Here is a 288,358-nt window from a genome sequence, read left to right on the forward strand (position 1 = left end):
ATGAGGGTGCAGACTGTCGTCACAACTCGCTTTCAAGATATACTTCAGATATCTCTGACACTGTAAATACGATTTTAGTCTTCAAAGGACTAGAACTGTTTGTGTCCGCCACATTAACCTTACTGTGTTTGAGCTGCTCTTCAGGTCAGCAAGGAGCATTTTGAAGCATTCTTCTACATTCTTAACACAGATGGTGGTGACGTCTTTATAGCCAAAAGGACGAGAAAAGAAAAAACTTGGCGTCAAAGCGAATTTAAGATTAGAGAAAGGCATAGCTGTTAGCACGAGTTTATATTACGCCGTCTTGCACCTGAAGAGAACCCTCTGAATCTGAGATAGCAATTTTAACGGGATCGGCCATGCCAGTGACCCTTGCGCGGTCAAGTTTAAGCGGTGGGTTTGTCCCCGCTTCCACCTTATTGCGCACTAAGCTCTTTTCAGATGTTATTTGGGCATACGATAGCCCCAAAAATTCGAATAGGGACAAAGGTTTAATGGTATAAGCTGCACCCGTCGCTAGAATGGCGCGCTCTTACACAGTTCGGCTTTATTCTGAATGTCTATCCGCTGATATACATACAAGAACTCTTGAATCTAAAATAAGATGCGCAATGTCCCAGCTAGGGTAAACTCTCATGAGTTGTTTTGTTTCGGGCGAACTCACTCTAACATCAGCAACGCTCTTGAGGTGGCAATTTGCGAAACTCATAATTGGAAGCTAATTTTGCTGCAGATGCAAGCATGCCACCCAACAGATGCACACATGCCAAGCATATGGAGTGAGGGCGCATGGCTTGTCCTCTGACCGGTTCGATTAGAATTAGAAGCAAAAGCGGCTTCGAGAGGTTGGCATTCATTTACTCGCTAGCCTGAGCAGTGAGCAGGCTCGGCCTGGCCGGGCTGCGAGCGGCCGCCTGCCAGCAGAGGGATAGGCTGTGACGCAAGGCAGCTGTGTGATGCGGTACAGCCTACCTATGCAGTCGACCAGTCGCCCGCCCTTTGAGCTGGGATCAGCTGTGCACTGTGCACTGTTCAGTGATCGCTGCCCTTTGAGCTGGGATCGGCTGTGCAGTGTGCACTGTTCAGTGATCGCTGATCAGCCTGCGGTTTCGCAGACAGGTATTTCACGCTTGTTTTATGATAGGACCAACTCAGAGAAATTAGGGTCTTCTACGAGTATGATTCAATGCGGAATCAAGGGGAAACGACGGAAGCGTAGTTTCAGTTTGCTAGTACCTATCCTAACCTTTATGGGCTGTAAATGCTATAAATGCTGATGAGATGGTATGTCATCAAAGCTTGAGCACATCATCGGGAAAATTATTTGATGATAGGAGTTAGCTCTAAAGTATGCGCATAACCAAGAAAGTAATCTAAAATTAATCAGCCCTATAAGTTATTTGCCAAAGTTGGCTTCAGGCGTCACCACACGACCTGAGCTCGCTGTTACACGGTTGGCTGCTTCAATAGTGAATATTGCGCATTTTACATAGCATGTGGCTACCTAAGTTGCTGATTGTGTTCTTTGAAGGCACTTATTTTGTAAGTTGATCGGGAGCTATCACAAGTCAATATATCATTATGCTCATTGCATCCTGCGTGAACAAAAAAAAAAAAACGGAACTTTGTGTGCTGTCTGAAATTAAAGAAATCTCCTTCTTCCACTAACGCTCTAATCTGAGATCCAATCGTGAAATTAAGCATACGTTCCCATAGGCGGCGGAACGGGGAGGGCACCGGGGCACCGTGCCCCCCTTTGATTTTGGTATTTTAACATTAGCCCTATGGGCGTTGCATGGAAAGAATGGGACCAAAAGTCGGCAGTGCCCCCCTCCCCCCTTAATCGAAGGTGTTCCGCCGCTACTGTACGTTCCAGTGATGTGCTAAAAAATATCGATTTTGTGAGCGTCCCTACTCCCTAGTCCCTACCAACTGCACCACAAGGGTGGTGTGAGATTCCGCTCCTGTTTCTGTGCAATATGACAAAACGCTTATTGGGCTTGGTGTTTTTCATCTATTAACAAGTCAAATTTTCTCGAAATTCGGACGCTGTGGTTAGGACATTTGTCCCTGACGCTCCTACATCCTTCAGTGGCACTATAGTGAAGGCGAAGCACTGTAATAGATACCAAGCAATCTCATTGGTTCATCTGAAAATGTGCAGCTTTGCATTACCTCGCTGTAGGTACTTGCCATATTTTCTTGCTATAGCGTGCAGTGGAGGACCTGAAACGAGACTGATTGCAAAACTTTGGCACTTTTAATTACTATATTTAATCGTTCAGGCATGGGGTATCAGGAAAGGAATACAAACATTAGGTAGCATTCTTTATTGCAATAAAATACCGGGGCACCGTGCCCCCTTTGATTTTGGCATTTTAACATTAACTATGAGCGTTGCATGGAAAGAATGGGACGAAAAGTCGATTAATTATTTTTAAGTCGATTAAAAGCCCATTAATTAAAGGTATTCCGCCGCTACTGAGCAGTGAGCATCCCAACTCATAATGGAACAGTAGTTGAAAATTATTCCGATCCCGGGCCATTCTTACCATCCTAAGCACGATGCACAATGCATGCAGCATATGCCCCACATTTTCGATTTATCTGAAAATTCTTGCTTTGGCCGTCATGCAGCTTAAGGTATCCGTTGGGACAAGATGAACCGATCCTTTTTGATACAAGCAGTGTGTTTTCTTTTCGAGCAGATCCTGCATCTTTCAAAGATAACAACTCTGAGTTACCTACCTACATGAGGTTATCTTGTATTCATCAAAACGCAATACTCTTTCTTCATCTCACTTGGCTTTTGGTTTCATCAGCGGATTGATCATCATCATTGAGCAAATCTATTCCATTTGCAGTTCGCTGCTTCACCACATTTCATGTATCAGCATTTCATTGTTTTGCACAAGTTCAATTTTGCATATTGCGACTATTCCAGGGTAATCGCAGTTCGCACCCCCATATTCAAAGAACATAAGGCAAAGGTCACCAGTCATTAACCCTCATTAGATATATTACGCGCGACGAAAATTTCTACGAACTGCTTATAGCACTTTGATAGAGATGCCAATTGACCGCCGAATAGTGAAGGCCATTAACGTTTGCAAAACGCTCAAATACCTACAAATTGAAGCATTTTGAAAACAAAAAAATTGGCATTGTGGATGAACGATCAAACTACCACTCCGCGTTTCTAAGGTTATAAGGTTCATAAGGTTCTCCGCGTTCATAAGGATCACAGCCCACCAGTTTCGTTATAGAAGCCACACAGCTGTCACTGTTATTGACTTTACGACCTTTGCTACCCTCAGACCCTGGTGCTCTAGCGCGTGGGGGAGTCCGCGGGGATGCGGGCGGCAACATATGGCGGTGGTAGGTTACCCAATACCACTCCCACCGCTGTCAGCAGCACTCACCGAGCCGAGGTTTTCGAATCCGGAGCGTTTGGCGATCTCGTGTGCCTTGTCGGCGCCGTGCGGCCCCTTGAGCTGCACGTAGAAGGTGTTTGTGAACACCTCCTTGGCCGGCTGGACGGCCGGCGGGCCCAGCAGCATGGTGAGCAGCAGGCCGGCCAGCGGCGCGCAGGCGGCTCGCCGCCGCACCATGGCCGCCTTCTGTGCGGGCCGGGCGGACACGGTCTCACACGGCCGGCCGCCGACACAGGAAGATGGCGCCGCGCCCCACTCCGTTCTGCCGCCGCCGGCTATGGATCCGCGCCGCGCCGAACGGGTCGTGACGTCACACATGACGTCACACCGATCGAACTGCGCGCCGCCGGCGGCGCGCCGGCCGTCGGCGACCTCAGGGTGCCGGACGCGACCGCAACAGGTCACCCTAATGAGACGCAGAGAAACGGGACACGCCGCGCGGGGAGACGCAGAAGGAGACAGACGGGGATGGCGAGCGCCGCCGGGCTGGAGGTACGACACCGGCCTCCACCAGGCTCGGCCCGACGGCGCAGGGATAGAATGATGACAGATATCGGTTGCATTCATTTAGAATCGGTCGAGAATCACCAGACATGATGGGATACGATATCTGACGATCATGCCGGCTATTATGTTCATTTACGTGCATTATCCCAATTCGTGGGGGCATATGGAGGTACAATTTCTCCCATCACAGTTTTCATTGTGTTATTAGTCAGAAATTCAAGGGCAGCCGGCAATGTAGCTCTTATTAAGGGCATTCGTAAAACACGAGGTTACAGACCTCTTCAGCTATTCAACACAGTGGGCAAAATATGGATAGGCAAGAATATTCGCAGGTTCCCAAAGTAGCTATGAGAGAGATTCGGAATCACTGTGTCGTAATCTGCGCAACATCATTTCAGATGCGTCTTGCCCTTTACTTGTCATTCAAAGTCTGGTTGAGTCACTTAAAGTTTCCGTTTTTCAATCATTATCTATTACATTGTCTCGAAGATTGGGCTGCCTTTATAAATTTAAATGCGACAAAAAATAATTTCATGTGACAGCCCAGATTCAGGACCATGCTATTAGGTCCCAATTCCCAAAGCAGCGCTCGCCAAAATTTAACGACTCTGGAAAGTGGAAACTAAGCTCCGACGGCCCGGCGCTATGGCACTTCCAGGGCTGGGCATGAATGTCAATCGGCGACGGCCGGCGCAGCTGCCGCTCCCCAAAGGGCGCCGGGTGATGACCGGCCGCGCTGAGCCAGCCCGGAGACCCGGCTCCCCGCACTTCATCACGTAGGTATGCGGTTTCCGATGGACCGTCGCCAAAGTCGCATTATGTATGCATTAACAGAAATCTGCGTCATTTAAATGCATCGATTCTGTCTATTTCTTATCCGACATCATGCAAGATCTCCATTTCCTAATTTTACGCGTCTTGTTGCTCGGTTTTCCACCGCACTTGAAACGGCATCCGCTGCGATGAGATAGAATGATGGATTCGAAAGGTCATCAAACTTCACTGAGCTATCATTACTGATGGAATTACCATGCAAAACTTTGCAGTTCGACGACATATAAACATAATCCTTTGGGGGTTATCTCCCTTCTTATCCACGGCTGGGACCACCTGTGGCTGCGGGCTCGTCCAAATCGGCATTAGCTGACATGTGGTGATACTTTTTAGGTACCCAACATCGATTTCCTTCTATTTGCGGTAATGAAGCATGATTGTAATACCACTCTAGGCATTATACTCATGCAATCATGCAATCATACAAGCATGTAGGCATATCAAGTAACGAAACGAAGTACGAACAGATTTTAGCTGAGCCTTTTCGCAGGCATATTTTATAACTATTTGTAAAGGAATACGGAACCTGCTCGTTATAAAGACTATCACATTTGTCTCTGAATGGATACGACGTTCGTATAATCACAAGACGAATTGGACATGCGGGCTTGAGCATTTAACGAACCAGAGACTAAATGGTTATTGAACGAGAATAGCATGGGTACCAAATTAGGCGGAAGAGTAGGATCACAGCCAATCAGGCCTCTGTAAAACATGCAAGTAAGGCTCATCCTTAGGAATAGCGGCTGATAAAACGTTTGCAATATGAAAATAATGACTGATCATTGGCATGGGCGAATATGCAACAGAAATAACTGCGTACCTGACGTGGCGAAAACGCCCAACTTTGCACCGATTTGGGGGTATCAAGAAAAAGCAGCTATACGTCGTATTGTGTTGTACCTATTGTATTGAACAATCATGAGCGATCCACATTCTCAAAGTGCGTGGCGATTACTGCGATTACTGCCCGTCATTACGAGAAGCCCAAGAAGACAGCGTATCCAAGTAACGGCAAACAATCAGTTTCAAGTCAAACTTATGTTGAATGCCATGTCTTCTCCACTTAGCCATGTAGATTTATTAGTCGTAAAGGAAGGTTCGTCACGGAATATCGTTTGTCAGAAATGTGTGTAACGTGTCATCTCAAACAAAGAGTTTGGTGCTAAGCTAAAAAGCTGGGCTATTGAGAGCGACTTGTATCGAAGCCGGCCCAACATGACCTCACTCTGGTGACATCTTCGGCCAACCCATGGTAGCTACGAATTTCTTTTGGACCCAGGGTGTCAAGTTGATGTAGTCGAGGGTAATGGAAGTTTCGCACCGATACGTTCAGCGGTTTTGAAGATATTGCAGAAAGACGTGAGAGGAGTGGCCTTGTAAGTGAAGAGCCTCCCCCAGTTATGCACGGGTCAAGAAACTTCAGTCATTGGAATGTCAATGCTAGCGGTATTCCGCAGTACGAGGATATATGGTAGGTATGCACGTTTAATTCCTCCGTAACACTCAATCAATTTCGTTCGACATTTCACCACATTTTTTACACTTCACTGTGTCTGCAACCTGCAAAAAAACATCTTGCGTAAGATTAACCCTCGCATGTGTGCGGCGTTTGCCAGCTTCTAATGCGTGGGGGGGGGGGGGTCGGTTGGACCCCCCCTTGCCGTTTGGCCCCTGATCGAGCTAGAGCTTCGCGAAAAAAACGAGCGTGTTGCCGGTGACGAGAGGAATCCGATGATAACAAATTTTAAGGTCCTAGGTCATTGCTTGACCTTCCAGGTCAGGTCAATGACCCAAAAACCGGGAAAATCGGGACCTATTAGAAAGTCGTAAAGTGTGGCTGCTAAGGGGTTTTTCGGGGTGCTGATCACGAATATCGTGTTAGCTTTGATCACAGATGATGTCTTTAACCCTCGCCCGTAAACGGCGATCTGCCACCTTCGCCCATGCAGGGGGGGGTTGGTGCGACCCCCCCCCCCCTTGGCGTTTGAAAACGGAGCGTCGTAGAGCTTAGCGGAAAAGACCAACGGATTGCTCTCGCCGAGATCTCGCGATTGGTGGTATATTTTTTGGTCCTAGGCCAACATTTGACCTACTTTTGACCGGTCAAAGGTCAAATTTTCGGAAAAATAGACTTTTTTCAACTTTCCGCGGCGATTGCGGCAAAACGGTGGGAGATATCGACTTGAAACCTTCACTATCGTGTTCCTTGATCAATTCTCTATCGTTTGGTATGTATTTCGTTTCCCTAGCTCTAAAAATGGCGCGTTGGGAGCGCCGGAAGTCGGCAAGGTCACAGTCGGCGGCAGAAATTCGAAAAATCAAAATTTAAATTTTTGAAATCTGATTGTATTTTTGGATTTGGGAGGTCCATTTGCTCCCTATAGAAGCTAATATTGCTGCATATTCCCATTGAGGTGACAAGAATTAGCAAAATAGTGGTTCGGGCGCTTTTCAAAAATAGTACCGGACGCTGTTCCTCTTGTGACGTCATAGCTCCGTGACCTGACCTGACCCGGTCAAGTTTCTTATACCATATGATAGCCAATACTTGCCCCAACATGCATGGGAAGTTTCATCACGATCCATCAACCGATGTCCGTACCACCGGCAGGAAACCTCGGGCGTTGGCACTCAGTTTGTGAAAATCCGGCCGGAGGCTGTTCCCTTTGTGACGTCATAACTCATAACTCCGTGACCTGACATGACCCGGTCAATTTTTGTTTATCAAAAGATGCGCAAGGTTTGCCCCATAAGGTACCCAAAATTTGGCGGCGCTGCGCGCCGCCGTTTTTGCACTATTTCCGAAAAACCTCAGGGGGGGGTTGCACCAACCCCCCCCCCTACATGGGCGAGGGTTAAGCATTTAGACCAGGTCGGGTCAGGTCAGGTCAGGTCAACCAGTAGGCGTCGTGACGGGTATTCGTAGTACGTGTCAACCGCCTCTGACAGCTTCGTAACATGTTACGAATGCACCAAAACTACTTCGTAAATGTTCAAATGGTTGCTAAATTCGAATTCAGCTCGAAAAACTGGCCTAGAAACATGTAAAACTCTAAAAAGTGAACCGAGGTCACCCGAGGTCACCAAAGGTCAATGACCTGACCTGACCTTCAGGTGACCTTGGCACCCACCCTAATGCATGGGAGCAACATCAAATCACATGTTTGAACGTTTGAAACCACGAAAAGCTTGCAAACGCGCGGCTAATGCGAGCCGACATACGCGGAATCGCGATTCCGGCCAAACATGGTCTCGGAAAAGAGGTCACAGGTCAAAGGTCATTTGGGTCAGGGTCATGAAATTTTCAGGGTAGGTGTAAAATTGATCAATGCGAGGGTACTGAAAGTTTCGTCGCGATCGGCCGCGTTCTACGCGAGTTATTCGCGAAAAACCATGGGGGGGGGTCCATCCGACCCCCCTACACATGCGAGGGTTAAAAAATCGCTAACAATTCTATCGAACCAACACGGAAGGTGGGTATAGGCACAGCAATAATACCAGACATGTTGTACAGAGTTCATTGGCATGTTATTGGAGCCAGTGACGCCTTGCAAGGCGACGCCTCGCCTTTCAATATACGAGGTGTGGCTAAAAAGAAACCGGACTGCTCGTGCTGGCCATAAACTAGGGGACCCGAAGACTAGCGAGACACTTGGCATTAATCTTTAGCATATTGTCGTGATGTGTGCCAAACGGCATCTCGATATCGTAATTATTCTCCTTTCCACAGCTCTTTGTTTTATCGATGTTCGGCGGCCTTGTCATCGCCAGGCTTCTAAAATGAACTTCGAAAAAAGAGGGAACATCACGTTCCTTGCCAGAGTGGAGAAAAGTCCAACAGAGACGCTGAATCTGTTCAAGGCTGTTAATGGGGAGCAAGTCATGTGTAACATGCAAGTGTTTGAATGGCATACGAGGTTCAGCACTGGTCGTGAGGATGTCGGTGATGACCCCAAGGTCTGGAGGTCCATCAACGTCCGCGCGCATGTCGAAGTCGAGAGTGGAGATGACATTGATCTTTTTTCGATCATAGGGGATTCGTTCACCGCCAGTTCGTGCTGGAGGTGTACCACAGTCGACCAGCCACTTCTACAAGGAAGACCCGGGACGCCTCATTTCACGAGTCAGGCGCACCAAGTGGAGTTTCTGGGAAGCCAAGAACTGGGTGCTCCGTCACGACAACGCTCCCGCGCATTCTGCCATTAGCGTCCAGCAGTTCGTTGCCGAAAAGCAGGTCGCGGTGCTCAAGCACCCTCCTATTTGCCAAACCCCCTCCCTGTGACTTTTGGCTGTTTCCTGAAATGAAAAACGTCGTCAAGGAAACCCATTTTGAATCAGTCGAGGACATCCAGACCGGAGTGACCAGCGTCAGCGTCATCAATAAAACAAAGAGCTGTGGAAAGGAGAATAATAGCGATATCGAGGTGCCGTATGGCACACATCACGACAGTATGATAGAGATTAATGTCCAGTGTCTCGCTAGTTTTCGGGCTCCCTACTTTATGGTCAGCACGAGCAGTCCGGTTTCTTTTTAGCCACACCTCGTATCTCTCAGGAGCATGGCAGTAATAAGCCATGCAGGCGAATTTGCGCGGCACGCCGTGATGAGCCGCTTGTTCGCGTCAGGCTCCCTCTCGTCCGGGTGTATCACTACAGCCCGCCAGCCTGAATGCCGGCCAGAAATGTAATCAGCCCGTGTACGGGGCTCGCCTGAATACACCTCTGATTGACGGCTGCACGGTGGCCAGTGACGTCATCCGACCGTCCTATGGTGACGTCATACCCTCGCACGCTGGGCCTCGCGGCTCGCCGGCAGGGAACTGGCGGCCGGCTAAGTGAACTACCTTGCAAGCATCCTTTTAAAACATACTACCTAATTCTCGATATTGTCACGCAGGTGATTTAGAAGGCTTTTTGAGAGGCTTTGCTTAACCCGGCGGCCGCTGGGCCTCCGCGCCACCCGCCGGCTGCTGGGGGGGGGGGCATATAGTTGCCCCCCTTTACTTCTGCGACGATATCGTCGCAACGCGAAGAAATAGAGAAGCGAAACTTTGCACACATCTTCCTGAATACCTAGCCGTGGTTGTGTCCAAATTTGGTGTCGATCCCATTTGAAATGACGTCACAGTGACGTCATAAGTGAAATTATAGAATTGCGACTCTCATATTCCTCACGATACATCAGATATATGGGACCGAATATAAAGGGTCGATTATTGGTCAGAAACTAGATGGAAGTGTAGTTAGATGTTTTAGGATGACAGCAGGTACTGTCTAGTTCATTTACAGTTGAGTTTCATGCTCAGCGTCATCAGAAACGGTCCATATCGGAAAACGACAAAACTTTATGACGTCACTGTGACGTCATCTTAGGTACTACAACCACCAAACTTTCCTCAAGCATTGCCTAGGTATTCATTTGAAGCTATGCCAAGTTTCACGCTCGTAGCTCATCAGGTTTCGGAGATATTTCACAAAACGTAAAGGGGGGCAACTTTATGCCCCCCCCCCCAGCGGCTCGTGAGTTAAAACTCGCTGCTCATTTCAGAGCAGTTAAAAGGCAAAAAGTAACCATCGTCCGTAGACAAAAGGGAACCATCGACTGTGAATCGGTGAAGTCATTACTTTACGTATCTCCGAAATAAGCAAGAACATGACTCAGCGAGCTATAGCGTCGTCTGTCGGATATAATAGGCTTCAGTCAAGAAAACGCAGATTTGATGTTTGTTAAAGGGACTATCCCACCTTCTAAAATGTTGTTAAAACCAGTTAAATTGTGCCCGACTTTATAGATTGGATGACCAGGAACACGGTTCTGGCATTTATTTTTCATTAAACTATAGGCTTCCCATATTCCAAACACAAACTTTCAAATATGTGACGTCACAGCCCAAAATTACCTCCTTCCCCAGGCCACATTACTGTCATAAAGCTGATTCTTTTTACTCTGTAGGCACCACAACAAAGTTCAGACCAAGTTTTAAGCGATTTTTCAACGAACAAACCCATTTAAATCAGAATGACTAAACGAGGTGACTTCACACTAAAGGTCGCTCCATGTTGAAGATAGGGCCTTGTGCAAGGCCCATTTTCAAATGAAGGGAACGAATTTCTTCAACACCAAGAGGCCGCGGGGGTTGCAACCTAGATAGATAGTGGTTTCTGAACCTCGCCGCAAACTTGGCTTAGTTGGCTATCTCAACTCAAACCCCATGTTAAAGGTGGGATAGTCCCTTTAACATCTGAGGCCTGTTTCACTAACTGAGCGAAACGTCTGACATAACTACATAGGTACTTCCTACACGTCTTTGCCTTTTTGCAAGCTTCCAGCTGACGTTAAAAAATCATCGTCGCTTGGTTAGAACTCTAATTTTATTTCTCCGTTCCGCTGCGCTTGCAAATGCATGACTGATGAATATGGGTCTGTGTATTCGTACGTTTGTACACCCGTCATGCACTTTGGGTGCAGATTACGCTTACACAGCCAGCAATGCATGGAAACACAGTACCACAGGCGGCGGCGGGGTGGCGGTGGACAATCGGAAAGACAAGAACGCTGAACAATGTGTAGGATCGGTGCTCGCGGCACGGCGTGGGCGCACAGACTGAGCCAATAGTGTTGGAGCCACACGGCAGGTGTCGCTGCAGTGGCGCCCGCGGACAGAGAAAGTTTTTGCCGCACGACCCCGTAGGTGTCGCTCGTCAAATGCATTTCTCCGTTCCGCTGCGCTTGCAAATGCATGACTGATGAATATGGGTCTGTGTATTCGTACGTTTGTACACCCGTCATGCACTTTGGGTGCAGATTACGCCCAACACCCCATCCACGTCTGGCCAAATTGTGACCGACTAACGCTGCGTCCCACAGAGTGGCATACGGCCAGCAGTGAGCTGACTCCAGCCCATACACCGTTGCGTACACGTCAGGCCAATCTGTGACCGACTAACGCTGCCTCCCAGGCATATACGGTTGCGTACACGTCAGGCCAATCTGTGACCGACTAACGCTGCCTCTCAGGCATACACGATTGCGTACACGTCTGGCCAAATTGTGACCGACTAACGCTGCTTCCCACAGAGTGGCATACAGCCAGCAGTGACCTGACTCCAGCCCAGATGGCCCGCTGCAGACCCGGTGCAAGACGACCCCCAATCAGCTGCGGACCTGCGGTCCGGTCGCCGGGCCAAAGGCCGCTAGGCCACGGTCACGGTCAGCTGACGTCACGGCGGGTGAATCACCCGGGCCGCCTCACGGCGCGGATGACGGTTACGTAATGACACGCCCGCGCCTGCGCCGCTGGCGGCCACGTGGCTACCAGCAGTTGCTGTCGCTGCCGCCGCGGCGCCACCAGCGCTGGAGGTGTCCACACCTACCGCTGACGTCACGATCACGCGATCGCTGGGCAGAGGTCACACGATTGCTGCTCGGACCCGCCAAGATGGCGTCAGGGTGGCTTGGCCTTGGGTGCACAGAGACATTAGGTCATGCGCGTGGACAGGGCGATGAATACAACAAGATACGAGGCTAGCAGTCTGGTGGCAGCATAAGACGTAACTCCCTGAATTGCGGCACGAGCGTAACTGCGTATACGGTCGCCGGCGCAAACGCGCTATGGCCGACGACGCGATCGCGGGCCGCGGCGCGCCCCTGCGGCCGTAGGGGACACCACAGTTGTCGGTGGTGCAGGAACCTGCGGCAAGGGCCCTAGAGGCAATGATAGAAAAAAAATAAAACAGCCAGCGACTGGTACTTTGGTCTGGCAGTTCCTAACTGAGAGCCGGCTGCCAGTGCCGCGAGCCCACTGGGCGAACATAAACATACGACACCACGGCCCAGCCAGGCCATCTCGGCGTAATGCACCCACCACGTGGGGAGAACTCACCAGATGTGGTCCAACTACAATCGGAAAGACAAGAACGCTGAACAATGTGTAGGATCGGTGCTCGCGGCACGGCGTGGGCGCACAGACTGAGCCAATAGTGTTGGAGCCACACGGCAGGTGTCGCTGCAGTGGCGCCCGCGGACAGAGAAAGTTTTTGCCGCACGACCCCGTAGGTGTCGCTCGTCAAATGCATTTATATCTAGTGGAGGAAGGGGCATGCATTGCGTATCTACCCCCCCCCCCCACCAGCCCAGCCCGCTTCGTTCAAAGTTGGCTCGGAATATTCTCCCAGCGTATTGATCGATTGCACTAATATTTTTCAGCCCCTTATTATTCAATATTCATGCTTGTTGAAAGGCGACGTTAAAATGCCGAGCTTTCTTGAATATTATACAAAAATAAAGCATGCATGCCGCGTTTCACACAATCTCCAAAACACCATTAGTTTAAGCCGCCACGCTATTTCAGCAATTTGGTTAAAATGCTGGCGGCGTGGCCCGGCCGGCTTCTGCAGGATTTGAGTAATGCGGTGCCTCTCACGGTGGACAAAGGTCAGCGGGTTCAGCCCGCCGAGACTGTCCACCCAGCGCTCCAACATGGGGAGAAGCAGGACGTGCTACTCACGTTCTATCCCACTCACACGGACCAACTAAATCGATCCCCAGGCGGCGACGGCTCTTGAAAAGTCGCCGACACTCGGCTTATGTAAGGTGTGTCAGAAGTGGGTCCGAGACTGGGTTAAAAATCGTGATCAAACGATCGAATACCGCAGGTGGCACACCGATGAAACCCTGACCGCATTGCTGGAGGATATCGCAGCGAGCGTTTTAACATCACAAAGTGGGTTGTCTGATTGTGCAACAGCTCTCAGTGTTAGTAATAGGCGCTTTCGTTAGTTATTTCAGGTAGGAACACCGCTGCCATGTATCTAAAATTCATAGCGGTCAGAGGTGGACGGCGGTGTGCGTATAGTTATGAGCGGGCTTCAATGAGCTTTTGAAGTGCATTCATCAGAAAAGACACCCATAAACGGCGTTAAAGCGCTACTGGAGTAATCTCATATCGATAAAGTAAAGCGAAACTCGCAAAATATGGCATACAACATGACCATTCATACGACGAAAATGGTAGTCTGAGCTAGCCTCGCTCTGTGTTTCAACAATTCTCCATTTTCCACCAAACACAACTCGTACGTCACTCCGAGACCCTGTATTGTCACACACGAGTTTACTCGTACTGTCCATTGGACACTGTGCCACACAACCGGCCTCGCATTTCGACACGAGCCAGCCACTCGGGGGTTATACACGCGTCAAAGGCGATAGATAACACACAGTACATACACTCCGGCACACAGAGAAAGCCAAGAAACATCATTTGCGCAAGCCAAAAACGGCGATGAATTCACCAGCTCCGAACACATAAACCGTAAAAGACTTCACAAGTCATTCGTTGTTTTTCTTTCAGCAATGTAGGATGGTAGGCGTACGACTCCACGAAAGAGGTCACGTGACCCACGCAATGCTCAGTAAAGGAAATTCCGTGACCGCCACTTTCTCCAGCGGAAAGTGGTGGTGGAAGACAGACGTCGTAATGGAACGGTACCAAACGGGACGGATTTAAAGCTTCCGAGGTTCAGGCACTACGGTACTCGTCTGTTTATAGTCAGCAGCGCTGTTTGTAAACATCGACAGGCATCAACTATATATAGTCAGCACTCAGCAGTGTGTCAAATTACATGCATGCCCTTGTTGACACCAAAGTTCGATGTCTAGCTCCTCTTAACCCGCGCCCTGGTGGGGGGGGGGCTATTTTTTGCCCCCCCCTCCAGACTTTTCGATATATCTCCAGAACCGCTGCGCCGATCGTAACCAAACTTTCAGTACCCTCCCGGACATCAATTTTACATATGGTGACCAAAAATTTTTCCAAAGGCTATGATAGGTTGGCCGGAAATGACGTCAGAGTGACGTCATGTTCTGCCGTTTTCGACCCAAAAAAGGGTTTCGCGGGAAGAGCTGTCAGGCCTATAGCTTTGCAAATACAGAAAAATGATAAGGACATAAAAGCTGTAGAATTGACAGGGCTACAAAACTGCTATCTCGGATTTTTGAAATTTTTGGATTTTGACCCCCAAAAATCAAAAAATATTTTTTTTGATATAATGATTGAAAAATCCAAAAAGTTTTTTGAATTTCGCAAAAAACGGAATATATGTGATAGTCCTTACCGCCTTCCATCCACATACCAAATTTGAGATTGATACCTCTTTTTTTGGCGAAGTTATAGTGAAAAAACTGTTCAAAATTGATGACGTCAAATTTTCAAACTCAATTTTTAGCAATTCTAGACCCCGTAGCGCAAAACAAAGACCACCATTAGACTTCCCGTGACGAGCTGCATCGAATCAATACCCATTTTATGCAAAACTATCAACTTTAAAATTTGACCTTTTTTGGCCTGACCTTGACCTGACCTTGACCTAAACTTCACCAGAAAGTGACCTAAGCCGTACCTGATAGTCTTATAACCAACACCATTGAGTTGGAAATGAAAAATTGGCCATAAAACATGCATCACACAACCTTAGTAAAGTTGGGCTCATGTGACCTGACCTGTGACCCTTGGTGACCTGACCTGTGACGTGACCTGGTATTGTCAGTGACCTCTAATAGCAACATATCTACTAGGCAACTGACGCCCTATCGCTGATTCTCGACAAAATGCGTTTTCCTCGGTGTTATAGCGCATTCCTTAGAAGACCCGTGAACGGTGAAACATTTCATCTTTGACCTGACCTGTGACGTCATCGGTGACCCCGAGGTCAATGAAATTTGGTTTCCTTCGACAAATTTGACAGGCCTTTCGAACGCCGTTTGAATTTTGCGGATCCGTCCAGTAGTTTCGGAGATACGAGGGGGGGCAAAAAATAGCCCCCCCCCCACCAGGTCGCGTTATAAACAGACCCCACCAGGGCGCGGGTTAAAGTGGTAGAAGGTAATGAACGCTCATGGAGTTGGATGACAGAACAGGAAACAGCGGTAAAATGGCTCTCCAAGGAAGGACTGCTGTGTTTCGATTGTGAATCTAAAAGATATGCATCCGTGCAGTTACTGAAGAGTTATGCACAAAACAAAACTGCATGAAGAAAATTTACGAACAGTGAGGATAATGAAGTACAGAAATACAATTTGCAACGCTAATATTGTTCAGGAGTGCAACAGCGCATATATAATGCCGATAGCGAATAGCAACAAACAAGCCAGATCTCTATCATGGAGACCGAAGACTGAGGGACAGTGATAGCAGCAACTCACTTCACAAGAACACCCCATCAACACACTGTCAAACAACAATCAAAAAGCACAATCCTCCTGAAAGCATGGGTACGTAATCCAACAACCTCAGTTGTAATATACACTATTTTCAGCACTTAAAACATGCACATCGAAGCTAATCTACCAGCAAATACACACATTATATACGTAGCAGGATATTATGCTCAGAGTAGTAATACGTCCCGCGGTTTCCCTAATGGAGCGAGTAACCAGTGCGTAGGGTTGTTCGGTCATCTTTGCAGTGCAGCTCGACAGTTCTATGCTGAGAACTCGGGAAACGACCGTCACCTCGACTGAGTCGAGGCCGGTTTCCACTCAGAGCTACTAGCGAGTCGCTCTCCAGTAGAGACTCTAGTCAGAGTCTCGTCTCGACTCAGTCTACACAATAGATGAGAAAGACCCAACCGACTCAGTTTACACTGCAGGTCTGAGCCAGGCCCATCCACTCTACACAAGTCTACATTTCAGATCTCGAACGGTGCACTAACTACACAAAGCTCCAATAGCATCAGCTGTCCCCATTGTATACGTATTGTGCTGCAGGAACCTCACAATGACCCAGTAAATACCCATAATGTTACCATGTAAAGCCAAGCCTGTACGCATTTTACTGGTGCTGTGCGCTTGATGTGCGTAACCGTAGAATACATGGAGGTACTGCGGGCTCGTGACCAGGCTTTATGCATCTCGCGATCAGTACCCTGTTTGTCTCGGAGCAATAACTCGCGTCTACTTGTCTATACCAGCGGCGACATGACGCGAGTCCGCATCAAAGCCCCACCTTTAAGGCATCATCGTGAAAGACAGTTGAATCGTCCGGCGAATGGAGCAGTATCTTCTCGACTCTGTGCGTATCTCCCAGACCAGAGCGGAGGGGTAGTCCAGCCAACCCCAGCAGACTAACTCCCTTCATCATTAACCCGTCTCGGCTCCCTCCCTCCGGCCCGGACAGCCAGCGGGCACTGTGTCTCTGTCCGTCCTCTGGAGCCAGACTGATCTATATCTGTCACTCCCAGAGGACTACATAAATACCTCGGACAATCAGCGCTGCAGACGGGAGTGGCTGGCGCAGACAGCGGGGCCGCAGAGCGGTGACGCAGTTACAGGCACATGGTAGACGGCAAGGCACGGGAGACAAGGAATGGGGTAAATATTCCCTCAGATTGAGCGATCTGACTCTGCTTTTAACCTCTCGAAAAGTTGTGGAAGATGTCATAGCCTGTTTAAGCGGTGAATACAATACCTGCCTTAGCCAACCACGCGACTTTCGGGAGGTCAAAGATGGAGCCAAAATATGGAAGCGACCGGATACCAGAGTTCAAAAGTCTGTCCACACCGGCCCAGCCACCCTATTGGCGCGGTGCGGCCATCGGCGGCGGCCCTGGGCTGTTGTCCCTCAGCCGCTGACCTCAATCTGGCGTCATCGTCCGGGCCGGGGCCGTGCTGATACCCGGACAGGGCCACTCGAGCGGCGCCGGCGAGCAAACTCAGCCAGCTGGCCGGCACCGCGCCGCCGCCCGGAGACAGAGGACCGTGACGGCTGCAGAGACAGAGGGCCCAGCTCGGGCGACAGAGGACCATTCCAGCAGCCACAGGGACAGAGGACCCAGCTAGAGCGACAGAGGACCATCCCAGCAGCTGCAGGGGCAGAGGATCCAGCTAGAGCGACAGAGGACCGTTCCGGCAGCTAGAGGCACTGCACTGCCGGCAGAAGCCAGAGACAGAGTACTGCCAGTAGCGACGGAGACAGAATACCGCCGGCAGCAGCTAGAAACAGCGGGCCGCGCAGCCGCCATACGGCACTGCCAGTAGCTACACGGATAAACCACTTAAGCCCGTAAACAGGAACAGGTTGTGCGAGATACAAGACTTTGAAGGCTTCAACTAGGACGCAACAACTAATAGCGGGAAAACTTTTAGATTTTCATCAAAACTTCCTCGCAGCTTTTGCAACTTGAGTTATGAAGCAGCATATATTAGTTTAGGTCTGCACTTAAATGCAAGTCACATGCAGACCAGGTTGGCTCTTATAAGCATTGAAAAAGCGTTCTTTGATAACGATTTTTTTTTCAGAGTGAAGCCACTGGTTTATAAAAAATTGTGTCCTCTATTTATGAATGAAACGCACGCGCTCATTTTAGTGCTGCGGAGGTAATGCATATTTATGCTATGTTGCCAGCGCTGTGGATTTATGTGATGTTGCCCCTTATCATTCTAGTGTAGAATTCCCGTAAAAGATCTATAAAATCGGTGTGCTAATGGCACTGGCTGGTCCCTGGAAAGGAAATAACCATAAGAAGAGTCTGGAAGCTATTGGGATGGATGGACGGTCAGAGAAGCCCCGAACTTCTCTCGCCACGCCTACGATTCACCACACATCACGGAGAGAAGACAACTTCGGAGCGTACACCGGCAATCAAGTACAACTCGCCCCATTCCCAGTTACGCCCTTTAGTCGCATGGTTGAACTTGAGCTCTGAACTCACAACAGAACCCCTTCACAAGCCATCAGGACAGCAAACAACGACAACCTCCCGCAAACGACACATCTGGGAACCACCCGGCTGCGACAACCGCAGCCCGAAATCCCGCACTTTACCACACCACAGAGACAATGTCTTGCGGTGAGACTGCAGCATCGGTCTTCACGGTCACTCGGGTGAGCCCTCCGCTCCGAAAACAAGCCACAGAGAGCCACAGTCACAAACCAGGGCAGCCGCAAGGGGAATCCTCCAATAAATACCGAGAGAGCGGCGGGCCAGCCGGAGCCCCTCCGCCTCTCTCCAGGTCACGAGGTCATGGCGCGCGTAAACTCGAACACGCCACGCTGGAAGAATGGCGCGAAGTCGGCCAGCGTGCGCCGAGTGACGCCCAGGTGCAGCGGGCAGCCGGCCAGGCCGGAGCACTTCTCCAGTAGCCGCCTTAAATACTCCTGAGGAAAAGCGAAAAACCACAGTTAGACGCGAGCCGGATGGATGTCCTCAAATAGGCTTCATTATCTGCCCGTCAGTCCAACCCAAAAGAACTGTCGCCACTAGGGCGGATGTACCAGAAATATAAGTAGTGGGAGGCCGCACGGGCTCATTATCGAGCAGCATGTTGATCACTTTTTACACTTATTCGCAGAATGATGCCGATAAGATGACGCGGCCAAAGCCTCACCGACGCCATTTGTCAAGTTGTCATGATTTAATACATCGGTGGCGGTGGGCGTTTTTGTCGGAGAGCAGGCCGCAGCCAAAGCCTGTGTAAGGTGTATGGTTTAGGTCGGCTCACTCAGAGCGTTACGGCACACGGACATACAGACAGACACACAGACAGTCGGTGCCATCGCGGCCCGGAGCAGACATATTACGGCCGGCGCGCAAACAGAGCCCCCCGGCGAGGTACGGACGGCCCACGCTCTAAACACTCACAGAGGCGGGGCACTCACGTACAGCCGCCGACCAGAGCACTCACAGAGGGCACTCAGAGACGCAGGGAACTCAAAACACTCACAGTCCCACGCTCCACAAATATCAACAGTGCTCACAGTACCCACAGGAAACTCAGCGCTTACACCCCTCACAGGAACAGGACACACAAAACGTTCACAGTACTCACAGGTAAGACACTCAACACCGCATTCACAGCCGTAACATAACTCTCATATAACTCGCAACACTCACAGAGTCAGAGTGAGAGTGAGTGAGTGAGTGAGTGAGTGAGTGAGTGAGTGAGTGAGTGAGTGAGTGAGTGAGTGAGTGAGTGAGTGAGTGAGTGAGTGAGTGAGTGAGTGAGTGAGTGAGTGAGTGAGTGAGTGAGTGAGTGAGTGAGTGAGTGAGTGAGTGAGTGAGTGAGAGAGAGAGAGAGAGAGAGAGAGAGAGAGAGAGAGAGAGAGAGAGAGAGAGAGAGAGAGAGAGAGAGAGAGAGAGAGAGAGAGAGAGAGAGAGAGAGAGAGAGAGAGAGAGAGAGAGAGAGAGAGAGAGAGAGAGAGAGAGAGAGAGAGAGAGAGAGAGAGAGAGTTAGTGTCGCCAGAATACGGGGAAGGTCATGGGTCGCCGCCGCGCCGGTAGATAAGGGCAGCAGCGCGCAGCGATGACGGATGGGCTGGTCGGCTGGCCGGAGGGAGTCCGAGACTGGGGTGGTAGCGAGAGTTATGTGGGGACCGGCCATCCGAAGGAAGTTTGGGACTAGGGCAGGGATGGATAGCTGGGAAATATGACGGAGGGAAACAACTTCAGAACGTCTATGCTGTCGTCTAGATATACGTACCGAAAGCTATATTTACACACGACTCGGATCAAGCGTAAGATCATCAAGAAACAGGAAATAAAAACAACAAATCAATATATCAGCACAAGAGGCCGAAGCCAATAACAGAAACTAAAGCATTGAATCATGGATGAAAGGAACACAGTAATATCAGCTCTACTGAACGAGCCAGGTTATAGAATGTGTCGCATGGTTGAGCGAACTGAACTGGGTTACCTGAAGAATAGTCAACTAGATCAGAGCATCAGATCACCGGAGAAGCGCCAGCAACTAGAACAACAGCAACCAGTGACCAAAGACACAGTGACCAGAAGCCAAAGACCAGTTATCAGTCACAGTGACCAGTAACCCGTCAGGGTAACCAATAACGAGAGCATCGGAAACCTATATCCAGAACCAGAGTAAACAGTAACCAAGACACAACGACCAGTAATTGGTTACAGTAACCAGTAACATGTCCAGAGCCGAAGTAACCAAAGCCACCGCAACCAGTAACCAAGACAGCGGCCAGTTACCAATCAGAGTAACCAGTCACCTGAGCTTTATTTACCAGAAACAAGAGCTTCAGTAACCAATACCCAGGGCACAGTAACCGGATCTCACTTGGACAAATCACTTTCACGGCTTCTGCGCAGGTGTTTGCAGGCCAGGACACAGGTAAATAAATCAATGGAGGTCAAACTGAAGTCTAGCAAATGCGCATAAGCCAAAACGGAACGCCGCCGCCGGCCGGCATAGGCGATCCAATCAATTAACTTCTAGCATTCACAGTTTTAATGGAATTACTGTAATGTGAGGGAATTAGCAATATCCGCCCGAGTATTGCCCGTGCAATAATGATATCAACCAGCTTACAATGAAACCTCTAACTCGCTAATGGCAGGTGCCAAAGTAGTTTAACGAACGAACTACGAAGGTTGGTTTGTCGTATCGCAGAGTCGTATATTTGTCAACATCTGCCGGTGGCAGCAACCATTGGTTTACTGAGCCCCAGTAACCACAGACAATGTCTGCCAGCCCCATGCGTCTTGTCCACCATCGCTGATGACCAATCCCATTGACCGGACCCTGGGTCTTTATACGATCTCTGTATTATCGGACTCAATCCTTTGGCGCACCTCTGACCCGGCGCTATCCCATTGACCAGTCTCTATGTCCGTTCTATGTATTCGCTGACCATCCAGCCGTCCTTTGGCGCACCTCTGACCGGGCGCTATCGCGAGGCAGAGAGGTGGTCACCGTCCGACCGCCTGCCAATCAATAGTTCCCGGCGGATCGGGGAGGGGGGGGGTCACGGGGGGGCTCGTGCGTCATCGACCACAGCGGCACACCGTTCGCACGGTCATCCCGGCACCCAGACACCGCGCCGCGGCACACGAGAACGACACATAGTCCACACAGCACACATTGCAGACAGCATACTGCAAATATCACACACCGTAGACAGCATGCTATACAGGGGACCACGACAGACAGCAGACTTCATAGAATACCAATGTAGACAGGTGACTACAAAAGACTTACAACGGAAGATAACGACTCCGAATAAACTCTCGTTTTAACTTATGAGGGAGTTCCATAGACAGCTCAATAATGCTTGAAAAAAGGAGAGGCAGTTACTTATTAATTAAAATTCACATTCTTGCACACTTTTTGCCGGCACGTTCCCCGGAACACTGACAATGTGCACCTAGCCGGAGTTCGGCCGCCTCATCCCCGCCGATCGCCGGAGCCAGGGCCGCCTGAAGGCAGGCGTCCCAGCCGTGCCGGGCAGACGCCGAGCGCTGTCGGCAGTGACAAACTTGTACAGCAAGCCGCAGCGCCGGCCACAGGCGCGTCGAGTTCGACGAACATCGGCGGCTGCAACAGGCCGGTCCGCGGCCCGGCGACTGTGCGCCCGCCCCGGCGGCCACCGCGCCCCGACTCACCCTGGCGACTGTCCCACCTCTCACCGCGCCCTGTCTCACCTCCAGCTGACCGCGTCGCTCGTTCGCCAGCGTCTCTGAGGTCCTTCCGAACAGTTTGGCGGGCGGCAGGCGGACGGCAGCGGTGGCCTGCTCGCCGTACCGCTGCGCCACGTAGCGGTGCAGTTCGCGGAACCGCTGGAAGCGACGGTACAGCGTGTACCGCTCGCCGCCGGCGCACAGCCGTATCTCGTACTCGAAGTGAGCGTCTCGGCCGGCGCCACGCAGGACGTAGCGAGGCACGGTGACCACGGAGGCCGGCGGCGGCGAGTCGGAGCCTGCGGGGGAGAGGGAGAGGAGGTCAGAGCACCGTACCGTACTGTCCGCCCAAAGGCAGACAAAATATGAGTCTGCCCAACAGCAGAGAAGCGACCTCTAAGGCCTGACAAAAGTTTGTTCAAATTGATTTTACGCAATACGCAATGCATCCCGCAGCGCCACATCGTTGCGCTCGTACCCTTCGAAAGGAGCTCTCCCTATTCTAAAAAAAAAATGACCAAGACGAGGGACAAAAGAGAGCAGCGGAGCAGAGCAGCGGAACCCACAGGCCCGCTGCTCTGCTCTACATGTCTGTCATACATGCACAGTGCGAGGCGTTATGTTCCTAATCACCCATTCTTATTAGACTGGGGCCAAAGCGACGCGACAAAGTCGAGATAGGGAAACCGAAGAGAGCCGTAGAGCTTTCGTGATGGCCGACGCCCGTCGACGACGTGTCGATACCGATAGTAGGCGTGAGATCACGTTTACCAGCGTTAGATGTCGAGGATCCTCACACTCCCGGGGACGGGAAGTCGAAAACGAGGGCCAACGAGCCAGGAAGCGCCAGATGGCTCCAAAACAGAAAAAGGAATCAAGGCTAGTTGAGTGCGACTGGTATTACCAGCGGCTGGCGGCATGGCCAACAATACGCTTCCATCTTACGGCTCACATGCTACCTTGGGCCAGGTGGGCAGCCATTGATACAGCACAGCACCTGATTTACTATCTCTATACCCTTGACCTTCATGAACTAATCTCAAACCGCGTCCAATATCTTGGCTGGGAGACCAGCTGGCGATTCCGGCCGTGCGCAGCATGTACCGAACGGCAGCGCGGCGAGCCATGTGGCGCGCCCAGAGCTGTAAATAAGTCATCACAGCCGTAATCGGGCTGATTTGTGGCCTCTGCCCTCCCAGCTGCCGTCGCCATCCAGTGCAAATGACGAGCGCCGGCGACCAATCGCACTGTGACAAACAACCCAATCAGTTGGACGGCGAGGCCCCCAGAGAAAAATGCCAACAAGGCAGGAGTGGACCGCGCCTGCAGCTAACTTCTCCCGAAAACTTTGTGTTGAAAAGTTCTCAATAGACCCGAACAACATAACAAGCTCTGGCAGGTATTGAGCTAAGGGGATCAAGTTTTTGCATCCTTCTGTGTTGCACCTCCACAAAAACCACGTTATGGGTATACGCCAAGGAAGGATTAAGTCATCCTGATGGTTCTCAGTATACCACGCAGCCTGTTGAATTCATATGAACCACGCAAGGAAGCGCAATGCTTCTTGCAGAATACATGTGACATGTAGTCGACTACAGAATGATGTTCCACTTATCACAGGCAATGGCATTTGCCTGGAGTGGTATGCTGTGCCGCATCACACGGGCTGAGTTCACAAATTATAGCTTTGTCCCAATGCTCACAATCGACACGCTTAATTGCATGATAAACGGCACAACTTAGCGCCCCGGTCAACTGATAGCTTCTGAGGAGTGGAACATCATTCTGTAGTCGACTATACGCGCAATTTTGTTGTGCATTGATCTTCGGCCAAGCATAAAATACTCAATTAGGCGTTACAACCCAACTTTCCTGGTAGTCTCGGATTATTTCGTAGCTCCCATCCCACTCCGTGGATCGGTCCGAAACCAGTTGCACTAATGTGGGCCTGCACCTGCCCTGTTTAGAGAATGACGCAGCAGCGCGCGCTGTTATTTAGCCATTACTGTGGCTGCGGGCGCACGCAGAGCAAATTTGAGGCCCGCTTCTAGCCATCAATTATTATCACAAAGTTCTGGACCATCGCAAAACATATCAATAAAACGCGAATTCAGCACGCTCGCTGTGTCAAAAATAGACCACGTCGTGACAGAAAATCCGCAACGATGATAGGCAGTCACATGATAAATGCATGCGGTCTGACGCTTGACACCTGGTTATTTCTGGAACAAAGCAGAACGAATACTAATCAAAAGAAAAATGACCCGTCTACGACGTGGGCGGTTCTGTTTAACCTGTCGACATCATTTCGACACCCGAGCCGCTATCACACCCGGCGACCGCCGCCCCCGCTGTCCAGCCCGACACGGGCCGCCGGCGGACGGCGCCGAGCAATACCCCCAGCGCGGCGCTCCGTCAAGACCTCTGCTCCTCAACTGTCGGCCCAATATCGGCGAATAATTGAAGCCGAGATTCTTTACAGCGACCAGCTGCGAACAATGACGAACCGGTCGGTGCCGCTGGCGGTGGACCGAACGGCGGGTGCAGTGGAGCGTGCTCGGTAGCACTCGCGGCTCCGGTCGGGGCAATCACCCCGGGGTGCTACCGGCCGGAACTGGCTGCTCGTTACGCCCAGGGACCTCTTGCACCAAAATACCTAACAAGGGAAATTTCGATTCACTTAGATTTTGTTGCACCGGATATCCACTCCAAAAACACTTTCGTAACATTATGCTAGAAATTCTATGGAGCAGCCGCACATTTACGTAATGGGCTGGTGCAACAAAATTTACTTCCGTAAGTTAGCTAACTACAAAAATAGCTTGTCGATTCTAATTATCTGGATATTATGGTGCAAGAGGCCTCAGGCAGACGGCGCTCGCCGTCACACGCACCGCGCGCGGCAGCCGGCCAGAGCCGCGTGCCATCCGTCGCGTCGGCTGCAGACGTGCGCCGGTCGCACGCCAGGCGCGTTCGGCTCGGAAGGGCCTCGTCGCAGCACGGCGTCAACAGTGACAGCGGAGAAATGCCGTGGACTTGGCTGGAGTCTGAACGACCAGTTCACAAAGGCTGTCAAGTAAGCCACACTATCGAGCACAAAAGGCACAGAAGCCATTTGTGGGATATGATATATTTATACACCAATTGCTGTCAGAATCTACTTCATGACCAATAAAGGCAAAGTCACACCTCGATACAATAGCCTGCCGGATAACCGTTCTCTCCCGGTGGGACATTCCTTCTTCCTCAGCGGACGAAAATACCGGGACGGCGCCGAACTTCAACGTACGGCTGTTCCCGACGGTTCCGAAGGCCAGGATGGGAGATATCTCGCCGGTTCGGGTGGGCGAGCGTCAGATAAAGTACACGAAGGCGAGGGGTAGTCTCCGACCACTGCCGTCCAGAACGTGACTCCGAACAGCTCAAGGGAGTAGGGACTAATGGGGGGGGGGGGGGCATCAGTTTCGGACAGTTTCACACCATCACCATCAGTGGCGGAGGAGAGGGGACAGGGGGACGGGGACGGGACAGATGGGGGATATCGTACAGCGGCATAGAGAAAAGAGTCAGGAACGGACAAGGCAGAAAGGACAGTGACAGACAGGAGTAAGAGTATGGCACAGCGAAAAACAGGGAACGAATAAGAAACACGGGACTGCGGTGGGACAGCGAAGAGGCTAACAGCATGCAAACCGGTAATGAAGCTGGATCACGGGTGACATTTGCCATCAGTAGGGTGATCAATCTCGCCAGCGCCTACGAGACTAGCTAGCTATACTAGCGGCGACCAGACACGCTGGAACCGAGACAGTGTTTTTTAGCTGCCCACGAGACAAGCGATCCACAACGGACACTACCGCAAGACAAGCGAGACACAATGGACACCATATGGAGATCGTCAAGAGACAGTATAGCCGAGACCAACTGAGCTACTGCGGCCGAGATACGGTAGCAGAGACGCTGTGTCAGCTGTGTTGAGCAGCTGACCCGGGACGTGTTAGCGCCGGGCTCCTGGACCGGCCACACGGCGGCAACTGAGTCGGCCGTTTTCCCACTCCGGCGGCAGTGGTGATTCACGTGCGGCCGTTACTTCCCCGGGGAGACACAAATCGGGGCCGACAGGAGTTACACCGGGCGGCCGGCCGCTCTGCAATCCTGGCCGGCGCCGGCCGTCCCCGCGGCCCCTGTCCCCCGGGGTAAGCTGCCTCCTTCACTGAATAACGCCGCTCGTTGGCGAAAATGAGCAGCCCAGTCACGTCGCGACGGTCAAACGCAATGTAAAATTCGGGGAATCTGTTCATTATGCAGGCGCACGCACATTAATGACGTCGGTTAAGTGCATTTCAAGTAGTTTGAGAGTCGGAGGATAACTTTAACCCGCGCCCCGCTGGGCTATTCGGCAATCGAAAGCTCTCAACAAGGCGGATCTTAAGAGCCCAATTTTTTTTGCTTAAGTAGGTCAGAGGTCAGGTAAAGGTCAGGTCAAGGGTACAAAATGTAAGTTTCTACAGTATCGGCCTTCCACCGTAGTTGCCGAAGAATGGACTGAGACTGATTGCCCAAAACGTGTTCTTAGACTACAAAGACAATATTCGTTGCACACATTGTCATTCAAAGGTCAAGGTCAAGGTCAGGTCAGGTCAGGTCAGGTCACCAAAAACAAAATATAGAAAAGGGCATGTGCGACACATGTTTTATGGGTCATTTTACTCATGGAATTCAATAGGCACACTCAATAAGTGATATGGACCACCTCTGGATGAATTTCAGGTCGAGGTCAGGTCAAGGTCAGGTCAACTGAGGTCAAATTTTGAAGTTGGTTGTTAAGGCCTAAAAAGGTGTCTATCCGATGCAGTTTTTCACGGCGAATCGAATGGTGCTATTTTTGTTTCCGTACGAGGTCTAGAACTTCCAAAAAAATCATTTAAAAAAAAATTGTGTGTCGTGACGTCATAAAATTTTGAATAACTCCCACATTTTTGAACCGATTCTTCTAAAAATTGGTATGTAGGTGCACATAGACCACTTCTTTGACATATATTTCGTTTTTTTTGATAAACTCAAAATTTTGGATTTTATAAATATTTTCCCAAAAAAGTCAGTTTTTTGGAAAATTTTTGGCCAAAATCCAAAATTTTCAAAACCCGAGATAGCCATTTGATAGACAAAGTGAAACCACGTATAACCTTTTTTGTTACGTCTTGATTTCTTTAAAAATGAAGATGTTAGCGGCGTTTGAAATTTTGCCGTTTTTGAGGCGAAAATGGCGAACATGACGTCACTAAAACGTCAATTTCTCAAAAATTTCCCGACAGATTTCGCTCAAATTTTCAGGGAACGTGTAAAATTGATGTATGATAAGGTACTGAAAGTTTGACGTCGCTGGCGTAACGCGTTTAGAAGTTATTGGCGAAAAACGGGAGGGGGGCAGATTCTGCCCCCCCCCAGCGGGGCGCGGGTTAACTGGCACCATTGGTGTCTAATCAAACCTTCAGAAGAAAATTGACGGACTGCGTGTGTGTTCTATGGCGACGCGAGACAGGGAGGGAGGCAACGGTACGCCAACGGCCTTCCATCACATCAAGGCAGACTACTTAAAACAATGCATAAGCATGAGCTTCCCAGCCGCCGCCCACGCCATCCGATCAGATGCGAAGCCTATGATGGTTAAGCCTCAGTATGGGACGGTTCACCGCTAGACTGACAGCATCCACCCCATCTCTATGCATGAACTGATCAACCACAAGCTGCTTCGTTGCCTGGGACACTTAAAAATAGAGCCCTTAAATTCAGCGGCATACGCTATGGTAAGGCATGGCGCTATGGGAGGGCATATGCCCCTGATGACCCCTGGAACCGCCAATGAAAACCATGGATCGTATTTCATAGCAGCCATTTCCACTGCAACCATACTTGCTTACATGCTTAGATGTTTTATGCTGATTGCCACGCCAGCGATGGTGCAGGCGTATTATGATGATTATTTTGACCGAAAAGCAGGACCGCTGAAAGCTACCAGAGTTATTGAGCACTTCCTTGCGCGATCACGCCTTGGGCAATCGGTTCATAGGTTGGGTTTACGAGCTAGTGGCCATTGCACCATGAGTGAATCGATGCCATACTGCAGGGTGAAAGGCGGGCCTATTGACAGGACGGCCGGTCGAACAGAGGCCATAGATCGGTCAGCAATGCAGCAGTGTGTTACCAGCGGTACGCCCACCCACTCGCCTGTCTACACCAGGGACGGCGCCAGCCACCGAATGGAATACATAATCGAGTTGGTTATAATTCGCCGCCTGCCGTCGCGCCGCCCGCCCACGCCGGCGGCGAGCTGCGGGCTCGGCGGCGCGAGGTCCCCCAGGCAGCACCGTTCCCAGTTTGGTAACCACCTCCAGATCTGTAACCGAGTGGCAGTGACGGGGACAGGTCACTGTAGCCAAGGGCGGAGCCTGCCATTTTTCCCCACCAATAAGCGTTTTGCCCGATTAGATGATTTGCACGACTTTGTTGCTTTGCAAATCAATAACTGAGGAGCTTTGGAATGTCTATGTAATGCAAAATGTTACATCTGCAATGATAGAAAGTGATTCAGTGTTCATTCAATTCAACTTGACAATCGGACAGTGTGTGGTTTGATATCTGTTTGCCCCACCAACTTCCCCGGAAAAGCCCCAACCATGACTGTAACCACCTGTATGTCAGTGACAGGCATGGGCCGCTGTAACCCAGTCGAGCAGTGACAGAGTTGGTCACTGTAACCCAATGTCTGTCAGTGACGGGAACGGTCACTCTAGCCCAGTCTGGCAGTGGCGGTCACTGTAATCGAGTGTCTGGCAGTAATGGGGGACGGCCACTGTAACCCACTGTCGGTGACGGGGGACGTGCCGACGCCCGCGCGCTCCGAATACATCCCACCACTCTCATTCCAGAGTCTCCCCGACCGGCTGTCGGCAGAACAAGGAGCCTGTCGCCGCCAGATCTCCCAAAGGGCAGAGCCGCAGCTGCCGGAGACAAGGTCAGCCGAGCGAGCCGGCGCCGGCCGACCGGCCGAACCGCAGAAACAGGCTAACAATGTAATAGAACTGGGATAATGGAGTGTCACAGACAGATCCCAGCTCGGGAACGACATAGGCTGCAAGAGCCAGCAAGGTTTAAATATATCGCGAGCTCTCGGTGCTGTTACCGATTGTGAATTGAAACGGTTGTTCAGGTGACCTATTGATGTCCCAAAAGCAGCATCAATGATAGAAATGCAGACAAATAATGAACCTCAAAAAGGCAGGCAGACGTGATCTAAGGCAAAAGCCAATCACAATGTTCACAGAGCTTAATGAAAGTACTTTTCGGTAAATAACGCCATCACTACTGGCAGTGGAATAGTTTAACAAGCAATCTTCAACATTAAAGTAATTAACAATAACCCGTAATTTTAACGTGCATCGTGTTTTATTTCTTGTATTTTTGTAGTCTTGTTATTTTCAATGATCACCAACAGGCCTACGCCCAATTACAGGTGAAGTTGCGCTTGAAACAATCGAGCAAGTTTAACTGCTCAAAGGCAGTGTTGTTTGCACTCAACAGCGTCGAAACACTTCACCGCTCGTGAATAAGGTATGAGAAACCCATTTAATAGTTATCTACCAGTTAGGAGCGGAGGCTGTCAGCCCTACGCCGGCCCTCCCACAGGCGAAGACGTTCAGCGGCCGCCGGGGGGCCGCGAACATTCTGAACCACCGAACCGGGGCTCCGCTGCCGCACCGGTCGCCAGGGACAGGAGGTATACCGAACCACCGCACCAGTCCCTGCTGGCGCCGCACCGGCCGCCAGAGCTGACAAACTCAATTCAAATGCAAAATCGATCCTGCGCCGCGGCGGTCTCCGTCGACGGCCGGAACGCAGCCACCGGCGGGTGGGCTGCTTTGATGGGCCGTTCCGACGCTGACGGGATATCGACCGCCACTGCAAGGTCGTGAGCGATGGCCGAGGACTGGGGCGGCTCCGGTATCTGCACGGCTCGACCTGACCCCGGAGGAGTCCGATCCGGGCCGGGATTTGCAGCAAGCCAATAATCAACCACCAGTATTTAACATGCACAAGAAAAGTTTAAAGTTTGGAAATTAAAAATTCATATTCGTTAAAAATATCGCTTTGCATCTGAGTGAAATCACTGATACCATGAAGTTATTTCAGGTCTCAAAATATCAGCATGTGGGTTTTATGTGAGCTCAGGATGAAAACTATCGATACATAAGCCGGCTCACGAAACGATTTAAGATCTCGTCCTTCCTTGTAACTCTCATTGCGTCAAAAGGCGGACCTTAGTTGCACCAATGTGAAAAGAATATCTATCAAAGAATGGGATATAGATTCTAAGATAACAGAATGACTAATGCGAATATGTGGGTGATCCTATACCCTACGGAGTAATTGTTTCATCCAACTGCAAGCGCCGCATACGAGATACATATCTATCGAACGTATGAGGGAACACCATTTGGGACGTATTTGGGAACACCATGAGGTTGATGCAAAGCATTTCACTCTTTGCACCACATCCCAAACAGTAAGAAATAACATCCTAGCCACCGCGACGCTTCCCAAAATCGGGGCTGCCCGCACGATCGCAGCGGTTCGCATCCCAGCAGGGCGGTAGAGTGTGCCGCAGCGCAGTCGTGTTTAGCGGTACAGTCTACCAGTGCAGTGAGCGCCGCAGCGCGGCGCGGCGGACGGTGCAGGCCAGTCACTGCTGTCACGCCGTATCGGTAACTATGGGTCTGTTACAGTCGCACTTCCTAACACCTCTAAACTCCTCCAAGAGCAAGATAGAGGAGGTTGGAGCAGTGCCCTTCTTGGCTTTGTAGGGGCTAGAGCTGCCACTGGAACAGGGAAGCAATCTTGGAGGAGTTTAGAGGTGTTAGGGAGTGCGACTGGAACAGACCCTATGTGGGCAGTCAGTCCTATAGCGTACGTAACTTTATGTGGCATGTCGCGAAGACAGAGCGGGCGGGTTTTCGGTCATACGCGCAGCAAAGGGCGCAGCAAACGGCAAACGGCGGTGCAGCAAACGGCAAACGGCAACACAGAGGACTCCACAGAGGAGCTTGTGCGACAAAAAATGTCATTGAGCAAAAGGCAATCATAAACGACAGTGACAGTGCGACCTTTTCCTGAATGTGCAGTTTTTGCTGCTAAGACGCAATAAAGAGACTTCAGCCCGAGCACTGCAATCATATTTCAATCACGATAATAGAGGAAGTTTTCATCCAATATAGTGCGTCAGTCAAGCTTAGGGCCGTCATTCGATTTCTTGGACCAGTCATTCAATCGATCAGCATCCGCAAATATGATTTGCTCTCTCTGCACGCCCGGCATCTGGTCAAAGGTCAGGCTAAATAGCGATTTATATCAAATCGCGAATGAAAAGACCAAAAAATCTCGTCTTGTTCCTCACATACACGTAGATCACAGCAGTGCACCTAACCAGGAAAATAACTGAAAGAAACACGCAGCCATGGGTTTCCCCTGATACGCGATGAGCTGGAACCGACCTGGACGGGGGCCTGTGACAGGAACAAACAGCTTTCAATCTGGCATCGCCAGCTAAAGGTCAGCTCACGGCGACGGTCACAGACGGGCGCGATAGGTGCCGACGGCGGAGGGCCGTGGGGCTCCGGAGGGGGTGCGACTGATAGACAGCCTCCAATCCTACAGTTACCCGTACTTCTGCCGCACTGTGTGGATGGATGCGGTCAGTCAGCGACCTCGACAAACTGACCTCATCTTTGAGCAAGGAAAGGAAACGATGGATGAAAAAAAACTCCAATAGCGACAAACTGAAGCCCAAAGTTAGCTTTACCAGCCTCAGGAACTGTGTATAAGCTCGTAGTAAGATATACGACAGACGTTTCTCCGTAGACAGGATGCTGGACCGTAGATCAGATATCCGTATAGGTACCTACTATGCATTTCAGACCCCATGAGACCCTAATTTTCGGCGATAATTTATTTATTATTTGTCCAATTTGCTTCAAATTTTCACAGTGCACATTTCAGCTCAAGCGCCAATTTTCGTCAATATGGTCTCTTAACAAAATATCAAATTTTAGGGTACTTGTCGTTGCCTCGTAATGTTAAAATCGGCTCCGTAAATCCGTCAGTGGAGTAGAGGCTATCCGTGCGTAGGTGTGACGTCACAAACACGTGACCATTAAGCTCCGCCCTCCCGGCGGACGGGGTAGTGACCTTGGCCGGTCAGTCGGCTGCGTGGAGCGGGCGGGGCAGTAGCTGTCGCACCGGGGCGGCTCGCATGGACCGTAGCTGCCGTGCAGTTGTCGTTGCAGCCGTAACTTCATCGAATGAGCTAAATAACGCGCATAAGTGACGCACCAGCTGAAGCCCTCGACTAATTGTATCTATCACAAATGTACGTACACCTTGTTCAGTCACAAAAAATATATTTCCACACAAGATTCGGGGCTTGTGAAAAACGCGCATAAAAGACGCTGTTGATTTCAAATGATTGCGTAAGATTATGTATCGCGTCAGACTACGTCAAAATTGCAAAACAGAATCACCATTAACAGGATGCAATTTACGTGTTTGATATATACAATTTGATTAGGAATGTATGCCGGCGTGATCGATTTATATCATCCCGGTGCAACTAAGCATTGAACACCTTCAGGACTAATCCATTTGATCATCGACTTAGGTTGAGGAGGTCGCCAGACTAAATTTGCACCCAGACTCCAGAGCTTGTGTGTTGAAATGCAAACATGAAAAGTAAAAGCCTAGAGATAGTTACCTCACCATTGAGGACATACCTACTGTTACTTAAGTTTTACAAAAAAAAAGATACGAGTTTATTGATGATCGTTCTCGTGTAGTGCCCAACGTTCGCCTGCCACATTGCTATTTCTTTTTGTGCACGTCTTAACAATATAACACACACATGACACCGCGATAAAGGCCATTTCTACCATACGACACATTACGCTTCTGCCCCACCCGGCGCCCCGCACTGCTTCACGAATCACGAATACGGTCGTTTCGCTGGAGCGATGCCCCAGCCCCAGGCAATCGGCCGTGCCCGAGACTCTTCAACCTACTTTGTTGCTTTCTGCGCCTTCCTCAGAAACATTTATTGACACTGCCAAATATAACAATATTTTTGGGTCAAGCAGAGGCTTACACATGATCTTATAGGTAATCGGGTAGTGACCTGACCCAACCTGACGATGAGATAGGTGCAACTCCGGCTTAAATAAATGTTCAGAGTCCAAGAGTCTATCCATCTTTCCTTCTACGGCCGGTTCCGTTCCAATAGATCCTACCTTGATTCTGATCATTCTGAATATTCTGAGCTGGTTCGACGTTTAAATACCAAAATAAGGTGAAGAGGATACCAAATGCCCTCAAACGGATAATTTTTTGGCTTTCGACCCGAAACAACTTTGCCAGCTTCACTTGTCTCCAGTATGTGGGCCCTCTCCGACCTCTCCGCGGTGCTGACACCGACTGAAGCGGCGTAGACCCATCGCGGTCACGGCCAGTGGGCGGGGTTTAGTTGGGCCCGGCGCAACGTGATTGGCCAGTGCTCCTATCCAATCCGGTGCGGTAGCGAGCGAGCCTCTATCCGGGTGCAAAAACTGATTAACATTACGAGCCAACGACAAGTGCTCTAAATTTTGATATTTTATTAAGAGACCATATTGACAAAAATTGGCGCTTGAGCTGAAATATCGTGTGCCAAAATTTCAAGCTAATTGGACAAATATTGAAGAAATTATCGCCGAAAAGCAGGGTCTCATGGGGTCTGAAATGCATAGTACTTTATCACAAAAAGGAGACAATGCTGCAGGCTAAGCTTACAATAATGATAGCATTAGCCATGTTATAGGACCAATACTACAAACATATCAAATATTATTGATACATACACCAATGTAGCCGTCCTAAAATGCAAAAATGAAGAATGCTTGTACGCAGTATCTCCACCATTGCCCCAGTAATTGGGAAAAATCATTGCGGTATCAGTGCCTTGGCTTTGGAAATTTACCAGAAGTACCCAAATTGCCAATAAGCCCGATGAAAACATACCTACGTGCATTCCACAGCCTATAAAAAACGCAGGATTGGGTTGCTGACATCACATGCCATCGGAATTGGTTACAGCGAAAAATCACTAGCGGCCCTCTAGCTCCCTACTGGACAGTGCGGCTCCATTTTCGGCTCAAACTATCTTGACATGTCCCAGAGGTGGCAACGTGAGAGGAGGTCGGAACACCCCGGCGATAAAATTGGTGTTTACGTTCGAGCCTTAGCAGTCAATGCTACCGCTGAAGGCGTGGTGGGTCAATATTACGCGGTCGCGAAGCCACAAAACAGTACTGATCGCGGATAAAAGGAAGAATAAAGACAAATGTGTTGTCGATACTACGACAGTGCACTTTGGTCAGTTTATCTAAAAAGGTGTATGTAATCGAGCCATTGCAATGCAATGATGAGGGATGGAAAATGTGTCATGGCGGAAAAAAACAAAGAATGATATGTAATGAAAAATGGTAAAGAAGGATTGAGCGAGGATATGGAGGGGAAGAGATGCATGGCGGGAAGGGAGAGGGGAGAGATATGCGAGACTAAGAGAAATAAATAAATCAAGGGATTTTTAGAAGCAGCAACTTCCTGTCAGATTGCGCTGTGGTCTCCAAGAGCTTGCCACCAGCCGTGGCAGCCAGGCCATCCAGTGCCACCACTGGCAATCTATAAGACCTGACACTGCCCGCCATCCAGGCTCTGGCTATTTACGGTACTGTTCCCTAGGGTGCCGCTCTAACCCTCTCTCGCTCTCTCACAGGTTGCCACACCGCCTACCTATCAGCCACCTCTGTGGTGGACGGGGCAGGTCGCCGGTGACCTCGCCTCGCCACGGTGACCTCGCCACACTGCCGATCGGGAGCGATCGATGTGCCCGGCGTCGTGCTCTGCCCGGCCCGCACGAACCATAGCCGCCGGTCTCATTATAACACCATTGCGCTAGTCGCCAGTGGTCACCGGCCTTACGACCTGTGTCCGCCTGCGGTCCCTCTCTGACGAAAAGTTAAGGCAATAATCTACTTTCAATATGGAGTTTTAAAACCGAACTGACAGTTTTGTATGTTGAGCAATTCCGAAATCTATACGTTTTATCCTGAATGAGCCATTATTTGAACGAAATGGACATTGCCAACATTAATGCAAAATGTTAACGCCGAAACAACGTCATAGGGAACTCCCCCCAGTCCAATTATGTCTGCGAAAACGATATGTACGGCGAAACTGAAGGTCATATGCCCAAACATAAGCTCTAACCTTTTAGGAATATCACGCTGATAGCAGATGAAACTGCTTGCGGAATGTGCCGTTGGGGTTTTTGAGAGGGTATTTCGTCAAGCGGCTGAACACATATTATATAACTTTGTGGGTCACGACATACTAATTAACATACGAGAAATCAGGGAATAGCGGCAAACAAGGTACATACGTGCTGAACTAATTCGACTTATTCGACTTGCTGGAACTCCAATGACCTCTGCTGATCAGCCGACTGGCACGAGTTTCGGCCGCCTTTGTCTGCACACAGGTGCCAGATATGGAAACGGGTGAAACTTTCCTCTGAAATCCTCGCGTTCAGGCACCGCTGCGACCTGGCGACCACCATTAACCTTTCCAAAATAAGACCACTGAAACATGCCTCAGCGGTTCGGGATAAAATAGCATGTCAATGTGACTTTCAACTATGTATGTCGAGCAGACGAACAGACGGCAGCACCAGGTTCAAAAGGTCTGGAGGTGACGCAAGTTCGCGAAGAGCGGACATATAGCGGCCAGTCGCAGCGGCCTGCCCCAGCGCAGGTTCATTACTGGGCCGTGAGGCCGTCAAACTCTGTCAGCCGGATTAGACGGCTACAAACCCAAAGCTCGGCCCGCAATACTGCGGTATCAGCGCGGGGCGCCCCCGGCCCCGTCTAATTCCTGCTATCTCCGAGCTCGTGGCCGCGACTGGCCGGATCAGTGCCGATGAAATTTTGGCCCGGGCTCGGGCTGCCAAAAGCCGCCCGCTCCCCACTCCGTGCTCGGTACGGCTCGGGTAGCCGTGGCACGACCTCACGCTGCCCATACCAATGTGTCCGACAATGGACGTCCGGTGGCGCGGAACACCTGCACATACAGGCCGGCACGAAATAAAGTTATGGAGTTGGGACTCCATCCACTACTGTTACCTATGGTTTTAGCACTCGGAACAGTCGTCTGGTGTTGGTAGAATGGGGGTCGCTAAAATTCATTGTTTGCGAGGCAGCCCAGGGAGGGAGGAGAGAGCAAGAAAAAAAGAAAGAACGAAAGAAAGAAAGAAAGAAAGAAAGAAAGAAAGAAAGATAGAGAAAGAGAAAGAGAAAGAGAAAGAGAAAGAGAGAGAGAGAGAGACTAGAGAGAGAGAGAGAGAGAGACTAGAGAGAGAGAGAGAGAGAGAGAGAGAGAGTGAGAGAGAGAGAGAGAGAGAGAGAGAGAGAGAGAGAGAAAGAGAAAGAGAAAGAGAAAGAGAAAGAGAAAGAGAAAGAGAAAGAGAAAGAGAAAGAGAAAGAGAAAGAGAAAGAGAAAGAGAAAGAGAAAGAGAAAGAGAAAGAGAAAGAGAAAGAGAAAGAGAAAGAGAAAGAGAAAGAGAAAGAGAAAGAGAAAGAGAAAGAGAAAGAGAAAGAGAAAGAGAAAGAGAAAGAGAAAGAGAAAGAGAAAGAGAAAGAGAAAGAGAAAGAGAGAGAGAGAGAGAGAGAGAGAGAGAGAGAGAGAGAGAGAGAGAGAGAGAGAGAGAGAGAGAGAGAGAGAGAGAGAGAAAAGTAAAGAGACAGTGAGAGAGGGAAAGAGAGAAAGAGAGAGAGCGAGAGAGAGAGAGAGAGAGAGAGAGGGAGAGAGAGAGAGAGAGAGAGAGAGAGAGAGAGAGAGAGAGAGAGAGAGAGAGAGAGAGAGAGAGAGAGAGAGAGAGAGAGAGAGAGAGAGAGAGAGAGAGAGAGAGAGAGAGAGAGAGAGAGAGAGAGAGAGAGAGAGTTTGAAACAAGTGCTTACTACCCTCAAACATTCTGCTTTAATGCGGCTAGATCTGCACTGCACCGACCTACTTGCAAAAAGAGGTTTACTGCCCTGTTTACATCCAAAGAGCAAAACAAAATAATTGAGAAAGTCAGGATATCCTCAAATGATGGCGGAAGTGTGGCGTAGGGAACGCAATGATGCTGCCTAATGAGTTGAACTGAATGTTTGCAAGCTAAGCGACGAAAGTGCTGTCGCAATGTGCACTTATTGTGCAATTATACCTAAACAAGTGTGAATTATTTAGAGGAAACAGCCCATTATGAAAGGCTATTTTAATTCGAACTGCAAACTCCCTAAGCACAGAAGATAATCAATATTCAATTTCATGTTGTCTTAGTGCAATGCACATCACCGTTTCAGATTATGGTTGCAGCATGCGAGCATTATTGACAGCAGTACGGCATGACGATGTCACTAGCCAAATATATTACGCAATACCATTGTAGAGCGAAAAAGATCTGGCCGCCAACGACTACAGATGTGGCTAAAGTAACTCGAAAATGGCTCTTCAGCGCGGAACAAACGCAGCCCTGTTACGGCTAAAAGAATATGGCGAGGCAGCCACCTCGGCAATGTAACCGGAAATGACCGAGGGGAAGAAGGCGGCAAGATGGTCTGACCACAATCATGGTATAGCCGAATACCATACACCGACCAGACATCGCCCAAGAACGGTCACAGAACTGTCACAGAACCCAACGGTCACGGAACGCGACATGGCCCGGGAACAGACACGACGCGCGGCACAAAGGGCCGCAGTCTGGGAGGACACCAGTCGAGCAGAAAAACCGAGTGGCATCGATTGGCCGGCGGCTTGGCCACGGTGGCGGCGCGCCGGTCGCTAAGAGCGACACCACTCGTCGGCAGCGATAACACCCCGCGGCGGCGCACTATGGTTGGAAACGGCCTCACGGATGGCCGTGGGCAATTTCGGAATATATGTATATTTGGGGTGTCATTCTGTTGGAAATTGATGAAATGTTTTGAATTGGGCAGAAAAAATTATTTAGTTGCGCATTTAGTCTCCATTATTGTACGTGGAATCGGGAGTTTCTGATAGTGGCTTTTTTAGTGCGCCGTCAAAGGTTTAAACAACCGCGCTGGTGATAGCATGTGGAGTACCTCCATGACGTTGTAAAACTGGATTATTATATATCAAAATAATCCTTGTTATGTTGGCTATCGAGTGGAGTGACTCTTTTTCCCATGCGTGTTCAAAATCAGGAACGGCATTGCATTCTGTTTGCAGTGTCACCACAGCAATATTTGCAAAATTACGTTTATGTTTCATTGGACATACAAAAAGTTCTCCATCGACCTCCATTGAGCTTTTTGGCAGAATAAGTCTCTGTTCAATTCTGCGTAAGGGGAACGTAAAAGCAGACTGCGCACTTGTGCGCAAAATCGTCCGTGAAGCTTCATCACCCGAGGCGTACCTACCCGTCGCTTCGTTAGCACCAGGTCGGCTCGTCAGTCTTGCAATCGCTTATCCTTATAAATGATGGTAAGAAGCAGGGTTGCGGAGTCGTGGTGGCGCCAAATCCGACTCCGACTACGACTCCGACTCCTGACTCGTTGCCATGACTCCGGCCGACTCTGTCTCCGACTCCGGACCCCTGCCAGTGTTTCGGAGTCGTGATGGAGCTGTTCCGATTCGGACCGACTCCGACTTCCACTGCGGGCTCCTGACCGACCCCGACTCAGACTCCGACTCCTGGCTCGTTGCCACGACTCTGGGCGACTCTGACTCTGACTCCGACTCTGACTCCGACTCTGACTTCGACTCCGCACCCCTCGTAAGAAGTAACTGCTCGCCGCTGCACCTGGAGTATGGATATCGTGCAAACGTGTGTGGATATCCTGGAGTATGGATATGGATATCCACCGACAGAGCAGACATACAGACATGCTGTAAACGCCATTACACTGTAAATACCATGGCAAATCAAATGGCTATCTATGGTTTTTGATCGTCGTTCTACATTTCCCAAAATCTTGAACTGAATGTTGGCAATTTCTCGTGACTACTTCACGACCATGATGCATGCATTTCTGAAATTGATCTGTTTTCAACCAGCCACGTACTCGTATGATAAAATGAATGTCACCATCGTGTTCTACGCCCAAAAGTACCCATAAAACATGTGTCATGCATGGGCTGCGAATAGGTACCAGTTTTAATTTTCGGGGTTATGTGCTTACCTGATTGACCTGACTTTGACCCTGGCCAGTGGCCTATGTTTGACTGACCCCTACATTGATCTCACACTCTTTTAGCACTTATATGAAGGGTTGTGACAGTTGTGACAGTTGTGACAGATTGTTTAGGACCAACTGATGACTGAATTTATTTAGGACCAACTGATGAGTGATGACGATATAATCGAAACGCGAAACGCGAGGCACCGATTGCGAGGTTCTACAGTCCGTGCTACTGAAAGCCCGATTTCAAGTGTTTGACCTGACCTTGACCCGACCTGTGACCTCGAAATTCAACTTTAAAGTATTCATGTGAATCGTCTCGTCGCGTTCTTCTTTCGTTTGCCGCGCCTCGTGCGTTTCGCTGCGCCTATTTGTTCGCGAGTTATCGGCTGGGGGCGTTGAACGCCCCCCCCCCCGGCAACGGTGGATGGGGAAATACCCCAGCAACTGCCGGGTTAATCTGATCTGACGCATGTTTTGTCATTTGATCGTCATTTTATTTCTCACTTTTTTGCCCAATCCAAAAAAAAAAATCATAAATACTCTTTCTCCAAATTTTTTACCCTTAATGACCAATAGTAAGACACTGTGCGTCACTACGTTGATATTTCTCGCCCTAAAGCATAACAACAATATCCATTCAGTAATAGCAGTATTCAAAACATGTTCAAAATGCCTCGCGATATCGATAACATAACGAAAGACATAGGCGACTTATAACATACTTGCAATGATGACGTCACACACGCGTGACGTGACGTGACCTCGTCATTTCTGAGTTACTATATGATGCACGAAAGACACTGGTAGACCTATGCAAAGTTTCATCGCAGTCGGTCTACGCATTAGCAAGTTATGGGCAAAACATTTTTTCGCGTTGACCCCCGGCCATCCGTGAGGCCGTTTCCAACCATAGTGCGGCGCCGGCGGTGCAAAAACAGCACCCGCCGGGTCAATGGGGAGCCTCTGCGGCCCGTCCGACCGCGCTAACCAAACACGCCGCGCACCGGAACGCCGTCTGACCTCTGCGCCAAGATAGGGGAAATGTCACGGACGCACGTCCAGGACTCGGGTCACACGGAGAAGGTAAAGAGCGGGTTGGTCGCTAGGTGAAAATAGCTACAGAGCAGAGCCGGAGTCGCCTGAACTCACATAATACAGAACAATAAAAGGTGACACCCGAGACTTGCAGCCTCTACCCCACCAAAAGTAGAGGTCAACCACCATATTGTCTGAATAGACTCAGCTCCAGTGAGGTCATGCTCCGTCTTGGTCGCAAATGGTTCGGTCTGCCCGAACCGGGTGGCTCACCGGTCACACCTGGGACTGGGTGAACCGTTAGTACGGAGACACCGTCACCAGGCGAGTGTGACTGGTACTTCAGATGAGGGAGGGTTACGCCCCGGCACCGCTGCTGGGAAAGCACCTCAGCAAGTCATTACTCGAAGGAATCAGTAAAAATGGTTTATATTCTATCTCATAATACATACAGTTGGTAGATAGTATTGCAAATTCAATTGATACTTCATTGAACTGGTTGATAAGCTCCTTTATCGAAATCCAATGAAAACCTTTTAAAATACCATGTCGTTTACCATGCGGATTATGCAACAGGCGACACCAGAATCGACCCACTCATCAAGTAATAAACATATAATAGGAATGAATAATTAACTTTTGTTCAAAACAAAAGGAAACAAACCAGCAATCTGATGCGATAAAAATACCAATAGATACTTACGGCTGATTACAACTGTAACAAACACTCTCATATGGTGATTACAACCATTCCACGCAAAACGTAGGGACGACGCATTTCAGTATGCTTAATTCCCCATATTATTTACTGTCCAAAGGATATCGTAGCCATCTACAGCAAATTACGCCGCTATCAAGTCCTGACCCTGGGTACGTTTCAGGGTCAAATGTTTCCCGTGCCACGTGAAGCCCGACATCAAGCCCGCTGCCGATCACGCCTTGGTGACGATAACCGATCAGTGTCGATAAAAGCACATTACCTACCGCCCCCAAACCATTCAGCGTGGCAGCTACAGACGGGACGGGGGAGTCCGATCCCGCCCACACCGAATCAGCGCGAGCCGCCCCCGCCCGCAGTCGTAGTGTAGGGATGCGGTCGGTCAGTCTGCGATCGATGGCGGATCAAAGGCGGTTTCCTTCAGTCTCACCCGGAGCCACAGTTGGCAGACGGTGTCATCGGGAACTCAGAGCATGACGCTCAGACTGCATGCCTGATCAATGCGTTCAGCATTGTCAGTGTTTCTGGTTTTTAAGCAGTCGAAGCACCACATTACGGGCAACGGCTAACATAAACATAACGAAGCCCCCTGAACAAAAAAGTGACTTGGACGGCAAGTTTTAATGGGACACGAATTGCTATGACCCTGCCCTAAGGATGCAGTCAGCAGCGCCCTTCCATAGGGATACTGACAGCTGCGGCCCTACACTAGTGGCACAGACTGCCGTGCTGCCCTACCTCACATTATCTTTCATTTAAAGCTTAACACTATCTTAAAGTTCGTATGGATTTGCGATAGTTAGTTTGGATAGCGTCACTGTTCTAATTTAATTTCATCTACCAATTTACACAGCCGACTGCTCATGCCGGGCAGGCCCAAACCAAGGCAGCTCTCTCGGGTGCCACGGCGACCCAGCGCGGCGTCCGATCCATCTGTTATCAGACAATGGCCGCGGCGATGGCTCACGACGTGGCACGTAAGGTGGGGTCATTTATAACCGGTGGCCGGCCGGGACACCAGCGCGGCGGCGCCGGTCCGGTCCGGGGGCGGTGTTACTGTCCGGGCCGAGACCGCAAGGGAGGGGACCGAGAGGTGGCACTCGGAGGCCGCAACGACGCCCTACCACATAACTTATGAGCTAGTAGAAAACTATTCAGAAGCGTACCATTATCAACTGCACCATGCCATGTGATCAGCGTGCCCCACTATGGATCACTGGAATCTATGGAGAGACTCAGTGCAACCCATGCACCTTACGGCCATGCGGTGCCCTTCTCCATCCAACAGTTCATCGTAAGGCGCCGTCCCATCCTCCTATCCTGTTCAGAAGATCACAGGGAGGCATCCCATCCCTTCCGGCTGACCAAAGGACGCCATTCCATCCTATCCAGCAGATCGCTGACCACCGTGATCTCACCCGGCATCCCATAAGGCGGCTGGCGGCGCCTCACTCTGTTCAGCCCGAGCCGACATTGACATGCAGCCAATGTGATGCCTCCCGGTAATACCCAATTACGCTGGGCGAATTCGATTCAGTTAGGTCGGATGCTGAATATCAAGGCGATGCACTACTCGGAATACCATGAAATGGTAATCTGATTGACAGCATAATATGCGTCATCAAACAGTAAATTAGCATAGAAAGTAACAGACTCACATGAAAAGTAACATAAAAGCAGAGTAGCATAATTGAAAGGAATACAAAATCAGTTGCATTTTCAACTTTCAGTCTGATGTTTTACACGTGGACTTCCGTAGTTCATTCCGTCCGCCCAGTAGCTCAAGAACGTCAGATTACCAGTGGCGAGACCTCCGGTTCAACTCGCTTTGGCGCTCGATATACTCGTACTTGGTCTCAAAATACGTATGGAGGGGGATGGAAAATGGTTGTTGGAAGCAGCTGCAGCCACTTGAAGTTGGTAAGTCGGATGAGGCGTGTCCGGCCTTGTCAGCACTTAAAACTTTAGCCTATAAATTATCCAAATAACGTGAAATTACCCGATCGGACGGCGGACTTCAGGGTATGCGGAAAAGGATCTGCTCAGGGCGGGTCATTGCGTTGTAAATCTGCCCATCATAGTTTGCCGCTATCATTGGAATTACCCTTAGATAATATAAAAATATATTTTCGAATAACATTGCTACATCACAGAAGACCTTCACTCCCACTTTTGAAAGCAAGGTTTCAGTTGGTGAGTCAGAAGAACCAAACATTGTCAAGCACAAAAAAACATTTGCTTGAACGAGTCGACATCGCACGGGTAAACAATTTCCTCCGTGGGCCGTCTGGAGGCCATTTCCGCTCCGCAGGACCTCTGATGATGCCCGCCGTTGCCCGTTTCCATCCCACTGTTGCCCGTTTCCATCGAGCTCGGTCCCAGGACGCTGGGCGGCGCCCCAGAAATAGCCGATAATGACGTTTTTGTGCCGGGCAGAGCCGAGCCATATTACCACCATTAGCTGCAGCAGGTGCGCGGCCCGGGGAGAGGGGATGCAGCTCCGGGGGCTGGGGAGCCACAGGAGAGAGAAATAGGGGAGAGTGGGGCACATTCGTGCATGGGGCACATTCGTTTTCAGCAGTTTATGGGAACACGAGTGACTGCACGAGCTCAAGGTAAATTATGGAAATATGTCTATCATTGCCGCCCTTCGTTCACCGTAGAAGACAACACTGTACCTGCTGTCATGCTTGATAAAAACGCAAATTTGTAATATTCGTGAGCTTTCCAAACTTTTCTCATATCATCCATTTTCGTGATCCTGACTCGGAAATGTGGTTCAGCTTTTCAAAATTGGGGGTGAAGAAGCCCACTCTATTCACGGAACTGCTGCAAACTTGTTTGTTGAAAAAGTGTCATTTTTTCAAAAAGAAATTTTGAAATATATTACTAATAACGTTGTGGGGCAGGTTCGTGTACGCACTGCCTGGGGGCACATTCGTGCATATTTTTTTAAGTTTTTGCGATTTATGACTTTATCTGTAGTAGGTTTCTCTAATGACGCTCGCCTGACTCAGTCTCGACTGCTTGCGACGTCGTGACGAGCAATTCACGCGAACTTGGCGAGGTCACGGAGGCCGGCAGTTGGCACATTCTTGTTGGCCAGCCCATTGTTTCTACATTTGTTGTGCAATGCATTCTTGTCGAAAGGAATCAAGTGAAATGACCCCCTGCCAATTTCCTTTGGTAAATTTCTGGTGATGCCCGGTAATTTCTCGAATTTTGCAGGGTGAACGGAAGTGCCCCATCTCTTGAACGAATGTGCCCCATAGGTGGGGCAGTTTCGTGCAAATGTTCAGAGTTAATAAAAGTCATTTTTTCTAATGGAAACAATAATTTTATAGGATAACTTTTAAAGAGGAAAACTATCTGCAATAGTTCCTTTCCATACTACATGGAACAATTTTTACATACAATCAACAATTTTGCCATTGCACTAACCAAAGAACAGATATATGGGTTTATCAATTTTTTGCACGAATGTGCCCCACTCTCCCCTACGGCTCTAGGGGGAGATGAAGGCACCACAGCCCAGGGAGATAGGGGCGCAGATCTGGGGACTGGGGAAATCACAGCTAAGGAAGAATTAGGGGGACGGAGCAGCTCTGGGCGAGGTAGCAATGGCCTAGGAGCGTGGGAGAGACAGCCACAGCTCGGGGAGGGGAGGAGAGGGGAGGGGAGGGTATAGCTGAGGGGTGGGCTGGCAGCTACAACGCGGGGCACTAATGGATCGATAGGCACCTGGCATAGGGAAAAACTACCACGGGACACCCCCCGCCCAGCGCTGTACTGACCCAGCTCCAGCACAGCACTCAGTACTACGGGGCGCCCACCGGCCAGCACAGAACAGCAATAACAAACAGGACGGCTAGCCAGAATACTACTGCGCCATATGGTGCTCGCCACAGCCCGTCGGTCAGTGTACCAATGGACGGCGAGACAGGGCTGAACCTCTGCGTCAGTGCACTCGTCTCCTGCGCCCCAGACCGTACCCCAACCAGCCACGTCCGTCATCCGCCGACATTTCCGCCGTTGTCTTTAACGAGCCGCAGTTAAAATAGGAAGGCAAATCCGGTTCTAGGTCCAGACTCAGCAACCGTGGGCGGTCGAATTATGGACAGGACGGAAATGGGACGGCCACCGGCAGCCGCAGAGCTCAGCCACATTTCCAAAGAGGATTGGGATGATTAGCGAGCTATGGAGGAAGCTAAAATATGGAAGGCCAATACGGTTTATGAGTTTTGTGATACACGAACCGACAAAAGAGTATTGGCAAGGGCTAGCATGAAGACGTAATATCATGTGCCGCATTCACGTTAGTGCCGGTCCACAATATTACATCCGACCGTTAGTAAAATCAGAATCCTCAGAAGTGACGATTACAAATCCTCACGAGCAGAAGTCCTCAAAGGGTCACGACTACGAGTGGTTTGTTGCGCCTATCTCATAGACAGCCGCGTGACACCTTCCCAGCATAAGTCACGCTGCTGGGAAGACGCCGGTCTAACAGATCGACCACCGAACACACCCTGATCAACGTACAGCACACCACCGCTAATGAACTCCGGCTCAAATCTCGGCACACGTTCAGCGAAAACCCTGCCAGCGACAAGAATGGAACGGTCCTCAGCCAGATACTTTACACACTGTGGTGGAGAGCGTAGACCCTAGGACAGCAAACAATGACCATTTGCGGAGAGGAGCAACGAACGACCGCGTCTGCGGAGAGGAGCAACGAACGACCGCGTCAGTCAGTGACCATGGTAGTAGCAATTACGAAACGAATCATTTTTTTTTTCCGCGCAGTGCGGTGAGCACCGAGCGCTGAGTGCGTCGGTGAGAGGTTGGTACTCACCGTTAAGTCGCGGTGTGCTGGCCGCTCGCTCCTCTGCTATGGTGAGAGGCTGGTGCTCACCGCAGCGTACTAGTGAGAGGCCGGTACTCACCGTTAAGTCGCGGTGTGCTGGCCGCTCTCTCCTCTGCTATGGTGAGAGGCTCGCTCCCCAGCTCCGGTAGGGTCGACACACTGCTGTACATGCCATTCAGTGCGCTCCTGGAACAAAGGCACAGTGTCAGTCCGTCAGACACAGCACTCTTTACCAAACGCAGAGTACACAGACGTAATGGCCAGCCACACATAGAAACTAGGTAAAGGAGGCGGCACAACACTTGAAACAGACAAAAAGAAAAAAGAATGTCAAGCACAAGGCGCAAAGGAAAATGCTCGAGCTTGAGAGACCTCCGAGCTCCAGATCAGCGTCTGTTCTGACAGCGGTATCAGACGGTTCTGGCGGCGATATCAGATAGTTGTGACAGCGATATCAGACAGTTCAGGTTGTGGTATCAGTTATGACAGCGATATCAGGCAGTTCTGGCAGCAATATCAGGTAATTCTGGCAGTGGTATCACACGGTTCTGGCAGGGGTATCAGTTCTGGCAGCAGTTTCTGACAGTCAGACCGCCGTGCCACAGCTCGGTCGTCCCGTTCTCCGGTTCAGTAGGCCTCCGTCGCGTTACGATAGCGTCAGAGGTGATTTTCCGCCGTGTCGGGTCGCCGAGCTGGCCGGGAGTGGCGTTATCAGAGGTCCGAGACTGAGAGCGCGGCCCGCGGCCATCCGGCGCGGCGCCCGCTGGACGGTGTCAGTGTCAGTGTCAGAAAGCCGGTGTCAGTGTCAGAAAGCCGGTATCAGTGTCAGAGTACCGGTGTCAGTGTCAGAGTACCGGTGTCAGTGTGCCAGTGTCAGAGTATCGGTGCCAGCGTGTCAGTGTCAGTGTCAGAGTACCGGTGTCTGTGTCAGAGTACCGGTGCCAGCGTGTCAGTGTCAGAGTACCGGTGTCAGTGTCAGAGTATCAGTGTCAGTGTGTCAATGTCAGTGTCCCGCCGGTCAATACCAGTGTTTCAGTGTCATAGTACCTGAAGCTGGATTATCCGCTTATCTGAGTGAATACACAGTACCCTTCAGCATCTCTAACATCATTGATAATCAGCAATAGCTCAGAAATTTATGGAATTTCTAAATATCTGTCAATTTTCGTCATCATTGTGATGCAGTGCAACTTACATAATTATCAACTTTCAACATGCTGAGACCATATAAAAGCAGACTTACAAGATACGACGGACTATTTATCTTCGTTCATACTCATGAGCTCCACGGGGAGTTAATGAAGACTGACCGAGCCATTCAGGGCAGCTAGATACGCCGAGAAACAACACGTTTAGCCAGCTTTTCGGGAGTGAGCACCATTCGCTAATCCAGCTGAGTTAGTGAACAAGTTCGATTATGTCTTAGTACTAAGTAGCCCTCACACCGGCACTGCATTAAAATAATTTACCGATCACGCAAATGAGCCTTCTTTGAAACAGACCAGAGATTCTGATGAATTTAGCTGTGTGGTGGATATTGTTTGGGCAATCCGGTGTCAGGTTAGATGTAATTAGAATATGGAATGGAAAGAAATGGTAACAAATAGAGCGTTTTGGAATCGTGGACGATTGCTAACAACAGTTTGCTACTAATATTCGTGCAATTTGCATGGCATGAGCCAGGTATCATCTCGGGCGCGATTTGCCGTGAATCACTACCCTCGATCGACCAGCGATCCTTCTGGTGGCGGCACATATTTCCAGTCTCGCCGGTGACTTGCGCATCCCCTGATCCCGCGTCACGTTTTAGCGGCACACCTGCCACCTCACTGTGCCAAATCGAATTGTACGAACCGACCGACCGGTGTCGGCACAGAAGCCGCACCGTACTTACTGAGCCGACCAGCCGCCTTTGAACGGTGAGCGTATTCAGCGCCCGTTCCAGACCTGCACGGCACCGGCGTCTCGACATAATCAAACGGCCAGGCAGGCGCAGCCAGACAATCGAATTGTCCAGGTAACGAGAAAGCGACTGAGAGAGGGATATTATGATCTAGAGAATCACATAGAAACGGATATATCTTCAAAGGGTCGCAGCAAGCTGGAGGGTAAATCCAATGACCACCAGAAAAAATGCAACGTTCACTTGACAAAAACTAAGGTCCTGGTTGCATGGTAATGGTAACTAACGAATCAAGTAAAAACGTACTGTAAAAGATGTCAACGGTTTGCTCTCTCACCTTCAAACATACAGGCTCGTTTGCTTTTCGTCCCAATAAATAGGCAAATAAAACACTTGAGGTCCCAGCAGGCCCTAAATTTCCAACTGCGACACTACCATCCCGACACAAGCCACAGTTTAACAGATAATCCGCGATATCTGCTGAGTAGGTCGATGCTGGAGGACCAGCAAGACGTGGAACTGGCAAAAAATCCCTGGCACTAAGTGAGAAGGTAATAAGGGCAGGAGCGCAAGACAGTAAGACGAATCATCCATCATTGTATTTTTCTTATTCGTTCCGATGCTAGCAGACAGCACGTAAGATCGATCGAAGGGTAAATGTTGGGTCCTAACATGTAAGCATCGTAATTTTCCTAAAATAAGAAAAAAGAACACGCATGGCAGGATCAGCCTCTCAACCACCATGGGCGCTCCCGCGTACCACAAGACGCAGTGCCCATCACCACACATCTGATATCTGATATCAGATATCTGAATGGTAGGCCACTGGCACCGACGATCATTGCCCGACTCCAGCAGCCCAGTACCTACAGACCAAAGCACCACGAAGGAAAAGTAATAGCTCCCTAGAGGCTTAACCAATCTAGCCCACAACATTGGGAGCGGCAGTGGTCAAAACAGACCTAAATCTGTTCGCACCACCAGGCACCATACGGCAACTCCGACAAACCAGACAATATCACATATCCTCCATCAAATTCGGCAGAACTCGACCACAATGTGGAATCTGGATCGTATCCTCAGACAGACATTCGGGAACCGCAGCGCGCCATCCATGAGGCATCCACCCACCACTGTAAATCGGGCAGTGCCCAGTAGCGGACCAGAAAGGCTGAGTCAAACGCTGGGAGGGGGAGAGGAAAGTTTAACCGAGTCAAAACAAAGCTCCTCTTCCGTTTAATTTTACGTGTTGCGTCTTTGCAAGAGCACTGTTGCCTACAGTTCAGAAAATGACTGCTTCCTTTTCTGTTCGAGAAAGGCGACTTTTACAAAGTTCGGACGCTGTGAGGAGGAGGCCTCCGTGACTCGTGAGCCCCCTGGATCTGCCGATGTCCGGGGCCGCGCAGACCCATAGTCAACTGACCGCGCCGTATCGCGCTATGAGTTTACACAGCGGCCGACAATCACATGGTCATCAGCGGCACTGACGGGTTTTCCGCCGTGACCTCACAATATCGCACATTACATCATTGGACCGATGACAGCCCACGTCAGCACATGACATGATCCGCCGAGTTTGGCGGCAGCTCAGCTTGGCGGAGCGGTGGGGATAATCTGCGGTATAGAGTTATATCGGTCGACATTGACGAGACAGCGGCGAAAAATAGACTAGTCGGTGGCCTGAGCTCCCCTTCTGGCCAGAGGGAGGGCTTACAATTCTATAAGAGGACGGTGACCTTCGAGGATAAGTGCCAATCAACGAATAAATATTACAGGGAAGAGGGAAAGCAGCCAGTATGGAGAAAGTAATGTTACCAAAGTCCACTACCCAGCGCTACAATGGAACAAGGGAGAGCGGGCGCTTCCGGGTAAAAACGCGGAATAAAGAAAATGTGTTCGCAAAAGCTAGCAGCCCTGCATGACCACCCAATCAAAGCACATCAGACAGAACTGTGAGCAGACACCTGTGTTATCAGACAGTGCCATCCCAGCCCCAGCAGGCAGAACTGCGAGCAGACAACTCCACCACAGCGCAGACAGCCTCAGACACTGTCAGCTGACAGCGGAGTCACCCTCCCAGCGCCCCCCCCCCCCACCTGTCAGCGGGCAGCACCGACCGTCATAAGGCATTACGGCGGAGCGCAATGGCCGCTCTGGGCGAGATTAATGGTCGCCGACCCCGGGGACACCATTACACGGCATCATCCCACATCCGAAAAGGTCCGGCAGTAACCATCATCCATGACATCCAGAGCTGGGGACGACCACTTCCGACTCGTTATCTGCAATATTATTGAGTGCTCGGGTGGCTGTAGGTCAAACAGTTCCGGGTCGCTATCCCGAAGGTACCCTAGGCATTGCAACATACGCTGTTTTTGCGAGTGTCTAGGGCATATTTAGTGTCGCTTTTTCTGCGAGAGAAAAACCGACCAGACGGTTGGAAGAGAGCGAGACAGACAGTTTGCCGACACAGACAGGTGCAAAAAGTCAGACACTCGCCTCCATCAGGTAAAGGAGATGTAACCACTGAAAATAAGCCAGCAAATCTTGCCCAGTATTGCGACGTGGCTGCAGGCACGTTATTCTTTATGTGTACACCGCTTATCCGGTTGGAATCGCTAACTCCCCCATCATTCGTTATCTTTATGAGCAAAACAATGTGAAAGTTTGTTCTGAAGAAATTTTCAAAATAGACGCAAGCCTCATGAGGCCTCATGCATTTCATTATTGCTGGGTACTGTGGTATCTTCTTTCCTACACGGTTTGAGCTCAACGCTGGCTTTCAAGCATACGAACATCCTGTTCAGAAAGGGAAACACTATTTTCTTTTTGACAAAAACAGCGATGCCGCCGGTCGTTTGTTTCGAGATGCTTTTATTAAACACCCGAATGGAGCCTAATAAATTATTGGCCCAAGCGCTAGAGCCTGGGGGAGAAGTGTGGTACAATTCACGCGGTGTTCAAATGCCTGAAGTTATGCATTCGATCGCGCAGTGTGATATGTATAGGAGAGATCCTGGCTGTGCCCGTTAGTTCCAGGACGGTTTGCAGGTATAGGTTCCTGGACTGAGGAATAAAATGCTCCATCCGCAGATGGTCTGAGGATAATCTATGGCAGCTGGTCTGACGAAAATCGGTGACGTGGTATTCGGGTATGCCGGCATCATGGGACATCATGGGACATGGTATCAGTATGGGGACCGTATGTGTTGCTGGACTGCCACTCCTGTGACCGTTTTATTATCAGTTCGCGACCATCCCTGGTTTGAATGTGTATGTATCTGAGACCAGACCCTCCTCTCGGTCTCATCCATCGGTCACCAAGATAGACGACGCGCCGCCGACCTCTCTGGCGACCCCGCTGCCAGCACACGGCCCAAAGGTCACTGGTGCCGCGCCGGCGGCGGGTGCCACCATTAGTGGTCGCCCCGCGCCGCCGCGCGTCCGCCGGCCGGCCATCTATTGACCACGCGCGCTCGCAATGCATATCAATACGGCGGGCGTGTTTGTTTAACCAGAGAACGTGAGGCGCCGCCGCGCCGCGCAGAAAAATATGTGTAGGCTATTCAGGGGCGCAACGACCGTGAGGCAGAACAAAAGTCCATAGAAACGCGAGCGACAGTATAAGAATGAAGGACAACTCCGGTCAATAATCCATAACAGGATCAGCACGCAAAGTGTTTTGCGTCGAAGGATGCTGCTACGCAGACGAGTGTCAAGAAATAGTGCCGATAAAAACGCAACTGGACAAAGTTTTCGCGTCACAAAAATACGTTTTTGCCAAAGCGTTTTTTCGCAGGTAGATAAAAGTCGACGTCTGTGTAAAAAAGGAGGCAATTCAAAGCACTGAGCTGACAAAACTGACTTGAAACTGGTCTGGTCAAACGTAAATGGGAGATACAACGAAGCAGTGCCAACAATCCGAATTCGTGAATTGCGTGCTCATTCGAGCTCTTTTCTGCGAGACTGTCACATCACAGCGTTGGGAAAGCCGGAACTGAAACAGTCGAAATGAAAACAAATTGAAAGCCTATGGTAGCACTATAAACCATTTGTAGACGAAAATAACGACAACAAACATACAGGAGCATTAGGCATGCTTTTCCCAGACATTTTTTTTCGTATAATGGGAATGGTAATCAAGAAAGTCCGTTTTCATGAGATATGATCTATAAAAACTACATTTTCATGGATACATCATCATCAGATATGCATGGAAAAATGATAACACAACACTAGCATAATGATGCTTATGTAAGACCGTTGATTACACGACTATGAGTAATGGTCCCGGTAATTCAAAAAGAGCTTAAGCTTCAAAAGAGATATTGCACTATTCTCCATCACAAAGACATATGCCTGGAAGCAATTTAGCCTTGTAAAGAGATATCGCCTTCAGCTAATCAAAGACGGGCTCAGCGGTAAGATGGAAACCAGCCAAGGACAGTTTAAGTATCGACTTTTTTGTCGAACTTATAGCCACAAAACCCGGCACAACATTGTAGATCGTACATGACGGCATATCAAATGCCGCCAGTACATAATTCAAATTATGAGCCACGCTTGCGATAGAAATTGCACAAGATCAACATTGAACAACCCTTTGTCTGACCCCCTCAAAAAAGTATATATAGGCATATCATAAAGCAAGTAGCATCCTAGCTATTGGTGGGACTGTCCGCCACGCATTACTGAGTACTTATTTGTTTACCGGGACTTTAGGGCGCCGACGGCAGCCCAGGCCCCTGTGCGCCCCGTGCCTTACTTGAGTTTTCGGATCTGCCTCTGGTGTGTGAAGTGCAGCCGCGCCAGCTGGCGCTCGTTCATCAGCTGCTGGTGGGCCCGCTCGGCGCGCAGCCGCTGCTCTTGGACGGCCAGCTGCTCGGTGACTCGGCGCTGCACCTCGTGCTCGATAAACGCGCCCATTCTGCGGTGACACGGGACATCATGAGGTGAGTTACGTTTCCATTCTGTGATACAGGGGACACATAGGCAAGGCATGCGCCTGAAATGCCGTAACAATGGACAAAAGAGTGCCACTTTCCCTCTCTTACTGTATATGAGTAGAGTAGAGGTGGCTACTGGCTACTAAAACCAGCAACTGAAACATCCTCATCGATAACTCTCACGATAAATGTAAGCATTTTAGCTTCATAGGCACTCAGGGTTAAAAGAAACGGCTAAACCTCGATGCACGGAGGAGCGATGCTTCTCGTTTAATAAACAGCAGAAGACAAATCTGTATCACTGCTAACTAGGTCCTTTAGCTTTGGCAGCTACTGACCGTTAAAACATTACCCCGCTAGCGAGCCTGTGCAGGTTGCAGTCACTCCAATTATTTCCACTACAAACTGAGCCTTTAACGTCGCACGCAATCGCTGGGATTGCCGTGAATGGGCCATTGAGCCGGGCGGTACTAGCATCGCTCGCTACACCAGCGGCCAACGGTACTCAGCTCAGCACGAGCGGCCCGCGGTACTCACAGTTCACTGTCAGATCCCAGCTCGATGGGACTCTCCAGACTGTCGGCCTCGCTGTCACCGGTCTCCCCGCCGGCCGGCGGCGGGGCGCTGTCCGACGTCAGGCTCGCCGAGTCCGCCGGCGCACCGCCGACTCGCAGCGGAGATGGTGACGCCGGCGGAGGTGAGGGTGTTGAAGGCGACAGCGCGATCCCGGGGGCTCTGAGCGCCGGTGAGGCGGTGTCGGCCTGCGGAGAGCGCCGGCCGGCCGCGGCACAGGTGCGGCACACGGATGATGAGCTGTCGGCAGGGACGGCCTGCGTACACCTCTCCGGTAGTGACCCGGGAGTCCTAAGGTCAGGAGAACTCCCCTGACCGGGCGGGCGTTCTGACACCCCACAGGACCGCTCAGCCGCACCAGCACCGTTCGTAAGCTCCTCTGTCTGTCCACCCGGGTCGTCGTCCTCCCCGATGGGGTCGGTGGGTGCGGGTCCGGCGCCCAGTCCTCCGGCCGGTGCTGTCTGTAGCAGAGAGTCACCGAGCACAGAGAGCCGCGCCCGGCTGAGTGACGGCTGGCTGCGCTGGCGGGCCCGAGACAGCTCCCGGGCGCTGCCCCAGGACAGCCTGCCGGCAGACGAGCGACGCGTCAGACGATGAAGAGGATGAGGATGAAGGTTATCAGGATGTGATCAGGATGAGAGTGGTAATGCTGATAATGTTGAGGGCATCGACTGAAGCATCATACATAATTGGCTCATGACAGCGAGGAATAAGGGTTGACAATGCAATGATCGCACTTTCTGCAGCCATCACTGGCCTGCGCACCACCATATTTGACCATATTTGAGCGCCTAAACTTTATCACTGAAAGACAGCGTGTTTGACCCGAAGTTAGAATAGCTCGCAATTCTGACATCATTTGACACTAATGCACCAGCTAATAGTCGGCTGCGCCAGCCTTTCAGAGCGTCTATTCACCATTCATACTTGTTTGTCATTACAGCGAAAATGTTTAGTCATCGGAAAACTTCGCAACCATGTTTGCTCGTGCACTAAATAAAGACCTGCATTCGATACCTTCACATATCGCATCATGTCGCAGCAGCCACCATTCAGCGCATTTCAATAGACAACTGAAAATGCACTTAAACTTTGTTCGCTGTACAACTGGGCACAAACTTTGGTCCAATCCTGAAAGCTTTGCAGAAACATCCAGAACTTTCGAAGCCACCTGAATCTCTACTACCTGGCACACATGTAAAACATTCAAGGAGAGCCAATATTGAGTTGTTTGGAAAACACGTTTCCATATACCAGCGACTCGACTTCAGAAAGCAACCCCAGCGCGCATATGTCTTCATAGAACTGGGACGTGGGGGCGTGTTGACTTGGTGCTCCACTGGGGATGGTTGGACCTCACAAACACATGATTATAGCCTCTTGTCGGGATTGGCATAGACACAGCTCGTATCTATAGTAGTGTCTACCTATCCCACAGAATTACATAATATCTATATTCGTATGGCTTTCTTCCTCCGTTTACTGAGTCGAGACACGGCTCTCGTATGGCCGCCGCTTCTTAGTCCTCATTTCAAAGACAAAGACCGCGTCTCCTTGTCGCGAAATTACAACGGCTCGTGGAGAGATGGGATGTGTGTTTGCTTCAGCTGGCTCGTAGTGTTGAAATTAATTGCGACAAACGTGCTGCGTACAACCACCCAAGGGGGAGGCACTCCAAAACTGACTTGCAAATAAAACCGTGAAACGCTGATCACCGATTGAGCCCCTATGGCAATTAATGCTAGAGGTTTACACCACCAGGATAGATTGAGGAGACATTGGAGGGACTACTCCGCTTGCACACACAAAAAAAAGTTGGCAAAATACCTATCGCAATAATTAGTGACTACGGAGCTCGCTAATGTCGTATTCCCCTCCCCCTCCCCAGGCATGTGCACGGTTAAAAAACCAGCTACACCATGAAGATACGGTGCAACTAGCAAACACCTACTGCACGCGGCATCTGCAAGATTAAATACAACGTCTCATTACAGACATAGGTATGTAGAGCCAAACGCATACACTCAGGTGTATGCATACCGATGTTTGCCACTGAGAAAGCCCAACATTCCCTAAGGTTGACGATAACAACTTCAATCCGAACGATGACATACGCCATCATCTGGCTCGACTCCACAACGCTCTTCTGAGCTGCCCCGGATGTGCTGCATTGACAGTCCCCGGTCTGAACGCAGCTCTGCGGCGACAAGGAGACACTCTGAGTGCTCCAAATGCCACCGACAGACCCGTCCCGGCCACCAGACAGCCGTCGTCGTCCTCCAGGTGACATTTGAGAAACGCTCGAAAATAACAGACCGTCAGCGCCAGAGCGCAGCGATTCCCTGGGGGATTCACATCTCTCCAACTTCGGCTCAGAACCCGGCGGCGCGAACAGGGAATGGAACACGTTTCAGAGGGCCTATCAAAGGGACTGTGAAAAACAAAACACCGTGGGGAGAATACCAACAACGTATAAATAGACGATGGACATGGCGCCACAGGACATTTCACGTTTCAGTTCACCTTTTAGCAAAGAAGCATTCAAAGATGACGCGATTCATTTTTAACGGAATAAATTAAACGTTTTTACAAAGCGATTCCTAGTCCTAGAATTGTATAACAGGTACTCTAAACATTGCCGATACAATTCACATGTCTTGAGCTCGGCACCGCGTGTGACTTACAATGCACTTCATTTTCCTTCGATCATTCCAGGTCCAGCAATTCTACATCACTACTCCCAAGGCAACTTTGTCAAACTGATTCATCCGATATATTGAAGTCAGCACCACGGAGCGACCCAGCAATTCCCTCACAGGCTGTCTCGACCCGTCTCTGTATTAGCAGACCGTCCCGAGGGTGTTGTCTCAACCACAGACATATCAAAGCCGCCCAATCAGCGCCGTGCCGAGAGCAACTGGAGCGGCCCTCCGCAGTGTCGGGAGTGTCGCCGCCGACACTCCCGACACTCTGAGAGCGCGTCCGGGCCCGGCGCGGCGCTTTGATCGATCGACACCCACCCGCTGGCGGGAAGGTCGTCCCAGCTCGGCCGCACAACAACAGGTCGGCACCGCACCGCAGCTGGCGCGCCCGCATCCGACGACGGAAACCACACGCTCGTTCACGCAAGGCAGCTGCGATAAATCGGCACCCACCGCGCGCCGCTCGGCCCAGCAGAAATGACATCCACATACGGGTGAGCCGCGAACTGCAGGACGACGAACGGCGAGCCGGTGAACTACCGTAGAGACGCGTGGGAGGCGAGATTGGATGGCATTAGTGGGACTGCACTGCACATCAAATGAAAGGAGAGGAGACATTCATTATCAGCTATTTCGAGCTGCCTAGGAAGGCAGGTTAAACCAAATTCCACGAAAAAAGCATGTCACTGAGGATTTCATCAGTGCTGCTAATGCCTGGTTTCTACTTTCTGCGGTGCTCACGTTTCTGTTATTGGCGGGATGTTCCACCGTATTCCCAGTGCTCCGCCCCCGTCTCCAAACGGCCTGTTAGGTGGTGCGCGGGCTGTTCTCTGAAGCCGCGCGAGCCACAGGAGCTTGGACAGAGATAGACCCAGCTTTAGGGCTTTGTAAGAAGCGAGCTGGCGACCCAGCGGCTCCGCGCGGCAGATGGGATTTTCGCCGGATTCTCCGCTATAGCCAGCTACGAACCGCGAAGGTGGCAATCGACTCAGCACTTGATTCGACTCAGCTCACGTCTTCTCCGTTCTTTTCGTTATGGAAAACAAAAACATTGGGTGAAACATGAATTCAGCTGATGAGCTCTGACAAAGCACTGCCATCTTCTTGGCTTTCCAGGCACGAACTCTGAAAGTCCCGGGACTCCTGAGCGAAATCACCGGCCATACATTTCGCGAGGATGAACGTCGAGTCAGAGTTTGTGGTGGAGCACAGTTCTCCAGCGTCAATAACCGTCCACAGCAGGCGGCGGAGGTCCACAGCGAGCGGTTCAGGCCGGCGATCGTCAGACCAGCTCCGTCAGAATGTCTGTCCCACTGCAGCTCCTCAGCGCCAGTCTGGCGGCCGGTGTTCGGTCAGCACCACCCCCGCGGCCGCCCGGCCCCTCCGCCGCCGGAGGCGTCTTCATTAGACGCGCCCGTCATCCCGCCATTGTGGCCCTCATTCCCGGCCGGACGTTCATAATGGGAGGCGCTGAGGGCCGGCCGCCACTGGCGCGAGACGGCCGCCCTTTGAATACCACGAGGAAATGTCAGCAGTAGCTCTGGGCGCGGACTGCGCGACCAGAGTTCAGAGCAGGTGGTGGGGCTATTGGACCGACCGGCGCGAGACTGACCGGTCCCAGACGGCGGCAGAGCGCCCACTGGTGCGGTAACTGACTCCTTTCATAGGGCAGACTGATGAAACGGGTCAGATACGAAGAAAAGGTGGAAACTGTCCCCGTGTGAAAGCTAAATGTTTGCTTAGATTCAGAGTAGCAATTGAATGTAACGGAGACGCGATGGGACTTTGGAGAGATAAAGCGTTATAAAACCATTGACACAAGCACTTGTAACTGAATTCAGAAAGAAGGCGGCATTAATAATTCTCGTTTCAAGAGAAACTGAGCCACCTATGCAGACACTGCTCCGGCCGCACCACAGATCACATGCTACCCGGTCTCCAGCGCAGAGCCCCCGGCGATCTCCAGCGCATAGCCCCCGGCGGTCTCCAGCGCAGAGCCCCCGGCGGTCTCCAGCGCATAGCCCCCGGCGGTCTCCAGCGCAGAGCCCCCGGCGGTCTCCAGCGCATAGCCCCCGGCGGTCTCCAGCGCATAGCCCCCGGCGGTCTCCAGCGCAGAGCCCCCGGCGGTCTCCAGCGCAGAGCCCCCGGCGGTCTCCAGCGCAGAGCCCCCGGCGGTCTCCAGCGCAGAGCCCCCGGCGGTCTCCAGCGCAGAGCCCCCGGCGGTCTCCAGCGCAGAGCCCCCGGCGGTCTCCAGCGCAGAGCCCCCGGCGGTCTCCAGCGCAGAGCCCCCGGCGGTCTCCAGCGCAGAGCCCCCGGCGGTCTCCAGCGCAGAGCCCCCGGCGGTCTCCAGCGCAGAGCCCCCGGCGGTCTCCAGCGCAGAGCCCCCGGTGGTCTCCAGCGCAGAGCCCCCGGCGGTCTCCAGCGCAGAGCCCCCGGCGGTCTCCAGCGCAGAGCCCCCAGCGGTCTCCAGCGCCGGCGGTGAGGGCCCGTTTCCGGCGTCTGGGCCGGGGCCAGCTGCCGACCGCCGGTCTCGCGCGCCAAACGAGGTCAATTATGAGCGCGCCCGTGCCCCGGCAAAGGTCAGCCGATGCATGGGGCGGCCGCTGGTGCTGGCACAGGCCGGGGACGCCGCAGATAAATGACGTGCGCCACGAAAGGTCGGCGGCGCGCCGAGTTCGCTGGTGAGGGGGCGGTGCGTCCCAGTGACCCGAGGGTCATCGCCCCACTGCCCCCGGAACAGCCATACGGGCGGAGCGGAGCATCCATGACTAGATTGGAGGATCACAGGAAATCTCGAATGACACTTGCTGTATAAATATATGATCCAATTAAACATCCATTCAATAAAGATGCCATTGCTTCTACAATCCCTTTGTTCCAGCACACGGTTTCCATTAAAAATACCGTAAATCAATAGCCCACCACTGTGTATTCACTGGCCAATGTTGGTTCCTTCCTTTCCGAGGTGCTACATTAGCCTATTTTTACATCGTACCAGCTCAGCCCAGCACTATCGCCACCGCTCGCCCTAATGGTCCCACACATAGCGTGAAACGCTCACGATAACAGATGGGCTACCAGGATCAATCGTAGAACAAAGACGAGCCGTCCAACTATAGAGCATCGCTCCCCAGGGGCCTGGGAAGGTTCAGCCGAATCGCAGCGATATATATGACTCTGATAGCTGCACTTTTAATCAGCTTACACACGCTAGCTGGCGACATATTGTCGGCTTAGAATCAGGGTCTCCAGCTTATGCTGGTAGGTAACATAACAGACCGAAATGCAGGCAGGCGAAACATGATGTAAGTGCTATTAATTACTATTTCATTAGTGTTGCATGCAACAAGTAGTTCATTATGTTGCATTTTATACTGATAAAAGTATTACAAATTGTAAATAAAAATTGTTTATAAAAATGGGTGTGTGCTGTAAACACAAAAACTCCAGACTAAAAAAAAAGACTCCAGATTTTTTTTTTCAAAACAAATATCAAGTAATATCATCAGCTATACATACAAAGCTCTTGAGCCATCAACTTCAGGGATATAGGACAATTGTTATATCATCGGCCAGCAAAGCACTGGTCGCGCAAAAAGATAAAATATTCCATTTGAAACGACGATTGACAATAACACGCACGCAACTCTGCAAACACGGATGTGCCTAAGTTTAATAATGTCTTTCTATCAAAGCAAAATGACAGTTCAAACGATGTCACGCTATTGAACAATAATGTGATGGAAGAGACTATTTAGGACAACAATGTACCGAGACAGCCATCAATTATCTAACAAATAGTGTTTGTCAATTTTCAAACAACCTGCAGTTATCCAGAGCCGTCATATTTTGTCAATAAGAAAATAATCCAATGTGGTATGGGCTGTAAATTACTTGCGATGCTGGGAGGTATAACAACGGGACATGCAAGTCAGTTTTCGTATTTAATATCACTGGCATGGTATATTTGCTTACTGAGCGCCCTGACTGACCTTTTCTCGGCGGTCAGCAGGCTCTCGACACTGCGCGTAGCAGCCAGGTCGCAGGCAGAGAGGGAGAGTACCGAGAGCCGGGAGGAGGCGCGGCGCACCCCGGCCCTCCTCAGTCGCGCCGCCTCTGCCGGGCTGTTGTACCGGAACATGGAGCATTCGCCCAGCGTGATGACGCACCCTGCGGACGGAGGGAGAGGGGAGTGAGTGAGTGAGTGAGTGAGTGAGTGAGTGAGTGAGTGAGTGAGTGAGTGAATGAGTGAGTGAGAGTGAGAAAGGGGAGAGAGCAATTAAGTGAGTGAGTGAGTGAGTGAGTGGGAAGAAGAGGGAGGGAGTGAGGTATACCGAGTCCGAATAACAGTAAAGCAAGGGAACACCTAATTACAGTCTTTAGAGCGGGGCAGAAAGCCACTAGTTACCGGTTACAAGGTATTGAAGTTAAAGGCCATTGAATAGCCGCACACAAATCCTAGCCTATTGTATCACCAATCTATGTTCAGAGGCATTTGAATCAACCGTCGCCCACCACAGATTCAAGGTCGCATATCACAGACATTGGGCAGTTGGTTATGACGCGTGAGACAGAGCCAAGCTAATTAAACCACTCTATGGCCTATGGGGACATTCCGCAATGCACACCATAAATGAAATTAGGTACGCTGCCAGAGTAATTGGGTCTTGTTTGAAGTGTTATTACTTCATCACTGTGATACCAGCACACAACGATAGAGGAAATTAAGTGCAGATTACAAAGATAACTGAACACAATTTTGCATTATTTCTGTGCAACGTATGATGCAACCGTAAAAAGATAGAACAATTAAGCGCAGATGGCAAAAATAAGTTACGTAAATCTGATCTTTTTAGTTGCAAAGTAAGCAGTAATAATGTCAAAAAGAATACCGACATGGCTAACGAACTATCTAACGTCTATCATCACCCCCGGATCGACTTAGTAAATTACACTATACAAGACTGAACACAAGTAAAAACATATAATATAACAAACGAAAGAAGAAACATAACACACTAGAAAGCATAATCACAGGTAGATAGATCTTTCCAAGTAAGCCGGGATGTGTAAGTTTCCCCCACAGCTTACCGAACACCATATCAATATCCCCATTTCCTCAGAACATCGTTTCCCTCTACCCCGTGACATTTGCGTCTTTGAGGGTCGTTTGCCAGGCGGGCCAAAACAGGTCCATTATCCTCTGGACATCCTTAGTGTAAACAGCTCCGACCATTGGCGTCAAAGGCGTGATCCGGCGACCCACTGTCACAGGCTGTTGGCGTGCTTAAAGCCGCCGGACACGCTATAGAACGGGGGTCACGGCAGCACGCCATCTTTGACGCCATTCCTGCTGGCGACACGCCGAGAGAAACGTAAGACGGGCACGACGGCACCCACAAACACAGGTCCGTCTCCGTGTCAGGCACCTACTTCAGAGATGTGACTGCTACGTAAGCACCGCGCATCATCCTACGCTTATGTGGTATAATAACTCAAGTTTGGAACAGGCTCAGGCACCGCACACCACTACGCTTATGTGGTAGCAAATCATACTTCTTATCGTAACAAGCTTCTATCGTATCAACAAAAACAGGTGACGCTGCACAGTGAACAGAATAAAACCAATGTAACCTAACAGAGGCACTGTGACTAGCGGCGTAGGAGTCAATGGAGGCGTTATCCTTCCCCGGAAGAGTGTACGTATGTGACTGGGACTATGAACAGTTGGGCAGTCGACGACCAAACGACTGTCTAAAAGTCGGCTTGTTTCGTTCAAACCGATGGAAAGTGACTAAGTGCCAGGACCAATGAGTAAATGAGCGATGCCCTATCTCGGTTCGAGTTCGCTCTGCGCAGTAGCCTGTGCTTGTAAACGTCATTAAGACGTAGTTTGAGTGCACTATTGGAATGCAATGCAGAGAAGTAGGCACTTTTCGTAGCAACGCTGGGCAAAGTTTCGCCATGATTAAACACCGGAGAAGTCACACCTTTGATGTCTTTACAAATATGTAAGAGCGATCTACTTATCAACAAAAGAATTGCTCTTCTGGCACACCCCTAAATGAAATGTTTCCCGCAGAAATCATCTGTTTTCCTAGCATAAAGTATCTTTGCATACGCCTCCATAACGGAAGTCCAGCCCTGGGCTCACAGCTCCTCTTGGTTACTCTGCCATCGACCTACAATGGCCCTGGATATGATGCTGCTACACTCAGTGGCGCTTTTAGGAGAATGTTCAGTGATGACACACGCATTCCGTAGGATGCATCAATGTCAGCAGGCTTTCAGCGACCGAGGCGGTCAAATTTCTCCCGCGGGTCGTAGACGGAATGCGAAACGACTCTGTCAACGTGTTTGCAATGCCAAGGTAGCGCTCACGGAATATAGCGCTGGTACACAGAGTTAGTTTCCTCGCATCAAAGACACGCACATATTGAATCAAAAGGAGACCACCATATCTTGACAGCAGCACACAGATGTGCGTTTCTACAGATCATCGAATCAAACATTCCAAACTTCTAAAGCAACATCAAACTATGTGCGAGTCGGCTTTTGCGCCGCAGCTCACTGATATCAAACAATGCAAACTTCCAGCCCTGGATTCCGGGATAAGTTTGGATCGACACATCTCGAGTCAGACAGGTGAAGGCTGGAAGCCGGCAGCGGTCACCTGACCTCCGACCACACTCAGTGGGAATCCTCTTACTCCCGCCAGAGTTCTGTAAATTTATACCGATGTTATTCCACCGATTCCGCGCACTGCCTCGCTGAAAACACGGGGTATCTCAGGGACTCGTGGCACGCGAAGACGCAATCAGCAAGCTATACCACCGACATATCGATCTAGACCACTGTCATTACGTCTTACCGCGCCCCATCACTTCCCTCAGCCTCCTAGCAAGGCTTACTACCGCATCCCACAGCAACCACTGCATCCCACTTTGTTCACTCCCAATGTATTCCAGAGCGACCCATCGCATACCACCACCCCGCATGGCATGCTTCTGCATGCGTCCCATTGCATCCCATCCCGTCCCCATGACGTCCCACAATGACCATGACACCTTTTCGCGTCCCATCGCATTTCACTGTCCCACCCAGCACACCCGAAAGCCACGACAAAGATGGCCCCCACCGATCGCAACCCAGGGCCCCTAGCGGCGTGCCTACCTGCCGACCCAGTCCTGCTGACTGCCTGAGGGTAGGTAGGTAGGTGAGACGCGGACTACACGGCACACGTCAGGACTCCATACAGCGATACAGCGTTTGTTTACAGCGTTACTACGATACCGTATTTCAAACTTTGGATCCGTGAATGCGTGTTTTTGGCAGTGAATCAAAACTCGACTGAAAGTTACCGGGATCAGTTATTTTGCGATCAACTAGTGCAAGTTTCGTAAAATTGGAGAGTGTTGAAGAGTTTGTACCGCAGATTTGCGCCACCAACTTCGTAACGAGGCCTTTCAAAATATGAAAAAGCTGGTTCCCTAAGGTAATGCTTTCGAAGATGTTAAAAAAAACACATCTTACTGCCGAAAATTTGGCTGAGCGGTGCTTTTCCAAGAGGAGCACTGTATTCACTAAGCTTTGTATTTGCAGAAAACGGCAGCAGCACTGGTCCAAACACCTCAACATGACTGAATCTAATTAAACTCACTTCCGTCTTTTTATCATTCAACTTTGCTAATTGCTCTTCTCAATGTAAAACCTCGGTGTGTGTTACTAAAAGAATGAAAGACACTCTTTTAAATTTACCATTCAGACAGTGAATAAAGCTGCCTCCAGAGCACGAGACCACAGCTGGAATCGTCCGTTACACCTCATTGGTGCACCTCACCGCCAAATGACCGCAATCTGAGCCATTCCAGCACGTCTGGTCCGAAAAGGCCAGACGAGATTACAAGAGTCGTCCACCTGCGTCACCACAGGCTACCGTCTAACATTGCCAAATTCCGAGCCCTTTGTGACCCGTTACCTCCGCTCTATAATTAGATACAGATAGATTGTTTCAACATTCCCTTCAAAGTTACGGAGCCTTATCAGGAAGTTTTGGGTACAGCCTGAAGTTGAGCCAAGTAATTTCTTGGATAGCAGACTCTGACTTCCATGATAATTCAATGATAAGGTTTATCTTGAGCGTCGCATAATACACTGCATTTATTTTTCAGCACGTGCTACGAATGTAGCCTCCAAGTGCCACGTGGGCACTAACTTCTTGGCTTTTCTCGACAATTTCAGCTTTTAGGTATGCAACTAGATTCCGGAACCCTTTCCAGCATTTCTTTCCGTCTAATGTTGCTGATAAACAATGAAAAAGTTAAAATGTCACATCAATTACACAAATGTGCTCGCCATAAGTAGAGGATCTGGCACTGCACTCAAGTCTCCCATCCAGCTAACCTTTCCACTCACGGAGCACTTTGCATCTCGCACCATTTGCATTCTTCCACCACCCGTGGCCTACATCTGCTCTTCGCTCTCCCCCATGAATCTGTCCTCTTCCTCCCCTATTCATCTACTTCCACTCTCCAACTGTCCTCTTCTGTCTCTAGCCTTTCCGCTCTCTACTCCGCATCCTCCGTCCTCCATCGTTCCTACTGGCCGGCGCCCGGCGGCATTCATAGCGCGCCGTGACGCCATTAGGTGCCCGTGTCGCCATCGACGCGTCGATCCGCCAGTCCCCGGGTCACCGCGCGGCGATGCGAATGGCACAGGCGGACCCCAAACACGGCGGGCGATTACCGGCGCACCGTCAGTCACGCGGCGATCCGCTCTGAAAGGTCGCAGCGCCAATCCGGGGGCGGACAAAACAGCCATGACCGCGCGCCTGTGCATGTAAGTAATAAGAATGATGCGTGGCAGACGTCGGACGCTGTCCATCTACCACTGCGACCACTAGCTTGCGGCCCAGGTGCTACTCGCGACTAAATCGAGCGACGCGCGCGACAGGGCGGGAGAGGATGAATGTTCTGCCGGGCCGGGACGGCTGCCACTGACCGATGACCCCTGACCGATGACCAATGACCGGTGGTCCATGGTCCATGGGGACACAGGACAGCGCGACCGGCGCCGGCTGTTGAGTGGTGAACGTCACAACGGGGACTCAGTAGAGACGGGAAAGCTTCTCTTTCGATATCAAAAACTTCTCTTACGGCGCACGGATCTTGAGAATCGGCAGGAAGGGGAGAGCGCTCATGTGCCAGTGCGCCTCGTCCGTCTGCATGCTCCGGCAAAGGAGCGTTATGTTTATGTGTCAGATATATAGCTCCGTCATCGCTATTTACTGGAACACACGAGCACAAAACCTTGAGCCAACTGGAGCGAATATATCCAATGAAATTCACAATACGACACCTGTTGATCTCCACATCCAGTCACCAACCATTGTGGAAGTGAGAGCATCCTGGGCGCAAGCTGGTACGGCGTGCAGGTGCCACACCTTGCTCCCTAGGCAGTAACCCTGCACCTATCCCCAGAATCCCCTGAACGGCTCATCACCAGTTCAGCGCTCTAGCCCATCCTTCCGGTAGCAGCAGCGGCGGCGGGGGCGGGCCGGGCCAGCTCGGTATTCCAGGTGCAGGAGTCAAGCCCACGCGCTCAGTAAAACGACCCCCCGACACGTGCAGACAGATTCGCCGACCGGAAGGAAGTAGCGGCATCCACCCCTCACCGGCGAGTCAGGTACGCTCAGACGGACATGAAACAGCGCTCAGACTCAGACTGGGCAGTAAATGTAGTATAATAAATGGCTCGAAAATACACAAGTACTTGCAATGCGTCGTTTTAACGAGAAGGCACATACGCAGGAGCGGACGATTGGTGACAGGGATTCGAAAGCGGCCTAACAGTAACAAAGTTTTAACATAACATAGCCTTATACCAGAAGAGTAAAATAATACCAAAAGAAGCCTTATAGCCGTATACCAGAAGAGTAAAATAACTTGGCCACCTAAGTGCAACAGTGAATGACGTTTTAAATGCCTTTCAAGCGAGGACAATATTGCAGGGATGAAGCATTACACATCGCAATAATAAGGTCACACACACTTGTGCGATGTTGAAGCGTACACCACATGCCTACACCAGCTGGCATGCATGCTGCATCGCTGCATGTGTGGCAGGTGGCGTTCACTCAGAGGAATCAATCTTTCCCGCGACAGAAGTATCCAACTCACCCCGTCGACTGCGCCGTCTGGCTATCCACCGACCTACCACACCTGAGAGCGATCGAGGCACCGCATCGCGCCGACCTCCGATGGGGCCATATATAACGCGGAGACCTCCCCAGAGAACGCGCTCCAAATCCACCCGAGAATTGGACCATTCGTAACGGAGCCGACGGGGTTGCCGCGCGGCACGGTGGGACGGTATCGGCCTGCGAGCCCCGAGCCGCAGCCTGAGACACGGCTCCCGACGGCTCGGTAAATAGCCGACACTGCCAGCCGGGCGGCAAATAACGGCGAGGGCTCTGAGATTCACTGGCAACACAGCTGTGCCGGCCGAAAGGTCATGTGAGAAATAGTCTACTGAATCAAGAAAACCTACCCGTTTTCCTCAAATGCGCATAAAAACACAGCTGCGCCGGCCGAAAGGTCAGGCAAGAATAGTGTCTCCCACTGAATTATGCAGGAAAACTGCCCGTTTTCCTCAAATGACCATAAAATGCATCAATCTATGTAAATACAATATTCATGCCAAGCAGAATATGCGCAGTGACAGCCGACATCAAAGATAGGTACGCCACTAAGAGCACTGTCAGGTCGCTCTTTCAGGAAATCCTGGCCTCATCCTACGCCCACCGCACTCTTACATATGCTTCCGTGTCCGTCAGGAAGCTCCAATAGTGGCAGCATTAGTGTGTATGGGCTTTCAGCTGAGTGTTCATCAACCAACGGTACTGGAATTTGTACTGTGTACCTACATATGCAGTGCTCTCTGGATGCACTGCGCGCCATACAACTGCTGCCAGTAACTACATAGACTGATATTTAGCATTAACTCCAAAATGAAATGTGATTATTCCATGAAAATAGATCGTTTTCACTAGCAATGTATCAACATGCCTTGATTGGAACAGATACAAACGTCTTCCGACAAAACATACAATAATTATCTTTTTATGAAACCTTACCGAAGCTTGGAAGCATCATTTGCATTATCAGTGTGAAGTGAGCCCTGGTTGGGCCGGTACTCGCTTTATATTGGAGGCACTCCAGTGACAGCACATACCCTGGGCGAGCCGGTGTGGGTACCCCAGTACGAACTCTGGATCATTCGCCGCTCCACAAGGCATCACAGTGTCGCTACCTACCCTGAGTGAGCCGATGCTCTCGCTCCACGTCCGTCTGGTCGACAGTGCAGACGGCGTCCCCAATGGCGGTCAGCAGGCCGCCCAGCTGGTCAGACAGCGTGATGACGCAGTGGTGGTCGGCGATGCCGGCCCCCTCCAGCACGATGTCACAGTCGGCAGCCGCGCCCAGCGTCGTCCTCTCCGACTGAAACACGAGGAAAGACGACAGAGTTACATACTAAATACGTGGGTAACCGATAGGGGGTAGAGTAAAACGCTGAAACACGCCGATAGGCGACGGGGTACAACGCGGAAACACGCCTATAGGCGACGGAGTAAACACTGATAACACCGCTAGGCGACAGACTGAAACACTCAGCACGTCGACAATGGACAGACTGAAACACTGAACACACGGACGGCTCTCCGCCTGAAACACACAAAGGGAAGATAGACCCAGCCATTTCTACGACTAAGGTGTTGAGGTAAACACGGGGAACAGTCATCGATGGGAAAGGAGCTGCCAAGAATAGGGGTGCTTCGAGTAGGGGGGGGGGGGCTGTTAGAGCGCGATGGGGTCTGAGAAGGCTGCCACTCGTGCGATACGACATAGGTACTTATTATCGGAGGTCGTGTCGGCAATTATGCTGGGCGGACTAGTACTGAATAGCGTTATGGTCCCAGTGGGATCGAGGGCGAGGAAGAGAAAGAGGGAGGTAGAGAGAGAGAGAGAGAGAGAGAGAGAGAGAGAGAGGGAGAGAGAGAGAGAGAGAGTGAGAGGCAGAGGGAGAGGGAAAGAGGGAGAGAGAGAGAGAGAGAGAGAGAGAGAGAGAGAGAGGGAGAGGGAGAGGGAGAGAGAGAGAGAGAGAGAGAGAGAGAGAGAGAGAGAGAGAGAGAGAGAGAGAGAGAGAGAGAGAAGAGAGAGAGAGAGAGGGAGAGAGAGAGAGAGAGAGAGAGAGAGAGAGAGAGAGAGAGAGAGAGAGAGAGAGAGAGAGAGAGAGAGAGAGAGAGAGAGAGAGAGAGAGAGAGAGAGAGAGAGAGAGAGAGAGAGAGAGAGAGAGAGAGAGAGAGAGAGAGAGAGAGAGAGAGAGAGAGAGAGAGAGAGAGAGAGAGAGAGAGGAAGGGCGATGGAGGGAGAGGATGCTGAATAGTTGATTGCCCCCGCCAGACCGTGGCATGATCGACCACATTCTGCCTGATATATTACCCCACCAATTGCCATCATTATTTCATTGCGCGTTATTTTTGGTATCAGACGATCATGCCTCCCGCTCGCAGAGCCGAGGTCAGTCCCTCACTCAGTCGCTCTCAGTCCCAGACTCAGTCCCAGACAGACGGGAAGAACAGTCACAGTCTCAGTCCGGCCAACAAGACATCCAGTGCCGGCCGACCCAGTCCCGGCGAGTTGCATGTTTGTGTGACCCGCCCGCCGGGGGGGGGGGGAGGGGGAAGGTCGATGGGGAGGCACGCCGACAGGGTGTCACGCGATAGTGCTGCTCCACTGACGTCACACCACGTCACGCCTCTGACGTCACAAGTGTCAGCATATGGCGAGCCTCAGCGGCCGGGCGCTCGCGAAGAGATTGCAGGCGGTGTGGATACCATACACAGTGAATAACGAAATAAACAAAGGGAGGATAGAGCCAAACAACCCGTTCAGCATGGTTTAAGTTCACTACTATACTTTGTAAGCTTATAATTTTGTACCTTCCAAAGGGATTCAATAACCAAGAACCACGCCGACTAGGTACATCGAATGTATTTGTATCACAGGCATCCTCGCTAAGCTCGTAACAACTCGCGTGTGCCCATGTGCGCATGCAGACGGAGCCTAATTAGTGCCGAGGGCCAGAGCCCCTAAGGATATTAGCTAGCGGCGCCGCGCGCCCTGTATCCCCTGTTCGTAATTGGATGCGGCGAACTGCGCACGGGGTCAGACAGGTCACAGGGGACGGCCTCGCTGACGTGCGACGCTGCCCGCTGACGTATGTCCACGGCCGCTAGCTATGATACAGATGTCGATACAGCATGGTGCTGATCGCTGGAGTACGATGCTGGTCACAAAAGTATGAAGCTGATCGGCAGAGTATAATGATGGTCATTGGATGCTGTTCGCTGGAGTGTGATGCTGTTCGCTGAAGTGAGGCGCTGATCGCTGAAATATGGTGCTGGTCATTGGAGTATGGAACTGACCGCTGGAGTATGAAGCTGGTCGACAAAGAACGTTGCCGTTCGCTGTAGTATGTTGCTTCTCGCTGAAACATGATGCTGGTCACTGAAGTATGGTGATGGAGTGAGATTCGGCGCCTTGGAGTAGCATTCGTAAGTCGGATAAGTAGGTCCGTAGCCAGCAAAACACACTATAACAGTAGGCAGTAGGCAGTCAATCTCTATTCTCTGTAACGGGCAAAGCCACGCGTTAATGTTGTGCAAAGCTAAAGGCCTACATAACACCATGTAGGAATACGAACGGTACCCTTTCCGAAGTGACGCCACTTCACCGAAGCTCCCTAGTCTTAGTTGATTTGTCAATTTTAAGATCATTTTTGCTTATCTCAGCTGATGCGTTCAGCACCGTGATGCCATTTACCACACACTTCTGCATTCTCCGTCGATTGAATTGAACGAGATGGCGAAGTGCTGGTACTTGCGAATCGTCTCTGAACCACGCGAAAATCTTCTGGCGCCGTTCCAGAAATTCTCTCGGGAAACATTACGCCTAATGCAAATCTCGAGTCTCGGGACGAGAGTAATTGTTTCCACGCGGACAGCTGCGTCGGCGAGGTATGAAAGTGAGTGAGGTGATTCAGATTTCGGTGAGGCGTGGGAAGTGGACTGACTCAATATCCGCCTCTTGGAGGACTGGGACTGAAAATGGCATGATCCCAAAAGGATTACATTGGCCAGAGCCTTTCCCACTCGCGAACGCCACTGGCATGATCCTACCTCCCACTGAAATCCGCATGACGAGGACGCATTGAACGCCGAGAGTTTGCATCGACCCCACAAGGGGACACGGAAAAGCTCATATGATCTAAATAAGACGCGTCCTACGCACTGGCGGTCCCAGGGGGGGGGGGCCACGGGGGCCATGGCCCCCCCCCCTTTGGTGCTGAAAGGTGGGGCCATACTATCTTTTGGCCCCACCTTTCAGATCGAACAAAAGTCCTAGAAAAGCTTTTCGTATGTTTCATTTTATGGAGATCTTTCTTGCGCCATCAAAGGACGTAAATTTCACTCATGAGTGGGCTCAGTTTCGCATTCTGTCAATTTGGCGGTCAGCGTCTCTGGCACCGGTTCACGAGTATGGCCGGATCTTATATGAAATATCAGCGTGGGTTTACTTGAGGCTCTCGTAGGCCCAGCAATGGCTGGCATGAGACCCTCTTCGGCAGTGGTGGGTGGGCCCTGCTAAAGGAGATTGACGTAAGACCTCATGGGTTGGTGCTGTGTACCTCAGAAGCCCGGTGGTGACGCCGCATGCCGGCTTGGTTTCTTAAGGATTAGCGTGGGAACTCCGGGGCCTGCATAGAGTTTGCATGAGCTAGTATGTAATCTCAGAGGCATATGTGTGTAATGTGTACACAGTGGCGGTCGCGGGGGGGGGCATCAGGGCCATGCCCCCCCAAAGGTCAATAAAGGGGGCCATCATATCATTTGCCCCCCCCCCCCTCAAACAACCAATGGGCCCCCATATAGGTGTATGGGGCCCTGGCAATTATTCGATCGTCACGAGGCTAAAAAAAACCACGGCCCAGCTATATAGCTCCCACACCGGTCTTTGAGCGTCCTACACTGACCTCTGAGGGAACTTCAGTGGCGGTCAAGCGCCCACGTTGGCCGCTAAGAGCCTACATCAACCTCTGAGACCTCACATCTGGCCTATGAGGGCCCCTAACCGGCCTCAGGGGTCCCAACCGACGTCTGAGGGTCTCACACCGGTCTCTGGTGGCCTTATTTCTGTCTGTGGTGTCCCAAGACGAACCTTTAGGTGCCAATGAGGGCCCCGCACTGGCTGCTGAAGACCCGACGCCGGCCTCTAAGGGCCTGCATTGGCCTCTGAGGAGGGCCCATCTTGGCCTTTGAGGGCCCTCTGCTGGCCTCTGGGGTCCAACGACGGCACATGCCGGTCTTTTGGGGCCCCACGCTGACCTCTGAGGGCCCATGTTGGCCTGTAATGACCCACATTAGCCTCTGAGAGCCCAACTCGGTCACTGATTGTCTCAAACTACTGGCCTTTGTAGTTTGCAGGCCCTGTACTGGTCTCTGAGGGCCCTAAACTGGCCTCTACGTGAAAAGATACATGGGTGGGTTTCTGAAGATCAGAGGGCTCACGCAGTCTCCGGCACAGCCTTACGTTGGTCCTGATCGAAATTACTTTACGTCCTGATGGTCCGGCTCAGATTCCCTCATATTTCGACGTCGGGACCCCATGATCCGGTGTGGGTCCTGGGGCTGGCAGAGACTGATGAAGTCCTTAGCGCTCAGGGCCAGTCTTTTTAGCAGTAAGACTAGGCAGGTTGAGTGAGCCCCAATAGAGCCGTTGCGAAGCCCCGCAGGAGTCGCGCGCGGCCCTCAGATGCCAATTTTGAAAGCTCGGAACCTGTGGGGGGTCTCCAGAGGTCGGTGTACCTACTCTCTCCCGCCGCCACACAACTAGGTATGTTACCTATATGGGTAGGTAAATGTCATAGTCTGAAAATGCTCTCTGGGTTTCACATGCTTGTTCAAAGCAAGAGGTATCTGTACTTTTCCGAATTGTTTTATAGTGGTAAGGTCATGAATCCGCGTGCCTGACCTTCCAGTATACCTATGCTACACCGATCCGTCGTCATGGTGCAGTGGGCCGACCGGTGGAAACACCGTGGGACGGGAAATGGAACTGGTGATTTTGCCTTAAATTGAGCTTAAAGATTTCACGCAAGAATCAGATGGATGAAGCATAAGTAATGCCAACTGCGCGGCACCTCGTGGACGTAAAAAATTAGCCGATCACCCCCCCCCCCCCCCCTCCCGGTGACGGATAAATGTTATGTCACGCGAGTGTGACTTTGGCCCCCCCCCCTTTTGCTAGCGGCTGCGACCGCCAGTGGTCCTACGACGTCAAACTATACTGTAATGGCAACGCAATACAGATGATACTGCCACTGGGCATATCTGCCCTTGGTCAAGGAACTAGCCGGCGTGTGATGTTGAGGCAAGAATTGGTTACAGTAACAAGGGTCAAATAGTCCAATACATATGCTCACTACACCTTCTCACTGCACCCCCGCCAATGCGTCTAAAAGTCGGGGCGAACAAAAACTAATTTATTCTATCAGCCCTGAAGCACCATCGCTGCTACTCACTACTCACTAGACCCCATCAAAAAAGTGCCCGCCAAAACGACTGGAGCCCAGCCTCGCTGGCGATCAGCCTAACAGTTCAGAGCTCTGCCCGACTGAGCTATTGGAGCAGACTGCAGGAGCCTGCTGCTTTGAAATACGGGCGGTACGTGACCTAAGTAGCAAACAGCATTCCAAGCCACGCCACTTCAGCTAGTGCTAAAGTAGCTAGTAGCTGGGCAGTTGCAGAGACTCTTATGCAACCAATAAGTCCTGCAGCGCAGCCAGTAGCTACTGACACAGCGATAATTAATTAGGTTAATCAACAGAAGCATGTAGTTAGTTTGCAGTCCACTGTAATGGCGGCAATGCGCAATGACTACTGCTAAATTGAATACGCCTAACATGTGTGGATTTTATGCATTCCGCTACATGCACATTGCACGCTCTATGAACGTTTCCTACAATTTATTGAACATCGATGTGGATAGCAGTATTTCAATCAAAGTGTTAATGAAGAAGCATGGCTTAGTGTCCCTCGTTAACAACAGGGATAACAGTTTATTACCAGACACCTTAGCGGATTATCATCTACCAGCTACAAAGATTTTCCCAGAGGTGTGGCCGAATAATCAATGACAGACCTAAGTCAATAAGGCGACAAGTTGGTTCTGAGACCCTGTAAGAAAGCATTAATATGACAAGTGTACAACGTAATGTGCGCTGAGCGTCTAACTCTCTCAGAATACTTCTGAAGCCCAATCCGCTATTGCAGCGTTTCGACGCTGGCACCGTTCCACCTGCAAGAAACGAGTGCGCTCTCATGATGCAAGCCGTGCTCTTGTCTTATTTGCACTGAACTCAGCCAAATCTGATCTTAGCTGAGCTGAACTAGAATGAACGACTGACACAGCTGAGCTAAACTAGCCTGAGCTCATCTGAGATAGCTGAGCAGGAGCTGATCTGAGAAAGCTGAACTGAGCTCTGCCAGCCTCCAATGCGCCAGGTCCCCGAAATCCAAGCATCCAACCAATCTGACCAATCCACTCTAAGCCAATGAAACCACATAGTTACCTCCTCGTCCATTACCAACCGTTTTATACCACCGCACCGTTCAATCGGTAAAAAATTAATTGAACTTTATGTATTGCCGCGTGGAATGCCCTCAGCTCTCAGCACTAGTCATATTTAATCGATACGCCTGGCGTGCACTTCGTAAAGCATCCAAAAGCCGTAATCTAACTTGAGGTACCCAGCCGACAAGGGCGGACATCGTTCCTCTGAAAGAACACTTGAGCAGGTTATAGCGACACTGCCACTGATCACAGATGGAAGCTTACTGGTTTATGGGTCAGACCTTGACCTTCTGGACCAGCCACTCGGGCGCGATTCAACAACAGGGCACGCTGCCCAGTCGCTCCCCGTCCGCCTGAAACAGAGTGCCAGTTCTACCCAGCACTTGCTACACGGGATAAAGCGTTTAATCCACAGTTATCCGCTCACTGGCCAAAGATTACGAGCGCCTCGGTCACGCGCTGGGCCGATATTGTCAGCACGTGCCCCGTTGAGTTGAAGGGCTGCGATCCTGCGTGGCCCGGAGACGAAGTCGGGCACCGACTTAACCGTGCTAGTTCACCAGAGGCCTACAGATTCAGAGGAAACCTGCTTCTGGCCGACAGCGGTCATCCTTCTGCCGACGTGGTGACAAGCGAAATCTATAAAATCGAGCAGACGTGTCAATGACACCGGAGGTCGTTGCTGTGATCCTTTGTCAGCAGAAAACCAGACTTTTTGTGAGCAGAAAACTCATTACGCTCCGTGCAGCATTTCAGTTTTCGCACTGGCCTTTTGACATATAATAATCTCGTTAGATTGCTTATGTCAGTGACTTTTAGCGTTGTGACATTAGCCAAGAGCCGTGTATTGTCCGTTGTTCGTTTGTTCACGGGCAATCATAGAACAAGCCAGGTGCTGACCCGGATTGTCTGCAGCAGGGAGGTTACAGGGAGCCACTGAAGCCGTATCACCGCTCCCCAGCAAACCACGGCGTCACACCGGCATCAATACGTCATCCTGACGTGCCCGCCGCCCGCAACTCGGCGTCACACCGGCATCAATACGTCATCCTGATGTGCCCGCCGCCCGCAACTCGGCGTCACACCGGCATCAATACGTCATCCTGACGTGCCCGCCGCCCGCAACTCGGCGTCACACCGGCATCAATACGTCATCCTGATGTGCCCGCCGCCCGCAACTCGGCGTCACACCGGCATCAATACGTCATCCTGATGTGTCCGCCTGCAGCAGCTCGGCGTCACACCGGCATCAATACGTCATCCTGACGTGCCCGCCGCCCGCAACTCGGCGTCACACCGGCATCAATCCGTCATCCTGACGTGCCGCCCGCCGCCGGCCGTATGAAGACGTTCCGTCCGAGCGCGGCGTTAATTAAGTCGCCGGCCCGCCGCGGCCATGATGCGGTCGTGCAATCTCGGGGGTCGGCCGGAACAGCGAGCTCGGTGGATCGACTCTGTGCGGCCATGGTCATATCGAACGGTATAACGGGTCTCCGCGACATTACCGCGACCCAAACGGCCCGTGCCGCTGAGGTATATCGAGCGGACAGCCATGGAGACCCGAACTCATTCCAGCCACTGATTGAGACACTGCACGGGATGGCCGTAGAGAGAAGCCCAGCGGAATGGCAGTCAACGGCGATCAATGCATAGACCATCTCCGAGATGCATTTAACCGACGTCAATCAGCCGAACGACGGCACTAGTCAGAACTTTGTGACCTCTGTGAAGCTAAACATAGGATTTGAACAGGGTAGAACTATTCCAATCAGCAAACCAGCTTAGCAACAGACAAGCAGTCTATTTCTAGGGCCCAGTAACACCACTGAGTTGTCCACGGCTGATTCACCTGGGCAGCATTGTCCACGCGAATGAATGTATTCACTCACCACCGACCGGGGGCGTATGTCTCAAAGGACCCGATTGGCACGTACCACCCCCGTCGTCTGCCCTGGCACAGCTCACATAGCGTCGTCCCGCCGCACTATGAATGCGCACATCGCATACTAGCCAGACGCACACATGCAAGTTGTCGCTAACGCCTCTCCCACAGGCGCGGTCTTAATCACCATTATTAGGTGCAATGGCCGATTGAATGGGCAGTTTTAGAGTATCTAAGTCATAAAGTAGTTCGAAGGCCTAAAGTGAACCCCATCAGCCAGCCGCGGTTGCCGGGCGGCGGGATACATCAGTATCATGAACAAAGTCAGGCGTGAAGTTAATCCGCTGGATACTAACGTCAATTTCTCCCAGTTCAGAAAAAAACAGCGTTTGCGAGCTACGAGTGACACGATCTACAGAGAAACGCCAGTAAACTTGTGATTTTGTTCGCGTAGCTATCAGAGGAAGGCACCACGCATTCCCAAAATGATTTTTAGTTCGTCTGTTGATCACGAGCCATTGCTACTCATCAGGGCAAACAGCATAGCCATTTCATACAACTTCCATACAAATGCAAGGACAGGCAAATGGGATGAGGAAGAATTCGCTCACATCCATGCGATAAATGCGCATGTTTCTCCTTATTGGGACATGCCCGGATGGGACCCAGCCGAAAGCCGGTAATTCGAGTCGGTCATATATACTGATTGGATCACATCAACAGAGCGCTAATTTCAAACGAAGCCAGATTACATTATTTTCCGGCGGCGAGTTCTGGCGAAGCTGAGACTATCGGCAAGTCCATAAGGAGATGTCGCTAAATTATGGTTTTAATTTGGGGCCGAATGGAAACGATTTATGAAAACGTTCCAGATATATTAAGTCCTCGCATGCTGCAGCCAAGCCGCCTACGGTTTTGATGGTAGATATTGCATAAATTTCTCACACTTCAGAAAAAAAAAAAAACGCAAAAGTCGCGATCAACATATGGCATGGTCCGCAGAGACTCCCTGGTAGTCGTCAGGAAGACTTTAATACCAATCCGCCACCATCAGGCCTCCCCAGCTCATAAGAAATAAGCCGCACGCCATCATACCCAGTCCTCCCGGCTCGTCACAAAAGAGCGTCACACCCAGCCCTCGCAGCTACCTACAAATAATCTGCACACCACCATACAGTCCTTCCGGCTCGCTACAAAACAGTGTCACACTTAATCTTCCCGGCTAGCTACAAATAAGCCACACGCCGCCATTCTCACTCCCCAGTCCCCGCTCGCCACAAATACCTGTCCGGCTGTCGGTCCGGCGGGCACACCGACCCGACCTATTGCTGGCTACTGACCGGCGCACGATTTACGAGTTCCGGCCGAGCGGGTGCGGCGGCCCGGGCGGCTCGCTACACGTGCCGTGAGCTGCAGACATGTCCGCCCAGCCAACAGATTGGCCGTGGTTGGCCGGCCGGCCGTCCCAGCGGAATGCTACCCGTGCCGTCCAGACCCGGCCAGAGCCAATATACCACAGGGAGATAGGTTTCTAGGGTATGGCTGGTGCAGACGAATTTCAAGGAAAGTGTTTTACATTACCGGGGGTCCAAGGCGGAATGAAATGAATTTCTGACCTTGTCTTGGTAAAGTGTCATTGCCAGTGTGATCACTTCGATCATCATTCCACACTCCACAATCCACAGTCTTGCATTACCAGAGGTTTCAAGCAGAGGGTTCCACCCAGAGTGGAATAAGACCCTTTCGCCTTATTTGGTAAGTAAAGTGCCATCCCCGGTGTGATCATTTGAAGCACCGTTCCTCAGTCTTGAACTACCAGAGGGCTCGCGCTGTGGTGATGACTGTCACTTACCACAAGCTGGTAGAATATTGCCCGTACTGGCCAGTTTGCTTCCCCGTATTATCAGGGGATTTAATGCGCAACGCTAACTGCAGCTGATTCCTTACCTTCAGCTGGTAGAGCGTGATGCCCGTGCTAGTCAGGTCGTCGTCAATACCAATGAGGTGAGGGCGGTCCGAGTCCAGCACCACGCCCACTGAAAGGAATACGCCCCAGTCAGTCGCAGTCACGCCCGTACAGCCGCGCCTATAGAACGCCCCAGTCAGTCGCAGTCACGCCCCTACAGCCGCGCCTATAGACACCAGCAGCGCCTCAAGGCATGATCTCAAGTAACTGCTCAGACGGTCACTGCCCACACAAAAACAGTCACTGCTTCAGACGTGATTTCAGGCACTGACGTAGACGCAGACAGTGTCTACAAACGTCATTTGAGACACAGACACACCATCCTCAGTGTCTTAAGCAGACTCGCAACCACACAGCTATAACGGCCAGCAGTCCGCTGACAGTGACAAATGGACACTGACCGGACCAGAGTCGCACACATTACCGCAGTGACCGTCCCATCGATAATCAATCACAGTCTGATAGTCAATAGAGCCCAGGAGCATGTTTCAGTGTCTTAGACACGGGTTGCGGTCATGGATCATGGGTGACGGTCCTGGGTTAAAGATCAAAGTCGCAATCATGTTACAAGGTCACGGAGTGTACAATGTACACGAATTATAGCGCTAAGTCATAGGAAAGGGTCATGGCCGCTTCCGCAGATAATGGGTTACGAGTCATGATCACGGCATGAGTCACGGTCACAATGGTGAACAAAAACAGCAACCGATTATGATCATGGTGCCCAATGAATTGCCACAGAAGGACCGGACCCACACCCAGTCCTGGTTATGGTTCACGGTACTGAATCACAATCACGAATGAACGTGACGGGTTTGCATCGTGACAATGGAACAAAATGATGAGTGCAGTTTCAGCAATAGAAACGAAGCATTCTTGGTGTGGACCACAGAGACGATCATGGTCAGGATTACCGCCATCAATCACGGATCACGAGCCTCGGATCACGGAACACGGATCACGGATAACATATTACAATCCCAGTCAGTCCGGCGATCGGTCGGGGTCCCAATAGAACCTCATCGACAGTCACCAGCTGCACACCCGCCTGACGTGCTCAAAACGCCAACAGGACGGCTGCTGACAGCCCTATTGCACTGTCACGGATCCCGACATATGTTCGCTCGATACTTCAGTTATGGCTACAGTAAAAACGATGGTACAGCAGAGGAAATAAAGCAATCAGAAATGAAGGTTAAGTTTCTATTTCGTTGTAAAATTGAGCAACTGAAAAACGACTTCAAAGCGATAACAAATGTAACAATATAATCAAAAGGAACAAAGCATATGGTTTTGACGTCCTTTGTAAGGTCCGGTTGCCAATCCTTCCTGAATCCACACAGCTCAGTTTCTCCATCTGCGACATACAGCCGGGACTGGGCAGCAATACACCTAAAAGCATCCTCTATTTCATTTTACCAGTGGTCCGGAGCTCCGACAATGGGTTGGCGGATCCCCCGAGGCTAGGCGATCAGCTGAGTGAAGCTGGCGTGTTGGGGGCTCTGTGCCCAACCGGTCCCACATCTCCCCCCCCCCCACTCCCACCACCACCACTACAGAGGGACGGCATCGGGAGCTTCCAGAGCTTGGAGATTGACTGAGTGAAGCTGCTGGCGTGTTGGAGGCTGCGTCCCCGACTAGTCCCACGCCTCCCCTCCCTGCTTCCCCAATCCCAGGAAATTGCGTCACCGGGGACCCAATGAAGCTCGTCCCAGCACAGCCCTTCCCAAGATAATGAGACGAGCTGGAACCGAGGAACAAAGCGGTCCGCTGAATGGGCCCGCCGAGAGCCGCTAGTTCAGAGCACTGCACTGCACGGAAAACGGGCGACGTTCGGAGACAATGAAAATAAAACGATGATTTACGCCGCTAGCGAGCGCCACGAACCAGGCGGAGCGCCGATCTATTTTGGAGGTTTTGACTAGACTGTTAGCCTGGGCCAGAATTGAATTCGACGATGGCATGCATCCATATGGAAGATTCAACGAGTCACGTATTTATGCGGGGCCTTAAGTTCATACTATTGTGCTAACTTTTTGGAACAATGTGAAGCAACCAATGTCACTCACGGCGGTTTACATCTCCTTTTATACAGTCTAAGCCTTAGGTCCTCAGACACAGTTTCAATTACGAGAATCCCGTGATGCAACGTTTCTTAGGATTCCAACAAAATATTCTCATCTAAACCTCAAAGTACTGAGTCACATTACGAGAATGTAAGAAGAGCATGCGTGGGAGTTGATGACATTACTCTGCCTCATCATATCTTCCAATCGACCAAACGACGTTCACGACACATCCAAAAAGTAGATTACTCCGACTGTCATTGGCTGCTGTCGTGCGTCCTCTCACCTCCCGACTTTCTCAGTCCGAGTGTCTGCTGCTCCTGAAGGATCTTCTGTGTCTCCCGCCAGCCCTCCATCCACTGGTTGGTCATCTCGTCCGCCCGGGCCTCCTTCTCTTGTATCAACTCCAGCGCCCGAGGCGACTGTGGAAAAGTAGAGAGGGTCCATCAGCTCCCGGGCCCGCGGGGAATGTGGGAAGGTAGAGAGGGTCTATCAAATTCAGGGTCTGAGGGTGCTGTGGACAGGGCGGATCATAGCCCGAGGCGGCTAAAATAGGATAGGGGCAGGTCAGGGCCCGGGACGACCGTGGAGAGGACACAGACGCGTCAGGTCAGAGCCAGTCACCTACTATGGGGAGGGATGAGTTTCTTTTTCAGTCAGCTCCAGTCCGTGGGAGCTGCAGGTGAAGAGAAGCGGTGCGGTTGTGATATTTTTAAAAGTATGCTCCCTAGTCCACGGTTACCTGGGAGAGGGACTGGTTAGCTTAGTTACCCAAATATACCGGAGCATGAAGCACTACCGTAAAGCTCGCAGAGCCAACTACAACAATGCTCATGTCACGGAGCATAAAGTTCACGAACATCACAGCATGGATACTTCACCTCGCAGTTTGGGAACAAGCATGCGAACATTTTCACGCTGCGCCCTGAAACATTCACACGCCGTCGCGCAGTTCGAATGTCGGCTTATTCAAGTCACGGGCATCCTGAGTCGTCTCAATCTGGAGCTTCACGCCGTTATATAACACCCGGAACCTGCTTCCCGGTAACGTGCTCTGCACACAATATGCAGTGTGAGTTTCTGCGATTGCAGCAGCAAATAGCATTAGGAACTACGACCAAAACGCGCCACCTCGCACATAATATTATATGAAATTATCAATCTGGTGGACATCGTGTTAAACTACAAATACAAATGTCTAATATATCGATAAATATGCTGCCGCTAAGCACGCATTGTTTCACCACGGGTGCCGATATCAAAAACAATTTTTACGCTTCTACAATCATCGCTGAATAATATTGATACTCCTGAGAAGGAAAGGTAATTGCTATGGACCCTCAACCAACAACAATTTCACATCGCGTGTGATTGATCGAAATCGGAGAGCGGATTCAACAGCTTCCACTTGATAATACACCGATGTCCCGGGAAGATTTAAACAAACCTGACAGACTCAGAGCAGCCATGCGACGGGCATTAAGCAGCCTCCCTACCTCAGCGACCTCTATAACGCCGATGCATCGCTCTCTGTAGTTACTGTTCTCAACAAGCATCGCTATCACTTGTACAGGAGCGCCCTCTACGGCTCCAAGCACTCCCAGTCCAAACGACCCGTAAACGAAGTATTGTGCCAAAAGTGACCTCTCCTGACACTGTGAACATCTGAGGATCATCTAATCGTCAGTAGCGTGATTGTTCACATACTAACTTTTCCGGCACCGTCTAGCCTAGCCTACCCGGCACCGCCCCTCCCTCAGTACCACCCCGCCCGCTATATACTGACTAGTGATGTCAATTACAGAAAATCGGAATACCGATACCAAACCAAATACCAACCAAACCCGTGGGAAAATACCGAAACCGAACCAACTTTGAAAGATGAGGGAAATACCAACTTTTTACCAATTTCTGAGCCTCTTATACATTAGTAAGGGTTCATAATACCAACAAAATACCAAACACACTAGGATTGAAATACCAAATACCAAGTTGGTATCGGTTTGGTATCGGTATACCAAAAAGTTGGTATCCGATTGACATCTCTAATACTGACCTCTCCGGCGCCCTCAACGAGTGCCCGCCGCCCGGATACTGACCTCTCCAGCGCCCTCGATGAGCGCCCTCAGTCGGGCAATCTCCTGCCGCAGCTCGCGGATCAACTGCACGTTGCGGTCCTCGTTCACTGTCGGCTTGTTGAGGATGGACTTGGCGCGGTGGGCGTACCGCAGCGTGCTGAGCGTCTCACCGTAGTTCACGTCGGCCGGGGAGATGGCTGAGGGGGGGGGGGGAAGGAGGAACGGACTCGTCAGTTGGATCGATGAATATACGGATGAAAAGAGACAAAGATAGACATTACCGCTGTGATATAAAACAATAATATTTGCTCAATTTCAAATCATCAAAAATGCATGAAGTAGTCAATATCGAGCAGCATTCACCAACCATCAGAAGTAAGAACTAGCCTCTATAAGCCTCAGCGCCCTCTCCGATCACTGACATTCGCCTAGACACCTCTCCACCCTTGTATGTATGTATGTATGTATGTATGTATGTATGTATGTATGTATGTATGTATGTATGTATGTATGCATGTATGTATGTATGTATGTATATATATATATATATATATATATATATATATATATATATATATATATATATATATATATATATATATATATATATATATATATATATATATATATATATATATATATATATATATATATATATATATATATATATATATATATATATGTATGTATGTATGTATGTATGTATGTATGCATGTATGTATGTATTACATTTGCAGGCAGTCCACAATCAGTCGTGGCTATTATTGCCGTGGCTAGTATTGCCCATTACTGCCCCTTCCCCTCCCTCACTCACTCACCGGCAATCATAACCGTCTTGGCGTTACCACCGAGACTGTCCTTGAGCAGCCAGGTCAGTGTCGAGTCTCGGTAGGGCACGAACGGGGTGCGTCCGCCCGGGGTGTGACGGTGACCGGCCTCCGCCAGTGCCGAGATCACAGAGCCGAGTGTCACCAGAGACTTGTTGATGTGTGCGCCCTCCCGCAAACGGCAGCCAGTGGCGCCCGTTGCCTTGGCACGTTCACTGATGGAGGAGAGAGGTAGGGTGAGAGGTCAGCGGGAGGTGTGATAGCGGGTGTAGCAGGTCAATCATGTAAGAGGTGTAACTGGTATGTAACACAGCTACGTTACGGTTAATGTTCTGCAATAATCAGATGAAAAGAGCATAAGCCGTCTGAGCTATACAAAAGGTGTAAAAATACAAAGCACGGATAATACTACCAGTAAAACGCCTTTTGGGCGAAGAACGAGCGAGCGAGATAGGAGCCCTGCACGTGCGGAAGGGCGAGAGGGTACATAATTCCAACGGACTTGTGCAAGGCACCCTTCTAACCGGTCGCTAGCGGTGTACCAAATTTGAACGCAATCGGCCCAGCCGTTCCTGCGATCTGGAAGCGGCATTCTGCACGTGCGCACGTGCAAACGGGGTCCAAACTGACTTTTGCACGGCACCCTACTAAATGACTAAATGGTCCCCAACCGTGTACCAAATTTGAGCGCAATCGGCCCAGCCGTTCTCGAGATCTGGAAGAGCCCCCTGCACGTGCGCACGTGCAGTAGCACCTTAACCGCAACACATGGGAATGCATTGCCTGGTGGGTGCCTACCTGTATGCCAAGTTTCAGCGAAATCGCACCAGTAATTACCGAGTTACTGAAATGGGAACAAATTTGACACCTCTTATTGTTGTATTTTGCACGTGCAATGGGGGTGACCCACATGCACCGAGAGTATCCTATTTTTGGTAGAAGGGATACTGCTACCCTACAAAAATTACCGCAAGTCAATCGCCCAAGCGGCTGCTGAGATATGAGCCTTTCAAAATCACTACTTTTGCAAAACAGCTGGAACACCCTTGGCTTTTCACGTGGCACGTGCCACGACGGTCACTGAGATGTATCAAAAGTAGTCAATTACGGGGTAGAAGGGATGGGGCTACCCAGCAAAAAAGACCGCATGCCAATCGGTCTAGCGGTTGCTGAGATATAAGCCTCTCAAAAGCGTTACAGGCCGGGCCGGGCCGGGCCGCTCATACTGAGATTTTTCCGTTATATTGAAAAGACTCACTTCGCTCGCTGCGCTCGCTCGCTTGTAACAAGCCTTTATTTCAAATCCTGTTGGTAACGTTTCCTTTCCTCGTGTTGATCGCACTAAGAATGATTCCACCAGCCTTTCGTATCAATTGATTACAAAACACCGATAGCCTCTACCACCTCCCATCACCCCCTTACACATAGACACGCTCCCCCCCCCCCCATTCCCTCACAACCACACCAGACCACCCCTCCCCGAACCGGCGCGCTCCTACCTGCCGGCCAGGTCGACCAGATGGATTTTGGATGTACGCTCGCTGGGCAGGCCCTCCACCAGCGCCGCCTGTGTGAAGCCGATGGTAAAGATGGCGTGACTCCGTGAGCTGGTGTCGTTCATCCCCGTACTGGCCGTGGTTCGGTGGGTGTTACCGCGCTCAATCAGCTCCTGGAAGATAGAGATTCGGTTAGTTACACAGCTTCAGCCCTCTGAAGACAATCGGAGTTGTACAGCAACGTCATCTAGAACAGAGAATACAGCGACACAACGAAAATATCTGACAGATAGTCACAGTTACACGATACAGCTTATGCGAGATACAGTTACAGAATATGTACAGCTTCTGGGAGACACAGTCACAAAATACAAGTGTAATGCTAAACAATTACTACGCATCACTACTTCGCTATAACACAATTACACAGCTTCTAAGAGTCACAGTCACTGTCATGGTTATTGGTTATTGGATCTGTTCATTTTCGTAATGAAGTCGCATCCTGTTCCGAAACTGCCAACTTCAGCCAGTAGTCCAATGGCTGGAATAAAGTAACCCTCGATACAGTCAACGTAGCAAAACGTGAAAGCATCATAAACAACGTGTAACCGCACAGCCTAGACACTTCGCAACACCACATACATCAGTCACCAATATTGATTAACACAACACGGGTGAGCACAGCAAGTTCTCACAAATACACACCCAGAGGGGTGAACGAGAACGTTACAGAACCATTGCTACATCCGGAAAGGGGCAGAACATTTGTGTGGGTCGAACAATCTTCTCTCACACCACCAAATGCTATCAGTCTCCTGAATAAAGCATGTAAGACGTCATATTATCCATGTGACGGTAACCTTAACCCTCGCCCGACGAGGGGGGGTTGATCCCCCTAAAGTTTTTCGCAAATAACGTAAAAACGGCGGCGCGTAGCGCCGCCAAATTTGGCAAACCCTCTGGGGCAGCCTTCTCACACCTATCCTGAAAATTTGAAGTCCCAGTCTTTTAGGTCAGGTCACCAGGTCACAAAAACCGGTACAAGGTCAGGGGAAAATTGGACTAGCTTAGCGGCAACTGAATTCCAGAGTTCACTTTAACCCTCACCGGCACAGGGGGTTGATGCACCCCCCCCCCCCCAAGGTTTTTCGCGAATAACTCGCGTAAAAAGCGGCCGATCGCGACGAAACTTTCAGTACCCTCGCATTGATCAATTTTACACCTACCATGAAAATTTCATGACCCTGACCCAAATGACCTTTGACCTGTGACCTCTTTTCCGAGACCATGTTTGGCCGGAATCGCGATTCGGCGTATGTCGGCTCGCATTAGCCGCGCGTTTGCAAGCTTTTCGTGGTTTCAAACGTTCAAACATGTGATTTGATGTTGCTCCCATACATTAGGGTGGGTGTCAAGGTCACCTGAAGGTCAGGTCAGGTCATTGACCCTTGGTGACCTCGCGTGATCTCGGTTCACTTTTTCGAGTTTTACATGGTTCTAGGCTAGTTTTTGGAGCTGAATTCGAATTTAGCAACCATTTACGAAGTATTTTGGTGCCTTCGTAACATGTTACGAAGCTGTCAGAGGCGCTTGACACGTATTACGAATACCCGTCACAACCCCTACCGGTTGACCTGACCTGACCTGACCCGACCTGGTCTAAATGCATAAAGACATCATCTCTGATCAAAACTAACACGATATTCGTGATCAGCACCCCGGAAAACCATACAGCAGCCACACTTTACGACTTTCTAACAGGTCCCGATTTCCCCGGTTTTCGGGTTATTGACCTGACCTGGAAGGTCACCCGATGACCTAGGACCTTAAAATTGGGTATCATCGGCTTCTTCTCGTGACGGGCAACACGCTCGTTTTTTCCGCGAAGCTCTAGCTCGATCAGGGGCCAAACGCAAGGGGGGTCGTACCAACCCCCCCCCCCTTGTGCCGTTGAAGGACGCAAAATGGCCTGTGCCAGCGAGGGTTAATTAATTAGTAACAAAGTACATCATTCGATGCGCACGGACGTCCTGAGTTCACTGGTGCTTTTATTTTTGCTCTATCTTTACTAGGCAAAAAGTTATAAGCGAAAAACTTTTAGACATGTTTTAGCAAAAAATTTTGCACTCATACCCCCCCCCCCCTCAAATATTGACTTAGAGTCATTAAACTTTCACAGGGCGAAATCTCTTATGGACCCACCTACCCTGTAAATTTGGCGTTTCTAAGTGCCATAGGAGCCAATCGCCAGGGGGGTCGTACCAACCCCCCCCCCCCCGGCCGTCCGTGTTATGGAAAAGGCCCTCGCCTGGCGAGGGTTAAATAAATCGTTGAAATTAACAGGAAACGTAGGTATATCAAGAGACATAGACACTTGTAGCCAGCTTGGAGACGAGACTCAACATATGAAATGTAGGGGAGAGTGGGGCAAAGCGGCCACCCGGGGCAAAGCGGCCACCCATCGTTTTAGCTCTTCATAGCTGGCGTCAGTTCCAATTTATGGTTCCCAATTATACTTCTCTTCACGGTCGTTCGAATGAGCCAGACCGGGGTTTCAGGCCCATCACCATTGTTCTGTGAAACACAGAAAAGCATTTCTTGCCAGGTTACCAACTATGTTTATAATTTTTAAATGTTTTGTTATTCCGTAACCGTTTGGAATTTTTATAAGCGCTCTTGTCCAAGCATTGCATGGTTATCGTACATGCATTCTACCAATTTTGATGTTTTTTACCCCACTAAAAGCTAAGCTGGAATATTTTTGTCTCGGACGGTATGCGCGGGGCAAAGCGGCCGGGGCAAAGTGGCCACCCCCCTATTGGCCATAAGTTGTTTCTATCTGGATAAAAAACATTATTTATATTCAAATGTGTCGTCATGCATTCATCTTGGCCACTTTTCAGTTGCATGAGTTACCAAATAATGCAATTAAATGTTTTTTCATGAAAATCCTTTCTTTGTTTACCTACAGGTGGAAGATGATGAAGTAAACATCCATCCTCGCTTAAACCTTGTCACCATCAAATACCCTAGTCGTACACGAGGCAACTATGTTGTTTCTCATATCGGGACTTAGGAAGACGCCGGTGGCCGCTTTGCCCCAGGGTATGGGGCAAAGTGGCCAATATGCATAGGTTTAAAGTTTTGTCAATATCTTCCATATGTGAACGCCTTTGGAAATAAAACGCAGTTGAAATAAAAGGCAACTTAATAGGGATCACATTGGTATAGAAAGAATCTTTCCAAGTTTAAAAATTAAGCGTTGGCATCGTGAGAAGCGTTAGGGTGGCCGCTTTGCCCCACTCTCCCCTAATACAAATCAATCAACATCAAAAATCAAAAATCAAATCAACAATACAAATGAAATACGCCGGAATGCTTCGCTGAATTAAATAACTTGTGTGTCAAAATTCTAGCCATTTCGCAAAAAAAAAAAAAAAAAACGTTTGAACCTTGCTCCATCCAATCCACCGCCGTCTATTTCTGATTTCACATATCGAAAGCGGACCTTCTTATTTGTCTTCGTGTTTCTATCGAGATGACTCTGAATATCCGCTTAGTACGCCGCCGGTGACTATCGTGTCCTATTCATAGCCGCCTATCGACATATCTCTAAATTCGGAGGTAAACAAGGCTGACGATCACCGATCGAGCGATACTCGCTCCTCAGTCTCAGTGTCCTTAAGAGGAGGACTGCAGTCAGCCTCGGAGTCAGGCAGAGTCAGAGTAGGAGTCATATTCGGAGTTGGAGCTTGAGCTTCATTTGGAGGTAGCAGTGGGAGTGGAGTCAAGAGCAGACTTATATTCATGGTCAGACTATCAGACCGTAGTTCAAGCCGCAATGGGTGCTAGCATGAAGCTGTTACAAAACAGGAGTTGTGACCGGAATACCAAGTTGAGTCGGGATATGGATGAGAGTCAGAGGAATACGTCAACGGTTTAGCCGGGGATTCAGTCAGAGTCAGTCGCGGTCTGAGCATCAAGACCAGACCACCGTCGGCCGCATCAGAGCCAGCCGGTATTTGGCACAAACGATACCAGATACTCAGCCGGGGACGATATACCCAAACATATCGACGATTCGCTTGCATAACCAGCGAAAAACGAGCCCAGCCGTCCTGTCAGTGACTTAACTGCGTCTGTCTGCCTGTCCTTTCGAGCATCCGTCTATTCTCGTCTGCTCTTATGCCCGGCTGCCGTCAGTTCGTCGACCTAATTACTATAGGATATCACAAGCGGAATCCCGTTCCAACTTGGAATCCGACCATTGTCAGTTTTTGTGGAGTTGAGATCGAGCTTATGCCTAGCATTTAGAGGTTGTAGATGATTGATGATTGGCGGCCAGCAGGGAGGCAACTGGCATTGTTTCGCGAGAAAGATTGGGTGCGATCTCTCTGGGTATCAGCGCTGAACGTTGGTAGTCACAGTGCATTCGTTGATGCTGCTCAACGAGGGTAGAAAAACGGTAAAATGTAGCAGACATTTCCAGAATCGCTTAAACCACTCCAGCGTCTGATATTCATTCCGTCAAAATTGAGAAGAAAGCTATTCACACTCACAGTTAACTAACAGTAAAACGACGCTTTCTCACGATGACATTCCCAAACTGTGGGACCCAGAACCGTTCCTGGTGGGACCCCTGACAGACCCCGACCGCCCCTCAGCTTACTGACCGATATATCCGAGTAGGATGAGACCAGGTGCCTGGAGAGCTGCTCCACGTAAGGACCAGTCTGAGGGTGCTCGCGCACCCTCAGCGAGTGACTCTGCTGCTTCTGTAGCAGGTCCTTCACCTGTGGCAGCGGAACATACGGGCGGTGAGGCAAAGCCAAACGGTGAGACAAGTCGAGAAACGGCAAGGCACAAACAAACGCATCAATCGACGAGACAGGTCACCACACGACAATGGAGAGAAGAGACGCGAATACATTCGGTGAGACATGGCGACTGACGTTGAGACATGGCAACACACGTTGGTATAGCATCACGCGCTTAAACGCTGAAGGGGAAGCGGCGGGGATGCGGCGCCTAGATATGTAAATATAATAACGTAAACCTTTTGCGTAGCAACTCAAGAAGTCGAAACAGTCTTCGCAAATATCAATGTTATAATGTTTGTTCGTAAGTACAGAGCAAAACAAGTACAAGAATGACAAGCCATCCATAGGGTCACTAAATTATATTGTAATGCAAAACATACATTACATTGGAAATGAATAGCTGTATAACTGGGGTAGTCTTTTGTACTTCAAGTGCCTTGATGTCCGTATTAGCCACTTCAATTCCATCACTCGATTAACCATGTATAGCCAATCCTTCGATAGATCAGTACCCATTAACCCGTATATGTTCACTGGCCAGCAGGCTTCCCTTCCAGTGTTGCATAACCGTCCTGCATCCACTGCAGTGGAGGATGCTGTCATGCGGGCGACACCGACATTGCATGGCTGCCAGGCGCGGCCGGAGTTACATAAGCTGAGTACATAAGTAGGACCCTCCTCCCGACACCCGACAACACGGCCCTCTAGTGGCGACTGTCGAGGCCGCCGCCATTAAAGTCATACTATCACCTCACAAGTAAAACATGTGATGGTTGGTCATCTGATCACTCGCCTCTTCTCACTTACTCAACAGCAGTCTCTCACACCATCTCACTATGTTACCAGCATTTTCTCTGTCTCACCTGCTTGCTGTAGGTCTCCGCATAGCTTACCTCGGTGTTATTATCTTCTCGCAGTGATCTCCAGGTGGCTGAAGTCTACGTTCTCACCTGCTCGTTGTAGACCTTTCTGTAGCTGGTGTTCTCAACGGCTCGGTGTATATCTCTAGGTAGCTAGCCTCTATGTTCTCACCTGTTGGTTGTAGATCTTGAGGTAGCTAGTGTTCTCACCTGTTCGTTGTAGATCTCGAGGTAGCTGACTTCTGTACGGTAGCGCACATCGCTGGACAGTTCCATCTTGTCAAACAGGCGGTAGCAGATCCGGGGAATCAGACCCCGCTCCGCCTGGAAGAGCAGGGGTCACACAGGTCAGTAACGGAGGTCGTCCAAGGTCACGAGTCGGCAATAGACTGAAATCGGTGAGAGAAGACGAAATGGCAAGAAAAAATGAGTTGGTGTCAACTGTCAGGTGCTATGCAGTGCAGTACAACTGGCGCGACAGAAAAGAGCCGTTCTTCGTGGCAAGTTTTGACCGCCATCACCGGATCACGAGGAAAGGGCCACATGGGACTGGGGAAACACCCAAACAGGCTATGAACATGTCTTAGTAGACAGGGGGGAACAACCGAGGTTCTGCAGATTACCCTGGCTCGTGCATAACTCAACAGACGCTAGCCGTGGTCCTTTTATAATAGGCAATATAGGCAATAATAATTTATAATAGGCATAATTCACTAGCATACATGTCTGTTTCAAGTCCAAACGTGTTACAAATGTCCCGTTTTACATGGTGTCCGGACAAATTGCCGAAAGGCGATTTACCGAATGTCATTTTGCCGAATGCATTTCGCCGAATGTCATTTTGCCGATGTGCTTTTTGCCGACGTGTCAAAAAGTCGAAATGCTAAAAGTCGAAATGCCATTTGCCGAAATGTCAATTTGCCGAAATGCGATTTGCCGAAATGTCGATTAGTCGAAACGTCAATTAGTCGAAATGTAAATTTGCCGAAATGTCAATTTGCCGAAATGTCAATTTGCCGAAATGTCAATCTGCCGAATTGGCAGTTTGCCGAAATGTCAATGAGTTGAAATATAACTTTGCCGAAATGTCAATCTGCAAACCTAGGTTAGGTTAGGTTAGGTTAAGTGGTGTTTATTTACTTGGGACAGATCACCAATTTTCTTTTGGTGCAATCCCCAAGTAAGAAGCAAATCACATGATAGGTATCCTTTGACCTCCTGATTTCATAACTAATAATTATTCATGGCACAAGCAAGTTTAAAAGCACCAATACCATGTGGAAATAAACATCAAATTGCTCGTGGCGAAGCAGTGCAGTGCCGAAGGCAATGCCTTAGGAGAGATTACAGGCAAAGGTAAGTCAAATATTTTTAGGTTAACCCTCGCCGGCCGAGGGGGGTGCGGGTGCCGGTTTTTTTCGTGATAGCTCCGAACACGCTGGCGATAGAGAGCTGAAACGTGGCATAGCTGACCTTTGATTCAAGCCAGATCCTTTTACACCAACCGCATCTTCAAGTCAGGTCAGGTCACCGACCTATGACGTCATAAGTGAACCTCTGCACGGTCTTCAGATGTCGCAACTTCGCAACGCCCTCACGGCCAGAGGAGCTTTCACAGGGAAATGAAACATGCAGGACCTAATATGCATTACGAGTCTCACAGCTTGTATGTCTCAGATTTTCCTAAAGGCTATTTGAGGTCAGGTCATTTCCGTGACCTCACCATTTTAAGTCAATAAGAAAATGAAAACTGCTATTCTGGCGCCGGGAACGACCTCTAACTATCTCAAGCACACAGAATCGTGATTTGACGCCTTCCTTGCAAGGTTAGATGCGTAACTTTTGCAATGTTGACCTTGCGTGACGTCATTTATGACGTCATCAAGGTCATATTCGTTTTTCGTCAATAACTCTTGATCAAATTGAGCTAGCGAGTCGGGAAAGCCACCAATGGACTCAGGAAGACCTGCCGAATCGAATGATATGCGACATGACCTCTTTCGACCTACTTCGTGACCTTAGGGTGCTGACCTGACCTTGACCTGAGGTCAACACCCCAAGTTGACCTGACCAGAACAAAAAGTATAGCATTCGACGCGCCTGAGCAAGGCGAACACGATGCTGCCAAAATCGCGGCTCTGCAGCCGTTTTTTGCGAAGTTATTCACCAAAAACTGAACCGTACCCTGGGGCACTTGACCTGACCTCAGAGGTCACCGGTTGACGTAGGACCTTAAAATCGGGTACCAATCTCTGCGTCTCGTAACGGCGCACACGCTCGTTTTTTCCGCGACGCGCCAGCTCCACCAGGGGCGAAACGACATATAGTTCTTTTTTCAAAAGGACGCTGGCTCCAAGTATGTTTTTCGAACAAGCACGTGTTTTAGCGAGCAAAACGAGCAAAAACTGAACCTGAGAAAATCGAACGTCGACTAATTTTAACATGTGATTTCTTCCCGATAATTTCCATATGGGCGTTTTGGAACCAGATATGAGAACAGCGGTGACGTCATGCTGTCGAACATGTATTTCAATGTAACTTATGACTTTACCACATGCCGAGATATCCCTTTAACCCGCGCCCCGTTGGGCTCTGCCGAGCAACGCGCCCGGTTGGGGGGGGGGCCATTTTGCCCCCCCCCCTAAGATCTCGAGAACCACGCAACATAGCGACAAGCGGTAAACGGCGTTGGATAGCCCCAACGGGGAACTACCTTGTGACCCAATTTTATTGACCTAGGTCAAACCGATGACGTCACAGGTCAGGTCAAAGGTCCAATTTTCACCGTTTACAGGCACTTCAAGAAATGCGTTGTAAAATCGAGTAAAATGCATTTCATTGAAAATCATCGATGGGGAAATGTTCTTCAAACACATATTTTGCTATTTGAGGTCACTGATACCAGGTCAGGTCACAGAGGTCAGGTCACGGGGGGTCACAATATAAAAGTGTCGTGTGATACATGTTTTATGGTCCATTTTACATGACAAATGCGATTATATGGGTCAGGCAGCCTTTGGGGCCAGCTTAGATCACGTTTTGGTCAAGGTCAGGTCAAGGTCAGGTCAAGGTCAGGTCAAGGTCAGGTCAAATTAGGTCAAATTTCAAAGTTAATATTTTTGCATAAAATGGGTATCAAATCGATGCAGCTTGTCACGGGGAGTTCAATGGTGGTCTTTGTTTTGCCGTACGTGGTCTAGAATTGCTAAAAATTGATTTCAAAAATTTGACGTCATCATTTTTGAACAGTTTTTTCGCTATAACTTGGCCAAAAAACGAGATATCGATCTGAAATTTGGTATGTATATAGAAGAGCACTGGGACTATCACATATATTCCGGTTTTTTCGAAATTCGGGAGAATTTTGGATTTTTTCAAAGTTTTTCTAAAAAATCAATTTTTTGAATTTTTTTTGGTCAAAAACCAAAAATTTTGAAAATCCGAGATAGCAGTTTTGTAGCGCCGCTTTTTGTCTACTAGACCATATAAAGAACTTTGAAATTGCTTGAAAACTGTAGATTTGGTGAGCGTTTCAAGATTGCATGTTTTTTGCTCATTTTTGCTCGAACATGACCTCAGTTTGACCTCAATAACTCCTGACCTAAGGTGACCTAAGACTTGAAATTTGGTGTGAAGGTGTCAAATTGATGCCCGGGAAGGTACTGAAAATTTGGCGGCGCTGCGCGCCGCCGTTTTCTTGCTATTCAGGAAAAACCACAGGGGGGGGGGCCAAAATGCCCCCCCCAACGGGGCGAGGGTTAACATTAGCACGTGCATTTGGGAAATGACTTCGGCCCGCCTCGGCTAATGTTGAAGGTATTTGGGAAACGATTCGGCCCTAGGGCTTTTTGATTTTCCCAGACAAAGTTTTACTGAATATTCTGAGCGGAAGAACCAATTTCAAAGAAGATATTTACGGATTGTGTGTTCACTAACAGCAACAGCAAAAGTAAGCGACTGCGTGTTTACATACTTTTGCTGTCAACGTAATTCAACTAAACAAGGTTATCGTTCCAATGCCAATGTATTTATTGCTGCAGAACATGGTCGGAATAATCATTATTTCTACATAATGCACGCAAAAAACGAACAATTTAAATGCGTGAAGCATCTTAACGTGCCACAATGAAACATTTGATATTGTTCCAGCTGGGATCCAAGACGCGTTTGATTAAGCGGTTCACCCAATTTTCAGTTTTCCTCACGGTTTCCTCACTCCTGCTGGAAGTGGACTCCATATCTTTATTCTAACTTCTGACGCTTCACAATCTTCATCCTCAGCTTTTTCAAACCCTAAATAAGGGGGAAGTAGGAAATTTCATCTTTCATACTCAACGCAGCCCAATAATGAAAAACAAAAATAATCACGGTGACTATAAATATGATCATAGTATTAATATAATATTAACACAATATTAAGAATATAATAATATATATCAAATGAATATGATATACTGTTGCGCCGGTACGGCATGTGGTAAATCTCTTCCCAACCTTGGGCTGTGAAAATGCATTGGCATTTTGGCAAAAAGGCATGTCGGCAAATGGCATTTCGACTTTTTGACACGTCGGCAAAAAGCATATCGGCAAAATGACATTCGGCAAAATGACATTCGGCAAATCGCCTTTCAGCAATTACCACCTCGGCCGGCGCGTACTCGTATGTAGAAAACCAATAGGTCCGGTGAGGGTTAAATTGTTGTGTATCTGGCTTCAGGCCGAAGGCCTGAAGCCTGATGCACAATTGACCTAAAAATAATTGACTTGTCATTGTCTGCAATCTATTCATGTGAGAATCTTCTTCCTTATCCACGGGCAGGAAAAAATCAGTAGGTCAGGCTAGGTAAGGTTTGGTTATGTTTTTCTTATACTTTGGTGACATGTAAGTGGGTTTCTTTACCTTTGAAAAGCGAATCGGTCCTAAAGTTAATACTTACGGGTCAGGTTAAGCTAGGTTAGGTTAGGTTAATTTCGGCTAATTGGCATTTCGGCAAATTGATATTTCGACTAATTGACTGTTCGGTAAATTGACATTTCGACTAATTGACACTTCGGCAAATTTACATTTCGACTAATTAGCATTTCGGCAAATTAGCATTTCGGCGAATTGACATTTCGACTAATTGACTTTTCGGCAAATTGACATTTCGGCAAATTTACATTTCGACTAATTAGCATTTCGGCGAATTGACATTTCGACTAATTGACTTTTCGGCAAATTGACATTTTCGACTTATTGCACGTCGGCAAAAAGGCATGTCGGCAAATTGCATTTCGACTTTTAGCACTTCGCCCTTTTGACACGTCGGCAAAGAGACACGTCGGCAAAATGCATTCGACATATTGACATTCGGCGAATAAGCATTCGGCAAAATGCAGTTCGGCAAATTGTCCTGTAACCTTTTACATGGGATCGACACGCAGAGAAGAGATAAGATTGTCCCGTGTCCGTCAAGCTATCACGCCTAATAAAACATGTCCAAAGTAGTTTCCCAATCGAGTTCATCATCCTGGTGTCTATGTGAGAATTTTGCAAGGAGTGAGCAGGATATTTGTAAGGCTTCCTTCTCTCCCAGTCCAACTCTCCGCAGCGAAGGCAATGTGGCACTACCCTGGCTGTGGACACTGGAGTTCCCTCCCTAGCAAAATGTACTGGGTACCTACTGGAAAGCACAGCCTTGCCTACGGATAACGAGCTTCCTTTTCCTAATCTAGCCTTCACCATGACACAAGGCAGGAGGTACACTTTGCCTGCTAAGAATGTTCAGTGACCATAGCGAGAACACAGCGTTAGTGGTTGCCTCAGCTATACCATGTACGGATTCACAAACAAAACAACGTCTGGCATCGACTTAAACGTATCCAAGTGCTTTCATCGTTCATGGTCATGATTTCAGATAAGACACCATATCGGTAAGCGTATTTGCCGCTTCACAACTTTGTCGCAGACCCAAACAGGTGTATGATCGGATCGCACCACTGCTTTTGGAAGCTTTCGGGACTAACATCGAACTTGAATTTGGTAGCTTCCGAATACATCGAACAGTAGCCGTGATAAGCTAATCATGCATCCGAAAACCAGTGGGACCGCCCCGCCCCCCTTCCGCTGTCTACCTGCGCGTCGAGCGGCTCCCAGCTCGGTCCGCAGCTGTGTCAGGCGTGCAGTAGTCGGCAGCGAGCCGTCACTCACCCCACCCTCCCTCTCTACCCTCCCCCTCTCCCCGGCGACTCGGTCACGATCCTTCCGAACGCGGCACACCGGCGCGGCGGCAGAGCCGCACCGAGACGGACAAATGTGCTCGGTAGTGGGGCGAATTCGAGTTGCACGTCGCAATCCGATGAAGGGTCGAACAACGTGAGGACAGATCCGATGGTTTCATAAATGGGCGTTTAAATTGCAGAAAAAAATGAGAAAACATTATGAATTTACTTCTTGAGCCAAATAAACGAATAAATTAACGCTAAATATATTGTTCGTGAAGCGAGGTGGGGACGGGTCCTCTGACAAGCAGTACCTGTAGGCTGTAACAGACAAGCCGTCTTTCACTGGAGCACACTGTACACGTCACAGCCTGAACAGACTGGTCTGATCCTGACAGCTCGCCGTGAATCATAATCACCACCTCCATCATTATGAATAGATGGATGAATAACTAAGGCGCTTAGGGAGGGACTCATGCCGGGCCTTTCTCATAACAAAACCACGGCAAAGTCTAGCGGGCCGGGCCTCTCTCATAAACGACAGTACGACAGAGTCTCTACCACAACACCAACGCAGATAAGCCCTACCCACGAAACACGTCACGAGAAACCCATAAATAGCCAAATCGATATGCAAAAATATGTGTGCGTAGATCTGAGTGCCTACGACTCCACCATATTTCAGCCGCATTTCCCGCATATCAGCATGCACACTGACAGGCTCGCTGGCCAAAAACACCAGAAATGTATGTGATAAAGAGCCTGTCTTTGTGTTCCTACACCAGATAAACGCCCATATCCCGTGTCTTCGCTGCGGCGTCAAGGCTACAACGCCGTGTTATGACAGCGGCCCCGAGGATCGACGCGAAAAACACTTGGGCACACCTCGTGTCGCGCCAGGCCGTGAGCTGAATCACGCCACCTTCACGGGTCGTGGGTCACGGGTCACGACTAGGGGCCGTTGCCATGGCAACGGGGGACACAGCGGGGTCGCGGAGGGTGGTGGTAACCCTCGAACAGGCACCGCTAGGAACTCACAATAAGACAATATGGTCTGGTCACGGTGGCATGTTCTCGACGAAAAACCGGCCGTGACGCGAGGCTTTCTACCCCCAGTCACGCGGCTCCATATCACGCGCACGGGTGCACAGCGCTGGCGCATTCCACAGAATAAGCAGATGCAGTGCACACTGCACACCGCGTGATGGATGGCGCCCACCTTGAGCCAGCCTGGATCGCAAACAAATAGGTACGGTTCTCCAGGGTATTAGTCGTTGGTCGCTCGGCGAGCGGGAGGGCAACCAGTTCCGCCCCTGTATCGCGTGACCCCTTGCTCCGCCCAGTTACGCACGAGCGTACTCCACGCCGCGTAGTAGCTTGGGGAGGGGAGGGTTAGAATGGTGGCATGTGTAGAGGCTAGAACCGGTTTCCACCGCCATGCCACCGCCCAGCGACATGGAGCGGGGTCAGTGACCAGGGCGCAGGGAAAGGTCAGAGGTCAGCTTTTACGTAGAGCTTTGTGTCTCCCTCCCCTCCGTGTGTAACGACCGCACGACAGCGGCCGGCCGCCGATCAGGCTTGACATGTCAAGGTCACCCGCAGTCAACGGGCTCAGAGGGTTGGTCGAGTGCGAGTCCGTGGCTGACGACAGTCTCGACCATGTGCTATGGTGCCGATACACTAGCGTGGGTAATAAGTTTGTGTTCAGTGCATATGACTGCTGGGGCGTGTCCTCTTGATATGATGCTTTGTAACGTGTATGATAGCTTAAAACCTCATCTCATCTCATCTGTATTTCACATATGTGCAACATATATAGGCATGATGAACGTCCTGGGATTGGTGCACAGCCCAAATGTCTGGGCTATGTCTAGGCACCTCTCCCGGTCAGCCGAACCAAGCCACCGCCGACAACAGCGCCGCCCCGCACGACCCTACCCGACAAAAAGCGCAGTTCCAGCGGCCGCCGCCAGGGAGCCCGCGAGATGCCGCCCCGCCAAAACCGAGCAATCGCTGATTAGAGTCGCCCTGTTTCTATTAAGAAAGACTGGAAGGAGGCAGCGACAGCTGCCTGTTGGCTTTCCGTTAGAAATGAGCCTGTTAAAAGTACGTCTACTGGCAGTGGCCAGTGGCAGTGGCAACCTCGCTGGCAGTGGCCAAGAGGAGAGGGGGGGGGGGAGGCGGTTGCCGCCTTCACATATTTATTTTTGTTGATAGCTGCGAGAGCTGAAATTTGGCAAGCCTGACCTTTGATTCAAGCTGAATCTTTATGACAGCATGAGCAGCTGTATTTTCACCCTCGCCCATATTGGTGTTTTGCCAGCGTCTATCGTAAAGAGGGGGAGGAGGGTCCGTTGGACCCCTTTGCCGTTCAGCCCCTAATCGAGCTAGAGCTTCGCGGAAAAAGAGCGTGTTGCCCGTGACGAGAGGAGGCCGATGATACCCAATTTTAACCCTCGCCGGCACAGTTGATGCACCCCCCCCCCCTTAGGTTTTTCGCGAATAACTCGCGTAAAAAGCGGCCGATCGCGACGAAACTTTCAGTACCCTCGCATTGATCAATTTTACACCTACCCTGAAAATTTTTTGACCCTGACCCAAATGACCTTTGACCTGTGACCTCTTTTTCGAGACCATGTTTGGCCGGAATCGCCATTCGGCTTATGTCGGCTCGCATTAGCCGCGCGTTTGCAAGCTTTTCGTGGTTTCAAACGTTCAAACATGTGATTTGATGTTGCTCCCATACATTAGGGTGGGTTTCAAGGTCAGCTGAAGGTCAGGTCAGGTCATTGACCTTTGGTGACCTCGGGTGACCTCGGCTCACTTTTTCTAGTTTTACATGCTTCTAGGCTAGTTTTTGGAGCTGAATTCGAATTTAGCAACCATTTGAACATTTACGAAGTAGTTTTGGTGCCTTCGTAACACGTTACGAAGCTGTCAGAGGCGGTTGACACGTATTACGAATACCCGTCACAACCCCTACCGGTTGACCTGACCTGACCTGACCCGACCTGGTCTAAATGCTTAAAGACATCATCTCTGATCAAAGCTAATACGATATTCGTGATCAGAACCCCGGAAAACCACATAGCAGCCACACTTTACGACTTTCTAACAGGTCCCGATTTTCCCGGTTTTTGGGTCATTGACCTGACCTGGAAGGTCACCCGATGACCTAGGACCTTAAAATTGGGTATCATCGGCTTCCTCTCGTGACGGGCAACACGCTCGTTTTTTTCCGCGAAGCTCTAGCTCGATCAGGGGCCAAACGCGAGAGGGGGGGAGGGGGGTTCGTACCAACCCCCCTTGTGCCGTCGAAGGACGCAAAATGGCCTGCGCCGGCGAGGCCATCCTGGGTCATTGGTTGACAGGTCAATATAACTCAAAAGTCGGGGAATCGGGATCTGTTAGAGCTTCGTAAAGTGAAGCTGTTATAGGGTTTTGCGGGGTGCTGATCACGAAATTCAAGTTAGTTTTGATCACAGATGATGTTTTCGTGCATTTAGGCCAGGTCGGGTTAGGTCAGGTCAGGTCACATGTTACGAGTGAACCAAAACTATTTCTTAAATGTTCAAACGGTTTCTAAATGCGAAATCAACTCCAAAATCTACCCTAGAAACATGTAGAACTCGAAAGAGTGAACAAAGGTCATCAAAGGTCAGTGACCTGACTGATCTTCGCGTGACCTTGATACCCACTAGAATTCATGCGATCAACATCCTTTCACATGTTTGATCGCTTAACGCCACAAAAAGACAATAAAACGCGTTCTACTTCAAATACGCCAAAACGCGATTCCGGCCAAACATGGTCTCGGAAAACAGGTCACAAGTCAAAGGTCTTTTGAGTCAGGGTCATGCAAATTATAGGGTAGGAGTAATATTGAATAACTCGAGGGTACTGAAAGTTTCGCCGCAATCAGCCGCTTTTTGCGCGAGTTATTTGCGAAAAACTGAGGGTAGGAGGTCTGTTCGACACCCTCCTACAAGTGCGAAGGTTAAGGTCAGGCCGTTGACCAATGGCGTCAAAAGTGAACCTCTGTAAGGCCCCAAAATGTCGCGACGTCGCAGCATGCCCTTCGTGCCAGGGGACTTTTCAACGGGGAATGAAGCTTATATGATCTTGTACTATCTCCCAGAGGCCTCACAACTTGTATGTAGCTATCTCGTATTTTTCTTAAGAGTCACCTGAAGTCAGGTCGGTCACGCAACCTCACGATTATTAATCAATTGGGAAATATGAAAACTGTTATTTTGGCGCTGGGACCCATCTAAAGCTGTCTCAAGCGCATGAATTCGCGATTTTATACAATTTTTGCAAGCATTCACTTTTCTATTCTTAAAGTTAGGCGACTTCATTTATGACGTCACTAAGGTCACAGGAGATTTCACCAAAAAGTCCCGATCAAATTGAGCTAGCGAGTCGGGAAGCCACCAGTGGACTTGTAAGGACCTACCGCATCGAAGAAGCGATATGACCTCCTTGAGTCAGCCTCGTGGCCTGAGTGGCTCTGCCCTGACATGACCTGAGGTAAACACCTTAAATTGACCTCAACAAAAACAAAGCGTAAACTATTCGACGCGTTTGAGCATGCAAAACTCTTGGCTCTGTAACCACTTAACCCTATTCCTGGCGGGCTCCGCCGGGACAAGAAACTGGCGGGGGGGGGCCGATTCGGCCCCCCCCCCCCTGAGATCTCGAGAACGAAGCAAGATAGCGACAAACGGTAAACGGCATCGGATACGCACGGTCAAGATCTACAATTTTTACTAAGGTCATTTTCAGGTCAGGTCAAAGATGACGTCACAGGGGTCGAAAAAGTCAAAATGGCGGCGCTAGATATGGAGAGAGTTTTTCTCGAATAACTTTCGAATTAGTCAAGATAGGAACAAACTAAGGGCATCATCGTGATCCTCTCGTCAATCCGCATCGAATGATATATATGTTGACCTCGAAAGGTCAAGGTCAAAGGTTGACCTCAGGTCACGTGACCTCGAGGTCATCATGTATATCATTCGATGCGTCTTGACTAGTGGTGTCAATTTCAGAAAATGTGTGTCCAATGTCCGTCCAGTTTCCAATGCTTACGTCGATTGTCCGTCCAAAAATGTCCAAGCCAGCCATTTGTCCAAAGATGTCCGAAACCTACGCAATAGTTTACACTCAACACTATTATTTAATTGTTTTTAATGTACTATTACCAGCTTTAATGTGTTAATCATATCAAAAGCTGAGCTTTCTATTCGCCAATCAGTGTTAAACACGATTGCTTTATAAAAATGCTGAGGTGTAGCAAGTGATTTTCCAAAGTTATCCAACGCCTGCCGTCATTGTCCAACCGAATTCCGAATTGGACATTGGACAAAATCGGAATTCCAAAGATTCAAGTTCCGATTGACACCACTAGTCTTGACGAGCTGAACACAATGAGACCATCCACGCGTCTGTATCTTGTTCCTGTACGGAGTTATTGGCCAAAAACCTTTGGTGACCTTTGATGACGTCACATGACCTCACAGCTGCCCAACAGCAAAACAGACCTCAAGGTAGTGAAGGTTGATCGTATATGAAGTCATGTATGGTATATGGGGCCATTCCGACCCGTTTTAGTGGTAAAAACAGGGAGTTGATTTTTTCCCCCATTGACTTAGGGGAGACCCGGGAGGTATGGGCCGGTTTAGTGAAAAGGCAATTTTCTTCCAGTGAGCAGTGGCTAAACCCGGTTTTTCACTCTGTGCACGTGAAATTGCCTTTCGCCTGCAAAGTGTGCCTGATATTAGACATCTGGGATCAGCTATTTTGTCTTGAGATAACTTTAAATAAATAATGCGCTTTTTTGATCTATCAAAATACACCGGGAGGTATGGGCCATGGCTCGGGAGGTATGGGCCGGTGCCATGTTTCATATTCTTTTCTCGACAATGAGAACAATACTCGTAGCTGGTATCTACCTTGATCTCTCTTAGAGCCCAGGAACCGCATAAGCGGCCAACAGCTTATTTCATGGAGGTCACTTGGGCACATATGTATTTTGGTAAACTCAATCATGCACCATGAAATGAAATAAATAATATTTTTCGGTTCGAATGAAATTTGAAGTTAAATTTTCAACCTTGCGCGACAAAAATAAAACTTATTGAAGATGACACTCATTGAAAGCATCTTTTTATTGATTTAAGATCAACGGGGGTGGGTGGCCCGAACCTCCCGGTTATGACGCCAGAATTTGCGTAGCATCTCAGCTCATAATCCTGCAAGAAAGCTTCAAATTGTCTATCCAGTCTTAATTTGCATGCTTTAAACTTTATGTTAGCATTGGTCTGACATCATAAAACGAGCCTGGTTCAAATTTATCACGAATTTTCTGTATGTGCAGTATTTTACTCGAAGAGGGCAAAAACGCTTTATCACCGCTCATTGCCAAAGAAGACTGAGGAAGATTTTGAAAATCACGTGGGTTGTATAACGGAATGGCTGCTACCAGTTTACGCGGTCAAATGTGTGAAGATACGCAACACTTCTTCAAAACTGCGATGGCCCATACCTCCAGGGGGCCCATACCTCCCGGGTCTCCCCTACATATAATGGGGAGGTCGCGAAACTGACCTGACCTTAGGTCACCGATATCAAAATTCCGAGATATACAAATTGCACATACTGGTACCCTAACTAAAGCCTGAAGAGAAGAAATTGATCGGTCAAAAACTCTAGCTCTGGCGTGATTGCAAACTTTTCTGAGGTAGGGTCACCAAACCGCCTCTGGTGACCTGACCTGAGGTCAGATCAACTCAAAAGTTTCAGACATGTTGCGTAGAAGCCTTTTAGGAAAAGTCAGAAAATTTGAGCTTCCTAGCTCAACGCGTTTGGGAGAAATAACCAAAAAAAAACCTCAGGGGGGGCTCCTGAGGCCCCCCCGCCAGGAATAGGGTTAAGGTGAAGTTGTTTACCAAAAACCGATCCCGCGACTTGGAGCACTTATACTGACCTCAGAGTTTATCGGTGGACCTGAGACATTCAACTCGGGTACCAGTTGCTGCATCTCATACGACGCACGCGCTCAGTTTTATCCGCAAGGCGCTAGCTCAATTAGGGGCAAAAAGATGGAGAGGGATCGTAAACGCCCCCCCCCCCCCCCCTCGGCCGGGGTATATGCAGAAAACCCAAAATTCCGTTAAAGGTTAAACACTGAGCGAGAAGGTATAGGTAAAAACAAGTATGCACACGAGCGGATGTGAATTAAATTGTGTTTGAGGTATGCCTTTTTTATTATACATTCGAATTGCTTTAGTTATTGGTAAGAACAGATACAACCAAAACCAAGAAGAGCGCCCCTGAAGAAAAGGTGGCGCACCGGACGGGTGCGATTTTAAGGTCCAAGGTCAGTCGGGGACCTCTAAGTTCGGATCAAGCGCTGCATGTTAGGGTTAAAACTAAAAAAAAAAAATGGGAGCAAACAAGCATCCCGATTTTGGCAGCATCGTCATGCTTTGTCACGGCACTCATCCACTCCCTCGGCCGAAATATTAGTTCCTTTTTGTATGAGTTCTGGCATAATCCCTAACATTATGCTGCATGTTGTTTGCCATGAAAAAAGCATGTTCAGCTACGTTCTACGCAGTACGCACTAACCTAACCACCATCCCATCATCCACCACTAGCCACCATCCCGTTCTGTGATCCGTTCCACCCCACACGAATCAGCCGAGATACTAGTCAGTCGGGCTAGCGCTATCCTCCCCTCCCTTCCTGACTGCACAGCGCTAAAACCCAGCGCCGAGACTTCCCGAGCGCGACCTCTGACCCCACGCGGTCCGAAGGGTCGGCCGATGCCTAAGGGCGCGCCGCGCGCCGGCCACCCGGATAGCCTCTGCCGAGTCTCCCTTCCATACACCGTTTACTACGCGCTCGATTCATTCATGATTCTGTGTTTCCGCGTCCCTCTCGCTAGGTGGCACCATGGATGTCATAGGCGATCCCAGGAAGATTGCGGCCAGAATACCCCAAACGGCAGAAAATGAGGTTTTTGGAGGATATCTCGGAAAGTATTTGGCATACAACGATGAAATTTCACAGTTTCGTGGTAAATGTGCATACACATAATCCGGGTTGATACTTATGCATTTAAACATTATATAGGACCAGATATGTCCGAAAAAGCAAAACCAACAAGACTTTTACTGGAGAGCCGTACATTATTTGCCAATCGCCGTTCAGAATCAGCTGGCTCCCTTAGCCTGAACCCAGCCTCAAAAGCCGCTTTGTTCAACCATCGTTTTCACAAATGTAGGTTGTCGCGCTGGTGGGCCAGCCCACACCCACGTTGCAGTGGCACTCCGCAGTGCAGGACTGTAAGAGCGCAGTGTGCACAGGTGTGGGCCGCACACATCGCGATCAGCCGAGACCCTAGATGTGGCGTGCATGTGATAGCACCCCGACTGGCCACGGCGGCACAAAAACGCAGCACCACCCGTAAACAACTCATTGTGGAATCACGCGAGAGTGGTGCATATTACCTCCTGTGAGGTTGCCACGCGCGCTGGTCCCCCTCCCCCTCCAGCGGGAGGCAGGGGGAGGGTAATGATGACGTAACCGGACCGCTCGCGACGGCCGCTCTACGGGAGGTGGTTTAGAGACGGAGACTCCGGCACGGACAAGAATGACGTCACCACAGAGACAAAGGCCCGGCTGCCAGGCGGGCAGGAGCGAAACGGGTCGACTGTACGGGAGGCGACACTAGTGAGAGCGCTCAGCGGGGGAGTGGTCAAGGGAGAGTGACTGAACAAAGTCAGACCCAGTGAAATGCAGCACTGACGCAGAAACGGCAGAAACCATGGCAGCATGACAGGCTTGTGACATGTCGCTGAATATACCAGCGGGTCAAACGACGTGCATATGGGTGTCAGTCGGGGTTCAAAGCTTCAGAATTTGGATTAAAGTGGCGTTTTTAGTGGAGCTTGGTCAGGCCAGAAACTAATTGGACTTCGGAAAAAACGCCCAATATCGAACGCCCGACATTGGACTTAGGTATAGATCCCTAAATTTGTAAAGCAGGAAACTTGCGATAAGAGGAAAATAATCTCCTGCAGTACTGCAATAATAAAGATAATGCATTGGCTTAAGGGGCCTCCGAACTGCGCTGCATTACTGAGTTAGCCCAGTAGTCGTGAGAGCAGATCTCTAGACGTAATAGTAATACGATGCAACTCCTCAAATACACAAATCAGTGAGTGAAATCATGCTTGTAGTTCACCAAGAACGTATTCATTTCTCCGGTCGAGGCCATTGGCGCAGCAGCACTCAATAAGAATGAGCCAATAACGACACCGTTGTCTGAAGCCGCCGACCCCCGTCTGAATAGCCGGAACTGATTGCGAAACAAACAAAGCCGCAGATGCCACACTCATGGTTCGTGGCTGGGACAAAGCCGCGCAGAGGCACCACCCTCATGGGTCTTAGACGGAACAAAGCCGCAGAGACCACCAGGGATGCGGAGCCGGAGCCGGAGTCGGAGCCGGAGCCGCCGGAGCCGGCATATTTTGCCCGGAGCCGGAGCCGGAGCCGGAGCCGTGAAACAATATAGCCCGGAGCCGGAGCCGGAGCCGGAGCCGCCAAAAAAGGGGGCGACTCCGGCTCCTTTTTATTTTTTGAAGAGGAAAAAATAATTGACCTAGTTCGGTTTGACAGTAGGTACAAGGCAGTAAAACATATCGTACTATTGGTCTCAATATAAGTGCCCAGGCGACCTGTAGTTTTGATGCGGTGAATACCCTCATCCTCGCCACAATGCGAGTGGGGGTGGCGCTGGCTGGGAGGAGGGGTGCACTCGGCCCGAGTTGTGGCGAGGGTAAGGATATTCACCGCATCAAAACTACAGGTCGCCTGGGCCCTTATCTTGAGACCAATAGTACGTCATGGGCCATCAAGTGAATGAAAAAGCCGAATATCCCCAGTATCCCACAGTACGCAATCAACTTCCTGTCTGCTCCTCCCCCCCCCCCTCACGTCTATTGCATCCCCAGAACATGAGGACCGGTCATCAGGTGACGGCCATTGTTTTGAAGCCAGTGCAGTGGACTGCGACTCCCAGCACCGTCTCTTCCCACCCCCCCCCCCCCCACCCCCCAATGCAGCCGAGATGGGTGTCAGCTTACGATGGTTCAGTGAACTCCGATTTGCGGCGACTGCGTTTCCAATGCCATCGCTTCCTAGTCCTTTGTTCTGCCAGTTCTCTCCGAGGTGCGTTTGCGCGGGGACGCGGTGAGCCGGCGCGGTCATGGCAAGAGTAGGTAACGCGTATAACCAATCCAATTTTTCTTCCACCCGTATTTAATTGATTGCATAGGGGATGTACTGAGTCGAAGCCGGAGCCGCCGGAGCCGGACCATTTTACTCGGAGCCGGAGCCGGAGCCGGAGCCGCCATAACATTTCACCCGGAGCCGGAGCCGGAGCCGGAGCCGATTTTTTTCTCCGGAGCCGGAGCCGGAGCCGGAGCCGTTTGAAATTTCCACGGCTCCGCATCCCTGGAGACCACACACATGATTTCGGAGCTGGAACAAAGTGCACGGCTGGGAAGGATGTGAAACTGTGCCGACACGCGTGCGGCGTGGCGCTGTTGTGTGATGATGTCATCGGTTTCCGGGTGACTGGCTATTCAATTAGTATGCGTCACGACGGCGGCAGCAGTGGACTGGTGGACGAGACAATGGTCTAGGAACGGGATAACTCGATCAACCAGCCACCATTCATAACCCAATGTTTCCTCCTAATTCTGATATTTTTCACGGTATCTTCGTAAATTGATTAACAAAAGCGGAGGGTAATCCAGAAACTTGGACAACTACAACTCCATTTATCGAACATCTTCTGTGTCCGCCACAGTACAGCACTAGCAGGAGGCAGGTCATAACCGAATAAAATAATGAAGAAAACAGTGCTAACCGGATATCAACCAAGCCACGAAATTGTTCCAAATGAATCCAAAATTAAGTGGTATAAACTCCAGATCTTGATATTTTTACTCTTGTACAAATAAATCATTAGGGCTGACTTGAGAGATACTCGTGAACAGCCTCGAACTTTGGAGTTCGGACGCATTTCCTAAGCCTTATCCAGATTGCGACCTCCCAGAGCCCGTGGGCGACTTCAAAACAGTCCAGGGGTTCCTAGTGGACTAGGGTCTCGTCGTGTCTCCCCCGCCGACAGACCCCATTTCAGACACGCCGCTCGGCCGTGATTCGTGAATGACTGGCGTGAGTCACCCCGGGGCGTCCCAGTCCGACCGACAGAAGCCGGCTTTCCTGGCGCCACCAGCCCTCCCGTCCGGTCGCACGAGGCCTCCACTCGACTCCCCGCTGTGTCCAGCGGGGTCTACCGTCGTTAGACAAGCCCTCTGTCCACAGCGATACGAGCTTTTCCTCCTAGTGCGATGCATGTTCAGTGTTCACAGCCAGCAGCGCCGGCGGTGGGCGTAGAGGCGGCGGAAACCGTGACTACCCAGAGCACCGAGCACGTTAGAGCAGAGCCATCCCACACGGCCCACCTCACAGGGTGGATATAAGGCCGCGGGCTAATGATTGCGGTCGGAGCTTCGGGATATGCTTACTGATCGGGTCATCCACATGGGTGCTCCGGGCAGTCGGCTGAGACGGAACACGAAGATATGGGACGGGATGGGACGGTGCCAGGCAGCGACGCAACGCGACGGGACGGGACAGGACGCGACGCAGCGCGACGGAACGGGACGGGACAGGACGGGACGGGACGGGACGGGACAGGACAGGACTGGGAAGCGACGCTACGGGACGGAACAGTGCCGGAACGGGACGGGACGGGACCGGGCAGCGACGGGACGGGACGTGACGGAACGGGACAGGACGGGACCGGAGCGGATGGGGCAGCGACGCGACGCGACGGAACTGGAACGGTGCCGGAACGGGACGGGATGGAACGCGACGGCGCCAGGTCGGACCGGAGCGGATGGGGAAGGGACGCGACGCGACGGAACGGGACGGGACAGTGCGGGGGCTGGGGTGAGATCAGATGGAGTAGCGTGGGCGGGTACTGGATAGTCTGACACATCAACCCGTTTTGCTGCGTTGTGGTGACCATTGTCAGTGCAAAGCCCCAATGACTCGGTACCGGTGCCGGCATTCACAGTCTAAAATATCGTAACCGCGAGGAACTGGAGCTGTTAAAAAAAGAACAGACACAGACAATAGCAGACTCGACGGAAAACAGCAACCAAACGTTGACAGAGTGGATTTACGGGATGAGTTGAGATACCGAGCATTGATGAGCATTGATATCGATAGGATAGGAATGTCCGAACTACGGCGACCGACTTTGCATAACCGGTTTGTGGTGTAAGATGGACGCAAATGTGAGTAGCTAATCGGCCGCGGCTTAGCCAAACTCTCCCGGCCTGCATCAGCCTTGATACATAGAACAACATCAATGCAATGAGTTTCGCTGACGTCCTGTAGCCAAAAAGTATTCACGCTGGCAAGGTGCAGCACTCCAGGAAGACTGGCTATTATTTTGAACTCAGGTAATCTGACCTCGCCTATGTCCCTATCAATATGCTCAATACGTCGCCGGCGTGTAGCACATATAAAATAGACGTAGCCCACTCGAGTAGCTCTGTCCGTGTGTTGGCAAGGATGGCCCGGAACTGTGCCTCGGACGAATATGCTTCAGCCGTGCGCGAGCGGTGGTGATGGATCGCTGCCCTTCTGCCGCCGCGCCGGCTCCCCAACAACAATCACAGCCGAGTGGGCCAGTAACTCACTACAGGCGAGGCAGGATCGCCTGCCCGACTGCCGCTGGATCTGCAGCTGGGTGGTTCAGTAACTCCAGCAGCCACACTACAGCAGCCCAGACTACAGTCTTCAGTCTCCGCAAACTATAACAGAGATCTAACAGTTGCGGCAAAAGCCCTGTCCAGCGGTGGTCCTTACCTGAGTGCCCATCATGGTGTAGGTTTTCCCGCTGCCCGTCTGGCCATAGGCGAAAACACAGGCGTTGTATCCGTCGTAGGCATTGTCCACGACATCGGAGCCAAGATTCTGATAAATCTGAAATGACAAACAGAAAAGGTTCATGGGACAACAAGGCAACGACGATAACGCTGTGTAGCTTTCCATCGTTTCCTTCATTGCGTTCCAACCAGTCGGATCAATCGTTTACAAAACCTACAAAACCAATCGTAACTGATCTCTTGTTCCACCCATTCTTGGAACAAACATCGATAATATACCAGAAATAGAGCGTTACGTAAATCCCGACAAAAAAACGAAGTTCGGCGCACGACCCTCTCTACAAACGTTACTCAAGCGATAAGCGCAGGTCGAGGACCGCAGCGGAAAAAGAGAAGAGCCCTCCGCCTCCCCCCCCCTCCCACCACACACACATACGCGCACAAGCACGCAAAGCAGCCGCCCACCTCCTCCTGAGAGTGAAAGACGGGCTGCTGCGGGTCCAGCGACCAGTACGAGTAGTCGTATGTGAACTCCTTGACATCCTCGCACTTGGTCGTGTCCACTCGTTCACCAGGCTGAAATAAGAAAGTCCGTGCGAAAGTGGCAGTGAAGTGGTAGGTGGGAGGAGACGAAAGCATGTCGAGAAGACAAGGGCGGGTAACGGGCAATCAGGGGTGGCTGGTAAAACATAAACGGAAAACGGAAGCGGTGGTGGTTGTCCCGAAACGCGGTATCACTTGATTGAGAAAGGGGGCAGTTCGTAATGTTAACATTGACAGACACTGATAATGGCACGCTGTGAAACACAGGAACGAGTGATGAAGCGTCAGGACGCTGTCGACGGAAGTGTTATCAGTCAGATGATAAAAGCCAAGGCACAGTCGATCAGGGGCTGCCGACGAAAGGGCAGAGCACGCCAGCGAAAGATAGGAGATGTAATAACATAATGATGATTTCAACTTAATCGGAGTTACGGGGAATTAACAACCGGGTTATATAAAATGTTTATGTGACATAAAAAGATCCGTTTAAAAGCGGCACAGTTATGGGCTGCGTAACTTTAGAAAACAAACATACAGTAACACTCCAGTTCACGAATCACATGACTATCATCGGGATGTTTTACAGAAAGGACGGGTACCATGGGAACTCTAAGCAATGTTGCCACGTACAGGTCGCTGGTGGGGAGCGTCTAATACAAGCGACAGCATACCTACTGCTTAACCAAAATCATGAAACCATTTCTTATGCAGCGCAAAATAAATATAGGTACCCTAAAACTGAAGCTTTTTTAAAAGCACGGGGGTTTTCCCTAATGGAGTGGCATTGCTCGACAATTATGTATGCAGCCATCAAGCACAATGGTTTAAGTGATCTAAGACGACTTGATAAAAAGTCGTGGCACGGTCACAGACCACATATGCGTTATGCACTCTGTTCCCCGCAAAAAAAAAATCAGCAGACACGGCCGGGGTAAGATATCGCAGGCCGTCGGTCCCGTTTGGTGTAATGCAGGGCTCCAACACCCTCGGATGTACCCATTAGCTCCATTCATGACCCCATACGAGTCTCAAAATAAGGAGTGCAAAGGTAACTTCAACAAATGTGCTATGGCGTCATTTGATTAATGATTTATCAAAGCACGACGAAAACGGCGCGCCTCGAAAGAAATGACATCGTCACGCAAGCAAGCGGGGCACGTCACGTAACACGTAACATAATATATTGCACCACCGAGCGTCACTAAAAGCAGTGAAAGACACTAAAGACAAGAGCACAGCATACATCGGGATAATCAAGAAGCGGCAATGTGAGAGGTCGGTGCATTTGTATTGTGTCATGCTCAGCCTGATTGGGATAAGCAATGATGAACATTGAACATTACAGACAACGGCTGGGCTAGTGTAGTATTCCCCTTGTCCTTGTTCGTTTACTGGGGATTCAAGGCGCATGGAGTTTAGCGGTCACTTTGTGAGCGCCGGGTGGTATTCCCCGTCCTAATGCTTCCGCGTCACTTCTGCTGGTCTTTGGCGTGAGGGTACTCTCACCCCAGACCTCGCTTAGTGACCTGAACGATCACAGCACACGGGTAAGATATCATTTAGGCCATTCCCAGCCCATGATATTGTCGTAGGGCAAGGGCGGATCTAGGGGGTCGTTTTGGGGGGGGTCACCAGTCGGCCGACATACCAGGTCTGGTGAATGAATTCTGACGACCGGGGGGGGGGGGGGGGTAGGGAGCGAGTATGTCGAGATCAAAAAATGACATTTGATCTTCGTCGTTTATAAGATGAAGTTTTATCGTAAGTCACTCGGCTCAGTAGTTTTAGTTAGTGAAACCCACCTATATAGGAGCGTCGCCACGGATTTTTTACTGGGGGGGGGGAGGCGGGTCGACCGACTTAAAAACCCAGAAGTAGATATAGTTACCTCACTTTTAGCCTAATGCATTAGTAAATAGTAGCATACAGTCACGATCTCTCTTATTGACCTGTGTATGAATCGGCGGCGCGAAGCGCCGCAAAAATTTGCAAAAAAAAGTTGTCAAAACACAGCTCTAAAACACAAATATTACAACCTTTTTAGCATGCTAGTACAAGCCGGAGTTCCTTCACAGTACACATATGAATTCCGATTCAATTTGACACGGTTGGTGTTATTACAGTCACTGTTATTTCTCTCTTATTGATTGGTGTATAAATCGGCGGCGCGAAGCGCCGAGAAAATTTGCAAAAGAATGTGTCGAAACACAGCTCCAAAACACAAATTTTACCACCCTTTTAGCATTGCAGTACAAGCCGGAGTTCCTTTACAGCACACATATGAATTCTGATTCAATTTGACACGGTTGGTTTATGTAATTACAGTCAAGATTTCGTATTGACCTGTACGTATGTACATAAATCGGCGGCGCGAAGCGCCGCGAAAAATTTGCAAAAACATTTGTCAAAACACAGAGGGGGCCTCCTCTCTACAGAGGACCACCGATCTCTACTGCGGGCCTCCTCTTTTCACAGGGCCTCTTAACTACAGAAGCTACAGGGCCTCCTCTCTACAGAGGGCTTCCTCTCTACTGAGGGTCTCTCCCTTTAAGAGGGCCTCCTTTACAGAGGGCCTCCTCTCTTCAAAGAGCCAGAGGACCTCATCTCTGCAAAGGGCCTCCTCTCTTCAGAGGGCCTCTTCTCTACAGAGGGCCTCCTTTCTTCAGAGGGCCTCTTCTCTACAGCGGGTCTCCACTCTTCAGAGGGCCTTCTGCATTCAGGCGGTCTCCTTTCCACAGAGGGCCTCCTCTCTACACAGGGCCTCCTCTCTACATAGAGCCTTCTCTCTATAGCAGGTCTCCTCTCTACAGAGGGCCTCCTCTTTAAAGGGGTCTCCTCTCTACAGGGGGCCTCCTCTCTACTGAGGGCCTCCTTTCTACAGAGGACCTCCTCTACAGAGGGCCTCCTACCTACTGAGGAGTCAGAGGGGCCCTAGCGGTCAGACACAGACACTAGCGGTTATTCACTGGAGGCCCCAGGAAGTAAGAAGGGCCCTAGCTGTCAGGCTGGTCAGAGGGCCCTGAATGTCCTGACGTGATTTTTGGGATTCCCGTGAATTTCTTTCGCCTCAGACGTGATTTTGACCTGCCAGGGCCCAGGGGCACTAAAAATAAAACAAACAAAATAAAAAATGAAAATAGGACATCACCAAAATTAAGTGACCGAAATCCGTTGAGTTTTTAATTTTGCGTATAGGTAGGGGCACCACGAATTAAATTCATGACCATCCCCTTGGAGTTTTCCTGGATCATCCCCTGGTGCTCGCACGGTTGAGACAAAAACGAGTAAGATTCTGGTCTTCAATACGCCTTTTCACGCAACACGATCCAGAAAAACAAAGGTATTAGCTCAGAAGTGTTTGACAGGTGATTTTGAGCATGCAAGACGGCGTCTATAGCGCATTTAGGTCTTCGGCTTTTGGGGGGGGTCAAATGACCCTCTCAGACCTTTTGGGGGGGGTCATGACCCCGTGGACCCCCCCCAGGATCCGCCAGTGTCGTAGGGTAAGGGCGGGTAAGAGTACGCGGGTGATAAGAGTACGCATCAGCTGTTTCGGTTGCTTAGCAACGCGGGTTTGTCGAGTTCATGAAGTGACATGAAGCCGCCAGTGCGTGCATGTCACCAACGGAACGTGGGCGTTGAGCGGCGACGCTGTTGAGTTTAAGGCGATGAATATTATTTTCGAGCGTTATGATATTATTATGATATGGTACAATAATTTTGATACTTGGCAGTTGAGATAAGGTACATTTCCGTGATTGTTGTGGGAAACTTGTGAGGTTATCTGGGGAAATACTGTACAGTGCAATATTCTGTTTGCGAAGTTTTGCACAACGTTTCGGGGTTGTTTTGTGCGCGAATTGATGTACGGTAAGAGGACGCACTGTTCAGGAGGGTAAGAGTACGCAGAATTATACATTAAATCGAATATACAGAAATATAGAATTATTTATCTATCGCTCAATGACGTTTGTTTTGTAGGTATATCATCAATGGAGCACTGTGATGCAGATGCGTACCCGAAATTCTTCCAAATACGAGTTATTCTCCTTTTTGATTGTGCATTTTTTTTAAGAAACACGCGACATGATTTTTTCCTGATTTATAGACTTGAAAGATTAATTTTATGTTTTTCTTTTTGGATACTAGAATTAACTTAAATGCCCTCTGAGTTTGAAGTTAAGCATTTGGACAGTGCAAGCTGCATAGGTGTGTTTTCATATGCTTGCGTACTCCACCCGCCTGGCGTGCGTACTCTTACACACCCCATATGGTAAGAGTACGCAAGTGCAACGGTTCAGAAAATGTCAGTTTTAGACCACTTCCATTTACGCTGAAGGATTGTTGCCCCATGGGTTGATGGCTAATTCAATGAACTTTAATATTCCCTATTTGCGATTTCTTTCCTTCAAATATTAAACAAATGAGAGCAAGAAATCCACTAAGTGCGTACTCTTATACGACTTCACCCTATCACGTAACTATTAGCATCCCGTCCGCAAATGAATTGCTGTTTTATTGTTTTCTTTGACTTTGAATTGCAAACTCAGTTAGGTACCACGCAAATGAAATCAGTCGTGCATGGCTGTGCCAAACATGTGTTCTAATCGTGACAAGTAACAATCATCAATCATCATGATATTCATCGTGGCTCTCATTACCTTCGCATGTTGCGCATGTTGAGCCAATTGCAACGATCCACAATTTCAGAGAATTTTTTTTTTTTCTAATGTAAGCGTTACTGCAGAAATACACCTGATTGCATTGATTGCATTGATATCTCGCGTTACATGCAAATACTATAAGCCATTTTCTATCGAGGGTCTATTAATATCTCACTGTATGTAAGGTGTGTAAGGCTCCTAGTGAAATCGACGATCACCGACTCTGAATGAGTAATGACTCTGAATCGGTTCGGTACCTTATGGAAGGCTCCTAGTAAATCAGCGATTGTCAACTCAGCTCTGCCGCCCAAGTGCCGCCGTTGTCAGTCCGCTAGGTAGTAATGTATGCGAGCTGCGAACACAGCTGAGAGGACCGTCCGCATACCGTGACCTTGAGCGGCTGACCCCAAGGTCACGGGTATGGGACCGCCGCGCACAGCAGAGGTAGTCACCTGACCGATACGGTACGCTGTCGGTAACGGTCCTCGAGTGCAAGAAGTGACCTCGCGTTATACATATGGCCACGATAATTTAAATCAACGTGATAGGGAAGACCTGAATCTGAGCTACCCATCGTTCTCGCAGTTTGAAGTTTCGGCCGTCTGGACTGCGAACTAGACCACCAGCTGCCATAAGGTTAACAACGCTGATTGAAACATGACTTGCGGCGATAAGAGCTGGACGGATTCAAGGGATTCAAGACCGAAGTAGGTAATTTAGTAACAACTCTTACGACTATTTTGGATGCTGCCTGCCGCTTGTCCCAACATGACCATAAATAAGCCAAGATGCTATGCACGTCAAGTGTGATGTAAAAACGACCAAGGTTCCGGCACGTTCCTTACCTTGGGATTAGTGATGGTCGTCTTCCTCCCGTTCATCGATATACAGAGCTGGGCGTTCATATCGATCTCCCTGAAAATGATGGAGTGATTAGACAAGGGTACAAATGAAATTAGAAACTGCGTTGTGTGAACAGGCAATCTTGGAATTATCCAAGAGACACCGCAGTAGGCATAACCGTTTTTCAGTGTAAACTTAGTAAATATAACCGCATACAGGTATAACCGTTATTAGCGCCGTATTACTAGGTATGCGCATTGTGCAATGCACCTATTGCATGCATAGCTATTCAGGGGACTGGGTTTCAGCCAACTTTGCCAGGGTGAGTGGGGTAGGTGTACCTATTTGGCCACAACCCACTACCTCGATAATCAATAAAGGTAGAAAGACGCGAAATGGCGATCGATAGGACCCGAACGTAGATATATTGGACAGGTATGTAGTAAAGAGCAAGTAGCATACGAATATATTATATGTAATTGCTACTTGAATATATTCGTATGCTACTTGCTCTTTACTACAGGATCCGAACGCTTTGAAAAGTATTCCGGTCAACCTTCGCACAGGTCGATGCCGAGGCCACAGAAGGCCAAGTTAAGAGTTCCTTTCTAAGGCCAATGTCCACCGCCGTAGCTAGTGAATTAGGAAGATGTCAATTGTTAAATACAATCAACAACTCATCAAACGACCTAACTCCTAGAAGACATACAGTCAGATTTAATCTCTATCGAACCCATCGATTTTCTAAAAACGCTCCGGCCGATGGGAGTGGCGATATAACCTTTCGCCGTTTACCACCTTATCAAGCAAAAGCCTCGCCGAAATAGGGATCGCTTGTGCCGCTACGAGACGCAGCGACTGGTGCACGATTTTAACCCTCGCCAGGCGAGGGCCTTTTCCATAACACGGACGGCGAGGGGGGGTTGGTACATACGACCCCCCCCCCCCTGGCGATTGGCTCCTATGGCACTTATAAACGCCAAATTTACAGGGTAGGTGGGTCAATAGGAGATCTTGCCCCTGTGAAAGTTTGGTGACTCTAAGTCAATATTTAGGGGGGTTTTGCGGGTATGAGTGCAAAAATTTTCCTAAAACATGTCAAACCTTTTTCGCTTATAACTGTTTACCTAGTAAAGATAAAGCGAAAATAAAAGCACCAGTGAACTCAGGACGTCCGTGCGCATCGAATGATATACTTTGTTACCAATTTAAGTGAACTCTGGAATTCAGTTGCCGCTAAGCTAGTCCAATTTTCCCCTGACCTTGTACAGGTTTTTGTGACCTGGTGACCTGACCTGAAAGGACTGGGACTTCAAATTTTCAGGATAGGTGCGAAAAGGTTGCACCAAAGGGTATGCCAAATTTGGCGCCGCCGTTTTTACGTTATTTGCGAAAAACCTTAGGAGTTGCATCAACCCCCCCTCGCCGGGTGAGGGTTAAGGCTTCCAATAACCTAACCAATGTCACCAATAACCTCTGAGGTCAGGTCAAAAGACCCAAGATGGGGTTCAATTAGATAAGTAAAAGAAATTGACCTTTTCCTCGACATTTAAGATGCAAAAAGCCGAAAAATGTATTTAAAAAAACGGTGAGCTTTCGGCCACTGGCCTTTATCAAACCAACGTTACAGCAATAACTGTATAGTAATTGCTGTAACGTTGGTTTGATAAAGGCCAGTGGCCGAAAGCCCACCGTTTTTTTTATAAATACATTATTCGGCTTTTTGCATCTTTAATGTCAAGGAAAAGGTCAATTTCTTTTACTTATCTAAATGTATTCAATATGTTCCTCGCTCGAGCACTTAACAATGTTACCAAACCATGAATTTCTGAGTTGATTGATGAACAAGACTAAGTCTACTGTAGTGTCTTGAAGAGTAGCTGTTTGACAGTTGACAGCAGCTGACACTCACCTTTGATTGAAGGGGCGAACGCGAACAGCCACCCTCACAGAATCCATGGTTGGCTGCAAAATTGATTGGAATTTGTCAAAAAGGTAGGGACAATTCAGTTGCCCCACACGTATGTTCAGCTTGAGCATGTAGGTACATAACCACATCAACATAAGATGTCACCAGACACCAAGACAGTGGCATATGAGAATTACACAAGTCAAAGCAGGTACCCCCCCCCCCCCCCCATCAGCATGTTGCACCCATTAATCGTTACGTTATCAGTGGATATATAGTCACAGGATGAAGTATTGTTATGGCCCGCAATATCAGTTACCCAGCCAGTTCCGTGATTATGATTCATTCACCCAACTCACCTGTACAAATAGGCTGAGGCCACAAATTTCGGTGTGGTGTCACAAATGTTGTCTCAGTCTTTTGTAATTATAGTTGACTAATTTTCATCTTTAACATATTGCTCATAACAATAACCAATCATTCAAACCCAAGTTCCAAAATTCAGCTAAAATCCGATAGAAGCCCTAATGACAAGGCGTTTCACGCATACTAAAGTGAATTGCATCGCGATCGGTCCCAGGCGCACACCACCACTCATTACAGCAATTCCTCAGCAACTAACTTATACGGCCTTGCAGCAACTGACGCACTCGGCAGTTGTTTACTTGGCCCAATATCGATATCTAAAGCACAGCAAAATATCATGGTGGACATTATTTGGCAAAGTGCTTAGCCAGTTTAAATTTCCCACCATATGTGATAGAAGAAGGACAAAAATATTGTAGTATATTCACTTACAGATTGATAAATGTTTTCAATATAAATTTCCATTATCACCTTCAAATGTTACACATTCTATGCAATGTGCTGGACCCCAAGCTGGAACCATTTTTTTAATCAAGCTGTGAGGCGTAGTATGTCGCTTTGATTTTATTTTAGATGTTAAATATATTAAATTTTTCAATATGCAACAAAAGGTTCCAAATTCTAACCATCATTTTTGTATAACTTAATATAGTTGAGCGACTGTGATGTCAATTTCCTATAAACCTATTGCAGCATTTTAGTACTTATGTTTATTTATGATTGACGCAAATGCGCCATAACTGGCGACGGTAAAACACGTTCACGTTGCGTTCACGCGGACGCCGGTGAAAACAGGGCGCCGGAGGGCATATTAGTCACGTGACATTTGGAACTTCTCCCGCTCCAAGGGCCTTCTATATGCCAAACGTCACGTGTAAATTTCACGAACCTTGATCAAATCGCCCCAGGCGCCCTGTTTTCACCGTCGTCCGTTCACGCGCACGTGTGTTGGGCGTTTAATTTTTGTGGTATTGGATTTAGGCAAGGCCATCGATTTAGGAGTTTTGGGGTCGCAAGAGGTGTGGACTGAGGTGTTTTGTTTCGGATTTATTCGTTTTGACTGATTTTTCTTTAGATCCTATATACCAATACCTGTCATTCATGATTCAAAGGGTCACCTTTCAATCTGCTTCAGCCTGCTTGACCTATCATCACAATCAGTAAAGCTGGTGTCTCTGTCACCGTATCTCTGTATCAGTATCTAACCTAAACTAACCTTGACCTGACCTACCACCGAATCTAGGTACCTGCTCTGGTACTGGTAGCGCTATCGTGACATGGTGACTTCACCCATATGTATTAGCTGTTTCACGCCTCACGGAGATCAATTTGGCTTGGAAAAATGTACTCGCAGGCCGCAGCGCTCACTGATCATCCCATGAAAATTCACTTTCGGAAAGTCCAGGAGCCCGGAGCTGCTACCTTAGTCGGCAAAATTGGTATCGGCCATATCTGTTTTTACTCTGGCTAACACTAGGACCAGCACTAGGGTGGCACTTAAAAATCAATTTTTGATTTTTAATGCGTGCGGGTGGTTTTCCGGTTCCATTCCCGTAAAAAATAAGGGAGGCAAATTTTTATGGGAAAATATTGATGTTTAGAGGTCGCGAATCAAGGTAAAAATTGAGATTTTGGTAGCATATTTCAATATCATTAAAATTGCTTCTGAGTTTCCTATTACGCTATAATCGGATGATAATAAGGCATTTCTTAGTCATTTTCATATTGTTTATTGATATTCCATGCAGCTTCGGCCACGCCAGAACGCTGGTATATGTACTCCACTACTCCAGTTCCTCCTCTTTAGTAGATTATTGGCGCCTCATTGGAGGGAGGGGTATCATGGGCAACGGGCACCCAGATCACTTTGTGTGTAGCCTGGTTAGCAATTGCAGTCGATCTTCGGGTGTCAGGTTAGCGTTTTATGTGATCTTTTCAACGACATGGAGGAAGAACTGGCGCTAATCTTTGTCTTCCATGAGTGCCAGTCCTACATCAGCGCCATACCGCGCCTGGTGAAGTCATTCACCACCCGCAGCTCCCGGACTACACGAGCTGCGGTTTGGTAGCCGCTGTCCTCCCAGTGGCCTTGGTCATTGATGATGAGCCCCGCGTCCAGGTCGTGTATCCTTGAGAGCTTTTTGAACGATGGTGTGAGGAAGCTCGCCAACGTCTCGGTCGCGAGAGCGGCGTTCATAGTGTCCACTAAGGACTTACGGGGCGGGTCCCCTCTCCTACAAGTCTATTGCCCGCACCATGTCTTGATTGAGCCCGAGGGTCGGGGTCTAAAAGCTCCAGAGTCACCAGCCGATCACTCAATTACTACAGGTGACGGCCGAAGACCGGGACTGTCGCCTTCGACAGCTCCTTGTCGGGGTAGGTGCAGAACGAGTTCACGAAGGTCAGGTCCAGAGCCGGCGCAGTGGCAGTAGAGTCCCAGACCAGGCGGCGGCGGCGGCGGCGAACTTGCAGGCAACGAACAGCGCACAGCGTCTGATGACCTGGGCCTCGGCCGCCGTCAGCCGGAGCCGCTCCCTGAAGAGGAAGGCATCCACGGTACGGATGGTCTTTGCCATCCACCTAACTCAGTGGAGTACTCTGAGGCGGAGAAACGGATGCCGTGCTTGGAACTCCACCGAGAGCAGTTACGCAGAGCTCCAGAAGTTTTCGGTAGTCTTCCCGGAGCTAGGCATAGTCCAGCGATGGAAGCGATGGAAGCTTACCAGCAGCTTGTCCCACTCCGGAACGTCGTCGACGGCGAACGCCACCGGTGTGATCCTGTCAATGAAGCATGAACTCCCATCCGCCTTTGAACCTCTTAAACAGCCGGATGTAGAGGCCGCTCGAGATTCTACGGCAGGTGGAGAAGGCCTTCTCTAGGACCAGCTCTTACACGTGGTGCCGGCAGGCCAGCTGGAGGACGGGCCGATCCAGCTTCTGCTCGATAAGGGCAAGGCCCTAAATGATAAGGGCTAAAGTACCGTTCACCAGCGTGCTGTTCGCCGTCGTGGCGTCGAAGCAAAAGGCCGCAGTTTCGCTTCTCCAGTTCCTAGCCTCCCAGCGCTGTGAGCATGGCCTCCTGTGCTTGGATGGAGGGGAGTTTGGGAACGGCGAGGAGCTTGGCCACCCTAATCCCCCCCCCCCATCACCAGGACCTAGAATCGGTCGACGCTCCTTCTCTCGCGGTTCAGGATTCGCGGTTCAGCCGGAGCCGTATCAGAAGTTCCGTGCCGCAGTTGATAACAGGCTCACGTGTTCTTCACACATTACGGTTGGGCAGTTTGGCCCGGTCGAGGCCAGTTCACTGTTGGGGACGTCCACTCGCCCGCATGCGCTTGGGAGTGTGAGTCGACGTTTCTCTCTCATGGTCGCCATCGTCAAAGACGTTCCCTCCGTGTGCGCGCCGCGACGGCCGGGTAAGTCTGTTGCTGGCACTGGCACTATGTAGAGTCGGAAGAAGCGCCCGCGGAAGAGCATCCCGAAAGCACAATAAACCAGCGCAGCTCAATGCCCACTCTCGCCTCTGCTTTCCCCCGCCGGCGATAGGCTGGCTCCAACTTCTTCACATTCTCTTTGACAGAAAAGGAGCATGTCTCAAGAACCGATAGAACTGTGGGGCTCGTCCTCCCTTTGGAACAGGAGAGACCGTTCACTCCTCACACTCATAAGAGGATATGACCTCCACTGTGAGAGAGAAGGCACCGGTCGCAGGCCAAAAACAGGCCTGACATGGGTAAAACAGCCCAGATCAGACCTGTCTTGGCGTGACCTGGACTGGCTACGATCGACCGGAAGTGATGGGATAAGCAATTGTTATACAAATAAAGGTCAAAATACGTCGGATATGACGCTTAATGACCATATATGTCATTCCAAATAGGTTTAAAGTAGTTTCCAAAAAGTTGATTTTTTCCCCCAAAACTGCCAACTTTGACCTCAATTCGCGACCCCTAAATATCAATATTTTTCAAAATTATTTTGCACACATTATTTTTTACGGGAATGGAACCAGAAAACTACCCGCACGCCTAAAAATCGGATAACATAAAATTCACCCTATTGCTAAGTGCCACCCTAACCAGCACTTACCGCTTCCGAAGTACAGGCAAGGTCTTGAGCTCTACTGGAGCTGTTATGTGATCCCAGAGGGTAGAGCTCACCCGCACCACAGCCAGACTAATGCCACATCAGTAGGCGGAACTATGGTCAAGCGTACCCATTTTCGGGAACGCATTTTCGTTCCCATGTTTGGGAACGATAAACCCAAATATGGGAACGCCATGTAGCCATTAGTTAAAACAAGAAAAAGAACCGTTAAATGACGTCCAAAAAATATAAAACGATCGTGAACCGCCTGATATTTGTCTCAATATTGTCGGGAAAGAGTTTGATATTGTAAGGCCCATCGTAGTTTCAAATCGTTCCCCTATTTCTAAAGCAGTCCATCATCCGGGCCGCGAGCCCAAATTTGGGAACGCTCTCGTACACTGGCGCTGCAAGCGTTCCTTATTATGGGAACGGCGTACCCAAAATTGGGAACGATTTCACCGACGCCTTTCAGGGGCTCTTTTCATTAACAAGCATCACGTCCAACGCCGCAAATTATTGTTAACGCAACAATCATCAGATGACCTTTCCGGCAAGACCGTCGCATGTTTCGCCCGGTCTTCTGCGCTTTTATTCCCGTCGATCTCGCAGCGGGCACGCCCCCCTCTGCAGGATTACGTAATTCACAACGCTCAGCGATGTTCAACAAGGTCTTCCATATATCCACCGTCCGTGCCGAGGGCGGAGACATGTCAAGCACCTGTCTGTTTATCACCGATAGTTGACGAGTACAAGGAAGTATCCAAAAATGGGAACGCTGAATATGTTACACCCCCAAAACACCTAGTCCCAATGAAAATCTAGTTTTTTCCTTTCTTAATGAGTGTAAGTGGCAAAAGGCCTGGTAGGATGGGCACGAGGAATGATCGAAATCAGCACAGAAATTATAAATAAGCCACACAGAGCGACCTATATAAGAGAAATTCCCCCAAAACGATCATGCTTAGAAACACGGAAGACAAAAACCACGCTCATGACGCTCCTTATAAAACAACGCTTAACAGCTAGCATCCAAATAAAATATGTCTTTCCGGGCTGATAAAATACAGCTGAATAATTTTCGACCACTTAAACTGAGTTTACAACAGTAGTTCGGTAAAATCACGCACGTTCTACGCGGTCGTCGGCCTCGACACCAAATGTCAACAATATTGCCTCGGGACTGTCCGCGTGTTCGCTTGCATATGTCAGCATCTGGTGTCGCTAGTATGAAACTTAATAACCAGGCGAAAATTATTATACTTGACCTCAAAATGTAAAAAACGCTTCATTTTCCTTAAAATTGCATGTTAAATGTAGTGTAACCCATGTTTTCACCATTCCGTCATTTCAAAAAATCATTAAAAATATCATTCGACGGTCAATTTCCTTGTTCAACGGTCAGATTAAAGATAATTTTATAGAGACTTAGTAGATACTTAAATTAGCGTGCACTTTTTTGAGACGTGATGCACTAATGAGTTTTAGTGGGCGAACGGCCGAAAAATTACCTTCCGTTCTCATAAATGGGAACGCCCGTTCCCATATTTGGGAACTCCGTTCCCAAAAATGGGAACGTTCCTATATTTGGGTACTCATGACCATAGTTCCACCTACTGACATCAGCCGTGCCATACCTCAACTGTAATTCAGCCACAGTAAGCCAGAGAAGCTACGAGGCAGCCGGACCTGGTCACAGTATGCCGTGGCAAGGAGCTGGACTTGAGCCGGACTTGGCGGTCTGAAAGCATACCAACTCCAGAGTGCCACAGCAAAGACTGGCTAACCAGGATGGAGCCATGTCGACCCAAACGCCCTTTTCTGATGGCATTCCATTTAGACTGGCCCCAGTCTGGCATGTCAGGGTTGCCGGGGCAAAGCGGACTTGAGCCAAACCGAATCGCTGGCTGGGACCAGACCAGGAGCAATTTTTAGTGCGAGGGTCATCAATGATTGGAACACTCCCCCAAATGGTCATTGACACTGCTTCTGTTGAGCAGTTCAACTCAAGACTGAATGGCAACTAGGAAACATCAGTTACCTAACCATATGATAATAATACCTGATGGCTAATATGCTATGAGCTCAATGAGAACAGTTCCCTACAGGTCAAATGGTTTGTAAGTAGTAACTACTAAATACTAATCTCATGAAGCTCAATTGACAAAAAAATTTGAGGAATAAATAATCATCCTATTTGTTTTGTGGCATTGTCTGTTTTTGTGATGAAACATTTTGACAAATTCTGCGTCTGTCCTTATTATAGCTTTCAAATATACTTGCAAGAATGAGTCAGAATAAGAACTCATCTGTGTTGTCCTATGAAGGATGCAAAAACTTTCGGATGAGAATTGTACTTGCAACACTCAGTGGTAAAATGGTCAAAATAAAGAAGATTAGAGCAGGAAATGATGATCCCGGTGTCAATGGTAAGTATTTACGTATTTGACATTTATCGATGTGTTTAATACCTATTATCCAGCAAATTAGGTACGTATCTTTAATTATTTACTTTTGGAAGAATTGCTCAGTTTATTAAACTCTCAAATGGATGACTGCAAAGATTGAGCTCCGTCCTTTTTTTCTAATGACTCTCTCACCTGGTTGCAACTGGCTCTTGTGTTGCACCTCCTCCCCCCTTCCGTCTCTATCAGCAATGTCCCCTTTAACCGCCACATTAACGACCGTCCGTGCCTTGGCAGAGAGCGAGGCCAGCTTCCTGCGTCTGATGGACAAACTGACCAACGGCACGCGCATCGAGGTGAACGAGACGGGTACGTCCGTGACGTACATGCCGGGTCTGCTGGCCGGCGGCAGGCTGGAGCACGCGTGTAGCAAGCAGCGCGGCCTCGGTTACTACCTGGAACCGGTGATGATGCTGGCTCCGTTCTGCAAGAAGCCGCTCCATCTGACTCTGCATGGCGTCACCAACAGCCAGGTGAGGCTGCCGGGGGTCGCAAAAAGCTATCGTGCGACTCTTGACTTCTTGAGGACCATGTGTTGCACTGCCAAGCATCATGGTGCTGCCCCTCTGACTGTTTATGGTTGTATCTGAACATTGCGTGCCACATAACTCCAGTCTGATTTGCTGGTGTTCATATGGGTTTTGTTATTTCAGGTTTTTATCCTCCAATTTTCTCGGTCCTTGGCGTTTCTTGGGGAATACCTTCCGCGAATCAGCTGAATCACGACTCGCCTGGCGTGACATGCCCCGCCTCCCGATATGCCCTACCCGGATGTGGCTCGCCCTGGTGTGACCCGCACTGATATGACCTGACCTGATTCGACCCGCCCCCATGTTACTTCCCCGCGTACAGATGGACCCTTCGGTGGACCAGCTGAAGCACAGCTGCCTGCCGATCCTGCGCCGCTACCTGCTGCTGGCTGACGAGCAGCTGCAGCTGAAGATCGTGCGGCGCGGCATGGCGCCCGGCGGCGGAGGACAGGTGTTCTTCAGCTGCCCCGTCCAGAGGACGCTGAGAGCTACGCAGGTGCGGAACGGCAGACTAGAGTGAAGATTGAGGTTCTTTTAGTGTTTCCTTTTCATCGTGGTAAATAAGGTAATACCCTAGGGAGGAAGTTGGCTGTCAATGCATTGTTGTCTACCTTGCCGTCTCCGATTTATTAGGCCTCCGATGCAAACAGTTTGTTGCTTTTCGTTTTGGGCCTTAATCTATTCTGTTTGTCACGATCGTGATCGACTCCAGTGGTCATTGATTTACAAAGGCAGACTTTCGATCTTATCAATCACACTCACTGCAGGTGAGATACGTCCCTCCAGTAACACAAACTGTGGGCGTGCGCTGCCCAGTAACACTAATGCCTGCAGAAACAGACTCTTTCCGCAGTCAGGAAATCGCATGCGGGAGCCTATTCAAATACATGGAAGCACGCTGGCATCAATCGCACGCACCTCCCGGAGGCGATTGATGCGGGAAGAATTACAATGTATTTGAATAGGCTCTCGCATGCGATTTCCTGAACGCGGAAAGAGTCTGTTTCAGCCTTTAATGTAGCTTTCCGTTGCTCCAAGTTGAACTAGCTCCAAGTTGAACAAGTTGTCGTCGCGCTTCCTACTGCACCGCAGCTGACCTCCCCCCCCCCCCCCCACTCCCAGTGGCTGGACCCGGGCAAGATAAAGCGGATCCGCGGCGTGGCGTACGCTGCCCGCGTCTCTCCCGCCATGTCCTCGCGCATGGTCGACTCGGCCAAGGCAGTGCTGCTTAAGTTCCTGCCGGATGTGTACATCTACACGGACCACTACAAGGGCGAGATGGCCGGCAAGTCGCCCGGATTCGGTGAGTGGGACGCTGGCCACTCAGGCCAGATATGTGGAACTGTTGTACTTTACTGTGCAGTAATGTAGTGGAGAACTGTAATAAATAAATGTATAGAGAAATGTGTAGAGAGGCTATCGCCGAACAATTCACTTGGGATGATTCAGTACTCCCGTCTGTAGGGTAGTATGACAAGAGCGTCGCTCTTTTCTAGGTCTTTATGTCCACATAATGAGTCTTCTGTCTATGCCGTTAATCTCATGGCTTTACTTTATACGTGACGCGGGACACTATCAGACATGCATCGTTGTAATTGTGGTTGAAATAATGTCGATTGAAGGCATCTGATCGAATCATAGGGTGAATGCGTAATACATATTCTCTTCTTTGTGCATGTCATGTTTCTCGATTTCACTATAATTGGTCATTATTCAATGAGTTTAAGGGCAACCGTAAAAAAAGGCTAAGCTCGCACCTTGAGTCGAGTGTCAACCCTGACCTGCCATCTAGGCACTTGTGGCGCCACCTCCATCCCATCACGTGTTCAGCTAACCCCACATCATCATGAACTCCTCTCCCCCGGCAGGCATCAGTCTGGTGGCCGAGACGACCACCGGCTGTATGATGACGTCAGACGTGACGTCACAGCCGCAGGGCGCCGAGGGACCTCCGAGCGTACCGGAGGAGCTGGGTACCTCGGCGGCGCACCTGCTGCTCGATGAGGTTTACCGGTGAGCGGACCATACGTCCTCTACCAGGAGGCGGATAATGCTGTGGGCAATCATATTTGTTATGGTTAACTGTAGAAGTTGCTGGTGTAAGATTACGTAAATCGATATTCTGCGATATTGCCATTGTCAAAAATATCAGTTAATTTCAGTAAATTTATTTCGAAAAAGGAAAACTTTTAAATGATATTGGGACATTGAGGCGGGACACTACTATCCAGGTCATTTGAATGTTCTGCTCGAAATGCCTATAGGTACAATATAAATGTGTTCCCAATACCAATGTGCCAGTGAAATCCCCAATGCAATACCAATGTGCCAACACGTTCATCGTTCATTGTTCAGCCAACTGTTGGGGTGTACCTTTTTATCGCAGTCTGAGGTATGTTGTTAACCGGTGGTCATGATCTGGCTCCTTTGTGCGCAGGGGCGGCTGCGTAGACTCGCTGGCTCAGAGTATGATGCTGCTCTACATGTCGCTCGGCCAGAAGGATGTCTCCAAGGTGAAGCTGGGCCAGCTCACCCCGTACACGTGAGTTGGGCCTGTGACGTCACTGTGGGAGGGGTGTACTGTAGAGGTGGCGGACGTGTGGTGAAGGAGCTGGAACAGCGCGTGTTCTGATGAACTCGAGCAGTGGACTTTTGGTGATCTGTTGATGACAGGAGGCAAAAAGACAAGTGTGCTCTGAGCGAAAGTAAAACTTTCAGGCAAATTGTTACGAGTTACAGCTAGCGACCAAATTACATATTGCGGCGGTCATGAAATCCTAAACTGCTATAGCTTTGCAGCTCTACTAAACTTGATGCTGATAAAATATTTATTATGCACCATAATTTTCATGATATGACAGTAATATTTATCATTGTTATTTTTTCCAAACCGATACCTTACTAAGCCGCTTGTACCGTCTCTCAGCCGCACTGACGCTCTACCGGGGGTCCCCCTCTTTTTCAGGATCGAGTTTCTGCGCCACCTGCGGGACTCATTCCAGACTGTATTCCGGATAGAGAACGTGATCCCCACGGAGGAAGAAGAGGATCTCAACACCGGAGGAGGGAAGCTGACGCTCACCTGCCTCGGCGCCGGCTTCAGCAACCTCAGCAAAACAGTCTCCTGAGGGGGTGGGGGTTTCAATATGGCGGCCAACGTGGACTGCTCCAATATGGCGGCCGCCACTGCTGTTCGTGGTTTGTGAGAGATGTTCGTGGATATGTGCTTTATTGTGTCTGGCGTATGGACCAGTGCGTGCGGCGTGTGATGGGGTACTTCACGTCTCGCTGCGCGGAGGTGTCATCAAGTGTCATTCGTCAATGTCCGGCGGTCTTCCCGTCGTCTTTTATATGACGCCAATGTTCGCAATACATCACGCTTGAGCGTACTTGATTTCTTTTTATATTTAATGCGGTGAATAGCAGCTCCCAGAGCAGGATGTAATATACCTCGTGCAGCTAATTCGATTCGGCGTTATAATGCTGCGAGTTACGAACACCTTGGAGAGCATTGTAGTTCTACAGCGGCAAGCAATCGTGAGTAGCATGACCGCGATGCTCATGTAAAACAGCTGTGGAATGGCGGTCGACGTGAGGCGACGGAAGACATCGTGTTAGCATAGGTAAGCGTCTGATCTGGGTCAGTTTAGGGTGCGATGCACAAAACCTTGACCCAGATCCCGGACCGTTGGTCACTGATGAGGTTGAAGTATGATGCTCACTGAGGTGGTCCAGGTCGACGACTGGCTGACGCCCACGAGATATCTATGTGGCACCGAGTACTGACCGCCAAAGCACCAAGGTGGAAAAGCGTTCTCGATAGAATGATGGCTAGTGGCGTGTCAGATGGGGATGCTTCATGCTCTTCAGCGCGCATTATAATTGTCGGTAACAGGCCGAAAGGTCGCAGGCATAGAAATTGCACGAAAGAGGCTCGTACCTGCAGACAGAAGCGGCGGAACACCTTCAATTAAGGGGGGGGGGGGCACTGCCGACTTTTGGTCCCATTCTTTTCATGCAACGCCCATAGGGCTAATGTTAAAATGGCAAAATCAAAGGGGGGCACGGTGCCCCGGTGCCCTCCCGTTTCGCCGCCTATGCCTGCAGAAATCGGGTAAGTTTCGTAGCGATAGCGAGAAAAGAAAATATGGGAGACAACTAAAGCTCGAATGTAGTAGCCACAGTGGGTGAAAGAGGGCCACGCAAGCGCATAGACACATTAGATTCGTATCGCTTGCTATTTGTACCACACTCAATGTTTGGTTGAGACTTGAGATTACTTATTAGCGTCTTACCGGGCAGGGGCAAGGTCGCGCACCTAGAGTCCCATTCGTAGCAAGCGCTGCCTAGCGGGTCATGCGAGTTTGGAGTCATGCGGGCTCATAAACAGTAGACACCCATTCATGACACTCATCAGACTGCAGTCTGACGAGTGCACGGTTTACATAGCCTTGGACTGCATAATTGAAAAAAGCTGCTGCTCTAATATAGTCTTGTTCTTTTAAAATGGACGCCATTTAATTGCGTCCCAGAAAAGCTATTTCTGGCACCTAAAAGCTGACTCGCCCCAGAATTGGTCCTCAGCACCTATTTGGTGGATACCAGCACCAATCATGGAAAATGACCTTAATTAGCTGTTTCTGGCACCTATTCATCGGTACGCCTTACTCTTTTTTCTGAATCTGGCACCTAAATGCTGAGCGTAGCACCAATCTAGTAGAAAAATGAACTACTGGCTGGTAGAATCATGTTGTTCTGGTATAATGACCCCTGGAGTCTAGCCTAAAGGTTGCCAGTGCAGCTACACTCTAAGACAGCCCCGTAGTGATCTCAGCATTGTATATGACGTTTAAGTAAGCAAAAAATATTGATTTGTTTGAAAAAACAATGTCATTTAAATATTTAAAAGCATTTATTTGTAATGCTTAAAGGAAAACATTTTTGTGAGTAATTGTCTCGATTTTGACCATTGAAATGGGTATTGTATTTTTTGACGTCATCAAATAGCTCCAAAAAAGAAATGTAATGTTTTCATCCCGTTCAAGGCCGCTGAAGAAACGCGGGATCTTGCGTGCAGGGTTACCGCTGCTAGGGAAATTTCCCTTTTCTATGGAAATCAGCGAACATCTAGGGATATATGGATTTCACACGAAATCTAGGGAAATACCACCAACCCGAAAAATTGTTGTTTTTGCCTGCTTCTGCGTTGTTCTATTTCGGGTGCGGCTAATTTTTTTACATCAAAATTTTTGTTTTGGCGCAATTTTTACAATGTCTAGCGCATATCACTCCCATTCGGTCAAACTGACGGTGCAAAATAATGCATCGACTCGTCTCTTACGCCAGCACTACCGCTACCCATACAGCAGTTTCCCGCGTCCTGCAACACCCCACAATTTGCGATATATCGAGCAATTATATTATACCACATACAGTAATTTGATATATGCCAGCAATTTCATCAGAATCTCTTATGTTAACGTAACAGAATGTAGTTTTTTTTTTGCCTTGAATAGATATATTGAAAACATAGGTACCAGTGATTCTACCAACTATTTAAGTAATTGACAGAACCAAAGCAGAGTCGAGAATGTTCAGATCGTTCACAGCGGTTCTGGAGCAGCGCCGTGGTCGCGGATGCTCTCACGCATCTCTGCGAGGAGCGCGGCATATGCGGTCAGCGCATTGGGGCGCGGCGCGGTCGGGGCGTGTCCTGTGCCAAGCTGGGAGAGAGGCATAACAGCTGCTCGGCGAGCTGCTGCGTCGTCGGCGAGTCCGCATCCGTAAGCGGTGGAGACTCGCGGCGGGGCAGCAGGTAGTAGGCCAGGTCTGGGTCATCTAGGGGGTTTCTGCTAGGCTCCTCACTGCGACTCCCTGCAGATGGACGGACTGGCATCACTGGACCGGGTCGCAAAGCTGTCGCTGAATCCTTGCCGCAGCCGACGCTGCAGTTCCCTTCGCCAGTGTTGTCGCAGCCGTCGCTGATCTCACCAGTGCTTCTGTCACCTCCGCCGCCGCCGCCGAATGTAGTTAATTGTTGTTTTAGGGCGCAGCGACTATAACCATAAGCGGCGGAACGGGGAAGGCACCGGGGCACCGTGCCCCCCTTTGATTTTGGCATTTTAACATTAGCCCTATGGGCGTTGCATGGAAAGATGGGACCAAAAGTCGTCAGTGCCCCCCTCCCCCCTTAATTGAAGGTGTTCCGCCGCTACTGACTATAACACGAATGGTTAAAATGAGGAAAGTACATCAAATTCCATGAAAATAACCGCATCTAGGGAAGTGATTTTTAAAAAAGGGAAATTTTCGTGAGAATCTGGGGAAACCAGCGAGACGCCAGCGGTAACGCTGCTTGCGTGGGACATTGTCCGTTGTTTGCCGCGCAGAGTTGTGCCGTGGTTGTGCCTTTTTCATCCGTTTCTTACTTATGTCATATGTGTGCATGAAGCTTTGATTTTGTTTTTGGTTATTGTGTGGCCGGTCAGTCAAACGCCCCTGTAGAAACCGGATGCTGCGTTTGATCGAGATGGAGTCAGACGATGATTGCAGAAAGCTAATAATATTGAAAAGAGGGCCGGTAGCGTGGCATGTCTGTTCAGAGTTTACATTTTGCTTTACTCCAGTTTATGACCTGAGAGCCTGGCTGGAAGTGACGGATCTAAACTTTTCACGTTAAAATGGCTGAGGGTGCAATAATCTCTAGTCTCTACATAGCGGGCTGGTATAGGAGCGTCTTGCTATGCTGCACCATTATAACTGGCTAGTGATTCTCTTTTGGCTAGAAATGGCATTAATCATTATCTCCACTGGCGAAAATGGCACTTGACATCACCGAATGCAACGTCCATGTTTGTTAGGATACATAAAATCAGGAAGATTACGCGAATTAGGTAGGCAAACGTGGAATAAAATAGGTGCTGGATGTTTTGGTTTTGGTGCTGAATCAGCAAACAGCAAATACGGAGTTCAACTAGACGATCTGGCAACTTAAGGCTGTGTGGAAGCAATTAGGTGCCAGATTCAGATATTAGGGTCTAATAAGCATTTTGGGGCTGATCAGCAATTAGGTGCCAGAAACAGCTTTTTAGGGACCAGAAACAAATATTCCCCTTTTAAAATTAGGCGCGGCCGGAATAAGTTACGACGTGTTTTGAAGTCAACTACAATATTTTGCGTTGCAAATATATTGTTTAAATGAAGTGAAGGTTTAAATTAATCTAAAAATAGTTTTGATTTTATTCATTTTGGATTTGATTTCATGGCAGAATACCCATCGTTTTATTTTTAAAAGACTTGACGAGCAGAAAGTCATGAGCGGTTGATTTGTCAACAAAAGTTTTGAATAATTTTGGAGTGTGTGTGTTTTGCGGCTTATTTGGCGGCTTATATCTGTTTTTTTTTTTAGTCTAATTGATTTCACTCAAATTCGCTCGGAGTGGAAGCTGATTTTTCCAGGGTATATTGAGAGACGGTTTATGTAGGTATTTGAATTTATGCGCTTCCATCCTAAGCCTGCAATCGAAATAAGAACATTTGGCGCGACATCCTGCGCCAGCGCGGCGCGAAATCAATAGGCATTTCGTTGTATTGATGGTTTTATTTTTACTATCTTTGGCTTTTTATGTCGTCTACAATGTCGTCTTTACTATCCTGCTTATCCAAAAGAAGGCTAGTTGCTGTCATTTTAGTCATTTTGGTGTCATATTACCATAGGCGGATCCAGGGTTACTTTTAAAGGGGGGGAAGAGGGGAATTTCCCCCCTTCGAAAATTCCGCTCCCCCTTTCAAATCGTGTCTGAACGGCTAGGGAGGGAAAGGGGAATTTCCCCCTTTCAAATTTATTTTGGAGCCCATTTTCAATCAATTCGCTATTCAGATTCTATAGCCATCGTTAATCAGATTCTCGTCATCAATCAACGTTGCTGGCGTTAAGATAATTATTAATTTTCAATTTTCGGTTCCATCCAACCATTTTACGTTCAGTGCAGCAGGAACTCCAGATTTGACCCGATACCGATCGGATAGTCGGTGGGACCGTCTCTTGTCTTGTCTCTTCCGTCTTTTCGCAATCACTGACATATCGGTACAGGCGTCGGCGTAGAAACCGGCGGGGGACGGGATTACCTCTCCGAACCAAGGGTGGATACAGGGGGAGGGGGGCAATGGGCCATGGCCCCTCCTTTGACGCAAAAAGAAGGTGACCCCCTTTTGGACCCCCTTTTATATTCTGTGTTCTTTCTCAGAAACGACCCATTTATTCACGATTATTTTCACTTTTTCATCGACGCCAAGGCCAGACATGTAAAAATTTTTGTCCCAATATGACAATGGCCGTGTTTAACCATCCTCCAAACCGGAATCATTGAAGGAAAAACAACGTTATTTTTGTCCCATAGGCATTAAAGCTTTGAGTAATAAATGACTTTTCTCTTTATGCAGCATTCACGTTCATCTGCTTTGCATGCAGAGCAGGGCGCAAAAAAAATGTACCTCATCACAGCCGGCTTTCCCAATGGAACTTTCACTGCTCACTAATACTAATAGTAATAATTCAAGTTTTGTGCTTCATTAGTTTTTGTTCGGATATCACTGCCCACCTTGTAGTTGTAGAGGTTGCAGTTTTGTAGCGCCGTCGTTTCTCTACATACACGACCACACAAAGAACTTTGGAATTGCTCGTTAACTGTAGCTTTTGTGAGCGTTTAAGAATTTCATGTTTTTTGCTCATTTTTGCTCGAACAGTTTGACATCAATTACTCCTGACCTAAGGTGACCTAAGACTTGAAATTTTGTGCGAAGGTTTCAAATTGATGCCCGGTAAGGTACTAAAAATTTGGCGGCGCTGCGCGCCGCCGTTTTTCGCTTTTCAAGAAAACCCACATGGGGGCCAAAATGACCTCCAATCAGGGCGCGGATTAACCTCTCTCTTTAGAAAGGCGTTACTTAATGTTTGGCCGGGGTATACCTACTAGTTATTGATACCACTGATAGGTTGATACTACTGATTGGCATTTGCAAGGGCGCAGTCAAGTTGGGACCTCCCCCGCCCCTTACAGCCAAGGTAGGTGCGTATATTTTTTAGCAAAATTATTTTTTGGCAACCTTCCAAAATAAAGTGGCTGAAACCCGAGGAAAGAATAGGATTTGGGGGTAGGTAAGGTTCTGCGGGCTCCATCCTAACGAAAAACCTAATGGTATTGCCGCCCACCCCCCTTTCAGATGCCCCTGGATCCGCCTTTGCCCCGAACTTTATTCCCCCTCTCAACTTTTCCTGTAAAAGTAACCCTGGGCGGATCCAGAACGGTGGTCTGTCTGCGGGATAGGAGTGGGGACTGGGGATAGATTGGTATATAATGTATAAATTCAAGGGTAAGGGTAATTCAAAGCCCAAAGGTATGTAAATTCAAGGGTCGATAGATTCGGGCGATTCGGCCCTTGAATTTCCCCGAAAGAAGAGTCTGGAGGGTCGTGGCATGGCATGTCAATGTCGCTTCTTCGAAAGTCGAAACCGTGCTTGAACGGAGAAAAAATCCGGAGTCGATGTAAATGTAACTACATACCTGAGGTGCGCAGTCGATGTTTTTGTGACTCCCGACTCCGACTCCAGCTTCGAAAATTGACTTCGACTCCCATTCTGACTCCTGCTCCGGATCTGGACCATAGGCAGCGGAACGGGGGCCACCGGGCCACCGTGCCCCCTTCATTTTGCCATTTTAATATTAGCCCTTTTGGCGTTGTATGGAGAGAATGGGACCAAAGTCCAAAAGTCGGCAGTGCCCCCTCCCCCTTTGATTGAAAGTGTTCCGCCGCTACTGATCCGGTCATTTCTCTTTAAGCCCACGTCATGATAATTATCATCGTGTTGGATATCTTTTTATCTTCGGTGAAATAACTTTTTGCGCGTTCCAAGACCTTACATTTTAAAACACGCAGAACTTTAAGCAGGTACTGGCGCAGTCGTCTTCTACCTTTTCGCTAAAATCGCTCGTCAAAACAAATATTACCTTAGCTTCGACAAAATCTGGTTTCGAAAGATCAACGATCGTAATATCTTTCAGCAAACAGGTCTATGTAGGGCCTGTAGGGGATGACTGAGCCGTGCGAAATTGACTCCATCCCGGTCCGGAGACGGAGGTGGTAAAATTTTGGCAACCCCGACTCCGACTTCGCGGCTCTGATTGATATGTGTTATTTATCATTGATATATTATTTATAAGTATATGTATACCCGTTCACTGTTTCTTACGGTAATTCGATTTATTTTATACATGCCCTAGGGGCGTCCTTTGTCCCTGTGCCGGGGTCGGTTGTGTATTCAAAGGTTTCTTGCTAGCTTTTCTCCTTATTTCAGGTGATTGGTGAAAGTCATCGGTGGAGTGAATCCAAGATCATCATCAAATAGATTAATTCGAACAATTTCAACAACTCTTTCCAATCATGTTTTTTGACTATTCGTTGTTGAACCGGAGGAATGGCAAGTTCTCGCTGATATGGCTGATAGTGAACGACCGGCTCGAGTACCGGCGCAGGACCGACAAACACTTCCGAGAGGTTATGGCCGTCAATGTGCCCAGAACATGGTGAGTGAGCGAGCGTCTCATGTAGAAAACACCGGTCATATTTTAGACCGGGAGCTGACGTAAGTAGGCACCCATATTTGTTAATACCAGGCTCTTGAGATAACTGTTATTTACTTTAAACGCACCTAAAACGGAAAAATGGCCGGGGACGGTAGTTGATACACCGGGCATCTGTGAAAGGAACAAACACCTCTAGTAGATGGGTCGGGTTTCGTGCTGCAAGAATATCATAATTGACAGTTTTTTTCTGTCAACGAATCTGGCCTCGTCGTGACCCATCCCCCGGAGCCCCGAGTAACAGCGCCGCCCGTATTTCAGCGAGGACATTATCCGCTACATCTGCGCCCAAATGCCGGCGCACGCGGGCGGCGCTCGGCCGCGCTTCTCGCTGTACCTGTCCAGTATGCTGATGGCCGGCTGCGTCCGCGTCTACCACCACCAGACCTGCATCCTCCTCAGTGAGTCCTACAGCTCAGCGCTTATCGATACGGGATATGCTTCATAGTTCATTTACAACACGGCGAGTCCTAGTCCCAGTCTACCGCTGTCATTTTAATTAGAATCTTACTTTACCACCATGACTCTAAATTCCTGGCTGTTTTAATCCTGGACTTCGTCTAATTGTACTGTGTTCCACGCTTACGTGCGTTTAGTCTACCTAGTGGTCTGTCTTGCCAACAGGCGATGCAGCCAACGCCTTCGAGAGGTTGATGAAAACTTCCTACATCGGCGGCTGCCTCGAGGATGACCCGTGAGTCCTCGAAACGGCTGTAGCAGTGCGGAATGTGTTGGGGCTTTCAGTGCACTTAGATGCGTACACAAGTCCACTTACGCCCCCCCCCCCCCCCCGTTATCGAAAGATTATGAAGATTACCTAGATCCAACTACAATTGATTGAAATAATTTCAAGGTAATCACAAGAATTTCCTCGCGGATGCCTGTTTCAGATGTGTGAATGTCTGAATTGCTCTGGCTATATGCAAATTGCAAAATTTCACATCGATTTATCAGTAGTCTTGTGTAGCCCACCACGTCGTATCCCGTCTCCTGACGCCACTTCCCCTCCGTCCGGCGTGTTCTCGTGCAGCGTGAACGTGCGCCGGGTGACTCTGATGGTGGATCCTCTGAGCCTGGTGCCGTCCGGTGACCCTTTCCAGCTGGGATCGCTGTACGACATCGACACCATGCTCCAGCTGGGCGGTCAGTCAGGGGAGTGGCGGGGTCTCTCTCTCTCTCTCTCTCTCTCTCTCTCTCTCTCTCTCTCTCTCTCTCTCTCTCTCTCTCTCTCTCTCTCTCTCTCTCTCTCTCTCTCTCTCTCTCTCTCTCTCTCTCTCTCTCTCTCTCTCTCTCTCTCTCTCTCTCTCTCTCTCTCTCTCTCTCTCTCTCTCTCTCTCTCTCTCTCTCTCTCTCTCTCTCTCTCTCTCTCTCTCTCTCTCTCTCTCTCTCTCTCTCTCTCTCTCTCTCTCTCTCTCTCTCTCTCTCTCTCTCTCTCTCTCTCTCTCTCTCTCTCTCTCTCTCTCTCTCTCTCTCTCTCTCTCTCTCTCTCTCTCTCTCTCTCTCTCTCTCTCTCTCTCTCTCTCTCTCTCTCTCTCTCTCTCTCTCTCTCTCTCTCTCTCTCTCTCTCTCTCTCTCTCTCTCTCTCTCTCTCTCTCTCTCTCTCTCTCTCTCTCTCTCTCTCTCTCTCTCTCTCTCTCTGGCTCTCTCTGGCTCTCTCTGGCTCTCTCTGGCTCTCTCTGGCTCTCTCTGGCTCTCTCTGGCTCTCTCTGGCTCTCTCTGGCTCTCTCTGGCTCTCTCTGGCTCTCTCTGGCTCTCTCTGGCTCTCTCTGGCTCTCTCTGGCTCTCTCTGGCTCTCTCTGGCTCTCTCTGGCTCTCTCTGGCTCTCTCTGGCTCTCTCTGGCTCTCTCTGGCTCTCTCTGGCTCTCTCTGGCTCTCTCTGGCTCTCTCTGGCTCTCTCTGGCTCTCTCTGGCTCTCTCTGGCTCTCTCTGGCTCTCTCTGGCTCTCTCTGGCTCTCTCTGGCTCTCTCTGGCTCTCTCTGGCTCTCTCTGGCTCTCTCTGGCTCTCTCTGGCTCTCTCTGGCTCTCTCTCTCTCTCTCTCTCTCTTCCCTCCCTCCCTCCCTCCCTCCATCCCTCCCTCCCTGCCGCCCCCGGTCACTCTGTCCTAGGATTGGATGACTCACGCCAACTTACTCAGGCACTCTGGTGCTTTCCCTCTCTGCTGAGCCTCACTTGACTTTATAATCGATTCCTTGTTTCGTGTGCGGCGGCTACGTTTTATGTATGCAATCGCATGGTGAGGTAGCTTATGTTGGTCGAAAACGGCGCACGTTTTCTGCTGAGCGAAATCGCTCCGTGTACCACCGGCGCGAAGGTAGGCGACGGTATTGGCGAGGTTTACGATACGGAAAGAAATGAAGAATTAATTAACCGCGAAAAAAACATGATTTCAAATGCAAAGGTAATGATATTGCATGCAAATGCGCGGCATGATATTTTCAGGAAAATATGGTAAAAACAAAATCAACGGTACGCGTTTTTTAATTGCACATTAGAAGTAAATCCTACGCTATTCCAATAATTATGCAAAAGGTCCGCAGAGCTCGGGAAGGAAGTAGTAAAACTGTCTGAGATTAATTAAATGGAACAGCCGTTTATGATTTATTTGCGCATATAGTTGGTTCCGACAGCTGAAATTGGTTGTTATATTTAGCCGGCTTTCAGGGAAAATCCACGGGTTCCTGGCTGATTCAAAATGAGTAGTCATCTTCAGTTGCCTTCGGTCCCTTCAACCTCAAGTTTCAATTTGCATTCCAGTTTGTAATAGGTGATCGATTGCATCTGATATAATGCTACTGACAAGTGACAACATTGACCAGTTCGATCACAGCTCGGTTTGGTACTACTACAATGCTCGTTCGTGCTGTTCCGGCCTTAGGTAGTTTCTGTGGGATAACCTCACACACTGCAATTAACAACCTCGTCTCTCCACTCCTCGGGAGCCACTGACACACCTGACCTGCCTCCCGCCAGTGCCTGAGGAGCCGCCTCCGGAGCAGGAGGGTGACTTACCGACGGCTGCGACGGCCGGTCGTCAGCCTCGCCAGCAGGAGCCGCCGGCGTACAACCCGAACCTGGCCCGCGTCAGTGACATCACACTTAGGGAGGAGGACAGGTCCGAGCGCCAGCAGCATGTGCTTGAGGTGAGTACTGAGTGGGACCGGCGGCACGGCGGGGTCAGTTTGGGACGACAAACTACGGGACAGGGAAGGAGATGAACTGAAGACTAAAGCGCAGTCTGTTGTTTGTTTCTCTACAAAACAATGTCTCGCAATCTGTAGGTAAAAGTTATCATTATTCACCAGTTCATCCCGTGACTCTAACGTCTTGCCGAAGCCTAAAAGTTCAAGACGGCTAGTCCAGCAAATGATTCAAAACTTCCTCATTTACATATAATGATACTAATTTCAACAAAATACGATGATGAGTCAAGAGCGTTATATACCGGTCCGATCATATTATGCGCCGCATGGTAACCGGGTCGGTTGGTAAGTTGGGCTGGTAACCGGGCTGGTAGCCGGATTGGTATCGCCTCTTCTGCCGTCGGACAGGACTTTGGCGAGCCGCTGCTGCCTCATCAGCGACCCGTGGATCCCTTCCTGGAGCTGGAGCTGGAGCTGGCGCCCGGGCGGCACACGGAGCCGGCCGCCGGCCCGCTGCCGCCGCCGCCGCCCCCGCCGCCGCCCGGGCTCCGCGTGAGCCCGCCGCCGGCGGAGCCGCGGGAGCGGGCCGCAGCCGCCGGCCCAGAGGAGGTTCCGCCGCCTGAGGAGCCGCGGCAGCGGGCGTCCGAGCCCGTACAGCATCTGCTTCTGAACGCTGCCGCCAGAGGTGGGATATAGCGAGCGGACACCAGCTGCGGCTTCGCTGTTTCAAAGGGCACAGCATGCTCTAAATCGTCCAATCTGTATGTCAGTGATTCGGCTTCAGTTGCGCTGAAATAGGAAACCTTGTTCAATCTGGTCAGCTTAAAAAAACCCTCAAGTAACGTAAACTATTGAGTGAGACACGAGTATCCGCGAAAACCAATTCCTAGCGAAGACAATCGATCTTTTTAATATATCCCAAAGCGCCGAACACACGAATTCGTGTGCCTTCATCACACGAAAAATATGGAACCACATCCTGGACTGAATACATGCATCTGACGACGTTCTTGTCAGGTGTCCACTCTCCGCGGGCGAGCGGCGCAGGTGACGGCGTGCCCCTGCTGGGCGACCTGGAGGGGGAGGCGCCGCCCCCGCCCCCGACTGGAGAAGAGCAGCCCCCGCCCGGGGCTGGAGAAGAGCAGCCGCCGCCGCCTCCTGAGGAGACGACTCTACCGGCAATGGCGGCTCCTGCCGCGACAATACAGGCGTGAGTGGAGCTGGGGTTGGAGCCTATCGGACGGCATGGTGGTGTGGGGTGGGGAAGGATGAGGTGGCTAGGGCGGCTTCAGGCTGGTAGTCGGTGATTTTCTGATATTGGTAGTGGCACTTTCATCTCCGTCATTGTGAAACAGCGTTAGAATAAGAACCATGATCTCAGGATGAGCTACATGCCCCCACTCTCAGTCCCCGTTTCTCTCCCTGCCACTGTTGCTGATCAGTGTCATCCAATTTGGTCTTTTTGTCAGTGAGATCGAGGCGACTCCGCAGCGCGCTGGCGATGGGACGGTGCCGCAGGCCGGGAGGCCCAGTCGCCGCCGGGCGCCGCCCGCCGCTGACGTCACCATCGAGGAGCCGCCCCCGCCCCCGCCCCCGCCCCCGCCCCAGCCCCAGCCCCAGCAACAGCCGCGGTCAGCTGACGAACAGGTGGGTACTGATAACGACTCCTGTCTCCTGAAGATCATTGGAACACCGAAGTCACTCCAAACGTCAATTGTCGCCGTAGAAATACCGAAAACTAAGCATATACCCAAACAGCTGATCTGTCGGACACCTGACGACATGTGCAGCGCCAGCTGCCTATATCTGATCTGACGTGTGCCCTGATCTCTCACCTTACAGCCGAAATGTAATGCTACCTGTATCCTGACGTGCACACTGAGATGATGTACTCTGCCTGTTAACCTGACCTGTGACCTGCGACCCTCAGCGTCCGTCAGACTCCCTGCAGCTGCCGGAGATGCCGCCTCCGGCTCCGCCGGTGCGCCATGGTCGCCGGCGTCGTCTCGCTGTCGACTCTGCCATCGAGCTGGACAGGGAGGCCATTCGACGCCGAATGGACGAGGGAGCGTACGACACACTGCGAGCGGCGGTGAGTGGCACTTTACCGTCACTTGATAAAGCTATGCTTGTGGCTATTATACCTAACTGTCCTTCTTTCTCTGCTCCCGTGAATCCAATGTCGACTTATCCCCGCACTATTGTGTCTCTTTTCCCCACAGACAGCCACCGAGGACAACGTGGAGGCACCCAGCGCGCGCCTGACTCCAGCGGCAGAGCTGCTGCTGCGGCCCGGCCGCCGGGTCGGCGGTCCCCTGGCCAGACTGCACCAGAGATGCTGCGTAACACGGCCCGAGCGGGACTGGTCCTGGCACGTCGACGAGGCACAGGTAGGTTCGGATACACGGCACTGTGCCGCGCAGGTGTACTCCGATACAGCGTGATACACCGATACCGATCGATGCATCGTGATACACCGCCGCATCATGTACCATGTTGTACCATGCATGTAGATGCGGGCATAGATACACGGCGCTCTGCCGCGCTGCAGGTAGGCACTGAATATGTGGGATGACGCATCCCTCTTGCATGACTGCCGGCCTAGCCCTTGTTCATATTCATATCGCCATGTTATATCTCGCTGAACAACATTATCACAAAGCTTCCAAAAGTCTACCAAAAGTCTATCAAACTACGACTACCAAAAGTCGCTGTCCCCGTGTCTCCCAGGAGCCGGCCGTCGCGGAGCGTCGTCGTGAGCGGACCGTGGAGCCGGAGCCGCCGCAGCCGGAGGCACAGCGAGATCGGACGGGCACCATGAGCGGGTCTGGATCCCTGCTGTCGGCCTCCGACCTGCCCAGCGCTAGGTGAGCAGTGGGGGCGACCTGATCTGACCTGAGGTGACCTAAGTAGGTGAGGGTGACACTGAGCTGCCTTTACCACGAGAGGGACAGGCTGGCCTTACCTGATCAGATGTCCTTACTATCCTGTCCCGAGCTGCACGCTGTTTAGCGTTGGGTCGACTGGGTAGGGTGTACTCCAAAGGCATAGCGATGGGTTGTGAGGGTTGTGAGAGCCCATCGGGTACGGGTCGATGCTGAGGCGCGAGAAGCTTCGCTGTGCAGGATGCCAGTGTCTAGCGATCGTCGGCCTGCATCGTCACGTCCCACTCCCCTCTGACTCGTCCCACTCCCCTCTGACCCGCCCCACTCCCCTCTGACCCGTCCTACTCCTCTCTGACTCATCCCACTCCTCTCTGACCTTGCAGGTCGTCGGTTGGCCAGCAGCTCTCGTTTAGGGCTGGTGCGACCCCATCGACCTCGGAAAACCTGCCCAGCATCACCGGTACGCCGAATCCGAACTCTCTTTGCCCAGTCCTCCTTGTTAAGCTTATCCCATCGGATGGTCTAGTGTCCATCTTATTCCGTAGGTATTGCATCACTAAAACCGCTGTCTTTCCCAGACATGCATAATTTCGGTGACTTATCATTTTGCTGTGATATGTCGCTGGATCGTCGAACTTCATTGGGCTTCATTTGGCAGTCGTTTCGCCAGTAGGTATAATACGTCACCCTTTGACAACAAAGGGTTGACAACCCTTTGTCAACCCTTTGACAGCCTGACCGGTGTCCTAGTGCCTCCGGAAATACGTGGGCCGTATTCACGGTCCTGTTTCTCTGCCCTGTCCCCGCTCTCTAAACCGCCTCTGTTCTCCGACTCTCCCGCAGTCTGACCTTCCCCATTCTCTGACTTCTGTCCGCTATCTCACTGACCTTTCCCGCTCTGTCCCATTGTAGAGGACCAGGAACAGACCCCGGGTGGCCGGCTTTCGACGCTGGCACCGGTGGTGGAGCAGCTGGTTCCTCCAATGGAGCAGCTGGTTCCTCCCCCAGAGGAGCAGCAGCTGGTTCACCCGCCCATAGAGGAGCAGCAGATGGTTCACCCGCCCATAGAGGAGCAGCAGCAGGTGGTTCACCCGCCGATGGAAGAGCAGCATGTTCCTTCAATGGAACAGCAGGTTCCTCCAATGGAGCAGCAACAGGTCCCTACAATGGAACAGCAGGTTCCTCCAGTGGAACAGCAGCAGTTCCTTCCCCCGCCAATGGAGGAGCAGCAGATTCCTTCAATGGAACAGCAGTTCGTCCCCCCACCGATAGAAGAACAGCAGCTCCCTCCCGTGGAACAGCAGCAGATCGTCCCCCCACCTATGGAGGAGCAGCTGATGCCGCCGCCTCCACCTCGAGACCAGCGGAGGCCGTCACCAGAGGAGCGCCGCGGACCGACCGCCGCCCCCGCGCCGGCTGATGTCGGTCAGTTGGAGGGCCTGTCTGCTTGACAGAAATATAATTCAGATATTGGGCTATCTGGTTATGGATGTAGTTTGCACCGTTGATACAAATATGCTGACCGACACATTTAGTATGTTTCTGTTTCGCATATTTCCGTAATATTCGGCTCTATCTGGTAAATGATAATGAACAGGTATCTGAATCCTCTTCAGTTTATTCCGTATTTACCTGCCGTGTTTACCTGTCCGTAGAATGCAAATTAAAACATAATTGGTTCGACCTGCCGCGATACCCTATTAATGACCCTTTTTTACCGCTGTATTTCTATGTATGTATACCTTGGGTGTGAATCTGGTGACGCCTCCAGCTCGCTCTTCCCCTACCCGTTCCTCCCCACTAACTGTCTGTGCCTGTGTCCGGCAGGCGCGGGTGACCGCAGCGGCTCCAGTGGACGGACCACGAGCAGCGAGGAGGCACCCCCCACCCAGAGTCCGCCCATGTATTACGGGTCAGTGCGCACGTGGTGTTAGAGAGAGAGAGAGAGAGAGAGAGAGAGAGAGAGAGAGAGAGAGAGAGAGAGAGAGAGGGGGGGAGGGGGACGGGTAGGTGTTGCACTATGTTCTGCGGCAGGCATTGGCGCAACCTCGCGTGTTGAGTGTTCTCGATGAGACGCAGCTCCGTTGTTTTACTGGAGGATTATCTGGGAGCGATGGCACTACCTTTGGTGCACTGGAGGGTCGAATTCGAGAGACCATTGCCACAATCTCTGATGCATGGAGAGGGGTCGTCATCACTGCTAATTTTTACAGCTTTTTATATACATATCTGGAATATTTTTTTCTTTTTCAAAATGAAATTTATTCCGAGAGTCTTGTCATCTCATTATCGCACGGGTGCTTGGCATTAGTGCATTGAGTGCATACCATCACGCCCCTTGCCCCCCCCCCCCCTCCCCCTCCCCCGCCGTATGTGCGGCGCTGTCCAGTGACACGGCCCTCCGTCCGGACGGTAATGGGTGGGTGGCGTGCCGTCCCATTCAGCCTCGCTCCGACGGTGGGTGCCGTCCCACTGAGCCGCCGCTCGGACGGCGGGTGGCGTGCCGCCCATTCAGCCGCCCCGCTCCGACCACCTGTCGGTCTGATTACCCGGCTGTCGGTCGTCGTGTCGGTGCCGACGACGGAAGCTGGAGCGCGCGTCGGCGCCGGTGCCAGACGGCCTCTCGACGAGTCACCGTGGGGTGCTGGCAGGGTATGACCCTAGCCTGCGCAGTGCGCGCCGGCGCCGGTGCCAGGCGGCCTGTCGACGAGTCACCGTGGGGTGCTGGCAGGGTATGACCCTAGCCTGCGCAGTGCGCACGGCACCGGTGCCAGACTTCCCACTCGACTAGTCTGGCAGGTGTCAGACGGCAGAGTATGACCCTAGCGCACGGCGACGGTGCCGTGCCTCATGCCACCGACGGATTGCAATCCGCAATCCCACGTGGCAGGGTATAATGGGTTTCAGCGACCGGCCCTGACATATCCTAAGACCGTCCTTTCCGCCCAGTGCCTCTTCCTGATATTTTATTTTCGGCAATGACAGCCCGCCAAACAACGATCACTGAATGTGGATATCTAAAGTGATGGTTGCCAGCTTTATGCCCAAATGCCCATATAAGGACATCCCAGTCACATTTCGTGGTGGTTCACGGATGGGCTGCCCGGCCTGTGTCGGGTTAGCCGGTGGTCAGGCGTTTCCTTTGGTTCTGTCGGGACGGCGGCCGCACTTTTGTCACCCTAAGGTCGTCGCCCGCATACCACGCACTTCCCTGTTGCGTGTCAGGAGGGCCGGTAAAATGACAGAATATACAGCTGTGGTGGCGGGCGAAATTTAAAATGTTTGAGGAATGGCATGCTCCACAGCCGTTTCTGTTTCCTTTTGTCTGAGTATGACGATGCTTTGCTCCATTTTAGGCGGTATCGGGACGTCGTAAAACCGGTTTCTCGGTCCCTATCGAGTTGGCTGCAAAGCTTGCCGACAGTTTTCCTGTAGTTGAGAACGGTACAGCCTTGAGGACATCGGGGGACAGCTTCGCTTAGTGCATGCTTTCACTGGACATCGAGCTTGGTGTCTTTTAAAGGTAGTGTGCCACCTTTGAAAGATTTCCCATTTTATTTTTCCTAGGATAAGAAGCTTCTGTTTTTACCTAATATCGCAAAAAAAAATCAAAAATGGGCCTGGAATAGTGCCTTTTTCGCCTAAAAGTTTTTCGGTTTTTAGATATGTATAACAACTGTAGTGGGCTCACCTGCAAACAGGCGTCGGGCAACAATCGCGAATGCGGCGCACTTGTGACAATAAGCAAAGGTCATTATAGTGTTACGATCATACGACGTACGGGAATGAGTTCTCAGCTGTCTAATCGTAGACAACACAATGTCGAGCCTTAAACTGTAAGCCCGTATTGGTATTGTTTCTTTTATTTGGCTGTCGAACATTATTTATGGTTTGAAATATGATTTTATGTAAAATAATTGATATGAAAAAGCCGTCTTATAAGTTATGACCCCATTTCACCACACGCAAGTGGCAGAAATGACAATGATCAGCTGACGCATTTTTCTTGGCCGAAGTCAGAGCGCGCGGCCCGACGCACTACGCGTATTTGGAAATTCCGACCTCGACGAGCATCAGAAGCCACCTAACAGGCGTGTTCGAAACCGCAGGAGATGATGATGAGCGGGTTTATCGAAACTTGATTGGATGAGCATATCGGTAATAGCGATTTCAGTGTGTGCATTTATTGTTCATAGTGGTGTGAAATGTGGTTGGGGTACGACCGACAACCCGTCGGGGCGAATTTCGCACTGGGGTACTCAAAATTTGAAGAATTTAAGACGTTTCCATGAGTTTTGAAGGTATGGATAAGTTCTAAAAATCCGGTTCTCCTTATCTGGGCCATTAACTCCATACGGTCCAAGAAAGCTGGCACACTACCTTTAAAGGGACCCTCCCACCTTAACATTAGTTTTGAGTTGAGATAGCCAAGTTTGCGGCCAGGCTCAGAAACCACCATTTATCCTGGTCGCAACCCCCGCAGCTTTATGGTGTTCAAGAAATTTCTTCCCTTTACTTGCAGGGTGGGACCAGCGTGGTCCCTATCTCTTAACCATTACGGGAGTCTGATGACGTCATCAGGCTTTCGAACGTCCGTTAAATGTTTGACTAAAACGTTTTGTAGCACGCGGTGGTATATGCTGCTTTGCGCGCAACAAATGCCGCACTTTCAAATAAAGTCGCTAGGAACAGCGGAGATCCCAAAAAGTAAACAAAAGTAAAAGTCTAATATCTTGAAAACCGGTGAATATTTTTCGATGAAATTCGGTAGATATTCGTTTTTGCTCTTTCTGAACCGAGCGACATCACTTTCAGGCCAATTCATTAACTTTTTTGAAGGTGGGAGGGTCCCTTTAAAGGGACACTCCCACCTTAACATTAGTTTTGAGTTGAGATAGCCAAATTGGTGGCCATGGCCTGCAAATACCGGTTTGGGCACTCACAACATCGAAAAATGCTTTTATTCGAAGATATGGAATTTCAAACTTGCAGTTTTCGGATTCTAAGGGGCTAATGCATTGGAATGCCCCCTTAGAATTTGTGACGTCAGCGGAGATCTAACGATTTTTAAATCTTAGACTAAAACCATCGTTAACACGTGGTGGTATACGCTGTTTTGCGCGCAACGTCTGCCGCACTTTAAGGCTGCCAAATTATTGCTTCCAAATAAAGTCGCTAGTAACAGGGGAGATCCCAAAAAGTAAACAAAAGTAAAAGCCTAATATCTTGAAAACCAGTGAATATTTTTCGGTGAAATTTGGTAGATATTCGTTTTCGCTCTTTCTGAACCAAGGGACATCACTTTCATGCCAATTCATTAACTTTTTTGAAAGTGGGAGGGTCCCTTTAACAGTTCAGTTCAATTTACATACTTGGTGGTGAGAAACATTTATTTTCTGTATGAATTTTTATTTTCTGTAGTTAAGTTAATAACAAACACCACTAATTATGTCAAAAAAGTTGTGTTATATCAGTAAGGGGAAAAGCGTCACTTGTTTTGACATGAAAAAAAAAACGCTTAGACTTCGGTCTTCAGCCAAGAATGATGCTCCGTCTATATATCCACCTGCCGCCTCTAGTTACACTCATTTATCCCATCTTTTTCCATGCCACCGCCTGACGTCTGTCTCTCAAGCACCCTACCCATTCTCACTTGGTCCACCCTCGACTCCGATCTATGTTTCCGTGTATCTGTGTGTCCCATTCACCACGTCCTCACGTGTGTCCTGTGTCCTCCCGCTCCGTTCCGGCTCCTGTCTGTGACGGCGCTGCTCAGCTCGGCCAGTCAGTTCCGCTCTGCCAGTCTGGTACCGGAGGACGTACCCAACTGGCTGAGCCGCTGGGCGCCCGCCGGCCCGCTGTCGTTCTCTCAACTGGCGCCTCCGTCAACAACCAGCGCGCAGCAGGCGGCCGCTACGTTCGCGCACCTGCTGCAACTGCACGCGGAGAGGGCCGTTGTGCTGAGCCAGGACGAGCCCTACGGCGAGATAACCGTCAGGGCCCTCCTGTAGTGGCAGAGAACGCCGCCCGGCGTCGTGCGCACGACCTGACTGTGACGTTCGTCGGTGCGCGTCCGTCTCAGGGCGAAAGAAATCCTCGAGAGAGTGGCCGGCTTGGCGCAACGCTGCACCGTCCTCGAGGAACGGTAGTGATGCTGCCGTTGATGCAGCGAGTTGTTTACGTGTTTGACGTCCTATTTTACTGTTTGTGTTGACAGTTGCGTGTTTAACGTATTTATTGATTCATTATGGTCATATGTCGTGCTTTGTTGCCGACATTTTATGAAGTCGTTATATACAGCTAGTAAAATCAATTTCATGTAGGTAGTTGGGCAATCGTAAGGTGTTGCTCAGAGTACAAGAGGTTTCATGACAGTATTATCGTAGAATATTTTTATGAATGGATAATATGTTTCACTTGCTCATCGAAATAAGATATCAGGATTTGACCATCTGCAATACCATAAAACGTGTTCTTGTTCATCATTGTTCATCATGACATTGCTAAACACGGAATACACATTTCATCTACAAATGTGTTTGAACTAAATACTTATGCATCTTAGTTAAACGCACAAGCACGAGAATGTTGAGCGCTGTGACGACCGACAGAAATTTGCCGCAGGCGCAGCTCTTCAGTCTCTTGCTAGTTTGGTGGTGATTTTTGAAAAGTAATAATGCTTAAAAATGTATAAATTACTTAATGTTTATAATCCCAGACAGCCGTGACTAGCACTCACTCTCCCAGCTTGTCACTTTGTGGAATGGCGACGGACTGCCAGCAGGAGAGGGCGTGCGACGATAGATGATCTGGGGCACGGCCCTGTCTATAGGAGACGCCAGGAGTGTAATGTGGGATCAACCAGATACCCTGGGATCAGGGATCAGCCCACACATCTGCCTCGACAGGGACCGGGCTCCACAGCTGCGTTACGTTCAGCCCCAGCCACGTAAATAATAACGATCAGCAACAAACAAATACTGAGCCGGCACAGGATTTTACCAGTTCCTCTTTTTCGTCTGAAACTCTATAAATGCAGTCCTGGAAGGTGTAACAAAGTCGATGCCGTGAAATTAATCTCTGAAAGACCGTGGGATGGGGTGGTGAAGCCCATATAGTCGGTGACAGAAATTTCCTAAAAGTATCGGAAACCCTTTGGACTGGCCAAGGGCTTCCGCATATTTGATGGTCGTTGGTTCTACTTCTCTGGTAGATCCATTTCCATTTCAGGTGGAAAGTGCGTTCCCTTGTACGCCGGCCAGATATCTCTTTATCTGCAGTATAGGCACCGGAGGGTGGCAGAAGTCATCTACATCAGTCATCAACGCTCACATTTGCCCGGTTTTGATAGTTTCAAGCCATGAAGACATCATGCCTTTTGGAAATAAAAAGTTTTATTGAGTTAAATAGCTGGGGCTAACTCGTGACTTTAAACCATTGCTTGGCTAAGTTTATTGTTATTGGCTAAGGTGTGAAAACCATTTATCTACCCATGACAGACCAATTCATTTCGAAAACGTAACCTTCCATTGGTGCCCACCTGCTTACCAAAACTCGGTTCGTCAAAAGTTCTTTTAGTAAGCAGCAGAACTGTTGCCGGGAATCATATTCGACCAAAGACTGCAAAGTTTATGCACGCTGTCGTGCAAGTTACGGGATTGGGTTCGATTGGGGGCGTCCACCTCCGGCAGTTTTCATCAGCCGTCGTTGCGATGTGCGGGAGCTGTTCACGTTCAGATCCTGTCTGTTGCCCCTGAAATATGGCAATTGAAGCAGAATGGTTAATTCGCGAAAAGCGGAAGCCGCCGCTCTTCCGCCGTGCCGCGGGTCCGGCCGCTGCCGCATTCTCTGTGCCCGAATCGCAATCCATATAGCCGTGAACGCTACATTAGTACACAGAAAACGCTACGTTTGTGCTAAATTGGCAGAAGAATTCGTGCTTAAAGTTTGGACCCGAGCCGCGGCTCAACTCCGGTCGTATCCGGAACTCTGCAGCGTTTGTCCATGTCGCTTTCCGTCCAACATTAGACGTCGGTGGCATTGTTTGGAAAATGGAGAGCGGGAAGCTACTGCGACGATTTTGTTGACATTGGGACGTTTTGTGCATCGGGTGTTGTAAACGGTGGTCTCTGTTTTTATTTTAGCTCGGCTGGCAGTCTCGCCCCCGGACTCGCGTGACCCATCCCAAATGTATACTGTGAGTGATGAACTGAATCCGGTTGCAGACAGTAGATAAAGCCAATGCATCTGGATATAGTCCTCTGTACCAGTCGTTGTGTTCCGTCGACTAATATTAGTTCAAATATTTATTCACGTCACGATTTTATTGCTCATGATGTCGCAGCTTAGCAGCGAGTTCCCTTTTGTCAGTGCCATCCAGCTTCAACTGCAATACGTCAAAACTGCTCTTGTTATCTGTCACATTGTAGGATCTCTGGCTCGACGCCCTTGCAATAGATTTTGATCGAAGAGACGTCCTGAAGCTTGTGTTATTTATTATTTCCTGTCTAAATCAAAGCACATCAGCTCTTCCACTGGTGGCTCAGTCACAAATTTCCGTTCGGGACTCGGGTGATCATTGCGGCATCACGCCACACGGGCAAGGTAATGTTTTTTCCTTTGAGGTAACTGAATATTCAGCTCGCTGGTCACCCGCCGATGTTTCAGCCCATCCGAGTTATACCCATTAGGTATGTACCCACTGTCGAAGCTAGGGCTTCTGGAATCTGATTTCTCTTTTCGTTCATGACATCTTGCAACATATAGCGGAAATATCAGTCATAACAGAGCAAATACAGATAAACCACACCTGGGATTCATCTTCATTGGTACACACGTTCCCCTTGCCTCCAACGTTTAAATTTCCTGTTGATTGGCTTCAGCAGTTCATAGTTTCCCTCTCCTCGCCTCTCCCCGGCGCGGGCGGCGACCTCGCTGCGGGGGTGCCCAGAGCTCTCCCGGGTGACACCAAATACCACTCCGCCCCCTCCGGTCACAGCTACCTCCCCTCTCCTCCCCCCTCCTCACTCACCCGACCTCGCTACCCACCGATCAGATTGCACCAACGTTGAACCTAACCCGGGGCTTATTGCTACTACTGTTTTGGCCAATTTTAGCGCTGGCAGACGTCGCAGCTGTCATTAGATCTCAGAGCTTTGCAATGGCCAAGCAATCCCCCTGTGGCACGCTAAATCCAACCACGCCCCCAGCAGACTACGCGGCAGACAACTATACACACACTGACAGACAGACATACAGACAGACAGACAGACAGACAGACTTGCCGCCCGCCCGCCGAGCTGACCCGTCCGGCATCCCGATTGTTTATACTTCACTGAGAGCTGTTGATTGTCGAAGGTGGCTGCCGTCGCGCGTCGCACCGGCCGGTCGTCGCTAGTGTCCGCCCCCGTCCCCGCCCGTCGGTGTCGGCGGTGGGACCGTCTGGAGCGGACGGGGCCGGCCGGTGCCAGCTGGAGTTCAGTCGGCGCTGGACGGTGACTGGCAGCGGGGCCGAGTGGGGACGTGTGCCGCGCGCAGGTCGCCGGCTGAACTGCGAGTGAGGACCGAGCTGGAAACTAAGGACTGAGGTCTGGGGACCGAACAGAGAGCTGAATAACGTGAACCAAGTGGAGAACTGAGAACTGAGTGGAGGACCGGGTCCCGAGTAGGGACTGTGCGAATTGAGGCCCGAGCGAGAAACTTTGGACTGGGTGGAGGACTGAGGACTTCGGAACGAACGGAGAATTGAGGACTCAGTGGAAAGCTGAGTGTCGAGAACCAGCTGGACTGAGGTGCCAGGCGGGGGACTGAAGACCAAGGCCCAGACACTGAGGATCAGACGGAGAACAGAGGACTGAACCGAGGAAGGTCGAGGAGTGGAAGGTCTGCGGATACGGTAGGTGCGGCACATTCTATTGTAACACATGGGCATTTATTTTGCTAAAAGGTTGAGTATTTCGTGCTTGGTCTCGTTCAGTGGCGAACGCCGCGAACACCAGTCTTTGTGTCATGTCATGTCTCTGAAGATATTTGTTTTGCATATATTTATGTAATATGGCTATTAGTTATGCAAAATGCAGCTTGTACGCGTCTGATAAGTGTCAACAAGTGGGCGAGTACTGCGAAATGTCACCTGATGGTCGTCATCTGTCAGTAATTCTTTGGCGCGTGCGGGTACCCTACCGTCCTAAACTGCGTTGAGGAAGATTGATAAACAGGTGCCGCGCTCATTACCAAGATAGTGACTCCTAATTCTAGACTGACTGTAGGACTGACCAGATGTGATCGATAGCTTTGTGGTAAACAGACAGCAGCTGAGTAGTGGAGACTGATCGAAAAATGTCAGCATAATCTCCTAACACGCTTGTTTTGTAATGACGATTGTTCAGTCTAAATTGCGGTAATAAGTCCCCCCGCTGGGACACTACTTAAGTCCGTTTTAGCACGTAAAGTAGATTAGTTTTCTATTGATTCTATACATTGTGCGGTGCTAATCCAACTCATAAGCGACGTTGATAATGCGGCGCGCTGCTCGGTTCACCCGACCTTGCAATCGAGACGTGCCCTAAACTATGCCTGTCAGCCATACCACCCCACAGCTCATGTGACATATGACGCACGCTCTGCGCCGCCGGTTTTCGGAGCCGATCCCATCCTATTAGTGGGTGGTATCGGTGAAGCCATTCGGTGCTGATCCCATCCTGATTAGCTACGTGTCGAGCTCGTCTGGTTTACCAAGTGATCCCCTGGCCGCCGTACGGAACATCACCGCTCCGCGGCGCGGCTGTTGCATCGCCGCGCCGGCCACTCGGTGAGCTTACCGGCCGATCGGGCCGGGGCACTTGCGGCCGGCCGGCGCGTCGGTTTCCATGTTTATCGGCGGGGCCAAACAGAGTCGGTCCGGGGGAGCGGAGGTGCCAGTGGGGGCGGACACGAGCGGCGGGACACCGGTGCCGCTGGGACACTGCAGGTGGACAGGTGTGGGTACCGCCATGGGACCCCATAGATGGACAGGTGTAGGTACCCATGAGACCCTGTATACGGACAGGTGTATATAGCTTTGGGACTCTGCAGTTTGACTGATGAAGATATCGCTGGGACCCTGTATGTACATAGACAGTCTGTGGACGGGTGTATATGTACATAAGGTACCGCTGGGACGCCACACCCAGACGGGTGTAGGTACTGTAGGTACATACTAGGTACCGTTGGGACCCTGTAGACGGACATGTTTAGGTAGCTTTGGGACCCTGCAGTGTCGGTCTGTGGGCGGGCGTAAGTACCGTCAGCTTGTGGACGATCCACAGGACCACCTGTCGGTATAGGCATGCATAGGTACCGGGGTCGTAGGGAATGGAATAGGGACTAGTGTTGAAAGAGCTGTTGGAGAGGTAGGGGGAGGGGTAGTTGTGGAAGGCTGGCGGCTGGGTTGAGGATTGATGATTTCTTGGACTAAGCAGGAACCTATCTATTAGTGGGTGCCGTTAACGAGCTTTCTTTGGTTAACCATGCATGATTTGAGGTCCAAATTTTATGTAAAAAGATATTTTTACGAGATAAAGCAACACTAAAATGCGGATCGAGATCAAAGATGCATTGCGGGAAGGAAATTTGTACCATAACATGGGTACTAAGATGTGCGGCTTTGCACGGAGCCTTTGGCACATCATCCTCTGAGAGGTGATGAACAATACCGAGACACTACTCGCGCGCTAACCGTGAGACTACACGCGCATTGACCGTGAGATGGGCAATGCCGAGAACATACACCCACGCAAGCCGTGAGACGAGCAACGCTTAAAGGGACACTCCCACCTTAACATTAGTTTTGAGTTGAGATAGCCAAATTGGTGGCCATGGCCTGCAAATACCGGTTTGGGCACTCACAACATCGACAAATGCTTTAATTCGGAGATATGGAATTTCAAACTTGCAGTTTTCGGATTCTAAGGGGCTAGTGCATTGGTATGCCCCCTTAGAATTTGTGACGTCAGCGGAGATCTAACGATTTTTAAATCTTTTACTAAAACGTTTGGTAGCACGCGGTGTACATGCTGCTTTGCGCGCAACAAATGCCGCACTTTCAAATAAAGTCGCTAGGAACAGCGGAGATCCCAAAAAGTAAACAAAAGTAAAAGTCTAATATCTTGAAAACCGGTGAATATTTTTCGATGAAATTTGGTAGATATTCGTTTTCGCTCTTTCTGAACCGAGCGACATCACTTTCGTGCCAATTCATTAACTTTTTTGAAGGTGGGAGGGTCCCTTTGCTAGCGTCCAGGCGCCATCGGCAGCCTGTGTTCTCCAGTCACCCATGGGCCATGGCTCGCCTATTGAACCCTTGTTTCTGTATATATGTCAGCCGTCCGTTCAGGTGGAGCCGAACTGGCACGTTTCGTCTTCCAGCGGGAACGGTATGGGTCTGAGAACACGCTTATTGAGCTTGTGGAATTCAAGTGTAGGGGAGTCAACATAGCCAATCGTTAAGTTGGACTTTCGCCTTCTTATGAAATTAGTTTTGTACCCTTCAGCAAGAAAATGAAACTATGTGGGTACCTTTAGTTTGTTCTTCTACCTACTGAGCTCATTCTTTTCTGCATGACAAATGTTTTGATTTATCTGTCTTAAAAACGTATAGAAATACGGAGAGAGTGTAAAGCACGGCCTGTCCCGTTAGTTCAATTCCAGTCACATGCGGAACTTTATATACCGTGGCGGTTGTAGCTACAACCCCAATTTTTAAAAGTACAACCCCAATGGCAAAACTACAACCCCAACATTGGAAAATTAAGAATTAGCCTGAAACACATGAAAATGAACAAAATATGTATCCCTTCAGAAGCAGATAATTGAGATATATCAAGAAAGTGAAGATATCAATAAATTAGGACATCTTTTTGAATTCCAGATGCTAAAAACATTGAAAGTGCTCTGTTAAGAACATATTACTCCGCTGAGACAGTGAGCAGAGCATGATATGAAAGTCAATCACTTCACACTTCTTAAGCATACTAAGTGAATCATATTGAAAGTGTTCCAAAAAATCTTAACATGTAACATGAAAGTGTGAAGCAAAAAAAAAAATCACAACATTCATCATACTTTTGCAGTGGCGAATCCAGCTCAGAGTTTGGGGGGGGGGGCAAACCATAACAATTTATCGATTCTTTCCATGCCTCGTCCATATGCGTAATATTAAAATTATGCCGTTTGGGAGGGGCAAATGCCGGACATGCCTAAGAGCTGGACTTTTTGCACGCGTTCCCCGCCAGGGGGCGCCACTGAGGAAGCACCTTCTGACGTCACGATAAAACTGCGCGCACTGTGCGCATGGTTCTGTAAGCAAGTAATATAGTGGTGGTTTAATGGTGGAAGTTGGAATAAGTATTTTGACGTTGTAAAATTTCAAGCCGTTTTTGTGAAATTAATTAGTATATGCATTTCAAAAGTATTTATTTAAAGTGTAAAAGGAGAATAATTAGAAGAACATGCATATTTTTGTTCCAATAGCTTTTTATGTGAGACATGATCGGTACTAACGGGTACTTCTAAGAAATAGTGAAGAAGTACCAAACAGCCTGCTCGGCTACGATCGTCAGCTGTCCTTTGGAGCTGGACTTCAACGCTGTAAAAAAATGTGTGCTGAATTAATTTCTAGTTTCACCAAAATATAAGCAATTTATCATTTCCTTTTCACTTTTGTAATTATTGTTGAGTGAAGAGACATGTTGCTAGTTCTGAGAATATAAATTATTAATTAAAAAAAACGAAATGCGACCGTAAGTATCTGCTACTAAATTATCACTCTAACCAAATACATGGAGAATCTTGCTACCATTGCTTATAAAACGTGCTTATCAATACACAAATGTTTTATTTCAGACAAGAAGGATTTATTTGCCTGAAGTCTTGCGTCATGTGCTACTGCTTTGATTCCAAAGACGCTCTCCGGGTCGGGGTAATTTAGTTCTTCATCGATCGATAAGAGATTTTGATTCCATTGATATCCAAATTGATAAGCTCGGCACCATGGAGTAAGGGCGTCCCCACAGGGGTGACGCAGGAAATATGAATGGCGTTTACACCGACAGTAGTTTCCCACAGCCGGCAATGGGAATCTCCTGTCGGTGTAAACGCTACTATAGTCCCATCCAACTCAAACACTGGGGAGTATCCCCGCACTTTTGAGGACGGAAATCTATGGACCTGCTCGAAAAATAGTGGATAAAATACGGCGAGCTTTCAGTTTTATGGTTGGGTCTCCCTTCCGAGGCACATATTTGCGGGGGATATTGGATCATATTCCCCCGGCGTCCTGATGATCGGCGCCCAGCTCAACGTCGAAGGCGCCCTGATACGCGGCACTGCTATCTGTGAAGGTGCCCAGGTTGCTGCCGCTCGAATTCGCCTACTTAACAAAACCTCCGTTGGTGCCATCTCAGTTTCCTCGAGGTCAGGCAACCTTCACACGCCGTTGGCTACCTTGGCTGGCCGGCGACTCGTTCCCCTCGTGGCGACGCTCTTGACATCCAGTCAAAAGTTGGAGTGGCTGGCGCCCCCAGTGGGGGCCGGGGAAGGGGCAGTGGGCCTCCACGTTGCTCTCTTCTCGAGCCTATGGTGACTTGGCTCAACTCTCCTCAATAGAATCTGGATTCTGCACGCTGTATGAACATGGGCGTATTGTATTGTATGTATTGAACAATCATGAGCGATCCACATTCTGAAAGTGCGTGGCGATTACTGCTCAGACACCACTACGGACAATACGGACAGTGGGTGTGACAATCAGTAGTGCCATTCATATAGAGGGTGTCATATATGAGCGGAGAGGCAACAGTACAGCTGAGCGGAGAGACAACATTAAAACAACAGTACAGCTGGCGTTGCATGGAGCTGCAGGCAACCGGACAGCGGAGGCTTGCGAAAAATAAACAATTCGTCACTTCAACGTATAAACAATAGTATAAAAAGCAGCATAAACACATATTCTCATGGTCGAACCCATGCACTAGCGGCTCACGGCGGGCACAGGCACGCAGTGCGGTAGCGGTACCGGATCACACGTCATGGGCGTTGTCTCAGCATAGGTTGTTATGAGCGGAGAGGCAACAGTACAGCTGAGCGGAGAGACAACATTAAAACAACAGTACAGCTGGCGTTGCATGAAGCTGCAGGCAACCGGACAGCGGAGGCTTGCGAAAAATAAACAATTCGTCACTTCAACGTATAAACAATAGTAAAAGCAACATAAACACATATTCTCATGGTCGAACCCATGCACTAGCGGCTCACGGCGGGCACAGGCACGCAGTGCGGTAGCGGTACCGGATCACACGTCATGGGCGTTGTCTCAGCATAGGTTGTTCGCAATCTAGTTGAAGCCTAAGAAGACGCGGCCAGTGGGGTCTCACTGCTGCTGAGGCGACCTCGGAGACGATGCGTCGCCCCTCCTGTCGGCGACCTGCAGTGAGCAGGACTCCAGATAGCTGTCTGGCACGTTGTCGACACTGCCAGACGCTGTCAGCAGGCCTCACTGCTGCAAGTGATGTGCAGATGGACGCCAGGTGACTTCGTCTGCAGGCGATTCCGGAGACCGCGGCCTCACCAGGCAGCACCACCTGCATCGCCATGTCGGTGTTTCTAGAAATGGAAAAATAACAGTATCGGTGAAGGACAAGCAATACAATGTATTCTGCTTTCCTCTCTTGCAGGTATACGTAATCTACAATTATCATTGTTCCTATTTCATTCAACTGAACCTGAAAATTCCATATTGGCACATTGTTTGACTAAATTTGTGTAGTTGGGAACAGGGGCGAAGCCACGGTGCGACGACTGGAGGGGACATTGACCATTTTGGAGGGGAAGAGGACCATTTCAAGTCGATTCTTTCCATGCAGCGCCATAGGCGTAATGTTAAGGATGGGACGAGATCCCCTCCGTCCCCCCCCCCCCTGTGGTGACGCCCTTGGTTGGGAAGCAGATTGTTTGAAATACATGTTTGGCTGAACAGTGCGGAAAATATTTCATTGATCACTATAGCTGCAACAAAAATACTGAGACAGAAAACATTTGCGCTTACCTTGCTCCTTAGTCAGTCCCGCACAACGGAAGTGGTACCATTTATCGCAGCCGTCGCATCCGACCATCGGTGCTGCACTGATGCTGCTGCACTCCCCACATTCCCAGTACCTTAGGAGCGTCTTGGCTGTGAAAAGATTACATGAGTCATGGCGCATACATGAATATAGTAAGATGTTTTATATGTTTAACATCGCATAGCAAAGACACAACAGCTGGGAGTCAAGTGTAAGGACTTTTGACAAGGGTGTTTGAACTCAGTGGGGTGAGGTTTGGTTGGTCAAGAGTGGTCATTTTTAGCAATACTGTTTTTGACTACAGCTTTGCTAAGTATGACTACGGTGATGATGTCATGGTAATCAAATTTGACCACCATTATACCAATTTTGCACCCTGGTGGAGAAAACACAAGTTTCAGGTAACGGGAAGTAAGATAGGAAAGTTATTCCGGCAGTTCTTAAAAGAAGACAAAGAATCTTGATTCTGGCTGTTGTAAATGGGGTCCAAGGTTGAACAGAGCCAGCATTTGACGCTGAAATTCAAAGTTTGAACACAATGAAAAAAGATGCTTGATATCACTATAAAAGTTTATTTCAGGGGGAAATGGATGCATTCACGTAAAAGCGCACAAAAGTAGGTACTCTAGCAAAGTGGATTACTTAGGTACCTACTGAATATATCTTGCCAAACAGCTGTTCGGAATATCAAATCTGACATACAGAATTTTCAATGGCCATTAAAATAACATCATATCACCATTTTCCCAGTGAGTGTTGTCATTTTATAAGCAAGAAAAGCTTTGCTAAAAATGACGCATGACGAAGCCTCATCCTACTGAGCTGTCTGACATGTCTCCCTGTAAAAAAACATGTGGCCCTTATATTGTACATATATATGATGAATATGTTAATAATGCAGAGAAAACACAGTATAAATTATACCCAACGTTTCATCTTAATCGACTTTGTCAAGGGTGTTTGAACAGCTTGAGATGAGTGGAGTGTAAGGGTACCTAGGTACATCTGAAAATAAACTGAAACTGCGTTCAATTAACATTGATTTTGATAATACATTTCACAAATCAACTGCTAATAACAATCATACTAAAATAGCACGACAGATAACTAACAATCGCATGAAGAACTTCTTGATTCGCCTTGACATTGTCGTCAACGAATGTTGTCTGAAGTTACACATTTGTCTTTTCTGCGCAGCATTTGTGTTTGCCATTTACCGCACCAATGTTCGCCAGCGGTGGTGACTTTTCCTTACCTGCTCACGAAACGTCACACACGACATGACGTCACCCGAAGACGTCATCAAAAAGTCCAGCTCTTAGGCGTGTCCCAAATGCCCATTATGCCCCCCCCTCTGAATCCTGATCCGCCACTGTACTTTTGGGTTTTCTCACTAAATATTTCATACCTGTGGGCTGTGCTTATCAAAGAGATAAGCATAGATGAAAAGTTTGACACAAAACAGTAAGCTTCAGAAATAAATTAACCTAACCTAAGCCTCCACCCTATGTAGCATTCAATCACCATAATCATCAAGGCCGATTATATCAAATACATTTCTTAAGTGAAATATCACTCTGTTCGCAATTTTGTCAGTTGGCACAATACCACCAATCAGCACGAATATTTGGCTAAAATGACGACACTTGAAATCAACGTTGACGACCATAAAAAGTAAAAACCAATCCTGTGCGATAATTAGTGCTGATAATCTTACTGACAGGTTCGCGAACAGAATGCAAACGATGCAAACTAAGTCACATGTAAGCCAGCATGACGCATTTGATACAAATGCAAGGTTTTGGCGACGTCTGTCAAATCAGCAGCAACGAATATCAGCCTCACAGCAGCATATTTCGGGGTCTTTCGATTTGGCTGAAAATCGGTATCCAGGGCCTCCTCGATGCGCTGATTCCGAAAATATGCCTCTTTGGGGTGGTATTTTGCACCGTTAACGAGTTAATGACCAATTAACATTTTAACGGGAAACGGCGGGGTCTTTCGATTTAGCTGAAAATCGGTGTACAGGGCCTCCTCGATGTGCTGATTCCGAAAATGTACCTTTTTGGGGTGGTATTTTGCACCGTAACCGAGTTAACGACCAATTAACATTTTAATGGGAAACGGCGGGTTCTTTCGATTTAGCTGAAAATCGGTATACAGGGCCTCCTTGATGCGCTGATTCTGAAAATGTACCTCTTTGTGGCAGTATTTTGCACCGTTAACGAGTTAACGGCTAATTAACATTTTAACCGGAAACGGCGGGGTCTTTCGATTTAGCTGAAAATTGGTATACAGGGCCTGTTTGATGCGCTGATTCCGAAAATGTACTTCTTTGAGGTAGTATTTTGCACCGTTAACGAGTTAACGACCAATTAACATTTTAACGGGAAACGGCGGCGTCTTTCGATTTGGCTGAAAATCGGTATACAGGGCCTCCTCGATGCGCTGATTCCGAAAATGTACCTCTTTGTGGTGGTATTTTGCACCGTTAACGAGTAAACGGCCAATCAACGTTTTAACGGGAAATGACGGGGTCTTTCGATTTGGCTGAAAATCGGTGTACAGGGCCTCCTCGATGCGCTTATTCCGAAAATGTACCTCTTTGGGGTGGTATTTTGCACCGTTAACGAATTAACGGCCAACTAACATTTTAACGGTAAACGGCGGGGTCTTTCCATTTAGCTGAAAATCGGTGTACGTTCAGTGTCTCAGGGGCAGACAAACAAGCCGCTATGTGTTCCTAGCCATCGTGGCTGTGAAGAGTATGCGTTTTGTTTACGATTCGCCAAACAATGCATAATACATTTGCTCGTTGAAAAAAGATCATCTAGTTAATTGAAGTATTCGGTGATATGAAAAGGCTGTGGCATTTATTATTTAGTTTCCTCAGGTTGAGATAATTTAGATCCAGTGTTATGTTCCTTTGCGGCATTGTGTTCGGTATGTTGTCCTCGATTGCAAAATATCTCATGTCTGATCGTCTGATCAGTCACTGTTCCGGTTTATACTACCCGTTTCCGTAATAGACGTATTCCAGACGACAGTGGAAAGAAACAAGTATTCATAGGGACTGTGATTTTGGGCGTTTACCTACCGTTTCCGAATCGCCACGACCAGTACCTAGCGGCGGAACACCCTCAATTAAGGGGGGCACTGTCGACTTTTGATCCCATTCTTTCCATGCAACGCCCATAGGGCTAAAAAATGCCAAAATCAAAGGGGGCACGGTTCCCCGGTGCCCTCCCCGTTCCGCCGCCTATGGCCACGACCATGGTGGCGACTGGCGATACCCGAGTACCTACAACCAGGCACATAGCCAATGGAGGGACGACAGGGTCAGCCGTCTCTCCCTGGAGATGGACCACTTTTTTTGTAAATGAAAATGTGGGCCCCTCCCGAAAAATAGTGGGCCGAATCCGGGGACTTTTCGGGTTTTGGTGGGGGTATACCCTGGGCTCCGGCAAACTACAACCCCAATGAAAAACAAAAAGTTCCACCTCTGATTCCAGTGCAACTAACCTGCCTTTTTTCCATCGTCTCGCCGTTCGTTCAATTAACGGCTGACGCAATTTGTCCAACGGGGATTTGAGCGACGGCTCCGGCCAGTCAGGTGACTGCTGAGCTCAATATCCGTGCCCCCAGGCTATCGCACCTGACACGTCCCTCCTATCGAAGTGCGCTAAGCAATAAAGCAATAAATGACTCGGAAAACAATGATAGCGGTATCAGGTCACGTGCGAACGAGGCTAAGGTGCCATGGGACTTCATTTTAAAAAGATCTTCGTTATCGAAAAGCCAAATTTAGTTGTTTTTGTAGTAAAAAAGCAAATTACTTTTTTCACATTTTTTATACGCCTCCAACCATTAGGACCTTACATTTTTAGCCTGTTTGTTGATGTTCTTTTGCTCACCTTGGGTCGAGTTTTGTCGTCGGAGCCGTTATCGGTTCTGTCGGTTGATTTAGAGGCCGGGAAGTTTTGCGGTTTGTCGTGTGATGGCGGTCAGATTGTGGTCGGAGGTCGACGGGGAAGCATCTCCAGGCCGTTTCTACTCATCGCAGCCGCCACCATGGGTGATTCGGACGACCATGACGTCCATGGTAGGGATCCCGTCTCCGTTCCGTCCAGCCCGCGCTGACCGCACCCCCGGGCGGCCCCCAGTTATCATCAGGAACTGGTCGGTCCGTCAGATTGTTTGGCCGGTCATCAGCTGTGCAAATAACGCCAGTGGGCGACTAGTTGAGCAAATGAAAGCCGGGTACGATTTAAACTGTCGATATGATGTGTGCCTGGGGATTACTGTCCTTCTGCCCCCGGCAGCCCTCTTACTAATGTGGAGAGAAAAAGTCATCTAAGATCGGAAGATAGGTATTAAATGTGGTAGGTACGCATCGACGTTAACTCACTCAAACGTATTGATGGTGAAGTACCATCAATTGATCACTTAGCTTATATTCGTGGTCGGGCTGTTAAAATTCGATTATTATCATCGACGATTATCTGGAAACCTTGGGATGCTTTTGCCAAAAAGCAGAAAAATTGACCGAGTTATGGTCAATGTTTCTTATAAACATTTTACAGCTGCAAAGCCTTCAGGCATATCAAATGAGAGGGCGGGGCTTAGTGTCAAACTGAGCAATGGTGAACAATATCAGCAGTAGGCGGGGCATGTTTTTTGATCGCTGCAAAGCTTAGTTACTTCGATAGCTATTTCAAAGCATTTATGTAGAATTAGGTCGATGCATGTGTGCACTGTTATAACCCAACATCCTACAGGTCTTTCTCTGCTGTATCAGACTGGGTGGATATTGTATACGCACCTGAGAGGAAAGCCAGCGGCGCAGCTCTCTGAATAGGAGAGCACCACTATCCTCGGCGACTCGCCATTGATGTGCGGAGGAGTCGTGACGACAGATGACCTCTCTGTGACCATACAGGCCGGTGGGGCGACGTGTATTGATCTGTGTGACCGGGTGTATTCACTGTCCGCACCACTCCCCCGTATACGCCGGCTCTCAATGGCTGCCTGCGCCCTGAGCGGTATCACCTGTGGCGGATGAGAGTTGGTGGAAGGACAGAGGGCTGCCGGCAGGACGGATGGGACGTGGGAGACGGCAGACGGCAAAGCACCGTCAGCTGGGGAGTCAGAGTATCCTTGTGTCTCGCATCGGAAAATAAGTGTCCGTTTGAGTGATTGCACGGGCTACAGAAGTGGCTGTTTAAGCTATAATCTTTTTTATATCGAGATAACTAGTTCGGAGGACATCATGCTTGTGAATGTCAAATATTGCTCATCGCTATACCTACCTATGTTTATACTATATGTTTTATAGGTATTACTCTGATTTCAGCCTTTTTTAACTGAGTTTTGTCAACAAGTTTGTGCATACGTACTATTTTCGAAAAAAATTACTTGGTGCAGGTACAACGCGCTGTAGGTCGCTGTCCAAAAAAAAAAAACTGACGACCTGTGTTAAAAAAACTGACCGTTCTCAATCTCAATAACCAAGTCTGCCCTGAGTCTGGCTGGATGAAAGTTGAGGGCACTATTCTCTGTAACTTCATAACTTAGCGTCCGGCGGGTGGTCAGTGATTCACTTTGCGGCTGGACGGTGAGAGGGGAGGGGACGGAAGCGTCAGTGGCCGGCGGGCTCTCTACATAGAACGGAAGTGGTCCTGTTAATATCATCCACCGACGGGCTCTATCGGAAATATGGCACCGGAAGGACGCGGACGTGACCTCAATATGCGCGAAGTACCTAATCATCAATGCCATTTTGAAACGAAACAGTCTCTTATTATTGATAGCTCATGATGATTGACAATGATGTTTGTTCAGTCTCCTTAGATGATCGTTCAACCCATCTCATACGAAGCGTCAAGCGATGTTGGGTTTACTGCCTTGCGGCACAGTCTAGCAGCAGGCGTTCATCACTGGTTCCATCTAGCGGCAGAGCTATAAGCTCACGTGCACACGTCACTGACCGCCGTCCGGCTGTCATCAGTCAGCTGCTGAAGTGTTGCTAAAATCAGGCAGATATTTGCTCTGTTTAAAACAGCACAGCCCGGGCCGATCTATATAGATCCTAGAAAGCTCCCACTGTTGTAAAACACGATTGGCAGCATCACGGCACTGTCTAATCCCTATCGTGAATTGGTGAACATGACGACGACTCGGCAAGGAACATGTTTGATTTCAACGAAACGTTATTATTCATTCGTCGGAACACGGATTCATCATGTCAACAGTTCTTAAATGCCATGTAGGTAGTAGTAGTGTGTCATGTAAAAGCTTATAATTGCGAATATTTTTATAGGTATCTTTCTAAAGCCCCGTGTTGACAGAAAGTAGGCACCTACTTAATTCCTCTAGGCATATCTATTACCGTAAAAATAAGTTTCGATAACGCGCCCTAACAATACAGTTGTATGGGCTAAACGCACTTGCAACATGTCTTGCGAAGTGGAGATTCTTTCTCATATGAATCGACTGGATGAATCTTATGGTCCATAGCATGTTCCTTAGGTCTGTCTATGACTGACTATGGTGACTGCATTCTGCGACCTGACTGACTGTGATTCTACGACTGACCCTATGACTCAGCCTCTGTGACTCTTTTTCTATGGCGCTGTAACTCTGACTCTGTACTTCTGTAACTCAGTCTCAGACTCTGACTCTGCCAATGACTCCCGCTCTGACTCGATGTGGCTCTGTCTCTGTGTGACTGCGACTCTGACTGGCTGACTCTGCGACTCTAGCTCTGTCTCCTTGTGACTGACTCTGACTCTGTGGCTCTGACTCTGGCAGACGGTGAGGAGATGAAGCACAGCTTCAAGCTGTTGCTGTCGATGAAGAAGGAGCCGGGCGGCCAGCCGCTGTTCTACAAGTCGGACGGACAGCGGTTCGCCCGCGAGAAGACGGTCAAACTGAACACGCACTGCCAGTACCGCATGGACCTGTCGTTCACGCCGCCCCGGGAGGTCGAGTAAGTCACACGATCAGCTGCTCATATGTACGGGTGATTTTTTATACAGGACAAAAAGTAAAGAGCAATGGCGGTACCAGAAAACAGATCAACTGACAGCAAATGTATATCTTTGTAAAAAGCACATTCTGACATTTCATTTGCACATACAAACTTTGAGTTTGAGCTCCGTTTAGGCTTACAGAACGAGCTCGCAGTGAGCACAGTTTTAATGCACGCAAGCCTGGAGTAATTGGCGATTTTGGGGAAAACATTTTGTTGTGCGCCATTTTCACGGAACTTCACAACAGAATGAGTCCCAAGAAGTCTTTAAAAGGTCCTGAAAACAAAATGACAAACAATTTCCTTTCACATGGATATACTTTTTTGGCGTTTGTTATATGTTTTGGTATCTCTAGGCTTAAAAACTTTTTGCCCTGTAAAAAAATCACCCTGTAGATGGCATGCCGAAAAATTCACACATCCATTTACAGCCACCCATTCAACCATTCGGACAAACTTTCTTTTAAAAAAATCTGCTAAGAAAAAACGATTTGAGGGTGAGGTGAACTGACTTTTCATATCAGAGTTCCAGCAGAGAATAATCAAAATGTATGCTGTGTGTGCAGTTCAGACATCGTATCTATGTCCAACAAAAAATGCGGATCAAGACCGTACTCATTTATGCATTTCGGTAATAAACGTCCAGTGCATCAGTCAATACATCAACGTGATACAACGTAGGTGACATGGGCTATCAGGAAACAATATTTACATCGAGTTATTTACAATTTGAAATGACGCATACCGAATGAATCTCAAACGGCATGGGTAACACATTAAACGCCATATTCCGTATCGCTTGGTAAATTGCAGCTCCGCAAATATCCCAGTGTCGCAGAGTCGCCCGCCGCTACCTTGCTTTTCGTGCTGATCAGACTTCTTGTTATCAAATCATCGACATCATGTTTATGGGAAATGTAATTGTTGTTTTGGATGGCAACATTTTAAATGTATTATTCCCCTTTCTTGACCGTTTAAAGAGGCATCATTTCATAACAGTATTTGTACCAATGGCACACCGCTATTCATACACAATAGCCTGGCGTTTGACCTTCCAGCATCCGACCATCTTACTTTGGGCTCGCATCAACCGTCTCGTGGGAGGTGTTCGCTGAGGTTTGCTCGGACGCCTCAGGCTCCGTGCCGCCCTCTGCCACGGGAGCCTCACGCCCCACGTGCTCAACCGTGTCCTCGGCCAGCCAGTTGTCCATCATCTGCTTCCGCGCCGCCTCCTTGGCCTCCAGCTTGCTCTTCTGCAGCTCCTCCCACTCGACCAGATTGGTCTGAGGATTGTTGGTGAACAAGTACTCGGCTAGATAGTCGACGGGGTCTTCGGGTTTCACTTTGGCGCACTCCAGGAGGCCCTGTGTTAGCGTCGGTATGACGTGTTTCATGAGGTAGCTGCGCAGAGGCAGTGAACGCGCTTCCAGCGCCTCAAGTTCCTGTCGCTTCACCTCCGTCAACCGCTCCATCCAGACCATCTGCTCGCGGCGGCGGCTGTCCATCTCCTCGCGAGCACACCGCTCGGCCTCCTCGCGAGCTTGGCGCTCCTGCTCCAGCCTCTCGGCCTCCTGGCGCTGCCGCTTCTCCTCCGCCTCCTCCTTGGTGAGGCCGTAGTTGCGCGGCGCGCCCAGTCGCTTCTGCAGAAGCCGGCACGTGTCCTCCATACCCTCGCTCTCGTCTTTGGTCACGTCGACCAGCAGCGGGTGTACCTCGAGCTCGTCGAAGAAGTTGAGAACGGTGACGTCCTCGCGGTTGTTAGCCCGATACTCGGTGAGCCGGCGCAGCACGGCTTCCTCGGTCCAGTGCGTGCCCTGCACCTTCTCTTCAGGTAGGTTGATCGCTCGCTCACAGAGGAGCTCGTCAGGCGCGTCCAGAGCAATCACCAGCTCTGGCATGGTGGCACGGTTGTAGGCCGGCTCTCCCTCTGCTGGTGCGTCATCTGCCTCCTCGTCGACACCGAATAGGGCCTCTGCTTGCTCTACCAGCTTAGGAAAACCATCGAGCACGAATCCCTGGTTTCGGCACGGCTTAGATCGGATGCGCTCTTCCACGAATTGGAGCACGGTTGCGTCGTCTAGGCGGTTATCGTGGTTAGCGGCGCGCTGCTCTTCGATCTCAAGGAGCAGCTCGGCCGCCTCCTCTGGGGTCATTTTCTCCTCGTCCTCTTCCTCTTCTTCTTCCTCTTCGATTTCTGCGTCGATGTCAGCGTTTTCCTCGTCTTCTTCCTCCTCTTCCTCTCCGAGTGTGGGACTTTCGCCATCGCCCTCCGGTTCGTCAGGCAGAGTCACAGGAGGCGGGTCTTTGACCGGAGGGTGCGCAATCTCCTCAAGATTCTTGATCGCTGCTTCAATGATCTCGCTCAGGTGAAGATGGTGCAGCTTGTAAATTTTACACAGCTTCTCTGCCAGAAAAGTTTTGCCGGATACCGGTGGCCCAAGGATGCAAATCCGCATCGGCTGGAGCTTCCGTTCCGTTCGAAACTCTTTGACGACATCCGCTATTCCCTCCACAAAGCCACTCTCGGAGCGTCGCTCTTCGATGTTGTCCGCCAGGAACATGCTCTCCATCTTGAGGTCCGTCGTTACAAGGTCGGCGTGCAGCAGGTTCAGGTCGGTGAGGAACACGTCTTCCTTGTCGGCTCTCTTCACCTGGCCGGTGGACAGCTCGGAGCTGATGGCCTTCACGATCTCCCGCTGCGTGTTCGAGAGGCCGTCCACGGCCAGGATGTAGCGCGTGGTGGGGCGCGTGTCGAAGACGCACTGCACAACTTGTGCCAGGTCCAGGATGTGGATAGTTGGGACCACATTGTTGCCGCGACCGAAAATGGTCAGCTCCTTTTCGTTGTGCCATGCTTGCTTCATCCACGAGTGGAAGATGTCCTCGCCCTTGCCAAATGTTGCGCCTGCTGCGATGACATAGGTTTTGAACTTCTTTTTGTTAGTTTTGCCCAGTGCAAACGTTGTCTTCTCGCAGTTGAGATGCTCCTGGAAGTGTGGATGTGGTCGCCGGCGCCGATAGTCGTCCTCTGTGAACGGCGAGTCTGGATCGTCCGGATCCAGCGGCTTCGTTTTGGCCCATGTCATTACGGTTGAGATCAATATGAACACCTTCCTTTTTGGCCATAGCTCCAGTCGATCATGCAAAGTCTCCACTGCCCAGGTGGCTTCCTCGACTAGCTCCTGTCCTCCGGAGGTTATGTCATAAATGATGACCTCGCATAGTTCTAAACAAGCCAACAAGGTGTCCCTATCTGCTGCTTGAGCTGCTGTCAGTACAAGCGTCCCTGAGGGATCTGAAACAGTTTTCTCGTGCCTCTGCACACCATGAATTGTGGTCAGCGATTTCTTTTCCTGTTCAGCGTCGTCATTTTCTTCGTTTTCTACTTCTTCCTCTTCCTCTGGAACAACAGCTTGCACTTGACCAGTGAAAAGCTCAGCTAAATTCCGACCGAGGTACGAGTCGAGCGTGCTTAAAAAGATGTGTTTTTCGAGCTCGGGCTGTGGCGTTCCCTCTTCATTGTCTGACATGTTTGCGTTCTTATTGTTCTGATCCTCAATTCTTTTAGATAACTTTTCCTAAATGGTAGGTACCTTTACGGACGCAGCTTTCTGGACTGTTCTTACAAGATAAATGCACGTCATACGACTAGAGGGATAGAAAGATGTACTCACAGTCAGACTTATGAATGATTATCACAGTCATATAAAATGAGAAAATTAATGGTTTGATGCGGAGCACAAGGTCGCAGGTTACGCTGGTACGCTGGTGCGGCGATTGATTTTAATTTTTGGAATTAGTCGATGCATGCGTAGATAGCATAAAACAGTCCTCTTTCCGAAGGATATATAGGTACCCTGAACGGTGGGATTGCGGGTTTTCATGGATCATGGACTTAAATATGGCAAAACTATGTAAGATAATTGAAATAAAAATACATGCAAATATTGTACATGCAATAATGTACGTAAGATTATTGCATGTATGTCGGTTGAGGTCTGAAAAATATTCGCACCGTTAATATGTCGCTCTTTATAATTTCAGAGCTGTAAACTTCGGTGGGGAAAACCTCGAGTTTCACGAGGTGACGAGAGACAGTACTGCGTCGGCGTACTCGACCTTCTTCCACACGCAGGACTTTGATATGACCAAGAAGGGTCACCGGAGGGAGGTGCCCGTGATGGTCACGGTAAGCGAGCAAAACCTTGCACCTGACCGACATTGCTTATTGGTAGCATATTTAATTGGTCGTGTACCTAATTAGTTTTTAGCTGTTAATATTCGATTATCATTGATCGGGGATAAGTCTTTGATGAGCCATTATATATAGCTAACGGCCGTTGTTTTGCAATGACGCTTAGGCACTCCAATTTGCTCTTGTTAATCATTGTCGTTAAACCTTAAATTAATGATGCCAGTTGGAGCTTGTCGGATCAAATTCGAACCCTCGCAAAGTTGTTATTTTATCGCATTATCAATCACTCGACATTTGATTACGTCAGAATAAGAACAGTATTCGACTTCCATATTATTTTTCCATATGATTTGAAGATAATTTGAAAGTGATCGCAGTCTCCATAGTAAAGGCAATCTCAGTACCAATGTAGTTGCATCAATAATTTGCACATTTCGTACTCCCTGCTGATTACCTCGAGTCTCTCAGGGTTCCGTATGTCTTTATATAATGTATGTCTTTCTTCCCCACAGCTAAAGGACGTGGGAGAGATGCGACTAGTGATACAGGTCAAATGCTACGACCGAGACAACGTGCAGCACAGCGAGTGGGGCTCCAACTTCCACTGCATCGAGTACCTCTGCGAGGAGCTCGACTGCCGTGCCGTCGACATCGTCAAAGAGACCTTCAGATAGGGCCACCGGCGGCGGCGGAGGGCAGGCGGGGCGGGGCGGCGCTGGCGCGTGGGGAGTGCTCGCTGGCGTTTACAAGTGATTTATGGGTGTGTCCCGATCCAATAATCGTCGGCCGGTCACGTGCGGCGCTAGGTTGGTGGGGGGGGGGGGGGAGAGGGGGTGCGTGTCTGAGGACCGAGGAGGCTCGGTTGGCGGCAGAAGGCTAGCCCGCTGACACGGACGAGGCACGGGTGGGTGCTAACGACATTGATACTGCGGTCACGCAACAGCCAAAGGTGCAGCCACCTACTGTGAACCCCCCGCGTGAGCCGAGGGCTACTAAGAAGCGAACGGACATAGCTTATAGTGTTGTTTCAAGTCAAGCCAACGGCTTTAACGTGCTTATGACGTAATGATAATTTGTTGATGGCTCACTGATGATCCCCAGATATTTTACCCCTTGGAGTACATAAATAGTTTCACCCTTAGTTTTTGTCCTGTATGTTTCCCGTTTGTCGCTAGAAACCGTGCCATAATTTTCTGCATTTCCCAGTGTTACTCTGTGCCGACTTTACCTACTTTACTGCTTGCGAGCTGTTGTCCGAATGTGACCGTTCATCGTTCGGTGTGCCTCAGCATGCCAATCGCTGTATATAGATGTACGGCGATAAAACAATGTGATGTTTATGAGCCGTGTCATGTTTATACGCACAATCAGAACAATAAATCGTGACAGCGTGCCGACTCCGAGAGACGACAGCAGTACCAATCGAACCTTTGTGTACATCGATATTGATTTGCCGGTAAACGGCTATCATCAAAGTTTGGAGAATGGCTTCAGCACCAGAGATCTATCATAAAATTTCATCAAAAGATCAACGTCAAAATCCTGCACTTACTTTACCATACCTTTGCTGCACCACACTTGTCACATTGCTAGCACGCAGCCTACCATATTTACCCACTCTACTCGACCGTTCCTGACTTTTCGCCTGAGTCGCATTTGACCTTTCCTCGTCGCCAGTCCGTCCACGCAACAGCTGTCTGGAGCGTCGGTCCGTGTACTCAGTCATTCCGGACCGGTCGACTGTCTCACGTTGGCGTCTGTGTCTGCTGAAATATGCAAAGCATCGAACAGCAGGACCTTCGTCGAGTGGTACATTACTTCTGCGGGCTACACACAAGGGTGCATTGGCAATGGCGGAAGTACGACGCATGTGACAGTTTGTCCATGCTTTTGCAGCGACGAATCGGGAAACGTCATCACTCATCAGCCGTGCATTGCATGACACCAAAGTCGATGAAGGAGCTAATAACTGTGAACGATAACTCAAGTACAAGGTTCCGCAACTTTTGATGTTTATCACAAGAACGTTAAGGCAAAACAACAAAAAATGAGTGCTGCTATGTTTTTGAATAGAAAAAAATCCACAACCTTCTAAAAAAATAATGTAAAAATAGAGGCTTTGTTACAAGGCTGGGCTAACATGAATGCATAATAGGTACACGCGTGCATATTGATCTGCAATTAATAATTGACTGGGGCTGGCATTCAAAAGCATTTGCTAGTGTTCGACAGGCATGTAGGTATCTGCCTTTGGGCTGCGTCGCATGGGGCAAAATAGGTAAATGGGGAGTTGAATGTGAATAGCTTGGTACACTACCCACATAACTCCCACGCAGGGTTGTATACGACTCAATCAATAGCAATCAATTCAATCACGACAAATTTGGGAAACCAATCAAATCAATCAAGTCAGAGCAGTTTTCGGGAATTGATTCAATCGACTCAAACGCGACAATGAAAGGAATCAATCAACTCAATCAAACGACTCAAACCAAGACCTACATTAGGTTTTTTGCCCCACCAACTTGGAAAAGTGTCCATAGCAGTCTGGTGTACCTACCTACCTACCTACCTACCTACCTACAGAAGAAACATAAAAATATTGTCATTTAAAATTATAAATTGCCATGTCATTCAAAGTTTCTATGCAATAAGGAAGGATACCTAGTGATGGACAGGTGGATCATGATATTGAGGTTCAATGGGTAGAATTGGAGCAGAAGTTTCATTTAATGGGTGCAAAATAACCCAGTAGTTGACTTCAACAAACGCCCCCCAAATCACCATCTTTCACCTAAAAGTTGTCAATTTAATTTTGGCCATATTCCAGCTAAGTCATCAGGCCATCTACCCCATGTAAAGCCCCTGTCTGTCTCTTATGTGAGTTATGCGGAGCTCTTCTGAATTGAACCCTGAACATAATGAACCTAGCTAGGTTTCATGCCACACTGACACCATATGAAAGTGTTGAAAATGACAACTTCAAATTTGACAACTTCATTAAGTATGCTTTATGAAGACAGCAGGAAAGCAGGTAGGTACCTACTTACCTGCCTAGATGTGTCACTGGCTACCAACAGTACTAACGAAGGTAGATAGGTTATATGTGAAGAATTCAAAACATTTTATTGCAATACAATTTGAAACTGTTAGGACTAGGGGATAGGGATGAGGATTAAAAATATATTTAAAAGGAAGTGGAGAGGACAGGGACTCTGGAACCACATGCACAGGATAAGTTAAGGACAAAGGAAGTAGGAACAAGGAAAATTAAAACCACGGTACATAGAATACTAGGTAACACCGGTTTGTCCGCTCAACACAGGGCCAATGGTCACCACTTTCTTCAGCTGACGTCTGTGACCTTGAGCTGACCTAGGACGATAAACAGCTGACAATTTAGGCCATTTGGAACTCACTTGACAGCTGAAGAGCGTGATTTAAAATATAAATATTCGTCAGACACTGACAAAAGATATTATTCACCAGTCATTTTTTAAGCACATTCTGTCATAAATTAGCTGACTCCTTCTGCTCTTCCACACGGCAGAAAATGCCAGTGCAAATTCTGCAGTCTTGAAGTGAACCAAACACTTATGATACACATGGTCGTTTCTCTCAGAGCACAACGGAAACTGTGAGAAAACAAGAGAGAGTCGGACTCTACAAATGAATGAATTTGGAAGAAAAATAGTTGTATTTTTTCCTGTGGAAATGTTGACTTTGAAAACATTGGCCATCAACTTTAAAATCGCCCCCAAATCTGAAAATGTGTGAATTGGCAAAACAGGCAATCTTGTTGTTTTTGCCCAAGTTTGTTCATGATTTAGAGAGATTCGATGCGAAAATGCACTGATATATACTTTTGAAAGCGAGGTCTCGATCAGTGTATTTATTTTGATTTTTAACTTAACGCTAGTCTCACTTTTCCTTCCTAGAAAATATTTTGTCAATTTTTCAATAATTCTTTTATGCGTCATTGCTTTTAAAATAAAGAGAGTCGGACCGTAATTCTTTCAAAATGACTGATCGTGCTCAATATCTATCGGAATATATAAACAGATCGGCCAGACTCATTGGCTAAATATGTTTAAATTGCATTTTTCTTACTTTCTGCAGATTTTCCTGCAAAATTTTACTGTAGTTTAAGATGCGTTTCCTGCAGATTGTGTTCACAGACCAATGGGAGACAAGTATTTCTTCATCAACAGGTTTATTCGCCATCAATTGGTCTAGCGGGTGTTTTTTGCATGCGCAGCTAATGTCACAGCTGCGTAAGAACACGTTCGCTATAAATCATTATGGATATTTCTTTTCGGGATATCAATTCAAAGGGTCAATGTGTTTCGTAGGATTTGTGGCGGCGGGATTATAGTCATTAACTAATTAGGTACTTGATATCAGATTTTAATGAGGAGTGGTCTAATGCCGGCACGACTGTTGACTTTCATTGTAATAGCCTGAGCTGGTTCCTGGGCCGCCTCAGATTGCAGGATGGTGTCAAGTATCTTGACCTGGCAGGAAGGAGGGTACCTTGACCCCTAGCTCTATATTAATCTCAGATGAGGTACGTATATATGTCTTAGGGCTTGTTTAAGTATTAACCTCACCTACATATTACCTAACATAACCTGAAATAACCAACATGCTAGAACCCTAATTTTGGTCAAATGCAGATGAGCAGAAAAATATTAACTTTTTGACAATTTGCCATGCCCATGCCTATACCTATGTCTGGACGAGGGTTTGTTGGTTACTGTGTAGATAAACTATGGTGAAGATAAAAACATCTACCGTAGCCTAACCTTGCATAAGTACCAACCTACAACTTTTGGTAAATGTTCAGAAAGAGTCCGATTCACTTTTCAGGCATACATTTTTGTTAATTCTTACACTATTTTGATTTGACATCCTGACTGAATCCAGATATGATATTTACATGTGATGCAAATACAAAACAAAAATCAAACCTTACCTAACCCCATGTTGCATATTCATATCAACTGTAGATCAGAGTTTTTTTTTCAACAAATACCCATCTTTCATCCTTTCAGCATACCTACAACCTACTAAACAGCCTAGGTATCAACCTACCATTCATACTTTATCTACACATAGGTACATATTGATATATTGGGCAAATATGGGGTATGTTTTGTTCAGTAGGTTATAGAAGTCAGGTGCCTACATACATGTTATCATTTGTCATGCTTTGATTTCAGGTGGTGTCTTGTGGGCTTTATAGTGGGCTTTATGGCCCTCTCTAAGTGCAAGGGTTAAGTGTTGATGCACATAATGCAATGTGTTTTTTCATGGACGCAGGAACCTCACAAAGTGGAGGGGGGGGGGGGCAGAGAACTTCAATGTCACTTTGTGGGAACCCCAATACCCCTATGATTTATGAACAAATTCTTTGCAGTTTTGTGCTCATCTCACCTTGCCGAACCATTTCTTGCTCTTAGTTTTGAATTTAAATGAAAATAAATATTTTACTTTAAAAATTAGCTTAGCTGAAAAGTAGGGGCATGCCCCCCCCCCCGCTCCTACGCCTATGTTTTTTCTTAATGGTACAAATCATCCAGATTCATATGAGAAGGGTTGGTAGCTAGCTACAAAACCAATGCTTCAATTGTTTATTGTTTTCTTACAATAAGTCCCTCCTCTGCCAATCGCACTAAACTATCTACTGTCACAATGCAGTGTGCGTCATGATTTCTCAACTGTATGCATACAATTCTAGTTGTCAATCACACATTGGTTTTTTTACAGGCTTTCCGGTTATGACTGAGGCCGGCATCTCACCTGTCGTGGCTACGCCAAATCATTGCGGATGCCGGATGCCGAGGACCGGAGAGCCAACCGCTTTGAGGCGTGAGCTCTGTGGCGTGGCTCGAGTGATCACCAGGTTCTGACGGCTACGGCGCCGTCGATCTGGTTGAATAGCTGGGGCCTGGACGAGGGTGCCCTCAGTACGATGGCCAATCGGTTACGTCTGAGGGGCGCTCGAACACGCTGCCGTCGCGTGGCTGCCGGCGGCCGCCCCTCGCACGTGGATCTCCTGGAGCGAGGACTGCGAGAGGCGGCCGCATCATCACCTGTGTCCGCGCTCAACACCGTGCCACGCACTAATGGCGGAAGCCCGACTTTCTCCGATGGAGGAGAGAAGCTGGACGCTGGCTGCCAGGCTGCTGGGGAGGGCGCTGGCTCTGCTATCAGGGGACCCCCTGCGCGCGACCGCCGAGGCCTCGGCACCGGCGCGCCTGTCTTCGGTCCGAGGCTGGAGATTGCGAGGCCGCCAGGCCTGGGCGAGAGCGAGAATCCCACCGTGGCAACAGACGGCTGGCGTCACCTTCCGGTTGGACGTGCGCCCGATCCGGGCTGGGGTCACGGCGGCGGAAAGGGAAAGCGTGGCTACGCTGCACCTCGCGTCCCTGCCCCTGTGTGCTGCCCGGCTTTGGACGGACGGATCTGCGGAGGGCGGAGTCTTCAGGCGCTGGGCGGGAGCCGTGCTGGTCAGGCTGGACGAAGAGGCCGAGGAACTGCGGGCCCCGGCCGGAGAGCTGTGCTATAGCTACCGCGCGGAGATGGTGGCGCAGATGACCGGTCCGGAGACCCTACTCGGAAGGGACAGAGACCAGGACCTGCGTTCCGTACCTATCTGCCAACTGTGCGGTGCGGTGGTGCTGGTGTAGTGCAGCATTTTTGGATGGATACTGGATAGCTACATTTCACGATTAGATGCTGTTACGTTTCAGTGCAGGTGGCGTGACGAACAATGTGGTATCTGTTGGCCACTTCTGCGGCCGCTGCTATTTCCTACTCGAACGCGGGCGCGCTGTTTGGCTGGGCCGGCAGGATGTTCCCATTATGTGTCGAGGACAAAGCGAGTATATTCATGTTCTTTTAATGCACAGAGGTCTGTTGTGTATGTGCCTGAAGTTTTATTTTAAGTTAACGATTGCGTAGGGCAGATTCATCTTCTCTCTTTCATTTTTGTTGCCACTTTAGCGTTCATGTTTGTTATAAGTGTCCTGGTCCTACTTGGTTGTCATCTTTATTCGTGATGTATTTTATTTTACGAACATGCTGGTGATCAATGCAATACACTTTTGGTTAATAATGCTGCTTTAGCTCTGATCCTTTGTGGTATGTCTTGATTGTACGACTGCGATAGTGATTTTTCCTCACCAAAATATGCAGGTATGAGGTAACCAATGTAAATGCTGCCAAAAGTTTGTCATTACGTGATATATCTAAAAAAACATCAAGTTCCTGAACGTGGTCATGTACTACGTAACCGGAAACTCAATAGGACGTGGAATTATGTGAAGCAAAACTACAGAAGTGAGGCTGGCCACGCCAAAATCAAGTGAGATATGTCTAGCCTTTCTTCAGCCGCCAAGGCTTCGACAGACTATCCGCGGGTTCGGTGTCTCTCGAACTACGAAGATTCAACGTCGTCCGGCCAATCCTGGGTAAGGTCAGTGGGGGCTTAGCTGTGGTTATGGAACAGGATTGGCCGTCCGAGATTGTTTGTTTGTTTTGTTGGGTTAGGCCCGTTCGGTCGGACAAGACCATTTCAGAGCCGGAAGGATGATAGGAATTAGGGGGAGACATTGGTCTGGGCAGGCACCCTAGAGAGTCGCTGGGGCTGAGCCCGTCCAAATGGACAGGCCGACCAGTCCCCCAAGCACTCTGCACCCGGCTACGGGATGCGCTCCCTCGGGAGCAACGGTGCCGCTCCAAGGGAGCAGCCCGCATGAGATAAAGTTGCCTGTCCACTGTCCAGCCCGGAGGGGGTTGCGGCGTTGGGGAGAAGGATTTCAGTATCCTGAGGATAGAAGCACGGAACGGTGTGCCGTCCAAGAGACTCTGAACCTGGGTTATGTGGCAGCACATCTATGTCGACATAGTGTCGTCGCAAGCTGCCCCACTCGACGAGAAAAGGTAAAACCGTCCCGTCCTAGGCTGATAGGCTTAGCTAGGTGGCAGCACAGTCGCGCCGGCAGGGGGCAGTGCCACAACCAGCCGACTGATATTTTCGTGTGACGTCAGAACCGGTGCCTCCCTGATTAAAACGCGAAAACGGCACGGTGCAACTGCGAAAAAAAAACAAAGAAAACGTTTTGCCAATAAGTATGCTAAGCTTTTATAAATCCTTATTCTACGTCTTTTGATTTTTTTGGTAAGATGACGTCATTGATTATCATGTAGTATGGTAGATCATCATAAAATAAATCGGTTGTACAACACCAATTTAGTTTTAATTATTATTTCATTTGAAATAAAACCACTTAATAATACCTATTCGGTAAAATATTTTAAGGAAAATGAAATATATTAAATATGTTATGCTTAGGCTCTCAGGAGAAAAGGATCAACAAACGTTCTGCTGCAAATTAAACAATGCAGCAAATTAGCTAGGCGTCACTGAACTCTATAATGTGGAATGCGCATCGGCCGCCAGATGGTGTCCAACGGTGCCGCCATGTTGCGCAGACCAAAAAGCGGCCGCCGCCTGTGTTGGGGAATAGGAAATTCGGGACTTCGATTTACGTTTGCGGCCGCTGCATCCGTTACGTTCAAGATATGTAGACACGGAACCCGGCATCCTACGCAGAATTGAGTGGAGAACAAGATGACATCATAAAAAATCCTCGACTACTGGGAACTTATACGTTAAACCCTTATAAGTCAATGGGGAAATATGGAAATTGCTATTTTGGCGCCGGAAATGATCTGAAACTATCTCAAGCATATAGAATCGTGATTTCATGCACACCTTGCAAGGTCCAATGCCTCACATTTGCATTGTTGCCCTTGCGTGACGTCATCTGTGACGTCACAAGGGTCATAGCCTTTTCTTCAATAACTCCCGATCAAATTTAGCTAGCGAGTCGGGAAAGCCACCAATGGACTCAGGAAGACCTGCCGAATCGAATGATATGCGACATGACCTCTTTCGACCAACTTTGTGACCTGGGGGTGCCGACCCGACCTTGACCTGAGGTCAACGCCCTAAGTTGACCTGACCCGAACAAAAAGTATATCACTCGATGCGCCTGAGCTAGCTGAACACGATGATGCCAAAATCGCGGCTCTAAGGCCATTTTTGGCGAAGTTATTTACCAAAAACCGAACCCGTGCCTTTCATCACTTGACCTGACCTCAGAGGTCACCGGTTGACCTGAGACCCTTACAGTGGGTTCCTACCAGTCACTCTGCATTATTCTTTGCCGCATACGACCACTTTACCGCTTAATTCTAGTTTAATTAGCGGCGCATTAGCGAGGTGGGTTCAATCAACCCCCTCGGCCGGGGCAAATGTAGGTCCGGCGAGTGAAGTTGAGGAATTCTGAAGATACGATCGTGTTCCCCACTCAATTCTGCGTAAGATACCGGGTTCCGTATCTACGTAACTTGAACGTAACGGATATGGCGGCCGCAAACGTAAATCAAGGTCTCGAATTCCCTATTCCTCAACACAGGCGGCGGCCGGTTCCTGGTCTGCGCAATATGGCCGCCACCGTTAGACACTACGGCCAATAGGGTTGAAGCGGCATTGCTCCCCTGTGCTAGGCGTAAACGTAATTAGCGAGACGAAAACGGCGCTTTTGTTTCAGTTTTTTTTGTAGGGGTTTCAATTTATAGAGTTCAGTGGGTTGTTTCTGAGGAGATGTGGAGAGGAGATGTGAATTATTAATTAATCACACTTTATTAGTATATAGGGCCTTGCACTTTATCATCTGGATTAAAAAAAAGTTTCCTGCTGAGTGCAGAAAGGTAGGTAGGTGCATCGCCAGTTTCTATCACAGGATTGGAGCAGTTATTGCAGTTGAAAGTCAGAGTTGGCTGTTCATGTTTAGGCCCTGTTCTTTATTTGGCAATCTACCCCATATTGCAGTTGTGATGAAAAGCAGTTTTCAGTGTAGTTTTGTGATCTTTGATGTCATCAATTGGTGTCATTATTTTTCGTCAACTAAAACTTATTTGAACTTTCCATTCAATCGACTCAATCATACGAGTCACTCTAATTTTCGGGAATCAAATCAGTCAACCAGTCGCTAAAGTCAAACGAGTCAGTCAACCAGTCATCTCGAAAAGCCAATCGACTCAATCCAATCAACTCAAAATACGCGTTGAATCAAATCAATCAATTCAATCGACTTGATTGGTATACAACCCTGCTCCCACGCATAGTCCTTTTCGAGTATTTTCCTTCCCACATTGCAATCGTCCAACAGGCTGCTTATATTCTCATTTGGTGAGCGACAGGTGACACCTACCATTTTCCGTCTCCTTTATTGAGAGCATCGCAACATCGGTTTACCTGACCTCTCATTTCACACCTGGTGACGGTCGGTTTGGATTCAGGCAGTCCAATGCAACTGCATACATATGCTTATATGCCAACTATAACGGCCCCACAATCCACATTCAAGCATGTAGGCTAACGATCGCTTAGCAGCGGATAGCGGCGGCCACGCTGACAGCTCGGCGGCACAGCCTATCATTCAGGCGCTAGCGTCCCGGCGGTACAGCATACATTCAGGCGCTGACACTAGCGCCATCTATTGAGCGCGCCTATAACCTTACCTACTGTTGTCAACATGGCTGGTAACCGGACAAAAAGTCAAAAGGAATTAAGTCAAAAGACAAATAGTCAAAAGACAAAAAGTCAAATGCAAAAAGTCAAACAGGATAAAGGTCAAAAAGATAAAAGTCAAAACGGATAAAAGTCAAAAGACAAAAAGTCAAAAGCAAAAAGTCAAAATGTGCAAAAGTCAAAAACGCAAAAAGTCAAATGACAAAAAGTCAAAAATGCAAAAAGTCAAAAGCAAAAAGTCAAAACGTGTAAAAGTCAAAAGACAAAAAGTCAAAAATGCAAAAAGTCAAAAGGATAAAAGTCAAAACGGAAAAAAAGTCAAAAGACAAAAAGTCAACAATGCAAAAAGTCAAAAGGATAAAAGTCAAAACGGAAAAAAGTCAAAAGACAAAAAGTCAAAACGTGTAAAAGTCAAAAGACAAAAAAGTCAAATGGAAAAAAAGTCAAAAGACAAAAAGTCAAAAGCAAAAAGTCAAAACGGGTAAAAGTCAAAAGACAAAAAGTCAAAAAATGAAAAAGTATAAAATAGAAAAGTCGAAGTCAAAGTCTGAAATAAAAAGTCAAAAGGATAAAAGTCGAAGCATCGATCTTTTCATCTTTTGAAAAATATTATACAGCGCAACGTACCCTATCCACTGAAGTTGTAAGGAACATGTGAGTACGCGAGGGATTCTGACAGGTACCGGGGTCCGCAGCAGCGGGGCAGGGACGCTGGCTGCGGTGGTGGGGCCCACGCTCACATAATACGCGTTGAGCGCTTCCGGCGTGCACGCTGGCGCAGCAGCAGTGGCACTCTTCCCCGCCCCGATCACCGGCCGCAGCACTGTCCACATCCTCGCCGGTCCTGCCTCACGCAGCTGGTCAGCATAGTATGCCGCGTGGTCACGTCTGATGGCCGCTCGACACTGCCGGTTCACCATCGTATACTCGGCGCGCGGGCCGAGCAGTGCGCGCCGCCGCGCCAGCAGCGCTCGCGTGGCGTCCGTGGTGCGCGGAGCACCGGGCGGCGGCAGCCCCTCCCCCATGGGAGCGAGTGAAAAGCAGTGCCTCCTCTAAGCAGTTTTGACTGGGGGGCCCGATCACGGGCAATGACTAAGGTAACCCCTACCAAAAACGTCTAAGACTAAAAAATGACTAAGGTACCCCTCAGTGACCAGTTTGGAGGATGACTGCGGGGGCTGCAGCTCCCGCAGTTAACATGTTAGAGGAGGCATGGGTGTCGTTTTGTATAGGCATGGTAGGGTCCGAGCCCTACCAATAATTTTGGAAATTTAACATTATGCCTATGGCGTTGCGTGGAAAGAATCGCTTTGAATTGGCAAAAATTTACATTAGAGCCCTACCAATAATTTTTGGAAAGTGTCGCCCCTGAGAGGAGGCCCTGGTGAAAAGCCAAAACCAGACATGTGCATGGATCCGAGTGATGGATCTATGATCTCAGTGGATCTCTAGGCAAATTGCAGGTTCGGATCTATGATCCCACCGAATCCGGCGTGAAAAATTTATCCTGTATCTATGATCTCACAGGATCTGACGATGAACCAAGGCCATGGATCTATGATCTGAGTGGATCCTACCATGCACAACATTTGAAACCAGGTTTCCAAGTGTTTCTATGTCAATAAGTGCCTTAAACCGATGGATTATGACGTTTTATCACATAAAATCACTAAATAAGAACGTTTGTGAGTTGCAACGAGTGATCTTTTGGGATTTCTGTGTTGATCGAAAATAAATGAGGATCTATGATCCCACTGGATCTCAAGCAAAAATACTAGAATCGGATCTATGATCCCTACGGATCTCTAGATAAATTAAAGAGCTGGATCTATGATCCCGACGGATCCGAGATCAGGATCCGTGGGATCAGATCCCAGATCCATTTTCTCGGATCCAGGCACATGTCTGGCCAAAACCTCAAAATAAAAAATACCATATGATTATCGCTTAAATGACGTCAATGGACTTAAAGTAAAAAATACAAAAGACGAGATAATTTCAAAATTTTGAGTTGCAATTTTTGTCCCCTCAACTTTCAACCTACCCCATCAACTTTTCAAACGTTCCCGGGTCACCACTGCCCCATCGTGCAATTCCAGTGCTATGGCAAAGTTTTATCTGAAAGTTCAAACGTGCCCGATAGACTGGACGCGGTCCCCTCCGTCCACTCACGCTCTCTGGTCTCTGTACGGTCATCGCTGACTGGTCCAGCATCCAACGCGCTGGGTTTATAGAAATTTGGTTAAAAGAAATGAACATATTTTAATGAACGAATCCATTAAGTAATAAAATGAAAATGATTCACAGGTTATTATTACATGTGGGAGCACTGGCGCTGGAACTTTCTCAATGTTGGAGCCGGGCTCGAGGCAGTTTGAACTCATTTCTTTCCATGCAACGCCATAGGGTTAATTACGAGCGAGCGGTGTCTTATGGTTTTTTAGACACCTATATGACTTTTTACTTTTTACTTTTTCTTATTTGACTTTTTCCATTTGATTTTTATCATTTTGACTTTTTTGCCGTTTTTTTCACTTTTTGTCTTTTGACTTTTCGCGTTTTTTGACTTTTTGCCATTTGACTTTTTGCTTTTGACTTTTTGCGTTTTTGACTTTTCGCCATTTTGACTTTTTGCCATTTGACTTTTTTGCTTTTGACTTTTTTCGTTTTTGACTTTTCGCCAGTTCGACTTTTTGCCATTTGACTTTATGCTTTTGACTTTTTGCGTTTTTGACTTTTTGCCATTTTGACTTTTCGCCATTTGACTTTTTGCTTTTGACTTTTTGCGTTTTTGACTTTTCGCCATTTTGACTTTTTGCCATTTGACTTTTTGCATTTTTGACTTTTGGACGTTTTGACTTTTTGCCATTTGACTTTTTGTCTTTTGACTTTTATCCGTTTTGACTTTTATCCATTTGACTTTTTTCCATTTGACTTTTATCCATTTTGACTTTTTGCATTTGACTTTTTGTCTTTTGACATTTTGTCTTTTGACTTTTTGTCCTGGAATCAACATGGCTGCGGAGTCGATGGATTTTTCCTGACTCCGACTCCGGCTTCCAAAAACAGACCCCGACTCCGACTCCTGGCATGACTATCGACTCTGACCGACTCAACTCCGCAGCCCTGGCAGCTCTGCGGAGTCGATGGACTTTCGGTGACTCCGATTCAGACTCACCAAATCGAATCCGCCTCCCGTTAGAGCTGTCGACTCCGACTCCGACTCCACAGCCCTGGCTGGAAGCGCACTATTCTGGCCATCCTATTGCCAAGAGATCGGCCGATCTTTTCGCCCGTTTCGTTTCAGGCCAACAATTAGGCATTTTGTTGGATCTAGGTATTATTTCGTGCTAAGATATTGTATTAAAAGGACAATATATATATTGCAGCTGGCCTGTTGCAATATGCCATCAAAGAACGAGCACACTGTTCAGCACACTGTTCAGTTAAACACAGTCATATTACTATTCCAATATGTTACTGGTTATATACGCAGATTAATGCACGACTAATGACTATCATATAACTTGCGTTCCATTTTCAGCGCTCTTATCTATCGTATGTTAGAATGTTGTTATCTCACTTTCAAGACATCACAGTGAGTCAGCATCAGACGACCAGTCTGACAGACAGACAGACAGACAGACCTGTTATCTCGCCCCCAGACATTTATGGGTGCACTGCACGCTTCCATATATGGCAATATTCAAGCTGGCACCTCATAGATATTATACAGATCATCTCCTCGGATGATGTGGGTAAAAATAAGTCACACGCGTGCCGTACAGTGTGATCTTAGCTGATTTACCTAGTACCTAACGAGTAAGTACTATATATCTACTCCTTTTACATTCCGGACTGTGAAAGAAGCGCTCGCAAAGTTTAAATAGTCGCATTTCAAGTTTGATTTTTTCTCGATTTCTTGCTCCTTCCTACCTCCAATCAACAACCTCGATCTCCTCCCTCACCTCATCACCTTTCATTCATTCGTCCATCGATCTGTATCGAATCCACTGCAACCGTCGTCGTCACTCCTTCTGAATCGCTCCTCAAAGCTCACTCTTCCTCACTTGAAGAGCCCGAGCTTCCGGATCCCGAGCAATAGCCGCCAAAGCCGTGCCCAAAGCCGAAGCCGTGTCCGATGCCGTGCGTTGCCTTCTTGAGGACGTAGGCGCTGCCCAGCCCGGCCGCTAGTGGTACACCGTACTTGGCTAGCTTGGATTTCTTATCCTTCTTGTGGGGCTTGCCGTACTGTGGGGGGAGGGAGGGAGAGAAAGAGAGAGAGAGAAAGAGAGAGAGAGGGAGAGGGAAGGAGAGAGAGAAAGAGAGAGAGAGAGAGAGAGAGAGAGAGAGAGAGAGAGAGAGAGAGAGAGAGAGAGAGAGAGAGAGAGAGAGAGAGAGAGAGAGAGAGAGAGAGAGAGAGAGAGAAAGAGCATATCCCTGTTATCTATAGCTCGGGTAAAAGGGGGGACTAGCCCTACATACTCCAGGCTGCACCCAGCCGTGTGACCTGACGACATACAGAAAGGTCGCAACACGCAAGTTTTTAGACATAATTCCTATGCCTTTTATTTTATCAGTTTATCACAAATATCAATACCTCTTATGTTAACACATAAAATGTTTAACTAAGTCCCTAATTACGTAAATGAGGTAGGTCTTTTCTTTGAGAGATGTCACTTATGACCTGGTGACCTGGACAACGACCCCAGGTTTGAAGTTGTTCACAAAATGTGCAGGAAACATGCAACAGCACAAGCTACAACGAAAACCTAAGAACCAAGAAAACGCTCCACCTCTTCCCTCCACCACAAGACGCGTGTTAAGCCGACTAGTCGAGGCAAATTGGACAGGCGTTCTAGACAGGCAATCCATTAAAGTTCCGAGTCTCCGGCTAACCTCGTAACCACTAACCGTCAGCCAAGAAGCGCACTAGTTTTAGCAGGTTAGAGTGATTTGGTAATTTGCTGATGTGTGCAGAGCCGAGAAAGACCATCTTGGACCGTATTGCAGGCACTTGCACACGTCATTTACCAAGGTCCATATGGACTTGCCGCAAAATGGACACTACCGTGGAGAGATTTAGCAGCTAACTGTTCCATGGTCGAGCAAATTCCAGCTAATCAACTTAGCGCCAATATGAATTATGACCCATTGAAACAGAGTCTGATCATGTAAATCAATGTCAGTGATGCTCATGGTTGTGTAAAATAACCGTTTGAAGAGCCCAATTGGTGCTCGAATAGTCCAGGCGCTGTAGCTCATGGGCTGTCATGAATGACCACGAGTCGTGGTACGAACTACGAATGTTACGGGTGATGGTCCGGGTGGTTTACCAATGCTTTGCTTCAGCAAGTATCGACTAACGACACTGTTGGTGGAGCAGCACTGGTCAACGAGCGATGCCACGCACAAGGTGATTAGATCGTAAGATATGTGTACATACGGGAGAGATAAATGCTGGGAATAGCTCTCTCAAAATAACTAGGAGACAAGCTTTGGAACAAGAGCAGGCAAGATTTGGAAAACAAAGAACTTACTAATCCACACTGGGGACGAGAGAAAGAACGACAGCACACAGACAACTGCAGATCTGACACGAAACGACTAAAGCAAACGCCAAACGCACAGCATGATGAAGGACTCAGTTTGATAGAGATGCAAACCTATAAGACAGACACTAGTCGGATTTACCGTAGACAGTCCGAACTCCGAAATGCAGAGAAAAGATCAACAGCAAACGACACACCATAGAGCAAAAAGAACCAGCCCTTGTGCAGACATACGGCCAATACAGGAATAGGTATATATATAAACTCTGCTTTGTATAGCAGAGGCCAAGACATCGACAAGCATTCAGCAGGTGTCACTGATCACCTGAACATGACTGAACAATGAACATGGCAGCCATCTCTCAGGGTCAAATGTGTGTGCCGAGAAAACAACGTGGCACTGCTCAGCAGCACTTGGCAGTTTCGACAGAGATTGTGGGCAGACTGCAGAGCTCAGCTCACAGCTGGCACGCACCCATGTATACAACATAAATAAGTGACTACTGTCGTTGAGGTTGACTCACATGTTATTATAGTCATTACGTCACTGTAAATGTGAAAGAGAGCATTGGTAAACGGTTTAAAAACGAAGCACGGAGTCTCGAATTGCCAAAATACTGAACATCAGTGGAGCCTAAATTGAAAACGGATGTAGAAACTGTAGCATCAATCCCCAAAAGTGTTATAAATTGCAGTGCCTAAGAGCCCGGGAGATGCCAAGTATCGTTCGAATGACCGTTATCTTGATGGAAATCGCAGTCAGAGGCCTGATGCACAACAGATAGACGGACAAAGAAACACAAATAAAACAATCCAAACTTCATATATTGTCGCAGTGGAACCACTATTACCCATCAAACTAGCAAAATATACATATATAGTAACATTTAATTCACACCGTATGACTGCTAATAAACACGTCACATAGACTGATTCAAAGTTTTTAACCACTTTCGCGTGAACAGATGGCCATTTGCCGTCCAACTGGTTTGGCCGACCTAGCATTCAGCCAGACACCGGACGAATTCACTTACGACTAGGCTAACGTGCAAACATCGTGCATAAGTCGGAATAGCTGTTCCGACAGAGGCGAAGGGCTGTGTTGCTAAGCTCCCATGCGTCTCAAACTCGGCAAAACAAGCAAGGTAAATTATTACAAAAAGCTGGCGCACATGGCTTGAATGATGTAATCGCTGCTGGGATTACAAATCAAATGTTTTACAAAATGGCATCAAACTTCTCAGTCTCAATTACATTGTCATCCAAAGCAACTGGGCAGTGGGTCCGTAGCAGCAGCCATAACCCAGAAGATCCTCATTCCGGTGACAAAATATACGGGGAACCCAATGAGACTGAAGCGGCTGTGATTATATGGGGTTAATTGTCGTATTGGTGCGTGACTGTTAACTGTTACTGCCATCCCTGCAGCGCTGGCCACTAGCACATAGCGATGCTTCGGTCTCACGAGGGGTGAGCGGCCCAGCCTGGCCAAAGCTACCCCAGGGCCCCTGGCAATCCCCAATACCCCATCCGCTGAATACACTGCGTCAGCGCCGTCTACCGAAACACAGACAGCGCCCTCATCCATCTGCCGCAGCGCCTTCCGTTCGAGCTCGCCAGTAATTCGTCACTCTTTCCCCCACATCACTCCTCCTCGCTCGACGAGCTGCTGGAGCTGCTGGAGCCGTGGTGGAAGCCGTGCCCGAAGCCGTGGCCGACCTTACTCAGCATATAGGCGCCGCCCGCGCCGGCCGCCAGCGGCACACCGTATTTGGCCAGCTTGGACTTTTTGTCCTTCTTGTTCTTTTTGTGGTAGCCTTCGGGGCCGTACTGCAGGGGACACGCGGCGGTGTTACAGGGTTATATGAACTCCGGGGAGACCGATCAGCGGCAGTAACTATAAGCACTCAGTCAGTGTCAGCGCAGACCCACCACCAGTGAGTAGTCGACAGACCGCAAACATTCTGAGCTACTGTATATATTTGATAGAGACAAGTAGAAAAACACGGAACAAATAGTGCATGGACGCGTTTCGATGATTAAATCTTCATCAGCATGACATAATCACAGAGAAAACAAGATATCTTGTTTTCTCTGTGATTATGTCATGCTGATGAAGATTTAATCCTCGCATGTGTGCGGCGTTTGCCAGCTTCTAATGTGTAGGGGGGGGGGGGGGGGGTCGGTTGGACCCCCCCTTGCCGTTTGGCCCCTGATCGAGCTAGAGCTTCGCGGAAAAAACGAGCGTGTTGCCCGTGACGAGAGGAAGCCGATGATACCCAATTTTAAGGTCCTAGGTCATTGGTTGACCTTCCAGGTCAGGTCAATGACCCAAAGTCGGGAAAATCGGGACCTGGTAGAAAGTCGTAAAGTGTGGCTGCTAAGGGGTTTTTCGGGGTGCTGATCACGAATATCGTGTTAGTTTTGATCACAGATGATGTCTTGAAGCATTTAGACCAGGTCGGGTCAGGTCAGGTCAGGTCAACCAGTAGGCGTCGTGACGGGTATTCGTAGTACGTGTCAACCGCCTCTGACAGCTTCGTAACATGTTACGAAGTCACCAAAACTACTTCGTAAATGTTCAAATGGTTGCTAAATTCGAATTCAGCTCCAAAAACTAGCCTAGAAACATGTAAAACTCGAAAAAGTGACCCGAGGTCACCCGAGGTCACCAAAGGTCAATGACCTGACCTGACCTTCAGGTGACCTTGACACACACGGGAGTAACATCAAATCACATGTTTGAACGTTTGAAACCACGAAAAGCTTGCAAACACGCGGCTAGTGCGAGCCGACATACGCGAAATCGCGATTCCGGCCAAACATGGTCTCGGAAAAGAGGTCACAGGTCAAAGGTCATTTAGGTCAGGGTCATGAAATTTTCAGGGTAGGTGTAAAATTGATCAATGCGAGGGTACTGAAAGTTTCGTCGCGATCGGCCGCTTTTTACGCGAGTTATTCGCGAAAAACCATGGGGGGGGGGTCCATCCGACCCCCCCCCTACACATGCGAGGGTTAATAATCGAAACGCGTCCATGCACTATTTGTTCCGTGTTTTTCTATTCTGAGCTACGAGCAATGCTAAAAGCCAAAATTCAAGCGGTAAATAACCTGCTGTTTCATGTTTAAACCTTACGATTATGGCAAATTGGAGGTTAGCCATGTTTTAGCATGTCGATGTTATTGCTGACATGAATCAATTGTGTTAGTAACATTATTGGCAAGGCAGTTTCACCTCATACCACCAATCGCCTTTTCCTTTTCAAACCGAAAATATCGATGCCACCCTTCCAAACACTCGCACACAAATCAGGACGATGGGACGCATGGGTTCTGATTCTACACTGGTAGAGGACGTGGAAAGAAATGTGATGTGCCTCAATAGGACGCACATGATCTCATTCTCGAGCCGTCACCGGTCCAATGACTCCTAACCAGGGACGAGACTAGCGGACCGGGGACAAGGGTCAATGGGAGTCCCGAGTCAGTCAATAAGAATGAAAATCTCGCACCACGGACCATTTATCACTGATGGCCGGGATCAGTTGTGGATCAGATCAAGGACCGATGACCATTGACCCTGGATCACAGACCGTGGGTCCGGACCGAGGACCATGGAATGGAGACCGTGGGCCCAGACCGACCGGCCACTGCTCTGAGCAAGGGGCTGCTGCCAACAAATCCAACAATGTTACTTATAGTTAAAGCTGCCAATGCTCGGTACTTACCGCGCCGTAGCCGGGCGCTCCAGCCGCGTAGCTCGCTGGTGGGTATCCTCCTGATGGGTATCCTCCGGACGGATAGCCTCCGCTCGACTGTAAGGCCAACGGCGGGGTCAGCGTGAGGTCACAGGCGGTGTAGGAGCGGCGAGCGGTTAACGAAGAGCAGGACAGGACTGACAGAACTGAGCGGAATTGATGCGCACAGGATTGGCAGGACTGAGAAGGACTGATGAGGGTCACAGAACTGACATAACCGCAGGTTGTTTGAAACTGAGCGGGACTGACGGGACTGGGCAGGACTGGGCAGGATTGACAAGCTTCGCACGCCCGTCAAAGGTGTCTGTATCGGCGGACAGGGATGAGAGGACACAGCGCTGTACCGAGTTACATTGCGCCCGGCAGGTGGAGATGACGCAGCGGGACCAAAAACAGTGACACAACGGCGTACACGACTGGGACAAAGGACGGCAAAACAGACGGTAATACACGGACCACTGCATCAGCATGACATGATAAAGCCGACGAAACGGACCGCAAAAATGCACGACAACCTAACACATACTTTCATCAAAACCAACCATGAAAGCCAGGTCCAACATGCAAATTGAATACCATTCCTTCGAGCAAGTTATAAACCCACGACAACACAATGCTTTGCCTCCGGTATTATGCCGTACCCAGTGCATTTAAAAACTTCTCAATCCAGTCCGTAATGTCACAATAAAAATTCTAGAACAAGCCAAAATACTACCTATCAGAAAACCGAGTCAGGGAATCAAAACTGAATAGGAATCATTGTGCGATTTGCACCTTACTTTTACATCCTTTCTCTGCTTACCATCTTCGCCTAATTTGGCCGAATCTATAGTCCTAGCCATGCGTGTCAACCCACTCTGTTTACACCCGGCGCCTAGCACGAACAGGGCGGCAGACTCGAGGCCTCACTCACCTTCATACCGGGCAGCATGGAGGCGGCCTTGCCGAGGCCGAGGCCGCCGAGCACGCCGGCCGCAGCGCCAGACGCCTTCCCGAGCAGACCTCCGCTGCCGCTGCCGCCGCCGCCCTGTCCGGCGTCCGCCCAGTCAGCGCAGCCGCAGCCGCCGCCCGGGAACCGCCCGCCCGCCCCAACCGGCCGACCCGGGACCGCCCGACAGACAGCTACAGCAGCAGTCGTTAGCTCAGCACCGTGCACAGGCAAGCGTGATAGCGTGAGACAAGAAGCAGGATGGTGAGGAAGGCGATAAAGCCGACTTAGGCATGGTGAGACGCTAAAGTCTGGTGAGGTTAGATCAGCGTAGGTTAGCTGGATGTACCTAAGATGAGGGAATGAGGAGTCAGATGAGGGACGCCGGTTTAGGCAGGACACTGGTGGGATCTAGTGAGAAGTAGTTAGTGACAAGGCGAGTGTGTGAGAGCGTGGCTAGCCAGGTGAGACCGCAGAGCACCGCATTCATGCTGCCATCTACCAAGACTGCGCCTGGTGCGGAGGGCTAGCAACTGCGCGACCCTGCGATCGGTCAGTCATGCGCTGTGCGTCGGAGAAGGCAGTGTTCAGCTCAATGTCACGCAGCGTAGCGATGGGAAGGTTACATTTGCTGCATTCGCAAAGGCAGTGAGTCTGTTACTGCCAAAAAAGCGTGCAGCAATGCCGCTGGCCCTTTCCATGATTGCTTGAGCGTAATGCTTGATTGCAGTGAAGAGGATCAGCTTTAATCATGTTTTATAATCAGGTATCCGTTATAAAGTCTAGGAAGCGAAAATTACGTTTATTTTTCATCTACGAAAGTAGCATAAATAAACCAGAAGCAGTCTAACGCCAACAGGCATTAGCATTGCTCAGAATCAAAGCATATGCGTAATTCTCTGTAAGATTTTCAGCGAAGCCCGCGACTGCGACAGGGCCAGGTCCTCTCCAATACAAGTGCAATCAAACAGATTATTACTCTTAACAGTACAGCAATACGTCTAAACGCCTAAGACGACACATAGACCGATTCGACTGTTCTACCAAATACACACAAATTACATTATTTTAAGTACAAATTATGGTTCGGCAGAAAGGTATGTAAGTTGGGTTAAGCGTGTTAGCTTAGGTACTACGGTTTTAAACATTAGACCATTAGACGCACAAGATATCCGCACAATAGGGAGCACAGAGCACACGGCACGTCGTATTGAAGATAAGTGGAGTATGCCATGAAATTATTTACCTCAACCATTAGCGGAAAGGCCGTTATCCCTAAGCATTGGACAGTGGTGAACAGTCAGTTGAATGGAACTGTGTTACTGTGAATACCAGCTATAGTATGTATCTAACGATTATCGACCTTTAACAACGTGTATATGCCTATGGAAGTACTATGTACAAAGGGCGCGGTCGATGTTGTATGCCAATTGTATAAACTCTTCCACAATTTAGATACCCATTGGACTTTATCTGCCTCATGAAGCGCTTATTTCTCGTCAACGAAAAGAGGAACGGCATGGCAGACAAAACCAAAACCATGCCCCGAAGCCCACAAAACCAAGACAGGATGGCAGTGTAGGTGAACGAGACAAAACAAATTACATGCAGGCAATCAACCAAATCGAATCAAAGGCATGCACGGATCACATATTGACGTCTACAACCAAATTAAAAATGCAGACAAAGAATTGATACTAAACCCCAGCCGACGCCTGGGGCGCGGCACGTCCAAAGCAGAGCAGCCAACTACTGTAACGTAACGAGTAAGAGCTGCGCACCCCTTTCCCCTCCCCCTCTCTCCCGGCAGGCCGGCCGGCGGTCCCGGGCGCGGCTAGAAGCTTACGTGGGGCGGGTAGGGGCCCGGGCCGGCGGCCGAGTAGGGCGGCGGCGGACCGTAGCCCCCGGGCGGAGCGCCGTACGGACTGGGCGGTGCGCCGTACGGACTGGGCTGCGCGCCGTAGCCGCCCGGCGGGGCGCCGTACGGCTGCTGCTGGCCGCCGTACGGCGGCTGCTGCTGGCCGCCGTAGCCCGGGGTCGGCGAGGGCATGAAGCCGCCAGCGGGCGCGCCGCCCTCGAAGCCCAGCAGAGAGACGTAGACGTCTCCGTCCATGGTCAGGTAGGTGGCGTTCTGCGGCGACATGCGGTGACGGAACTCGCAGAAGTGCTGGCCGTTCACAGCGATCTGACGGAGGAAGGTGAATGTCACGGCGACGGAGGACGGTGGTAAACCACACTTCCGCCAAAAAGGTCGGCAAAATCCACGAACAAAACAAAGGCACGGCAATGCAGCTCCCAATCAAACAGAAGCTCAAGTCTGCCTGAACAGTGAACACCCAACCGTGCCTAAAACATTGCACCTCCTCATCCACCAAAAATGTGACCTAGTGTAAAGCTCGCTCTAAGATATCGTTATTACCTATCAGTACATATCTAGCCGTCCGGTCCAGCTTATCGGCCCCCACCAACTTTCCACATTTCACCTGTCCCTATTCGCTGCCTTACACGCACCTTATACTCTGACTGCTCGCAGAGAATCAGCATCTCGAAGTTGACGCCGCGCTGCAGCGGCATGAAGTTCGGTTGGCGCTCCTCGTCTCCCCAGCTCTGATAGATGAGCGAGTTGCGCACAATGCAGTTCTCGTCAAAGCGCGGGTTTATGTGCAGGGCGATGTCGTCTCGCGGGTTCACGTTCGGGCCCACCTGCAGGTTGATTGCGAACCTACCGTGTCGCAGGTCAGAGGTCAGATGTCAGAGGTTAGATACAGATGTCACAGTGGGCATTATGTGCCAATAATAAACTGCTACACTGGCATCCAGTTGTATCTGGAATTTTACTGGTCACTTCGACATGTGATGGCTTAATATCGGCCCGTCTTGGACTTAGGATAACAGCTAACAGTTTACAGATTGTCACTGATCAGACATGGTGCCAACTGCCAGCAGCAGTTACAATGGACCCCTAGAATATAGAGTTCAAGTGTGTCCAATGAGCATCACCTGATGACCCAAAGACATGTGTGATGCTGAGGTCAACTGAGATGATGAAGTGCCTGGGCTGATCGTCATTGATCATCAGCGTTGACCACTGCCCTCCAAAGGTAGCCTGCGCCGCACCAAATGTGCCTTCCCCGACCTCAGACCACTTACCTAGACGCGTTGGGTTGTGGGCACGCCTGGATGCGGATCATACGGCCGGGCGTCAGCGGCCCGCCCGGGATCGGCTCAGAATAGGGCATTCGCTGTGGGGAGGCAGACAAAGTGTCACACTCACAGAGGGACTGACTGTCAGACAATGACATAGATACATTTACAGCAGTGCTGGGGCCGTTAGGGCCCCAGTATGCATCGACTCATTAGCACTTTTGCACACTAACAAGATATCAAATGGATTACATACAAGCAATTTCTTAAACAGGCTTAAAAAATTTGACTACCATTTTCAAACTCAATTCCAAAAACAGACCATTCATTCAGCTGAAATAAAATGTCAATAAAGCCCCAGCCACCATCGCCATTTATTGAGCAGGATCCTTACCGGATTGTATACAGGTGCAGCCATTTTGGTGTCAAAGGTGGCAGACTGCAGATGCTTCCGGAAACACTCAGGATATTTTCTTATAACTGTTGGAAGGTAACTACTGCAATCTCCTGAAAGAAAAAAGTTTGAGGTTATAAGCAAGCTTCTTTCAGAGGGTTACATCATGCTTTGGCTATGTCTAGATACTTGACATACATTCAAAAAAGTTTCTAGTGTGTGTTTCAGTCAGCTATATTATGGTGCACAAGCACAAGCAATATCAGACACTAGACAGTTTACAATCATCAATAAACATAGAGATTCTTACAATCTGTAGGACGTAGTCCCGGTAGTCCCATACTGTGAAGCATGACAAAATTGTGAGATACCAGGCCCAGGGCAGAGGCATTCAGCTAGTGCAAGGTGAGCTCAGAGCTGTAAATTAACTGTGCTGTGGTGCGGATTGGAGTGGTGTGAGCCCCAGCATAATGTCGGCTCCCCTCAGTTCCGCCGACATTGAGCGTCTAGACTCGCGACAGGCTTCGCTGATCAAGGCAGCGCTGGGTCTGCCGCGTTCTGCGCACCATACGGCTCTTTTGATTGCTGCTGGGGTGCCTCGCATCGGTGAGGTGCTGCGAGGTGATGCCCTCCGCGCATTCCGTAATGCTTTCCGCGCTGACCACCGTCTTCGCCAAGCCTACGTCACTGGACTGGCCAGACTTGCTACGTACCCCGAGCAGTTGTATGGGTCGTTTATTGGCCACGTGTATAATCTGTGTGGTGGGAATTTCGGCGCTATCATGCACATCGCTGCTGGGTACGTCCAAGGCCCTAAATACACGGGTACGTCGATCACGACATAGTCCGGGCACCACTCCAAGAAAGCGGTCTTATAGGCAGTTTGAAGATGGTTTTGGCAAGCAACTGTCAGGCCTCGCGGCGCCTGTTAAGACTACTAACCTCCTGAGTGCTGAATAACTGTGTGTGTGGGTGGGTGGGTGGGTGGGTGGGGGGTGGGGGGTATGTATCTTTTTGTCGCATGACGATGCTGAATAAACAATAATAATAATAATCATAATACAACGGCAAACTGTTGTGAGGCAGCATCTTTGTCCAAGAAAATGATATATAGGAGACACAACTGGACTACCTGACTTTTTGTTGCAGTTCTTCACATAACAAGTAAGTAAAAATTGCATTTTTGATAAAAACTATTCCTTATCCCTAACCAACCTCACTGTCTCTCTTGAAGGTATTGACTATTGTGGATCAGTTCATCAGATCCAACAAGCCCAACTGATGGGAGGCTGCTAGAAATTAGAATTGAGTCACCAAAACAATTGCATCCACATCAACATGAGTTCCCCAGTTTAACTGGCGCATGAAACTTTCAAGAGACTGGAAGACTGTACAAGCCTGACATGATTTTCTTGAATTACAATGCACCAAACAGCAGCCCAGTACTGATCTATGGCATAGGTACTGGTCACTAGTGTAGTTAGTACCAAGATGCGGCAGGCACTGCTTCATGCAAAATCCACATAACGAAGTTAGAAGTCAGCACTCCACCATACACTACCTCAAGTCTTATGTGCCAACATATTTTTTCAAGATTCCTAGGTGTTACATTTTGGTAGAGAGGTAACTCAAACTAGGGAACATTCTAGAAGATTTACTGTGCGTTTAGATGGACCGGTTTTTGTGAAATTTCTATATTGAGAAATTCCTCATACAAATGGCTTTCGGGCAGGCCCATTTAGCGGGATCTTGCTATCCCTTACGTTTCACACTGCCTAAACGGCTGTTTTCATGAGGGATTCCTCGGCATGGAAATTCCATGTGAAAAATGCCTGTCTGAATGAATCAAAACCAAGAAAGCCAGGATGATATAGGCCTTGCTGAAGGGATACCAATAAATCGACCTTACGCATTGATTTGAAATTCAAATTATAATTATCAATTCATGCAAATACCAGAGTGACAAGCCTGTAGTCAATGGCTTGACTTTTTTTTTGCCTTTTCCGCATAACTACCATTCGAAGCAGGATACACACAAATGACGGCAAATTTGCACTCAACTTGTATAAAAAGTTCTTTTCTTACCTTATTTTGGTTTCCCTCCTCGAAAATATTCTATACTGATACACGAACCAACGGTATTAGTATATATTAGGTCCGAGTGGACAATTGTGACGCTATTGATACAAATATGTAACAGCAAAAATTTTAGGTTTTAGGTTAGGTTAGGTTGTAGGTTTGTAGGTTTTAGGTTTTAGGTTGTAGGTTTGTAGGTTAGGTTAGGTTAGGTTGTAGGTTTGTAGGTTGTAGGTTGGTAGGTTGTAGGTAAATAGGTAAGGTTAGGTCAGGTTTGATTGTTTTTCTTTTATTTCCAGAGCCCTGTTCAAGTGCTCTGCGGCCGCCGCGGCTCCCGCGGCCGGGAGGCGGAGCCTAATATCGGTTAGGTTGAACACCTTCGCGGCTGCGGCCGCTGCGGCCGGCGACGAGAATGGCACGGTTGTTTTGAAAGGAGATGCTGATCAAAATTTTGTGCGTAATTGCTTTATAATGGCTTTATTACTTCAATTAGTACCTTTTTAAAGCAATTATTCCTTAACAACATAATAAAATCAACCGAAACAAAGAGCGAAATCCGAGCGCTGTTCGGCGGCCGGCTAGCGCGCTAGCCCGCGCACACATACGTGCACGTTGCCCCGGCAACGGGCTATTGACCAATGAGAAGCGCGCTACGGGGGGCACAGGTATATGAAAAATCGCAGTGACGTTGCACTTTCCTCGCTTCTCATTGGTCAATAGCCCGTTGCCGGGGCAACCAGCACGTATGTGAGCGCCGGCAAGAGTACTAGCCGGCCGCCGATCAGATCAGGCAATGTTTTGTCTCACGCGCACAGTTTATGTCGAAGTTTCCCTGCGGTCGCTCCCGAGCGACCGCGGGAGCCGCAGGAAGAGCTACGCATTACCCAGAATGCTGCTCTCGCCTGATTGGCCGCCTGCTGAGCTCCGCCTTTTTGGCCGCGGGAGCCGCGGCGGCCGCGGACACTTGAACAGGGCCCAGGACATATAAGTATCATTTTTGGATTCAGGATGTCAAATAATGTAAGGTCACTCGGACTTAATGTATACTTTTACCGAACCAACTCCCAGACCCGCCCCGCTATTGCGTTTTGGTTTGTGGTTGCGAAACGCCAGAATCCCACAGAATCCGTTAGTCATCTTTTGTCACTTACACGCCATACTTGTAGAACATGCAGCGCTAAAGTACTGCAATATTTTGTTACCAAGAGTTGGCAGGCAGACTAACCCCGCGTTCGATGTCTTTCGGACGACGAAGATTCTACCGGTCCGGCCAATCCCGTCCAAGGTCAGCGGGGGCTCGGCTACGGTTATAGAACGTGATTGGCCGGACGGCGTAGAATCTTCATCGTCCGAGAGACGTCGAACGCGGGGTAAACCTCGCGACCGAAAAATTGTAGTCAACTAGCCTAAGACATTGACATTGCAGGTGTTGCTGGATGCTGGGTCCCACGTTTAACTGTAGACGGCTGTGCATCTGAAGTCTTAGCAGGGTCCGCCCGTTTTCTCGCAAATCAATTTGATTTGATGAGCACTCAGCACTGGTCCGGGCGCGATGCAGTCTATTTCTCGAAAATAATTAAGTACCATCGTCCATTCCTATTTCCTACTGCCCTTTCCAGAGTAAAACCAACCACTATCTTCAACAAGTGTATTGATTCACTGCAACACCAGAATCCGATTATAAGCTTTCTGAGGAAAAGAAGAATACCACAAGACAGGTGTGAGACCACAACAGCGACGGCGTCAAATTAGTGCCGCCTCTCCAGCCGAACCCCTGACAGCGATTTCAGACATAGTTTGGAGACAAATGGGATAAATATTTCCAGCATATTAAAAATAAAACAGCTCTGCTGCGGCCGCCGGCGCCCGGCAGACGGCCGCCGCCGCTCGGGACACCGACTCTAGATGTCGTCGATGTCGATGTCCTCGTGGCCTTCCTCCTCTGCCGGCTCGGCGGCCGTTTTGGTGGCCGGCGCCGGCGCCGCCTTCTCCACCTTGATCTCGCGCGCGCGGTCGTCGTAGGTGATCTCGACGTCGTCCTCCTCGGACTCCGAGTCGGACTCCTCCTCGGCCTCGCGCAGCCACGTGATGAACGGCGCCGCGCGCGTGTGCATCTCCTCACTGAGCTCGCGGCTCACGTACTTCTTGCTGGGCTTCTTGGCCCACTCGAGCAGCACCTCCTCATCCAGCACGTCCAAGTCGTACAGCCTCTGCGGGAACAGCGCCAACGTCAGCGTCAACAGCGTCACCATTAGCGTCACCAGCAGCTCCACTAGTGATTTCAATGAGAACAAATCGTGTTTACTGTTTCGTATGGAATCCAGCGACCACGCCTGACAGATTTAACGCCACATCAAACTGTACAGTTTTACAATCTACTCCACCGGGGAGAGCAAACGGACAGAACAATCAACGAAAAACGACCCAGTCTCACCTCAGGCTTGAAAGTCTCACTATTCAGCAAAAAAAAAAAAAAAATACTATTGACAGCCACCATGCCAATCATCTGCCTTTTGACAGCACATACTCTTCCACAACCCAATATGGCCCCACCTTTCTCCCGCCAGCGCCCCCCCCCCCCGCGCCGGTCGGTAGGTCGGTTACGTTACGCACCTTAAGGATGTGCGGCACCTTGGGGAGCAGCTGGTCCTTGTACAGGTTGATGACCTGCTCCATGCCGCCCACCAGGTACTTCTGTGCCTTCTTGTTCTCGTGCGTGAATCTGGCGGAGGGAGTGGACCAGTCAGTATCACAAGTCGTCTTCATCTTGCTGCACATGTAATGATAATATACCAGCAAAATGCAACAGCCATTGGATAAATAAGACGCGAGGCGGCGAGATCGACCAAGTGACGGGATATAATGCCGCATTTTCGTACTCGAGACGTCGCACCGTAAGTGCTCAAAGGGCGCACCAACTCACTGCTTTGACAGTTCAGCGCCCCGCTCGGCTCGAAACATAGCAATATTATCCGCAACACCACTTCGTCATACCCAAAGTCATGCCACTCAGAAAGCTAGCATGTCCGCCTCTGTCCTGCTGCAGCTATGAGGGTCTCGTATGAGGAGCAGGACGCCGCACTGGGCTCAGGGTCTGAGAAGCACGAGCTGACTCAGGGCCTCACCTGAGGAGCAGGACGCGGTACTGGGTGATCTGGCTGATGATGGCGTCGTTGAACAGCAGCTCGGACAGCACCAGCGGCGCCTTGTCCTTGACGTCCAGCCGCTCGGCCTCGGCCAGGACGCTCTTCTCGTGGCCGGTGAGCTGGCCGGCGTCGCGCCGCTGTAGCACGTACTTGTAGAAGATCTCCAGTCGGTCCTGGAAACGCAGATCACCCTCAGTCGACCGCCAAAGACCGGAAGAATCGGCACATCATGCGTAACTCAACGGTATCAGAACGGCTTTAATGTGAACAGAGGGCAATAAGCTCTGCAATCTAGAAAAGGTTCAATGATAAAGCACCGCAACTTTCAAGCTAACAAACAGTGCCTCAAACAGGCCGTTACAAAATTATAGCCTATGTAGCCCGCGAAACGTCTCATCAAAACCAACCTATTTCAAATGGGCGCTCCTATTCGAATTCGAGCCAATCTGACTGGCAGATTTTCAGAGTGAGGGTGGTTGATGAGCCAGGGCCGACCGGGCATTGACACCGCTGTGTCACAAAGGCAGGGTGAACGGGGATCGGGCCGGCACGAACGGAAGGCCACAGTGCGCGTCGCGGGTCCGGCGCGGGCGGGCAGCCGTTCCACTGTGATGGTGGTCCTAGCACACGATCCCAGCGGAGTGGCCGCCAGCCCGCGCCGGCAGAGCGGTGCTCGCGGCCGGCCGGGGTGGGGCGGGGTGGGAGCGCACCTTTTCCGCCTTCTCGAGGTCGTCGTTGATGGTGAGCCCCTTGACGCCGTCTGTGAGCTCTGCTTGTCGCCGCTGAACGGCCTCCTCCGACACGTCCACCGACCAGTCGTCGTCCAGCTCCGGCTGAAACACATCAGTCACAGTCAGTCTACACAGATTAACGCAAGCATAGGGCCACCATATGGCTAAACACACATGTGGGTGTAGGCCCAGTAGAGAGCAAACAACACTGTGACTGCCTCCAAAACACGACCTCATAAAGAAGGTGCTAAATTATAAATGGTGATGAAAACATACTGGAACCCAAAAAAGTATCATGACTGAAAACCCCTAATCTTTTGTTCACAAATCCGTCATCAAGAGGGGACAGGGGTACGGCGGCGGCAATGGTGGTGTGTCACTTGTAACAGCAGTGACCGTGAGGACAGCTGGAGTGGCGGAGGGTGAAGGAATGGAGCTACGTGTCACCGACCTTGGCGGGCGCGTCCGTGGACCATCCCTCCAGCTGATCGTCGCCGTCCTCCGAGTGGTCGCTGCCCTTGTCCTCGCCGTTCGACTTGCCCTTCTTACCCTTCTTGGCCTGAGAACGGTGTCACAAGGGGAGAGTCAGCGATGGGCCGATCGGACCAGGACGTGGGAACAGGGCGGCAGCCGGGGAGAGTTAGAGGTGCGCAGACCGGGACAGGTGGATACAGGACAGCCGGGCGAGTCGGTCGCTAGTGGTTGCCACTAGGGTCGCTGCAGTTCTTGAAGGTCAACTACTGATAGAAAATAATGGCTAAACAATCATACTTTTATGACAGAGCGTCGTCGATTCAGCAAATGATTGAGATGACGAACAACAGGCAATCGACAAACAGCACGGTCAGTCTCGAAACAGATAATTTCCCTTCAGCTTCACTGACATCAAGTACAAGCCAACTTACGATAAAACAAAGATAGCTGCCACTCCACCCCACCCAACCTACCCCCATCAGGTCACAACACAGCCCCTTGGCCGCCAGCACCTACCGCCTTTTTGGTGAGCGACTTCCCGGCAGCGTTGGGGTCAGCGTCGGGCGGGTTCTTCAGGATGAACGTGGTCAGCTTGTGGCGCATGTCCAGCATACCCTGGTAGCCGCACGCCTTGCACGACTGGCCGATCACACCCTTCTTCTCGCGAACCTGAACGAATGTAGAGGGAAAGGAGAAGTTAGACACGGGGTCCTCCGCGCACTGGCACCTGAGCTGCAGTGGGGTGATGAGTGATACAGCTGGACTTTCTAGCGTACTTCTAAAGCCAATCCATCATTTGGGTGGCTCTCTTAGAAAGAGACAAAATCACAATCAAATCTTGACTCGCCGCCCAAGCCCCATCTGTTCCCGATGCCTCCCTCCACCACCCTGCTCTCCCTCCTCCCCGGGCGACGACTGGCTGCCCCGCACAAACCTGCAGCACCGTCTCCGGGTTGTCGCAGCTCGGACACAGCACAAACTTGCGGATGAAGCCGTCCAACATCTCCTGCAGCTTGGACGCGTCGTGCGCGCCGTTCACGATGTAGCGGTCGTTCTTGGCGTCCATCAGCGTCTGGGCTCCCAGCTCACAGCCAAAGTACTTGCACGGGTCTGCCAACGGGGGTCACAGGTGTAAGGTAAGCAGCGTGGACACATGAGGGTCAGGAATGAAGGGAGAGCATACGCGAGCGGCCCAATCGACCGCCAACGCACCAGCGTATATCCTCCGTGCATGATCGATATCCATTATCAAATCGTCCGAATGGGAGTATCTACAGTGAGTGGCACGCCAAATGGTGTGCGTGACTGGTATCTGAATACTGTTCATCCAATCGTCCACAGGTATGTAATTGGCTGCCTACCTCCTAGATACAAGGGCATGTCATAACTAATCGCTGCTTCTCAGAACGCCCGTCTGGGCGACATTATCCACTGGGAGCTTTACATATACACTCCTCCCTCTCTATAATCCCCTCCCTCAGCCAACTACCTACCGGCTCTCTACGCCGCCGCTCTCTCGTCAGCCCCCTCCTCCCAGCAAACCCCTCCGTCCTCTAGCGCGCCACCCGAGGTACTTACAGGAGGGCGGGCGACAGAGTGCCTTGGCCACCTCACTCATGTTCACCACCACCGTCTTGATGCCGTTTCCCTTGCCCTCGACCTTGGCCAAGAGGCGCGGCATCTTGTAGCGGTAGAAGACATCGGTGACGCTGGTGTTGACGTTGAGCGCCATGGTTTGGGCGGCGTGGCGGCGGCGTCGGTAGGCGGCTGGTGTTCAGGACTGAGTCGGCTCCGGCGGCGAGTCACGAGACGGTCAAAGATGGCCAGTGGCCGAGTCGAGCTATCTGCTCAGAGATGTTCAGACTGCTCCTGCTGGAATACCGCGCACGGATCGGGTCAGACGGGTCTGGGGAGGGCAGGGCCTAGTCGGATCAGAGTGGGAGAGAGCGGGTCCAGCACAGTCTAATAAGTTTCTGGCGCTCCATTCATCAGTTTCAGGCCTACCCATATCCGACATACCGACCGTAGCAAATCAGTTCCTCAGCAATCACTAAAAATGCAGTGGTATTCGAATACGTTAGCATTCATTCAGCTGGAACATCAGTTTTCCTGCCAATTGATGCCTTAGTGCACGTCGACTGCAGAACAGAGGCCGTTTCGCGCTCATAGCAATAGAAACATTAAAAACCAATATCAAGGCAGCATCATTTATCACTGGCTCATCGATGCTGTTTTCTACCTACATACGAGATCCGTAGATCATCGTAGATCCATCTACATCGTCTACATCTACACTGTAGATCCATCTCTGGCACTATCGTTAACGGCTATGTCAGAATGTGGTGCTGCGACGAGGACGATAGTCAATCCGACGCCCAGAAACACCACCCTCTGCCGTACAGCTGCTGTCGCATCATTTTGCGTCGATCCGGCGCACGGCGCGACCGGACCGCCTTGAACAGATGCATACGGACGGGACGGAGAGGGATGGACTCACCGTTGGCTGGGTCGGTCACGAAGACGGGAGGCCGGTGACATACACCCGACTGGAGCGCGCCCGACTGGGTCGGCAGTGTCAACCGATAACTGGCCCTGCAACTGCCTTCGACCTGCCGACACACAGACAAAGGGGCGACGGGTTAGCTAATAGAATATTGTCAGTCACAACCGATAACTGGCCCTGCAACTGCCTTCGACCTGTGGACATACAAACACACGGCGGGTCAGTTTCAGCAGTGTCAGTCAAAACCGATAACTGACCCTGCAACTGCCTTCGACCTGGGGACATACAAACAAAGGGGCGACGGGTTAGCTTGCAGAATATTGTCAGCCGCAACCGATAACTGGCCCTGCAACTGCCTTCGACCTGCCGACACGCTAACAAAGCGGTGGCTGGTTAGTTTCAGCAGTCAGTCACAACTCACAACCGATAACTCATGGCCCTGCAACTGCCTTCGACCTGCGGACACAAGGACAATGGGGCGGCTGGTTAGCTTCAGCAGGTCACTCGGGACAAGGGAAGAGGACGAAGCAGCCATATTCGTACGGGGGAAGTGAACAGGGACAGCCTGCCTGGAGGAAGGCAGGTTTAGTGAAGAGGGGAAGGGCGAGGGGAGGAGAGCAATTCAGACTGAGCGCCTGGAATTCTGCCGCCGTCAGCGCTGCCCGCGGCTACGGCAGCGGAGCCGCCGGTATCCGGCCGGCCGGGGACAGTCACATATCGGCCCGAGCGGCGACCCACGTGGGTGCGGCGACTGCTCGTCCAAAGGTCAGGGACACCGGCTCGTGGACGCCTGACATGAGCGGTGGGATCCACCCCGCGCCATGACAGTGTTTGTCGAACCGGTGGGCAGAGCTTACATATGCGATAGTGTGCGGACAGCTGCACTACCACAGCTGCGCAAAAAGGAACGGGGGACTGAGGTTAACGGGACCAGCGCCATGGCTAATACAATGAGCGTATCGTGAGGTTTGGTTTAGATTGAACCACTGATAGCAGTGTAGAAACAGTTGCACCGTATTTCAACATTACGAGCATCATGCATACATATATTTCGATGATGCAGTGTAACAGCGACAGGGAAACATCCATGTTCTTTTAGGGCTATCTAACAAATTTTGTCCATAGAACTGACTTACAATATGAATATATCAACATAACTATGTAGATAAACCGCTAGCTCGACTAGATATATCGATGGCTCCACCATGTACCAAAAGGCAAAGTGCATGACCCAAAAGACCACTCGGATGGAGCCGCACCTGACCGCTACGCCGACCTCTATTTACCATTAGCTCGGCCGCGGCCTGTGCCATACAGCCGCGCCGGTACCTGGGGCCGGCCGTCCCGCCCAGCAGATCGACCGCCCGCTCTCCGTCCATTATTGGATGCCGGCGGACACGGTAGCACCCAGACAATCTAGTTAGGCAATGGTCCCGGGCGGGGGGCGCACTGCGCCGGAGCCGACGCCGCTCAGAGAGCAATACACGCCTCTTCACATCTACCCGGACTCGACAGTCGGCGCACGCGTGCCAATACGTGCCGCGGACGGCGTCGAGCGCGACAATGACTCACTGGTGTAAAAAGCCCGGCGCTGGCACGAACAGACACGACGGCTGCCGTCAAACAGGTCGATGCGGAGACCGACATGAGGTGCAGGTCCGTGTTTACGGCCGGCAAGTGGAGTTGACAGTAATTTGTGTGCTCCGTGTACACCACCGACGAGCATTTAGAGATATTGCCAGCAGGCAAACGGTCAAGGACACCCAATGAAACACGGTGATGATTTGAAGCTGAGGGGTTGCGCAGCAAGAATGGGTAAACAACGATAAAATTCCACTATTTGATGGAAAATATTTCATTCGAGCCTAGCAAAGGTTACCCTCTTGTAAGAAACTGTCTTCATGCGCAAACTTTGCACGCTCATTACTCATATCAAAACAGCCAAGCCCCCAAATATCTGTCATTCCTTTAGGAGACATCGAGTATGCAGCGGTGGTCGGGCCAGTTCTACCACTCTCGCCCGGTCAATGCGACAGCGCCTGTCTGTCACCGGCGGGCGCGGCCAAACCGGTCCCAGCCGAGCCGGGGGTGACGGGCCGCCACAGACCACGTGACGGGAGCGTGGCGGACGGCCGGGGCGGCGGCAGGGCTGAACCACAGAAAATTGCGGATGTGGATGACTGCGACTCACGGCCAGAGGGTGGGAATTAGAATTACAGCGCAGGCTCTAAACCCGGAGTCGCAGAGGCCTAGTTCAGATGCGAGATCACGCCACTGAAGCCTGGGTCTTTCACTTTCACCACCGATTTACGAAACATCCCATGCAAAAAAAAAAAAACACTCAGTTACATTGCATAAATAAGAAGCACAGCTACGCATTCGGCACCCACCAATGACGACCATCTCCGTTTTCCCGCTCATGACTAGCCCGGCGGTCCTCTCATGGGTAGCGTGTCGCCCCACCCCTCTCCGCGTCATCTGTCCGCCGGCCGGCGCTCCATCACTCGGTCACGGTACCGTCTGGAGGCCCGCCGGCCGGCCAGTCAGTCAGTCGGCCGGTCAGCTGCTCGATCGATGACGGCCGGTCGGGGCGCGGCAGCGGTGGTAGCGGTGGCGCAGTACCGGTCCGTCTCTAGGCACCCGCAGCCGTCCACAGAACGGGAGGCCCACATAGCACCACGGGCCGCCCATTTGGCCGGGGGCTACCATACGGCGCCACGGGCCGGCAGGCGTCCATAGGCCGGGGCTAACACACAGCACCACGGGCCGGTAGCCGTCCAGTCTGTCTGGAGTCTCCACGGCGCCACGGCAGGCCGGCAGCTGTCCACAGTCCGGCGGCTCCCATGCGGTGCCACGGGCCGGGGCCGCCTCTCATGACGCGGCGGTTTGCCGGCTGTTTCGCAATGTCTCCTCGGAATCGAACGGCGCAACGGCTGGGCAGGCAGGCCGATCTCCGAGAATGGACGACCAGAGACCACCCATCGGCGCCTCCCGAGACAGCGGCCAGACCACCGGGCCACCCAAACAGGCCTCTGACAATCCCGAACGATGACGACGCAGACTCTGATAATATGACTTTCCAGACTAGGATCAGATCAGCTATTTGCCGTAACCCAAAGACAACCGTGTGAGGACCCCGTAATGGATCTGCACTATAAAAAGATAAATAAAAAGGGATCACAGCGATAACACCATACCCAACATGTTTCGGAGTGTCTAGGGATGAAAAAACCTCTGGAGCCGTCAGTGTCAGGCCGGAACAGGAAACGTAACACCACCATTCATTCGGTCCATCAGTCGATACCAGCGGGCTGTGTGCGGCGATAAACGGTGTCATTACCGGAGGTCGGCCACATGAACCGACCGCCACGTGGGCCGAGCCCGCTCATGACACGTCACCCAGCAGGCGCAGCCCGCCAGACGTATAACCAGTCACAACAGGAAATGCGCAGCTTACAGTGCAGCCCGTGCTCTTGATAGGCTGGCCCGGCATCATACGGCGTATGGTCACCGCACTCCCCTATCGCAATCAAGCCTGTCATCTCCGCCGGACCGCCCCAGATAACATTGTGCCGTCTAGACAAATGGATGACCTTGTCCGTGAAGCGGCTTGAAACCTGTTGCGCGGCAGGCCGTCGGCGGCGGCCTGAGCCCGTATTGATCGGTCGCCACCGGGAGGCCATATGGCAGGTCGAACGTCAGCAGGAGCCGCTGAACGAGAGCGTTCAGCGCTATCACGTGAGCGGCAGGGCGAGCGCCACGCGACGCCAGCGCCGGCCGGCCGTGAGGATCCAGTAATCTCACCGCACCGGAGGCAGAACAGAGCTGAGACAGAACAGCCGCCGAGGCTGGTCGAAAGCGGGACGAGGTGCTCCGTTGCATGCATGCAAACAGCCGACCGAACGGTACACAGGGGGGGGGGGGGAGAGCGAGATGGAGAGCGAGTGAGAGAGAGGAGATAGGCGCGCCGCACTCACCGCGCTCGGCTGCCACCATGAACGCCAGCGTGGCCAGCGGCCTCGCTCGGCTCGTGTCTCGGCACTGGGCAGGCCGCCGCCGTCGTCCCTCCAGCCGCGCCTCAGACGACGCCCGGCGCTCCGCTACTGAGTCCGCCGGCAGCGACGGCACGCCGCCGCTCGATACAGGGGCGCCGCGCCGCGCGCGCGCGCGCCGACACCGCCTACGGGCCGTCGAGAATAGCCGGCGACCGGAACTGGAGACCGGCGTCGGAGCCGGAGCCGAGGCGGGCGGGAGGCGCCGGGCCCGTGCACCCCACGCCCGCCCACAGAACGCCGACGGAAGTCTGGAGTCGGGTGCACTTAGAGCACTTCGGTAAAGCGGCTTCCCTTCAGGAGGCGTCCCGTCCAGGAGATGCACCGCTGCCCTTCTGACACCCTCAGACTCCCGACACAGGAAACCCTACGACGGTGAGCAGTGAACACTGCCACAGAGGAGTTCGGAAAGCCGGACAGTGGGCACTCCTTGGTACTGGACTACCGAGCTCCTTGGACTACTGGACTACAGAGCTCCTTGGTGCTGGACTACAGAGATTTAGAGGACCAGCTCAAAGCTCCACAATGCACAGGCTTCGAAAATAAACACCTGGATAACCTTTCTCAGGCTGGCAGATTACTCACCTATCTATCAACTGAGATCCCGAAATGATAAGAACAATGACCTCAGGAGACTGGCAAAATGTTGAACGCCTTCCAGCTCCAAATCTCGCGACATATTCTAGATAAAATCAATCACTGCATATGAAGGCAGGACCAATAAATGAGAAGATCCTCAATATGAAACAGTCAGGATATCCACTTTCGTAACGAGGCGTCCCCATCGCAGTCCTGGAACCTAGCCAGTGACCTTCCCTCAAAAGATCTGTCTGAGCTCAGAAACAAAGGAACAGGGAACCAGACTGGTCATACTCAACCTCGACCTTACCCTGAAGATGACTGCATACAGAAGCACAATAAGAACACAGCAGTATCACAGTTCTGAGCCACAGGAGCACGGCTCGGAGCACCAGGAGCACAGCTCGGAGCACCAGGAGCACAGCTCGGAGCACCAGGAGCGGGACAGCCGGCAGTCACTGCCGCCGGCGGCGGCGACACCCGCCGACTGCCAGGCCGTCACCTGAAGGGAAGCCCTGTCGGACCAGCCCCGCCCCGCGAGCGACAGCGCGAGGGGAGCGGATCAGGCCGGGTGAGATGGGGTGGCGTCAGGCATGCTCATAGGAGCCGAGAGTATGCATCAGATGCCGCGGTTCCGATACAACGGAAAACAAATACATACTATGTCACACGAAACGAATCCCGTTGACTGAGTGCTAAGAAGCTGGCTCATTCAGAGATAAAATTATCACCCGTCAACCGTACCAAATCCCGATCACAACTGGATTTTTACAGCATCTAACATATAGGGAGGAAGTTCCGTAAGCCCCCCCCGCCGTTCGGCCCCTAAAAGCTCCAAAAACTACCCTTACACACGTTCAACTCGAAAAAGTGAGCCAAGGCCAATGACCTTGACCTAACCTTCACTTGACGCCCACCATCATGTATAGAACAAAATCATTTCACATGTTGAAACGTTTAAAACCACAAAAATATTGGAAACGCATGTACAATGCGTGTATAATGCGCACTAACCTACCCCTACGCCGAATCGCGATTCCGATATGACATGGTTTCGAGAAACAGGTCACAGGTCAAAGGTCATTCGGGTCGGTGTCATGAAATTTTCAGGGCAGGCGTAAGATCTAACAGCTCGAGGGTACTGAGAGTTTCGTCACGTAGCGCGAGTTATTTGCGAAATACCGAGGTGGGGGTTTGTTCGAATCACCTGAGGGTTGAGTTGGAATTGCAGCGCCAGTTTAGTATCTTTTATTGAAAATAAAACCAATTTGAGGGATATAGCGAGCTCCTAACAGTGAAATACCAACCAAATGATGGTATTATCTTCCCTTAATTGGGAATGTGTGCAGCAAATTTTGACCAGATGCAACTGTCTCTTATCCAGCAGCCCAAGAATATACAGCTGAAGAAATTCCAACCATGTAATGACATTTTTCTCATCCAAGAATGTCAAACATACATTTAGTGTAGTGCATCAGAGTAAATTCCAGCCATTAGATGAAATTCCTCCCCCTAGCCAGAAATGTATACATACACCAGGCCTTCATGTCCATTTAGGAAAAGTAAAAAGTCAATTTAGCAAAAGTAAACATCTCTATTCTATTACTCATTTATTTACATTTACAACTTTGGATTGGAAACATTCAATATTTTCATCCACATATAGGAAACATTCAATATTTTCATCCACATATCAATATGGCTTCAGAATAAATCTATATCCCTCTCTCATGTATCCATGATTAGGCAATGGCCACTTATCTATGATATTTCACAGGTAACAAGCCTATTACCTGTAGGAGTGGGCCATAATAACTTATCTAAGCTAAATGGTATAGAGAAAAACTAAACTAAATTGAATGTCTAGTTTGATATAAATGTGACTAATGCTGGTATGTAGTAATTGAGAGGGCATATCAGTGGGCTGTTCACATAGATTTTCTACCAGAAATCAGCAATTTCTCCTATTTATTGAGGTCATCAAGATGTGGACAAGCACCAGCTACTAGCAACATGTTGAAAAGCTGACACCAAACAACACTTCAGGCCCTATCCTATGTCATAAATGGGATTTGATCTGGCAGCACTGGTTAAGATCAGCTACATCAAAATGAAGTTGCTGCTAAATGGTGAATGATTTGCCATCAGTTCAGTCTATCTGATTCCAATGTCCCAAAATTTGTCTATTTGGGTGGGGAACGACATCCAAATGAAATTCATTTTCCACTCTCACCACCATTTTTAAGAACAATTTTCCACTCCCAAGTCCCAACCAAGAAAACATAGATTTTTTACCTATAGAAAGACAGTTGTGTGGATGCCCAGTTAGCATCAAACATTCTACACCCTAGAATAAAATGCATGCTTTTTGTCATTTCTCACTCCTTTTTGATCTAATCGAATCAGCAGTTTTCCACTCTCTCCCCTCTTTTTGGTGGGTAATCAGTCGGGCGCACTGTGGTATCTCCGATTCATTTATGGAGACGTTTCTATTATTGGAAACGTTTCCAATTTTGACTACTCTTCTGTTCCAAAAATGGAAACGCTCGTTCCCTAAATAGAAACGCTAACATCTCCGCACATATTTTCTTGCCAAGGGTGGCTGGATTCGATGTATAACAACTGTTTCGCGTAAAACAAGCTCAGATACACCAAAAGCACTTGTCTTCTTGCATGGAAAGCTGTCGTATGCATTTAAATTCACGTCTTTAAAATGCTCCTGAATCGTATCCATTTATGGAGACTTAGTTTCCAAAAATGGAAACGCCGATGTTCCAAAAATAGAAACGCTGAAGTTCAAATGTGTGCAAACTTAGCTTAACCCTCGCCCATGTAGGGGGGGGTTGGTGCAACCCCCCCCCTGAGGTTTTTCGGAAATAGTGCAAAAACGGCGGCGCGCAGCGCCGCCAAATTTTGGATACCTTATGGGGCAAACCTTGCGCATCTTTTGATAAAAAGAATTTGACCGGGTCATGTCAGGTCACGGAGTTATGACGTCACAAAGGGAACAGCCTCCGGCCGGATTTTCACAAACTGAGTGCCAACGCCCGAGGTTTCCTGCCGGTGGTACGGACATCGGTTGATGGATCGTGATGAAACTTCCCATGCATGTTGGGGCAAGTATTGGCTATCATATGGTATAAGAAACTTGACCGGGTCAGGTCAGGTCACGGAGCTATGACGTCACAAGAGGAACAGCGTCCGGTACTATTTTTGAAAAGCGCCCGAACCACTATTTTGCTAATTCTTGTCACCTCAATGGGAATATGCAGCAATATTAGCTTCTATAGGGAGCAAATGGACATCCCAAATCCAAAAATACTATCAGATTTCAAAAATTTAAATTTTGATTTTTCGAATTTCTGCCGCCGACTGTGACCTTGCCGACTTCCGGCGCTCCCAATGCGCCATTTTTAGAGCTAGGGAAACGAAATACATACCAAACGATAGAGAATTGATCAAGGAACACGATAGTTAAGGTTTCAAGTCGATATCTCCCACCGTTTTGCCGCAATCGCCGCGGAAAATTTGAAAAAGTCTATTTTTCCGAAAATTTGACCTTTGACCGGTCAAAAGTAGGTCAAATGTTGACCTAGGACCAAAAAATATACCACCAATCGCGAGATCTCGGCGAGAGCAATCCGTTGGTCTTTTCCGCTAAGCTCTACGACGCTCCGTTTTCAAACGCCAAGGGGGGGGTCGCACCAACCCCCCCCCCCCCCTGCATGGGCGAAGGTGGCAGATCGCCGTTTACGGGCGAGGGTTAAATGTGTTTTTAAAATTCACATGCAACTAAAAATTTGATGTTTTGGGACTGGTTTAGCATCTCGGCTCTCGGCAGTTACCTTGGACGTCGGGATCGATAATAATACCTTACGCGCCGCAACTTGAGCACATTCAAAAGTCAACTAAAACTAAGATTTCCCACAAACTACTGGACAGATGTGGTCCAAAGTGGGCAATACATAAAGCGTAGATATCATTTCAATATATAAAATTAATATCAATGTTACACATGAGCTAGAATGAAAAAATTCATCGTCAGAATACAACGGTATTTGGTGTGACGACGGTGCAGACCTTATTTCCATCCTGCTTTTTACGTATTTGCACGGAGATTTACGTTGATCCAAGCCTACGATCATACTCAGCACATTTGAAATATCATAAAATGCCCACTTAAGTCTCCAAATAGGGCTTTGCAACAACTTTCATGCGATTTAATCAAAGATTGACGACCACCAGGCCGCTGGTAGGTACACCGGAAAACGCAGCGTGAAAATGAATGAAAAAATGAAGTTCCCGGTGATCTGGTTGTTCCAATCAATGGGTCAGTCTTTCAGTAGTCTGTTAAAAACGTTATTTTTTGTTCAAAACATTCATAAATGTTATTATTTTCGATTAGAAAAACGTGTGAATTTTTTATCACGTCAACATGTTATAAGCATCGCCTCGTTCGTCAACTTTCGGTTTTCTGATCGGAAAGTCGGAGAACAGGAACATAAACTAGAATGCTGGCTGTCGATTGGTGGCATCCTGCGCATGCCAAATTGCACCAATCAATGCCCAGTTTGCTTTAAAGGTAGCGATGCACACAGCGTCTCCATTTATGGAACAAATCGTTTCTATTTTTGGAAACGGCGTATCCATTTTTGGAACATTGTTCCAAAAATGGAAACGTTTCCATAAATGGATCGGAAATACCACAGTGTGCCCGACTGTAATTTTCCCCTCTGACACCCAAGACAAAACTCAATTTTGGGACACTGTCTGATTCTGCCAAGAATACTTAAGAAAGCTCGCATAAAAAGCAGCATGACAATTCAAAAGAATGGGACAAGAGGCCATTATTATCAAATAAAGTCAAACTATCAGCTGCACATAAAACAAGCCAAGTAAAACAGCTTCTTGATATAAACTACACATGCCAATTGAGATGCTTCTCCAGTTCTCTCCTGGTCCAATTAGCTGTGAATCAGCTCAGCATCTGAAATTAAATTTGCGGCTGGCTTGGAATTTATTAATTATAATTGCTTTAATTCACAAAAAGTGCCTCTGGATTTAGATTGTGGCCATTTCTGTATAACTCTCAAGGCGAGTTAACCAGGTGAATTAAACAAAAACATACCACAATCTTAATTCAGAAGCACTTAGGCATGCAACCAGAACAGGACTCATTGATGCTGTGCAGGCCTGCAGACTGCAGAGGGCACATGTGCTCCCAAACTTTATCCGAGGTCAAAAGCTCCCAATTTATAATCCCAATGCACTGCTGAGTGCTGAGCAGCTTAACACAAACTTTCTGTAATTAAAATTATTGATTTTTCTTCTTTCAATTCAAGAAAAAATAGATATTTATTTCAGGCTCCACACAATCGGGCAAAATGTGGCCTCTGGATTCACCAGCAACTCCAGAGATCATTCACACATTGCTAGCCTCCCTTCTTGAAGAGAACTCACCTGTATAGTTGCATACGGTCATATAAGGAGGTGAATATCCGCAGGTTTGCGGCAAGATGTCGCTTGAGGCCTCAATGGTGGATAAAATTCTTTCGCGGGAGGACTCGAAGATCCAGATGGTGCCGCGCACCGGCAGCTGGAACGGTTAGACAGATATAGGTCAACTTTGGTTAAAAAACATTGGCCCAAAGCGTTATCACAGAGCCTAAAATACGTGATCTTTTCGAAACTAGAAAAAAAGAAAAACATTTGGAAAACAAAACGAAAAGACGAAAATGCACCCACCACCTAGTCAGCAGATGGCGGAAATGAGATGTGAGGAAAAAGTGATGGGATTTCACGCGTCAGGTACTTCAATATTCCAGATATTTTCATGGAAACATTTCGGCTATTGTTCGATATTATTTGAAAAGAAAATTAGATAAAACATAAAGATCACAAATGAAAAGTGAAATGAACGGGAACATTCAGAGAAATAGGCACCAAAGAACAAGTATGCTCTTGGGAAATTTTACGGCTCAGTCAGTACATCAGTACTCTCTCCTCCATGTCAGTACTTTCATTTCCATCTCTATATGACCCTAAAAAGATGCAAAAAGTCAGTGATAACACATAAGTAGGTACGCAAGTCTCGTAGTAACATATTGTTTTAGACGAATTATGCAGGTCATCTGTTGTTACCCAGAGACCTCAGTTGTACTAAATTTGTCAGTTTTCTCAGCTACGAGGCATAAAAGGTAGGTTTTCCGCCTTCCGGCATTAGACGGCGCTGCTAAAACGGCGGGATGTCGGTATGGGTTAGTGAATATGGCCGTAAAGGCGTAACGTAAAGGTTATGCTATGTCAAACTTAACCCGGCTGCCACTGGGCCTCCACGCCACCCTTAACACTCTCAAACATCTGGTTACAGGTAGGTAAGTATAAAACACAATATCAAATGATTGCATTCGTCGTGACTGCCCTTTATGCCCCTGAGGGATCAGGGAGGTTACCTCGGATCACGGAGGCATCCAACTGTGAAACTATTTTTTTCTCTCTATAGGTTGTTACGTTCCTTATTTCTATCATTGCTACGGTTGGGATTACTGTTGGTAGCGTGGCGTGCCGAAGTTAACTGTGACGTTTAAATGGTAGCGTTTGTTTGAGCTTCCGAGCCGCTCTATGTTACGTTTGCCGAGTTCGGTGCCGTTCAGTTCAGTTCGCCGTTCATTCTCTCCCCCACCATCTGTCCCACAACAGACTGTGTAAGTTTTCAAAGTAATTATTTACATAAGCACACATTATTATTACATTGATCATGGCTATATACACTGCCCCAAACAAGGGCCGCACCCTTTTACTTACATGATATTGGGTAGGAGGTATGGACGCACACGTCGCGCACTGGGCAGTCCAACGTAGCTCCCGAGTGGAGAGCGAAGAGAGAGGATCACTGCGGGACACAGCTTATATACCGCGCCTCCGGCGGTTGGCATTTGCCTCGGGCGCGGCACGCAAGGCTAGTCCCGCAGGACAGAGCGCACAGAACATGGCAGGGCAGAACAGGACAGAGCAGAACAGAACAGAGCAGAACAGAACAGAGCAGAACAGCATAGGTGGAGAATTGTGACCAGCTGGGGGTGCTCGGGCGGAGCAAATCCGCCGCCGCCTAGCGGTGACCTTGACCCGCGCCGCCCGGCCGCGGCTCCAAAGCCAAGCCGGCGTGGCCGGCGTGGAATTGGGAGAGCTCGAGCACCCCCAGTCCAGCACAATTCTCCACCCGTGCAGAACAGAACAGCCACAGAACTCAGGACACCGTAGTAGAAGAGGTCACCGACTCGCCGTGGCAATGACCTCGCCGGCCGCCGGCCTGCCCCTATCGTGGTGGGGTTGTTTGTTGCCCTCCGGCGGCAGGCGGCACCGAACAGTGAGAGTCGGTCGGCCAGGTAGATGGCGGAGATGGATGTCGCAGGGGCGGCGTCAGGAGGTCCGGTGTGGTCCGCTGCGCCGTCGGAGGAGCTCGGGTCTGTCGATCTGCTGCTGGTCACGCTCCTGCGCCGGCTCTCGGTTCCCACCACGCCGCATCCTCCCCCGCGGTTGTTTGTGCGCGGCCGCCGCCGCATTCCGCCCCCGGCCGTCGGCAGATTAGAGGGCGCGCCGGGCCCATCAGCCGGTGGGGTGCGGTGCGGTCGCCGCGCGGTCCGCCGGGTCCGGCGGTGCAGCCACGGTCTGGCCGTGTCGGAGGAACAAAGTTTCTCACATCCCTCCGATGATTATAGATGAGAGAATGATTCCGAACTCCGGGTAGACATCTGTGGGTCATAAAACACAGGTCAAGTCCTGAACATGTGGATATTTCAACTGAATTGGGAGATCCAAGACTCAGTATAGCTCTGCCCCGGGTACTGCTTCCACTAGATCCTTAACTATGGTTTAATATTTTACTGCGTTACTGCGTTGCCGTCGCCTTGGTACTGCATGACATGCGTTACGTCCTCGTCATTTACAGAATAAATGGCCATTTGGAACCAATGTGGACTAGGATTTAAACTTGGTCGTGAGAGGAGCGGAATGGCGTCAAACAGTCGTGCCTCAGAAATAACTGGTTATGACTTTGCTTAAATTTATTCTTTTCTTGTTCCTTTGAATGTGAGAGTAGCGCTCTCAGCTCTGCCGTATATTCGCATCCTTATCTTAACCCGCGCCCTGCTGGGGGGGGGGGGGGTGTTTGAACACCAGATCACCATGAAATGCGCCCTTGTGGTTTTTCGCGAATATCTCAAAAACGGCGGCGCGGAGCGCCGCCGTTTTTGGTACACCTTATCACACATCAATTCCACACATGTTGTTAAAATTTCAGACCAAGGTCATTCAAGGTCAGGTCACCAGGTCACTTGAAGTGACCTCACCTCATAAAAAGTTTCAATGTCTCTCATAGCTACACCGAGTGACCGATCGCTTTGAAACTTTCAGCGATTGCTAAGAGCAATAGCATGTACAAAATGTATATCTCAGAATTTTGATATCGATGACCTAAGGTCAGGTCAATTTTGCGACCTCCCCATTATAAGTCAATGGGAGAAAATTGAAATGCGCCTCTTTTGGACGAAAGACATTATAAACACTCCCAAACACTGAATTACAAGTGGTTTAGACACACTGAACATGAAAATGGTGTCCGTGACCCCTGTTTATGCCCTGAGGTCATCTTAGGTCACGAATGGTATCTAACAGTTTTTCGCAAATAACTTTTGATAGAGGCATGCTAGAGCGATGAAAACGCCTTAGATGTGTTCAGCTCGACGATACGGATCGACTGATATGCAACATGACCCTTTCCGGTCAGGTCATGACCTTGACCTAAGGTCAAATTTTCAAGTTGACCTTTCAAGGTCAAGTTATAGTTCATTCGATGCGTCTTGACGAGAGGAACACGATGCCGGTAAAAGTAAGCTCGTACCATGCTTGGGTCAAAAGTTATTGCCGAAAAACTGTTTCCGAAAAAATCGGCTATTTTTGCAGTTTTTGCCCCCTGCAGGCAAAACCGTTGACGTTAGGTCAAATCTGAGAAAATTACTCAGAAAGGGCGTTAATAGGGCTATCGAATGCGCTTTTCCGCGGCGCCGTAGCTCTATTGGTTCCCGAGTTATGCGTTGGCTTCTTGGAAATTGTCGACATTCGACCTGGAAATCGGCGAAATTTTGCCTTCAATGACCTCTGGTGACCTGACCTTTGACCTGACCAAAAAATTGACAGAAGTGATTTCGTCATTATTTTTGACGCTCTTTCGAACGCCGCCTTCCGCGTATCGCTACGTGGCCCAGGAGCCGAGTTAGAAGGGGGGGTGTTCAAACACCCCCCCCCCCCCAGCAGGGCGTGGAAATCCAGGACCCCCAGCCGGGCGCGGGTTAAACTCGGAACTGAACACAAAGTATCGGATTCTTGCCTTGTCACGTTAACAACGTTTCACTGGATTCTAGTCCTTAAGCATTGTACAACTTATATATTAATGTAATTTTTGGGTGACTCCGTGACGTCCCATCACTGATGCCATTTTAGTGACAGCCGAGCATCTCTGTCCCGAGCGTAATTGACCGTCCCATTTGTTGGACTACACAAGACTGCCGGTGTGCAGGTGCCAGTACCATGTGCTTGGACAGTTTGCCATGACTTTGTGACCCTTTTAGCCCGCTCATGGTGACCTTCTAGACAGTGATAGCTCACTCTGACGTGAGCTCCTCCTATCTGCAATGGAGTCGACCCATGTTGAAGACGGAGACCACCGCTGTGGACGCCGATGGGTTTCACTGCTGTAGGGTCCCAAGAAGCGAGCAGCAGGTGTGCACTTTGTGCTACCTGGGCTGTCTTTGCAACCATTTGGCGCTTGGCTATCTGCCACTGCAAGTAGTCTGCAGCTTGAGCCGACGCTCCATAGGGGAGAGCGGGGCCAGTTGAACCACTTTTTATATATTGACATGCACAGCGAGATCTAGTTATCATATCGAAAAATGCACAATGCCATGAAAAAATATGCTCTTTTGGCTTTATTTTAAGATATGTAAAATTATGTTTCAAACATATTTTGCTGCCAAACGCATGCTTATAAAACAGCTCTACGCCCGTTTCAAATCGGACCCCGATGCGAGGGTCAATTGAACCAGCCCATGGGCCCATGGGGTCAATTGCACCTATCCTTAACAATGGGATGTTTTCCTCTTTAAGGCCACTTTCTTAAGGAGATATTTTGCCCGGTTTACTTTTCCAAATGCTACATTCAATAGGTCGTTGGAAAGCTAAAAGTGCAAAGTTCCTCATCATAGGTGACATAAAGTACATAGACTATGGTAAAATGGGCGGATGAGAAAAATGAGAAATATCTCAGGCTATAGTGTGCTTTAGAGCAAAAGGCTAGAGAAAAAGGGGTCAAAATTGAGCTTTATCTATATTACTATTTGAGGAGGGTGCGTCTGTCCGTTACCGAGGTCCCGACTTGGTGCTGCTTTGCGTGGACTACAGGCCAGACCGTTGCACCTAGCGCGGTGAAATTTGCACAACTTATAGATCAAGGATGCGCGACGTGCCTTTGAGGGGTCTCAGCTCGATCGGATTGATAGGGAGCGCGTGGCGCGTGCCCAAAAAGTGCAAATTCGCGTCATAGACTTTACATGTATAAATCGGCGTGCGAAATCGGGCGAAAACGGCAAATTTTGGCCGACACGGGTCCGGTCCCCGTGCAATATCTTGGTGACCAGGGGTCCGACCGGCACGGGGAAAACAGCATCGTGTACAGAATTGAACGGGCTATTGAATGGTGTGCAATGCAGAGGATAGCACGCGCCACGTGCACCGGAGAGGGCACTTTCATTTGAAAAATTGCGGTTTTTGAGGGATTTTGGAATTGATTTTATTTTTAGGTGACCGTTAAACGGAGCGAGTTGAATCAACGCCTATTTGCAAAAGAAAGGTACCGCCTCTCATATAAAAATTGTGAAAAGCTGATTGATCCAAATCAAGGTGGTGCAAATCACAGGAGAAAATGGTGTTTCTCAATTTTGTGCCACTTTATTAATCACACGGGGTTTGCTGCATAACCTGATACCTTTGGCAATTGAATATGGTACCATTGGATAGAGCATTCAATTCTGTCCAATATTCACTCTTCATTTTTGCATGATTAGCAACAGTATCCTTAAAAATGTAAATGTTCCAAACCATTACATTGTCATTTTTAGCGAAATTCATCGCTGGCCCTCAAAAGACTTCACGCCAGTTTTCGAATCATTCTAAAGTAGAACGCATGATAATACGACACGGGCACGTCGATGCGATGTATCTTTTTGTTTTCTTACAAAATGCTTGGCCGTAAAAAAGCAATCGAACGAAATGGATATCTACCAACCAAATCGACACAGACCAACCCAATACCCACGGGTCAAAAAATCCCCCCTTTGCGTTGCGGAGCACGCGGGTAACCCTAGTTAAACTACTATTTCAGTTAAAAAGCTCATTTCAAAGGTGGACGATTTCCTTTAATGTTTACAGCCCCTGAACAATAACCATTGCAAAGGTCACCGGGGTCCATTGAAACGGCCTGTGGCCCTGTTTTAACTGACCCTCAGAGAAGCGTTTCAATTGACCACATCCACTCCCGCCATCTCGCACGCGCCGTAAAGCACATGTCAAACGAGCTGGAGGGACGGCATCATGCTGAATGAAGGGCCAAATAAGTTGTTATTCCGGAGCCAGGAGTTTTTATTTCAGCAAACAAAGGCATATGAGATATCACAAAATATTCACAAGAACGATTTCTCCCAAACGCCCTTCAAAAACACAAAAACAAGTGTCAAATCGAAATTACCGTCCGTTTGCCGCCCAAACGCCGTTGACAAAGGAAGTGGTCGAGCGCGGATGCGCAGTAGTGTCGGCAACGCCATATGCTGCATACTGTTGAAAATAAAGCCATGTTTCATCTGACCCCGTGTTTCAACTGGCCCCGCTCTCCCCTACACCGGACAGCTGTGAGTCATGATATCGGGAGTCTGAGTTCGCTCAGAACATCGTTGCCCAATTCTCGTCATTTGTAACGGCCAGGGATGGACATTGCCGCAGAATTGGTCTAGTTTTTCAAATTAGCTTGTTTCGATAGAGCTGTACTTTCATGACCGTTACCTGGCGTTCTAGTTAGTCTCGGCAGCTCAGCGTTCGGATGCAGTTATTGGCCTTCTGGCAGCGCTCACTCTTATTCATGGCACTCCATTTAGACTGACTAAAAAAAAGACATTGACTTCGCCGGAAGGCATAGGTATACAGACGGTATTTGGTAAAATAAATGTGCTGTACCTTGGACAAGGTCAGGAGCAAGTAGGCCACCACTTCCCTTAGATTCATTAGCAACATCATTAATGGCAAAATGATTCAACACATTTAATCATATTTCTGTTACGGTAACTTAAGCAGCTAGTGCACTGAACCCTTGCATCTGACCACTTGATTGGCCGATGTTGCAACACTTGCATGTTTGGCAGTAAGCAATATTAAACCATCAAGAACGTTTTAGACACTTGCGAATTGCGAGCACTATAGTCTGTTACCTACCTGCGTAATTGTTTCTCGATAACGATAGCCGTGCTAAAGGCACTGAAATTAATATCCACTGGAATGTCTGTTCGCCTTATTAACCCATTTATACACTTGAAGCCATATACCATCATACTGGGGCGCAAACTGATTGCTAAACTATCCTTACTTTACTCCCAACTCAGTTTCCTCAGGGCAAGGCCATATAGGTCCTCAGGGACTATAACGGTCTGAGGGTCTCCTGTCCCGCTGGGACCTCCTGGGTCCTGGGTCGGCCGTGCCGCCGCCTCCTCTCTTGGGGGACCTGTGGAGTCAGCTCGGTCACTACCACCTGTGGCTCTGCGTCCGAGGAGGACGAATAGTCCTCCCGGAGCTGCGGCTCCTCCACCGCCTCCAGCCCGTTCTCATTCCGCTGCTGGCGTCTCCAGCAGCGGTCTCGCATCCTGACCAACGCGTGGTCCGGTAATGCTCTGGAAGAAACTGTCATCCTATTATTTCCCATGGTCAGTGTTCCCCGTTCGCAGTTTCCGGGTTTCCGGTTCGGTCATTGTGCTGAAAGCCCTAAATAAGAAACGAGTAGCGTTATGGACACAGGGCCTCTACCCCCGAACCAACCCATCTCTAGTCGGGTATCGACTCACACAGGACGATTGTTTATGCCCACTTTGCTCTGATGGGCTGCAGTCCCAATCAGGCGTGGAGCAGCGCTTCACCCCACACAACGTTTGGCCCGAAGCCGCGCTTGGCCTACCGCTCAGTTGATGGGCTTTTGGGTCGTGTACACTTGAAATATGAGACGGTAGCCGGTCCCTCATAAACAATCGTCCCGGGTCACTGGTAGGGCAATCGCGACTTCGATAAGTGCTAATTCCATCGCTCACCTCAAAACTCGTTGCTTTCAGCACAACGCACGAATGGACCCGGGAAACCTCAGTGACGACGCGGAAGAGCACCTGGACATACACTGTCCTCAGAGGCACCCCTCAGCCCCACACTCAATTTGGCCACGCCCATCCTCCGTCCCTACACCAATCAGACAGAGCGGAGGGCAGGGCCTAATTGCCGCGGGACCGCCGCGAGCCGGCGCTGCAGCACCCCGCGGTGACTGACCGCGGTCCGCGAGGGCCGAGCCGCCCGCCTGGCCCACTGGCCGGGACAGCTGGGGGAGATGAACCACTGCGAACATGAACGGCCCGATACATGACTTTCATTTAATATTAAAGGCAAAACAAAATCACATTAAAAGAAATATATATTTTCAGAATGGCAATGTGGGGTTATTTGGCCGGGACTAGCGGGGCAACTTGGCCGGTGCGCTCAGAGTCACTATGCTGGGACGGCCAAGTTGTCATGGTCAATTATACCATAAAGGACATAATTCATGACCAACTTTGACTACCTTGATGCCATATTTCCTATTGGACAATTCCTATTGGGCATGTGACGTCATCAAAGGTTACCTAACGCATTTTGGCTAATAAATACTTACAGAAAAAAGATACAGCCGCGCAAATGGTCTCATTGTGTTCAGCTCGTCAAGGCGCATCGAATGATATGCATGATGACCTTGAACTCACGTAACCTTGAGGTCAAGCGACCTGAGGTAACGTGACCTGAAGCCAACCTTTGACCTTGACCTCTCGAGGTCAACACATACATGTTTCGATGCGGAATGACGAGAGAATTACGATGGTACTTTTAGTTTTGGCCTAGCTTGATTACTTCAAAAACTATTCGTAAAAAACTGTCATCGCATCTAGAGCCGCTTTTTTTACTATTTTCGACCCCTGTGACGGCTGAGTCAACCTCCAAAATGCTTCAAATGCGTCGTAGGACATGCGTCATTGCTGAATGTGAAGCTGACTCGCCTATAACAAAAATCATGGCCTGAAACTAACACCGGCCAAATTGCCCCACACCCCCGGCCAAATAACCCTGCTAGTGGGGCAATTTGGCCGCTTTGCAGACCTTTGTAATACGTCACAATTTCAATATAAGTAGTTACTCTATCATTTTAAATTTACTGTCCAGGAAAGTAAAATGTATGCCACACCTGGCAGCGTTGAGAAAATGCAGAAATGTGTTGTCGATTTTTAGTTACATCGTTTTCTAAAAAAAGCGGCCAAATTACCCCACTCTCCCCTACCTACGTTTTCTACACACCAAAATTAAACCAAACTTAATTTTTTGAAAAAAATCTACATCTACACACCAAATTTGAAATTTCAGAACGGTATCTCTTTTTTGGGGCAAGTTATAGCAAAAACACTGTTCAAAAAATGATGACGTCAAATTTTCAAACTCAATTTTTGGCAATTCTAGACCCCGTAGCGCAAAAAAAGACCACCATTAGACTTGCCGTGACGAGCTGCATCGAACCAATACCCATTTTATGCAAAGATATCAACTTTGAACTTTGACCTTTTTGGGCCTGACTTTGACCTGACCTCCGCCAGGAAGTGACCTAAACCGTTCCTGATGGCTATATAACCAACAACATTGAGTTCGAAATGAAAAAATTGGTCATAAAACATGCATCGCACAGCCCTAGTAAAATTGGGTTAATATGCTGACCCTTGGTGACCTCACCTGTGGGCTGTGACCTGACCTGGTATTATCAGTGACCTCTAATAGTAGCGTAGGCAACTGACGCCCTATCGCTGATTTTCGATAAAATGTGTTTTACTCGAAGTTATAGCGCATTCACTAGAAGACCTCAGGGGCTACCGATTGGCCTAAGACCTTAACCCTATTCCTGGCGGGGGGGGGGCTCAGGAGCCCCCCCTGAGGTTTTTTGGTTATTTCTCCCAAACGCGTTGAGCTAGGAAGCTCAAATTTTCAGACTTTTCCTAAAAGGCTTCTACGCAACATGTCTGAAAATTTTGAGTTGATCTGACCTCAGGTCAGGTCACCAGATGCGGTTTGGTGACCCTACCTCAGAAAAGTTTGCAATCACGCCAGAGCTAGAGTTTTTGACCGATCGATTTCTTCTCTTCAGGCTTTAGTTAGGGTACCAGTATGTGCAATTTGTATATCTCGGAATTTTGATATCGGTGACCTAAGGTCAGGTCAGTTTCGCGACCTCCCCATTATAAGTCAATGGGGGAAAAATCAACTCCCTGTTTTTACCACTAAAACGGGTCGGAATGGCCCCATATACCATACATGACTTCATATACGATCAACCTTCACTACCTTGAGGTCTGTTTTGCTGTTGGGCAGCTGTGAGGTCATGTGACGTCATCAAAGGTCACCAAAGGTTTTTGGCCAATAACTCCGTACAGGAACAAGATACAGACGCGTGGATGGTCTCATTGTGTTCAGCTCGTCAAGACGCATCGAATGATATACATGATGACCTCGAGGTCACGTGACCTGAGGTCAACCTTTGAACTCGACCTTTCGAGGTCAACATATATATCATTCGATGCGGATTGACGAGAGGATCACGATGATGCCCTTAGTTTGTTCCTATCTTGACTAATTCGAAAGTTATTCGAGAAAAACTCTCTCCATATCTAGCGCCGCCATTTTGACTTTTTCGACCCCTGTGACGTCATCTTTGACCTGACCTGAAAATGACCTTTGTAAAAATTGTAGATCTTGACCGTGCGTATCCGATGCCGTTTACCGTTTGTCGCTGCGATGTGTAGTTTTTTAGATCGGAAGGGGGGCCGAATCGGCCCCCCCCCCCGCCAGTTTCTTGTCCCGGCGGAGCCCGCCAGGAATAGGGTTAACCCGCGCCCTGGTGGGGTATGTTTATAACGCGACCTGGTGGGGGCAAAACATTTTGTCTTTGACCTGACCTGTGACGTCGTCGGTGACTCCGAGGTGAATGAAATTGGAGTTCCCCTGACAAATTTGACAGGGCTTTCGAACGTTGTTTAAATTTTGCGGATCCGTTCAGTAGCTTCGGAGACACAAGGGGGGGGGGGCAAAAATAGCCCCCCACCAGGTCGCGTTATAAACAGACCCCACCAGGGCGCGGGTTAAGGTCTTAGGCCAATCGGTAACCCCTGAGGTCAGGTAAAGTGTCCCAAAGTAGGTGTTTGGTTTTTGGTAAATAACTTGGCCGCAAATGGTAGCAGAGCCGCCGCCGCGATTGTAGCACCTCCGTTCGTGCAGGCGCGTCGAATGATATACTTTTTGTTTGGGTTGGGTCACTTTAGAACGTTGACCTCAGGTCAAGGTCAGGTCAAAGCCACTTGGGTCACGAAGCCGTTTGGTGAATGTCATGCTGCAGATCATTCGATGCAGCAATTCTTTCTGAGTCAATTGATGGTTCAACCAACTCGCTTTGATCGGGAGTTATTAGCGAAAAGCTCATAATGCCCCAAACAACCTTATTGACGTCCTATCCTATATGACGTCGTGCAAGGTCTGAAATTCATAATTTAGGCTTCAGCGTTGCAAGAATCATTACAAGTCACGATTCCATATGATTGAGATAGATTATCGCCTGGTTCACGCATAAAACATGCCTGCAACTGTGCGTTTCACTGTTTAAGAATACCTAATAGCGTAAAAGATATCAGAAACGATGAATTGTTCACGATCGTTCATGAACGTTCACGAACTGTTCGTGAACAGAGCATTGCTCACGGACATGTGACCACTGATCTTGAATGAATGAATTCGTAAACTATCAAATAAACAAACAAACAAACGTTACTCACGGACTGTTCATGAACAAATATACAAAAATCAAACCTTGTTTTTGAACGTTTAACCCGCGCCCCGCTGGGGGGGGGGGGGCAGAATCTGCCCCCCTCCCGTTTTTCGCCAATAACTTCTAAACGCGTTACGCCAGCGACGTCAAACTTTCAGTACCTTATCATACATCAATTTGACACGTTCCCTGAACATTTGAGCGTAATCCGTTGGAATTTTTTGTTGAGAAAATGACGTTTTAGTGACGTCATGTTCGCCATTTTCGCCTCAAAAATCGCAAAATTTCAAAAGCCGCTAAGATCATCATTTTTAAAGGAATCAAGACGTAACAAAAAAGGTTATACGTGATTCTACTTTGTCTATCAAGTGGCTATCTCGGTTATGGAAAATTTTGGATTTTGGCCCAATTTTTTTCTTTCAAAAAACCGACTTTTTTGGGAAAATAATTATAAAATCCAAAATTGTGAGTGTATCGAAAAAACCGGAATATATGTCAGATAGGTGGTCTATGTGCACCTACATACCAATTTTGAGAACAATCGGTTCAAAAATGTGGGAGTTATTCAAAAGTTTATGACGTCACGACACACAAATTTTTTGAAAAATGACTTTTTTGGAAGTTCTAGACCTCGCACGGAAACAAAAATAGCACCATTCGACTCACCGTGAAAAACTGCATCAGATAGACACCTTTTTAGGCCTTAACAACCAACTTCAAAATTTGACCTCACTTGACCTGACCTTGACCTGACCTCGACCTGAAATTCATCCAGAGGTGGTCCATATCACTAATTGAGTGTGCCTATTGAATTCTATGAATAAAATGACCCATAAAACATGTGTCGCACATGCCCTTTTCTATATTTTGTTTTTGGTGACCTGACCTGACCTGACCTGACCTTGACCTTTGAATGATATTGTGTGCAAAGAATATTGTCTTGGTAGCATAAGAACACGTTTTGGGCAATCAGTGTCAGTCCATTCTTCGGCAATTACGGTGCAAGGCCGATACTGTAGAAACTTGCATTTTGTACCCTTGACCTGACCTTGACCTGACCTCTGACCTACTTAAGCAAAAAATTTGAGCTCTTTAGATTCACCTCGTTGAGAACTTTCGATTGCCGTTTTCCCCGTCTTTCTACGACCATCGGTTCGGAAGTTAGACAGGGGGGGGGGGGCAGAATCTGCCCCCCCCCCCCAGCAGGGCGCGTATGGGTGAATAGCCCAGCGGGGCGTGGGTTAAACCACAAAAAGACTGCGAACGCGCGGATATTGTAAGTCGACATACGCCGAGTCGCGATTCCGGCCGAACGTGGTATCGAGAAATAGGTCACAGTTCAAAGGTCATTTGAGTAAGGGTCATGAAGTTTTTGGGGTATGTGTCATGATTGCCTCGAGTGTACTGAGAGTTTCGTCGCGATTGGCTGCTTTTTACGCGAGTTGAGTTATTTGCGAAAAACCAAGGGGGTCCGTTCGACCCCCCTTAAGAGTGCGGTGGTTAAAAACGTGCCAATGCGTTAAATAATGTTTTCCCATTCATCAGGTATATTTGGTTTCAAAGTCACTTTAACCCGCGCCCGGCTGGGGGACCTGGATTTCCACGCCCTGCTGGGGGGGGGGGGGTGTTTGAACACCCCCCCCCTTGTAACTCGGCTCCTGGGCTACGTAGCGATACGCGGAAGGCGGCGTTCGAAAGAGCGTAAAAAATAATGACGAAATCACTTCGGTCAATTTTTTGGTCAGGTCAAAGGTCAGGTCACCAGAGGTCATTGAAGGCAAAATTTCGCCGATTTCCAGGTCGAATGTCGAAAATTTCCAAGAAGCCAACGCATAACTCGGGAACCAATAGAGCTACAGCGCCGCGGAAAAGCGCATTCGATAGCCATATTAACGCCCTTTCTGAGTAATTCTCTCAGATTTGACCTAACGTCAACGGTTTTGCCTGCAGGGGGCAAAAACTGCAAAAATAGCCGATTTTTTCGACAACAGTTTTTCTGCAATAACTTTTGACCCAAGCCTTGTACGAGCTTACTTTTACCGGCATCGTGTTCCTCTCGTCAAGACGCATCGAATGAACTCTAACTTGACCTTGAAAGGTCAACTTGAAAATTTGACCTCAGGTCAAGGTCATGACCTGACCGGAAAGGGTCATGTTGCATATCAGTCGATCCGTATCGTCGAGCTGAACACATCTAAGGCGTTTTCATCGCTCTAGCATGCCTCTATCAAAAGTTATTTGCGAAAAACTGTTAGATACCATTCGTGACCTAAGATGACCTCAGGGCATAAACAAGGGTCACGGACACCATTTTCATGTTCAGTGTGTCTAAACCACTTGTAATTCGGTGTTTGGGAGTGTTTATAATGTCTTTCATCCAAAGGAGGCGCATTTCAATTTTCTCCCATTGACTTATAATGGGGAGGTCGCAAAATTGACCTGACCTTAGGTCATCGATATCAAAATTCTGAGATAAACATTTTGTACATGCTATTGCTCTTAGCAATCGCTGAAAGTTTCAAAGCGATCGGTCACTCGGTGTAGCTATGAGAGACATTGAAACTTTTTATGAGGTGAGGTCACTTCAAGTGACCTGGTGACCTGACCTTGAATGACCTTGGTCTGAAATTTTCACAACATGTGTAGAATGTGTGTATGATAAGGTGTACCAAAAACGGCGGCGCTCCGCGCCGCCGTTTTTGAGATATTCGCGAAAAACCACAAGGGGGGTGTTCAAACACCCCCCAGCAGGGCGCGGGTTAAGGTCAGGTCAAGGACGTTGACCGTCCATAACTGACCTCGTGTGACTTCCCGAGTTTTGCGCATTTTTAGGATAGATTATTGAGCTTATTTGGAATTTAGCACTGATTTCTGATCATAAAAAAAGCGTTGGTGCGATGTGCAAAATATATTACGAACCTGTCAGCAGTGGTTTACGCGTGTCATTCTTTAACTTAGTTATTATACATTGTAAAACAATATTATTTTTTTACAACGAAGAAACAAAGGTCGCCGTTCTTGAAGCTAAATATGGCCACTCCTTGACACGGTTTTCAGACTCATGGCTGTTCATGCACGTCGATTCATTCCGTCTTGGAACAAACGACGTAAGGCATCAGTGCAAAGCACGTTTGCCTATGGCGGATATGACATCACAGTGACGCCATTATCGGTCGCCGCCCGATTGGTCGCCGGTGGCCTTGATGCCCGCCACTGTAGCGCGGCAGCCGCGGGACGGCCTCGCTCAGTGTTTGCACACACGGTATTGCGCTGTGCTCGGCGGCGGGGTGCGGTGTGTGACGGTCGCGCTGCAGGGCTTTGTCCGTGTGTCTGTGTGAGGAGCGCTCTCCCCATGGCGTCGGCTGCGACGTGCTGCTGCGTGCTGCCGGCGCGCCGTGCCTGCGTGGTGATCGGCGCCGTGCTGACCGCCGTGCACGCGGTGGCTGGTGTGGCGCTGGCCGGCGCGGCGCTCTACTTCCACCTGTCGGAGGGGATCCACCGGCGGAGACCGGCCGCGTTGGCCGTGGCCGCTGGTCTCACCCTGCTCGCGCTGGTGTTCCAAGCTCTCCTGCTGGCCGGAGCGCGCCGAGACCGGCCGCCGCTGCTGCTGGCATGGCTGGTGTTCAGTGGGCTGTGGTACAGCGCTCAGATGGCCGGACTGGCCGTTGGTCTGGTCACGGCCACCGCCGTGCGCGACTGGGGTCTGCTGGTGGGCCTGGTGGTACTCTGCGCGGTCCAGGCGCTCCTCTGGCACTGGTTCCTCGTGGTGCGGTCACAGTACATGCAGCTGCGACTGAATGCTCGGCCGTCGCGCCGCGGGACCACTGATGCGACGGACGGTGGACAGGAGAAGGAAAAGATGCCCTCGGACGGTGGACAGGAGAAGAAAGCGCCGCTTTCTGGAGGCGACGGAAGCTCCACGGTCGACCAGAAAACAGAGAACAGCGTCTAAACACGCCAGACTCACTGTGTCTGAGAGACCAGATGAAGTGCATCGCCAACGTGTTTCTGTGAAACGCATATTTTGCATCACTCCCTTGCTCATTCTTTTGCAAACTCACCGTAGTCCACTCCGTTCAAGATATCAGCTGTGAAGATGCTCCGAACCGGTTTGCCGGAAAACTTGCATTCCTATAGCCGGTATGAGCACCGAACACATTCCTGCAGCTGTTTTCCCGGTAATCCTGGACTGTAGCGGAACTGCGCCAGCTTCAAGGACAGCCACTGAGCCGGGGACGAGTGCCGAGTGCGGAAAAGTGGCGTGGGAGGTGTTATCGAAACTGTACTGAGTGCACAGGAAACTGAGTTATCCGGTGAACGACCCGGCGTGATTTGCATGCCAGCCAACTGAATGAGTGCTTAGACTTTAGTGCTTGTATAGTAAGTGTCAAGCCGTTCTAGGCTTCCGTGCTTTTAATTGTAGGCATGTAACGAGCTAATAATCATAATGAGGCTGTGACAAGAACGAAAGATAGTGCCGTAAACCAGAGACGAGCAGTTGACATGCCTTGAATGTGTACAGGTACTGTATGTTGATTGATGTTTTGGGCATTGGAAAGAGACCACTGCTAGCAAGTTGCATCATCATTATCGTGTTCAATCAGTTGCTACTATGGTCGTTTAAAAATGATTCAGTGTCAACAGGCATCGTTCAAGCTAAGTCATTATATGCTATCCAATGAAGGTGGTTCCAGCCAGTACCATTCTTCGTATTTTGTCATGGCTATAAATGTCATTGATGATTGATGAAATACATACCGTTTTTTTCGGTGCCTGCTTCTTTTGGGCATGCTGCGGTAACTGGCGGGTAGGCTACCTACCTATGCCTAATTGTATATAAGGGCTACACAAAAAGTTATGGCTTATCTCGATTTAACTACATACTCGTTTTAACGATCATTTAATAACTTCTACATACTCGTTTTAACGATCATTTAGTTACAAATGGTATTATTAATCCACACCAGTTTGGATTTAGAAAAGGTATGAGCACGTACATGCCAATATCACTCTTACAAGAAAAGATTGTAAGTGCTCTTGAACTAAACCACATTGCATGTGGGCTTTATTTGGATATCCGAAAAGCCTTCGACACTGTGAACATAGACATTTTATTAAACAAAATCAAGTGTTATGGAATAAAAGATAAGGCGTACGATATGATATCATCGTATTTGAACGAGCGAGCTCAATGTGTTCAAATAGACCAAACAAGATCTAAAACAGTATCAATAGATATGGGAGTCCCGCAAGGATCTATCCTGGGACCGCTCCTGTTTATTTTATATATAAACGATTTTCCGAACATTAGCAAGGATTTTACTGCATATTTGTATGCAGATGATACAGCAGTCTTCATGGAGTGTGAAAATGAAGCAGATTTACAAAGTTCCATCGATGCCATTATGCCCAAGATATCCGAATGGTTTTCTGCAAACCAGCTATCAGTTAACACAGATAAAACCTTGTACCAAATATATTCAAACAAGAAAAACAGACAGGATGTAATGCTGAAACTAGGAGGTGTCGAAATTCAAAGGACTGGAACTGTTAAATACCTTGGAATGTTTATTGATGAAGATATGAAGTGGAACACACACATTAACAAGCTATGTACCGTGCTGTGTAGAAATGTTGGTATGATTACCAAAGTAAAATATTTTCTAAGCAGTGACCATTTGTTACTGCTTTACAATGCTTTGTTCTTATCGTATGTCAATTACTGTTGCTTTATTTATAGTAATACATACTCATCAAGCTTGTCAAAAATTGAAAAACTCCAAAAACGTGTTATAAGAGTTATAGATGGTCAGCCGAGGATGGCACATGCTGATCCAATTTTCAAAAAACTTAAGCTTCTCAAGATAAAAGACATTGGAAATCAGCAAATGCTACTCATCTTGCATAGAAAAATATGCAATAATCTACCAGATGGAATAGATCGGATGTTCAGGTTTCATCCCATCGGCAGAAGCAATCGCTCTGGTAGACATTTTGAAGAAATATTTACTTACAAAAAGTATAAAACGCAAACAATAGCATGGACTGGACCTAGAGTTTGGAATGAAATTATAACCCCCCTGTTTCCTCAAATTCAACATGTACCTCCTTCCAAACATACATTGAAAAGAATTGTAAAAGAGCGTTTAATTAATAAATACTGAGTATTGATAAACGCATTACTCACAGGCGATGTCTTTGACTTCTCATCCTATACCTACGCTACCATGCCTATGGTAATGAATATGTATATTTGCCTAGATACGTATACAAGTGTCTATAATGTATGTAGTATGTATATGTATAATTGCATGTGCATGTATTTGTACGTAAGTGTGAATGTTTATATCTTAGGTGCGTACCTACATTGATTAGGTACGCCCCGTGCAGTGTACATTGTGACAATTGACAAGTGTGACAGAAGTACACACAAGTGTGTAATGAGTAAGTGTATGACATTCTGTTCATGCCTACTCTTGTGCATAATGGCATTTAATTATGTTGAACTAAGTACACACAAGTGTGTAAGAGAATGAGAATGGACCTTGTTGCACACCTACACTGTTGGGTGTGCATCATGGCATTTTATCATGTTTGAATTGAGTACACACAAGTGTGTAAGAATATGTGCCCAAACTAGGGCGCATACCTACATTGGCTGGGTTGCATGATATCATTTATTTGTGTAAATGAGTGTGTAAGTGTGATGTGTGCATGATACTGTAATATGCCACCCCATCTGTTTGGCGGCCTGGGACCTTGGAGTGCCCGGCAACAAGCCTCGCTTCGTTGGGTGCTCTGGGAGCCCGGGCTACCTTGCTGCTGACATGCGCTGAATTTGACCAGAGTTTGATGATGACCTGGCTATGACTGTGGATCCCCCTCTAACTAACCTGCCCCAGTGGACTTTGACACTTTCCCCGGCGTGTGTGGGTGTTGTGAGTGTGATGGATGTGTGAGTGTGCTGATAAATTGGGGGCTTTCAGTAGTGGGCAGTCACCACTGATTGCAGTGTTGACTACTTTGCTTCTTTTTTGTTCCCCTAATTCGTATGGCTTTCTCCCTTCTGCTTTTTTATGTTACATTTCATTTCCTAGCAGGGAGTGCCGCGACTTGCAATTTTAAGTTATTATGGTGTTAACGTAAGGTTCTGTGTGTCGCTGGGATAGAGGGAGGGGGCACTCCTGGTCACCTGATAATGGGTGGCGGCATAGAAAAAAAAAAAAAACTAGCTGTGAACAATGTTTCGCTGAGATAAGTTTTATGCATAAGCAATTTTCTTTTCACCACCTTTTTTATTTGTAAAAGTGTCCTTTCAGAGCCCTTCGGGTTTCTTTCCCAGTCAGAAAGCTTCCGTTACAAATACAAAAGCTGGTAAAAACTAAAAAGAATTGGTTTTAGCACTCCAACCTTGATATCTTGGTAACACGTGAGCGTAAAATAAATATGCTTAGCAGCGACATTCCCTAACTACTTTCGTGCAGAAATGTGTAAACATTTTTTTTATCGGCCTGCTAGACAATGAAAATGAAATGTCCTACTTTCCTGCGGTCCCGTCCGTTACCCAAATGGAAGGCTGGGGACCGTGAGGCCCTCTGCGCAGTTTGTAGTTACTAACTTCGCCGCCCCGGTAGCTCTGGCGCTGGGAAAGCATTACATGCCAACGACACTACACGTTAGGCCTGGATGTAATGTGAAGGGATTCGAGAATCAGGAGCAAATTACTCTGCCCTTGGCAAATATTTCAAATATTTTTGTCATTGGCCAAATTTAACCCGCGCCCCGTTGGGGGGGGGGGGCAGAATCTGCCCCCCTCCCGTTTTTCGCCAATAGCTTCTAAACGCGTTACGCCAGCGACGTCAAACTTTCAGTACCTTATCATACATTAATTTGACACGTTCCCTGAAAATTTGAGCGAAATCCGTCGGAATTTTTTTGAGAAATTGACGTTTTAGTGACGTCATGTTCGCCATTTTCGCCTAAAAAATGGCAAAATTTCAAACGCAGCTAAAATCTTCATTTTTAAAGGAATCAAGACGTAACAAAAAAGGTTATACGTGATTCTACTTTGTCTATCAAATGGCTATCTCGTTTTTTTAAGTTATTTATTTTGGCCCAAATTTTTTCAAAAAACTGTCTTTTTTGGGAAAATATTTATAAAATCCAAAATTTTGAGTGTATCGAAAAAACCGGAATATATGTCAAAGAAGTGTTCTATGTGCACCTGCCACCTACATACCAATTTTTAGAAGAATCGATTAAAAAATGTGGAAGTTATTCAAAATTTTATGACGTCACGACACACAAAATTTTTGAAAAATGATTTTTTGGAAGTGTAGACCTCGCACGGAAACAAAAATAGCACCATTCGATTCGCCGTGAAAAACTGCATCAGATAGACATCTTTTTAGGCCTTAACAACCAACTTCAAAATTTGACCACACTTGACCTGACCTTGACCTGACCTCGACCTGAAATTCATCCAGAGGTAGTCCATATCACTTATTGAGTGTGCCTATTGAATTCTATGAGTAAAATGACCCATAAAACATGTGACGCACATTCCCTTTTCTATATTTTGTTTTTGGTGACCTGACCTGACCTGACCTGACCTTGACCCTGACCTTGGAATGACATTGTATGCAACGAATATTGTCTTGGTAGTCTAAGAACACGTTTTGGGCAACCAGTCTCAGTCCATTCTTCGGCAACTACGGTGCAAGGCCGATACTGTAGAAACTTGCATTTTGTACCCTTGACCTGACCTTGACCTGACCTCTGACCTACTTTAGCAAAAAAATTTGGACTCTAAAGATCCGCCTTGTTGAGAGCTTTCGAGTGCCGTTTTCCCCGTCTTTCTACGACCATCGGTTCAGAAGTTAGACAGGGGGGGGCAGAATCTGCCCCCCCCCCCCCCAGCAGGGCGCGTATGGCTGAATAGCCCAGCGGAGCGCGGGTTAAAAGAACAAAATATTCTTTTTTGCCAGAGCCTCGTTCAAGGGAAGTTCGGTCAACTTTCGTTGGGAACGTCCCTGGTCAACTGGTGACTTCTAACGTCAGGTCGAGTGCTCCAGGGAACGGGCTTGGTTTTTAGTAAACAACTTCGCCAAAAATGGTCGCAGAGTCGCGAATTTGGACCCATCGTGTTTGTCTTTCTCAGGTGCGTCGAATGGTATATTTTTATCCTGATGAGAACATCGTAAGGTATTGACCTCGGGTCAAGGTCAGTTCGGAGCCACTCAAGTCACGAAGCTGGTTGAAGGAGGTCTTATTGCATATCATCCGATTCGGCAGGTCTTCCCGAGGCCATTGGTGGCTTTCCCGACTCCCTAGATCAATTTGATCGGGGGTTTATTGACAAAAAACTCCTATGACCCTAGTGACGTTAAGGCTAGTGACGCAGAAGTAAGGCATTGAACCTAGTAAGGAGTGTATGAAATCACAATTTCATGTATGTACAGTCCACAGCAGAAGTAATGTGGGGTTTCAGTCATGGGTATGTTCTGCTTCTGAAGCTTAGGAACGATTAGCCAGACTACAATGAAACTTTGAATGTAGCTTATATGTATCGTCACCCTTGCAGCTGCAACTTAAGCTATGGACATCTTCTTTTAGATCACTCCGCATTAAATAATCGCCAGTCAAAGCCAACCGTTGAGATTGGTAAAGCCCTACATTACTTTAGCGGTGGGCTGTACATACTTCAGCTGGGTCTGGCTCATTCCTGTCGCCAGAATAGCAGTTTCCATATTTCCTCCATTGATTTATAACGGTGAGGTCACATGACCGACGTGACCTCATGTGAACTTATTACTTGACCCTCGCCCGCACATGGGGGGGGGGGGGGGTGCCATCCCCAGGTAGTTTTCTGCTCTGCACTCAACATTTTTAAAGCTAAAAGCCTGATTTTTCGTATAGCTGCTCCTCTGTCCTTTCTTGATGTCCACTGAAAATTTCAAGTAATTGTGGTTTTTGGCTTCGGAGATATGACCTTGTTTTTCAGGCCATGCTATGACCAAATGAATATAAAGTCATGAATATGAACACAATAACTTTGTATATGTTATCACATGATACCTTTCATTCACTGTTCGTAAAACTGGTGCATACAGTTATAATACATCAGCATCGTGATCTTCGCCCAAATGACTCGCTTCACGAATAGGACCCCCCCCCCCCAATTCCCAGTGCTCTGGACTCTGGAGCCGCCCCTGGTAAAGTTATGAACTTGAAATTTTCAGGGAATGTGCCCAATGTAGTTTTTGGAAAAGTCAGAAAATTTCAGCATCGTATAGCTTCAGCGGTTTCGGAGATATCCCCGAAAAACCTGAGGGGTGGATGAAAACAACGTGACCACTAATAGGGTTAAGGAAAAATCCTAGATATGCAAGTTGTGAGACCTCTGGAACATCTGACACTGAGGCGTCTGACACTCTGGGTCCTGCAAGTTCCATCTCCTTGTGAAAGCTCATCTGACACTGAGGCGTTGCGAAGTTGCGACATTTTAGGACCGTTCAGAGGTTCCCGTATGATGTCATAGTTCAGTGACTTGACCTGACCTGAAAATGCAGTTAGTGTTGCAAGATCCAGCTTAAACCAACGGTCAGGTATGCCAAGTTTCAGCTCTCTGTCTCCAGCCTGCTCTGAGCTACCGCAAAAAAACTTCTTAGGGGCGGCACCCGACCCCTCGACCGGCGAGGGTTAGTAATTCAACAGGAAAAGGTAAGCTAAAAGTTTTTTCCCTTTCTTTAACCGTCCGGGAGCTATCGCAAATACTCGTCAGTGGGTGGGGCGAAGAAACCCAACTTGGCCGCGAAGTTAGCGTAAAAACATCATTTCAGACTTGGCTTGTATAATGAATATTTTTTTTTCAGTCTACATCGATACGTAAGCACTTCGAATCACATTTGCGCTTTATCGGCAATAAATGTTCTTATGCTGAAGTGACGTCAATTCATGACTCTCGTCAGCGCACAGGCATCAGTGATCAGCTCCCAATTACCATCCAATTGACGTCATCAGTCTGCAGCATAACCGTCAGTAGCGGCAGCGCTCAATTCTCCATACGCTGGCGTCATTGGACCCGTATCTGCGCGGCTTGAAACTAGAATGACAGATTGTGCCATTTATGAATTTGTTTATGCGCATTAACCTTTGTACCTTTGTACATTAACTTTTTTACACCCTCGCCCCGTTGGGGGGGGGCATTTTGGCCCCCCTGTGGTTTTTCCTGAATAGCAAGAAAACGGCGGCGCGCAGCGCCGCCAAATTTTCAGTTCCTTCCCGGGCATCAATTTGACACATTCACACCAAATTTCACGTCTTACGTCACCTTAGGTCAGGAGTTATTGAGGTCAAACTGAGGTCATGTTCGAGCAAAAATGAGCAAAAAACATGCAATATTGAAACGCTCAATAAATCTACAGTTATCAAGCAATTTCAAAGTTCTTTATATGGTCTGGTAGACAAAAAACGGCGCTACAAAACTGCTATCTCGGATTTTCAATATTTGGGTTTTTAAACCTCAAAAATTCAAAAAATTGATTTTTTTAGAAAAACTTTGAAAAAATCAAAAAAATCCGAATTTCGAAAAAACCGGAATACATGTGATGTGATAGTCCCTGCGCTCTTCTATGTACATACCAAATTTCAGATCGATATCTCGTTTTTTGGCCAAGTTATAGCAAAAAAAACTGTTCAAAAATGATGACGTCAAATTTTGAACTCAATTTTTAGCGCTTCTAGACCACGTACGGCAAAACAAAGACCACCATTGAACTCCCTGTGACGAGTTGCATCGATTCGATACCCATTTTATGCAAAAATATCAGCTTTGAAATTTGACCTAATTTGACCTGACCTTGACCTGACCTTGACCTGACCTTGACCAAAACGTGACCTAAGCTGGCCCCAAAGGCTGCCTGACCCACATAATCGCATTTGTCATGTAAAATGGACCATAAAACATGTATTACACGACACTTTCATATTGTAATGTGAACCCCCATTGACCTGACCTCTATGACCTGACCTGGTATCAGTGACCTCAAATAGCAAAATATGTGTTTGAAGAACATTTCCCCATCGATGATTTTCAATGAAATGCATTTTACTCGATTTTACAACGCATTTCTTGAAATGCCTGTAAACGGTGAAAATTGGACCTTTGACCTGACCTGTGACGTCATCGGTTTGACTTAGGTCAATAAAATTGGGTCACAAGGTAGTTCCCTGATAGGGCTATCCAACACCGTTTGCCGCTTGTCGCTAGGTTGCGTGGTTCTCGAGATCTTAGGGGGGGGGGGGGGGGCAAAATGGCGTTGCTCGGCAGAGCCCAACGGGGCGCGGGTTAACCTTTGTACATAAACCTTTTAGGTGGTGGGTGGGGAGCATTTTTTGTCCCCTTTGGACTTTTTGATAATATCTTCAGGACCGCTGCGCCGATCATCTCCAAACTTTCAGTACTCTCCCGGGCATCAATTTTACACATTGTGATTAACAATTTTTCCAAAGGCTATGATAGGTTGGACACTAATGACGTCAGAGTGACGTCATGTCCTGCCATTTTCGACAAAAAAAGTTTCGCGTGAGGAGCTGATCTGACATTATTAGTGACCTCTAATAGCAACATATGTACTAGACAACTGACGCCCTATCGCTGATTTTCGATAAAATGCGTTTCACTGGATGTTATAGCGCATTCCCTAAAAGACCCGTAAACGATAAAACATTTTATCTTTGACCTGACCTGCGACGTCATCGATGACCCCGAGGTCAATGAAATTGGATTTCCCTCGACAAATTTGACAGGGCTATCGAGCACCGTTTGTATTTTGCGGATCCGTCCGCAAAGTGTCCCCCACCGCGCGGAAGGTGGCCGGGAGGCCCACCGCCTGCCCGGTTAACGCATGACTTTTGGATAATCTACGCCAGGTTATGGCTAGCTCACAGACAATCAATTTCAATTCCTTCTGGGAAGTGGCCCGACTAAAACTTGAGATGATTTGATATTCTGAGAAAAAGTGTTAGTTTGTTTTTTGTGCCACCTGCAGCTTTCCTAAGGAGGAATATGCGAGCATTTGCAGGTCTGGGTCCTGGGGCTGCTGCAAATCATGAGACACGCGTGAAACGCTTTCAACATAGGTTTTTGGTGTGGTTATAGGGCGTGACATCTAGCGCCTCAGTCATTCCATAAGGTTTGCTTCACTTTCTGAATCTCCTTTCCGTGGGCAGCATGTCAGGGACTAGGGAGCTATGAAATGATTCATACTCATTGAAAGGAAAAATATTACCTTAAGGATATCTTTTCTTACAACGCGTTTGAGTTCTGTTGTTACGGGCTTGCGCGACTCAAAAACAATATTGCCCAATGCCCAGGTACTTATACGGCTCTCCGAATGTTTCTTTTTATTTCTGATGGACGATTATTCATGTACCTACGGAGTGCACCAAGACAAAGGAGATCACCTACTCGGTAGGTAACGTATTACCGTATATTCCGGCTGCATGCATCATAATTCAGAACACTTCAGAATGAGGCACTGCTAATCTGTCGACTGTCTAGCCTTGTGCCCACTTTGCCAAAAACTTTAGCAAAATATTGCGTGTGTATGCAATTTTGATGCCACAACCCACATCTTGTCTTTGCGAGTCTCCTTCAAAAGTTGATATTTTATGCATTCATCGGTAGGTATAATTCAAAGCACGTTTCTACTCCAGTCTTCATATCGTTATTAGATCTTTGCATGTCTGTTTTAACATTGACGTCTTTTCATTTATCCATCTTAAAAATTAATTAATCTTTTTTATGTCTTGATATTATTATCGTTTCCCATTCCACTCTTACCGTGTGTAGCATGCCCTTAATAGAGTCCCCCTCCTGCACTCCGACCATCCGTCTCACGGATGTCGGCCAGAGCCGGCTCACCTAATAAGGCTGGTCCCAGGAGGTTACGGTCCGGCAGCTGGCCTTCCCCCAGGGTGCAGTCGGGTCACGCGCGCGGTATAACCTGCCCCTAGCAGCCGGCGACCACGGCAGCCGCCCCGCCCCCTCCCCGCTCCCCATCGCGCCGAACTGACCCGTAGAGAGACTCTATACGACCGCGCCCCACCTCGCCTCACCGACCTGACCCAGAGAGACTCTACGAGCGTAGGTGCTGCGCTGAGGCTGCGCTGCCGATAGAGGCTACTCGGTGGGGCAGGACGTTTTACCACGGCGCTCAACCTCGGTAAGTACCAACCAAAGCCTTAGTACACGCCTCGGCAACGGAGGTTCGAGACGGTCGCCTTGGTAACAGTCCACCATTCGGGAAATGGTCAAGTGTTATATCATGAAACAGCCTGGAGCTGTGCTTGGGAGAATGGTCTGCTGAGAAGTGTCATACTGCTACGTTTTCCAAGAAAGGACCGTGCAGTTCTCAGAGATCACCAAGCTTCAATGGGAGTCATCTCACCATTTTAGGAATGTTGTTGAATGTTGACAACGCTCTACCACTTACCAACTTCAGAAGAAATACCCGTAAATCATATGATATTGCAACTCTTTCAATTTGTGCTGCTCCGGCGATCTTCTTTCGCTTTGGAATCTTGTTTTTGGTGCAGTCTCCGTTATGATGCAACTTTCCGCCGGGCAGCTCCAATAAAGTATCACTCTCGTGTCCGGTTCTGTGTTGATCTTGCCTCAGCCCTCAAGTAACGCGCGAAGATGGCTAAAAAATGGACACTGGTGCTCTCGTGGGACACTTGGTGTGCTATCTGAAATAGAAAAATAATCAGTTACCTACACTGTAAAAAATATTGACGAGCTATGTGTCAAAACAAGGGTCTCGAAACAGTCACCAGGTTGTCAATGCTTCCGGTACCTACCACTTGACTAGTTACCGCTTAGTTAGCTTACAGACTGAGAACTATCCAGGTCGTTATGATCCGGTTTTGTAATGATACCCTAGGTGTACCTTTGTTTTGAAGTGCTAAATTAACTATCAAGGTTGTTTGACGTTTGTTTTCGCCTCAATCCGAAACGAGGAAGACCCTCATCAAATTATTAGGTGAAAGCCAGCCTCAGGATGATCAAAATACTAGGGGTAGTTTTGTCATAGTAATCTGTGAAGGGTGAGGAACAAGCCGTAGCAATGCACTCGTCACTAAACCAGCCTGAGATTATGCGCCTGGTAGTTGCTGCGTTTCCCTACCTGCTGAATCATGTTTGCAACTTTCCATTTCCAGACACTTTTTACGGCAAATAAATTGTTGGGTTATTTGGAAGGTGAATGACAATTTTATTTCTATAGGTCAATACATTTGTATTTCCGATTGCCCCAAAACTTTTTTTTTAATCGTTTGCGGTAGGTTTTTATTGTTCGCAATAAAGTTGCGCACCTGTGAATCCTTCACTTAATGCGTTCCCGGCTTCCCGGCGCCAGTTGCGCTGTGCCGTGCCGCGTTCGGTCGGGGGTGCGAGTGTCTGTGAAGTGCGAGTGTTTATCACTGGGCAAACCTGTATCGTTTCCACTTGTGCAGTGTCTAGTTATGAAGAATTGCTTGCCGATATATGACCTGCAGTGATCGACGTTCTGATTCAATAACTTGCCATAAGCCATTATTCTCAACCAAATCGTGCATAGACGTCTGCAAAGTTGTCGAGGGGGGGAACAAGAGCGATTTTAAATGAATTGCTCTCCATGCAGTGCAATAGGACTTAGGTTTAATTTTTCGAAAGTTGTGGAGCCACCCCCGGTGTCCGGCCTGGCCCCAACTCTCTCAAGAACCGACAGCTAACGGAACACTGAAGTTTCACTACGACGATTTCCGCCAAAGTTATGAAGAAAAGGCAAGTGCAAGAAGTACAAAACTTCTCTTGGTAATCAAAACTTAGGTTTGGCAAATTCCAAACCCTAAGTCACTACAACTGTGGATATAAATAAGCTGGTTATTGACGGCCAAGCTCTGGCCAATCTGAGGTTCAGACCTATCATCAAGTTCATGAGGCAGCTGCGGTTGGGCGGCTCACGGGCTCCACTGCATAGGCTCAGACAGGTACTCTACAAAATGTCTTCTGTGTTCTTAGGTTCAGATCTATCGATAGGTATGTGCAATGTGCATGCTTCTGATTCGATTGATAACTGTAAACGGGCGCTGGAAGTGAAAGGTTCGCTTGATATACGAAAGGTGCATTGCAAGAAAGCACATTATTTCAGAAATACACTTTCATTTTATCTTGAGCGTTTTTGGAATGGGCCGGATGAATTCGTCATCAAACTGGTAAGGGATTTCGTTTGAAGACCACCGATATTTAATAATATGATGGTCTTCAAACGAATTCGCTGGGAAATTCGATGACTGGATTGGGCGGCGTAGGATCTGCTGGTCATCTGACTATGGGTTGATTAGGGCCTAGTTGGGCCCCTAGTTTTGACCTAGTTTGAGCTTCATTCGTTAAGTAGGAACAAGACGATGCTTCTTTTGAACATCGTCACTAAACAAGCCGCCCTCGTTTTGACATTGTTTTTCGTTATTATTGTTACTAGGTACTTTGTTATCATACACAGCATTAACGAGGACCTGCTTCCAAAACAAGGCAGAAACGCTCCAGCTATTTTTGGGACGTGGTAAAAACTAACCGACACCTGGTAACTGTCATCTGACGAACACAAAACAAGCCAGGGGCTCGCAGCGTGTGTCAAAAGTAGGATGCCAAACTAGTCTGTACCCCCGACATTTAGCGTTGGGAATCATTTGACGAGGGGCTAGTCAATATTTTTTACAGTGTATATAATACACCCTGGAAAGGAAAGGAAACAACTTTGGTTACCTATTTGGTATTCAAGAAAGTCCAAAAACACTGAATGACGCTCTGAACACTTTAACATGTAAACATGTATTAAGTACATGGGCTGGCACGTATGGGCTGGCAGCGACAGAGCCACTTGACCGACCATCGTTCGATCAGCTTCGGAGACCTCTGCCTGCGGTGATGTGGGGTCACTCGGGCGGCGGCCATCTTAGTCGCCCCCGTCGTGGTGCTGATGGCCACGTGGCGCCGGCGGCGTCTATGGGGCCGCAGTCGGCTCACAGGCCGCCCCTGACTCGGGTCGTTTGACCGTGTCCGGCCTATTGCCCGGCTTTGTCGCCGGTTTGTGAGGCGGCCGGCCTTCCGCGAAACGGCTCCCCGGTCAGGCGGGTGTCTGAGAACGACCGGCGCTCCGCCGAACTGTCAACCACCGCCGCACCGGTCTGTGGACTGAGAACACGGTGCTGAACTGACGAATGGGGAAGAGCTGTGACGTAAGCACTTACAATGTTACTTTATGAAGGAAAAACATGAGTAGTAATTAACTATCGCTACATAAATTGGTAAAGTCATAAAATTCTTTAATATTGTTTCAGTGCTCTGTCGTGGTGATCTTATACCTATTTCAACCTATAAGGATATCATGTGCCTAAATTAAGTACCATGTCAGTATCCGCTGTTTGTTTCATATTTTTGGTGCTTTTGATATACCGCTTTCGGCAGTGGGCCATGTGCAATGGGCATACATCAAAGCCGATCAACGCCATGTGGCACGCTCACTAAGCCCGTCAGTAGTTTTGGGTATTCCTCAGCGCCTGGGCGATAAACAGAAAATGTTTAAACTAATGAAATGTGCTCTTAAGTACGATGTAGGATAGATATTCAGTTTAAAGCTTACATAATTGCGGTAGAAGGCATCGTGAATCATGAAAGCTCCAGAATCGGGTCATTTTCAGCCAAAGCAACGGAACTCAGATGAAGACCCAAGTAAAAAGTAAAATAACATGAAAGACTTACTCCCGTTGGCCAGCTCCGATGTGGCATACTTGTAAGTATTCCAGAGTTTAATAAACTAAGGCAAACTTATCCTTCTTACGCATGGAATTGGTCATAACCATTGAACTAAGCTTCCATCTCCTTGCGTAATGCGACACATTTTGTTCGCGTGTCACCGTTTCAGGAACAAAACTCGCCGTCTCAATGCCAATATCTGCAGGCGGGGCACGGTAAGGCGGGCAGCAAAGTTGGCGCGCCACTGTCCCGGCCCAATAAAGCACATTCCGTCAGCAATATGAAGGTGGCCGATGGGGCCATCTAGGGCGGCCGCCGCGCGCCACGCCGCCGACAGCCTCGTAGCGCCCAGCTCACAATGACGCCCAAACGCCCCGATGGCTTACCCGGTGACATAACGACCACTTTACCGTCATTGCTACTCTATTAGGGTCGTTTACGGCATTGTTCGTGAAAGCATGGGTAATGCACGTCACAATTAAGCGCAACTGAAGACAGGAAGTGGGTTATGCAGTCAATTTAAAGTGAGCCGCTATTTTTTCGCTTGAGTAAGCCTTTCATCCCGCTTTTATGTAGGTAGCTAAAACAGTCAGAGGATCTGTGTAGCTGCTCAAATGCCAATAACATTTGTCCTTTTTGCTTGTTCAAAACAACGCTCACTGCAAAGGACATTTTTGACTTTCATCTCTGTCAAAGAATACCCCTTCACGAAGTGAAGCTGTTGATGCGAAACATTGAAAGCAAATGACAATGCCCATTTTTCAGTTAGCTATAAATATGCTGAATTTTGAATAAATTATTTTAAAAGCTTGTTGATACTTGATATTACGTCATTTGCTGCCATCATGTTCGATAGACCGGCAGTCGGCAATCACTGTGAGGTGAGATACGATAACTGATAACTCTCTTCTCAGCTACGGTATGCATGAATTAACGTGCTGGGAAGATGGAACTTCAATTTGCGTTGGTGATATCTACTCGTATTTCCTATTGAAGGCAAAAGCCCGTATTGTCAAAGCCTTGGTTGTTCTCACCATTAAGTATTTGTGAACAAGCATGTACAAATGCCTGGAGTGTGCCGGCTGAGAATGATTTTGACTCTCCTGCAGTCTCAACACATATTGTCGTCCACGGGCACGGTCTCGCCCATATGGCCCGTGTGTCACTGTGTCAGGCGCCCTTCGCGATCCCGTCTGGATCTATGATCCGCTCTGTCTTCTTTGCCGTTTCGCTAAAGCCCTAGCAGAGGCTCCGCAGTCTGCAGCGCCTAGGATAGCGGCGCGCCCGCTGTTTTCCCTGTCAACATGTGCCCGCGGCCGAATGTAATTCGGCGAGTTTCTAAGCCAGCCGTGTTGGCCATACGCTCGGCTGAATCAGATAGTAATTAACCCGGCGGCCGCTGGGCCTCCGCGCCACCCGCCGGCCGCTGGGGGGGGGGGGCATATAGTTGCCCCCCCTTTACTTCCGCGGCGATATCGTCGCAACGCGAAGAGATAGAGAAGCGAAACTTTGCACACATCTTCCTGAATACCTAGCCGAGATTGTGTCCAAATTTGGTGTCGATCCCATTTGAAATGACGTCACAGTGACGTCATAAGTCAAATTGTAGATTTGCGACTCTCAGTTTCCTCACGATACATCAGGTATATGGGACCGAATATAAAGGGCCGATTATTGGTTAGGAACTAGATGGAAGTGTGCTTAGATGTTTTAGGATGACAGCAGGTGCTGTCTAGTTCATTTACAGTTGAGTTTCATGCTCAGCGTCATCAGAAACGGTCCATATCGGAAAACGACAAAACTTTATGACGTCACTGTGACGTCATCTTAGATGCTACAACCACCAAACTTTCTTAAAACATTGCCTAGGTATTCATTTGAAGCTATGCCAAGTTTCACGTTGGTAGCTCATCAGGTTTCGGAGATATTCCACAAAACGTAAAGGGGGGGGGGCAACTTTATGCCCCCCCCCCCCAGCGGCTCGTGGGTTAAACGATGCGTCGACCCTCGGTGTAGGCACCGGAACACACTGCCCTGAGCGCCCAGTGGGGGCGGCACAGAGGTGCGAACAGCGTCACAGAGTCGCCCCAAATTATCGTCGCTGACGCAGGTGGGAGGCTGTATGGATCGGGCGATGTGTAAACTTCAGTATGGTTCATAAAAAGGAAACGAAGATCCAAATGAAAGGAAGAACGCATCGTGCCAAGAAAACTCGAACTAAGCCTCAGTTTTTGCTCGGCCTTTTCTCCACTTTTTATTAACGAGCGCAAAGTGCAAAGTGAAGTAAGTATCACCTGAGAACCAGTCTCAGGTGACGGACAAAGGTACGACCTCTTCTTTCAACACCCCCGGTGTGGGGAACCCCTCGCGTTCGACACGTCTCGTTCGCCCGGCGCGGGGCGCTAACACACGTCGGGGCGGCTCTGAGTTATGATCGGACGCTGACGAATGGAGCCGGTGCTGGCATTTTGAGTGCACCACGTCCCGCTGCCGATCGGCCCCGGCCAGTTTGTCTAATGGCCGCCGCCAAATGCCGCGCCCCCATTAGCCGAGACGCCCCGTCATTAGTTAGCGCCTGCGTGGCGGTCGCCTCATGAGGTGTTAGTGGGGGAGAAAGAGGTGTAATACACAGCTAGGTACCACGTGACTGCGGGATTAGGGGTGGGCGTCTTGCGTACCTGCGGTACCTCTGTACCTCTGTACCGCGTGCCTCTATACCTGCGGTACAGTTTGTTTTGTTTTGTTGGGTTAGGCCCTTTCGGTATGACAAGACCATTGCAGAGCCGGAAGGATGATAGGAATTAGGGGGAGACATTGGTCTGGGCAGGCATCCTAGTGAGTCGCCGGGGCTGAGCCCGTCCAGAGGACAGGCCACCCAGCCCCAAGGCACTCACTGCACCCGGCTACGGGGTGCGCTCCCTCCACTGAAAAAAAAGTTCACAAAGGTTTTCCTTGCTTTGGCTTTGCCAAAATCAAGACAAGCGCAGAACGTATACAAGCCTAAGTCACAGCCAGTGCATGAGAAGATCGTAGTTAGTTTTTACTTTGCTTCTAGATTTTGTCCATCTTGTAGTGCAATAGTGCCGAGTTTGTTTTCGGATACTTGCTAATGACTTAGTAAAGCAGCATTATTCAAGCATTCATTATGACCTCATTGCACGTGCAGTTCTGGCAGCTACCTTCGTCATACGGCGGCCGCGCGACTAGCGTCTCCCGTCAGTTCTGGAATTGAATTCCCCGCCGACGTGCGCGTGCGCAATATCCGCCATCGTCGTTTTTTGTCCTTTCGCTTCGCGGTCGCCGTGCGAGGTGCACGTGGGTTGGTGAGCAGGCTGGCGTTTGGCAATTTATAAGATTTACACGGATATCCGAGGCTGCGAGACCGGTGGGAGAACAACTATCAAGGTACGTTCGCATTCATTGCCCGTCCATCATGCGTAATCTGAAGTGACCTGTCTTTGAGGCCCCGATACACTGCCGGATTCAGCCACGACTTTGTCGCCGAGGCCCGAATCACATCGCAGCAAAATTCGGTGATAAGATCGCCATGCCTCCCCTTAGCTTCGTCTCATCCTCCGCCCCCTTTCAGCAACCAGCGTCCCCCTTTCTCGTTTACTCCTCTTTGTCTCCCTTCTCTATCTCCGTCTCCATCTCCATCTCCACCAGCGTCTTTGTCTTCATCACCGTCCTTGTATCCGTCTCTCTCTCTCTCTCTCTCTCTCTCTCTCTCTCTCTCTCTCTCTCTCTCTCTCTCTCTCTCTCTCTCTCTCTCTCTCTCTCTCTCTCTCTCTCTCTCTCTCTCTCTGTCTCTCTCTGTCTCTCTCTGTCTCTCTCTTTTTCTCTGTCTCTCTCTCTCTGTCTCTCTCTGTCTCTCTCTCTCTCTCTCTCTCTCTCTCTCTCTCTCTCTCTCTCTCTCTCTCTCTCTCTCTCCCTATCTCTCTCTTTTTCTCTCTCTTCTCTTTCTTTTATTTAGTTGTGATTTAACTGTCCTGTCTGTGTTCTTGAATTTGTGACAGTAGTCCCTACAATCTACATGTTTCCCCAATGTTATGTCACATTTGCTACATCATACATGAATTTGCATATATGCATAGGCGGGGGAACGGGGAGGGCACCGGGGTACCGTGCCCCCTTTGATTTTGGCATTTTAACATTATAATGTTAAAATGCAACTTTCCATTTCTTTCCATGCAACGCCCATAGGGCTATAGCCCTATGGGCGTTGCATGGAAAGAATGGGCCAAAATCGGCAATGCCCCCCCCCCCCCTTAATTGAAGGTATTCCGCCGCTACTGCATATACGAGACTGCGTGGCCATCTTTCTTCTGTCAAAATCCTGAGCAAAGTCCTGGCTACGTGTCTGGACGTGGGGCACTCCACCGCTCCCCGTCCCGTGCCTTCCATGCCCGCCCCGGCCGTCCCACGTGCCCTTTCCATTTGCAGTTTTCCCTAAACATGTTTAATGCATGCCTCTTTTCAGATAACGTCCCGAAGCCCATCGCCTGGACACTGGGCGACGCCCTGGATATATTCCTCAACGATGGCGAGGGTCCTGGTGCTGTGGTGGCCGGCGGCACTGTCTTCATCGATGGAGTAGAGCCTAGAGGTGGCGGAAGTGACAGCGAGGGACACTCTCCTCGTATGGGCCGCGGCCCTCTTCGTCTGCTCTCTCAAATACCCCACGGGCTCTCGGTCCACCTGGCGCTATCTGTCGTATCATGTCTTGGGCGTCGAAGACGAGGCGCCCAAAGACAGAGTCAGGCAGCGCTTCCATGGTGAAGTCATGAAGCACATGCTGTTTCTCGCCGTGAGCGTGGCCCTGAAGGGTGGCGCCGGTGCCGGCGGCCCGGCAAAGTACGGGTAGCCGCCGGAGTGGCGTTGTTTGCAGCTAGTCCAGAGACCGCATTTCTTTCTTCTGGCATAGAGCCAGACCGCGTAACATGGAAGGCATGATGTGGAAAACTGGTGTGATAATATTTCCTGTCATTCGTGTGTAATGAGTTCATGGAAAAATTACGCCCGGAAATGTTATTTAGCATTTTTTTTTTAAATAAATGATCTGGAAATCAAACTATCTTTTTTTAAGCTTTGGTCGAGAGGCGCAACGGAATATCGTACCTATGTGAAGTGGGTGGGAGGGGGGGGGGGGTGAGGAAAGGGGGTTAGTACCAGGCTAGTGAATACCTGGTATTTGGGTTGGTAAGCTCGCTGTATTGACTTGGTACAGATATTGTACATCATAAGTATAAACCTTGCACAGACATGATAGTGGGTTAGTTGGAGAATGCGCAACTGTTAGTTGCACCTTTGGTGGCATTGCGAAGTGTATGCTAAGCATTGGTTATTCTATTGTTTTCCAGTTGTTTCCCTTTGGTTCCTGTAATGCCTAGCACTAGTATACGCTTTGTTGTCGCTTGGTTACTGAGTGCTCGCTGGTTGTGGGTTGGTTAAATGACAAATATTTTGGAACGCAAAGTTTTCCCTTGACATGACTTCGTTTATTAGGTCGTAGTTAGTCAATATTTTTTTCAGTGTCGGGAGCAGCGGTGCCGCTCCAAGGGAGCAGCCCGCATGAGATAAAGTTGCCTGCCCAGCCCGGAGGGGGGTTGTGGCGTGGAGGAGAAGGATTTCAGTATCCTGAGGATAGAAGCACGGACAGGTGCCTGCGGTACGGATGTAAGGAACAAATGCATTATCGAGGAACCGCTGGCGTGGGAAGTTTCAGGGAGGTACTTTCATGCATGCTAATGGATAGGTGGGTCAAGGGCGAAAATCTTCTATAGGTGAGGTTGTGGTACATCATTCATTACCCTTACATGAGTTATTTAGTTAGACATTGCAACCTAGCCTAGATCAGCGAAGAGCCATCGAGCCCGATAAATAAAACCCAGCACTTAGCCAGACCATCGGTCGAGCATTAGAAGCACTACTTGTCAGAGCTCAGGCAGAATCAGCAGTGATTTCAGCCTGGCTGTGGCTAGCATTGCTACTGAAAACTGTGAGGTGAACCCGTGAGCGAAGGATTAGTATCTCTGCTATCACCACCACAGAAGCAAAACGTGATGGATTATTGATATTATACCTTTCTGCATTATTTTCTCCCCGCCTTTTCTTCTCACTCACTCCATATTCTCACTGCTCCCTCCTTCTACTTCTACCTTTGTCGCCTCGCACGTTCTATCACACAATTTAGACGTGCCTGGGTCTGCGTGGATTCCTGTTTTTGTGACGAGTAAACCCCGATATTGAATGACATCAAAGGTGATTCCTGGAATTTATCGACTTGTTTGTCGCTCAAGCGCTGAGGAATACCCACACTGACGGGCTTCGTAAGCGTGCTACATGGCTTTGATCGCTTCGATGCGTGATTTCTCACTTCTGCCTTAAAGGTAGATCAAAACAGCAAGAATAGTAGACTGTGGACCGGACACTTACGCATATAATATGCTCAAAAGGTTAAACGTTTTGCATAACAACACGATGAAACGGCACTGAAACAATATTGAAGCATTAATTTACCTTTTAGTATTTATTTAGTGATAGCTCAGCATGCAATATGAAGATGCCCCATAAAGCTGAGTTGTTTGGCGCTTATTTTGATCTTCAGTTTGGCTTGCTAAAACTATTATCCTCACTTTTTATACCGTAAAATCACCCCATTGAATTCATAGTGGCATGAGCAGTGAGCACCCCCCCCCCCCCGCTGACCATGAAAACCATTATAGATCTCTGGCGATTGGACACGAGAGACTTCGCTTGCTTTTTTTGCCTTGTAGAATAGTTATTCTTTATTCTAACAGATAAGCACAATCACATTTCCTTTCGGTTTTGGTACGGGTTTTCAGTGTCAGTTCTCGTTTCATTTATTACTCCATTTATGTTCTACTCACACTCGCTCACTGCACACCATCATGCAACTCGCCACACTCCTTCCACTCTTTCCGCCTTCTCTCATCTCTCCTCTCTTTTTCTCTTTCTGCCTCTCTTTCCGTCTCGGTTCTACATCGATCCGCACCCGGCGGTGGCGGCGAGCGCGTCCATTCATTTGCCAACAGTTCCTGACCGACCCAATCACAATCAGGGGCTGAGCAACAGCGCTCACCACTCAGGGCGGGGGCAAAAACAGTGTGTGTGCTCGCCACCGCCGGGGGGGGGGGGGGGAGGGGGCCACTGTTCCTCGGTAGAGGCGGTATACCATGAGAGGAGACGGAACACAATGTGGCATATGGAGCAACAGGCTTCTGATTGTTCAGACAATTTTGACTACATCAAGAGATCTTTGCGGGGAGGTTAAAGTTACAGATGAATTTGACAATATTTCCTGGTGTAATATCGCTAGTTGTGGGAGCAATAAATTTAAAGGCTGTTTCCAGCTCCCCTCTCTAGCTCAGCTCTGACCCACCTATCATTACCGACGAATTCTGAAATTCTGAATTCGTCAATTCTGAATGCGATATACATTGTCGAAAAGCTCTTCGAAAGTTCAGTTATTTTGTAAGTTAAAGAAAAGACAGACAACTAGAATTTATCTAACTTCATACCGATCTTTTGACAAAAAGCTATCATACAGCCCTCTTCTCGAATTAGTGTTTAGATTCAACATGACATTCAACCATGTCAGATGACAATATTCGTCGAAAGAGTGCTTCTGAGGCAAAATCGAATCGGGGCTCAGCAATCATGAGTTTTGGTACCACGCCTGATCGGGTGCTGGGAACGTTGATCTGAGATCAGCTGCTGCATTCGGTATCAACGACCTCGTATAACCTCGGGTTAGCCTTTCATCTTCCGAATGCAGCCAGGCGTAACTCAGTAGTAACGTATGACTAATTTCCTGAAAGCCACAGGTCCTTATTTGATGCAGCCCTCCCATTCGGGCCATCACGGGCATTGAACTGACTTTTATAGTCTCATTTCACCCACGACTTTAATTAGCAGCGAGTGCTGCTGGCTTCCTCTCATTACGGGGAAAGCGGCCGTTTTTACCACGAAGCTCTCGCTCAATTAATGACTGAATGCGAATGAGTCATTGATCGAAGTTCCCCATGTGTGTCGTACACAAGGCGGAGACATGACCAGTGCATGGTCTAATGCATTGCGTTCACACGCAGCAGAAGATTGAGGTATGGTTTTTGGTCACGTGCAGACTAGCTGGGAAGAATCTGTAGTTGCCTCCGACCTTGCCTCAACATTCCCACGGTGGAGAAACTTATTTCAATATACTCTGGCGAATCGCACATTACTCCTAGTTTCTCCGAGACTCGGTATGCTTGACGGTTAACAGAACTGAGTATTTAGAAAAGCCGTCTCTGGTGGCTTCTGAAAAACGTAGGTACGGCTGCTTTGTACGCACATAAAATTGTAAAAACAGGCAAGGTTTATAAATAGTAGAAATAGCTAACAGACTGAATAAAACAGAAATCAGCTGCAAACCAACAACAAAGCTTTATCAGTGCCTTTTCAAATCAGTAATGAAATCAGTAACATGAAGGCATCAGTAATGGCAATAAGTATTTGAAAGGCGAAGCACAATTTTCTGCGATAAAAAGCTCGTCGCAATCGCCAGACTTATGGTCCCAAAACCGATTCCTCTCTCTTCTCCCGGTGATCGGATGGAGAAAAACAACTCTAATGAACCGGGCAGGCCACACTTGTGGAACACGCAGCCCAAAGCGCATCCTCTCGCAATTTATTAGTAGCCGATGTGATGCTTACAAGTTACAACTACAACCATGCATCATTAATGCTGATGGGCAGAAGGGCGCCGTATATAAACAGGTTGCAGCGTGTCCACCAGGCCGTCGGTTCCGGCGCAGCCCGTGCTCTCCGTGCCAATGTAGGGCCCGTCGCCAAACAGAGCGCCTGTTTACCATCCGGCAGCACGCCCGGGGCAGTTGTGTATCGCCGGCCAGAGGCGTTGTTTGACGCGGACCGGGGGCACGGCACGCGTCATTGATCCCCAATGGGCACGTGCTTGTGCGCGTGTCCAGCTCAAGGCATCGCCAGCCGGACCAGGCTATTTTCTGATAGAATCAGCAATGCGTCATGCGCTGGTACTTTGGGAATTTTCAGAATAGTGGGTACATTCGATGGCTTCTAACGTTCAGTGTACGTATCATTTAATTATGGTATGCTGGCTTTATCGTATGAGCTGCGTGACCACAAAAGAAATTACGCTAAACAATGGGGTGCAGTAGGATGCCCGACAAGATATCATTTTCTCCCTACATTTATTTCCGTTTTTATACATTACATTTTTTCGCTTTTCACGGCCACTGTCGGAATGCGTTTTCTTGAAATCGCACGTTACTCGTTCTTTTTCGAGTGCATGGTTGTAAATCTTTCCAACACACCTATTCATTCGTCTGAGTCCCACTAGCGACCTCAAAAGCCAAATGAAAACTAGAAAATGATCTTTGGTCTTTCGTGAATGATGGCGAGTGCACATTAGGTATAGAATGGTGAAGGGGATGTATATTTTTATGTGTCCAGCTTTCTACGACCCTCTATCTCATATTAATTGTGTCCAACTTTCTACGGCCCTCTATTTCATATTAACCCGCGCCCTGGTGGGGTCTGTTTATAACGCGACCTGGTGGTGGTGGGGGGGGGGGGCTATTTTTGCCCCCCTCGTATCTCCGAAACTACTGGACGGATCCACAAAATTCAAACGCCGTTCGAAAGGCCTGTCAAATTTGTCCAGGGCAACCAAATTTCATTGACCTCAGGGTCACCGATGACGTCACAGGTCAGGTCAAAGATGAAATGTTTCACCGTTCACGGGTCTTCTAGGGAATGCGCTATAACACCGAGGAAAACGCATTTTGTCGAGAATCAGCGATAGGGCGTCAGTTGCCTAGTAGATATGTTGCTATTAGAGGTCACTGAGAATACCAGTTCAGGTCACAGGTCAGGTCACCAAGGGTCACGGGTCAGGTCACATGAGCCAAACTTTACTAAGTTTGTGTGATGCATGTTTTATGGCCAATTTTTCATTTCCAACTCAATGGTGTTGGTTATAAGACTATCAGGTACGGCTTAGCTCACTTTCTGGTGAAGTGCAGGTCAAGGTCAGGTCATGGTCAGGCCAAAAAAGGTCAAATTTTAAAGTTGATAGTTTTGCATAAAATGGGTATTGATTCGATGCAGCTCGTCACGGGGAGTCTAATGGTGGTCTTTGTTTTGCGCTACGGGGTCAAGATTTGCTAAAAATTGAGTTTGAAAATTTGACGTCATCAATTTTGAACAGTTTTTTTCGCTATAACTTCGCCAAAAAAAAGAGGTATCAATCTCAAATTTGGTATGTGGATGGAAGGCGGTAAGGACTATCACATATATTCCGGTTTTTGCGAAATTCAAAAAAGTTTTTGGATTTTTCGATTATCATATCGAAAAAAAATATTTTTTGATTTTTGGGTCAAAATAAAAAAAATTCAAAAATCCGAGATAGCAGTTTTGTATCCCTGTCCATTCTACAGCTTTTATGTCTTTATCATTTTTCTGTATTTGCAAAGCTATAGGCCTGACAGCTCTTCCCGCGAAACCCTTTTTTGGGTCGAAAACGGCAGAACATGACGTCACTCTGACGTCATTTCGGCCAACCTATCATAGCCTTTGGAAAATTTTTTGGTCACAATGTGTAAAATTGATGTCCGGGAGGGTACTGAAAGTTTGGTGACGATCAGCGCAGCGGTTCTGGAGATATATCGAAAAGTCTGGAGGGGGGGGGGGGCAAAAAATAGCCCCTCCCCACCAGGTCGCGGGTTAATAGAATAATATCAAGCACCATTGCATCGGACTTAAGTTGAACTGAACAAGAACAAGTCATCCCTTCCCTCTCCAACGCTTTCATGCCGGCACATCACAGACCTTCTCTGGACGGCCAGTGACGCGTGTGGACAGCTCATTACATCCGAAACAGCCCTGTCATAAAAACGGACTCACGCCTGCAGCCGCTCGGCCAGGCGCTACTTCCTGCTACTCTCGCGTAGTGTCCATCGCCGACGCCACTCCGCCTCGCTCCCTCGCTCGGGTACAACATATACATGTCGTCCTGTTCCGTTCCGCGGCTCGTATTTCAACTCCCCTTGGCTGAGAGGATCCGGTCGGAGTCCAGTTGCGATGAGAAAGGGAGAGGGGAAGGACGCTGTGTCGATGAAGAAGGGAGAGGAAAACAAAGAAGTGCACGAGCCAAATGATATTTGATCGAGAAGAGGCGTGGGAGATATGAGATTGAGGAGTTATGTGTCGAGCTGTGGTTAAGTGCGCTGGGTGATACAATGTACGTATCCGTTTCTTTGTGCATCCGACCCCTCCGTAATGCAGCCAGAGGACATGTTCCGCGCTTTCCTCTTTTCTGATTTTCTCTGCTCCACTTTCATCTTCTCCTCTCTTCTCCATTCCTCGCCACTCTTTCCTTTCCCCTTCATTAATTTCCTCCACTAAACTCTCCATCTCATTTCATTTCACCCTCCCATCTCCCTTCCTTCTCCCTCTTTTACCGCTTTCTCCGCACACATTCTCGTCCCATCAACAACAACAATAGGCTTTGCTAAACTCCTGCAAAGTTGTTCCTCGATTGGCGTGATCCTCTGAAATTCCGCCGGGGAGCAGCTTCGACGCGACATTGGCTGTAAAGTCAGCTGGCTCGGCCGCCGCTACGCCTCGGCCCGGATGGACAAGGCGACAGTCATTTCACGCAGCGCTGGCCGCCATCATCCCTCCTACCGCCCCGCTAGCATCACATCCCCACCGCCACCGGCACAGCCACCGCCGCCCGAACTCCGTCCGTTGTCTGCCACAAACAAAAATAGTCGGCCTGAAAGGCAATCTAGCGCTGGGTTCTGCTGTTGGCGTCAGCAGCGCGTTCGCCGAGGAGGTTTAACACGCGTCACGAGCGCCGCCGGCGCGGCAGTGACTTATTGCCGCTCAGTGCGTCGATAACCAACGTGCAGCACGTCTTGCGGCTTATGGAGCGTATCAGCATGGAGCCAGCCTGCTCGCCAATATAAGGGGAAAATCGCTGCCACGAAAGCTACGAAAAAAAAAACATTTTGTAGTCTGCTGGAAGGAAGTCAGTCAATTTCCTGCACCAAGTCTAAAAGACACATGTTATTTTTAATTCGATGAAAGAAAAAATGGGTAAAACAGTATTTGAAATAGTCGAAAATTAAATCCATTTGAAACTTGTTTGTTACTTTTACCCAGTTTCATGGCGATGCAAAAAACTTAAACTTCTTCCACGAGTGTTTGTCACTTAAGTAGTACTTCTTTGAGCTCCAATAAATGAACCCCTTCCCGATCCCGGGTGGCCCCTGCAGAATACAGCGGCAGTGGATCACTGCCCAGTGTCGCCCGCCTTGGTATCCCATACAGCGTTCCTCCGCGACCCGGTCGTGACGGAGAGCCGACTGGGTCGTGACCGGCCGAGTCGGGGCCGCGTGATTCACGGCCGACCATTGGACGTGTCAGTGGTATCCCGTGATATCTAGGCACAGTGGAGATTCTGCTTATTCGTCAGCCTGTCAAACCCTTGACAAAGGATGGGACGAGGAGTTCACTGGCCTAGTCTCGACAAGAGAATCAGTGGTCAGCTGGCAATGCGAGGGCAGTGACGTATCCGGTCTGGGTTTCCCAGAACGATTGATTTTCGCTTCACTGTGGGTCCCAATCGAGAAATTATAATCTTAGTGCATAGTCTTGGAATAAGACTTTGACAGTTTCCGCTGAACCATTATTTAGAGATCATCACAATTTGAAGCACAGTTGTGAAGTCACTTTAGAATATGAACGATTCTAATTTTATGACCCTGATTCTGGTTGAGAATGCTTGCTTCGGGTTTCGCTCCGCGTGACTGATTATCTATTGACTCCAGCTCCATTATTTAAGAGTCTTTAATGTAAACACTGACACAATTTTTGTGCCATCCGTGATTCCACCTTACAGACAGCAACCACCGTGCCCTTGTGTCACTGCCTGTTCTGCTAAATCACTGCACCGCGTATCGTGTTTTCCAGTACGACTGTCCATCAGACAATCTGGGGCGTATCGAATGCAGATGCCACACTTATGCTGAGCGCTTACGGCCTATTACCGTCAACAGCAACCATCGCAGATTTCCCAATCGTCGTGTATCCGCTCTACTCCCATACAACATACCAGCCGTTACCGACCGCGGCCGGATCGACGCCCAGCCCGTCTGTGTCAGGCGTCTGTCTCGATCGTCGGGAGTCGCTGCCGACGCCGCGAGTCCAGCCGTCGTTAGCGACAGCACGACGTCGTTAGCGACGCTGATCGCGGCGCGAACGATACCGTCGCCGTTGCTGATCGGCCGTAGCTTGTGTTTGCAGGCTGGAGCCGCCCGGACATGGACTGGTGACGATGGAAACTCGCGATCGGGGAGAGCTGGCCAGGACCTGTCACTCAGCTACGAACTGGATGGGGGCAGTAAGTTCCGGATACAGCAGCTACGCCTACGGTGGAAATGTTTTAGAAAAAAGAAATGCAAAAAATAAAGTTTTATGCCGGTGTGTTGGACACTGGTTGGTATTTTGCAATGTGATGATGCAGCAAAGTCGATGTTTATCTATTAAAGTTCATCCATGCCTGAACCCAACTCGACAGCAGTCTCAATCCTGCAACCTGTTTTCATGCTAAATTCCGAACAGGATGTTTATCTAATGGATGTGGTTTCTGTCTACTCGGCTTTGATATTTCAAAAGACTTCATATCACAATATCAGTTCTTGTCCCAAAACAAGAGAACATCGCATTACCACGCCTCTTAGCCCCAGTGTCACCTCTCTCGCTCAGTCTCATTAGCACATCATTACCCAGCAACTGCCGCCCATTTCACTATACTGTCAAACCACCACAACGCTGCACCGTTCCCGTCCTGACCCCGCCCTCTGCCGGTCGACCGACCCGACCTCGAGCTGGCGGTCGGCGGCGGTCGGCGCAGGAGGCGTGCATGCATGTTGCGCCGGCGGCGGTCGCTCCCATTGATTGTCGGCCCAGTCGGCGCCGCGGCGGTGAGCGGGCTGGCCGCACGGTGGACGCTCGCCGCGCCCCGGGGCTGTCGGGATCGGATGACGGCGGGGGACAGTGAGCGGGTGTGGTGATCGAGATGACGCCCGTGTGGGCTGCCTGCGTGGTGGTGGTTTGTGGGGTAGTGACGGGCCTCCGACAGGACGGTGCTGGTGCTGTGACCCCTACAGGACTTATGACCGGCAGTACCGTGTCAGAACCTGTCAAAGGCAGCTCTGCCGTGGCAGAAGCGGTGACAGTGACGGGACCAAGTAACGTGACCCTAGGTGCCGCGGGTCACGAGGAACCCAAAGCTCAGAGAGCGGTGTCAGGGACCGACAGTGCCGGCGCTACTCAGGACAGTGAGGAGGACGGAGCGAGGGACCGGCGGGCACTGAGGAGGATGTCGCCCAGCGTCACCGTCCGACCCCTGATCCCGCCAGGTGAGTTCATCCTCCTCACACACTGCACAGGAAATGCAACAGACGTGTGTAATTTAAATCTGATGACAGACTTATCAAATAAAGCGCTGGCATAACTGAATGTGTTGATCAATCTAGCAGCAGATTGATATTTGCAAATCTGCTGCTGGTAGACAAACCCTGTCTGTTTCCAGATATGCTGCCACTGACATAAAATAAAAGCTAGCCTACCCTAAACCAATACTTGATTCTAGCTCCTCCAGCCCAAATTTAGTTCAAATGTTGACAAAATATGCAAAACAACATTGGATTTTAACTGACACCCCACGGCAAGGACCAAAACCCCGACTTGTCTTTATTTTGTAATTTTTTAGCCCAATATGGGCTGAAAATGTTCAAAATGAGGCTGCGACTTCATGCGGTTCTACCTCTCATGCCAGTAGCAGCATATTCGGGAAACGACGAATGTCTTCCACCAGAGCAGATTCGCGAATATCAATCTGCTGCTAGATTGGCCAACGTGAACTGAATGCCGTTTCGGGTTTGTCACGAAGTCGACTGCAACGAAAGCCGTGCGGCCTAACCGGATCTCATGCTGCCGTGTATGCTTTTGAAGCTGGAAGCACGAGCCATAACGAGTGTGCATCGCCGGGCAATGACATATACCGAAGCACCAGGATATGAGGAAAATTAGCTGTTTTCAAGACAGGTTATCTGGCAAGTGCACCAAAATTGACCAAATCTAACTAAATCTTATTAAAGAATAATTTATTTAAAAAAACATTGAAAATATATCTAATACCTACTTTGATAAATCAGGTACCTATAAAAGCGACTAATGTAACCTAAAATGAAGACTAGGTTAAAACTAATTATAAAACTAATCTGACAAAATCGCGCCAAATGTGAGTTGCGACCAAATGTGTGTAAGATAAATGTCGAGAATTGCAAAATAAACGTCATGAAATGCAAGATGAACGTCGTGAAATCTAGCAATCCATGCGGTTGGGGTGGGGATGGAGGGTCAGGCGACATTCTGTTGCTGCTTTCAGTTCGTGGTGAAGTGTCAGAAAAATAAGTTTTTAGCCTATTTAACCCTCGCCCGTATAGGGGGGGGGGGGGTCGAACGGACCCCCATGGTTTTTCGCGAATAACTCGCGTAAAAAGCGGGCGATCGCGACGAAACTTTCAGTACCCTAGCGTTAATCAATTTCACACCTACCCTGAAAATTTTATGACCCTGACCCAAATGACCTTTGACCTGTGACCTACTTTTCGAGACCATGTTTGGCTGGAATCGCGATTCGGCGTATGTCGGCTCGCATTAGCCGCGCGTTTGCAGTCTTTTCGTGGTTTCAAGCGTTCAAACATGTGATATGATGTTGCCCCCATGCATTAGGGTGGGTGTCAAGGTCACCTGAAGGTCAGGTCAGGTCATTGACCTTTGATGACCTCGGTTCACTTTTTCGAGTTTTACATGTTTCTAGGCCAGTTGTTGGAGCTGAATTCGAATTTAGCAACCATATGAACATTTACGAAGTAGTTTTGGTGCCTTCGTAACATGTTACGAAGCTGTCAGAGGCGGTTGCCACCTACCACGAATACCCTTACTGGTTGACCTGACTTGACCTGACCCGACCTGGCCTAAATACATGAAGACATCATCTGTGATCAAAACTAAAATGATATTCGTGATCAGCACCCCGAAAAATCCCATAGCAGCCACACTTTACGACGTTCTAACAGGTCCCGATTTTCCCGCCTTTGGGGTCATTGACCTGACCTGCAAGGTCAACCAATGACCTAGGACCTTAAAATTGGGTATCATCGGCTTCCTCTCGTCACGGGCAACACGCTCGTTTTTTCCGCGGAGCTCTAGCTTGATCAGGGGCGAAACGGCAAGGGGGGGGTCCAACGGACCCCCCCTTATACGTTCGCGGCTGGAAAAACACCAATACGGGCGAGGGTCAATATTGCTCAACATTTTTCCCCTTTAGATAATTACTTATTGAACCAAATGTTAAGAAACAACTTGCCGTTTTTTAAGTCACCATCCCTCGTTTATACAGTAAATTGAACTTCGGTGAATATAACAAATAAAAGTGGAATACAATTTATTTTAGCGCAAATTTTACCAATGAGTGTCTTATCACAGATAATGTTTACTTTTATTCGTCATTCGACGTGTAGGTACTAGGTACCGATTCAGTGGCGTTTTGAACTTGACTGTACATTGCATTGTTGCTATCTAAACATACCTACATATTTTGTCTTTGTAAGACTAATATGCAGTTTCAAATCACAATAGTTCACAAAAGACTAAATATTTAGGTGCGGTGGTTCGTGGTTGCTGCACAAAAGCAGGCTCAGAGGCTAAATATTCATAAACGAATATGGAAATATCCGCAGACGCTGATAACAGCGTCTGAGCAGCTGTTGACAAGCACTCATTTAGCAAAAGCTGATGGTGCAAAGTTTTTCGGGTGAAGTTGTCCTCTGGCAGCGGGGCTGACCCGGTGGTGATGCCACTTGGTGGCGACTCAGGCCTGACAGCTCGATTCCGTACAGTCTCATCCAATTACCACAGTGGAAATTGCATCCACTTATTCCATCCGACACTGGCCTGACGGTTCTCGATATGATCGGTCATCCGTGGCACCCACGCCGCAGTGGACCAGACTTTATTGAATGTTTCCTCTCGTGTGAGCAAAATCCATATCCCGGGCCGACGAGAGCTGGTTTCAAAATGGATTGATTTGGTTATAAGCCTTATTTATAAAAGTACCCACATGGTAACAGTCGTAGGCAAAGGTCTGTTAGTATCCACGAATTATTTTGCACCGTCCTTTACGCCTGTGCCAGTGCTCGTTGGCCGTTGCCTACTACCGTGCAACGTGATCTCCAACAAACCTCGGAGCGTAGCTTGGCGTTCCGACCGACTCTGAGCGCTTTATGTAAGCACGGCCCACGACACCGGGCAGCGCCCGTCGGCACATGACCTTTGATTGCCGCCGGGCGGCTCGACAGGGCCTAAGCTCAGTGGAGAACACGGCACCCGGCTGGAGCGCGGCCGTCACGTGACCTTTGATTGCAGCCGGTCGTCTGCTGGAGCCCGGTCGCGGGGTCCGCCAACAACCGCCATTTCGACGAACGGGGCGACGTGTCCTCCATTTTTAATTATTGGAAATTGTTGGTGGACTGTGGTTCGCATACGCGGATATAGACAGTTTCCCTTAGATATACACTAGGATGATAGGTAAGACTTATGAAGTAGATTTGCGCTTTCGGCTTATGTTACCTATTGATCGCAAGTGGCAGCTGTTTTCCGGTGACTTCTCAGCATGCGTGTGCTTTCCTATGCTCACAAGCGTAAGAATGCAGATTTAGACAAAATCCGTATACTTTTCATAATTATATTAATATGAGTAGGCATGCAATCAGCACCGCACACATGAATAAATGCTTCTGTATTTACAGCAAATGAATATCCACACATAAAAACTGAAACATCCACATTGCTGGAGGACTGGTTTCAAGCATATGACTTTCTTAGTGCCTTTGTTTCGAAAAACAGGGAAAAGCCTCTACGTTGGCATTGTATCCTGCTTTTAGTCTTTCATTGTGAATATTCATGCACTTTCAATGTAAACACGTTATTGAAGATTATTGAAACGAATATTAATCAAACACGTTAAAAATTACACAATACAAACACAAATACGCTACATAATTTTGCTAACGTTTAGTTTCAATATTTTCTCTCAACACATCATGGCATGAGTACGAGAGGGTCGCATTCCAAAATCACTTTACCTAAATGATTCTTGAATTGTGAGTTGTTATCATAAATGTTTACAAAAATGACAATTAAGGGCAGTAATTAGCTTGAAATGAATACTCATATTTGTTTTTCGGATGCTTCTTCAATACGAAGCAAAGGACGAGCTCGAACGAGTAAATTGTAGGACAACCAGTATCTGCGATAATTTAGTACCAAGAGAAGCATGTAATAGGTCAACTGAAGCATGCTTCTCATTACATAACTATGTAGGTTCATGATAAACTTCGCCAATGCCCTAATTATGTTAATATTATTGTGGTATTAATTGCAAATATTTATATAGTTTATTCACCTCCGGGTCAGTTGGCAGCTTTTATTTCGAGTAACGACCATTACGGATTCGGAGTGAACACGCTTAACTCTTTATTTATTTTTTAACTCTTTACTTTGTTGCTAGTGGGTTATAACTTCAAGGATAGTCAATGATAATCTCCAGATTATATACGTTTCTTACCTAATTGAATTATCATAGCTTTTAGTGATATGAAATTAGCTCAGGGATAGCGTGGGCTAAGGTATGGAGTATGAGTAGGCTAATTTCATACACCTTTCGTCCGTTGAAGTCTTTTTGCATCAATTTTCGGACAAACAAACATTACATGTATTGAAATACCTACGTACACATCGATATACCATCTACCTGTTAGATCAACAGGTAGCAACTCAAACGACGCACTATTCCACTCATCAATTCGCTACAAAGTGTATTATTTTCTAGCTAAGCGATGCCCCATTAATATCACAAGAAAACGGCGAGCGGCAGTCGGCACATCGCTAACTGACTAACGGCTCACATTTAGTACCGTAGCAGGTCCTCCAGCTGCATTGTGGCCGTCGCTGTGCAGGGTTGTTTGCCGGTGCAGGACGGCGGCTCGATTGATCCGCTGTTTGCCGGTGTGTGACGCCCCTTCCGTCGCCGCCAGCCAGCTCCGACTAATGCCACACTAACTGCCGGCATATGTCATTGCAGGGTGATGCATGCCTGCAACCGCCGCCAGCGCTCTCTCGCTGCCATTAGACTGGCGGAGGCACCCCATCCATCTCCCGGCCTAGCTGATTGCCCGATATATCCGGCCGCTTCCGAAATTCGGACAATTAACTTTTGTCCTCCATCATGCGAAGCTCGTCCGGGTGGGTCGCCGCTGAGTGAGCTCAGTGATCGGCCGGCTCTGCCGAGCTGCCTGCGTGCCTCCGACCATCCTACTCCCCGCAGATCCAACTTTAATGACCGCGGTGGTAAGCCGCCGGCCTGCGGTAGCCGTTTTTGCCGCTGGCCTCTCGGCGAGCCCTCCAATCCCCGGAGAGCCCCGTCCGCGGTGCAGCGTCGACCGGCCGCCGCCGCCGGCAGGTAGTTGGTGCTCCTCCATTACGGAGAGCGCGCTGTCCGCTGTCGGCCCACAATGGACGCGGGTGGAACCGTGCTGTGTTTGTTTGCTGCGCGGCTGGCACTGGTCAGTTCCCGCAGGGTTTGGGAACTCCCCTACCCCCCGCTCCGCTGGGTCCTGTCGGGTGGGTCTGCGGGCCGCGCGGCGCCGCCACGGGGCATTTGCCACTGATCGCGGAGCTCTGTGCTGAGCCGACCTAGCCACCGGGCTCCTGCGGGACGGCAGTGGGATCGCCGGCTCACCCACTGCTGACCGCCAGACGCGGCAATCGAGCGGAAGACACGGCACAGAGAGGATCACGGGCACTCGGCTTCCAGCCGCCACAGCCGCAAGCATTTCGCAGAAGGGAGAGCAATATCAAACGAACAAAGTGTAGCACCTAAATTGAGGTTTCAAAAAGTGTGAGCAGGATGAGCAAAACATATAAATGTTATCGGTCGCGTTTTTACTGACAAAGTGCAAACCCATTTCCAATTTCATATTCTGTCCGTTTTCGTGGAATGGCCTTCAGCAACAAAGTTGCAAGGGATATTTACTAAAAGTTTTTAAATCATCTCTCCTGATGACCTTAAAAGACAGCAAATCTTTCCAGATTGACCACAAATCGGTTCCGATCCTTCACACAAAAACCTCTCATCATTCTCCTTTGTGGCGACCTTGAAGATCCTTCGATCCCTCCACCACAGCAACTTGTCAAACTTCTACGCCTTCTTCTAAGCTGACAAGTCATAGTCATCACTAAGGGTAACCGTCGGGTGTCGACGTTCGTTTTAGGTTCACTGTATTTTTTTTTTCATGCCATGCATTCGTAAACAAACATGTACCTAACTTATGCCTTGTGACGCATCTTCGTAAAATGTGAAAAGGCTAGCGGCCTCACCGCCGTATTTAGTGGGCTGTTTAACCGGGTCACAGCTGTATCTGGCGGGCCGTTTAGCTGGTTCACAGTTGTGGTCAGGGGTATGGTTAGCGGATTCACAGTCCAGGGGTATGGTTAGGGGGGTCACTGAGAGGTGTCTAGCGGGCTGCTTAGCGGTCTCACCGCGCTGTGTTTAGCGGGCTGGCGGCGGGGTGCGTGCAGGGGCGTCGGTTAGTCGCTCGGCGCCGCTGACCCACGTCCGGACAGGTCGCGTGTCGGCTAATGGTTATTCACCCCCACCCGGCCCGGCCCACCGGCCCGCCGGCCCCGCCCAGTGGACCCGCCCGGTGTCTGGGGACCTCGCCGGCCCCAGTATCAGCTGGCACGCTGACAGCAATACCCAGATGGCCAGTTACGGGCTGCAGACATACCACAAAATAAGGGAAAATGCACAGTGACTTTACAATCATGAAAGTCACTGATTATGGTTACTTGAGTGCACTGGACGTTTTTTTTTTCTCACTGAAGACTGCGGCATATGCAATATGAATTCATATTGATTGTTCTTGTATGCAGCTTCCAGAAAAGATAACATTTTCTTAGAAGAATATCTAACAAATTGGAGCAGGTAAAGACAGAAACATTAAACAGAGGAGTGTAGTTGTCCGCATCACGTCCGTGCCAACAAGGATGTAGCGCTGAAATAAAGCTAACATGCTCTCCGATTATCCAATGGTGATGGACTGGTGCTACCAAAACTTCACACAGACTAGCGTCAACAACGTTAACCCTCGCACGACCAGGCCATTTCTCATAACACGAACGACCAGGGGGGGGGGGGTTGTTACGACCCCCCCCCCTGGCGTTTCGAAACGGAAGGTCGTAGAGCTTAGCGGAAAAAACCAACGGATTGCTCTCAACGAGATCTCGCGATTGGTGGTATATTTTTTGGTCCTAGGTCAACATTTGACCTACTTTTGACCGGTCAAAGGTCAAATTTTCGGAAAAATATACTTTTTTCAGCTTTCGGCGGCGATTGCGGCAAAACGGTGGGAGATATCGACTTGAAACCTTCACTATCGTGTTCCTTGATCAATTCTCTATCGTTTGGTATGTATTTCGTTTCCCTAGCTCTAAAAATGGCGCGTTGGGAGCGCCGGAAGTCGGCAAGGTCACAGTCGGCGGCAGAAATTCGAAAAATCAAAATTTAAATTTTTGAAATCTGATTGTATTTTTGGATTTGGGAGGTCCATTTGCTCCCTATAGAAGCTAATATTGCTGCATATTCCCATTGAGCTGACAAGAATTAGCAAAATAGTGGTTCGGGCGCTTTTCAAAAATAGTACCGGACGCTGTTCCTCTTGTGACGTCATAGCTCCGTGACCTGACCTGACCCGGTCAAGTTTCTTATACCATATGATAGCCAATACTTGCCCCAACATGCATGGGAAGTTTCATCACGATCCATCAACCGATGTCCGTACCACCGGCAGGAAACCTCGGGCGTTGGCACTCAGTTTGTGAAAATCCGGCCGGAGGCTGTACCTCTTATGACGTCATAACTCCGTGACCTGACATGACCCGATCAATTTTTTTTCCGGCAAAAGATGCGCAAATGTTGCCCCAGAGGGTATTGAAAATTTCAGCCCGCTACGACAAGCCGTTTAGCGTGCACTTCGAAAAAACCTCAGGGGGGGGGGGGTTGATACAACCCCCCCCTAGGCGTTCTAGGGTTAATGTTTCACCGCTAGTTACATGCTTCATCGAACAATCCATTATTGGCAAATAAGCTAAACAGCAGACACAGCAACGTCGGATCTGACTTCTGGCGTAATTCGAGCCTCAGTATTATGCACAGGCGGTTGGACACTGATAAAAGCTGCATAAAGGTGGATCGCAAAGCTAAATGAGAAGCATACAAAACTACCCTGAGGATGAATCCTTCCATTTAGACCTGTGCTCCGTGTAGTCATCTAGCCAACGGGTCCCTGTGGGAATGTCGCAGTCAAATAAAACCCTTTGTCTTCAGCTAACCGTGCACCTTTGCCTCTCCACCGCGCCGGTCGAAATGCTGCAACTTACAACGTTCAGTCTCCACGAGCAAACAAAATACTTGACATCTGCATCAAGCGCTGCAGCCACCGCCCGCAGGAGTTATTCTGTGGTCGGCTGCTTTGTCAGCTCATATTTTGTGCGGATCTAAAAGCGAGGAAGCTGCCTCAATATGGAGATATCAGGTTCGGGCAAGCTGATACATGGCGTATTGATGCGTATACTGTATAGACTGGTGAATCATGAGTCGAAGACAAAAAGACTGGAAAAGGTAGATGGAAAGGTAAACACGAGTAGATAATTAAATATTAACTGACGTACAAGATGTTTGTTACTCCCATCACCAATATACTATCATTTAGTTACTTAGGGATTGTTTCCGCCGTCCCAGCATGTGGCCTGTCAATATTCTCACCGAAGGTCACGGGTAAGTACCAATATACAAGTATTCACGTACCGAAACATGATCGGCAGAGTCACGTGACTCTTTCCCGAGTGTCATCACGTGTCTCTGCCGTGAGTCACGTGTCTGACTGCGGTGTGGGACGCTCTCAGATAGCCTGACCGACAGTTCCGTCGTACCGGCGGCCATCAGCGCTGCCCCTGAAGCCGATTCTGAGTGCCCACACAGCCAGCGCGCTGAAAATGTGGGCTATTTGTGTGTGAGGGCTGACATTTGAGGGCCGCTCCACTCTCCAGTGCATTACGGTGGAATATGTGGGACGCGATGGGGCTGCACATCGGGCTGGCTGTGAACTGATACGGCAGTGAGACGGCCGGCTGACCGGACAGAGCATTGGCGTGGGTGGACTCAGCGACAGCGACACAGTTGGGTGGTACTTCCGGCGTCCAGGGCCTCGTTTCATAAAGCGAGTCCGTAACTTACGCCGGTTTTTGGGCTTGTATTGAAAGTGCATGTGAAGCGATAAATTTATTTCCCCTTCTCCCTTCTGTTCTTGCTTGCAAGATAAATAAATTCAACGATTCAAGCTGTCGCCATCGCTTCACATGCACTTGCAATATAAGACAAAAACCGGCGCAAGTTACGGACTCGCTTTATGAAACGAGGCCCAGGTCCAGGCCACACCTGCAAGTTTACTCCCAGATAGCAATGGCACATCATACGATTTTTTTGTGTATGACAGCTTGCCCTCATCAATGTGCTTCCCAGAAGGACAGGCGACAGCCCGCCTTTCCATGAGAACTTGGGTTGTAGCAATTGACGAGACAAAGCTTCATATAAAAGTGAAAGTGTCGCAAGAGCATATCTCATAATTTGCTTTCCTTAGCTCAACTAGTTTGCGGACGAAAACATTGCTCGCAGGAATGTTGGACAGTGAAGTTCCTGTTGACATCGAACTTTTAACATTTCTGAATTATTAACCGGGCAGCCTAGTTGACCTGTCCGTCACCGGGGCACAGTGGAGCTGTCGCCCGGCCGCGCCGTCCGTCAAAGGTCGGCTGCCCGCGCCGGCGGCGGTTGGCCGTGTCGCGCTCTCGGTCCCCATGACTGTCACCGGTGGCGCTCCGGAGTCGCTCTTTATGACGCGGCCGGCCGTATTTTGGGCGGCCGGCGCGGCCCCCGGACAAATGGCGCAGGGGCGGCGGGTGGCGCGCGCCGGCCGACGGTCATTGGGCCGCGGTAAAACACGCCGCCCGTAATGGCGCCCGGCATCAGACACTTTATGAGATGTTTGGTGTGCTTTCGCTGTGTCTCTGACCTACTTCGTTAGAATTATGAGCGTTGATGGGCTTCTTTACTGCAAGCGTAACGTAAAAAAAGATGACGTTTAACTTTGTATCGCTTCACGGGACAGTTAGCGACACGTTCAATACATGTAGGCAAAAGTGACCTGCGTAGTTCATGGTGAGTAGATGTGCGTAGTAACGTAGAAGTTATTGACACAATTTTTCATAATAGAACACGACGTCTAGAACGATATCCACACGTTTTAAACCTGCACTTCGCGATTAAACGAAGCACCTCCGCCATTTCATTTGACATGCACCGATTTATATGATTTAGCACAACCTGAATCAATCAACCTTCTTCTTTCTTATTAAAGCACTCTTATTAACAAATACCGCATGCGGCAATAACATGTGATTGTTATCACCTCAGTGTCTGATAAGTGTGACACACTGTGCTGTGACATTTTCGTTTTCTGATGGTAACATATAATTATCGTAATAGTTGTTGTATTTCATAAACGAGGGAAACAAACGCAGTCCTTCTTTGCTTTCCTTATTTCGTCTTTTCGATGTGGTGAATATGTAGTAAAGGCTTCAATTAAATTGAATTAACCGTTGTTACTGTAACTGTTACGTATCATTTCTTATACAGAAAATTATTTATATTATCCAAGTCCCACAAACGTATACCATCATTGCCATTATAAAATGTCCATCTTCTGATGAAAACTACTTTTCGTTTTTTATTCATTTTAAAAATATAAACTGTTTTTGAATATCTGACAAAGCTTCTTACAGCAAAACTTTTTTTGTAATTGTAAGCACATATTTTTCAAAATTTTCAAAATTTAGAAAATTCGAGATAACAGTTTGATAGCTACGTGCATTTGTAGTCTACCCATGCAAAGGAATTGGATCTAGCTTAAAAACTGAGCTCTTGAAAAGCGTTTGCCGTGATCCAATACTTTGCATCAAAATCGGCCGACATGACGTCACTTTGACGTCATTTCCGGCCAAACTGTGGTAGGTAGCCAGAAAGATGAAATTTTAACACAAGGTGTCAAATTGATGTCCCTAAGGGTACCGCAAGTTTCGTGTTGATCCGTCAAATAGTTTAGAAGATATTGCAGAAAAACCGGAGGAGGGCTCTTTAGAGCCCCTTCCCCCAGTCATGCGCGGGTTAACTTTCTTAAGTATACATACATACATATGTAGATAACTGCTGCTTTGCCATGTTTATGTTTGATAAAATATGCCCGAGGACTGCCCATACCCGCAGCTCTGGGTATCAGATGGGGTATTCGCTCAGGTTGAACGCCATACCTTTTTCTAATGGGGCATAGCTAGGCATCTTCGCCTGTCTCGACACCCGATCGAAACTGGTGCCGGTTCCTGATAGGTCACTCATCTGCTGTAAGAACGTCAACAAAAGCCAAATGACATTTCCAAGGGACACATTCATCCAACTGCTATAAAACTGTTTGAGCCAGTTAATGGAAAGAATGCTTTATGCTCGCTGCTTGATAAACTTTGAATAGTGTTTTGAGAACGCCTTATAACCTATGGATTGTTTCTTAGAAGACATCCCCGGAACCGCTGTGAGGTAACTTAATAAAAGTCGACTTTCTGCCTGTTCACTCACCAAAACGGTGATTGTATTGTTCCAATGGCTAGCCCACGTCAACTATGCAGCTAAAAACACACTCTATAACTTCCGCTGTGTAAATGTGGACAGGCTGTGCTTGCTGACCGCCTTCTGAGTCGGCGCGGGTCGCTGCGCGCTGGGCGTCGCCTAGCAACTGTGGGACAGCCGAACTGCCGGAAAAAGTCCTCTAGTTGACCTAGGCCGGCCGTTCTCCCCCGGACAAAGGACAGAAAGACAGACAGAAAGAGAGGGGTCTTAATTAACCTGGCCACGACATTTCCACGGCCGATAGCCACATGCTCTTAAGGTTTTGCTGCTGCTGAATAATAGAAACCCGCAGCGGAATGTTTATTTTAAAGAGACCCTCCCACCTTCAAAAAAAGTTTATGAATTGGCATGAAAGTGATGTCGCTCGGTTCAGAAAGAGCGAAAACGAATATCTACCAAATTTCACCGAAAAATATTCACCGGTTTTCAAGATATTAGGCTTATACTTTTGTTTACTTTTTGGGATCTCCGCTGTTCCTAGCGACTTTATTTGGAAGCAATAGTTTGGCACCTGAAAGTGCGGCACTTGTTGCGCGCAAAGCAGCATATACCACCGCGTGCTACAAAACGTTTAAGTCAAACATTTAAAAATCGTTAGATATCTGCGCTGACGTCACACATTCAGAGGGGTATTCCTATGCATTAGCCCCTCTGAATCAAAATGCTGCAATTTTGAAATTCAATATTTCCATGTTGGCATGGCATTTCTTGATGTTGTGAGTGCCGAAACCGGTAATTGTGAGCCAGGGACCCCATTTTGGCTATCTCAACTCAAATCTAATGTTAAGGTGGGAGGGTCCCTTTAACAATGTGAAACGCACCATACCAATGTTTGTGCAAACGTCGTTTGTATGTTTGTTTGTAAAGAAGAAAACAATCAGTGTTCCCTGCTGTTTCCTGGCTTTTCAAGTACTGAGGCTATGCACCGCCTTTACTTTCTCTCGCCAGTCAGCTGAATAAAAGACATTCAGCCGCCAACACAGTCGCGAAACAGAGACTTTGCCATTACAATGCGAGCTTTGATGTGATCTCAATGCCTTTGGTGCTATTTTCAGAGATAGGCAGCAGACAAAACATGCTCAAATATTTGTTCGACTTCCCTCTATCACATAATATGTTTGCGTCGAGAGCATCGTCTTTCTGCTGCAAACTTAGATCTGCAATAAAGGTCTGGTTAGATCCGGGTCGTTCAAAAGAACACAAAATTGAATAACGACATTTCAATCCAACTTGTGTACGGGATATTTGTATCCTTGTCGAAAAACATCAGGGCACCATGTCATTTGAAGTGCTATTGGGACTGACTGGCCGGGAGCCAGAACCAGCAGCGTCGCTCCGACCAATTAGTTTAGTGACATCTCGCCGAAATGTCATGATGACCTCTGTCTGTGTTTAGCCCTCATGTGTGTGTGTGTTTGTCCTTGCTGACCGCAGTTCATCCATATGACGCGCCAGAGCTTCGAAGGTGCCCGTTCGTCCCTCCAGGCCACATTGCACTAATTCGGGACTATTTCTCTTGTAGTGCTCGTGCGTCCCTTCTGAGTTTTGGTTTAAGTTTACTACCTTGAGACTGAGCCGTTTTCACGACGGGCTATCCGGCGAGTGCACCTAATTTGACCAAATCTACACCTAATCTCTTTTACAGCAAATATCTTTATTTTACGAATTTATTTCAGTGTTTTATCGATGATACTCTCTGATAATATGACAAAGCAGGCGTATAAGTAATTAGTGCAACCCTGGCTGATAGCTACTAAGAGACACACTGAACCTAATTTGACCATATCTGCACCTAATCTGCACCAGATGTGCACCAAGTGTGTACCAGATGGCCGTCGTGAAAACGTCTGTCTATTTTCTCCTAACTGCACTAATGTGTCACCGTTTCTGTTTCAGTGCCCTTGTCGACGGTGGTGGGTCTGGCTGGGGGCGAGGTCGCCCTGCCCTGCGACATGTCCCATTCTCCCGGAGATACTGTGCTCATCGTGCTATGGTACCGCAACGGATCCGACGCGCCCGTCTACAGGTAAGGCCCAAAGAGGCACCCGTCTATATGTATGTAGATCATATGCAAAGGTTTTAAGCAACGTGCGAAGACCCGCTCGCCTACAAGTGGCACGTAAATACTCTAAAGGTAACATGCGAAGACGGCATGCAACGCACGGCATCCCGACTCGGCGGTGGAGGCCATGTTAGTTTCATCCGCTGCCGCTAGATGACACTAGTGGTCGCCGCCTGAATCTGCACTGTGCCGCATGGCCCGGGCAGCGGCGCGGCGCACAGTGGGATGTGTGGGGAGCAGTTATTGGAATAGGGCGGTAGTGGAAACAGGCCTAACGTCAGCGTTGTAACGCTGCTAATACTCAGTCAGTTCATAATGGTTTGAATTGAATGTACATTTCACTATATTCGTAATGAATATATGAGAATGTTTTACCTAGATATCAATACACGTTCATCATTTTGCTTTCCTGACAAGCTCGACTTTCGTGATGTGTATAATGGTTGATGCAATGTCTCTAACAGCTGCTCGAAGCATGCTGACGCTGTTTAACCCTCGCCCGCACATGGGGGGGGGGGTTGCCACCCCTCCCCCCAGGTAGTCTTTCTGCTCTGCACTCAACATTTTTAGAGCTAGAAGACTGATTTTTCGTATAGCTGCTCCTCTATCCTTTCTTGATGTCCACCGAAAATTTCAAGTTTCTGTGATTTTTGGTTTCGAAGATATGACCTTGTTTTTCAGGTCATGTCATGACCCAAATGGCCAATTCTCAACATCTTGCGTTTGCCATGGGCCTTATGAGCTTTTGACACCCTGATTTCGGCCTTTTTTGCCAGTCTTACCTCCTACCTATCATGGAACATGTTGTTCGACGATGTACAGGGGTCAAGGTCAGGGTCAAGGTCAACCTAGGTCACCTAAGATAATTGCGTTTTAGGCAAGCTGAGTTTACTTTTTTGAAGTTTTTTGACTGCATTTTTGGTAAAAGCTTCTCAGATCATGATTTCATGTAATATGGATCCAAAAACAATCGGTGCACACATCAGTATACACACAGACACACACAGACATACAAACACATATAATTGACCTTGACCTAACTTGACCTGAAATGACCTCAGCAGCAAAATTCTGGTCGGGTAGTGTGACAAAGAGGTTCTAGCTGGCTTGGCACCAGAAAACAGCATCGTCATCGGTATTTGATAAGCAGCACACTTGATATCCAACGGTGACCCAAAACAGCAATATTTTTTAGTTTGACCTGACCTGGAAGGTCAATGACTGACCTGAGAAGGTAAAACTGGGTATCATTGGATTCGTCTCTTCCCAAAGAATCTTTTTGGTCTTTACTGCTAAGCTCTATCTCCAACAGGAACGAAATGGCGCGGGGGGGGGGGGTGGCAACCACCCCCCATGTGCGTTCTAGGATGGGAAAATGGCATGTGCGGGCGAGGGTTAATGTTCTATTTGACTTGAGAATCACATTGGACGGTAATTACATGCATATTTCGCAGTCTAGTCTGACTGTTACTAACAAAGCCTGACATATGCGGCTGAGATGCTTTTATCCAATTTACAGTGCCATCATCAATACTAAGAAATTGGAGCTCATCAATTTCCATTAGGAGCTTCCAACTCATCGATTGTTCCATTAGTGACTAGCCAGTGCCTCATTGGGACTATCGTCCGTTCATTAGCTGAAATTCATGAATATTTTGCCGAGAACGTTGGCTTTAAATTTATCTCCGTTGCGCGATATGTCCGGTAATGTTGTACAATCCCTGCAGCCAGCTGTGTTTCCGGCGCTCGACTGATATATGCGCGACTGCATGGTGTTCGTTATGTCGTCTCTCCATTAAGCCCGGCTTTTGGCGCATACATTATGCACACTCGAAACAGTGCCTCATATCTGAACGTGCATCACTTGAAATCAAATAGTGGACTTACCGGAATGAACGTCTGTCAAGACAGCCTCAGATTCAGATTCACTTTCAGAATCACATTCGGACCCCCTTAGATTTTCATAAAAACTGGTCCATAGGTACAGTTTTGGACGCTGATTCCAATGGTGAAGTCTGTTTTTCGCCACATATTATACTTTGGCCCCTAGAGGCATTCAAAGTTTTTTGGGGGCGAAGGGGGACCCCCTTAGATTTTCATAAAAACTGGTCCATGTGTACAGTTTTGGACGCTGATTCCAACGGTGAAGTCTGTTTTTCGCCACATATTATACTTTGGCCCCTAGAGGCATTCGAAGTTTTTTGGGAGAAGGGGGACCCCCTTGGATTTTCATAAAAACTGGTCCATGTGTACAGTTTTGGACGCTGATTCCAATGGTGAAGTCTGTTTTTCGCCACATATTATACTTTGGCCCCTAAAGGCATTCAAAGTTTTTTGGGGCGAAGGGGGTCCCCCTTAGATTTTCATAAAAACTGGTCCATGGGTACAGTTTTGGACGCTGATTCCAATGGTGAAGTCTGTTTTTCGCCACATATTATACTTTGGCCCCTAGAGACATTTAAAGTTTTTTGGGGCGAAGGGGGACCCCCTTAGATTTTCATGAAAACTGGTCCATGTGTACAGTTTTGGACGCTGATTCCAACGGTGAAGTCTGTTTTTCGCCACATATTATACTTTGGCCCCTAGAGGCATTCAAAGTTTTTTTGGGGGAAGTTGGACCCCCTTAGATTTTCATAAAAACTGGTCCATGTGTACAGTTTTGGACGCTGATTCCCATGGTGAAGTCTGTTTTTCGCCACATATTATACTTTGGCCCCTAGGGCATTCAGATTCACTTTCAGAATCACATTCGGACCCCCTTAGATTTTCATAAAAACTGGTCCATGGGTACAGTATTGGACGCTGATTCCAATGGTGAAGTCTGTTTTTCGCCACATATTATACTTTTGCCCCTAGAGGCATTCAAAGTTTTTTTTGGGGGGGGGGGGGGCGAAGGGGGACCCCTTAGATTTTCATAAAAACTGGTCTATGTGTACAGTTTTGGACGCTGATTCCAACGGTGAAGTCTGTTTTTCGCCACATATTATACTTTGGCCCCTAGAGGCATTCAAAGTTTTTTGGGAGAAGGGGGACCCCCTTGGATTTTCATAAAAATTGGTCCATGTGTACAGTTTTGGACGTTGATTCCAATGGTGAAGTCTGTTTTTCGCCACATATTATACTTTGGCCCCTAGAGGCATTCAAAGTTTTTTGGGGCGAAGGGGGACCCCCTTAGATTTTCATAAAAAACTGGTCCATGGGTACAGTTTTGGACGCTGATTCCAATGGTGAAGTCTGTTTTTCGCCACATATTATACTTTGGCCCCTAGAGACATTTAAAGTTTTTTTTGGGGCGAAGGGGGACCCCCTTAGATTTTCATGAAAACTGGTCCATGTGTACAGTTTTGGACGCTGATTCCAACGGTGAAGTCTGTTTTTCGCCACATATTATACTTTGGCCCCTAGAGGCATTCAAAGTTTTTTTGGGGGAAGGGGGACCCCCTTAGATTTTCATAAAAACTGGTCCATGTGTACAGTTTTGGACGCTGATTCCCATGGTGAAGTCTGTTTTTCGCCACATATTATACTTTGGCCCCTAGGGCATTCAGATTCACTTTCAGAATCACATTCGGACCCCCTTAGATTTTCATAAAAACTGGTCCATGGGTACAGTATTGGACGCTGATTCCAATGGTGAAGTCTGTTTTTCGCCACATATTATACTTTTGCCCCTAGAGGCATTCAAAGTTTTTTTTTTTGGGGGGGCGAAGGGGGACCCCTTAGATTTTCATAAAAACTGGTCTATGTGTACAGTTTTGGACGCTGATTCCAACGGTAAAGTCTGTTTTTCGCCACATATTATACTTTGGCCCCTAGAGGCATTCAAAGTTTTTTGGGAGAAGGGGGACCCCCTTGGATTTTCATAAAAACTGGTCCATGTGTACAGTTTTGGACGTTGATTCCAATGGTGAAGTCTGTTTTTCGCCACATATTATACTTTGGCCCCTAGAGGCATTCAAAGTTTTTTGGGGCGAAGGGGGACCCCCTTAGATTTTCATAAAAAACTGGTCCATGGGTACAGTTTTGGACGCTGATTCCAATGGTTAAGTCTGTTTTTCGCCACATATTATACTTTGGCCCCTAGAGACATTTAAAGTTTTTTTGGGGCGAAGGGGGACCCCCTTAGATTTTCATGAAAACTGGTCCATGTGTACAGTTTTGGACGCTGATTCCAACGGTGAAGTCTGTTTTTCGCCACATATTATACTTTGGCCCCTAGAGGCATTCAAAGTTTTTTTGGGAAGGGGGACCCCCTTAGATTTTCATAAAAACTGGTCCATGTGTACAGTTTTGGACGCTGATTCCCATGGTGAAGTCTGTTTTTCGCCACATATTATACTTTGGCCCCTAGGGCATTCAGATTCACTTTCAGAATCACATTCGGACCCCCTTAGATTTTCATAAAAACTGGTCCATGGGTACAGTATTGGACGCTGATTCCAATGGTGAAGTCTGTTTTTCGCCACATATTATACTTTTGCCCCTAGAGGCATTCAAAGTTTTTTGGGGCGAAGGGGGACCCCTTAGATTTTCATAAAAACTGGTCCATGTGTACAGTTTTGGACGCTGATTCCAACGGTGAAGTCTGTTTTTCGCCACATATTATACTTTAGCCCCTAGAGGCATTCAAAGTTTGTTTTGGGGGAAGGGGGACCCCCTTAGATTTTCATAAAAACTGGTCCATGTGTACAGTTTTGGACGCTGATTCCAACGGTGAAGTCTGTTTTTCGCCACATATTATACTTTGGCCCCTAGAGGCATTCGAAGTTTTTTGGGAGAAGGGGGACCCCCTTGGATTTTCATAAAAACTGGTTCATGTGTACAGTTTTGGACGCTGATTCCAACGGTGAAGTCTGTTTTTCGCCACATATTATACTTTGGCCCCTAGAGGCATTCAAAGTTTTTTGGGAGAAGGGGGACCCCCTTGGATTTTCATAAAAACTGGTCCATGTGTACAGTTTTGGACGTTGATTCCAATGGTGAAGTCTGTTTTTCGCCACATATTATACTTTGGCCCCTAGAGGCATTCAAAGTTTTTTGGGGCGAAGGGGGACCCCCTTAGATTTTCATAAAAACTGGTCCATGGGTACAGTTTTGGACGCTGATTCCAATGGTGAAATCTGTTTTTCGCCACATATTATACTTTGGCCCCTAGAGACATTTAAAGTTTTTTTTGGGGCGAAGGGGGACCCCCTTAGATTTTCATGAAAACTGGTCCATGTGTACAGTTTTGGACGCTGATTCCAACGGTGAAGTCTGTTTTTCGCCACATATTATACTTTGGCCCCTAGAGGCATTTAAAGTTTTTTTGGGGCGAAGGGGGACCCCCTTAGATTTTCATGAAAACTGGTCCATGTGTACAGTTTTGGACGCTGATTCCAACGGTGAAGTCTGTTTTTCGCCACATATTATACTTTGGCCCCTAGAGGCATTCAAAGTTTTTTTGGGGGAAGGGGGACCCCCTTAGATTTTCATAAAAACTGGTCCATGTGTACAGTTTTGGACGCTGATTCCCATGGTGAAGTCTTTTTTTCGCCACATATTATACTTTGGCCCCTAGGGCATTCAGATTCACTTTCAGAATCACATTCGGACCCCCTTAGATTTTCATAAAAACTGGTCCATGGGTACAGTATTGGACGCTGATTCCAATGGTGAAGTCTGTTTTTCGCCACATATTATACTTTTGCCCCTAGAGGCATTCAAAGTTTTTTTTGGGGGGCGAAGGGGGACCCCTTAGATTTTCATAAAAACTGGTCTATGTGTACAGTTTTGGACGCTGATTCCAACGGTGAAGTCTGTTTTTCGCCACATATTATACTTTGGCCCCTAGAGGCATTCAAAGTTTTTTGGGGAAGGGGGACCCCCTTAGATTTTCATAAAAACTGGTCCATGTGTACAGTTTTGGACGCTGATTCCAATGGTGATGTCTGTTTTTCGCCACATATTATACTTTGGCCCCTAGAGACATTCAAAGTTTTTTTGGGGCGAAGGGGGACCCCCTTAGATTTTCATGGCCTCTAGGGGCCAAAGTATAATATGTGGCGAAAAACAGACTTCACCGTTGGAATCAGCGTCCAAAACTGTACACATGGACCAGTTTTTATGAAAATCTAAGGGGGTGCCCCTTCCCCAAAAAAAACTTTGAATGCCTCTAGGGGCCAAAGTATAATATGTGGCGAAAAACAGACTTCACCGTTGGAATCAGCGTCCAAAACTGTACCAGTTTTTATGAAAATCTAAGGGGGTCCCCCTTCGCCCCAAAAAAATTTGAATGTCTCTAGGGGCCAAAGTATAATATGTGGCGTAAAACAGACTTCACCATTGGAATCAGCGTCCAAAACTGTACCCATGGACCAGTTTTTATGAAAATCTAAGGGGGTCCCCCTCCACCCCAAAAAACTTTGAATGCCTCTAGGGGCCAAAGTATAATATGTGGCGAAAAACAGACTTCACCATTGGAATCAGCGTCCAAAACTGTACCCATGGACCAGTTTTTATGAAAATCTAAGGGGGTCCCCCTCCGCCCCAAAAAACTTTGAATGCCTCTGAGGGCCAAAGTATAATATGTGGCGAAAACAGACTTCACCATTGGAATCAGCGTCCAAAACTGTACACATGGACCAGTTTTCATGAAAATCTAAGGGGGTCCCCTTCCCCCAAAAAAACTTTGAATGCCTCTAGGGACCAAAGTATAATATGTGGCGAAAAACAGACTTCACCGTTGCAATCAGCGTCCAAAACTGTACACATGGACCAGTTTTTATGAAAATCTAAGGGGGTCCCCCTTCGCCCCAAAAAAACTTTGAATGCCTCTAGGGGCCAAAGTATAATATGTGGCGAAAAACAGACTTCACCATTGGAATCAGCGTCCAAAACTGTACCCATGGACCAGTTTTTATGAAAATCTAAGGGGGTCCCCCTCCGCCCAAAAAAACTTTGAATGCCTCTAGGGGCCAAAGTATAATATGTGGCGAAAAACAGACTTCACCATTGGAATCAGCGTCCAAAACTGTACACATATACCAGTTTTTATGAAAATCTAAGGGGTCCTCTTCCCCCAAAAAAACTTTGAATGCCTCTAGGGGCCAAAGTATAATATGTGGCGAAAAACAGACTTCACCGTTGGAATCAGCGTCCAAAACTGTACACATGGACCAGTTTTTATGAAAATCTAAGGGGGTCCCCCTTCGCCCCAAAAAAACTTTGAATGTCTCTAGGGGCCAAAGTATAATATGTGGCGTAAAACAGACTTCACCATTGGAATCAGCGTCCAAAACTGTACCCATGGACCAGTTTTTATGAAAATCTAAGGGGGTCCCCCTCCGCCCCAAAAAACTTTGAATGCCTCTAGGGGCCAAAGTATAATATGTGGCGAAAAACAGACTTCACCATTGGAATCAGCGTCCAAAACTGTACCCATGGACCAGTTTTTATGAAAATCTAAGGGGTCCCCCTCCGTCCCAAAAAACTTTGAATGCCTCTAGGGGCCAAGTATAATATGTGGCGAAAAACAGACCTTACCATTGGAATCAGCGTCCAAAACTGTACACATGGACCAGTTTTTATGAAAATCTAAGGGGGTCCCCCTTCCCCCAAAAAAACTTTGAATGCCTCTAGGGGCCAAAGTATAATATGTGGCGAAAAACAGACTTCACCGTTGGAATCAGCGTCCAAAACTGTACACATAGACCAGTTTTTATGAAAATCTAAGGGGGTCCCCCTTCGCCCCAAAAAAACTTTGAATGCCTCTAGGGGCCAAAGTATAATATGTGGCGAAAAACAGACTTCACCATTGGAATCAGCGTCCAAAACTGTACCCATGGACCAGTTTTTATGAAAATCTAAGGCGTCCGAATGTGATTCTGAAAGTGAATCTGAATGCCCTAGGGGCCAAAGTATAATATGTGGCGAAAAACAGACTTCACCATGGGAATCAGCGTCCAAAACTGTACACATGGACCAGTTTTTATGAAAATCTAAGGGGGTCCCCCTTCTTCCAAAAAAAACTTTGAATGCCTCTAGGGGCCAAAGTATAATATGTGGCGAAAAAAGACTTCACCGTTGGAATCAGCGTCCAAAACTGTACACATGGACCAGTTTTTATGAAAATCTAAGGGGGTCCCCCTTCGCCCCAAAAAAACTTTGAATGTCTCTAGGGGCCAAAGTATAATATGTGGCGAAAAACAGACTTCACCATTGGAATCAGCGTCCAAAACTGTACCCATCGACCAGTTTTTATGAAAATCTAAGGGGTCCCCCTCCGCCCCAAAAAACTTTGAATGCCTCTAGGGGCCAAAGTATAATATGTGGCGAAAAACAGACTTCACCATTGGAATCAGCGTCCAAAACTGTACACATGGACCAGTTTTTATGAAAATCTAAGGGGGTCCCCTTTCCCCAAAAAAAACTTTGAATGCCTCTAGGGGCCAAAGTATAATATGTGGCGAAAAACAGACTTCACCGTTGGAATCAGCGTCTAAAACTGTACACATTGACCAGTTTTTATGAAAATCTAAGGGGGTCCCCCTTCGCCCCCAAAAAAACTTTGAATGCCTCTAGGGGCCAAAGTATAATATGTGGCGAAAAACAGACTTCACCATTGGAATCAGCGTCCAAAACTGTACCCATGGACCAGTTTTTATGAAAATCTAAGGGGGTCCGAATGTGATTCTGAAAGTGAATCTGAATGCCCTAGGGGCCAAAGTATAATATGTGGCGAAAAACAGACTTCACCATGGGAATCAGCGTCCAAAACTGTACACATGGACCAGTTTTTATGAAAATCTAAGGGGGTCCCCCTTCCCCAAAAAACTTTGAATGCCTCTAGGGGCCAAAGTATAATATGTGGCGAAAAACAGACTTCACCGTTGGAATCAGCGTCCAAAACTGTACACATGGACCAGTTTTTATGAAAATCTAAGGGGATCCCCCTTCGCCCCAAAAAAAACTTTGAATGTCTCTAGGGGCCAAAGTATAATATGTGGCGAAAAACAGACTTCACCATTGGAATCAGCGTCCAAAACTGTACCCATGGACCAGTTTTTATGAAAATCTAAGGGGGACCCCCTTCGCCCCAAAAAACTTTGAATGCCTCTAGGGGCCAAAGTATAATATGTGGCGAAAAACAGACTTCACCATTGGAATCAGCGTCCAAAACTGTACACATGGACCAGTTTTTATGAAAATCCAAGGGGGTCCCCCTTCCCCCAAAAAACTTTGAATGCCTCTAGGGGCCAAAGTATAATATGTGGCGAAAAACAGACTTCACCGTTGGAATCAGCGTCCAAAACTGTACACATGGACCAGTTTTTATGAAAATCTAAGGGGGTCCCCCTTCGCCCCAAAAAAACTTTGAATGCCTCTAGGGGCCAAAGTATAATATGTGGCGAAAAACAGACTGCACCATTGGAATCAGCGTCCAAAACTGTACCTATGGACCAGTTTTAATGAAAATCTACGGGGGTCCGAATGTGATTCTGAAAGTGAATCTGAATCTGAGGCTGTCTTGACAGACGTCCGGAATGACCCCGTTCAAATATTGATATCATTCGATCGGCAGAATTATGACGTGCCATTTCTGCAATGTGTAAATGTGTTCTTACAAGCTATTGAACGATTCAAATTGAATGACAACAATGTAAATTTTCAGTCATGTATGGCTATGCGAGATTAACCCCAACAAAAATGAATGATCATTCCTAATCATCATTTAGGCTCTAGGCCGTTGTAATTTTGCGTAGCACTACCACCTGCGTAATGAGTGGCTTTGCACGTCACGTTTCACCCGCGCCAGAATTAATGTTCATGAAGTTGAGTTAGGTTTTCAGGCAAACTATAAAGAAACTGCACCTTCATACAATTACTTAAAATGTACGCATGGGAATAAAACAAGTTCCTGTATGGCAATTCTTTCAGAATAAAGTCGCAACCTTTTGTATATTTTTCATTCTAACCACTTTGAGAGCTTTTGTTTTACACCATATAGGCCTGTAATTTTTCATTCTATACTAGAGTGGTGTATGTGACGCTAAAAAGCAGTAACACGCAGGCTGTACGCCACCGAGCAGCCACTGCCGGTGCGGCGCGGCCCAGTCCGTATTGATCCTGCTTTTCCATGTCAACTCTCATTAGCAGGTGCCGCCCACAGCTTCAGCACGCGCTAGTCACACCCATTACCACGTGTCGCCCCTCCTCCCCTCCGGGGGCCGCCCGGCGCCGGCGCCACCGATCTATCTGATGATCAGTGACGCGGAGCAACATAAAAGCCTGCTCCCCGCATCACCGCCGACGTCGGCGGACCGGTCGGCGCGTCGCCGGCGACACGCCGTTCAGATGTCCCATCTGCTCTGAATGACATCCGGACGACCAGGTCTCACCCTCTCCTGGCCAGCGCCCCGCCCCGCTCCGCCCCTCCCCGCCCCGGCTGCCCGGCGCGGGCGGTACGGTGCTATGCAGATGAGTCTGGCAGCGCCGTCCGTTTGGCAGCGGCACCACTCCGGTCACTGCGATTTATGGTGCCGTGAGGCGGCAATTCCTCAGTAGCGCGGCGCGGTGACGCGGCCGTCCGGCACCGCGTCGTCGCCGACAGAGAATATTTCACGTGTCGGTCGCGCCGTCGGCACCGCGTCGCCGCGCCAGCGGAACAAATTGTCCGGGCTGATCGAGTAGAGGTGTCGGGCCGCGGCGGGGCCATGCGCCGCGCCGGCCGGCGGTCACTCAGCCGGCGCCGCTATCTCTGCACTCTGCGGTCGGCTCGCCGCTATCGACATAAGTCAAACGCGCCGCGCCGGAGACGGACGCCGCCGGCCGGGCCCGCTCAAAATAGCGCCGATAAAACGTGCGACGGCCGCCTCTCACAGGGCGCCGTGATTGACCCGTGCTTAACCGGGACTAAATCGGGAGATTCTGAGGCGGCTGTAGCGGCACGTCTCCCGGCCATCCAGCTGCAGCCGCTCCCAGACCCGAGCAGGAGCCGTGATGATCGAAACAGCTTCAGCAGCTGCCATAATGATCGAAGCACCTGCAGGAATCGTCTAGGTCAGAGTACCTGCAGCAGAAGCCATGATGGGTGAAGCCGCTGCAGCAGCCGTTGGAAGGTCAGGACCAGCTGCAGCAGCCGTCTGGTGGCGGCTACAACCCCCGGGCAGCCAACGCCAGCCAACGCCGTCCAGGGCCCGTGCGGCTGTCTATAGCCAGGGTTCACACTTCACACTGCAGCAGATGTCTGCCAGTCAGCTATCGCAGCTCTGAAAGCAACATTACGTCACCGACCATTCAGCACATATTTTCCATTCCATTTCCTCAAAATGCTTCCATGCTTTGCCAGAAGTAGGGATACAAATGCGGGGATGATGCAATGCGACGCGACAAAGCTGTTGCCGCAGTAAAAGCATGCTGATGTTGCACCAAGTTTGGCGGGCGGCGGTATTCAGAAGTATTGAATGGATTCACATCATATCCCTTATTCAAAAGATGTAAAAGAATTTCGCACTCCATTTTCAAAAGCAGCGCTATAATAGGATCGCAACGGTTGTTTCGCCAGCGTTTTCTTGCAGCGTTTGAAGCTCAGAGGGCCCTCGAACTCAGAGAGTCCTAACGATCGGACCACCGAACCGACCGAACCACATCCTTCCAGAAGTCCTTTTTTCCCTCAACAGGCAAATCCTGGAACCAGCTTCCCGAATCCATCCGATCCCTTCCTCCTCGTTCCTTTCAACGAGAGATCTCGAGGCGACTGGGGGTGCCTGGGCCTTCTCCCTTTTACAAAATTGGCACTAAAATGGGCAATATTTTCCATTCTAGGCTACGAATGCAAATGTCACAACTAAATTCACATTTATTTCAAATACAAAGGCACGATACACCTGAATGTGCTTGTGGCTTTGAAACAGAAAATATTCATCATTTCATTCTCGCGTGTCCCAACTATAATTTGCAGAGAGAGGAACTTTACCGCGACATGTTGCAAATTTTTGGCGAAAATTTTGGTCAAATGTCAACTACACGGTTATTACGTGTTCTTTTGCATGGCGATGATCTTGGCGGCGGGGACTGTCGTGCGGTGGCTCAGCATTTCCAAAATTTCTTGCTTCGTTCGCACAGATTTACCTATTAATTTACCTACCTCATTCAGTTTTGTGGGCGGCGTCCCCGGTGGGCTGAGTGACGTCAGCGCGGGTTGGGTCGGTGGCCTGTCGTGGCGGCGGCAGTGGTAGTTTTGTTTCATTACGCTACGTTACCTTCATTACGTTGTATGTTTATGTTATATTCGACGTTGATCTGAAGGCTATGTTCATGTTGTTTTATGTTTATGATGTCTATCTGATTATGTTACAAGAGGTGGTGCCTAGAGTCAAGCACAATGTGCTTTTGCACCACTCTTATATTATTTTGCTTTATCTCTGTTATTCATGTTCATTTTCCGATCGTTTTACTTATAGGTTGTCGATGCGCAATAAACATTCTGGAATGGAATGGAAAAATCGGACCTAGCCAGCGTGCGTTGGCGTGAGGTCCGTTGGCGCCGAGATCCGCCAAACCAGGGGTTCCAATGGGGTGGTGACCAGACTCATGGGGCGGACGGCGCACCGACACCCGTGCAGCCGACCAGAGTGCGCCTGATGCATAATGCATGCGCCCTGCCGCACTGCAGGCCACGGCCATAGCGGCCCGGGGGGCTCGCAAACGGCGGCCCCTAGCGGCGATTGGCCGCCGAATTTTAGCCGGCTCGGAGACTAGCTGGACCCGCCGGCGCCGCGGCGGGCTGTCGCCACCCGTACCTCCACCGTCCTGACGTGTCCTCGTAATGTCGTCACTATGTCCTCCTGGTAAAGTGCCCCTTCACATTGCTAACGTGGAAGTCGGAAGGTGGTATTTTTCAAGTGGCAAGACTTGAGACACAGTAGCACACTGGCCCATCGCCGTCGTTGTCATCCATTCCGCACATTAAAAAACGATTCAAGTAAAACATCGCTAATACCCTCCGTTCTGTATTGTCATTCGATGGATATTGTTATAAAGGTGAATACCTAAAAAGTCGTTCACGGTTTACGGTTGATAAGGTCAGGACGTGATAAATTGTAAAAGCCTTGCTTATTGAATTCGCTGTATCAAAGTTCAAACTGATAGATGCTATGCTTATAAAGAAAACATTTCTTCGACCATCCTTGTTATAAAGGCTCAAAACGGAATCGGGATGACGTCAGGCTAAGTCACAATGGTGGATGATCAATACTAGAGTCGACGTCTGAAAAGTTGGAGATGCTCCACAGACCCAGAGCTCGAAGCACAACACACAACATCAGCGTTCCTAATTGATATCTACACGCAGCAGTTAGGAGTTTTTAATTTTCAAATTTAAACCATAATGGTTAGATCTGTGTTCCATAGTCGGTCCAAAATACCAAAGTATTTCACCGAATATTTAAAAATGCCCAATTATTCTTATTCAACGAAAAATTTACCTTTATAAGCATGTATTCCTATTTCATTTCCCATCGAATCCCGTCAATAGATTAAAGTTTGTCAGAATGTGCAGTCGGCGTAACGGCTGCACTCAGTAACGTGAGTTCCTCGCCTGCTGTTTAAACAGGCTATAGGATCGGATCGACAACCAACCAAGCACGCCTGGGTTAAGCGTTGCGGTGAATACGGTGAGTTTTATTAATAAACGCTTCGGCTGGGTTTGGCTTTATCATCTTACTTCAGGGAAAATTTAACTACATGACAGCAGTCGATACGCGGAAGTTTCGTGATTAATTTCTACTTAGTCATATCAGTGGAAGGGTAGAATCGTGACATGTCCTCTTTTGAACACACTTCATCAGTGTCAACCTTCTCTAAGCGTGTGGAGCTACACTTCATTAGCCGCTATCAGGTAATGCGCCTGAAAAATAGTCCGAACATCGATTAATGGATTTTCTAGCAAACTCGCTTCGCTTGTTATTGAAAAAGGAATTGATGCATCCTATATAGGTTGTTGATTTTCAAAGTGATATCAATGATTAACTGTTCCTTTCAGCAATAAACTGAACGACACTGTTCACTGTAAAACGTGGATCGCTCACAGTTTTATTACTGAGCCGGTCTCAATGTTGAACATTGGCTAACAGTCTCAACAGAACTTCAATTTGGTGCCTTATTTCTGTCAGCGCAAGGCGCTTGTCATTGAGCTTGCGTGCCCTTCTCGAAACCCACTGAAGCTCTTGAAACTTCCGCCTCTCTGCCCGATCAATCCCGGATGGCTGCTCTCCATTGAAACTATTGACCCTGAAGCACTGGCTGGGGCAATAGCGCCTCTCCCACGGTAATTTCCACGCTCAACCCACGCTAAGCCATTCTAATCCCGGCATAAGCGCACTCATTCACAGGGAAGTGGGCGACGATGCTAAGCGCCTAGCCTGCGCGCTTCGAGCGTTACCTCGCAGTCTACACCGACCCAGATCCATTCCTCTTCCCCCCCCCCCCCCCACAGGGACGGAGGAAGGGAATCCATGTAAATAAGCAGGGAGCGGATGTGTGTGGGGTATTACAATGGCGCGCTCGTCCGGGCGCGTCCATCCAGAGTGGCCCTGTAGCCGGCCGCCGGGACGCCATCGGAGTCTGCAGGCGATTCTCACCACTGCACTGACATTGCGGTGGTGAGAGGGAGATGCCTAATGTCGGCACATCACAGAACGGAGCAGATAGGACAAGTTGTAACATTTTGTCTTCCCTGATGGCGTCATGAGAGCAGCATCATAATTGTATGAGGGCCAATGGTCCTACTTCTCTCCACCATACTGGCTCCGTGCGACTTCTGCGGCGACCCAAATGATGTTCCTTATTGTGGATCAGTAAACATGGGTGCAATCAATGCGGACCAGGCTCGGGGCGGACGGCTCCCGCCCCCGCCCCCGCCCCCGCCCGTCGCCGCTGGGCGGCGCGGTGCCAGGCAAGACGAATGGTGGTGTGTAGAGGCGCAGTGGCCGGCGCCGACGGCCGAATACGTCCCGACCGCGTCGCGGCTGTCGCTGCCGCGCCACCAGACGCATCCGTGTCAGTGTGCGGGGAAATATTTCTCTCTGGGTGCGGACTGTCGTCAGGAGCGCGGTCATTGGTCGGTGATACATCCGAGCTGGGTAAACCCGCAGCACTCCGGGAGCTCACTCCCTAGCAGGTACCGTTTATCCTGAACGCCTCTTTCAACATAAATGCAGCATATCTGACATGAGATGAAGGTGATTTATGCATAGTGCCCTTTATGCACTTTATTGTGCACCTAAGATCTCTTATACGGCCTTGCCTAAGATTATGGTCACAGTGTTACTGGTACGAAATAAGAGTGTCAGCCCGACTATAATTTTCATCGTTTGCATTTTTATTTCTCTCCTTCCGTCTCTCCTCCCTCTCTCTCTCTCTCTCTCTCTCTCTCTCTCTCTCGCTCTATCTCTTTCTCCCTTCTTCTGGTTTTGCTTTACACTCTTCTCTGCGGTATTTTAGTGCAGTGCATTTCGAGTCGAGATTGACTGTGATGCTTTACCTTAACCCGCGTAAGCAATCGAACAATCAAGCCGATCCACTTTTTGTTGGCTGCAAAGGCGAGCGAGTAATATATTTGCAACGGGCTGATCTCAGCCGCCACATTGCCGCGGATGCGTTTGTTTTTTATTGTCAATTCCTTAGACCCGCTCTGACGATAAATTTCCAAGCCGGCGAGATATGGTGGTAGGAAGTCTCCAGGACTGGGACAGCAAATGGAATGTCGATAAAGTGGAGCACCAATGATTTGCCGTGGATTACTTTCTGTTTGCTTTATTTATTTATTGCCATTCAATTTTAAAGCTTGCATTCTTTTCTCTTATCAATCCAACAAAACTTAAGAAAAACAAACCATAAGCTTTAGGGCCAGTGCAGGGAAGCTTCGGAAATGATATTTTCATAATAAGAGGAGAATCAAAAGACAGCTGTGGTATTGAATGACGCACCAAAAAAGAAGGAAGACGGTACTTTTGAATTAGCCCTCGCCGGCCGAGGGGGAGGGGGGGGGGGGTGCCGCCCCCCCATAGGTTTTTTCGCGATAGCTCCCAACACGCTGGCGATAGAGATCTGAAACTTAGCATACCCGACCGTTGATTCAAGCCGGATCTTTTGACATCAACCGCATTTTCGGGTCAGGTCAGGTCACTGACCTATGACGTCATAAGTGAACCTCTGCACAGTCTTCAGAGGTCGCAACTTCGCAACGCCCTCACTGCTAGAGGAGCTTTCACAGGGAAATGAGACTTGCAGGATCTAGTATCCCTTACGAGTCTCACAACTTGTTTATCTCGGATTTTTCTTAACCCTCGCCCTGGCAGGGGGGGGTCGATGCGACCCCCCCTAAGGTTTTTCGAGGATAGCGTAAAAACGGCGGCGCGCAGCGCCGCCAAATTTGGCACAGCCTATGGGGCAACCTTTTTACATATGACCTGAAAATTTCAGGTCCGGGTGACCTTGGGTCAGGTCACCAGGTCAGAAAAACTGGTACAAGGTCATGGTCAAATTTCAATTTTCTTTTTGCACCTGTCCAACTCACAGTTTTGGACTGATTTCCTTTAAACTTTCAGGATGTGCCAGGTTCACCGAGTTGTATAACATATAGTTCGGGTTTTTTGAGGTCAATGACCTGAGGTCAGTTAGAGGTCATTACGTCGTAATGTTAAGCCTATGGGAAAATACTAAATTCGGAAGATACTGGAGATATCCGCTTCGTTCTATCACTTTTGTGCTTTGAAACCACAGTACTTAACAGCAGGTCACTTGGTGCTTCTTTGTTTGGTGTACTTATCCATGGGTCAGGTCAAATGAGGTCAAATGAGGTCAAATGACGTTTTTGCCAATAACTTGGCACATAATGACGCTAGAGCTTAACAAATGGTATCATTGTGTTCCTAGTGATCAGCCGAATCGAATGATATGCGATATGATGCAAGTTGGTTAACTTAAACTTAATTTATTAATTTAAGTTTACTTAAAATTTAAGAAAAACTTTAAGTACACTTAGGCAGGCTAAAAGTATATCATTCGACGCGCCTTGACGTGCTGAGTTCACTGGTGCTTTTCTTTTTGCGCTATCTTAATTAGATCAAAAGTTATAAGCGAAAAACTTTTGACCTGTTTTTAGCGAAATTTTTACATTTATACCCCCAAAAACCCCCTAAATATTGACCTAGAGCAACCAAATTTGCACAGGGGCGAGAACTCCAGGGGGCCCACCTACCTACCAAATTTGGTGTTTCTAGGTGCCATAGGAGCCAATCGCGAGGGGGGGGGGTGACCTTTTCGTGACCTCACCATTATAAGTCAATGGGGAAAAATGAAAACTGCTATTCTGGAGCCGGGAACGATCTCGAAATATCTCAAGCACACAGAATCAGGAAGACCTGCCGAATCGGGTGATATGCAACATGACCTCTTTCGACCAGCTTCGTGACCTGGGGGCGCTGACCTGACCTTGACCTGAGGTCAACACCCTAAGTTGACCTAACCCAAATAAAAAGTATATCATTCGACGCGCCTGAGCGAGGCGAACATGATGCTGCCAAAATCGGCGCTCTGCGGCCGTTTTTTGCGAAGTTATTCACCAAAAACTGAACCGTAGCACACGCTCGTTTTTCCGCGACGCGCTAGCTCCACCAGGGGCGAAACGCCGAGGGGGGGGGGGGTCGTACCCCCCCCCCCCCTCGGCCGGCGCGTATGAAGAGAACCAATAGGTCCGGCGAGGGTTAATAGAGTATTTGTGAACAACAAATGAAATTTGATTGAAAACATCAGCTGCCATGTATTGTCCCAGCGGCCTCCGTCAGTCCCTCCTCCTATCCGTTGCCGTCTCACCACTCGCCGTCTGGTGAGTAGTTGTGGGAGCAACACAACTCCGTTACCGTCCCACCACTCGCCGTCTCTCTGCCCGTCTCGTTCCGTTCCGTCCCAGCACCCAGCCGTCTCTCTCCGTCCATTGCCGTCTCATGCCACCCCACCGTCTCTCTGCCCGTTTAGAGCCGTCCCACTATCTGATGGCCGTCTAGGGATGGACGCCAGCCGCACCAGGTCCTTTGTTCCCGCGCTGAAATGGTTCGTTTGAGACGAGCTTTAGCATCCGGCGACCGCGCCGCGGTGAAAAGTTGGGCCGGTGCGCGAGCGGCGCGGCTGCTGCGCCGCACCACCGCGCCGGCGTCCGCCGCTATTCGGCGGCCAAAGTTGGCGCTCACAACTCATCGGGGAGCCTCATGAAAACGTCAGGATGCCAGCGGCCGCGCCGAGGTACTTACGGCGGGGCAACTTGGCCGGACACTGCCGGCAGAGATAGGTGCACCTCCCGAGAGAACACGGGCGGTGCTTTACAGGTGCCCGTGGGATCATATGGGCTTTTAGTCGGCACTCGGGGCCGTGGGAGAGCATCCAATCTTTGTGTCAGCAGCTCAGGGGTGTTACATTTCATTGGTACTTTTCCTGGTGCGTGTATCCTGCTAAACATGAAATGTGCTTTTTTACTGTTTGCTCAGTTTGTGGGATTATTTTACCATTTGGTGGGATGCTTGAGCCATTTCTCGTTAGTGTTTTTTATATTTTCGCAGAGGGTGGAAACGTTTTTAGTTAGTTTTTTTTTTTTCAGCCGATTCCACAGAACAGATGGGCCGCATTTACGAAAAAAAAAAAACTTTCGGGGACTAAAAAAACATGATGGCACTTAAACTGACTTTTGACAAAAGAAATTAATCGCTCACAATGCAACCATGCACCAATCATTTCCAAGAGCTTTCTCTCGCTGCGCTCCCCAACGTCCCCAGCTACAGCTGGATCCAGGCTTTCCCTCGGCGCCGCCACCCTGCTCTCCCCGCAGCCACAGTGC

At 48.9% G+C, this 288,358-nt stretch overlaps 9 protein-coding genes across 34 annotated transcripts in view; 4 read left to right on the forward strand and 5 right to left on the reverse strand.

Moving 5' to 3' along the window:
* LOC122383588 (neuroendocrine convertase 2-like) overlaps window positions 1–3,692 on the reverse strand; it is a gene marked incomplete at its 3' end in the record, with an annotated part of 22,832 nt that extends 19,140 nt beyond the window's left edge. The window contains exon 1 of the mRNA XM_043370170.1: window positions 3,423–3,692. Coding sequence (XP_043226105.1) covers window positions 3,423–3,611 — 189 coding nt within the window. The remainder of the gene's footprint in view (window positions 1–3,422) is intronic.
* Window positions 3,693–13,851: 10,159 nt separating this feature from the next.
* LOC122383586 (kinesin-like protein Klp98A) lies at window positions 13,852–117,778 on the reverse strand. Its single transcript, XM_043370162.1, has 19 exons — window positions 117,453–117,778; window positions 117,097–117,149; window positions 115,187–115,256; window positions 109,600–109,710; window positions 109,115–109,231; window positions 90,167–90,280; window positions 88,950–89,069; window positions 84,280–84,449; window positions 82,772–82,995; window positions 81,975–82,150; window positions 80,162–80,297; window positions 77,791–77,879; window positions 67,583–67,766; window positions 60,261–60,438; window positions 53,531–54,130; window positions 52,813–52,974; window positions 46,224–46,330; window positions 22,221–22,495; window positions 13,852–18,931 (listed from the first exon to the last, which is right to left on the reverse strand). The coding sequence occupies exons 2-19, from the start codon at window positions 117,141–117,143 to the stop codon at window positions 18,788–18,790; spliced, it is 3,024 nt and encodes a 1,007-aa protein (XP_043226097.1). The 5' UTR covers window positions 117,144–117,149; window positions 117,453–117,778; the 3' UTR covers window positions 13,852–18,787.
* Window positions 117,779–118,371: 593 nt separating this feature from the next.
* On the forward strand, window positions 118,372–127,929 carry LOC122383587 (RNA 3'-terminal phosphate cyclase-like protein). 6 transcript variants are annotated; one of them, XM_043370163.1, is made up of 8 exons: window positions 118,372–118,402; window positions 123,812–123,974; window positions 124,248–124,483; window positions 124,863–125,036; window positions 125,663–125,843; window positions 126,409–126,553; window positions 126,978–127,082; window positions 127,506–127,929. In XM_043370163.1, exons 2-8 carry the CDS (start codon window positions 123,833–123,835, stop codon window positions 127,666–127,668), a joined length of 1,146 nt encoding a protein of 381 aa, XP_043226098.1. In that variant the 5' UTR covers window positions 118,372–118,402; window positions 123,812–123,832; the 3' UTR covers window positions 127,669–127,929. The 6 variants fall into 6 exon arrangements, with proteins under 6 accessions (XP_043226098.1, XP_043226101.1, XP_043226100.1 ...); XM_043370166.1 differs by having other exon boundaries at window positions 118,387–118,427; XM_043370165.1 differs by lacking the exon at window positions 118,372–118,402 and adding an exon at window positions 118,409–118,478.
* A 3,954-nt stretch (window positions 127,930–131,883) lies between these two features.
* LOC122383603 (fibrous sheath CABYR-binding protein-like) lies at window positions 131,884–147,740 on the forward strand. Of its 2 annotated transcripts, none has more exons than XM_043370197.1 (16): window positions 131,884–132,020; window positions 134,895–135,123; window positions 135,442–135,581; window positions 135,805–135,874; window positions 136,211–136,323; window positions 138,152–138,321; window positions 138,730–139,006; window positions 139,339–139,531; window positions 139,791–139,968; window positions 140,252–140,413; window positions 140,544–140,711; window positions 141,052–141,188; window positions 141,590–141,666; window positions 142,119–142,631; window positions 143,034–143,118; window positions 146,983–147,740. In XM_043370197.1, exons 2-16 carry the CDS (start codon window positions 134,981–134,983, stop codon window positions 147,215–147,217), a joined length of 2,661 nt encoding a protein of 886 aa, XP_043226132.1. In that variant the 5' UTR covers window positions 131,884–132,020; window positions 134,895–134,980; the 3' UTR covers window positions 147,218–147,740. The 2 variants fall into 2 exon arrangements, with proteins under 2 accessions (XP_043226132.1, XP_043226133.1); XM_043370198.1 differs by having other exon boundaries at window positions 131,894–131,999.
* Window positions 147,741–150,537: 2,797 nt separating this feature from the next.
* LOC122383602 (CB1 cannabinoid receptor-interacting protein 1-like) lies at window positions 150,538–169,925 on the forward strand. Of its 2 annotated transcripts, none has more exons than XM_043370196.1 (4): window positions 150,538–151,101; window positions 164,114–164,291; window positions 168,378–168,522; window positions 169,041–169,925. In XM_043370196.1, the coding sequence occupies exons 2-4, from the start codon at window positions 164,125–164,127 to the stop codon at window positions 169,200–169,202; spliced, it is 474 nt and encodes a 157-aa protein (XP_043226131.1). In that variant the 5' UTR covers window positions 150,538–151,101; window positions 164,114–164,124; the 3' UTR covers window positions 169,203–169,925. The 2 variants fall into 2 exon arrangements, with proteins under 2 accessions (XP_043226131.1, XP_043226130.1); XM_043370195.1 differs by lacking the exon at window positions 150,538–151,101 and adding an exon at window positions 161,299–161,405.
* LOC122383601 (adenylate kinase 7-like) lies at window positions 164,939–168,112 on the reverse strand. The gene has a single exon (XM_043370194.1). It carries the CDS (start codon window positions 167,861–167,863, stop codon window positions 165,404–165,406), a length of 2,460 nt encoding a protein of 819 aa, XP_043226129.1. The 5' UTR covers window positions 167,864–168,112; the 3' UTR covers window positions 164,939–165,403.
* A 12,552-nt stretch (window positions 169,926–182,477) lies between the features above and the next one.
* Window positions 182,478–196,097, reverse strand: LOC122383584 (galectin-4-like). 12 transcript variants are annotated; one of them, XM_043370151.1, is made up of 9 exons: window positions 196,040–196,097; window positions 194,996–195,030; window positions 192,911–193,023; window positions 192,523–192,614; window positions 191,884–192,094; window positions 191,219–191,557; window positions 189,358–189,471; window positions 188,415–188,501; window positions 182,478–183,385 (listed from the first exon to the last, which is right to left on the reverse strand). In XM_043370151.1, the coding sequence occupies exons 3-9, from the start codon at window positions 192,932–192,934 to the stop codon at window positions 183,191–183,193; spliced, it is 1,062 nt and encodes a 353-aa protein (XP_043226086.1). In that variant the 5' UTR covers window positions 192,935–193,023; window positions 194,996–195,030; window positions 196,040–196,097; the 3' UTR covers window positions 182,478–183,190. The 12 variants fall into 12 exon arrangements, with proteins under 12 accessions (XP_043226086.1, XP_043226088.1, XP_043226090.1 ...); XM_043370153.1 differs by lacking the exons at window positions 194,996–195,030; window positions 196,040–196,097 and adding an exon at window positions 195,483–195,551; XM_043370155.1 differs by lacking the exons at window positions 194,996–195,030; window positions 196,040–196,097 and adding an exon at window positions 195,289–195,308.
* Window positions 196,098–196,620: 523 nt separating this feature from the next.
* LOC122383589 (eukaryotic translation initiation factor 5-like) lies at window positions 196,621–213,325 on the reverse strand. 7 transcript variants are annotated; one of them, XM_043370171.1, is made up of 11 exons: window positions 213,276–213,325; window positions 211,932–212,067; window positions 201,835–201,946; window positions 200,916–201,209; window positions 200,272–200,447; window positions 199,854–200,006; window positions 199,315–199,422; window positions 198,843–198,965; window positions 198,112–198,305; window positions 197,600–197,708; window positions 196,621–197,196 (listed from the first exon to the last, which is right to left on the reverse strand). In XM_043370171.1, exons 4-11 carry the CDS (start codon window positions 201,067–201,069, stop codon window positions 196,888–196,890), a joined length of 1,326 nt encoding a protein of 441 aa, XP_043226106.1. In that variant the 5' UTR covers window positions 201,070–201,209; window positions 201,835–201,946; window positions 211,932–212,067; window positions 213,276–213,325; the 3' UTR covers window positions 196,621–196,887. The 7 variants fall into 7 exon arrangements, with proteins under 7 accessions (XP_043226106.1, XP_043226111.1, XP_043226112.1 ...); XM_043370176.1 differs by lacking the exon at window positions 213,276–213,325 and adding an exon at window positions 212,217–212,465; XM_043370177.1 differs by lacking the exon at window positions 213,276–213,325 and adding an exon at window positions 212,217–212,460 and having other exon boundaries at window positions 200,916–201,206.
* A 42,145-nt stretch (window positions 213,326–255,470) lies between these two features.
* LOC122383591 (nephrin-like) overlaps window positions 255,471–288,358 on the forward strand; it is a 94,596-nt gene continuing 61,708 nt past the window's right edge. Inside the window, exons 1-2 of one of the 2 annotated variants that reach the window (XM_043370180.1) lie at window positions 255,471–255,924; window positions 269,322–269,451. In XM_043370180.1, coding sequence (XP_043226115.1) covers window positions 255,582–255,924; window positions 269,322–269,451 — 473 coding nt within the window. In that variant the 5' untranslated portion in view covers window positions 255,471–255,581. The remainder of the gene's footprint in view (window positions 255,925–269,321; window positions 269,452–288,358) is intronic. The other variant, XM_043370178.1, reaches the window with a different exon arrangement.

The sequence above is a fragment of the Amphibalanus amphitrite genome, unplaced genomic scaffold (assembly GCF_019059575.1).
Source record: "Amphibalanus amphitrite isolate SeventyFive unplaced genomic scaffold, NRLGWU_Aamphi_draft 000168F_arrow, whole genome shotgun sequence".
In the NCBI taxonomy this organism is placed as follows: domain Eukaryota; kingdom Metazoa; phylum Arthropoda; class Thecostraca; order Balanomorpha; family Balanidae; genus Amphibalanus; species Amphibalanus amphitrite.

Excerpts from the sequence above, each read along its gene's own strand:
- LOC122383586 (XM_043370162.1), bottom strand. The coding sequence starts at position 117,143 with ATGGATTCTGTGAGGGTGGCTGTTCGCGTTCGCCCCTTCAATCAAAG. Across the intron at positions 109,711-115,186 it reads CGACCATCACTAATCCCAAG|CCTGGTGAACGAGTGGACAC; the intron begins GTAAGGAACGTG and ends TTCTTATTTCAG. Across the intron at positions 18,932-22,220 it reads AGCGACGCGGTCAGCTGGAG|GAGTATTTAAGGCGGCTACT; the intron begins GTGAGACAGGGC and ends GCTTTTCCTCAG.
- LOC122383587 (XM_043370169.1), top strand. The coding sequence starts at position 122,540 with ATGACGCTCCTTATAAAACAACGCTTAACA. Across the intron at positions 124,484-124,862 it reads ATGGCGTCACCAACAGCCAG|ATGGACCCTTCGGTGGACCA; the intron begins GTGAGGCTGCCG and ends CCCCGCGTACAG. Across the intron at positions 125,037-125,662 it reads GGACGCTGAGAGCTACGCAG|TGGCTGGACCCGGGCAAGAT; the intron begins GTGCGGAACGGC and ends CCCCACTCCCAG.
- LOC122383603 (XM_043370197.1), top strand. The coding sequence starts at position 134,981 with ATGTTTTTTGACTATTCGTTGTTGAACCGGAGGAATGGCAAGTTCTCG. Across the intron at positions 135,582-135,804 it reads CCAGACCTGCATCCTCCTCA|GCGATGCAGCCAACGCCTTC; the intron begins GTGAGTCCTACA and ends TCTTGCCAACAG. Across the intron at positions 141,667-142,118 it reads AAACCTGCCCAGCATCACCG|AGGACCAGGAACAGACCCCG; the intron begins GTACGCCGAATC and ends GTCCCATTGTAG.
- LOC122383602 (XM_043370195.1), top strand. The coding sequence starts at position 161,375 with ATGGGTGATTCGGACGACCATGACGTCCATG. Across the intron at positions 161,406-164,113 it reads GGACGACCATGACGTCCATG|ACGGTGAGGAGATGAAGCAC; the intron begins GTAGGGATCCCG and ends TGACTCTGGCAG. Across the intron at positions 168,523-169,040 it reads AGGTGCCCGTGATGGTCACG|CTAAAGGACGTGGGAGAGAT; the intron begins GTAAGCGAGCAA and ends TCTTCCCCACAG.
- LOC122383601 (XM_043370194.1), bottom strand. The coding sequence starts at position 167,863 with ATGTCAGACAATGAAGAGGGAACGCCACAGCCCGAGCTCGAAAAACAC.
- LOC122383584 (XM_043370151.1), bottom strand. The coding sequence starts at position 192,934 with ATGGCTGCACCTGTATACAATCCG. Across the intron at positions 192,615-192,910 it reads CTGCACCTGTATACAATCCG|CGAATGCCCTATTCTGAGCC; the intron begins GTAAGGATCCTG and ends GCCTCCCCACAG. Across the intron at positions 191,558-191,883 it reads GCGAGCAGTCAGAGTATAAG|ATCGCTGTGAACGGCCAGCA; the intron begins GTGCGTGTAAGG and ends TTCCTCCGTCAG.
- LOC122383589 (XM_043370171.1), bottom strand. The coding sequence starts at position 201,069 with ATGGCGCTCAACGTCAACACCAGCGTCACCGATGTCTTCTACCGCTAC. Across the intron at positions 200,448-200,915 it reads ACTCTGTCGCCCGCCCTCCT|ACCCGTGCAAGTACTTTGGC; the intron begins GTAAGTACCTCG and ends CCCCGTTGGCAG. Across the intron at positions 198,306-198,842 it reads ACCTCGAGAAGGCGGAAAAG|GACCGACTGGAGATCTTCTA; the intron begins GTGCGCTCCCAC and ends CTGCGTTTCCAG.